This window comes from Lethenteron reissneri, chromosome 32 (assembly GCF_015708825.2).
Source record: "Lethenteron reissneri isolate LAM-NWPU_2019-01 chromosome 32, ASM1570882v1, whole genome shotgun sequence".
NCBI classification, from domain to species: domain Eukaryota; kingdom Metazoa; phylum Chordata; class Hyperoartia; order Petromyzontiformes; family Petromyzontidae; genus Lethenteron; species Lethenteron reissneri.
This window is the reverse complement of record NC_083810.1, coordinates 2095921-2384278: the sequence shown is the minus strand read 5'-3', so window position 1 is coordinate 2384278 and position 288358 is coordinate 2095921. Positions and strand designations below refer to the sequence as shown.

The following is a 288358-nucleotide window of genomic DNA, read 5'->3' as shown; positions in this document are numbered from 1 at the left end:
CTGACTTACAGTACCCTGGTGTTTACAAACTGAGTTGCACCTGTGGTTATTTCGAGTGTGCAAGTTTAGCTTGCGCCTTTCTAATTTTCCAGATATACAAACATAGACATAACTTCAACTGAGAGGATGTATTCAAATTGAGCAATCATTGGAAGGATGTAATTAACCAAGTTAAAACCTTAGCTGCCATGCAGATTACTGCTAGACAGCCAGTTTAGATGTATTTTCATAATCATATCCATATTCCCAGTCTGTTACCCCCAGCTTCACACATTACCATCACCATTACCACACGTTGTTTTTCAGCTTGCGCATTTCTAATTTACCTCCTCCGGCAGCATAACAAAAGGCTGCTTAATCTTAGCTTTCTTATCTACATCCGCACCATGCATCACAAAGCGTCAGTTTGAACTCTGTACGTTGCCTCCAAGCGCCCACCCCTTTCCTCACATCGTTGCCTCCCAGTCCACAGCCCGCCCGCACACTCACCATGGCCCCTCCCCTCTCTCCATCCCCCGCGACTATATAATTCCTCGTCACAGCCATCTCATAGACACACTTAAGCGATTGTGCTTTCGCTACATTGTCCCCACCTGAAGAAGGATGCTTGTGTTGCGCCCGAAACGTCGTGATTTCATGTAGTTGTTTTCATTTATTTACTTAATATTTTTTCCTACGTGACTTTACCGAAAAAACCAAAGAGTACGATCCTTGCAGTCACGAATGCTTCAAATCTAGAATTAAACGAAAAATATTAAAAAATATATTTTACCATGTAAGGCCCACTGAGCTATATAGCTCTTTACGGAAGCGACCTGGCCACAAATGATAGCTCAACTTAGTGGCTTATCATGTGTAAATGTATTGCAGCCAATTACTCTAAACGCATGTTCCTAAATGTGTAGGGAAAACCCGGAGAACCCGTAGAAAATCTACGCAACCACGGGGAGAATCCACGACCTCATGCATAGCAGGAGAGGTAGTTAACATCTCGCCACCGTGGCTCCACGATCACAGTGATTGTGCCCCATCCATGTGCAAGTGTTTGGGTGGTATCAGCGGTGTTAAAATTTGCCTCTATGGACGAGGTTCGTGAAGGATGCTACTGGAGGACAGTCCCCCTCCAACAACAACGCAGGGCAGAGGAGCGACGCTCACAACAACGAGTGGAGCACCGGGTGGAAAAAGTACAGCGAGTTGGCACAGTAGGTGGTATAGCTGGTTCATCTGCAAATCATCTCAGCAAACCTATGCCACCTGGGTCTGTCCCGTGACCTGTCTGCGAGCCTTCGACATTGCACGTGGCCTCAAAGCGCACCTGGCCTGGCACAGGCGCCGCGGTGACGTCACTATCACTTAGTGGCAAATGGCGGGTAATGGCATTGGCTGGAGCCTCTTTCGGCACAAAACCTCACAGCCACCCGGTTGTGAGGGGAGTGCCAAAGAAAATTTGTGTGTGCTGACGTCATGTGTCCCCTCAATTGACCTGAGCCAACCAATGACCTCCATCTGGCTCACACACACACGCACTCACCGTAAATGCCGCTTTAAACATAGTAAAATTATTATTTGTTTTTTTGGTATAGCGCACAATACACTGGGCCCATTCGGAGCGCTTTAAATCGCATCTCAGACATTTTGAAACGGTACTGCCATTGGCAGCTACCCCTACGGGCACAATGTGAAAACATTCCGGCAATACGTGTCCCTCAATCGCAACCGAATTGGCTCCCTTAATAGTGAAATTGGTTAATCAGGGATAAAATAAATAGAAGAATGTCGTAATTTGATTTGCAAAAACGCCCATCGTTCTGCCAGGACATTGATGATTGATAGCCAAAAGCTCTACATGCGTTTGGCCCAGAGATGTTTGATTTAACCTCCCTGCCGACGTATGTGACTTCCGAACTCATTTTCAAAGATTTGGCAGAGGTGATTGCTTACATTCTTAAACGAGTAACTGCTTTGCATGGTGAAGTTTATTACGCTTCAGTGAAGCTTGCAGTTAGCCATAGCTCTTGTATGAAGCCAAATGGGGTGACTGTGTTTTTTACATGACCTTGAAAATTACAAGTGAGTTCACCATCTGCCCGCATAGAAATATGCGGGAATAAATCCTGAGAAGTCAACTCATCTGAACTTTACAGGAGAATTAGAGAATAGATTTCCGATTCTTCCCACTACCCACCTGGTTTGTGATTCTGGGCTGTGGGGAAGCAAGACAGATGGCCATGTCTGTTTCTCGTGACATGGGCATATGCGCGTGTGATGACATCGCAAGGTTGCTCGTGATAACTAATACATTAATTTGTGAAACCAGATGTCAGGGTCAAATAAACCATTAGTCAAGCGCTCTCCTGCCATGCAACTGGTATGTGTGCATATTATATATTTAACTTCAATAATCTCCATTTCATTTTCTTGCTTCCATAACTTCATCCATCACATGAGGTGTGCCAAACACCAACATGCATTTAATTCCGTGAAAGAACCCCCCTGCAACACCCCCCTCCCTTTTTGGACAGTTCATCTTGCCGTAATGTGCACACCCGTCACTGCGGGGCCATAAACAAGCATGCGCATGTTCTCCGCCCACGATGTGCTACATGGCCATCCTGCACGGGGATGCATCTTCCACCGGTAGTTATTTACTCAACTATTACAATTGTTAGCTCTTTTTTTAGAAACGACCTAGCCACAGCCAATAGGTCAACAAAGTGGCTTATCACGTGGAAATGTATAGCAGCCAAATACTCTAAACGCATTTTTCACATATGATGATGGTAGCTTGTATTGCCATCGAAACGTCGTATTTTATTATTATTTTATTTATTTTCTTTCTACGTGACTTTACCGAAAAAACCAAAGAGTAATTCCTGCAGTCACGAAAGCTTCAAATCTAGTTTGAACCACCTCTATGAGGAGGATTTTCCATGTTTGTTTCACTCTTAACTTCTAATTTAGCAATCTTTGGAAGAACGTAATCAACCAAGTTATGCATTAACTGTGTGCTAACCGACTCTCTGTTGTTCCATTGCATTACACTTCCAAATTTTACTAAATTAGCTTTCTCCGTGCTTGTTTGTAAGTCTACTGTCCAGGGTCATCCGCCCACTATGGGCAGGAATTCCATGCAACTCTCCGTGATACTAGATTTGAAGCTTTCGTGACTGCAAGGATTCATATTCTTAGGTTTTTTCGGTAAAGTCACGTAGGTAAAAATAAATAATAAAAGTTTAAATAATATAAATAATAATATAAATAAATTTATAAATCACGACGTTTCGGAGGCAACACAAGTCTCCGTCACCAGGTTGGATCGTCACAGCTAGATTTTCCGTATCAAGTGAGGCAAAATTCCAAGAGACAAGCTCTTAAATACAAGTTAAGGGGGGAGGAGGGGCTTATCTGTATGTGGTAGCCAATGAATGGGACGTGTTGGGGGAGGGGGCTGGGCGGGACTAAAAGAGAACAATAGGCGCAACATGTTTTTTACTCGGTGTTGGTTGACAATCAAAATACAAAAAGGAGAGTACTGTTAAACGCTGGGGATGTCAACACTCGGTAAAGTAGAATAGTACCTGTCAAATAAGATAGTCCAAATATGTTTAGTTAAATATTTTTTACATGATTAATAACATCTTTCCAATGATTACTTAGTTTGTACCCATCATCACGGTTGAAGTTATGTCTGTGTTTGTATATCTGGATGGCTTCGTGTACAAACCTTTGATGGTAGCCAGAAGGTTTGCAGAGCACCTTGGTCTCGGAAAAGACAATATCATGAGAGCCCACAGCGTTGTAGCAATGATCGGCAACGGCGGAAGACTAAATTTTGCCGTGTTTCAGATCTGACTCGTTTCCCCAATGTAACAATCATCACATCTGCAACTCATTTTATAGACTCCAGGGTATTGCAAGTCAGGAATGACATCCTTCACAGATGGAATTAGATCCTCCTCCCCCCTTAACTTGTATTTAAGAGCTTGTCTCTTGGAATTTTGCCTCACTTGCTACGGCAAATCTAGCTGTGGCGATCCCACCTGATGACGGAGACTTGTGTTGCCTCCGAAACGTCGTGATTTATAATTTTATTACTATTATTATTTCTATTATTTTTACTTTCAATATTTATTTTTACCTATGTGATTTTACCGAAAAAACCTAAGAGTATGCAACTCTCCATGTTTGTTTGTAAGTCTATTGTCCAGGGTCTATGTGCTTGTTTGTTTAGAATTCCAGTGTCACTCATCTGCCCGCTATGGGCAGGAATTCCACACAACTCTCAAATTTTTTCTACCCCAAACCCCCCCCCCCCCCCACCTATGCCCCACCCCCCCCTATTTAAGGCCGTGACACAGAGGTATTGTCTTTCTGTGTGTCTATGTGTGTGTCCCTCTCTGTGTCTCTGTGTGTCTGTGTCTCTGTGTCTGTGTTATGTCTCTCTCTCAAATTTAGCATTCTTTGGAAGAACGTCAATCAACCAGACTGTTATGTTAGCCGACTCTCTGGGTTGTATTGCATTATATTTCTAAGTTTGATATATGTTTGTTTTCTCATTCATTTGTACCTGATGATGGTTGCTTGTGTTGCAATCGAAACGTCGTATTATATTATTATTTCTTTTCTTTTCTTTCTATGTGACTTTACCGAAAGAACCAAAGAGCATTTTCGTTCCTTATACGCTGTGAAGTGGGTGTTTAAACTCTGTGAATATATCTTTCATTAGCATAGATCATTTGTTTTTGGATGCAAATTCTAATATTTAAATGACCACCTCATCTGAATATTACAAAATAAGAGATGTGTTATTTTTAAGGGAACAATAATTTTGCTCTGCCCAGAAAATATTACTTATGTTGTATGTACATACGTTGAACTTCGCTTGCACCGTACATAGCCAACCGTGCTTATCAGAGGTGCGGGTTGGTGTGTCCATCCATCTGAGACCATTTCACTTTTTAAACTAATTGCTACGAAATATGCCACACACGATACCAGTACCATAATCTACATTGTTTAGAGGCAACGGGTAGCTAATTGATCACAGCCGTGGCCGTGTGCATGTGTAGTACCGTTGAGGACTCTTGGACACCCGGGGTTGAGGCACACGTATTTATTCCGCAACAGTTGTCACAACCGCGGACATACAATACTGGAGGGGGTATAGGCCCCCTCACCCGGCTAGCTGGGAATACGCTGCTAGCTATCTCTGACCTACCTCCTAGTCCTCCACTAACGGGCTAGGGGAGGCTGACTGGCCCGACACTGGTAAGTCGGGCTACGGTACCCGGAGTCCCAGAGCACTAGCTCTGGTTCTCGGGACCACGCCGCTGGCTCGTTCCTGCGCGGCCCTGACAAGGGCGGCGTCCCAGGGGAGTCCAGGGCTCTAGCTAGACGGTCTTCGGTCTTCACTAGTTTAGCTTAAACATTGTATATCGAGCTCTCCGGCTCATCCCCTTTTATACCACAACCCCCTGCTGAGGGGTGGGGCCCCCTGGGGGATCACAACTCCGGGCCAACCCCCCAGGCTTCCCGGTGCGGACGTCGTTGCGAGCACCTCCCCTGTGCACTCACGGAGCCCCGCCCACTGTGTTTGTTTCCCGTGTGATCCTATGCATACAGCCCCTCCGAAACACCCCTACATCACCCCCCCCCCCTGTACAGCTCGCAGCCGTCCCGGCTGCAACAATGACAATAAAAGTTGATTTAACCCTTGACCCCGCGTGTGCCTCACAATTTTTTTTTCAACCATAACGCGACGAGAACAACAACAAGAACCAGAAAAGCCAGAAGGGAAAATAACCAGACACCCCCCCACCCCCGAATAAATACGAATTCCGTAAAACCAACGTATATACAATTTGCAGGGAACCCCAGCACACACACAACACACCAGGAACACAACATACGTACAATCCAATGTGCCAGGAACACACCGCGACGTAGCACACAGTGAACATAACATGTGAAAAATATTTTTTTTTTCTTTTTGTGCATCACAAGAGTCTGCGCATTCTTGCGCGCGTCCTTGCTGCAGGCCCGTCACACGGGGCAACCCCGGATGGCGGGCCGTCGGGCGGCAGCTGTCCATTTCCGAGTGAGTCTGCTCTTGATGTCGCGAGACCCTCGGCATCCCCCGTAGGGGCTGTTGGGCGTGAGCCCGTCATTCCTGGTGCACCTGGGGGCGGGACAGCCGGCAACACGTCAGGCGAGAGCAGCGGAGACGGACCCTTTGAGTCGGTCGACCCCCCACATGTTTGGCCACGCGTGTGTGGAGTGGGACCTCGCACCGCAACGAAGGGTTTCAGTCTGGAGGGGTGCACAAACCACCGGCGCTTCCCCCATTTGATGCGCACGCACTGAGGCCGCAGAACCTCGACCACCTCGACGGGGCCCCGCCACGGCCGCACCAGTTTTGAGGAGGTCGCGAGTGGTACCTGGGGACAGTGCAGCCATGCCCTGTCTCCCGGCTTCCACTGTAGCACGTGCGCGCGACCCAGTCTGAGCCGCTCATTAGCTTTCTGCCGCATGTCGGAATTTTGCATGGCAGCATCCCGCGCCTCTGTCAATTTCGCAAGGTTAAATTTAACATGGTCGGCCAATTTAGTTTTACCCTGCGGCGCGGGGATCTGCAGCTGGGCCCGAACAGGTGGGTCAGGTTCGCGGCCATACATGAGGAAGAAGGGGGAAAATCCCGTCGCAGCATGGGGGGCCAATCTGTATGCTGCCAGGACCCCTTGAATTTGCAAGTCCCAATCGGTCTGTGAGTCTGAAACCTGCTGTGACAACATAGACGTGATGGTTCGGTGCAGACGCTCGACCATCCCGTCAGTTTGCGGGTGATAGGGAGAGGTACGAATTTTTTTCGTGCCCAGGAGCTCACAGACCTGTTGGAGCAGTTTGCCGGAAAAATTTTTGCCCTGGTCGGTCAGCAGCCGCTCTGGAGCACCTTTGTCCAGGACGTATCCCTGGACAAAGGCCTCCACGATGGCTGCTGCCGACTGGTTGGCCAGGGGCCAGGCCATAGGCCAGCGCGTAAAGTACTCCACCCCAGTCAACAAATATCTATTGTCCCTGGGGGTGGCGGGGAATGGGCCCAGAATATCCAGCGCGACAAGTTCGTTCACTCTGGAGACTCTGATAGACTGCAAAGGCGGGTTTGACTCCCGTGCTGGTGGTTTCCGCTGGGCACACCGAGGGCATGACCCCAACAGATCTGCGACATCCCTCGTCATGCCCGGCCAAAAAAAATCAAGCTGGAGCAAGGCGAGGGTCTTATGGGTCCCCAGGTGGAGGAGGCGCTCATGAGCGGCCCACACCACCTTACCCCGTAACCCAGAAGGGACCACCAGCCGGTGTCGATGGGATTTCCCGTCCCAATGCATCAGCAGACCCGTGATCATTTCCCATGCGTCGGCATCACCCCTCCCCCGCCCAGCATCCCCGACGCGACGACGCAACGCGAGGAGGGAGGTATCCTCCATCTGTAAGCGCCCCCATTCAGTGACAGGCAACCCCAACAGGGAATCTGATCCCTGTTGTGCGATCGAATTCGTCATCGACGCTGCGTCGTCTGCGGCCGCCAAGACCGGAACAGACATTTCACCTGGATGCCTGCAACGACCCGACCCCAGGAGGCATGCGCATTCGGGGGTGGTTGGCATGCGCGACAGAGCGTCCGCATTGGTGTGGCGAACGCCCTTACGATACGTGGTCTCAAAATCAAAGTCCTGGAGAACCTCCAACCAACGAGACAATTGTCCTGATGGTTGTTGAACTCGCAGGGCGTACTGTAGTGCCGCATGATCTGTACGGACGGTGAACCGCTGACCGTACAGATATGGCCGGTACTGTTGAATGAAATAGACAATTGCCAACAGTTCCCGACGGGTGACACAATATCGTTGCTCCGCTGGAGACAACACCCGACTACCATACGCGACTACCCGTTCCACGCCATCAACCACCTGGGAAAGCACGCCCCCAATACCTGTGTTGCTCGCATCGGTGTCGAGCACAAAGGGTTTAGAAAAATCGGGGTAAACCAAGGGAGGGGCTTTAACCAGAGCGTCCCAAAGGGAGCGGAAAGCAGCCTCCTCCTCCTGTCCCCAATGAAAGCGGACCCCCTTTGACGTCAAAGCGTGTAGGGGCTTAGCAATCGTGGCAAAATCTGCGACAAAGCGTCGGTAATATGACGCGAATCCAATTAAACTCCTGACCTCTCCCACAGAGGTGGGAGTCGGCCAGGAGCTGACGCACTGCGTTTTGGCGGGATCGGTAGCAATACCTGAGCGTCCGACGATGTGCCCCAAATAACGCACCGATTCGCGTAACAGATGACATTTTTGGGGTTTAAATTTCAAATTAGCAGCCCGCATTTTGAGGAAAACCGCCCGCAACCTCTGGAGATGCTCGTCAAATGTTCTGCTAAAGACGATAACGTCATCCAAATAAATTAAGCACGAGTCCCATTGCAATCCAGCCAAAACCAATTCCATCAATCGCTGGAAAGTCGCCGGCGCCGAGTAGAGACCCATCGGCAACCGGTTGAATTGGAAGAGACCGTGCGGTGTACGGAATGCAGTTTTAGGCTTAGAATCATCGTCCAGAGGAAGCTGCCAGAATCCCGAAAGCAAATCCAATGTGGAGAAGAATCGCGCTCCCGCCAAGGCGTCCAGCGATTCGTCAATCCGTGGGAGCGGGTACGCATCGGCAACAGAAATTTTGTTTAGGCGGCGAAAATCGACGCAAAACCGCAACGAGCCATCCTGTTTCTTAACCAGGACGATCGGCGCTCCCCACGGGCTGGTAGAGGGAGAAATGATGTCGGCGGCTAACATGTCATCAACAGCCGATTTGACATGGTCCTTTTCGGCGGGACTTAACCGAAAGGGATTTTGGCGTATTGGCGCGCTGTCACCCGTATCAATATGGTGACGCAGCAGATGGGTACAGCCTAAATCGAATTTGTTCTGACTGAAAACGTCGGAAAATTCGCGCAGCAGTGTGCCAGAATATTCACCGAAATGAAGAGAGCATGCAACGGCACATCTCCAACTGTGAGAGTTGACGCTGAAGGGGAAAATGCCATTGATATTGAAGAAAAAAAAATTGGGGGGGGAATGTTCCCCCTCGAGAACAATTTTAAGCGTTAAGGTTTTATCAAAAATGAAAGGGCAATAATGTAATTTTGGGTAACTTCATGAAAAAGCAATCCTTATTTTGCTGCAATCAATAACCAGTTAGCATGTAGCAAGGTTGCCAGTGTGACAGTACACTCGGGGTTATTGATTGAATGTTTGGGGGGTTTTCAGAATGAAATACTGGTACTTAGGTCAAATAAATGATCATTTCGAATGCTGTACAGAATGTGGCTTCAGTAAAATGTATTTTATTTGCAGGATATATGCTTACCTGTAAATAAATAGCGATATATAGTGTAACAAAAAGTATTTCATACACACATGCGTTTACACTTTAAAAACTCGTATGCATTAACTTGCTCGTGACCTCATAATTAATTAATATTCATATTCTTGGGTCTTTCAGTAAAGTCACGTAGATAGATGAAATAATAATAAATGTATATAAATAATACAAATATAATAACAATATTATTATATTTGTATTACTTTTTATTATTTGAAATAACAATAAATAAATATGTAAATAAATAAATATAATGCCAATATTGTTATTATATTTGTATTTTTTATTATTATTATTTGATCTATCTATGTGGCTTTACCGAAAGACCCAAGAATATGAATTCCTGCAGTCACGAAAGCTTTAAGTCAAGATTTAATTTATTTATAATTCTGAAGTCAATTAAAACTATGCCATTTTCCAATGAGCAAAGATTAATCTCAGTTGGTGATTGTAACACTACTGTGGGTAGATTGGTCATGCAGTGGTTAGCATGCTGTGCTTTGAACCCAGCAACGTGTGTTTGTTTGCGGGGCATGGTGGTGAGTGATATTTGGATTGGTTTCTTCCACCTGCCAATTGATCTGCTCTGACCAGCATGCTTAAGGGAGGCCTTTTTTCCAGCAATAGACTGATGAAGACCTCGATTTATCTAGCAGTGGCTGACCTAGGGCAGCATTTTTTTTTCTATTTACATGGCACTTGTTTAAATGCCTGAGCAATTCTAAAACTATTAACTAAAAACTTTTATTTTATTTTACGAAGTAAGGCCCACTGAGCTATATAGCTCTCTTTCAGAAGCGACCTGGCCACAAACGATAGCTCAATGAAGTGGCTTACATTGTGAAAATGTATAACACTCTAAACGCATGTTGATTTTAAATGTGGAGGAAGAAACTGGAGGACCCGAAGAAAAATAAATGCGACGACGCAGAAAACATGCAACTCCAAATATGCAGGCGTCAGGGTCAGGAAAGAAACCAACGACCACCTACATGCCAGATGAGGAAGATAAAATTGCCACCACGGCGCCTCAACTCAAAGAGCCACACGTTAGATTTAATATAATAATAACATTTGAAGGGGAACCTTCGTAGCTGCTGTCCCGGTGCCGACAAAAAGATGACTCAGCATCTGGCCTGCAAGTTGGCATTCGTCTGCCAATATGGGGGCAATGATTGGTCTGTATTAATCCTAATTGAGTAATTTTTTTGTATAACTTTTAGAATGTCAAGCTCAGACCATGACAATGGTACACAGTGGCCTACTCATTTTTATTGCATCATGGGATCTTTAACGTTCACTGTGAAGTAGACGGCGCATACTTGATGTATGTGTAGTGTAATAGCACCGGCTGGTGGACAGCAGCAGCAACTGTGGTGGACAGACAGTACTCACGCCGGTGAGCGTGTGCATGGGTGTGTTGGCAGAGTGGAGGAACTGGGGCAAGGGTCACAGAGGACCCCATCTGGAATCCCCTGGAACCTACTAGTGGGTTCGAAAAGGGAGGCATGGCCAGGGCGGAGCCAGGCCACGCTGGTGGGATAAAAGGAGCAGAGAGCGGGAGCTCGAGGTTGTCGGTTCGGGGATTGGATTTGTTTAGTTGTTGCTGTCGTCTCTTCGCTGTCATCGCTGCCATCTTCTCTCAATATTGCTCTGCCAGATAGTTGTTGGCTGGCTGAGTCAGCTCCGTCGGCCGCCCTTTGGAGTGGGACGCGGGACGACGCTAAAGAGGCCCCATGTGCGGCGGTACTGCAAGGAGTCGCATGCCGACCATGGCGGCTGCCTCCCGTTTGGGAGTTTGTGGCATCAGGAGGCAATTGGAAAGCATTCCATCATCGCTTTGAAGCAGCTTGGTTGTCTGTCGGGTGGACGGAAGAGGAGGCCCTGCGGGCCCTACTGACGGCCCTTGATGACGATGCATTGACGGCGTTTCGGGCCATCCCAGAAAGTGATTGGTCAACCCTTCAGCGGGCATAGGCCCAGATGGCGGCTGTCTTTGACCTGGCGTACAACGCCCGCCAGAGATTTTTGCAGCAGAAGCGAGGGGAGGCCGAGACACCTCTCGCTTTTCATAGCGCACTGCTAGAATTGGGGCAAGAGGCTTATCCTCACATGGCACTTACAGTGGGAAGGCTGCTATTGTTGGGGCAGGACTTTGGGGTCATCCTGACGATCATGGAGGATGATGAGCTGATGTCGTTGAGGGTGGCCCGGTGGATTCAGACCCACGAGAACATGCAGCAATGGCCCAAGGTGGCGGCTTGGACGTGGGATACCGAAGGGGCACAGGGGCCCATGTTGCGGGAGGCAGAGTTGGCAGATGCATTGTACTGCTGAGGGGCGTGCAGGAGAGGCTTCAGGAGATGGCCTGCTAGATTGGATTCAGCGAGAGGGGCCCCCTCCACCCAGGAGACTCACAGCCACCTGCTTCAGGTGTGTTCGGCTGGGCCACGTCACAAGAGAGTGCCGGGGTGCCAGTGGGACTCCGGCAGCACCACCAACGCCCTCCACCCCACCGGCAACTGCTCCCCAAACCCCACAGGATCCGAGCCTCTGATGCCCAGAAAATATTCCGAGGTCGCCTTGTGTGAAGGATCAGAGGCTGGAGCCCGGTCAAGTTCTGCTGGTGAATCCAGGCAGGGCTCACACCCTTTAGGTCGTTTGTATTTTTCTCGGAGCCCAAAAAGTGCAAGATCCTGCCTAAGGTTAGTGACCGGTGTCAAGGACCCGGTTCATCTGAGCTACGTTCCGGTAATGCGGACACTCCTTTGTGCTGGGTTGACAATAACGGCGTATTAAGGGTAATGGGCACTGAGAAGGGGTCGTGTGCTGCCGTCTGTTGTGTGTTGGGTGTTGTTGTCCGACGGTTTTTGCCTGTGCCGTGCACCGAGTTGTGCTCGGGCGTATCGGTTGTTGTGCTTGTTGGTTCACAGGGAGTGTCACGACTATATATTTTTTTATGTTCCTCAGTTATGGGATTGCTCTGCCTGTTGCAATGCTCTATATCAGCCGGGACAGCTGTTTTTTTTAAAGCAAGGGGGGGGGGGGTGATGTAGTGTAATAGCACCGGCTGGTGGACAGCAGCGGCAACTATGGTGGACAGACGGTACATACGCCGGTGAGGGTGTGCACGGGTATGTTGGCAGGGCGGAGGAACTGGTACAAGGGTCACAGAGGACCCCATCTGGAAGCCCCTGTAACCTGTTAGTGGATTCGAGCAAGGAGGCATGGCTTTGACGGAGCCAGTCCGTGCTGGTAGGATTGGATTCGTCTCGTCGTTGCTGTCATCTCGTCGCCGTCGTCGCTGTTGTCTTCACTCGACATTGCGCTGCCAGATAGTTGTTGGCTGTCTCAGTCAGCGTCATCGGTATTAGACGGCTAGTGTTGTGTGTAGGTGAGGATAAGCGACTGTAGAGAGTGTGCAGGCGAGACCATGAATGTTCTGAATAAAAGTTGCCTCCTACAAACCTCCTCTCCAAATCATTGACACTACATATGTATGATGTACGTATGTATGTTGAACTGTTTTCACAATACAAGCAGCCAACCGTGGTAATCCGAGGTGTGACGGTTCATCCACAATAGTAACCATGGTGGCCTGGGACCAATTCCTCTGTTGGGTGATCATGGTGAAGAACCTCAAGCGGTGCTCACCAGGGCACATGATTTGCTGAGAAACGATGACCTGATTTGACTCCTGGAAATAATGTATACTTACAAGATTGAAATGAACTTGTTAATATAAATGAATTGTCTGCTTTAAATCAATATAACTCCATGCAAGGATGCGGCTGTCGTCATCTCCATTGAGCTGTATTGGCTTCCGGTTGCTGAACGATAACATTATGAGGTGCCACTCATTACACACTAAGTGCTTGCCACAAATGAACCGCAATACCTTTCTGATCTCGTCAAGGAACATAAACCATCACGCAAACTCCAGTCATGCTCGCAGTGGCTTTTGGCTAGCCATCGAATCAAGATGGTCACCTCATCGCACGCTTTCTGATGCGCTTATGCGGCCGTCTGGAATGCTCTTCCTTCTGATATTAGGAAGCCAGTGGAGCTATTCACTTTTAAATCTAGATTGAAAACGAATTTCTTTAAAACTGCTTTTTGTTGTTTAGGTTGTTGTGCTTCCCCTGCACATCTGATCAGCATGGTTGGCTATGTACAGTGCAAAAGAAGTTCAGCATGCACACATAGTAGTTCTGGCCCAGTGGTGAAAATTATACACCCCCTTAGCAGGAATCGGTCTCTTCCTCAACATACATCTTTGATTTTCCACGAAGTGGTACTGGATTTACGGATCCTGAAAGGATAATGGGTTGATCCTGCTGCCAACCAGTATTAAAATTCATAGCACTCTGTTTGTGAGATGAGGGCAGTGCCTCCTGTGCCAATCAATGCTACAGAGATTGCCCAAATATTTAATGCACGTCTGAGTCACATGCATACACGCCATTCTTAGTGCATTATGAATCTCATTTAAGATCATTGGGTAAAGATAACTTATATAGGAACACGATCTATATTGAAAATCACTCAAGAATATATTTAATTTGTATTTTTAATGTATACCATCAAAGTATGCTATATTAAACGCACACGAGAAGAGCGAATAAGACACCTGAGCCAATATAATTGTAATCCTTGTCTTCGCACCATATGGCAGAAGAGATAGGCTGCGAGGAGCCATGTGTGTATAATTGAAATGAAAGGCTGTGGGATCAGCATGCACACAGTCACTGAAATGAGACACGTGTCAAGTAAAATTTGAGATCACGTACTTGCAAGAAAAAAAACTAATTAAAATGTCAGATCAAACATTCGTATAGATTAGTGTCACCACAGGTTTCATTATAACTTAAAGGAACACATTGTAGGCTTCTGTAAGGAAGTATGTGTGCACTTATATATTAAATTTTGTACATATACAAGTACATCAAAATTATGAATGAGATTGTCTAATTGGATGTTATTGGCATTTGTTTCATGGCTGCAGATATTATACAATGTAACCATATATATATAAACTACTAGCTGTACTACCCGGCTTCGCCCGGGACTTGTATCTACCACGGCCGGCCGCCTTTGTCTCCCCAGTGGCGATGTTAATACGCTACAGTAGTTAAGTTACTCGTTTGAGGCAGAGTCGACCTAGGGGAGGTTCAAATAATCGTCACCGGTGGTGGCCGTGAGCGGGAATCGAACTGGGTTTGCCGGGTTGGTAGCGCAGCGTAGCGTTAAGCACTACACCCACCGCTCCTCACACACCACACACGCACAGACACACACACAGACACACACACAGACACACGCAGACACACACAGACAGAAACACACACACAGACAGCACGCTAACCACTACACTACCGCTCCCCACACACCACACACGCACACACACAGACACACACACAGACACACACAGACACACACACACAGACACACACACACAGACACAGGCAGCACGCTAAGCACTACACTACCGTTCCCCCTACACAACACACGCGCGCGCGTCCATAGGTATACATACACGCGCTTGCTGCAGACACACACGACTTTCAGGGTGCATACGGCAGTAAACGACTGAAATAATAAAGCGGCAATGCGTTGTAAGGAACGCCTTAGACCCGCATTATACATTTGTGTAATGCGAGCGTAAACACACAAACACACACAAACACATACACAATACACACACACATACATGCAGACACACAGACAGACACATAACACACATACATACACACACATACAAACACAGAAACACATACACACACATACATAGACACACACATACATACACACAAACACATCCACAGACGTACATACACACATACATACAGGCACGCAGACATACACATAAACACATACAAAAAAACCCACATACATACACACACACATACATACACACAAACACATGCACACACATACATACACACATGCATACAGACACACAGACATACACATAAACACATACACACATACACATGACCCGGCTTCGCCCGGGACTTGGATCCACCACGGCGGCAAAACCGACATACATACACACACAGACATACACACAAACACATACACACACATACATACACACATGCATACAGACACACAGACACAACACACACAGACACATGCAGACAGACACAGACAGACACACACACACACAGACACAGACAGCACGCTAAGCACTACACTACCGTTCCCCCTATACAACACACGCGCGCGCGTCCATAGGTACACATACACGCGCATGCTGCAGACACACACGACTTTCAGGGTGCGTAAGGCAGTAAACGACTGAAATAATAAAGCGGCAATGCTGTGCGAGGAACGCCTTAGACCAGCAACACATTTGTGTAATGCGAGCGTAAACACACAAACACATACAAACACATACACACACATACATACACACACATACACACAAACACATACACACAGACATACACATACACACAAACACATACATACACATACATACACACATACATAGAGACACACAGACATACACATAAACACAAACACACATACACATGACCCGGCTTTCGCCCGGGACTTGGATCCACGATGCCCCGCCGCCTTTGTCTCCCCAGTGACGATGTTCACACACGACAGCAGTTACGCTTTTGAGGCTGAGTGGACCTAGGGGAGGGCCAGGTCCGTTTCAAATAATCGTCAGCGGTGGTGGGCGTGAGTTGGAATCGAACTGGGGTCGCTCAAGCAGCTTAATGACTGTTTGTACAAAGAACATATAAAGAATCGATTATAATAACCAGGCAAGAGTCCACATTATAGACTGCCAGTACACGCACTCAGCTTCATAAGCAGGCTAGAGTGTACATGATAGAGTGGCAGTACGCTCACCGAGCTTAATAAGCAGGCTACAGTGTACATGATAGACTGGCAGTACGCTCACCCAGCTTAATGAGTATTTGTACAGTGAACATTAAAGTAATCGATTGTTGGCGCGTTGGGTTTAAAAGTAATATTAATAGCACACATTGTGGTGGGGGTGTAGTGAAGAGTAGGAAAAACTTTGATGAATTTACCTCAGAGTGGCGTGGTGGGTGTCGAGGTCTAGTAGCGTGCAAAGCCTGCGGCCTCGCTAAAATTGTCGGCTTGGAAGAGGCAGGGTACGGGTGGCGTTCCTTCCCCCCCCCTAGCGCTCCAACAATACTGTGTAATGGCTATTATTTAATTAAATACGGAGCTTATGAAAGTGGCGAAGGCGTGGCTAGCCGTTGGCAGGGGCAACCGCCGTCCAATGAAACTGCAGCCCTTGGCGAAGGCGTGGCTAGCCGTTGCCAGGTCCAATGAAAGCGGCGAAGGCGTGGCTAGCCGTTGCCAGGGGCAACCGCCGTCCAATGAAAGTGCGTATGGGCCAAAGTCCACACACACACACACAGACAGACAGACATGAACGATTATATATATATAGATAACCACGTGTTCCTTCTGCACATTGAATGTATTACTGCATGGCACTGCTTCATCTGGAATGTTAATAGTATTAGAATAATGTTAATGGTTTTAAAATACAATACCAATGGATCTAGAATAATGTTAATCATTCCAAAAAAAATTTCAAAGGTGCCCGTTACATTGAGTCTGTCCCAGTGTTTCAATGCATTTTCTAAATCTGGATTTTGTCAATAATAGCCTCTCACTTGAAGTAGTGGCAGAGCCCTCCATATTGCCAGGGACAGCTGCCAATAGGGGGGCTCTGCACTGAGGCATTTCATAAGGAGAGAGCAATTTCATTCATTCATTCGATTGGATGCACACCAACTGCACTTGCCCCTTTGTGAATAATCACTCGTTTTAAAACGTGTGCTTTTGCGACCAATATTATTAACGAAACGTCGTTAACTCAAATTTTAAATGTTGTGGTTTTACTCTCCAACACACCACGGGTGTGCTGAAGTTGTAATTAATTGGCACGTTCCATTCATGTGACAAACGTCATTATGAAACACTACTGTAATTCATGAAATGACACCAAACTCCGGTTACTTAATAGTCCCCACAACAATGGTTATGCAAGTTTCAATGGACTTATATTCTGGTTCAATAAAGGACATTACCTGCATAGCAGACTACATTCGCAGCTTGCAGCTGATTACACCTATTGCAGTTTTTAATGAGTAAAACATTTTCACATTCACTTTCCTGTCCTACACGATACACTTAACGCTCGGAAGCCAAATACCTGTGCGCAATGATATACGTCTCAAAACAGACATGCCCTGTTTTAAAATGTTGCAATGAAGCAATGTTTTGTAAAAGCCATTGTGTACCCTGATTATTGGAATGTATTTAAAATTAGCATTTAGAGTATATCTTTAATTGTATTTCGGTGTCCAATTGCACATTATTGATTTATGCCGTGACAGCTGGATTGCAACAATGTAAAAAAATGAAGCACATCCCACCCTATCTAATGGCTCATTTCATTGTAAACATATGTACCGTATTCACGAGGCTGTTTCAGCTATTGTCGGGAAATCTGGCGAACGGAACTGTGTGTTTTGGGAAATCACGGAGCGTTGAACTCCTCAGCCTCTCTCCGAGTGGAAGATTCCCTCCTGACTCGAGGAGTGTAGGCTTTTAGTGGTGAACAGGCATGGATGCGATTGGTAATGTCAACTCATATACATTCTTTTTAATAACAAGACAATACTTTTCCACCGAGTTACACCAAACATAACGCAAGGATGACGATTTATTTTACAATTACGTCGTCCTTTTACCAATGACTTCAATTATTATATATTATCTGTGGCCCTGTGTCAATTGCCAACAATCCTATGACCCATGTTTCTTTCCCAGATTAGCGGAGTGGCCGTCAAGAGGCGGCAAATATCAACCTCCTAACCAAATGGATGTGTACACAGTCATCACCATGGGACACCCTTGCAAATGAGATGTTCCATCCCCAGGGATTATCCAGGTAAAATATCTTAATGGATGAAATACAAATAAACGTCGGTTGTTTTGTAGGAAAGAGAAGTGACAAGAAAAGTGGCGGCAAATGTATCCCGTCACACACGCAATTATCTGCCTGTAGACACGTAGCTATGAATATTTAGTCTCGGATATGCACGGATAGTAGAATGGAAGGGGATGGTGGTGTCGATGTAACTAAGGTGAGTTTTACAGCATCTCTTAATCTGAAGCAATGCAGTACACCTTTGCTGCATACAGTTCTGTCACATCTAAAAATGTTGAAAAAACTTTGCAAGCACAAAAAGTGCAAATGTTCAATGTTGCTCGGCTGTCGATTCAGCTCTGCCACTATCAGTGTATATTATAAGCTATCCGCATGTACCACCGCACTGAATTATCTCCCTTTTAAAGAATTGCATATGACGCCTTCACCCAGGGCAGAAGACGAACTTGATAATGGATTGCCGTCCGTTCAGAATGTGCAATCATTGCGGATTGGCGTGGGACAATTCATTCTCCCCCTTCCACCGCCCAGGCGATTCCATGACCTGTCGCGGAGTCTTGAGTCACGATTCACTTCGAGGATTATTTTGAAAAAAAATAATATTGTCTTATTATTATTATTGTCTTCCTCGTATGTGTTGTCTGAGCTGTCTCATTTTCCCCATTGACCTCGGGATTCCAGTTGCATATGCAATACGTTTTATCGTGAATAAAATCTATTTTAATTGAGTAACTTATTGTATGTACGTACGTATGTTGACCTTCTTACGTAGCCAACTGCGAATCAGAGGTGTAGCCCGCCCAAACGTCGACTTCCTGTAAAGCACTGAGGTTCGACAAGCTGAAATATTTAAAAACAGGATAAGTCATTCGGATGCAGCGGATAAAGATGATTACATTCAGCTCAGTGTTGGAGCGTCTGCGATGCGTAGCCATCGCGACGTGAGATAAAATCCACCGGGACTGCCTCACCCCCCCCCCCCCCTCAGTCCTCCAGTGGCGCTCCAATGAGTGCCTCGTTTTGTGGCAAGTTAACAGCGAATCTCATCTGGATAGACTTGCCGCTGCCACACGAATGAGGAGTTTCCACCACGAACCCAGAACTGCCAACTGAAGATGAGTGCTACCCTTTGCTAATTATTTGGGTCGATAGGTTTAAAATGAATAAAAATTAAACAAATTTAATTTTGAACCCATCTACGTGACTTTACCGAAATACCCAAAGAATATGAATTCCTGCAGTCACGAAATATTTAAGTCAAGATTTACCCTTTGCTTGTTGGGGCAGCGCACCAGTTTATCTGTGTTATTATTTACAGGAAGCAATCCAAATATCTGTTTTTGTTTATTGAATCTCAGGACACCGTGGTTTACAAAACCTGCTTTAACTATACACTTCATGGACGCTGTCGTTGTGATAACTTCCCACACAACACAGCGACGTTGCACATGGCACACGGAGCAGACTTGTCCGGCAGGGTATTTATATACATTCAGCGCGTGCGCTTTCGCTGAGCCTGCCAGCGGCTTCACCGTTTGCAGAATGCGGGGACGTCCTCGGACCACCGTGAAGCTTGGTGTACGGACGGTCTTCAACAAATGAAGAGTAAAGTGAAGGTCCTTGTATACGCCAACCCTCTTACCCGTGACTAGCAGATCCTCCTGGGTGAGGTCCCTTTGCTTCATTGCCGCTAAGGAAGCGACAACTGTACTGTGTTGTAAACGGTAATTATACTGGTAGCAACCTCCTGGTTATACCAACCCACATGGGATTATTGTGTCCGTCCGTCCGTCGTGCAGGGAGGGGCTGGGTGGGGCTGGATGGGGAGGGTGGGGAGGGGCTGGGTGGGGAGGTTAGGGAGGGTGGGGAAGATGGGGCTGGGTGGGGGGTGGGAGGGGTAGGGCTGGGTGGGAAGGGGCTGGTCACCCCGTGGTGCCCTTATACAACTCAACGTTTAACCTACTCACGCCGGCTTGTGCCCGCCCTCACAGTCGGGCATATTTGCGGAATTCACCACGACGCCGTTGACCATGGCCATTGACCGAGCAACCCAGCGTTGCTACCAGCTCCCTCCGTAGGAATGTGTTTTTTAAATGTCTGCTTGTTTACACTGGAAAGGGTCCGAAGATTATTTTTTCGCACCGAGAGGTGATGTTGCTGCTGTGTGTCATCTCAATTGAGTTATTTCCAAGTACTTTTTTCAGCATTGGGAAGTTTGGCCAACACCAGCTACATTTTAAGGTGTTTAATCGCTCTAGGAGGAAATCGGAGAACCGGGAGGAAACCCATGCAGAACATACACACTTCATATAGAAAGGCGCCTGAGTCAGGAATCAAACCCAGGTTTTTCTTGCTGTCTTCTTCTTTCGTATGGCTGGTGTAGATGCAGAGCAACAACTACAATTTCCCATTAAGGTGGTCAAGCCAAATAACCGCGTCAAGAGCAGCTGAGTGTATCGCTGTGATGTCTCCGTATTTGTGGATCGAGGCATTGCGTCGTTATACGTTGTTACGGTCTGTTCTGGATGACCACAGTCGCACACTGCTGGAGAATGTTCTTGCTATGAGGCACAAGTTTACCACTGCGCCACTCTACCAACATTCAACCTCATGTGTTTTGCATGGGAAGATAATGATTGTTGTGAGCAATATAATGCAGAGAAGTTGAACTCTTTAAGTTCACATCACATCACACAGCATAAAAGTGAAACCTACTTTGTGTTGTTACGTCAACTTTTTTCCCGATGGATTCCCTCTATACTGTACGATGAAAAGCACAGCAACCCATGTAAAGGCATTGCAATGGCCTAGGCTTGGCAATGGGAATATACTTTTTTTAAATGAGGAATGCATTATGTTTAATAGCTTCTGAAATAATTATCATTCAACTAGAAAGACGTCTGCAAGAAACAGAATAAACCTTGTAATGGCACACTGTTGAGAGCTCTATCCGTTACGTGCTGAAAATAGATGTGAGCCACATCTTGGTATGTGGACTGAAGAAAATATCTATAAATATTTTATCTTCGTGCTAACCTAGAACACAACTGTGGGGAATTATAGAGAAGATGAGAAAGGGAAGGCATAAAGGAGTGGCGTAAATATATGTTATATGAACACCGTGCAGAACATGAAAACCGGAATCTGGCCAGAGTAGTTTACCTATAGGAAAAGCCCTAAATATGTATTTATATATTTATTTATTTCCTACAACGTGGTACTCATTTTATCAAGGCTCGAGAGAAGATGAGCAGAGTCTACCCATGACCAGAAGTTAAACTTACACCCACATGGTTGTGGACTGCGCACTCTGCAATGATAGTGCCTGGCTCAATCATGTGCCTAAAACTTCGTTATACAGGTAGTCTTCTACACTATGGGAACCTCATTTGCCAGTAAAAATATGATAATGGGTTTTTTACCCTTCTATCTGGCAACAAAACGAACACCTTTTTACAAGGAGTCATGTTTGCATAGACTGCAATACCTGCAGTCATAATACAAACAAAAGACATAACTCTGATAATGTGCACTGTCCTTGAAGTTGATTGGTCCACACCCGAGAGAGCTTTCCTTAGAGCCTAGTCTCACATGGGTTGGACCAGATGACGCCAAAAGGCGCACAACTCAAAGACAATGCACCATCAAAGTATGAGAGCTGGGGGCAAGCATCTACACTATGGGAACCTCATTTGCCAGTAAAAATATGATAATTGGTTTTTTAACCAATTATCATATTTTTATGATAATTGGTTTTTTAACCAATTAACCAATTATCATATTATCATATCATATTAAAAATCAATTATCATAAAAATATGATAATTGGTTAAAAAACCAATTATCATATTTTTACTGGCAAATGAGGTTCCCATAGTGTAGATGCTTGCCCCGAGCTCTCATACTCTGATTGTGCATTGTCTTTGAGTTGTGCGCCTTTTGGCGTCATCTGGTCCAACCCATGTGAGACTTGGCTCTAAGGAAAGCTGTCTCAGGTGTGGACCAATCAACTTCAAGGACAGTGCACATTATCAGAGTTATGTTTTTTGTTTGTATTATGACTGCAGGTATTGCGGTCTATGCAAACATGACTCCTTGTAAAAAGGTGTCAGTTTTGTTGCCAGATAGAAGGGTAAAAAACCAATTATCAGGTAGTCTTCTACTTACGATGGAGATGCGTTACGACGACCCCATCGTAAGTGAAAGATATTGTAAGTCGAAGATGGCCTAGCCTACCCAGGAGTCTTAAATAATGGTGATAATTTAGCAAAACAGAGCAATTAATTACAATACTGTATTGCACAGTAAAATGAAAAGTAAAAAGAAAAACAAGGTAAAATCTTAGCCTACCAATATGAACTGCAATTTAATAGAACGTTTTTTCAGGAAACAATCCTATCTGCTATCAAAAGTTTAACATGCATTGAACGTATCGTATGGTGGTAATCCTAAAATGAAATCGCTAAAGCTACGTATCATACATGCATTGAACGTATCATAACGTATTATATTGTACTGTACTCAACTGCTGCACGAAATTTAAAATATTAAACAATTTTGTCGTATCGCTATCGCCATCGTAAGATCGAAATATCGTAAGTCGGACCATCGTAACTCGGGGACTATCTGTATATAAATTTACCGTGCATAGACGCAAAAAAGACACTAAATATTCAGTAATATTCCGGTTAACGTCGGGGATGCGTTCCTGAAAAGTGCGACGACGAATATCAAAACGATGTAAATGAAAGCGATTTTTCCAAATCGCCAAAATACTCCACGTGAATAATATATTGGACTCTAAAGTACGGTACATTTATTTACGCGTGAGGAAAAGTAGTTCGCGTACAGGGTAGGTGGAGGCGAAGGCTGAGGCGATGGATACGAGAGAGGACGGTCGATGCTGTCAGCAACGTATGTGCGGGGTCGAGGCAACGCAAATCGGGTCGTGGCATTTATAAAGTGACGACGTACGTGTGAAATGACTTAAAGGGGTGTGAGACGTAATTCTGGGTATTGCTGTACTCATACTATGCACAGTGTAACAGTACATATACAGTGAGGGAAAAAAAGTATTTGATCCCCTGCTGATTTTGTACGTTTGCCCACTGACAAAGAAATGATCAGTCTATAATTTTAATGGTAGGTTTATTTGAACAGTGAGAGACAGAATAACAACAACAAAATCCAGAAAAACGCATGTCAAAAATGTTATAAATTGATTTGCATTTTAATGAGGGAAATAAGTATTTGACGCCTCTGCAAAACAGGACTTAGTACTTGGTGGCAAAACCCTTGTTGGCAATCAAAGAGGTCAGACGTTTCTTGTAGTTGGCCACCAGGTTTGCACACATCTCAGGAGGGATTTTGTCCCACTCCTCTTTGCAGATCTTCTCCAAGTCATTAAGGTTTCGAGGCTGACGTTTGGCAACTCCTATTTTTAAAAGTTACTTTATTTACTGTACCGCAATTACCACTCGAACCTCGAAGACTCTGCATGGGGTGATATATATGTGTTGTGGGTATGAACGTGGAGCGAGACTTCTCTTGGAGGCAATGCGTTTATTACAATAAACGATAACAACGCCAATAGCCGGAACACTTACGGCTATGGCCCCTGTAACACTGCGGGGTACGGCCCCATCACCCGATAACCTAATGGAGATACAGCCTCCCTTCTAGCGTGCCCTACACACTCCGGGCTACGCTCTCACGGGTCCTCTGCTACGGGAGCTAGGGGAGTCCTAGACTGACCCGACCTAGCCAGGGTACGGGTCCCACAACTGGTCTGCCGCAACCCGGCTCTGACAAGAGCCTCGGTTGAGGGTCCCAGGGTGTTGGTCTAGTCTTCAGACGTCTTCGGGTCTTGAGTGAATTAACACTGCCAGTCCCGTTGAGAGGACTGGCTTTTATACACAAGTTGGGGCTTACCCCGCCCCTAGCCACACCTTCCCTCGAACCTTCCAGAAGGGTCTGGAAGGGTCGGGAATGAACCGTTGGCCCCCAGCCCCCAGCCCCTACCCCTTGGGGGTCGGGGGTCTCTACCTACGGTCACAGGGCACCCAGGGGGGGTTTTACCCCAGGTTAATCACTGCACCTCCCGCTCACTCTCCAGCCGCCCCCTATCGGCCTGTGAGCGTGGTGACAGTGATACGACATACAGCGCCTTGGTGTGGCGCAACATATGTAGTGAGTCCAAATGAGTTGCAGACGTTGTCTTGGGATCAACACTATTTATTCGACCAACTCAACATAACATAACACAACCTACACTTGGGTGTTGAATGCCCATCTAGCCACACTACGGCAGAACTAGACACGGTTCGCGATTCCGGCCCAGACCACAAGCTGCGTCCCGGACCGCATGGCTAGAGGCTTCTTTAACCCAACGTGGATCTTCTTCATCAGCAATCCGAAGAACCTCGAGCCCCTCATGGGGCCCCCGTTATATCGGCCTGGGCTGGGGCTGGTTCCGCCTCTCACCCCGCCCACCTTCTAGATCTCTCGAGCTCTTTCCCAAAGGCTCCCGAGAGCTCTTTTATACCACATGACCGCCCAGCGGCCCCCGTCCACCGGTGGCCCCCACCCAATATCATCCAGTCACGTGTTGGCAGGTCAACCAGCGTATCATGCCCTAACGTAACCCTGGCTGGCTGACACTCCCTCTCGCTCCCTCACTGGGAGCCCGCACTGCACATTGTACGTGGTGCCTCCGCACTTACCAGCGCTCACCCAAGCCCCGCTAGGGCTGGTACTACGCCCAGTAAGCGGGCTACACGTAATGCCAACATATCCGCCGTGGCTTCGTAAGCTCGGCACCACACAGTGACATTCACACTCACTACATATTTATATACGTGCAGCATATTAATTATTGAAGTTGTTTTATGTAGTTTAATAATGTATTGCATATAATATTTGACACCGAAATCAAGCATTGCTACTTTTTTGTTTGTCACGCACCTGGTGCCGATCGCCGGACTGGAGGAGTACAGCCTTTGGAGCAGTTTTGCCGGTTTCGTCGGATCGGTTCGGGACCGCCGGATAATGTTGGAAGCAGCCGGAATAATCGATGATCAACTGTGTACGCATTCCAGTGTGGACACGTTCGGCTGTTCGTGATCCGTTCGCACAGAGAGGAGATGTGGCCCAGAGAGGGAGTAGTTTAAACTCGGCTCCACACAACGTGAGCGGATCGTGGTCAAGGAGTGGGAGAGAGATTGCTCCATCACCGCATACGCCTCGACATAAATACAAATGCACACGTGTGTGTATGTATGTATGTACACACCCACATGCACACGTCCTGGGCCTCCCCTAGGTCAACTCAGACTTAAATGAGTACTTGGTGCGGTGTGTAAACATCGCCACTGGGGAGACAAAGGCGGTCGGGAATGGTGTTGGCCACCCACCCCCTCGTGTGCCGTGCCGGGCCTTCACAGGTGCTCGCTAATAGCACGTACCCCAACAGTCTGTTACAGGCTATACGGGGGATCTTTGTCTTTGTGTTCGTGGACTTTGTGAAATTGTGGGAAGTGGTCGTGTAAGTGTGCTGTGTTGTGAACCCAGCGATCTGAGTTAGATTCCTGCAGCATCAATAAGGAATTTATGAACTGATCCTGGGCATCTGCTGGGTCGACTCAGCCTTAACTGAGTACTTGGTGTGGTGTGACATCAACATCAGGACTCGGGAGACAAAGGTGGTCGGGCGTGGACATAGCCACACGACCCCCTCATTTGCCGTGCCGGCCTTCATAGGTGCTCACTATCAGCACTTGCCCCCAACAGCCTGTGCGGGCTACAGGGGAGGGGGATCTTTGTCTTTGCTTTGCAGAATGCGTGAGATGTCGGATTGCCAATTAAATACACAAGAAATTTGAATGTAATGATTCAATGGTCAGGGGTTTCAGTGTCCTCAGTTGATTGCCAGTGATTGAAGTGCACTCGTCGCACCCGCGGATGTTTACCGGAGTTGTTCCAATCCAGCAAATATGCCAAATTGTGACATCAACTCTCCTCACCGCCCTACTTCCATCAGCCGCACTGGGGGCAGGGGGGGGGCTGTGAGTGGCACTGCCGATTGGGCCTCGCGGCTGTGGTCGCTGCAGTTGCACCAACCCTCACCACAGCTTTCAGACATTTAGTTGAAGGCACCTGAGAAATAAATATAAAGCGCTATATATCGGTGATTACTCGCACGCCTTATTTATATGTGCATGTGCTTGAACTACTGTATCCCATCATCTATCGCCTGGGTTCATACGATGAATATCACTGAGGAAAGTGAACAGTGGGTGTTCTGTAAAGAGAAACCGATCCCTTTCAGCAGCATTTACATCACTCTTCTCAGGGCCACGAACAGAGATTATCGTGGCCTGCACTAAGCATAATCAGAAATTATAATCTTTGTTTAGACTGGAGACACTATGTTTGACTCTTTGAGACTATGGTAAGTGACGAGGACTGAAGTTTGATGAAACCTGCTCAACAAATGTACTTCAAACCTAGTTGTGATTACATGGACTTCATGTTTTGCATTGGTATGATATGATGAGCGACTGTTAATCATGTTCAGGTTATGAATCCCGCTGTTAACTGTGCGGCATGGCGAGTGATGTTGACTACCTCGCCTGGTAAACAGGAGGGCGTGGGTTCGATCACGACCCTGACGCCTGTTGGAGTTTGCATGTTCTCTCTCTCCCCGAAACTACCAGACATCTGTGCAACTACTGTGTTCCTGCCAAGGCAACATTGCCACGGACCCCAAGCTGTGTTCCTGCCAAGGCAACATTGCCACGGACCCCAAGCTGTGTTCCTGCCAAGGCAACATTGCCACGGACTCCAAGCTGTGTTCCTGCCAAGGCAACATTGCTGCGGACCCCAAGCTGTGTTCCTGCCAAGGCAAAATTGCCACAGATTCCAAGCTGTGTTCCTGCCAAGGAAACAATGCTGCGGACCCCAAGCTGTGTTCCTGCCAAAGCAACATTGCCATGAACCCCAAGCTGTGTTCCTGCCAAAGCAACATTGCCACGGTCGTACATGTGTAGTGGTTTAACACGCGCCAAAGGAGGAAATTGCACACACGTGTCTGTGGGGTACATTGGGGGCATATCGGGACATGCTGCTATTACCAGGGGCCAATGGGTGAGTCGGAGACGGCCCGTTGACCCGGACAAAACGAGCTGTGTACGCACGTTGCCAGTGCCGAAAACGGTGTCGGAGATGCGTAGCTTCGTGGGATTTGTGTCGTACTACCGCCGATTTGTCAAAAGATTTTGCCACGATTGCGAGGCCGCTGCATACACTAACAGCCAAGGGTAAAAAGTTCCTCTGGGGTAACGAGGAACAGCATTCATTTGAGACGCTTCGGGACGCTTTAGCAGACGCGCCGCCGCTCGGATATCCGGATTTTACAGAGATGTTTATCCTCGACACAGACGCCAGTGATACTGTCACAGAAAATTGACGGGGTTAAAAGGGTTGTTGTGTACGGTAGCTGCGTGCTGTCCCCAGCAGAGCAAAAAGTATTGTGTAACGCGCAGGGAGTTGTTGGCAATTGTATACTTTGTGCAGATGTACTGGCCGTACTTGTATGGCAGGGATTTTTGGTCCGCACTAACGATGCGGCGCTGCATACTCCTTGTGGATTGACCAGCCAGATGGCCCGTTGGCTCGAGGTCTTGCAGGGATACTCCTTTATGGTCCAACACAGAAAAGGGACGCGTCATGTCAACGCTGACGCTTTATCGCGATTGCCTCAGTCGTCAGGCTCGTGCAGATGTACTGAGGGTTGCAATCGATACATATCTCACGCATCAACGAAATTGTCGCCCTGGATATATTGGGCCCATTCCCCGTCACCCCACGGGGTCAGAAATATTTGCTGGTGGGTGTCAAGTACCTTACTCGGTGGCCCATGGCATGGCCATTGGTAGACCAATCTGCAGGGTCGATCGCCGAAGCCTTCCTGCAGGGTTACGTTCTCGATAAATGCGCCCCAGAACACCTGCTCACTGATCAGGGCAAAATGTTTCCTACCGACTACTGAAAGAAGTGTGTGACTCACTAGGTATCGGGCGTCCCCGCACCACCCGCAAACCGACGGGATGGTTGAGCGCCTGCATAGGATGCTGACGTCTATGTTGTGCCAGCAGGTTAATTCAGCACAAACTGATTGGGACCTGTACGTTCCGGCGACCCTGGCCACTTACAAGTTGGCCCCACACGCCTCGATGGGGTATTCGCCATTATACTTAATGTACGGTCGGGAACCGGAGGCCCCAGCTCTGGTCAGGTTTGGCGTCCAAGCAAAGGGGAGGTCATCGGCAGTGCCTGCCCCCATGCAGGTGGCATTGGACCGTGTGAAGGAGGCTAGAGAGGCCTCGCTGGGTAACACAGAGTAGAGGCAGGCTGCCAATGAACGCCTGCATGGCACACAGTCTCCGCGAGAGCCCTGGTGTGTGGGGGATAGGGCTTGGCTGCCCTGCCGTATGGTGCCAGTGGACACATTGCCAAAGTTCCATCGACCCTGGCAGGGTCCCGTTGAAATTGTGGAAACTCGTCGGGACCTGAGTGTCCAAATTCGCTGCGTCTGGCACTTATGGCATGTTTTCCCGTCCCGCCTTAAGAAATGTCTCCATATGATGCGTCATCTCCCATCCCGGAACGGCCTGTATTGAATGTGTCCGACGAACCTGTGGTGCGGCGGCATGTGAACGCACCTCAAGCAGTCTACCCCCCGAGTGCCTGCAGGACCGTCGCTATTGACTCGGGAGAGGCTTTCTGGCAGGCTCTCTGGCCGTGTGGCAGTTGGCCAGCCGCAATCTCGTGAGCCGCCCCGGGAAACATGGTAGTGGGATGCGGTCACGCCAGCTGATGACCGCTGTCACGAGGGCGGGCACGCATCGAGGGCGGAACGCAGCCCCGTGTTAACAAGGAAGCGTTCCTCACCCTTGTCCCCTGTCCATCCATGCAGGGGTGATGGACCGGCTGCTGGAACCCGTTGAATTCGACTGAAGTGCTATTGTACTGAATCCATTGTTGGTGAGACTCTTTTAATTGTGTTGTTGGTTGTTGCAGGTTGTTCACCCGTCCACTGGCCGCGCGTTACGTTGCTTGTGCTTATAGGCCGTAAGGTGAACAAGGAAAAAGTGGCTAGAAAATGATTTTCGTTCCCACACCTGGGAACTACTTTTTAAATGAATTTTTTTCATAGACAAAACCATTTTCGACTTTATGTTAAAAGTTCTCCACAAAATACCCTGCAGTTTTTTTTCAAAACCCATGAATGTATATAATTGTGAATTGGAAAAAACGAAAATCTTATGCTGCTGGTTTTGTTTGTAACTTTATTTATATACATTTTAGCAACACCAAATATCTCTCAAACTGACACTTATACATGTACCTAAACACTTGAGACAGGTTTTGGTGCATTATTTACTCAAGTGTAAATGTAGACCATGAAATATGGCACATTTGTAGAAAATATGCTTCAACTTCACGGATTGGCACTAAGCAAAATTAAACATAAACATTTTAAATTTAGCAAAACTGTGATGTTTTGTACATCAAAATTTTCAGTAGGTACTGTGTAATCACAGAAAGATACAAATATAAGCACACTTTGGCCCAAGTTGGCTGAAATGACTCGAAATGCTACACTGTCCCCTTGTTTTGGAATGCTGCCAAAAAAAATTACAATTCTACCACAGATTCTTTACAGCTCAAAATCACCTTAAATTATAACACAGCGCATATTTACTCATCGGTATCATCCCTATCACTATCAGAGCCATCATCCCATGTAGGTCTTCTGTTTCCTGTGAAACATTTGCACAATTTTGGCACCGACATAAATCAGTACAAGACAGTCTTGCAGACATACAGGAACATCTTCCAGTCTCACATTTGCTATGCTTGCAACTGCAGTGGACTGCCTGCAACACACTTTCAGGGGCAGGATTTCTAGTAATCCAGGTCACTGTTAACTCACCATCCTCGAGGTGCCATCCATTGCCGACGGGTGAAGGGGCACACATTATACCTTTCAGAGAATGTCTCATTATGGCTGCTTGGTAGTTTGCCCTTTTGCAGTGTTGGTACAGGGCGTCACTTGTAAGGGGCATGGATAGTTCTGGAAAAGCTGACGATGCCATACAGAATGGTTTGTATCTTGCATCGTTCACATTTTCGGCAGATGACTGCCCATACAGGTGGCACACATGTGCAAAGTAGCTCAAGGGTAGACTGGTCTAGGTTAAAACTGCTACCCAGATTTGTAAAAGCAGTCAGATATTCCTCTTTCTCACAAGCAACAGAAAATGCCTTTTTTTGCCTTTGCCATAAAAGGCACTTGTAGAGTCACAACCTGAGAAGGTATGGATCCCAATAAGTGCCAAACAGACACTTGTGCCAAGAGCTGACGACACCTTAGCTAAGTCAATGAGCCTTGTTTTGTTGCCAACCCCCGTGAAAAAATACAACCTACATGGTAAATCTGGCTGCAGACTTAAAGCAATCACTGCCACATCAGTATCAGGGCTCTTGATGACTACAGTTTGATGTTCCTGTGCAGCATGTTGTGCATGTAAAAACACCCTGGTGTCACATTCCTCATGGTCACATGTCAGATCTTCAACAGCACTGAGAGTATGTAAATCCTCCATTACAGTCACGCAGTGACACAGGTCTCCATGTGCTATGTACAAGCTTAAGTCCTTTCCCACAGTGGTAAGATCAGCCTCTCGCCACACAACATAGAGGAATTCTGCCAGTGCTTCTTTGTTTGTTCCATCTGATATAAACTTTTTCCATTGTGTTCATGTCTTATGATCCCATCCATAAATTTTCACCAGTTGTGTACCACCACCAGCTCTACGTGACCGTTCTATGTATTTAATACTCATTTTTGGATACTGGTCAATCACAAAGTCTATCCGTGTACAGTTTGTTTCAGAGAAAGTTTGACTATGTACTGCAGTATGGTCTCTGCAAGCTCTCCAAAGGTACTTGGTATTGACCGAATGGCTTGAATGACTGCCATGCCATCAAAGAAAATAGCTCCACTGATCACTCCATTGATGGATCCTGGGGCAACAACTTTGGACTCAATGAGTATGTCTTGCAGTCCTGCATCTCCAAACCTTTTTCCTAGAATGCTCAGGCTAGGACATGCATGTGTGAAATTCACCTAGTCTAATCACTTTACGCTGAGTAAAGTCATCATCTTTCCAGCAGATTTGCTGAGCTTTGGCATATATAGCTTTGTCAAAAACTAACACTATATGGTCCAGTTCTAGCTGATTATGAATTTGGACACTTCGCTTCAGAATTGTGTTTACTGTTGACATCTCTGTCGGTGAAGCCTCAATGACTGGAAGATAATACAGTGCTGACTTTTGCAGAGTGCCATCACCTTGAAGTAATGTATGTAAACCTGTCCAGCTTGGTATTGTGCATCTTTCAGCATCTATGGACTTTACAAAAACATATGCCAGTTCAGTTTGTACAGCAGACACCGTGTTCAATTTGTATGTGTCCGCCTGTAATGGAACACTTTCCTGATGAAACAAGTTATGTGGTCCTTGTCTATTAGACTGATGGTACTGTTCGACAGGGATGCTAGGGGGTACTTTCAATGAGGTTTTTCCCTTCTGTAGTGGTTGTCTGTTTGTTGTTGACACAGGTTCAACTACAGAACTTTGCAGCATAATCCCATTTGTGTGGTGGGTAGTTCTACGACCTGACAGTGTCTCCTCCGCAAAGTCAATATTGTCCCACACAAGTACTGTAGGAACCTTCTTTGAGAATCCCTTTGGTATTTTATCTCTGCCCTCTACTAATTGAAGTTGGGCAAGGCTAGTGTCTAGACTGACAACTGTGTCCCATGCTGCACAATGTCCTAGTCTATTTAGAAGCGACACAAATTGTGATGAACCTGTTAAATGGCGAACCGTTATACCAAGACACAATGATTTAGGGGTCTGCCTCCGACCCTTAGATGCAAGATACACAATGTATTGACAGATACATATCACTTTTAGGTTCAAATCATCTGGAATATAAACATAATGGGCCAGTGTTGGTTCCTCAGTTGCACCAATAATCCAGGAAATCAGATCGTACAGTTCAATTGGAACGACAGATTTTGCCTCGCTCACATTTAGATCATCTGTGGGTGGCCACGGGCATTTCATACCGGGAGAGTCACACAGAAGCATATTTAATATTAATGCCGCACTGTAAAGTGTCCTCGTGTCCTCTGCAGGATTGTTGGAGGCCATTGAACTTGGTCTTTGTGGACCAGCTTTTGCACTAGCCCTGTTTTCACAGTCACTTTCGCTAGTTACCTCAGTTGACTCTGTTGTTTCTGTACCTGATGGATGAGGTAGCCTGTCTATCAGCTTATCTGCAGACAATGTCTCAACGAAAACCATCTCACTTATGTTGCGCTTCTTGGGGTAGTGAAACACCAGCTGGGGGAAATCACGGGCCAACCTCCTACTTTTGAAATGTGAAAATGTGAGGGAATTATTAATTAATATTTATTAATATAAAATATTGCTAACTCACTGTTCTTCTGAGGTCACAGTAACTGATGCACTAGACTTTGTCAAGAACCTGGTGTACTGTCTATAACAGGCCTTGTGGTATCACACCTCCAGAGACACAGTCTTTGTCTCGAATATGCACAAGAATGCTAGTGTCTTCCTTCATCTCAGCAGCTTTCAGCAAATTGCCTGTAAATAAATAAATACTAATTAAACTAATAAAAAACTGTGTTAAGAGTTAAACAATATTGAGTGTTCTGGCTGTAGCTGTATGCAAAACAATGCAAATCTGTCTCTGACTGTAAAATAAACATTACATAAATTATGTAATTGAAAGTTATCCATGGTACCCAGCTTAAGGGAATAAAAGTTCAAACGTGTGTGTTTGTGTGTGTTTTGTTTTTACCTACGTGCTGACGTTTCTGCCTGTGAAAGATGGTCCTTCTGGCGTTTGCCTCCCACAGTAATGTACTTGTCCGTTTTCTTACAAATTATGCACAAGGCAGAAAGCACAGGACCAGCACAAGCTACTGGCAGGCCGGTTCTGGACCTAAGTTTTTTTGCGGGACATTGTCAAACTCGATTTCTAGACAATGTTTGTATGTTTCTGCTATTCTCCGATTCTCACCTTGCAAAAAAAGCCACCGTTTGACGCAGTTTATGAATGTATCCCACCGTGTGCGTGTACAATCCTTTGTTTCTTCTTTCTTTATGGACATGAGATGTATGTAGCATTGTTTAAAATACTTTTTACAGACTTTTGAAGGAGGTCTGGCCGTAATTTTCTCCTCTTCACTACTCGATATTGACAACAAGGGCGCAGACATCTTGGACTAATGTTTACCTCTCGTCCCAAAAAAGCGGCCACATTATTGGTCTAGCGGGAAGCACGTGACGCAAAGCCTAATCACTGACGATTAAAATATGATTACGCGAGGAAAGAAATATTGCCGACTTTAAACAGTAATAAAAAATAAACTGCAGGATTAGACATGGAGAACTTTTATTTTCACGGCCAAAAGCAATAGATATTTTTATTAGAATGAAAAGAATGTAGTGCCCCATATATGGGAACGGGATTAAACGTAAAACGTCTTCACCTTACGGCCTATTAGCCGGGACGGCTAATTCTTTATCACGGGGGTGGGGGGGGTGATGTAGTTGTTTAATGCGCGCCAAGGGAGGAAATTGTAAACATGTGTGGGTTGTGGAAAGTGGGGTCGTATCAGGACAAGCAGGTGTTGCTGGGGGCCAACGGGTGAGTCGGAGACGGCCCGTTGGGCAATTAGGGATGCAGGGCTGTGATTGGCTAGTTGTTGTTGTTGAGTGTGAAGTGGCGCCTCCAAGTCTGGAAATGGAGACAGGTGGCAGCGGGGGCTGGGGGCGAGGGCGTCGGGGGGAAGCCAACGAATTAATTGGGAATTAATAGGGGCGGGGATAAATACAGGGGAGTTTTGGGGGAGTTGGAGTGAAGTCGTGCCTGGGAGTGGATGCAGACGGTCGGAGCTGAAGACAAGTAGTAAAAGAAGTATAGAGTAGCAGTGGAGTAAAGGAAGAAGTATAGTGTAGCAGCGGGAGTGAGACGGAGAAGCCAAGACAGAGTGGCTGGAGTGAGATGGAGAAGCCGCAAGAAAGCGGCTGGAGTGAGACGGAGAAGCCGCGAGAGAGCAGCTGGAGTGAGACGGAGAGCCCGCGAGAGAGCGGCTAGAGTGAGATGGAGAGCCCGCAAGAGAGCGGCTAGAGTGAGATGGAGAGCCCACGAGAGAGCGGCTAGAGTGAGATGGAGAGCCCGCGAGAGAGTGGCTAGAGTGAGACGGAGAGACCGCGAGAGAGCGGCTGGACTAACGGAGGAGCGGAGAGGAGAGACAGCAGAGCCGAGCGAGCGAGGCCGGCGGAGCGCGGCGAGCGAGCGGAGAATGCACTGGAGAATGATGCTGAAATGTGCTGCATTAGTAGAAATAAAGTGACGAGAGAAAAGCAAGAAGTTGTCCGCATAAAGTACAGCACTACACGTGTGATAAGTGCAGCAAGACGTTTTCTCGCACTCGGCCTACAAGTATATATATTTTTTTCTTTCCCCTTGTGTGTTAAACTGTGTGTAACACTGATATTTTAAAGATGGCAATTCTCCTGCTGTGTATCCTACTGCAGTCCCTCCCGGCCATATCTAGTGCCACACTCAACTCTACAAAGGGCTACCCGCGTTACTTTGCGTCCATACTTATTGCTAAATTTGCCACTACACCTGCTAATGAAACAGCTTATAGACACTTCTACACTTCATCATTGTATCCTTTTAAACCCTATCTTTGTCCCATAACTTCACTAGCACTCCTTCCAAACTTCATTCTGCTCTTAAAAATATCACCATCTGCGAGCTGCTGCTATTCATCCAAGGTTCGCCGCTCTTCATCCTTTCATAGAAAATACCTGTGCAAACTATTAATTATTTTATTGTTTTTGGGAGGTATTGGGCTTCATCCTGGTTCAAATGTAAAGAACTCGTATAATTCTTTAGATTTTTCTGGCAGAAAAGGTGTCGGTGTTCTACACGTCAACATCAGAGGGCTTGTGATTAAATTAAGTCAACTAAAACTAGAAATGGAAAATCTGGACCCAGACATTTTTTGCCTAGAAGAAACATTTCTTACTCCGGCCGTCAATGACTTGCAGATTACGATTGACAACGACAACCTTTTTCCGCTTGACCGAGGATCTAAAGGAGGTGGAATTGCCATCTATGTTTGTAAAACTATTGCATGTTCACCAGCTCACTCCTTGTTTTAATAAAAATTGCTTTGAAGGTCTGGCTCTTAGAATAACTCTCCCAAATAATTAACAGATATTGGTAGTGTGCTGCTATAGACCGCCTAGTGGGAAGGATGTTGAAGCTGCATCTGCACTGAGAGAGCTTCTTGGGGGCCTCCCTAAAGATGAAATAGTTATAGTGGTTGATCCAAATTGGAATTAGCTAAACCTGTCAGCCATGGGCATAAATTTTGCAGATGAATTTAACCTATTTCAATTAATAAATGTCCCCACAAAACCCAATCAAAAAAATCCAGAACAGTCATCTTTGCTTGACGTCCTATTGACGAATGCCCCTCACAATTTCGCACTGATTGGTGTTCTGGGTAATAACCTTCGTGTTCACTCCTTCATATTTGGGGTGAGATCATCAGCCAGACCCAAAGCCCCCCTTAAATTGGTTTAGAAGCACTCCATGAGACACTTCAGCTCTCAGGAATTTACTAATGATGTGCTTCACTCGGATATTGACAAGGTCTGTGATATTCCCAACCTGACTATGGCTTAGGAGACCTTCAGGTCCACGTTTCTCCAAATTATTAACAAACATGCTCCGTTGGTTAGATTTAAAACTAAAGGCAACTGCCCATCATGGTTTTATCCTTTGATTTCTAAGCTCATGCAAACTAGGGACAAGGCTTGGGCATGTACTCAGAAAAGTTATTTGGTCAATGACTGGCTAAAATACAGGATTTTTAGGAATAGATGTGTCAAATAAATACGGCATGCAAAAAATGCCTACTTTTCCTCCACTCTCCTGGAATCACATGGAAATGCCAGGATCTTCTGGAAAACAATCAAATGTATCGAAAAGGCATCCACAACAGATAATCTGCCCGTTGAGCTTAACCTAAATGGGGAATATTTTTCAGAGCCCAAAAAAATAGTTGAAAATTTTAACCTTCATTTTTCTGAAGCTGGAAACCTTTTGATTATGTATTGGGAGTCACCCTTGCCCATGCAAATTCCTACACCCCTGTCCAAACATTAAACGAATTTAGTTTCCAGCCAATCCACGAAAGTAATGTTCTGGAAAAAAAATACAGCACCACATCTGCTGCATTAGGCTCTTTGAATCACATTTACAGTAGCCTTGATAATAAGCAGTACTGCGCCAGTCTTTATCTTGACTTGTCCAAAGCCTTTGATACAGTCGACCGCAACACCCTGCTTAGTAAACTAAGTTGCCTCGGTTTCTCCAAACACGCAGTAGAATGGTTAAAAAATTCCCTCTTTTTCCCGCACCCAAACTGTATTCACAGATGGTTGGAGGTGAAACAGTGTTAAGATAACAAAAGGGGTTCCACAGGGTTCAATCCTCGGCCCCCTCTTGTTCTCTCTTTATGTCAATGACTTGGGCACTGACCTGGATCATTCCAAGGTAAATCGTTTTTCAGATGACGCAATACTGATTACTGCTGGCCGCTCTCCGGATGATGTAATTGCTAAGCTCCAGTGTGATTTCAACAAACTACAATATCAGCTATTTGCTCTTAAACTAGTCCTGAATACCTCCAAAACCAAGGTGTTATGCTTCTCACCAGGACTAAAGCAGGAAGTAATTCCCCCCCCCATTACATTCCTTAAATAATGTTCAAATAGAGCAAGTCAAGATCTATAAGGGTTATCCTGGATTCAAAACTGAAATTTGAAGATCACATTGATTATATTTTGTTATAAAGACAAAAATTAAAATTGGTTTTCTGTATCGACACAAGCACTCCTTCCCACCTATGTTCCGTTTGGAATTGATAAAAGCTACCATTCTGCCTGATTAATGTGACTCTTCTTCCTAGCGTTGTTCCCGCTGTGGCACAGGGTCCACTTTTCGGCATTGTCTTCTCCATTTGGCTCGGTCCAGGGCATCTTCGGGGGATGCGTTGACCGTCTTCATGTCTTCCTTTATTCGATCCATCCATCGCTTCTTCGGACGTCCGCGTGGACGGTGGCCCTCTGGCTCAATACGCATGGCAGTCTTGGCCACTGATGACTCTTCACTTCGCACCACCGAAACCTTGCCTCAAGCATCTTGTCCGCAATGGGGGCCACACCAAGTCGCTTCCGAACGTCTTCGTTCATGACACGATCCCATCGAGTCAGTCCAAGGCTCCATATGAGCATCCTCATCTCCATGGTATGGAGGGCTTGTTCGTGTACAGTTGTGGCTGGCCAGCACTCGAATCCATAGAGTGCCACCGGTCGGACGATGGTCTTGTAAATGTTTCCCGTCAGCCTATCCGGCATTTTCCGATCACAGAGGACTCCGGTGACTTTCCTCCACTTCATCCATGCCGCATTGACTCGTGACCTCACATCAGTCGCGATGCTTCCATCTGAGCTGATGGTGGAGCCCAGGTAATTAAAGTCCGTCACTTTCTTCAGATCTTCTCCGTCAATGCTGATGGTGCCGTCGGTTTGGGGGCCACACGCCATATACTCCGTCTTTTTGATGTTGAACCTCATCCCGTTTTCGTCCAAACGTTCCTTCCACAGGCGCGTTTGTCTTTCCACATCTCCTCTCTCTTCATCTGAGAGGAGGACGTCATCCGCATAGAGAATTGACCATGGCAGGGGCGTTTGCAGGTCGGCAGTGATCGTGTCCATGCACAGGATAAACAGGAATGGTGACAGGGCCGATCCTTGGTGCACTCCAACGCTGATGGGAAATGGCGGTGATATGCCCACTGCGCACCTGACTGCACTGGTGACGTTCTTGTATAGGAGTTGCACCCAATGCACGTAGGATTCAGGGACTCCATGGGATCGAAGCGAGTGCCAGATGAGGTCGTGGGGGACCCTGTCAAATGCCTTTTCAAGGTCGAGGAACGACACGTGCACAGCTTTGTTCTTCTCTCTATGCCTCTCCAGCAGGAGCCTTGCCGAGAATATGGCGTCCGTAGTGCCACATCCTTTGACGAAGCCGCATTGGTTGGATGATAGGGTGATGATGTTTCTAATCCTCGTGTCCAAAACTCGCTCAAATATCTTCATCGCATGACACAGGAGCCGGATTGGCCTGTAATTCGAGCATTCTGCCAAGTCCCCTTTACCCTTCCAAATTGGAACCGTCGTGCTGGTCGACCAGGCTTCTGGGACCTCACCGGTGCTCGTGATGGTGCTAAAGAGCTGGATAAGGAGGGCAGCACCCTGCCTGCCAAGGATCTTCCAGGCCTCAGCAGGGATTGATTACTGTGACATCGTATACAAATCAGCCCCAAGCACTGTACTGAAGAAGCTTGACTCAATTTATCACTCGGCCTTAAGGTTTGCATTGAACTGCCCATATAGGACTCACCACTGTGATCTCTACATTGGGTCAAACTTAACATCTCTTAATGTTCGACGGCTTGTGCACCATATCTTATTTATTCACGATGTACTTACAAAATAATCTGCAGACTACTTGCTGGATCTCCTCTCTGTTTCGAAGAACAAATGTGACCTAATTTATCAGCTTCACATTCCTTATTGCCGTACAAATACTGGAGGAAGGGTCTTTGCTATTGAGGCCCCCAGGGTCTGGAATGCAATTGCCAATAAACTGCAACTTGCATCACTACCTATGAGATCTTCACTCAAAACTGCTCTAGACGAGGTATACACCCCTAGCTGTCACTGCTATTCAGTGGCCTAAAATGTTTTCGTTCCGGATGACCGCCTGCACGTATGGTCTGGTGTTTTGATTTAGTGTGCTAATCTTTAAAGGTGCATTTGAAAAATTTTGATACTCCTACTGATGCTCGTGCTGTTGTGGAGTTATTCATGCAGCCAGCTATGGCTACAGGCTTTGGTGGTATATGTTGTTTATGTCGTTTATTGTGAAATTTCGGTCACAGTTCCTAAGATCACTGTTGCATTGCTTATGGCTTTATTTTGGTGATTTCGAAAAGTTTTTTGGTTTGGCCATGTTTGTTTGTTGTCGTACGGAGTTAGAATGATGGCTTTAATCTAAGTTGTCTTGTGGTTGTAGTTGTTGTTTGACTTGCATCCCACTGGGATTTTTGCACAGCGTTGGTGTACGGTGTATTTTTTCTGGAAGACTTTGCAGTTTTTCCCTGGATTTTTCTGTTTGCGCATAGTCACTTTAAGGTGTTTTCTTGTTCATGTTTTTGTTTTTTGTTTGTTGCAGTTGCACGCGATTCAAGAGCCGAATGGCTCACAGGGCTATACCAAATAAATGAAACTAAATCGATGAAAAATAGCTTCATAGCTCATCGGATTCCTTCAGTATAAATTAATATTCCGATTCTTAATCAGGTGATGCCGTGGCTTCCAGTCCCAGTCGAGAACACTCACACCATCACCCCCCTGAGGGGAAGTCAATAGCAGTCATCCTTTGACGATGATATCCTGCCATAGGAACGTGGAATTATCACTGCTATCCCAGGACTGCCAAGAGTCGACTGTTACTCGGGCTGCTTGTTTGAGCAGGGAGACGTGTGGGCTTTGATTCGATTGATTTATCATAAAATCATTGAACAGTTCAATTTGTATAAATATTACAAGCAAAGACTTTGTTCTACCCAGGCTATGTACTGATCACTCATGTATGCACTGGAAATTAATGCCACAACTTTATAAAATATGGACTGCACTTTCTTATGAATCCTCTTTAAAGGAGAAGAGTATCTACTTGCAACTTCTGATGATTTCCAACTTCATGGCAATCGAATTTGCGTGCATTCATGCTTGCGTGTTGTGCGTTGCAAATGATGCCCACAAATGCCTTGGCGTGGGCACCAGCATCACGTCTGACGGAGGCAGATACCCAACGGTGCAAAGCGCCATTCTGACGGCAGCGCCATGTGAGGTGAAGTTCTTGACTGTGGCGATGGCCTCACCAAGGCCAGTAGGGCCCAGGCCTGGCTAATTAACAATGTGGCTGCAGCCCCCTTCAGCCACAATTACCGAATTATATTTACCGTAGCCCAGTCGTGCCAGCTAACCAGAGGCCACCCGCCACTGGCCGTGCTGCTATTGAGGCACAATTAACCGATGCAGCCAGACGGAGGCGAAATCTGTAATGCAGTTTGATTGCAATGCAATGCATGTAGTCTCTCCTAATTAAATCGTTGTGTTTCTTCCATACAGCAGCATCGGAAGGTACCCGTAAACAAGATGGTCCTGGGAGTTAGAAAATCGCAAGCAGTTGTCTAATGTGACTGGTGGAGATGTCATTCAAATGCATGTTACTGGTAGGAACTTCCTGGTTACACCAGCCCACAGTGGATTATTGTGTACGTCGTGCAGGGAGGGGCTGGGTGGGGAGGGAGGGGCTGGTTGGGGAGGGGAGGGTGGAGCTGGGTGGGGAGGAGCTGGGTGGGGAGGAGCTGGGTGGGGAGGGTGGGGCTGGGTGGGGGATGGGAGGGGTGGCGCTGGGTGGGGAGGGGCTGGTCACCCCGTGGTGCCCTTATAAAACTCAACGTTTAACCTACTCACGCCGGCTTGTGCCCGCCCTCACAGTCGGGCATATTTGTGGAATACACCACGCCGCCGTTGACCCTGGCCATTGACCGAGCAACCCAACGTTCCTACCAGCTCCCTCCGCAGGAATGTGTTTTGTACACACACACAAAGTAGAATGTACACTTATCATACACACACACTCTCAAGGCCCCTGTGAGTTTCGTTCCTGATACTAGTTATATATAGGCTATTCAATAGAATCATAATCTTTCGTTCATAATCAGAATCTTTATACTGCAGGAATCCGATTAGCTATAAAGCTATTGTTCACAGATGTTCAGTGGGGGCGAGTCAGAAAGTTAAAACGACAAACAATACAAAAACACGAGTGTCAACGTATAGGAAAGGTAAGAAAATCACGAAAAAAATAACTAAACCTAAACACTTTTATTTTACCAGGTATGTAAGTTGAACTTCTTTTGGACTGTACGTTGCGAGGGGGAACAGACTAAACACAAGATAAGGCCCACTGAGCTATTTAGCTATTTCAGAAGCGACCTGGCCATAAATGATATCTCAACGAAGTGCATTATCATGCGGAAATGTATAGCAGCCAAATAATATAAATAATTTAAACGTATGTTCCTAATTAGTAACGGTGGAGCCCTCTAATTGATGGCTCACGCCACTGCTGGCGCTTCCTCTGGAGGAAGCTCTCATGAGGCCCTCCAGAAGGTTTTTGATAAATGTTTCCACGCTGGCCAGATGTGTCGGAAGAGGGGTGAATATTCACATTTGACCCCTTCACACACGATCTTGTGGTCAACTAACTTGCCGATATTAAGTGTCAGTAAATGTAAAAATGTTGATTTGTATGTATGGTATGTTGAACTTGGTTCACACCGTACACAGCCAGCCGTATTAATCGGAGGTTCGGGGGAAGGACAACAAATGAAACCCAAAAATCAGTTCTAAAGAAATAAACTTTCAATCTAAATTCATAAGTGTACAGTTCCAGTAGCTTCCTAATATCGGAAGGAAGAGCATTCCAGACAGCCATAGAAGCGCATCTGAAAGCACACGATGCGAGGACCTCGTGAAGGCATTTGGCATATTCTTCTACGCCGGCCAGACGTGTTAGAAGAGGTTTGAATACCCACATTTTACCACACCACACGATCTTGTGATCAACTAACTTGCAGCTATTAAGTGCCAGTAAATGTAAAACGTTTATTTCATTTGACATGGACAAATTTCAGCTATTGCCTTGCTCAAGGACCTTCAGTTTGCAGCGCATACCTCTGATAGGAGGTGTCAATATTTAATCTCATTTAACAAATAATAATTTAGTGCTAAATCTGAGATAGGCTTCCATGGGATGGGCTTATTGATTTAAACTTGGCTGTGTGTGCACAATTTTAAAACCATATTTACTCAGGTACTCAGCCAAGGCTTGCAAAGAGCTTAGGCTGAACCCAGGTTAAATTTATCAAGCCCCATGAAACAACTGTATGCACTGTATTCACATTAGCGATGGGCAAAGAGCATCGGTACATTGGTAACATGCTTTGTAATTAGAGTAGTTGTAAATTGCAGTCCTTTGGTGAAAAATAATGACCTTGCTCCAAACGTCGTTGACAAGTTCATGCACTGTAGATAGGTTTAAAGTTAAAATACCGAAAAGCAGATGTAAGTATCTCGGCCTCGCTGTGCGCTGCGTTGCACCGCTAGTCGAGTAGATAACCTTGCGTTCAATAAACCCTCGGAGCCAGGATGAACGTCCAACTCCAATCGTCATTTATTGAATGTAACAAGGTAAAACTGGTGAGAAAACACAGATACAGCATCTGTTATAATCCGGAAACACCAACACAATGAACACCACAGCATCAGAACATTGTCTTAGATAACAATAGATCCTGGACGGACCAGGCCCCTACATTACCACTGAACAACTAGACAAAAGCACAAGCCGGTGCGTTGCATACAGGCACAACGTGTATTCATCCCACTGCACCCCAAAAGTACAGCATTACACATAACACTAAACTGTGGATGAGATACTTCGTCATCTTTACTCTCAGGATCGCAACGTAGGCACAAGTCTGACTCGACCTACTAAATCACAAGTAACATCCACAATAAGGAAAGTCGCAGGCTTCGTTACTAACTAGGCCTCGTATTTACTTCAACAACTTATCGGGACAATAAAGGCATTTACATCACTATAACGGTCATTCCAACATTACAACAGCATTGCCAATATTATAGGAATATAAACAACTCACAGACAATGCTTCTTAAGCTCCCACAATGGACAAGTGCGGCTGTGGTCTCACTGAGATGCGATGCCTGCCGCCATCTTGACTTATCTGTGTAATGGCTGACGCCCGCGTGGTACAGTGGAAATCTAAAATCGTAACTTCCTGGTCACGTGACCAAAATTAGCATAAAAACAGGAACTTCCTGTGAACGTACGCTCCACATCTGCCGTGAGGCAAGACAGTAAGGTTGCTATTGGATATACTCTATAGGTTATAGCACATGCTATTAAGAAGAGTTATTTCCCGAGATGTCACCTATTTATTATATTTGTCTCCTCTTTAAAAGCAGTATTGACGAATTTGTTGAGGTTATTTTTTGTAATGATTATTTAGCACGACTGCCAATTGAGTATCACCGAATAATGTGTTAAATTTTAGGTATATCAATGTGTAATATATTGATGCCTCATCCCACACCACCGGTTAGCACGGTTGGCAAACGTATGGTGCGAAAAAAGTTGAACATAGTCTGTTCTCGTTTTACGCGTGTTTTCATGATGCGAATTAGATACGGAACATTTTTTTTTATATATGAAGTATGGGAATTGACGGCAGGAACTTCTTGACGGGAACACACTTTTTATTAAATCTTTACGTGTCAAAATACAACGTGTAGTCTCCTTTCTTCCGACTTCACACTCCACTACTCTCGTGTAAACTCTAGGCCTCTGGCTACACACGATACCCTTCACTCGTGTAGACCCTACGCCTCTGGCTACACAATACACTCGACTCGTGTAGACCCTATGTCCCTGGCTACACAATACACTCGACTCGTGTAGACCCTATGTCCCTGGCTACACACACTGCATTCGGCTCGTGTAGACCTTACGCCTATGGCTACACACACTACACTCGCCTCTGGGTTACACAGAGTCCCGGTCCCGTTAGGACAGCGGGACTAGGTACCGCAGGGCCCTAGGTCTTCATCCCCGTCTTCATTCTTCGCTGGTTACACACTGCCCTCACGCCTGTGTGCATCCCCTTTTATAGCCCCTGCTCACGAGAGGCGGAGCTGATGCGTACTTCAACGTGAGCATCGCTCCTTAATGAACCAATCACGACGCACTCTCTCTACGATCCGTTTTCCCCAGCGCGTGTTAACACTCCTCCACCAATCACACCGCGCTGCCACCCGATCACTCCCTCTCAGCGCGTCACCGGTCCACAGCCAATCAGTACCCCGTAACCCACGGACCCCGCGCTGACCCCTGATCCTCCACCGTCAGCGCACGTCACCACCTACACAGCCAATCATTACGCGCTGGCATACGATCTCTAATCCCAGCGCGTATCACCTCTACATCACCCCCTCCCACATAGCTTGCAGCCGGCCCGGCTGTTAACCAACAACACAACCTAACGTCAATGCAGTAACAAAGAAACTCCACCTCTCAGTGTGCCCCGTAACGCAACAACAACAACACAACACAACACTTAAATATGAAGCAATATACAGCCCGACGAACAACACAATAAAAGCGAACACCGGAAAACGAACACAATAAAAGCGAACACCGGAAACCGAACGCGCCAAGTGTCTCTGTGACTAAACGCAGTGCCGAGGCGCTCCGGCTGCCTCGACTCCTCACGTGGCAGGTCACACAAAGTAGCGCGACCTAGCGCGAGTCCGTCTGGCCGGTCCGTCGTATGGGACGGGACGTTGGCGACCGTCCGGTGGCTCCGGCCGCTCAAGATCCGGCCGCCGGTGGTCGGCAGCTGTCAGTTCCGAGACACCTGGGAGCGGATCAGGCGGAGACATGTGAGGAGCAGGCAAAGACAATTCCCCCTCAGGGTCGCTGGTCACGTCACATGCTCGGCCCTCATGACACAAGGGGAGGCCATACGGAGGCGAGAACGGTTTCAGTCGGGAGGGGTGGACGTACCAACGGCGTTTTCCCCATTTTATCTGAACGCACTGGGGGCGTGCAACCCGCACGACCTCCACGGGCCCCCGCCACGGCTTCAACAATTTAGGCGACGTAGCCAAAGGTGCCTGCGGGCAATGCAGCCAGGCCCTGTCACCTGGTTCCCAATTGTGCACGGACACCTTCCGTGCCCGCAACCGCTCGTTTGCAATTTGGCGAGCCCGTGAATTAAGCCGTGCGGCCTCCCTTGCCTCTGTCAGCTTATGAATATTAAATTTAATATGCTCTGCCAATTTCGAATTTGCTCGTGGTGCGGACAGACCCAGCTGCGTTTCCATGGGCGGGTCGGCTTCCCGACCGTACATCAGATAAAACGGGGAAAATCCCGTAGCTGCATGGGGGGCCATTCTATACGCGGCGAGGACCCCAGGGACCTGCAGGTCCCAATCAACATGCGCCTCACACACCTGCTGGCACAACATAGAAGTCAATGTCCTGTTAAGCCTCTCCACCATCCCGTCCGTCTGCGGGTGGTATGGGGAGGTACGCACCTTCTTGGTACCCAACAGGTCGCACACCTCTTGCAGTAATTTACTCGAAAAATTCTTCCCTTGGTCAGTCAGCAAGCGTTCGGGAGCCCCCTTGTCCAGGACGTAGCCCTGGACAAAGGCGTCCGTCACAGCCGCCGCCGACTGGTTGGCGAGTGGCCACGCTATAGGCCACCGGGTAAAATATTCGACCCCCACCAACAGGTACTTATTACCCCTAGGCGTGACCGGAAAAGGCCCCAGAATATCGAGTGCAACGAGCTCGTTAGTGCGCGAGACCTGGATGGATTGCAGCGGTGGATTAGCTGGCACAGGCGGTGGTTTCCGTCTGGCGCACTCAACACAACCCTTCAGAATATTCACCACGTCACCCCCCATTCCCGGCCAATAATAGTCACGCTGAAGCAGGGCAAGCGTTTTGTTAACTCCCAAATGCAAGAGGCGTTCGTGTGCGGCCAAGACAACCTTCCCCCTCACAGCAGCAGGCACCACAATCGCATGCCGCCGGGACAAACTGTCCCATCTCATCAATAGGCCTTGCTTAAGCTCGTAGGAGCCAGTTCGGTCGTGGTTACCTTCGGAACCCCCCGTCTTGCGGCGCAATGCCAGCAGGGAGCTGTCCGCCATTTGGAGACGGCCCCACTCAATCAATGACATTGAGAGCAGCGAGTCCTGACCCCCAGGGGTAGCGGGACCATCCCCAATTGGTGTGCTTGCGGCCGCAACCAACGCCTCCCTACCTTCCGTAACCGGCGGTTTACAGCGCGCCGATCCCGATAAGCACGCACATTTGTGACAAGGCAACAACCGCGACAGGGCATCGGCATTTGTGTGTCGCAAGCCTTTACGGTACGTAGTCGTGAACTGATAGTCCTGGAGGACTTCCAACCACCGCGACAATTGGCCCGAGGGCTGGGCGACCCGCAATGAATACTGGAGCGCCGCGTGGTCTGTCCGGACCGTGAAATGACGGCCATAGAGATATGGCCTGAATTGTTGTACAAAAAAAACAATGGCAAGCAGTTCGCGACGGGTGACGCAGTAGCGCTGCTCAGCCGGCGACAACACCCTGCTACCATAGGCGACCACCCGTTCGACCCCTCCAACGACTTGGGACAGCACTCCCCCAATGCCCGTATTGCTAGCGTCCGTGTCTAGCAAGAAGGGACTCGCGAAGTCCGGATAGCGCAAGGGTGGGGCCCTAACCAAGGCGTCCCGGAGGGAGCAGAATGCAGCCTCCTCCTCCGGTCCCCATCGGAACTTCACTCCTTTCGCCGTTAGAGCGTGCAAGGGTTTTGCAATGGTGGCAAAGTGCTCAACGAATCGGCGATAATACGAAGCAAAACCGATGAAACTGCGTACGTCTGACACTGACGTGGGCGTTGGCCACGAACTGACACAGTCCGTCTTCGCAGGATCGGTAGAAATCCCCGAAGAGTCGACAATGTGACCCAAGTACCTCACGGATTTATGAAAAAGGTGGCATTTGGCCGGTTTAAACTTTAATTTAGCCGATCGCATTCGCAAGAACACCCCCCTCAATCGCTGGAGGTGTTCTTCAAACGTTTTACCGAAAACAATGACATCGTCAAGGTAAATGAGGCACGTATCCCACTGCAAGCCCGACAAAACCAATTCCATAAGACGCTGAAACGTCGCCGGAGAGGAGTGAAGTCCCATGGGTAACCGGTTAAACTGAAACAGGCCCCCTGGAGTCCGAAATGCGGTCTTAGGCTTAGACTCTTCGTCGAGTGGCAACTGCCAGAATCCGGATAATAAATCAAGAGTCGAAAAGTATCGCGCACCAGACAATGCGTCGAGAGACTCGTCCATCCTGGGGAGCGGATACGCGTCGGCCACAGAGATCTTATTCAGGCGACGGAAATCGACGCAAAATCGCAGGGACCCGTCCTGCTTTTTAACGAGCACAATAGGCGCTCCCCAAGGACTGGAGGAAGGCGAAATAATGTCGGCTTCTAGCATATCGTTAACTGCCGACTGAACATGTTCCTTCTCAGCAGGACTCAGTCGGAAGGGATTTTGCCTGACCGGTGCCGCATCGCCCATTTCAATGTGGTGGCGTAGCAGGTCCGTGCACCCAATGTCATACTTATGTTTACTGAAGACATCCGAAAATTCAATGAGCAACCCGCGCAGCGCACCCAACTGTACCGCTGATAAATCGTCAGAGTCCGCGCACAGCGAATCAACCCAATCGAGGTCCTCCTTCAATGTAACGTTTTTCGTGGGACTCGGATCCGCCTGCGCAACCAGCCTCTCCTCCGCAGGGACCCGCGCCGCGTGAGCTAGCACGGTGCCCTGCTGAATGACGGCCGGCCGCGCCCCAGCGTTTAAAACCATCACAAACGGATCCCTGTCAGCCCCCACCAAAGTGTGAGCCACCGACAAATCGAGACCTCCAACAGCCCTATTAGAAGGACCCAAAAGCATGCCCTGTTCCGAGGCCTCCTTCACCCATGGCTTCCGCAACCGGAGGGGAATTAACATTTGTGAACCCGGAGGCACGTGCACGGTCTGTGTCGCTAACGCCTGTATGGTAGCGCACGCCGTCCGAATTTCATTAGGGCTCGTCAAAAATGAAATACGGCGACCCGATGGTAGTTCAATGCAACGCTGATCAATGAGAATTTTGATGGGCATTTTTGCCAAAAAATCAGTGCCCAATAGACAAGGGACCGCCAGGGAGGACGAAACAAAAACGGGTCCCGACAATTTGATATCACCAATGCAAATGGATGCCCTAATCTGACCGATAATGCCCAACGATCCCCCGTTAGCGGCGTACAATGGCACATCCACCGGAAGAAGCGGACGACATTGTACAGGGAGAATATTATAAATGAGATCCGATATAATAGTCGCCGATGCCCCCGTGTCCACTAACACCCTGACCTCGACCCCATCAATAGATCCGGTAACTACGGATGAACCCGCTGAGGCAGCCACTATTCTGTGCCCCAACTCCGACCATTTAATGTCTCCCCGGTCCCGGCCGAATCGCCCTCTCTGAACCGAATCCCCGAACTCTACTCGGCTCTCCCCCGCCGCAACGCGACGACCCATATGTGCCGAGTATGCGGGCCGAGCATGTGAGGTGCCGCGACTTGCCGGGGTTTGCAGGGACGACTTGGGGCCTTGGTCGTCGTCCAGCCGAGGTCCCATGGCGCGCTGTCGTGGGGCGCGGCAACCGGAGGCCACGTGGCCCCGGAGGCCGCAGTTATAGCAGGTGATGACAGTCGTCGGAGATCTCGGTTGCTCCAGCTTGCGGGCCGCTCGCAGAGGCGAACGACCCCCCGATCTCCAGTCCCCCGGTCGTCCCGCGATGAACGCCTCCTCTCGTGGGCTGACGACTTGGGGCACGGTGACAACTGGGCCCGGAGTTGAGGCCACGGCAGCGTTGCAGACGACTCCCTGTTTACGTTGAAGGACCTCGTGCGCTTGTATGCTTGTGGCGACCCGTAAGGATGAAATATCGGTCTCATCGGCCGTGTTGATGGGGACCCCCAGGTCCTGCGCCAACTTGAGCAGCTGCTCCAAAACCATGGCATCTTGGCCCTCCTCGTCCATACGAGGGAACGCGGCGTCGGCGAGAGCAAGCAACGCCGTGCGGTAGGCGAGCACGGTCTCCGTGTCCGCCTTCCGTCTTGCATAAAAATGATGGCGGCACGCCGAGGGAGGACCATAGACCTTGGCCATGAGAGCCAGCGCATCCTTGAGCGTGGAGCGGTCCGACCTGCGTGCGGACGTGAAGGCCGCGAGCGCGTTGTCATCCAGCATGGCAGGCAGTGCCCGCAGTGCTGTAGCGTCGGACCAGGCGGACATCTCCTGATGCGCCAAAAATCTGCGCTGAAATTGGCTCCAATCCCCGCCTTCCGCCTTGAAGGCTGACAACGTGGGAAGGCGCTGCTGAAAGATGAAGTCGTCCTCCTCCTCGTGCTTCCTCTCTGCCGCCCCGTCGGTGTGTAAGATGGCGGCCCCCTCGGCGGGTGTGTGATGGCGGTCCGCCGCGCGCGTTGGTGACGTCAGCGGGCGCGCATGGAGAACCGCTGCCACGTGGTGATGGCCGTTCCCGCCAAAAGTCGGTGCAGATGAAATGGCGGCCATCGCCAAATCGTTTTGGCGGGAATCTGCAGGGCGACCCTGCAGAACGTCGGCCGCCGTTCCCGCTCCTCCCGACGAGCTGATCTCCGACAGGATGGATGCGGCGGCGAGCAGCAGCCCCGCCAGACGGGAGTGCGCTTCGCGGAGCACGGCATCAGTCCCCCGTCGCTCGTCCGGCGCCGTCGGCGGATCCTGCCCCGTGGGCAACTCCTCTTCCTCACCCCCCGATGCCAGCTGGCCCGCGTCGTCGAGGTTGTCCCCGTGGTCAATCCCGTGGGTCCGACGGTTCCTCCTTGTATCCATGCTTGGAAGACCGTTTCACTTCTGACGCCAGTTGAAGTATGGGAATTGACGGCAGGAACTTCTTGACGGGAACACACTTTTTATTAAATCTTTACGTGTCAAAATACAACGTGTAGTCTCCTTTCTTCCGACTTCACACTCCACTACTCTCGTGTAAACTCTAGGCCTCTGGCTACACACGATACCCTTCACTCGTGTAGACCCTACGCCTCTGGCTACACAATACACTCGACTCGTGTAGACCCTATGTCCCTGGCTACACAATACACTCGACTCGTGTAGACCCTATGTCCCTGGCTACACACACTGCATTCGGCTCGTGTAGACCTTACGCCTATGGCTACACACACTACACTCGCCGCTGGGTTACACAGAGTCCCGGTCCCGTTAGGACAGCGGGACTAGGTACCGCAGGGCCCTAGGTCTTCATCCCCGTCTTCATTCTTCGCTGGTTACACACTGCCCTCACGCCTGTGTGCATCCCCTTTTATAGCCCCTGCTCACGAGAGGCGGAGCTGATGCGTACTTCAACGTGAGCATCGCTCCTTAATGAACCAATCACGACGCACTCTCTCTACGATCCGTTTTCCCCAGCGCGTGTTAACACTCCTCCACCAATCACACCGCGCTGCCACCCGATCACTCCCTCTCAGCGCATCACCGGTCCACAGCCAATCAGTACCCCGTAACCCACGACCCCGCGCTGACCCTTGATCCTCCACCGTCAGCGCACGTCACCACCTACACAGCCAATCATTACGCGCTGGCATACGATCTCTAATCCCAGCGCGTATCACCTCTACATATATAACACGGATGCGAATTACATGCAACGCGATTGAGTGAACAGAAATACGTTGTGCGAATAGGAATAATCGGTTGTATGGTTGCCTTGACATAACATCACACAAGGTGGGATGCTGCTGGATGCTTCTAGATGTTACCCAAGCGTCCTGGTCTCTGTTCAGCCTGCATACGCATCTCACGTGTTGTCCCGGACTGTGCTTTAACCCATATTATTTATTATCACGCAGTTTTGTCCATAACGCAGCGTTCTTCAGGAACGCAACTACCGCGTCGAAGGAGAACCAACTGCACATACATATACACCCCTTACTCATGTCCTCTTGCCGATGTTAAACTCAGTGGTGCCGAAAAATCAACCGTTCAACGCTGCTGAACGAGCCAAGGTGAACATGCTCACGAGGCTAGGCCCACTCAGCCCCACCACGGAGCGCACGCGTGACATCATGGCTTCACCGGGCTGCGCACAAATCGTGCAAGGCACGCAATGAGCAATAACCTAATTTGTAAAGATTTACTGCTGAGGGTAGGGAGGCAATAGTGTGGGAGAATGGAATTAAAGGGAAGCCCCGTGTAAAACACACTCCCATTTAACGCGACCTGAACTTGCAGTGCCACTCACCGACTTTCGTCCACAAATAGTCCGCAACACGATCCGTGTTCACTCAGGCGGGCCGCAGTCACACGCGTAGATTAATCAGCGTGACAGTTATGTGCGGCACAGGACAGGGCACTTCACACTTGATCAACATAAAACACTTTAACAACTAAGTTTTAATGCGTTTCATGTAGGATGATGTATGTGGTTTATGGTGACGCACACTCCCTTGCGCCACACACAACCTCTGCGCCAACTACAGTAATGCACGTCCTCTGGTTAACTTGTCCACTTGGGAAATGCGTGTTTCAAATGCTATCCGTGGTAAAACTTGTGGCTCACAGCAAGATGCGCCGGGGTTCGATTCCAGAATCAGGCGTCTATCTGTATGGAGTTTGTTGTATGTTCTCCACTTGTTCTCCATTGCTTTCACCCATGATCCCATTGCTATAAAGACGTACAATATAACTGTATAATACTATTACAATAATAATGCAACTGTATAATAATATATACGACGCACTATCTACATTCATACAACATAGATCATTCTATACATTTAGTCAGCCAATGTTGTATCTAGTAGCCAATTGATGCAGCGAAATAATCAAGAGCTGGAATCGTGATCTCAGATAAATTACAGACAGATTGCAACATATTGCAGTTGCACCAAATATTAATCCATTTGACATTCACTACCTCTTGTTCCTGACAGACAATACCCTGCTATAGATTGATTAAAAGTATTCTCTATTTGAAATTGTAGCCAATATCAATGTGCCCCGCATATATATATTCACATTTGACACTCCACACATGCGTGGATGTGCACGCACAAAGACAAACATCCCGTCTAGCCTTAAGAGACAGTTGAGACAAGTGTTGTTCGTGAGCACCTGGCACAGGAAAACGAAGGGAAGGGTGACCAGCTACAAGCCCGGCTGCCTTTGTCTCCCAGGTGGCTATGTTTACAAACTGCACCACAGTACTCATTTGAAGCTGAGTCGACCTAGAGGAGGCTCAGAACCGGTTCAGATAATCGCCAGCGGGTGTGGACCGTGATCGGAAATCAAACCCGGGTCGCCGGGTTCGTAGTGCAGTGCGCTGAACCGCTGTCACCACTCACCACAATGTGCACGCACACACAGCCATGTACCGCCTAATCTTAATAAATCCAAACTACATCAGAGGCTCAATGAAGGATGCAGGTTACAGTCTGGTTAAACAGTTCCAATTCCTAACGCACTTTAGCCTCATACTCCCAGATCCTTCGCTGAGGGTTTGAGTAATGAGCGCCCAAATCAAATCAAATTGGGCCACATTTTCCCACCCTGTGCGACCCAGATGTTTCATTACGGTCCCTGTGATTCACTCAGCCCATCTAGCCTTTCGTTTAGTAGAAATATGGACCTGCCCATGCTCTCAGGGAGATTTACTTAACTTACCGTTTACCATATATATTCCTGGCTAGGAATATTTATGTCCAATTGCACCTTTCGTAACGTTTTCTAATGGGCCTTAAACTACAACAATGAAATTACATTTTTGTATGGGAAATATTTCTAATGGAAATATTTTAAGTGTTAAGTTAAGGGAGATAGGACTGGTTGGTTAATATAAGGAGCATATCACAGCAAAGCATTTTTAGTGTTTCATTGAGGAAACATGGAAAGCCAATGTCACAGAGCACCTTCCTCCAGTCTTATTTGTTGTCATTGTCACTGGATATGGGAAGCATATTGTCATTGGTCTCAAGACTATTTTCCAGGAATCTTCTTCCAAGTTGTCGCAGTTAGGGGCGATGTTGCTGCTGCGTGTTATCTCAATTGAGTAATTTGTGGTGTCATTTGGCACAGTAGCACAGTTATATTGCATGATGCTTTATTAGCGATGGGAGGAAACCGGATAAGCTAGAGGACACCCATGCAGAGCAGAGGGAGAACATACCAACTCCACACAGAGGGGTAACAGAGTCGGAAATCGAACCCAAGAAGCATCTTGCTTTGAGGTACGAGTGTAACCTCTGCACGTACTGTGAGTTTTAAAAAGTCAAATACCGGATGATCTTGCATCACTTACAAAACCTTGAGCAATTAGAAATCATGAACAGAATAAATATTCCTTCAAGCCTTCACGGCACTGTCCAGGGTGGTCCAGATGTATTGTGACCTCCGATTTAATTCTCTAAAACTTGATGTTTTGAGCAAGGGTTCACAAGATATCTGGACTACCCTGTACGTATGTGTACGAGGCAAGGCCATAGCCATAGAGTCAACATTGGGGGGGGGGGGGGGCAAATCTCCATGCCCCCCCCCCCCCCCAGAAAATAAATATCTAAATTTGAAAACGAATTTCCTGCCTAAAATAAAAAAAAAATTCACTTACACATAGGATGGACTTTTTATTTATTTTACAATGTCTAATAATGTATTGTATTACATTGCAGTTTTTTTACCTTTTATTGTTTCATTGTATGTGTAATATTGTAAATTACGGCGGGAGACCACTTGACGGGTAGCACACATTATTAACACTTGTCTTTGCCACAATAACACGTGTGGTCACTACAGCTCACGCTACACGTTCCACCCGGCTACACACACACGGGATCTCCAGCCCCGTAGCTTCCAGGGGAGCCTACAGACCCACCCCAGCTTGGGTATGGGTCACGACCACTGGGTCCCATGGCCCGGCCCTCACACGGACGTCCGGCCCCGGGTCCCATGGTCCCGCCTCTGAGCCACACAGGGTCCCGGCCCTTACAAGGACAGCGGGACTAGGGGTCTCAGGGCCCTATCTCTTCCTCCTCCGTCTTCCGTCTTCACTGGTCACCAACTCCCCGAGCGCCCGCGTGCATCGCCTTTTATAGTCCTCCGCTCCTGGGGAGACGGAGCCTATGCGGACCTCGATGTGAGCACCCACCCTAGTTGACCAATCACCACGCGCTGCCACACGATCCCTTTTCCCAGCTTGTGTCAGCGCACACAACCAATCACCACGCGCTGCCACACGATCCATCACTGTCAGCGCGCGTCACCACTACACAGCCAATCACCACGCGCTGCCCCACGATCCCTACGGCCAGCGCGTATCACCCCTACATATGTAATGGCAGAGATTAGGGATTAATAAAGTACAACCATAACCACAATCATATAAACAGAAATACATTTTATAGCAAAATATATTGGGAGGGGGCATTTTGAGCATATTTGAATGTTTGGGGGGGGTGTGTCCCCCCCCCCCCCAATATATATTATAATTACGGCCTTGGTACGAGGTGTACAACATTATTCTCCACTGCAAAGTGTGCACGGGAGTGGATTCTGGCTGGCCATCGCGCGCTTTTGGATTACGCTTCTGCGGCCATCTGGGACTTCCTCCCGATATTAGTGAAGTGCTGAACTTTACGCGGACAACTTCTTGTTTTTCCGTCGTCACTTTATTCTCCAGCGCATTCTCCACTCGCTCGCCGCGCTAAGCCAGCCTCGCTCGCTCCGTTCCTCCCTCTCTCTCTCTCTCCGTCTCTCTCCCCCGACTCTCCTCTCTGATTCGCCTGTCTCGGCTTCGATCGTCTCGCTCTCCCTCGGCTTCTCCGTCTCACTCTAGCTGTCGCTCTCTCTCGGCTTCTCCGTTTCACTCCGACTGATTCTCTCTTGCCTCCGTCTCACTCCAGCTATCACTCTCTTGGCTTCTCCATCTCACTCCGAATGTCTCTCTCTCACATCCGTCTCACTCCAGCTGTCGCTCTCTCTCGGCTTCTCCGTCTCACTCCGACTGTCTCTCTCGTTCCCGTTCCACTGATACCCTATTCAATCTTCTCATATCTTCTTCTTCTGCTCCGACCGTCTCCGTCCAGCTCCCAGCACAACTTCCCGTCTCACTCTCAAGCTCCCGAATTTATCCCCGTCCCTATTAATTTCTAATTAATTAACCGGTGTCCCCCCAACGCCCCGCGCCCGCGGCCCCCGCCGCCACCTGCTCCCATTCCCAGACTTACTGGTGCCACCTCGTTCCTAACAACAACAACTGGCCAATCACTGCCCTGCATCCCATAATTACCTCACGAGCCGTCTCCATCCGGCCATTGTCCCCCAGCAACACCTGCTTGTCCTGATACGACCCCACTGTTCACAATTTCCCCCCTTGGTGCGCATTAATCCACAACATCACCCCCCCCCCCCCCGTCCCGGCTAAGCACAAGCAACGTGATGCACGGCCAGTGGATGGGTGAACAACCTGCAACAACCAACAACACAATTAAAAGAGTCCCACCAACAACGGATTCAGTACAAAAGAACTTCAGTCGAATTCAACGGGTTCCAGCAGCCGGTCCATCACCCCTGCATAGATGGACAGGGGACAAAGGTGAGGAATGCTCCCTTGTTAACACGGGGCTGCGTTCCGCCCTCGATGCGTGCTCGCCCTCGTGACAGCGGTCATCAGCTGTGTCCCGGGGCGGCTCATGAGATTGCGGTTGGCCAACCGCCACACGGCCAGAGAGCCTGCCAGAAAGCCTCTCCCGAGTCAATAGCGACGATCCTGCAGGCACTCGGGGGGTAGACTGCTGAGGTGCGTTCACATGCCGCCGCACCACAGGTTCGTCAGACACATTCAATACAGGCCGTTCCGGGATGGGAGATGACGTATCATATGGAGACACACATTTCTTAAGGCGCGATGGGAAAACATGCCATAAGCGCCAGCCAGAGCGCATTCGGACACTGGTCCCAACGAGTTTCCACAATTTCAACGGAACCCTGCTAGGGTCGATGGAACTTTGGAAATGTGCCCACTGGCACCATAGGGCAGTGCAGCCAAGCCCTATCCCCCACACACCAGGGCTTTCGCGGATACTGTGTGCCGTGCAGGCATTCATTAGCAGCCTGCCGTCTCTCGGTGTTACCCAACGAGGCCTCTCTAGCCTCCTTCAGACGGTCTAATGCCACCTGCATGGGGGAAGACACCGCCAATGACCTCCCCTTCACTTACACACCCAACTTGACCAGGACTGGGGCCTCTGGTTCTTGACCGTACGTTAAATAGAATGGCGAATACCCCATTGAGGCGTGCGGGGCCAACCTGTAAGCGGCTAGGGCCACCGGAACGTATAGGTCCCAATCAGTCTGCGCTGAATTAATCTGTTGGCACAACATAGACGTCAGCGTCATATGCAGGCGCTCGACCATCCCGTCGGTTTGTGGGTGGTACGGGGATGTCCAAATCTTTTTCGTACCCAGTGAGTCACACACTTCTTTCAGTAGACGGGAGGAAAAATGTTTGCCCTGATCGGTGAGTAGGTGCTCTGGGGCGCCTTTAGCGAGGACGTATCCCTGCAGGAAGGCCTCGGCGATCAACCCCGCCAATTGGTCTGCCAGTGGCCATGCCATAGGCCACCGAGTGAGGTATTCGACACCCACCAGCAAATATTTCTGACCCCACGGAGTGACGGAGAACGGGCCCAAAATATCCAGGGTGACAATTTCGTTTACGCGGAAGACTCGTATCGATGGCAACTGTACCCGATATGGTTGCGCAGGCGCCTTCCGCCGCGCGCACTCATGGCAGGCCTTAACGAAAAGGTGAACGTCGTTTTGCATACCCGGCCAATAAAAATCATTACACAAGGTCAGCGCGGTTTTCTTCTCCCCCAAATGCATCAGCTTCTCGTGCGTGTCACAAGGAGGAATCGTCCACCTGTAGGCTTGACCAATGAGCCAGTAAGCCAGACCCCTTGGTGGGGACCCTATCAGCCGGGCCCGAATCGGCTGCGGCGGCCATAGCCGGAACGCCCTACAGCGGCGGACCACAGCGCAGCGAACCCTCAGTACACCTGCACGAGCCTGACGGCTGAGGCAATCGCGATAAAGCATCTGCGTTGACATGACACGTCCCCTTCCTGTATTGGACCGTAAAGAAAGTATCCCTGCAGGATTTCGAGCCAACGGGCCATCTGGCCCGAGGGCTGGTCAACCTGCAAGGAGTATTGCAGCGCCGCGTGGTCAGTGCGAACCAAGAAATCCCTGCCATACAAGTACGGTCGGTACAGCTGAACGAAGTGTACAATGGCCAACAGCTCCCTGCGCGTTACACAATATTTTTGCTCTGCAGGGGACAGCACGCGGCTGGCGTACGCAACAATCCTTTCAGCCGCAGCAATTTTTTGTCACAAGACGGCACCCATGCCAGTATCACTGGCGTCTGTGTCGAGAATAAACATCTCGGTGAAATCCGGATATCCGAGCGGCGATGCGTCTGCTAAAGCGTCCCGAAGCATCTCAAATGAACGCTGTTCCTCGTCACCCCAGAGGAATTTTTTACCCTGGGCAGTCAATGTATGCAGTGGCCTCGCAATTGTGGCAAAATCTTTGACAAATCGGCGGTAGTACGACGCAAACCCCACGAAGCTACGCACCTCCGACACCATTTTCAGCACTGGCCACGTGCGTACACAGCTAGTTTTGTCCGGATCAGTGGCGAATCCCGATGTGCTAACAACGTGACCCAAATATTTGACAGACGTCCTTAACAAGTGGCACTTTTGGGGCTTAAACTTCAAATTTACATCCCGCACCCGGTCAAACACAGCATGAAATCGCTGCAAATGCCCTTCAAAATCTTTAGTGAACACAATGACGTCGTCAAGGTATATCAAACACGACTGCAATCTTGACAATATGAGTTCCATTAGCCGTTGGAAGGTGGCCAGCGCGGAGTGTAGCCCCATGGGGAGCACGTTAAAATGGAACAATCCCTGCAGTGTTGGGAAGGCCGTTTTCGGCTTAAATTCTTCGTTCAGGGGCAATTGCCAAAAGCCCGACAAGAGGTCGAGGGTCGAGAAAATTTTCGTGCGGACAGGGTGTCCAATGAGTCATCAATGCACGGAAGCGGGTACGCATTTACTACCGAAATCTTATTTAGCTTGCGATAATCGATGCAAAATCGCAGGGACACGTCACGTTTTTTAACCAGTACGATGGGAGCCCCCCACTGGCTGGAGAAAGGAGAAACGATATATTTTTCCAGCATCTCATCCACAGTTTGCCGAATACAATCCTTCTCCAGCAGACTCATACGATGGGAATTTAGGCGAATCGGAGGTGCATCTCTAGTCTCTATGTGATGCCGCAACAAGGACGTACGACCAATATCATATTTCCCCGAACTGAAAAAATCCCTGAATTCCAAAAACAGTTTGCGGAGACGCGACCGCTGCTCGGGTGTTAAATCGTGGTTTTGCTCATACAAATCCCATAACCAGTCCGGTTCTTCGTCACACCATGGCAGTGCATCCCCCTCACTCGCTGTCAAGCACACCTCTACGTCTGAGTTCTGCGCCACCGACGCATGTGCTAACATAGTCCTCTCTTGAATGACAATGGGCTCGTGCCCCGTATTGATAATTTGTATGAACGGGTCGCAATTAGCCAGCACCATCGTAAAAGCCCCGGCTAAGGAGGGCGTCTGTGACACAGCTTTCGAAGGTGTTAGAAATATACCCTCCTGCGGGTTTTCCAAAGGCAAGTCCTTTTTCCAGCGCAGCAGCATGAGCATCTGCATCGCAGGTGGAAGGCGCACCATGCGACTAACCACCGCCTGCACCATGGCGTTTGCAGTTGTGAATTTAGATGGAGTTCCCAAAAATTTAAGATATTTCCCCGATGGCAATTCCAAACATCCCTTCTCTTTAGAGATTTTGAGCGGCATTCTCTGCAAAAAATCCGTGCCTAACAAACACGGTACAGCCAGAGCAGTGAAAACCAAAATGTATCCCATCAAATTCGACTTAAAGCTTTCGTGACTGCAGGGATTCATCTTCTTGGTTCTTTCGGTAAAGTCACGTATAAGGGAAGTAATAAAATAATAAAAATAAAACATAATAAAATAATTCTCACGACGTTTCGGCCACAACGCAAGCAGCCGTCCTCAGATGAAAACCAGGTCTGTCGAGGCGACAGCGTCTGAATGAAACAGCACACGAGCTTGGAGCATATATATAAGCTGGGTTGGAAGGGGGGGAAAGGGCGCCTTGACAAAAGAATTTGCATATCAAGAGGAATTTAGCATATTTATGGGAAATGCAGGAATGTGAATAGTACTAATTATTCCCGTGCATTATGCAGGATTAGCAGCATCAAAGGGAGGGGATATGGGAAATGAAGGTATGTGAATAGTACTAATTATGCCCGTGCATTATGCAGGATTAGCAGCATCAAAGGGAGGGGTAGCATTAATAAAGGGAAGGAGTGTTAATGGTATGTAGCTGCAGTAACTAAAACCAACACGTAAACTTTAGTTGTTTACATGCTAAATTCCTCTTGATATGCAAATTCTTTTGTCAAGGCGCCCTTTCCCCCCCTTCCAACCCAGCTTATATATATGCTCCAAGCTCGTGTGCTGTTTCATTCAGACGCTGTCTCCCCGACAGACCTAGTTTTCACCTGAGGACGGCTGCTTGCGTTGTGGCCGAAACGTCGTGAGAATTATTTTATTATGTTTTATTTTTATCATTTTATTACTTTTCTTCTACGTGACTTTACCGAAAGAACCAAGAAGATATATCCCATCACACACACCTCTCCAATCTGAATTGTTGTGAGCATGCGACCCAAAATTCCCAGGCTACCCCCATTAGCCACTATACATGGGCCATCAACTGGTTCCAAGGCCTGAGGCGAGGTTGGCAATGAGCGAAAAGTTTGCAAAGAGATGAGGGTCGCCGAAGCCCCTGTATCGACAATTACCCTGACCTCCACCCCTTGAACAAGCGCCATCACGTCCGACGAACCCAGCGTGGCACCCAAAATGCAATGTACTAACGCGCTCCATAAAACATTGCCGTGCGACCCGTATGAATGAGTGGTTACAAGGTGAGGTGGCGTGGATGGGTGATGTGGAGGAAACGTCCGTGTATTGAATGTGTCGCGACTTGCCTGTAGACCTCGGAACGGGGGAAATCCGCGGTTGTAGTCGCCTGGTGCCCTTGAAAAAGCGCCCTTGCGTCGCCAGCAGTCCCGGGTGAAATATCCTCGCCGCCCGCACTCGTAGCACGTCCGCTGCACGCCACCTCCGTACATCTCGGGCCGACGGGGCATGCTCGCGAGCGGCAATCCGGCCGCTGCTGCAAGTGACCCCAACTCCTCCAACTCCGCCGGGCACCCAGCCACGCCGGCGCACACCACCAGAGGCTGCGCCCCTACTGCCGTTGGTTCGTCACAGAGATCCAGGTTGGTTTGAATGTTCCTGGCTATCTGCAAAGATGACATGTCGTCGTCGCTGTTGCTGGGAAGAGAAAGGACGAGCCGCAGCTCCTTTGCCATCAGCAGCAGCTTCTCCTGGGCCAGGGAGTCAAGAGCGGCTTGGTCCATTGCCGGGTAAGCCGCCTGGCCGAGGGCCAACAGTGCGCTGCGGTAAGCGAGGGGAGACTCCGTGTCCGCCCGCTTTCTTAACTGAAATTTCCGCTTGGCGACTGACACCGGTTCGTCAATGTCCTGCTTTGCCGCGAATGCCCCCGCCAGCGATGAGCGGTCATTAGTAGGGATGCCGTAGAACGCCGCCCATGCGTCATCATCCAGGGCCGTCGGCAGGGTCCGTAGCGCGTCGCTCTCCGCCCAGTCGAGTGATTGATACGCCGCTCGGAAGCGCCTAGTAAATGCCGTCCAGTCACCGACTTTTGCCTCGAAGCGCTCCGCGTGTAGTCGGCGCCGTGAACCCGGGGGTGGCGACCCAGGCGCCTCAGCGGTGTCCGGCTCCGTCCGCGGCGTGGCGGTAGTCGTGGCCGCGCCGTCGGCCACCAGCGGTAGCGCAGGAGCGGGCGGGGACTGGCCCGACACCGTCGGCGACGCTCGTTCCGTCACTGTGAAGCGGTCGAACGCCTCCGTGAGCATCGCCAACTTGGCCTCCCACTGGACCATGACGGCCCTCCATTCTTGAGCCAGGCTCGGGGTCTCTGCATTGCCTGGTTCGCCCTCCTGCCCCGGAGGCACCCGATCATCCAGGTCCACCGGGGGAGCGGCAACCTCTTGCCCTGACGGGGGCACCACGTCTGCATCGGTACTGTCGTCCGACGAGTCCGCCGGTACGTTTCTCAGTTTAGCTGATGTCGGCGCGGTTCAGCAATCACTTCTGACACCAGATGTAGTGCTGAACTTTACGCGGACTTCTTTTTCTCTCTCTCCATCTCTCTCTCCCCCGACTCTCCTCTCTGCTTCGCCTGTCTTGGCTTCGATCGTCTCGCTCTCCCTTGGCTTCTCTGTCTCACTCAAGCTGTCACTCTCTCTCGGCTTCTCCATCTCACTCCGACTGTCTCTCTCTCACTTCCGTCTCACTCCAGCTCTCGCTCTCTCTCGACTTCTCCATCTCACTCGGACTGTCTCTCTCTCGCCTCCGTCTCACTCCAGCTGTCGCTCTCTCTCGGCTTCTCTGTCTCACTCCGACTTTCTCTCTCGTTCCCGTTCCACTGCTAGCCTATCCTTCCTCTCGTCTCTTCTTCTCCTGCTCCACCGCTACCCTATTCTATCTCTCATCTCTTCTTCATCTCCGTCTCTACTGCTACCCTATACTTCTTCTTCTGCTCCATCGCTACCCTATTCAATCTTCTCATATCTTCTTCTTCTGCTCCGACCGTCTCCGTCCAGCTCCCAGCACAACTCTCCGTCTCACTCTGACGCTCCCGTATTTATCCCCGTCCCTATTAATTTCAATTAATTAACTGGCATCCCCCCGATGCCCCGCGCCGCCCGCCGCCACCTGCTCCCATTCCCAGACTTACTGGCACCACCTCATCCCTGACAACAAAAACCGGCCAATCACTGCCCTGCATCCCATAATTACCTCACGAGCCGTCTCCGTCCGGCCGTTGTCCCCCAGCAACACCTGCTTGTCCTGATACGACCCCACTGTCCACAACCCACACGTGTTTACAATTTCCCCCCTTGGCGCGCGTGAAACCATTACATTAGGAAGCCACTGGAGCTATGCACTTTTAAAATCTAGTTTAAAAACTAATTTCTTTCACACTGCTTTTTGCGTTTAGTGTTGTTTTCCTCCCCCCGCACCTCTAATTCGCATGGGTTGGCTACGTATGGCGCGAAAGAAGTTCAGCATACTACATACCATGGCTGCCTCTCCCGCATTCTCCACCACATGCCGTCATCCCCTCTAGCGACGTGTCCTGACCAAACCCAGCCACTTCCTTTTCTTAACAGGTGGTACGGTTAATTGAAATCAATAATGGGATTTAATCATTGGGAAGTGATAGCAGCGGTTTCATTAAGGATGGCAACACTGGACAGCCTTTCGAGAGCCAGACAGCTGCCCACAAGGATGTCCATTTCAGGCGCCCATCGCGGCTGCGGTATACAGCATCATTACACTACAATTAACCTTCTGTACACGTCGGGCGACACAAACATGGGATAGAGCCATCCCGAGTCTGGCGCTGCTCCTTCACGGTGTCGCTGCGCATGTCCTGCATGAGCAGTCGACGAATGTGGACATCAACACTGGGCAGACAAAGACGGAAGAGTGGTGCTAACATTGATTATAGCCATAACGCTCAGTGAGGAATGTGTGTCTCTTTACCCAAATTGTTACAATAACCCTGCTCACCGCGGTGGCGAAATGTTAACCACCTCGCTTGGTATGCAGGAGGTCGTGGGTTCGATCCTGACCCTGACGCCTGCTATATATTTGGAGTTTGCGTGTCTCTCTCTCATTATCATCATTACGGCGGCTAGGAGATGTTAACTACCTGGCCTGGTATACAGGAGGTCGTGGGTTCGATCCCAACTCTGATGCCTGCTATATATTTGGAGTTTGCGTGTCTCTCTCTCATCATCATCATCATGGTGGCTAGGATATGTTAACCACGTCGCCTAGTATACAGGAGGTCGTAAGTTCAATCCCGACCCTGACGCCTATATATTTTGGACTTGTAGAGTTTGCATGTTTTCCCCGTGGTCAGATGGATTTTCCACTGGATCCTCCGGGTTGTCCCTTCATATTTAGGAGTGTCAATTTCGACTATTTGGCTGCTATAAGTTTCCGCATGATAAGCCAATTCGTTGAGCTTATCATTTGTGGCCAGATCGCTTCTGACATAAAAAAAGCTATAATAGTTTATAGAAATGCGTTTTCATAATGTGGTCACTTAAGGTGTTGTCCTCAGAAGAGACCAATTCCTGCCATCGTAATTTCGAGTATCACCACTGTCTCAGTAGTCTGAGACAGCACTGATGTACTGGGATCATTTCACGGTCAGGGCCTGTACTTGCGGCCAGGCAGCTATTGAGGCAAGCATGGTGGGGGATTCCACACCGTGCATGTCTCTCTGCCTTGCCGGTGCCAGTGTTGACACTGACACACTTCACTTTATGATTCATTAGGATGCGTTGACCTCGGCTGAGGCTCAGATACCAGTTTCCATTAATGTTTTGTATGAGCAGGAATGAATCCTGAGCCAATGCAATCGTAAATTGCACAGTGCGGTAACCACTACTGCTTTCTACATATAACTACGAAGGGACAATTACAATAGTGTGTTCTAGACTGCATTAAGATACACAAATGGACAAATATCTTACGTAGCCATACAGTCTTTTGGACAGAGGGCTGCTAGCAAGTACCTATTAAGGCTGGTACACCATACTAGAGCATCGTCTTTGTAGCCGGGCATGATGCTGGTCCAGAGGTTGCCGAGATTCGCAGTTTGCTTCACACTGAATGTTAGAGAATGGCGTGAATACTGAAGGTGCTCGATGATTCGTATGACTCATTTAATGCTGAGTTGATCTAGGTGACACTCAGAGCAGGATCCGATACCACTTGCGACTGATGTTATCCACAGCTGGGACTTGAACTCAGATCGCCGGTATCGTGCCGTCTGTGCTCCATCCACCGCGCCACCTCTTCGTATAAAGCAGAATCAGCATTTATACTGGAGGATTCTAATTAGCTATGGTGCTCTTTTTCACAGATGTCCAATAGACACGAAGCGATCAAACGTGCGCGCACATGCACGCACTCTCGCTCACACTCCAGGTCGCGCGCACGCCAGACACGAGGGGTCATCCGCTCCGAGGTCGCGTGCCCGAGTCTGCTGTATGCCGTGCACGTTGGCGAGTGCTGCGCGTGGCGACGGATCCATAAACCATCTGGCGTCGATCTGACAGCGTAGCGCAGCCTCGTGATATTAAATGCAGACCTTTTTTACGCGCTTTGAGATGGCATATGAAACATTATTTATTCCTGTCTCTGCATACACGTAATTCCATTATCATAACCACCTACAATGCCGCATATTTCTAACCAGGTAAATGCGAGTTAACATTAGTTATTTGTGTTATACATTCTGTCAGTTGTGTCTTGAATGATTATTTCGCATGCCTTTTTGTCGATACAGCATGACCTACAACAAAAATTATCCACATATATTACTACTCTTGTTTATGCTAGTCTTTATGTCTTGTAATATTAGTCCTGATGAAGGAGACACCAAATACAAATTGTCTCTCTCTTGGATAAATCTAAGGAGATTGCTTAAAATGTAATTGACAGTTAAAAAAAGCGTTGATATTGTGCACCGCATGACTCCTGACACGTAACACTGCCGTATGTTTTCCTTGAATAGTCATCTCCAAAGTTTAAAACTAAGCAACGCACGCCCGCTTCAAAGCACCTTCAAATGCCCTCCTCCTGTACCTGCGAACAATATATTTCGCCTCAAAGGTTACAGTTTCTACGATCGAGTTAATTGTACGCGGCTATTTTAAAAAGTCATATCCGCGATACCGCAATGGACCTTTGCGCCATTGCGATTGGTGGAAGGAGGGGGAAGTTGGAAATTTACGCATAAGTGAGTCGGCTCCATTCGCCACAGAGAAGACTCGGGTGGCATATGCAGAGGGGTTGGGGGAGGTAGCGGCACGGAACACACGGTAAACGGCACCACACGGCGAGGATCCTTCCACCACTAATTGCAAACACGTGTCCAGTCTCATCTGAGCTGCAGGTGTGAGCACTGATTACAGCCTGTGACTCTAATCAGACAGGGACCTCCCCCCCCCCCCCCTCCGAGTTCCACTTAGGATATATGAGCCATTAAGATCTCAGCTGAATGTTAGGATGAATGTGAGCTTTGAAATATAATCGGCCATGATCTATCCACTGCTGCCACCAGAACACGTCCAAGAGACCGGAGCGATTACAATCAATTTTTGGAGGGTCTTTCGGTGCAGTTTTATGTCGCAGGATCGTGAGAGACCGTGACGGCTTCGGTAGGCGTTCATCCAGCAGTGGCTCGAACATGGCTGATGGGACTTGAACAGGGAAAGGGAGTCAACAGTGGGGACAGGCAGGGGAAGGAGGTGTGTAGACAACAGAGAGAAAGGAGCGGCCTTCCATTTGAGGAGAAACAATATTTATTACATTTCCAAAAAAATGTCTAAGTTTGTTTTCTCAAACGGCCTATTTCTCTCTCTAAAAGTTACCAGGCTCTCAAAGGTCCATTCGCTCTTTCTCTCCCCCGGCCGCTTCGGGGTGGATTTCCACACATCTCTCTGTGTGTCTCTGGTTGTCAAATTTCACACTTAACTTCCAATTGTAGCAATCTTTGGAAATCGTAATCAACCAGCCTATGCGTTAACTGTGTTAGCCGACTCTCTGTGTTGCATTACATTACATTTCTAAAAGATTTGCTACATTTTGTTTTCTCAAAAAATTTCTCTCTTTAAAATTTACCAGGCTCTCATAGGGGCATTCGATCTTCTTTCCCTCGGTCGCTTCGGAGTGGATTCATTGACATGATCATTTCACTGCTCCAGCAGCTGCCCCAGCAGACCCACCTCTCTCTCTGCTCCCCCCCTCTCTATTTAAGGCCTCGACACAGAGGCATTGGGTCTCTGTGTCTATGTTGTGTGTCTCTCTGTGTGTCTCTGTGTCTCTCTCTGTGTATCTGTGTTGTCTCTCTCTGCTTGTGTGTCTGTCTGCGTGTCTGTGTTTTGTCTCTCTCTCAAATTTAGTTATACCTGATGACAGTTGCTTGTGTTGCAATCGAAACGTCGTACTCTATTAATTAATTTCTTTTCTTTCTAAGTGACTTTACCGAAAGAACCAAAGAGTAATATTTATATGCCTCTTCCCATATTTGTCTATCAATAGAAAATATACAAAAAAATGACACATCCCATGAGCCACATGGCCTTCTGAGAGTAAATTATTTCAGCAGCACTGGTTCAACGCAAGCAACTCTGGACCGGTTTTGACATTGAATGTCTCGTCAGCAATCAGGCTCGCTTGAACTAATACTGTTGAACTGTTCAGAGGCAAGGACGAAGGACCCTCTCCGTTGGATATGGTTCCTATATTGCACCAAAACACATTATACATAGTACAAAATCATGAGCGTAATTGTTTTACAACAACAAAATATAATGACAAAAAAACAGACAATACACCGCGTCCACAAATCTGTTCATCCACCAATGTGCACCATTTCAGCTGCATTGGTTTTGCCGAATAACTGAAATCTATACAAACGCATGCTTTTACTGCCTACATTACAACGTCCCAATTAGTGGTAACATGTCCGTGGTAGTAAATAAAACCTAATTACACATTCGTATTAATTAGGAATTATAATATGCAAATTCAGTGCAGAAATTGGGTAATCAGCATACTTAGAGCGGTCGTTAAATTGTGAGTCAAAAAATATGGCATCGTTCTTTACATGTGTAGGGGTGTTAGAGAGAGAGCCGTTATGCATGGCAGCTTATGGGAAACAAACACAGTGGGCGGGGCTACGTGAGTGCACGGGGGGGGGGGGGTGCTCTCAACGACGTCCGCACCAGGCAGCCCGGGGCCCCACCCCTCAGCGGGGGTTGGGTATAAAAGGGGATGTGTCAGAGGGCTCGGGGAGAAATGTTAAGCTAACGAGAAGACTGAAGACATCTTAGCTAGAAGCCCTGGACTCCCCTAGTTCGACGTCCTTATCAGGGCCGAACAGGATCGAGCCAGCGGCGTGGTTCCAAGAGCCAGAGCCGGTGCTCTTGTCAGAGCAGGTCTGGGACTCCGGGTACCGGGCCCGACTTACCAGTGTCGGGCCAGATAGCCTCCCCTAGCCCGTTAGAAGGAGGACTAAGAGGCAGGCTAGGGTAGCTAGCGTGTGTATTTCCCAGCTAGCCGGGTGAGGGGGCCGATACCCCCCTCGAGTGTTATATGCCCACTGTTGTGCTGTGAAATAAACCCGTGTGCCTCCAACTCCGGCGTCAAGAGTCGTCAACGGTATTACACATGAATAATCGCTTTGTCTGAATGGTTTGCATGTTTGGGCCTAACTCTCTGCGAGTCCTTGTGTTCGGCAAAAATATATTTGCTAATGCCACGTTATTATCGATGATTCAATGCTGAGAAAAGTAATACACGTGTCAGCCTCTGTAAGTCGGGGAACAACGTATACCAACACCGGGATGAATTCGTGTACTACCAAGTGCGGTCTCATAAATTTCTGACAAGTCAGTGTTTTAAAAGTTATCAGTATTTTATTACTGATTACTTAATTATGGAGGTCGCATTAAGTCGTATTTTCACATGTAATGTAATATGATGACTTGGATATTAACCTCTATTATGGGGAATGTCTGTGAATAACCTGGGTATTATTAGTCTTGTCAGATTTATAGTGATAATATGGTATACAATATAACATGTATGTTGAATTTATTTGGCACAGATGGACCATGGTAATAATTTTGATAATTTTGAAAATATCGTTACATGTATCATGATTATTGGCGCTAATTTCTTTAAATGTCATGGCAATGGTTCTAAAATTGTAAACACAATTACATTCTAAACCGCTATTGTCCCATTGATGAATGCTTTGGAACATATTTTCAGAGTAATTGACAGCACAGTGGTTAAATAATATCGTGCATTTAATTGCAAATCTAATTATTTCATATTTATTGCTTCACTGACAGCATTTGCACAATAAGAGTTATACACTGTAAAATTGCAATAATAATGTAGTGACATCGCGGATGTCACTGTGTAATGCCGGCCCTAGAGAGGCACGGCGTACGATGTATTGACATCGCGGGCACCAGGTAGTAACCCCATTCCCATGGCCGGCACTCTCATACTCTATCCTGGAGGGACTCGGTGAGCGCTGAATGACAGCGCTGGATGGCACCATGCTCTGCATGCAGTGCCGACCCCTACAGGATAGAGTGTGAGCATGCCGACCATGGGAATGGGGTTACAAAGGGCCATGGCACTCTGGTTGACCCCGAAAAACACGTGATCAGAAAAGTCTACACAGGGCCCCCAGGTGGGGGCTAGGGTTGGTCACGTGTCAGGTCCGAGATCCTGCTCGAGGATTCTCAAAGGTGGTCGTGGCCAAGGGCTGAGCCAGCCATGCCAAATATAAGCCAGGTCCCCGAGAGGGACCGGCTGCTGTTCTTCATCCTGAAAAATCTACGTTCTATGTTCTACGTCCTACAGAGTCTCCAACACATGGATCTGGACCCAAGCTGTGGTCCGGTAGCTAGTTACCATGTAATTAGTGCAGTTAGCCTGGTGGTCCACCACCATAGGTTGTTATAAAGGGGTAGTTACCCCTTGTGTTGGTATTAATACATGTGTTGCCTCCGAAGAGTATGTCTGCGACTCAGTTGAATCCACTACAACTGGTGTCGGAAGTCGCCAAACATTCTCTAGTAGAGTTAGACGTCTTAAGTTTTGGCTACGCGACGCAGACTACATACTAGGACCACGGACAATAAAGAAGACCACATCCCTCAAACAGCCCTGGAGATGGCGACCCCGGAGGAGGGAGGCGAGGTGCTGTCCTCGGAGCAGCGCACCGACCCGGCGCGTAACGGCTCAGCGCCATCGGGGATGGAGCGCTGGATGGCACACTCCCACCTTGCAAAGTTGCTCCAAGCCACGGCATCCATCGTCGAGGAGCTCGACCGTGAGGAGCAAGTGGTGGACGGGGGAGCAGCGGAGCCACACGGAAACTAAGTTTCTGCCGCCATTTCCTGCCAAGCGGGAACCTCCGTGACGCAGCCCGGGCTTGCGGCCGCCATCTTGTCAGAAGAGCAGAGCGCGGAGCCCGTCAAATCTGAAGCTGCGTCGAACTCGCCTGTGGACGTCCCATCTCTCCGGCGACGATGCCCCTTCATAACATAATTTACATCCGCCGGAGGCGACTGGGTGGCATCCTTGCGGCAGTTCCTGACAAACACCAACTTGGCGGGATGGATGAAGGCGGGGGCGCTGAGAGCACTGCCCGCCATCCCTTGATGATGACGCCCTGGCGGCGTTTCTCACCATCCCGCCGTCGGAGAGGGCCACGCTGCCTCAGCCTCTGACCAAATGGCGGCAATTTACGAGCCGCTGTCGAATGTGCACCATAAGTTCGCTACGCGGAGGAGAGGGGAAGCTGAGACGCCCATCGCCTTCCATAGGACAATTTTGGCGCTAGTGAAGGCTGCCTTTCCAAGAATGGTCCACGACGGAGTCGACTTGCTGGTCTTCGAGAGATTGCTGGCTTTGGCTAAGGACCTCAACATCGTTCTGCCGGCTGTAGACGACGATCTTTCGTCTGTCAAGGTTGCAAGATGCATCAATGTTCAACAACTCTTGCAATGGCACATGGGGTTGGCGGCATATACCGCGCCCCACTGAGCCACATACCTGAAAATGTGGAGCCTGTCCCAGCCTGCACATTGACCCAGAGTGGTGAGGGGACGGCATGGTGCGACGAGCGGAAGATCAGCGATGGCGGAAAACATATCCTCGTCCTGGGAGCGGGTTCATCGTGTGCTACAGCTGCGGCCTGCTGGGGCATGTCTCGTCGGGCTGCCGCGTGCCGCGACGACACCTCCCCAGACCATTGCCGTCATCCGCCCGACCGTCCTCCACTCCACTGCACCTGAAGGCGAGTCGCAACATATCCCAAACTTGGCCCCTGAATCCACCTCACCCATCTCGTTCGTTCGCTTTCCGTTCCGGTCATGCGTCGGTGCGGGAGAATTCTGACTTTGATCGGACTAGCCGGCCGCTCCGACCGGGTCAGTGGTCAGAGCTGGCCCATCGAGTGGTTGCCGCGACTGCAGATTCGTCCGCTGTAATTGGATTGATAGGTGTTGAAATCTGGATGCTCGTTGACACCGGTGCATCAGTGACCATCATTTCAGAGTTGATTTATAATATCTTGCCCCCTAATTGTCGTACCTTATGCCCTGTCGAAGCTCCATGCTTTGCCGCAAATGGAGGCTCATTGGGCACCATTGGGAGAATAACAGCGGAGGTGTGCATTATGGATGTCAAATTGATGAGACTGGTTCTTGTTTCGACGTCCCTTGCTATTCCTTGCTTGCTCGGGACTGATTTTCTGGGTAGGATGTCCCTGAAAATTTCGATCGACCAGGGGTGCCTTGAATTACCATCTGGCCGTCGAATGGCATTCTTGCCATCTCCCACTCGCTTGTGCACAGCTAACACTAACGTGCAAGCACTTGCATGTAGGACGGTTAAGATTCCCCCCGGCGCGCAAATGTTGGTCCCATTGCGAAGGCTGCTAGACCAGGTGGCGATGGCGGGAGGAATCCTATTGGGACCCTCTAATAAAGCCAGTCGTAGATTGATGTTAGTGTAATGTGAGGATATATCCGGGTTGCTGATGGATCACACTTCGTTACGATGATTGGCTCTGCCGGTCCTGGCCCATAGCCAATGGGGGGAAGTCTAGGGGCGTGGCCCTGACGTAATGGGAAGGTGACATCTGTAAGTAGAGGATTGGTTCTGCTGGCTTTAGCCACAGCCAATGGGGGGACGAGTCAGGGGCGTGGTCCCGGGAGCGTACGATGGAGTCTAGAAGATCCCATAGAGGTTAACCAGGATAGGTGGAAATGTACCACGTGACCCGGGTATTAAAAAGGGGTGGAGACGAACAACACGTGGTCAGATCTGGAACGAACGGAGGGTGAGGCCACGCTGGAGCGGGGTCCAGGCTGCCACGTGGTCGCGCGTGTCTCTCTCTCTCTATCCCTCTCACGCTGTCTGTCAGCAGCGTGAAGGAGTGTTGTAAATGAAAGACAAAGACCGGATTCCAGAAGTCGCTTCCACGACCTTTATTACATTAGTATGGGCCCAGACGTTGGTATCCAACGATCAGGAACTCTTCATTCAGGTTCTTAATGCAGGGCTAGATGCGTCGGTCATCCAAGAAGGTACTGTGCTAGCGCATGCGTCACCAGCGCTTCATGAGGGAAACATCGTTGGTAGTGTGGGTACCATGTCGAACACGCATCCACACCAAAGTCCTGATGAGGGGTGGATGGATAAGCTTTGTTTGGAAAATGCGGAATTGTCCGAGGTCCAGAGGGGGAAATTGAGGGTGCTTTTGCGTGAATTCTCGGATGTTTTTAGCAAAGGCAAATTTGACATTGGCCGCACTTCGCTTTTGAGTCATCACATCGATACGGGTGACGCCACTCTGATCTGGCAGAATCCCTACCGGCTGAGCCCTACGGAAAAATAACACGTTCGGCTTGCGTTTGACGAAATGTTAGCCGCAGATATCATTTCACCATCCACCAGCCCGTGGGAGAGCCCCAATTGTACTTGGTAAAAAGCAGGATGGTAGCTTACGCTTTTGTGTTGACTTCCATCAGCTTAATAAGATCTCTGTTGCTGATATGTACCCTCTTCTTTGAATGGATGACTCACTGGATGCTCTAGCAGGAGCATGACTTTTTTCCATTCTTGATCTCATATCCGGGTTTTGGCAGTTGCCGCTAGACGAAGCCTTTAAGCCAAAAACAGCCTTTTGTACACCACAAGGCTTGTTCAAATTCAATCGGCTTCCAATTGGTCTTCATTCCGCACCGGCTACATTCCAGTGATTGATGGAACTGGTTCTGGCTGGTCTCCAGTGGGACTCATGCCTAATATATCTTGATGATGTTATCGTTTTCAGTCGTACGTTTGATGAACACCTGTAACGGCTACGCGTTGTCTTTCTTAAAGTGCATGCGGTCAACCTGAAATTTAAACCACAGAAGTGTCTGTCACCTTCTCCAAAAATCGGTTCATTATCTTGGCCACATAGTGAGTAAATCGGGTATTGCAACTGACCCGGACAAAACCGCGTGTGTTCGTAATTGGCCAACCCCCACGTCAGTGGGGGAGGTGCGCAGTTTCATAGGATTCGCGTCCTATTACCACTGTTTTGTTGCCAGGTTCGCTACCATCGCTAAACCTTTCCACGCCTTGATGGCAAAGGGTAAGAAGTTCCATTGGGGAGAGGAGGAGGCCGCATTTGTTGCGCTCTGGGATGGCTTGATGAACGCCCCTCCCCTTCGCTACCCTGACTTTTCCTGTTGATTTTGTGCTTTGTTGTACCTCCAATAAAGCTTATTCTAAACATCCTTCAACTATAGTTCACGAAACATAAGCCTGCCTTTAGTCTTATTATTATTGTAGTGGATTCAACTGAGTCGCAGACATACTCTTTGGAGGCAACACATTTATTAATACCGACACATGGAGTAACTACACCTTAACACTATAACAACCTATGGTGGTGGACCACCAGGCTAACTGCACTATTACACGGTAACTAGCTACAACAGATCAGACCACAGCTTGGGTCTAGGTCAATGTGTTGGAGACTCTGTAAGACGGAGAATGTAGAACGTAGATTATTTAGGATGAACAACAGCAGCCGGTCCCCTCTCGGGGACCTGGCTTATATCCCATTTGGCATGGCTGGCTCCGCCCTTGACCACGACCACCTTCGAGAATCGCTGAGCAGGATCTCGGACCTGACAAGTGACCACCCCTAGCCCCCACCTGAGGGCCTTGTGGAGACTTTACCGGTCACGGTCAACCAGAGTGCCATTGCCCTTAGTGATACAGACACTAGTAACACCAGAATTGGAGCTGTTCTGTCTCAAGTTGTCGATGGCGTCGAGAGTGTTGTCGCATACGGAAGCAGAGTGCTGTCTCTGGCCGAACAACGGTACTGTGTCACTCGCCAGGAACTGTTAGGTATTGTGTTTTTCGTGCAACAGTATCGCCCCTATTTATATGGTAGACGCTTTGAGGTGTGCTCTGACCATGCAGCACGTGCTGCGTGTTGAATAGCCATCTGGCCAATTTTCACGTTGGTTGGAGGTCCTCCAGGACTACTCCTTTAATGTTTACTATCGCAAGGGCTCCTGACACACGAACGCTGACGCCCAATGAGCGATGGGTTCACGTGTTTTTCGGGCTCCGGGTGCTGTAAGCCGCTCAACAAGCACTCGCCCCCTCCCTTTGCAGCGTTGGCTAAGGTTGTAACCTCTGAGGTGGCCTAGGGGCCGGTGGCGCGTGACGCCGTCATTAGGTTGGACCACGAAGAATGGGGGCGCCTCCAGGTTGAGGATGCTTCCCTGCTTAAATTGAGACGCCGTGTCAGAGAGGCTGATGGGGACGGGGATTGATGGGGTGTTGCCTCCGTAATTCTTAGAGGTGGATTGCTCATGCATTGGGACAGAAGATTGCACCGTTATAACATTGTTGTGCCCACTGGCCTGCGGGGTAAGGTCATTTGGGCAGTACACGAGCACCTGTTGCACCTGTGTGTGCATAAGAAGTTGGTCAAACTTAAGCTGGACTTCTTCTGGCCTGGCATGGCTGAGGATGTCGCTAATTTGTTCAAAAGGTGTGTGCAGTACACGCGGCAGAAACTGCCGGTGAAACCCTGTTGTCCACTGTTGCAATCGATTCAGGGAGTCGAGTTTTTTTCACGATGGCCGGTGGCCTGGCCGCTCCTCAGCCAGTTGGCAGTGACAATCACTGAGGTATTCCTCAATGGCTATGTAATAGACAAGGGTGCTCCAGAACGTCTTCTGACCGATCAGGGCAAAAAAAAGTCTTCTAAATTATTGCACGAGGTGTGTGATTTGTTGGGAACAAAGAAAGTACGCACGTCACCCATACCACTCGCAGACGGATGGCATGGTTGAGCAGCTGCGCAGGACTCTGACCTCCATGTTGAGCTATCAGGTCAGCGAGTCCCAACTTGACTGGGACTTGCATATTCCCGGAGTCCTGGCTGCATATAGGATGGCTCCTCACGCATCCACCGGCTACTCACGTTTTTTTTACGTACGGGAGAGAACATGACCCCCCGATTGAGGTCCAGTTACGAGCCACGCCCAACAAGCCTAAATAAAAAAAATTCTGACTCCGTGCGCGTTACCCTTCAAAAGCTTTCCGAAGTGCGGGAGGCTTCCAGGGAAAATTCCAATTCGTGCCAATTGGCAAATGAGCGGCTGGGGGTTCCCGAACTTCTGCACATGAGTGGGCACCAGGGGACAGAGCCTAGTTGCAGTGTCCATAGGTACAGGTGGGTACGTCGCCCAAATTGTTTAAACCCTGAAGAGGGCCAGTTGATGTGATTCAGGTCATTCGACCACATTGGGTCCAGATTATCTTGGGGCAACAGGATTGGTCTGTACATCCCTCACATCTCAAGCCTTTCATCGCATGAGTTCGTTCCATCTCCACACTGCAGGGGCTGAGTGCCAGACGTGTCCGGCAAGCTGAGGTGTGTTCCCACTGAGGTTGGTCCTCAGTGGATTCGTGTGATCCCGTCCTCAGGTGCCGCGTGCCAAACGTCCCCCCGAGCCGCCATCTGCGCCGTCGCCTCTGGATTTAGGAGAGGAGAACCTGTCCCACTGCTCTTCGTGAGGAGCCGGGTTCGACGGGACATTTGCATATTCCCCCCAGGACCTCCAGGGAGAGCGAGCCCAAATTCCCTGGAGGCCCGGCCACACGGACTCAATCAAAGACTCTTCGGTTTTCGTAATCCCCATACACACACGCTCCCACACCGTCAGTTGGCCGTATCGGTCAGTGGCTGAACCTGCCATTTACTCTGCTTACGGGTGTTATTACACGGTGAGAGTGGGAGATGTTGGTGATGGAGGGGGTTCCGAGCATTCGCGTTTTACTGCATTTTTTTCTTGTGGTTCTTGTTCTGTACATCCACCCTTTTTCCCTTTCATTACTGTACATTTCTAGATAGTATATGTATTGTATACGTGGGCTTGGGTATTTATTTGTAAATTGTTATTGTTGAGGCACGCATAGGGGTTTTTACTTGCTTTGTTCACTTTATACTGCTAGTCACCTTGTTCGTTTTAAAAGGGGGAGCTGGCAGCCGGGACGGCTGAGTGCTATGAAGGGGTTGGGGGGTGATTGACATCGCGGCACCACGTATATGTGGGTGCAGTACCAGCCCTGGAGGGACTCGGTGAGCACTGACTGACAGTGCTGGATGGCACCACACTCTGCGTGCAGTGCTGAACCCTACAGGATAGAGGGTGTGAGAGTGCCGGCCATGGGAATGGGGTTACCAAGGGCCATGGCACTCTGGTTGACCCCAAAGGACACGTGACCAGTAAAGTTGACACAGGGCCCCCAGGTGGGGGCTAGGGGTGGTCATGTGTCAGGTCTGAGATCTTGCTCGAAGATTCTCAAAGGTGGTTGTGGCCAAGGGCGGAGCCAGCCATGCCACAGAGGATATAAGCCGGATCTCTGAGAGGGACCGGCTGCTGTTGTTCATCCTGAAGAATCTACGTTCTATGTTCTACATCCTACAGAGTCTCCAACACGTGGACCTGGATCCAAGCTGTGGTCCGCTGTAGCTAGTTACCGTGTAATTAGTGCAGTTAGCCTGGTGGTCCACCACCATAGGTTGTTATAGTGTTAAGGGGTAGTTACCCCGTGTGTTGGTATTAATAAATATGTTGCCTCCAAAGAGTACGTCTGCGACTCAGTTGAATCCACTACAATAATAATAATAAGACTAATGGAAGGCTATGTTTCTTGAACTATAGTTGAAAGATGTTCATTGGAGGTACAATGAAGCACAACATCAACAGAATTAGAATGCAAATTACGCATTACAAAAATGTCGAAGAAGCTTGCATCATGATAATTACATCGTGAAAACTAGTTTCGCGACCATGGATTCAAGTCCCGAGAACCTTCTTTGCATTATAAGTAAATCGGAAACAAATATTTGTATTTAAGAGTTATGCTTTAGGGGTAAATGTGCAAAATCTCTTCTATAAATAATGACTCAGGAATTTATGAGCTTCTCGGACTCATGCTAATTCAAGGGTGTACTTGTTTTGGTTTCAAATAAATAGTTTAATCTTTCTTTTTCACACGTTACAATATTTTTATCCTTGCTATTAATGTATACAGTTAATGTTTAACGGGTATATTTGCAGACTGTTATTTGTACAGTCCATTAATGCTACGTTAAACTACCGCCGTTTTCGAAATAAACAATTTCTCAATGCGTGTAGCACTCAACATGTCTTGCCCCATGTGTTCCCCGTCTTCTTACATCTGAATGCTTTACAGATACAGTGACACTCCCCTAATCTCGATTTAAAGCTTTCGTGACTGCAGGGATTCATCTTCTTGGTTGTTTCGGTAAAGTCACGTAGAAGGGAAGTAATAAATTATGTTTTATTTTTAGTATTTTATTACTTCCCTTCTACGTGACTTTACCGAAAGAACCAAGAAGATGACTCCCCTAATCCACATGGATGTGGCGGGAGCGCTGCAGGAAGCAGATCTTATCGCACTCTGTCCACAGTGAATAGTGAATTGGTCCTGGGTCTCTCCTAGGTAGACTCAGCCCTAGATGATGGCCTAGTTGCGGTGTGTAAACATTGGCTACCTCTTGTGCCCGGCCAGCCTTGATAGGCGCGCACTCGCAGAACTTGCCCCAACAGTATGTTCGACTATATGGGGGATATTTGATTGTCTTCATTGTTTAATGAAAGCTGCATGAAAAATGATAGGGGCCTTCTGTGTTGGTATGGGCCTTATAATCCCCCGCCCCAAGCTAAACTCTAATTAATTAGCCTTTTTGCCCGTCCAAGGACAGGTGTATTGTAGTAAATCTGAAACTTGCAACCGAAAAGCACACCGCGACGTGATAATCATTGCATGAATGTGTGTGCAATTTGTAAGGGCGCGGTGACACAGACCTATTTCATTTTAAGGTTATAATCCCTTGGTCATCATGAGGCCCTTTTTACTTTGATGTCTCAAAAGCGTTAGAGAGATCGCACGACGTGAGGGTTCTCGTTTTGTAGTGAGGGTTGTAAGTTGACGCCAAGGAGGGGGGGGGGGCGTCTCGGCCCCCCATGTGGAGTGACGTCAGCCGCGAATTATTATGAATAGGGGGTGTCCATTTGGAGGACGTCACTTTATGATTATTAATGAGGGTGGTTGTGTATGAATGGGGGGGGGGGGGGTGCTCCATGTGGAGTGACGTCACCCGCTCATTACTATTAATGAGGGGGATCCATCTGGAGGACGTAACCTGTCAATGATAATTATTAATGAGGGGGGCTGGTCGACGTGGAGTGACTTCACGAGCGTTGCACACAGACATTCTTGGCTCATTATAGTAGGTAATAATAATGGCAGGGGGGGGGGGTGTCCATTTGGAGGACGTCACTTGCTCATGATTGTTAATGAGGGGGGTTCTCCATGCGGAGTGACGTCACTCACTCATCATTATTAATGAGGGGTGGGGGGTGTCCATTTGAAGGACGTCACCTGGTAATGAAAATGAAAGATGGGGGGCTCGTCTAGGTGGATGACGTCACGAGAGTTAAGGACATTCCTGGGTGATTATAGTAGGCATTAGCTGAATGTAACGGCGGGGAATATTGGCCAATTTTTTTCATAAAACACCTTTTTGCATGTAACTATAGCACTATTAATGCGAGTTAATGTAGCACAAAAGGAAAGCATAAACCACCTCACAGCATTAGACTGCAGCACTGCAGTAATGGCAGTGATTGTTGCACGCAACAGCTGACGCAATGCTGCTGTGCCACTGTATTTAACGGACAAAGACTTTAGGTGCAGTGCTCTGAGGTGTAGTTATCCGCTTAATCTCGCCAGAGTTGCAAACAATTGAAATTGGAGTCAATGGCCGCAAAGCAGCTGAAAAATGTTGATTTTAGCATACATTTTTATTTCAGCATAATTTGAAAGCGTAAAGTTGTTTTACCTTTTGTTAGACGTGGCGAAGAAGGAAACGAAGCCAGGAACTGCAGTGCAATGTGACGTTGCATTAATGTTATGGTTAACTCTGTATAAAGATGGCTGAATTGGCGTTACAAAAGCACCAATAGTCGCTCCAACTTCCTCAGCGTTAGTAATGGAATGCAGCGACACGTGAATATTTATAAGGGGAGGGGCCGCATGTGGAGTGACGCGCGGGAGACACGCAGCCGTTTTTGGAACGTTACATAAGGTGACGCGTAGATTACAAGCAATTGTGCCTAAACAAATGTAAGTTTCCGCTCCACCTTTCTGCTTGTGGAGTGACGTCATTGTTATGACGCGGGGGGCGGTAATCAATATGGAGTGACTCAGCCGTTCATGATTATTGATGAGGGGTGGGTATGACGCGACGGGGGGGGGGGATCGACCCAATATGGAGAGACGTCATCCGCTCATGATTAATAATGAGGAGGGGTGGGGTGGTGTACATTTTCAGGACGGCACCTGCTAATAAATATTAATGAGAGGGTCTGGTCGACGTGGAGTGACGTCACGAGCGTTAAGGACATTCCTGGGTGATTATAGTCGGTATAACAGCGTGTATGCTTAAACGTTGGGACATTATTCGTCCGGCAAAGAACAGGACAACGTTTTGTTGTTGCATATGTTCGTGTTGTTTTAGGTGCCGTCCATAAATGACGTCACGCGATTTTGGACGATTTTTGACCCCCCCACTCGTCACACGGCGTCACAAAATGTCAGACCCCCCCCCTCAAATATTACGTCACAAAGCTCTGCCCCCCCCCCCCCCCAAATAAAATATGCTTCAAATCGCTTTAAACTATTGTCATTGTAGGAGAAAACATTTATTAAAAAGTCTATTTAATTAAGTAGAACGTGTTGTCTATATTTATTTAAAGTTGCGCATTTTGATGTGACGTCACATTTCTCAAACCTCCCTCCCCCGTCACACATCGTCACAAATGTCTGACCCCCCCCCGCCCTAGGTGCGTGACGTCATTTATGGACGGCCCCTTATTGCTCGTTTAATTATTTATTTTGTTGAATCTACAATTTCTTCTACACTGTATAAGTTTGTCATATGCAAAACATAAAACATTCCAATCCATAGTCTTTGGTTCTTTCGGTAAAGTCACGTAGATATAAAAATGAAGCTACATCATGGAACCTCCTTTGCCAGTACCAACATATGAGAAAAGGTTTTCCCCTTTTTTCTGGCAACAAAACAGGTATTAAGATGTTAGAACACCAAACTGAAACCTTTTACAAAGAATTATGTCTGCATTAACCACAATACTTGTGGTCAGAATGCAAACAAAAACATACTCTTAAATTATATGCATTGTCTTTGAAACTGATTGGTCCACACCATAGACAGCTTCCCCATGATGTAGCTGCTCAACCCCGAGCTCTCATTACTCTGATAATGCTCTGATAATGAATTTTGTTATTGTATACGGTTTTTATTCATGATGACCGTGGCATTGCCCTTGTTGGCTGGGAGGATGACGATATCATCCCTCTTTTTCAATTGAGATAACTCAAAATACTCATCCTTACTGATGCTGCTGGCTGGAATCTTAGCGCTTTTGAGGGTTGCAGCGATGTCCGATCTTGTCATGTCTGCAGCGATGTGTCCCAAACCCTTAAGAGCTACATCGACCTGGGCAATAATGTCATCCCATGGTACGTGTTTGGGGGTGAATGCGAAGTTCAACCCTTTAGCCAAAATCGACTTTAGACCATCATTGGAAAGAGGTCATCAACCACTTTGGGTCGTGGCTTGATTTGTGTTTTCTTGTCGGGGGAGCACAGGTCAAATCATGACTTTATTTGTGTCGTTTTCTTGTTGTCTTGCCTCAGGGCACATGTCCCCCACCCACTTCGTTCTGACACCGATACATTTTGTGACACTGCATGTTCTGTTCATCACATTGGTGCTCTCTGACCCCAGGGCACATATGCCCCGCCCACTTCGTTGCACTGCAGGAGCCTTTGCTCTTGTGCCATGCCCATTTTTTAAACCTTTATAAACGGTTGCCTTAGGTGACCATCTCCCTCTTTCCTCCTGAAGACGATCGCTTGTGTTGTGATCGTGGTTTTATGTTTATTTTTTATCTTTAATTTTTTATTATTTTCATTTTAAACTTTTTTTACTGAAAAAAACCCGGAATAATTCTACATTATAGACTGCCACTATACTCACTCAGCTTAATAACCATTACTACAGTCTACACTATAGACTTCCACTACACTCACCAAACTAAATAATCAGGCTACAATCTACATTATAGACTGCCAGTACACTCACTCTGATTAAGAACCAGGCTACCGTCTACATTAATATTTTTTTTGTTTTTTATTCTTTTTATTTTATGTTTTATCTTTTTTTTAATCACTTAAAAAATTATGTCTACGTGTCTTCACCGAAAGAACCAAATAATATGAATTCCTGCAGTCACGAAGGTTTAACGTCAAAATTCCAATCCATGCTTTGAAACTCTGAGTTTAATTTGTTGTTGAAAGTCAAAGTCAGTCAGTTTCTGCTCGAATGAGCATTGAAGCAGTGCTCATCTCCTATTTACAACCCTGGGCCGGTGGTGGAAATTCCACGTTTCAATGGCAGGGCGAGTCTATCTCTAGGACAGCCACTGTGGACTTACGCAGCAAAGCAGTACTTGTTTCACCAAAAATGAGCAACACTTTTGATTGAAAGTCAGAAACAGGTTAATAAAAACAAACATGTGTTTCATGTCTTCCTGAAAAGCAAAGTATGGGGCAAGGCTTGTCTCCTTTGGTGGGCCTGAGTCCTGAAGAGATATTCCACATTCGTATGGTGAACGGTGAGTTTACCTCCCACATGTTGGTGCCATCAATTCCGAGCTGACCCCTTGGCCGAGACCTCCCAGTTGTGCCACAGCACCACTCGGTCAAACATCACGTAAAAAAAGGCCTCAATTGTATCTGATCCGAATGCCACCACATTCTAAAGCTCGGTGTTCCTAGGCGCACGTTTTGACTCTTAAGGTGTTATCATTCCACCAAACAGTTGAAAGTAATGTCAGCAGCAAACTAATGTTAATTTGTTGGACAGTGTGTAAAACCCTAACAGTCCTCTACTCCTGCACTTGCATTCACGTATCTGACAAAATCGGCCTCTAACGCACACTGTACTATACTTTAGATGCAGGCGGCGTTCTAAGCAGTGCCATGCAAAATTTACAGAAGAATTGAAATGCATGTCTGAATTTACGTGGGATGTCGATGTCTCCGAGCCCACGTTGTAAACATGATTTTTTACACATCAACTATGAATCACCGAAACATGTTATATAATAAATATTCCTTCTGCTGTAATATCGTACAAAAAGGGTTGGCCCGTATTTGTTTCAGAATAAGAAAGGGTTTTATTCGCCATGAAAGTTCGCAGAGACAAGGAATTTACTTTGGCCGGAAGGTGCATAAATTCAACATATAGGAATCTTAAATCTTAAATAAGTGGTTTACAAGTCTAACTATACTAAAGGTACAAGTCTAACTAATACTAAAGAGCTAAAGTATATAAAAATTGAATAAAATAAAATCTAAAATATACAATAGCTATAATATACAATATACAATTTCAAAAATGCAAATAGGGTAACATAGTGCAAATATGGCAGGGTGTCATTGTGCAAACATTGTGTTAAAATCAGTTTAAGCGTTAAAGTCAGTTTGAGCCCCTGGCCTTGTTGAAGAGGCCAGCAGCGGATGGGAAGAAACTGTTTTTGTGGCGTGAGGTTTTGGTCCTGATGGACCGCAGCCTTCTGCCGGAGGGGAGTAGCTGGAACAGAGAGTGTTCAGGGTGGGAGGAGTCGGCCACAATCTTCCTCGCTCGCCTCAAGGTCCTCGAGGTGTACAGGTCCTCGAGGGTAGGCAGATTGCAGCCAATCACCTTCTCGGCAGTACGGATGATACGCTACAGTCTGCTCTTGTCCTTTGCAGTGGTAGCAGCGTACCAGATGGTGATGGAGGAGGTGAGGATGGACTTAATGATGGTTGTGTAGAAGTGCACCATCATTGTCTTTGGCAGGTCGAATTTCTTCAGCTGCCGTAGGAAGTACATCCTCTGTTGTGCTCTCTTTATGAGGGAGCTGATGTTCAGATCCCACTTGAGGTCCTGGGAGAGGATAGTGCCCAGGATGCGGAAGGACTCCACAGTGTTGACTGGGGAGTCGTACAGGGTGATGGGGGTGAGTGGGGCTGTATTCTTCCTGAAGTCCACAACCATCTCTATTGTCTTAAGAGCATTAAGCTCTAAGTTGTTCTGGCTACACCAGGTCACCAGGTTGTCAGCTTCCCACCTATAGTCAGACTCATCCCCACCAGAGATGAGCCCAATGATGGTGTTGTCGTCCGCAAACTTCCAGAGTTTGATGGAGGGATGACTGGAGGTGCAGCTGTTGGTGTATAGGGAGAAGAGCAGAGGGGAAAGGACGCAACCCTGAGGAAGTCTGTGATCCACCTGCAGGTGGAGTCGGGCACGTTCAGCTGGGAGAGCTTGTCCTGAAGCAGGGCAGGAATGATGGTGTTGAAAGCAGAACTGAAAGTGCACAAACAGGATTTTGGCGTAGGTTGCTGGAGAGTCCAGGTGCTGTAGGGTGAAGTGGAGGGCCATGTTAACTGCGTCATCCACAGACCTGTTGGCTCTGTAGGCAAACTGCAGGGGGTCCAGGAGAGGGTCTGTGATAGCTTTGAGATGTGCCAGCACCAGGCGCTCAAAAGACTTCATTACCACAGAGGTTAGGGCGACGGGTCTGTAATCATTAAGTCCTGTTGGGACTTAGTTTTTTGGGCACAGGGATGATGGTGGAGGACTTGAGACAGGCTGGTACATGGCATGTCTCCAGTAAGGTGTTGAAGATGTTGGTGAACACCGGAGACAGCTGGTCAGCGCAGTGCTTGAGGGTCGCTGGAGAGACAGTCTGGCACAGCTGCTTTGCGGGGGTTCTGCCTCTTGAAAAGTCTGTTAACCTCTCCCTCCTGAATTGAGAGAATCATCTCTGTAGTGGGGGGAGGGGGGAGGCCTCTTGGGTGGGAAGGGGTAGTTCAGGACAGTCCAATTTTCTTTCAAATCTGCAGTAGAACCCGTTCAGGTCGTTGGCCAGGCGGGAGTCGTTAGTGGGGGGGGGGGGGTGCTCTGGGCTTGCAGTTGGTGATCTGCCTGAGCCCTCTCCGGACAGAAGCGGAGTCGTTAGCAGAGAACTGATGTTTTAGTCTCTCTGAGTACAGTCGTTTTGCCTCTCTCACCACCTTGCTAAACCTGTTCTTCGACTATTTGAATCTGTCTCTATCCCCACTCCTAAACGCTTCCTCCTTCTCCAACCTCAACCTTCTGAGCTTTGCTGAAAACCAGGGCTTGTTGTTGTTGAAGTTCACCTTGGTGCGTGTTGGAATACAGCAGTCCTCACAGAAGCTGATGTACGACATCACAGCCTCTGTGAGTTCATCCAGGCTATTGGTAGCAGTCGTGAACATATCCCAGTCAGTACAGTCCAAGCACGCCCGCAGATTCTCCATAGCCTCACTGGTCCCCTGTTTAGATGTCATCACAGCAGGTTTACAGAGCTTTAGTTTCTGCCTGTATGCAGGAATCAGGTGGACCATGGCATGGTCAAAGTGTCCCAGTGCTGCTCGGGGGACGGCGTGGTAGGCTCTACTGACTGTAGTACAGTATAGCAGTAATCCAGAGTGTTCCCTTCTCTGGTAGGGCATTTAATGAATTGTTTGTATTTGGGGAGTTCGTGGCTGAGATTACCTTTGTTAAAATCGCCGAGTATGATAACCAGGGAATCCGGATTTTCTCACTCCACACTCAGAATCTGGTCGGCGAGCATGCGTTGGGCCTGTTTAACCTGAGGACCCAGCGGCAAATAAACTCCGACCAAAATGAGCGACGCGAACTCGCGAGGCGAGTAAAAAGGTTTACAGTTTATAAAAAAAGATGATTCCAGGTCCGGAGAACAATGTTGCAGAATCACTGTTACATCTACACACCAGCCACTGTTAGTGTAAAAACAAATACCACCGCCCCTCGTCTTGCCGGAGAGTGCTATGTCCCCATCCGATCTTACGAGTTGGAAGCCTGCCAGTTAAAATGCAGTATCTGGGATCAAATCACACAGCCATGTCTCCGTGAAGCACAAGACAGAAGATGAAAAAAGTCTCTGTTTTTCACCATCAGTAGCTGAAGTTCGTCCATTTTATTGCACAGTGAACGTACGTTGGAGAGGAAAAAGCTTGGAAGCACTGTTCGGATCCCGCGTCTGCGTAGCCGTACTAGAGCCCCCGCCCGTTTACCCATTCGGCGGCGTTTCACTGCTTGAGCAAAAAGCCGAGCGCGGCTTTGACTAGAATGCCCACTAATTCTGCCGCTGGAAGCAGAAAAGTGGGAAATAAATCCACAGGGGTTGTTTCCCTAATGTTTAAAAGTTCATCTCTTGTTAGAGAACTCCGAAAAACTTGGCAGAACACTGAATTAACAGACAAAACAAGACAAAACAGGGTGCACCAACCGGCCGAGGCTGCCATAATCGGCCGACTCTTCATGCGTGCGAACACCGCAAGGTCATGTTGGACAAAAGGCAACAAACATTTCTTCCGAGAAAATAATGTAAAAGAAAACTATTGAATGTAACCCAGGTGCCCCTTATTTTTCCATTGTGATATGTCATTGAGGCTTAGTTTATATTTTAGCAAGGGATCTTTAGGCTTCTAATGTGTGTAGAAGTACAAATGTTCGCTAACGTTCACAAACACCTCAAGGTTAACACATTATGCAACAGGCTCTGCATGACATTATTAAATAAACATATTTAAATTCTTCGTGATATAATCTCTCTTGTGGAAGAGTTATTAAATTACTTCAACAGCAGTTTTAATTTTGTCCCTGACTAAATGCCTTATGTAGAAATCTTCTTATCCATTCCCATTACCAACCACTCCTATAATCTCACAATATTTTGCCGATAAAATGAGCCGAGTGGCAAAAAAGTAATGCTATTAACAGTGGTAATATGATGTGATAATAGCATTATTCCTGTGGATAAGTGGAGTATAATTGTGGATAAACCCATGGATAACAGGACCTGCAATATTGGCCTTCCACATGACCACGGAAAAGAGGATTTCCCTTGGAGTTCAGTATTTCTTTATATTGTGTGCAAGTAAGCTACAATACCAGCACTTTCATTTCATATGCAGCTGAGACTACATACACATATCCTGCACAATATTGATCACCGCCCAAAGAAGCAGATAAAACATTAATGCGTAACTGCCTTCCTCTGGAGACAAGAGCAACCGTGCAAAAACAATTGCATTTGACCTCAATGAAAACATAGAAGGCTTGTGTCCACAAACTAGAGGGTAGAATATGTATGCATTTCAGTTTAATTTGATCGTTTTAGGCACGAAGTGGCAGCATTTCTAATCAATAAACTAAACTATGCATTTCTTTTATTTGACCAGATAAGGCTCACTGACCTATATTGCTCCTTTTCAGAGGTTCAACAAAGTGGCTTATCGTGTGGAAATTTATAGCAGCCAAATACTCTAAACGCATGTTTCTAAATGTAGAGGAAAAAACAGAGGACCCGGAGAATATTCCACGAGACCACGGGGAGAGAGTGACATGCAAACGCCAAATATACCGGCGTCAGGGTCAGCATTGACCCCACGAGTTACTGTATACCAGGTGAGTTAGTTAATGTCTCCCCACCATGGCACCCTAGAACTAGCAAGTAGCCAGGACTTCATCAGACAGTACCGTGGAATAATGATATAGTGTAGTGGTGTTTATCATCCCTATCAATCAAAAGGGAAATGATTGCAATTATCGATTGTGGACTTATGTAATGAAGTTAGCTTACATTAGCGGTGTAAATTCAAAATTGTGTTGCATAAACACATACACAAATTTCACGTTATTTGCATCACATTCATTTAGACTCAGCTTTAAACACGTGCATATACTTGGAATGTGGTTGCATTTACATCACCGTATTTGTTTTATTCAAGTTTAGAAGCTATTAAATAGTTTCCGTGCTTCATGCCTCGCATGAGTTGAAAATTATGTTGGAAAAAGCGAAATTTCGGGATTCAAACCAGGGTTTTCATTGCTTCAGAGACAGCCAAAACACCCATGACACCACACGGCCACCAGTGGTTTTTCGTCAAACGGTTTGGCTGCTCCAATGTCACTGGAATTTTTTTTTTAGTAGGGATGGTTTCAGATTTCAAACATTTCAGATTTAGGATTTTTAAGGATAGTTTCATATATATTTTCTGATTAAAAACAAATGCTGAAGAAGCGATGTATAATTCACAATACGTACTCACAAAAGAGATGTCACCCAGTGTCGCATGGTACCGACTTTGGCCGAAAAATCACGGGGAAGTGATGGAACATCATTGATTCCGTTTTATGTTACAGCATAATTTCGGATCAATCTGAAGCAAACATTTTGGATCACTAAAAGTTTCGTATCCGAGGGTCGATTTAGAATTTTCTATTTCGTCCAAAAATCAGCAACACGTAGTTTTTCAACGATTTAATTCTATATATATTTACCAAGTAAAGTGTCAATGAATCATCAAAATGGTTTGTGTTGTAGGATTGCGTCTAACAAGTACATGGTAGAGCATGTCTTAAAAGCCAGCGTTTCCATGGCTGTTTTGACAAGTAATTGAAGGCCTGCACCCAGGGGCGGTTTCTTCATTAGGGCGATTGGGCGACGCACCACCAATCTCAGCCGTTACTGTGCCTCTGGATATAGTCCAATCAGCGTCATGTCACGTTCTGTGGAGTACCGCCTCTTTTTGGGCGATTTCACTCTGGCTGAGAATCGCCCAGAGTGTTCCCATAGACTTACATTTAAAGATGTTTTTTTTCGAACGGCGGGCGCTGCAATGCATTCTCTATGGCTTCCGGGAGGGCTCGCACTAACGTGCTTACGTCATCATACGTAAGCACGTTTCAGTCAACAATATTATTTGTCGCTACCTAGTGGAATCTTTAATAAAAGATACTGAGTGGATTGTAATAATAGTGAGTATAGAAACAAACAAGATGTATTGTATGCAGCTAATCCGGCTGTGACGGTCCCACCTGATGACGGAGACTTGTGTTGCCTCCGAAACGTCGTGATTTTTGTTTTATTTTATTTTTATTAATTTTGTTTTACCTACGTGACTTTACCGAAAAAACCTAAGAATATGTATTGTAAGAGTCACTTTATTTTTCATTAATATTAAAGAAGTGAAGTTGCCTTTACATGCTTAAGCTGTTAATTTATCCATTGCATGGGTGGACCTTATCCTTATCAATCATCCAAACATTTGCCCCCCCTGAGAGATTTTGCAGGAGCCGCCACTGCCTGCACCGTTACCTTACCAGGCCCATTCCCCGTTGTGTGTATGTATGTTTTCCTCAATTCACGCTAAAATAGGTTCCAAAATTCTGAAAAATGCCTTTACATATTGAAGCTGTTATAATTCGTAAATTGTTCAGGTATAAACCCCTATCTGTGCTGTTTCCAGCTTTGCTATTGAAGATAACGTGATATTTGTCACAGTATGTAGTCACTGTCTACGCAAATTCACACATTATTTGCAGTGCACCTGGCCTGCTGGATTTATCAGGTTAAATGACAGGGATATGTATCAAACGATGGGTTCCATTGTAGATCAGAGGAAACACCACCCAGAACAATAATTTACAAGGAATGACGTTCACTCATGTTCCCCAACATTCTACATTGAAGGGTCAAGGTCAGGTTTTTCACTAAACCAGGAATTAAAGGGACATCGGCATGCAACTAGGTAATGATAAAAGATTGAACTGAAACTGCTAGAGTTAACTTACAATGACCTTGAGCAGAAACTTGGCACATTTCATAAAATAATTTGATTAAAGTCATAAACATTCTCATCGGCTACGCTGTCCCCTATATGTTTTTTTTCTCATAAAATGAAAACCGACTGTGATTATAATAATTTATAATTATTATGGCTGCAAGCAAAACATTTAGATCAGATAAAATTAGAATATATAGTAGTCATACAACACGTCGTCTATCCAGATGGCAGTCTTGCTCGAGAAGTTGACTCACAATGAGAAGGGGGTGTGTTGAAGCCCTGGCTTGGAGTTAACACAACTGGTAGTGCCACTTGTGGGAAAGTAAACAGTGGTTGTGCTATAGACAGACTGGCTCTTGCCATAGTACTGTAGAATGTTTACCAGTGACTCAAGGCCATTAATGGAAATGAGCAGCATTTCTGCACGGCCATATGAGCTGAGGCTTTTTGACTTGACCTGGATTAAAAACAGTTTGGTTTTAACACTGCATTATACTTTACTAGCTTTACTACCCGGCTTCGCCCGAAACTTGGATTATTGTCTTGGATTAATACACGGCCTAGGCGGAGGGTGGGGGGTGCGTGACGTGAGCAGGCACACTGCGTAACGCTACCACATGCGGGTGACATCACAGATGTGACGTCACTACTCACTTGCCCCCCCCCCCCCCCCCCCGCAAAAAATATGCAAAAATCTATTTTTATACTTTTTGCATTGTGTACCGTTTGGAAGCTACCCACATGCCAAATTTCAAGTTTGTTGCCTGTTGAGAAGTATGCTAAACATTTCGAACAGACACACATTCACAAATTTCCCTTTTATATATACTTTATACAAAATTTAATTCATTGGCCTTTCCAGATTCTGATGAATGAATGTACATATGTTGAATTTCTTTCGCATCGTACGTAGCCAACCATGCTAATCATAACTGCACTGCAGTGGAAGGAAATCAAACTAAACACAAACTTATAGTATGCATGTGGTCGATGTTAGATTAATCTTTCCTAAACCATACTTGCTCCTGTGATTGGTTGCCCAGTAATTTGTATGTTATTCTGTTCCCACAACTGTTTGTGAACAATTGATACATTTGCGTGAAGAGGCTAATGGGTCTGTAGTTTAAAACATATCAGGGTTATCTCCATTTTAAAATAGAAGTATGGCTATGGCGTAATTCAATTGTAACAGGTTCCGGAGACACTTGTAGATGTAACTTCTTTATTACAATACAACACTCCAACAGTACTCCAAAATACCATCAGTCCTGATACTCTGTTACAGCCTAGGTACACAGCCTAGCTACACAGCCTAGATACTCTACTCTGGCTACGCTCCGGAACTCGCCCTCACAAGGTCGTAGAGTCGGGAGTTCCAGAGTCCCAGTGCTGGCTCTCACAGCATCCCAGGGTCTTCAGATGGCTGGTCGTGGGTCTCGGGTCTTGAGTTACAACTGGGCCCCGATCGTCCAGGGAGCTCTCCTTTTATGCCTGGTCTAACGAGGGGTGGGGCCGTGTGCGCCACCAGACATCCCACAGAGCACACACAGCGCCCCCCCCCCCCCCCCCCCGTTGGCGGCGCCAAAAAGGCTTAAGCGCCTGGGAACCCAACGCCTGGCACCGAGGTTTAAGCGTCTGGACCCACCTGCGAACCCAGAGCCCCCAGCAGCCCCTCCCTTCTTATGTCACTACACAATGATTGAAGTATTTAATTTCTCCGTACACATTCCCTGAACAAGTTCTAGAATTTTATTCCAGCAGTTTATTTAACCACTAGCGGTTAGTACCCGGCGTTGCCCGGGGGAAAAAGGCAGACACACGCAAATCCATTGATACACACACATAGAGTTACACGCACAAATGGACTCACACATAGATACATACATAGACTGAACAACAACAACCGCCATTCGGCACTAAGTGGCGGTGACGTCACAACAACGCTTGTGCCAGGCTATGTGCACCTTGAGGCCACGTGAAGTGTCGAACGCCCGCTGGCAAGAGGTCACGGGGCAAACCCAGATGGCACAGGTCGACTGACTGAGACGACTGGCACCACCTGTGGCCGCTACTGTGGCAACTTTCTGTGCTTTAGCCACCCGGCGCTCCGCTCGTTGTTGTGAGCGTCGCTCCTCCGCCCTCCGTTGTTGTTGGAGGGCGACTGCCTCCAACTGGCCAGTAGCATCCTTCAGGAGCCTCCTCTACAGTGGCCGATCTTGACACGGCTGGTACCAGTCATCCGCAAGTGGACTCAGCTCCAAGTCCTCCTGTAGCACATCACTCCATGTCTTCTCCAGCCCGTGCCGCGCCCGTTTAGCCCCCTCGATCCGGCGGAACAAAAGGTGTTTAGGCATGCGGTGGCTGGCCATGCGGGCTACATGACTCAGGCAACGCAGCCTTGCCTGCCGGAGGTCACCGATGGGACTTTGTCCACATCTTTCAAGGATTTGTGAGCTCCTCACACAATGCAGCCTGGTTAAATCCAGGATGGATCGTAGGTAGGCAAGCCTAAATGTTTCTAACCAGCGAAGATGTTCCATTAGGGGGGTCCAAGTTTCGCAAGCGTAGAGAAGGGAGGGAATGACCGTGGCCGAGAAGACCTGAAGCTTCGTACGAAGTGATAGACCAGGTAGCTTCCATACAGCGTTACGCAGCCAATGAAAAGATACTGCAGCTGTACTGATTCGGAGCGAGACCTCTGCTGTTAAACCGGAGCCGGTCATTAGCACACTGCCCAGGGAAACTCTCCACTGTCTCCACAACTGCCCCATCACCAATTGGGAGTTGTGGGGGTGGAGTGTTCGATGGTACAAAATAGCCAGGCAGGTGCTTAGCTTTGGTTGGGCTGATGGTAAGGCCCCACCTGTTGGTGGCAAGCTCCAGGTTCAGCAGCAACACCTCGAACTCCTCCTCGGAGTGAGCAGCCATCAGCAGATCATCGGCATACATAACGTGGTTGAGCAATAGGGAGCCATCCCTTGACCGCACCCGGGCATCGATCAGCCTCCCATTGTATCTGTAGCAGATGGAAATTCTTCCGGTACAGGCATTGAAGGCTCGACGAACTACGTGGTCCAATGTGGGAGCCAGAGGACATCCCTGTTGCACCCCAAGGTGTAAAGGGAATGGCTCTGACTCATGGCCACGTAGTTAAGACGCGGGGCCGCTCACCATCATGAAGGTCCTTAAGGATGGTGATGAGTGGGTTCGGGACTCGGAAAGCACGAAGAGCAACCCAGAGGCCAGGCCTACTGATGGTAGCATAGGCCTTGAGCAGGTGAATAAAGCACACACATGGACTAAGATGCACACATGGACCTACAGACACGCAAAGAAATGGAGTTACACTGACTAACATGGAGGCATGCACACACAGCGACTAACACACACGCACATGGACTGAGACACACACACACAGACATATGGACTGACACACACAAACACATCGACTTACAGACACACACACATATGGACTGACACACACATAGACATGCACTTGAGATACGCACACATAGAGTTACACACACATATCGACGTACACACATACAGCGACACACACACATACATAGAGTAACACACACATTGCCGTACACACACATACAAATGTGGACTGTCACACAGACATCCACTTGAGATATACACACATGGAGTTGCACACACATATATGGACGTACACACATACAGCGACTCACCCACACACACCGACTCGCACACAGCAATACGTGGACTAAAACACACATTGACGTAAACACACATATGTACTTACACACACACATATGGACTAAGACACACACACATGAACTTACACGTACATAGACTGACACACACATAGCCCTACACACACATACACATATGGACTGTGACACACAGATATCTACTTTAGATACACAGACATGGATTAACACACATATGGACTCACACACAGACGCATTGACTTACACACACACATCGAGTGACACACACATGTATAGACTTACACACACATGTGGACTAACACACACACATATGGACTGACATACACATCGACGTACACGCACACAGATCGACTGACACACCCACATGGACTAACACACACACATAAACACTTTGACGTTGTCCATTACAAAAAGACACCCACATGGAGTTAAAGACACGCATGGCTCTACACGCAGACACATATGGACTCAAAGACATACACATGGATTCACACACACACACATCGACGGGCACAGCAATCCCCGATGATGGCACAGCAATCAGTATCGCAGTACTACGTATGAGCAAATAGCGTGACGTGAGCGATGGAAACAATAGAAATGCATTTAAGAAATAAGCAGAAATCACAGACTGGCAGTAGACCGTGGCAGCGTTATAAAAGCGCAGCAAAAAAAGGGGAAATTGAGCAACCCAAAAATCCAAAGAGTTTTGTGTACACAAACATAATTATTGTAACATGTCAACTTGTTTCATAATGCTAAACAATGAACCTGAGTTATCTTCACAAAAACATAATTATTGTAACATCTGTGAACTTCGATTTAAAGCTTTCGTGACTGCAGGGATTCAACTTATTGGTTATTTCGGTAAAGTCACGTAGAAGGGAAGTAATAAAATAATAAAAATAAAAGATAATAAAATTATTCTCACGACGTTTCGGCCACAACGCAAGTAGCCGTCCTCAGGTGAAAACCAGGTCTGTCGAGGCAACAGCGTCTGAATGAAACAGCACACGCGCTTGGAGCATGTATATAAGCTGGGTTGAAAGGGGGAAAGAAAGGGGGAGCCTTGAAAAAGAATATGCATATCAAGAGGAATTTAGCATATTTATGGGAAATGCAGGTATGTGAATAGTACTGCATATGCTCGTGCATTATGCAGGATTAGCAGCATCAAAGGGAGGGGGATAAGGGAAATGTAGGTATGTGATATGGGAAATGCAGGTATGTGAATAGTACTATTTATGCCCGTGCATTATGCAGGATTAGCAGCATCAAAGGAAGGGGGCAGGGGTAGCATTAATGAGGCGAAGGAGTGTTAATAGTTTGTAGCTGCAGTAACTAAAACCACCACGTAAACAACTAAAGTATAAACTACATATTATCATCAGTATACTAAATATACTCAACAATAAGCTGAGTTACTAACAGTAAGTAATACATTACAATTCTACGTCATAAAAAAATATATAATATGCTTCCATCTAAACTTTATTCTCTTACATCACACGAGTCTACACCGTACTATATACTGCCATAGACAAACCCAACATTAAATTATATACTGTATTGCTATAAACCTTATACATTGTAATATTACACTATGTATTATTCTACCCATCTTAATGTATATCACACTGCTGTATATTCACTATACAAATACGATACTATATATTACTTTGTACATTGTATTAAGCATATAAATGTTATACTATTTGTTATTATACACTGTACCATTGACCGTCGTGTGAAAGATACTAAGAGGAAGAGTAGTGGGAGGAAACTTGCAGCGGAGCAAAGAATCCATTTCCTGCGGAGAATACAATGCCGGTGAGTGGAACGCGGTCTGAAAGTCACCGTAAACGTGAACACAATCAGTTAAGATCCGGAATGGTTTATTACGTCTTTCCAATGATTGCTAAGCCGGAATCCATCTTCTCGGTTGAAATTGTCTCTGTGTTTGTATATGTGGATCGCCTCATGAACGAATCTCTCATGGTAGCCAGATGGCTTGCAGAGAACCTCTGTCTTGGAGAAGTCACTATCATGTGAGCCCACTGAATTGTAACAGTGATCTGCCACGGCTGAGGTGTTTGTCCTTCCGTGTTTCAGGTCTGCTTCATGTTCACGGATGCGGTCCGAGACATGTCGTTTGGTTTCTCCAATGTAACTGCTACCACAGAGGAAACTTAGTTTGTAGACGCCAGGGTACTGTATGTCTGGAACCACATCTTTTACAGACGGGACAAGATCATGGATTTTATGTACTGTGTTGAATCGGACCTGGATCTTGTGTTTAATCAGGATTTTCGAGATCTTTTTTGTGACCCCAGCAATGTAGGGTAAGGCGATGGTCTTGAGAGGCTCCTCAACAGGATCCTTCTTGATGGTTGGAGTGATGGCTTTGCGGATTGTGTAGTCGGAGTAACCATTAGCCTTAAGAGCTTGGCGTACGTGTTTGAGTTCACTGGCAATGTGTTCCTGGTCGGAAATGCATTGGGCTCTATGGTATAGAGTCTTGATGAGGGAATTCTTATGGGATGGATGGTGGCGGGAATCCGGTGTTAGGTAAGCATCCATATGGGTGGCTTTCCTGTAGACAGAGTGGCTCATTGAACCATCAGGTCTCCTTTTAAATAGGACATCCAAAAAGAGTAGCTTGCTTTCTTTTTCGACTTCCATGGTGAATCTGATGGCTGGGTGTATGGAATTGATGTGGTCGAAAAATTGGTCCAGAGCAGGCCGGCCATGTGGCCAGATGACAAAAGTGTCATCTACGTACCTCTTCCATAAGGTCGGGCGTAGAGTGGCAGTCTGGATGGCGTCAGTCTCAAATTTCTCCATGAAGACGTTGGCTACAACTGGAGATAGGGGGGAGCCCATTGGGGTGCCCTCAGTTTGCTTGTAGAAAGTTCCATTCCAGGTGAAGTATGTATTGGTTAAGCAGTGTCTCACCAGGGGGGGTACCGCAGCATTCAGTCCTTGATGAACCAAGTCTTCAATGATTGCGATGGTGTCAGGTACAGGAACTTTGGTGAATAAGGAAACCACATCAAAACTGACAAACAGGTCGTCTGGGGACAGGGAAATCCCCTTGATTGTCGATACCAGGTCAGTAGAGTTTAGTACCGCAGAGGTGATTTTTCCAGTGAAAGGCAGTAGGATTTCAGACAGAAAACGAGCCAGTTTGTATGTGGGGGAGTTGATCGTAGAGACAATGGGACGAAGAGGTGTATCTTCTTTATGTATCTTTGGCAAGCCGTATAATCTTGGTGGCCTGGCTGCAGAAGGTTTCAACGAGAACTGTTTGGTCTGATCAATTAATGCGGTTGAATCAGAAATGTTTTGGTTGGTTTTAGAGACGAGGCTGTTGGTGGGGTCTCTTTTTATTTTTGTATAGCTGCCATCGTTGAGTAGTTCTTGAATTTTGTTGTTGTATTCTATTTTGTCCATGATGCCTTTGTCGGCTGAGAGGATGACAATGTCATCCCTCTTTTTTAATTGAGCTAATTCAAAACGCTCATCTTTGCTGATGTTGCTAGCTGGCATCTTAGCGTTTTTGAGGGTTGCAGAGATTTCAGATCTTGCTACGTCTGCAGAGATGTGACTCGGGCCCTTGAGAGCTACATCTACTCTAGCAATTATATCATTAACTGATATGTGTCTAGGTGTGACTGCAAAGTTTAGTCCTTTAGCTAAAACGGATTTCAGACCTTCAGAAATAGAACTGTTACTGCGATTAATTACGACTTTGTTAACGTCTAGCTATTCAATGTGTGAGTCCGGTCTCTTGTTTGAGAGGCGGTTGAATTTGGAAATCAAGTTGTCCTTACATTTGGTCGACATAGCAGCAGCTGAAGAGGCAGTCATTTTGTCTACATGTTCCCAATCCGATGTGGACATTGTTACACTCAAAGATAAGTGTGATTTGTAGAGTGTCTTGTCTAACTGATCTAGATTGGTGCGCGTAAGTCTGATTTTCTCTGAGATAAGAGCTAAGCTAGTTCTAGACAGAATTCGTTAAGCATTAGAAGTTACACAGCAGATGTTAGTGTAAATGCGTTTGGTATTACCTTAGAGTCGTGACATCTCTTCAGAAAGGTGAGACTCGATTAGCTGAGCCTTCTTATCACGGAGCTTGTTGAAGGATCTCAAAGTTACGTGGAATCGTTTATATGCTTAATACAATGTACAAAGTAATATATAGTATCGTAATTGTATAGTGAATATACAGCAGTGTGATATACATTAAGGTGGGTAGAATAATACATAGTGTAATTTTACAATGTATAAGGTTTATAGCAATACAGTATATAATTTAATGTTGGGTTTGTCTATGGCAGTATATAGTACGGTGTAGACTCGTGTGATGTAAGAGAATAAAGTCTAGATGGAAGCATATTATATTTTTTTTTACGACGTAGAATTGTAATGTATTACTTACTGTTAGTAACTCAGCTTATTGTAGAGTATATTTAGTATACTGATGATAATATGTAGTTTATACTTTAGTTGTTTACGTGGTGGTTTTAGTTACTGCAGCTACATACTATTAACACTCCTTGCCTTCATTAATGTTACCCCTATCCCCTCCCTTTGATGCTGCTAATCCTGCATAATGCACGGGCATATGCAGTACTAATCACATACCTGCATTTCCCATACATATGCTAAATTCCTCTTGATATGCATATTCTTTTTTCAAGGCTCCCCCTTTCTTCCCTCTTTCCAACCCAGCTTATATACATGCTCCAAGCGCGTGTGCTGTTTCATTCAGACGCTGTCGCCTCGACAGACCTGGTTTTCACCTAAGGACGGGTACTTGCGTTGTGGCCGAAACGTCGTGAGAATAATTTTATTATGTTTTATTTTTATTATTTTATTACTTCCCTTCTACGTGACTTTATCGAAAGAACCAAGAAGATCTGTGAACTTGTTTCATAATGTTGAACAATGAAGCTGAGTTTTTATCTGTTTAACAATAGTAAACAATGGACTTGAGTTGTTAGCGTAAGAAGCAAGGAACTTTGTACTTACCATATGCGTGTTGAGGCCTTGTGCCATGTGTATTCCCCATCCTGGCCTACATTGGCGAGGCGGCGGAGTTGGCACGTTGCCAGGCTAGGGGCTGGGCCGCTCTCCACTCCCCAGCATCCCCTCGCCGTGCAAGAATAATGGTATGTAAGCAGTAAAATATGAATATCTACGGAGTCTGTAGTATAATCTGGACGCATCGTGTTGGGGGGGGGGGGGCGAAGAGGACATGACACTGTGAATAAATATCCGCAGCGTGATGTATGTATTGCCTGTAAAACGCGTAAAAGAAAATGTCCTCCTGAGCTCGAGCGAAGGCACATCACTTGATAGGGTCCGCCCCCCCCCCCCACGCAATTGGCATCACTTGGTACGGTCGATGTCGTGCAATAAGTAAATAATGAATAATAGAAACGGCACAAATGTGTTAATTCAACTACTTTAAAGTTTTCGGATGCGAAAACGGAATAGCCTATTCCTACCATGGGGCTTAGGGCGTGCCGCCTGGCAAATTATTTCAGTCTTAAACCCCACCGTCCGAGAGCCAAATCCCCTGCAAGCGCGAGCGCACGGAGACTTTTATATATAAAAGAAAGAAAGAAAAAAAATAAAAGATACTTCACCATCGTGGTCAATACAGGTTGGTGAAGAGGCACGCAGAACCAGTTCAACACGTCACTCAGCACTGACCGTTTCTCATGGCCCGAAATCAAACTTGGCTCACTGATTTCATGGTGCATGAAAACGAAGATTTGATTAATCAACAAATCAAGATATCGTGAACTCGCTCTATCAATATACCGGCCACATTGATTGATGTAAAAGATTATGGGTGCATGCATATATATTTAGCATTTAATAAAATATGACCAGGCCTGAATAAACATGAGTAGTCACTATGGTGTGTGAAAATGTATTAAAATGTCCATCGTATGTGTTATGTTCTGTGCTTAAAAACAAGAAATATTAAAAAAACTTTTATTAAAACACGCTTTTATGAAATGTACTCGTAATGGCAGAACTCCATGACTCCAGGAAGTGGTCCCGAAGCTTTCCACAAAGTAAGGTACCGTGGCCAATTACAGCCAACGTCAGTTGACTGTGGACAATTAGACCCAAGCCGAAACATATAAAAAAGAATGTTTAAATATAAATATTTTTATGATAGAATATAGTATTGTCATCAGTATTAAATAAAGTATACCAAGTTTGCAGTCGATACCACATTGGGAAGTGGGTTAAAATTGAGTTACAAGATTTGAGGATACAACAGCGACAACGGCAACAACGACAACAACAGAGTGAGTTAAATGAAAGCATGTAATAAACTGTGTCAGTAATTAATAATTATTTTCATCCCATTACCAAAAACGTAGGCATCATTGCGCGTCATCATCGCCCCTGGTGGCTGGCCGGCACACTGCCACGACAGGAGAATGCCTACAATCCAATTCGGGTAGCGGCCTAGTGTTCCCGTGTAAACTAGATGGGTACCCGTGGCTATGCCATTCTGCAAACTCGTTTCGTAAACCTTAAACTATTGAACAATTTTTTTTTTACCAGTAAGGCCCACTGAGCTATATAGCTTTTTTACGATGTGACCTGGCCACAAACGATAGCTCAACGAAGTGGCTAATCATGTGTACATTTACAGCAGCCAAATACTCGAAAGGCATCTTTCTAAATGTGGAGGGACCACCGTAGGACACGGAGAAAAATCCACGCAACCATGGGGAGAATGTGCAAACTCCAAATATACAGCGAGCGTCAGGGTCGGGATAGATTCCACGACCTCCTGCATCCCAGGCGAGGTAGTTAACATCTCGCCACTGTGGTGCCCACCTTCGGTATGCTAAATGCGAACTTTGTGCTTTGACATTGGAGTTGTGTGATGTAAGTAGTGAGGCAGGATTACAGCCTAGCTGTGTGTCTGCCTCCAGGTGCTGGGAGTGCGATTGCTGAATGGGCACTGCATCTCAGAGTGTATGTGTGTATGTTGAACTTCTTTCGCACCGTACGTAGCCAACCGTCGTAATCGGAGGTGAGGGGGAAGAACAACAAAATACACACAAAAACGCAGTTCTTTAGAAATTTGTTTGCAGTCTTGATTTAAAAGTGCAGAGCTCCAGTGGCTTCCTAAAAAGTGACCCTGTAATTAATTTGTTTCAGTAAAGCGCCTGTTTATTTTAAACCTTCAATTCCTTGATCATGATCAAGTTTTAGGTCAGATCGCGTAAAGTAAAAATGTGTCGTAAACCCTCCTCCACTCGACACAGCTAATTTATAAAGTTGCCGTATTAATAAACATGCTTAATTAATTACTGCTGCAGCATAACTACTGTGGAGGTGCCTGCTATCACTACCTGCTATCACTGCAGCAGTGCATACTGACTGTAGTGGAACCTGCTATCACTGCAGCAGTGCATATTGACTGTGGTGGTATCCTGATATTGTTACAGCAGTCCATACCGTCTGTGGTGGTACCTGCTTTAACTACAGCAGGGCATACCAAATTTGGTCGGACCTCCTTTTACTCCAGCAGTGCATATCAACTGTGTTGGTACTTGCTATGACGACAGCAGTGCATACCGACTTTGGTGGTCCCTGCTTTAACTACAGCATTGCATACCAACTGTGGTGGATCCTGCTATCACTTCAGCAGTGCATACCGAATGTGGTGGTACTTGCTATGATTACAGCAGTGCATACTGTGGTGGTACCTGCTTTCACTACATCAGTGCATACTGTGGTGGTACTTCGGATTACAGCAATGCATACTGTGGTGGTGCCTATCACTGCAGCAGTGCATACTGTGGTGGTGCCTATCACTGCAGCAGTGCATACTGACTGTGGTGGTACTTGGTGCTAGAGAGAGGCTCCAGACGCACAGTTGCACTACTGTAACAGTAGCGGGCGCGAACACCCTAGTGACACCATTTACGTCACTACATCACCCACCCCCTTTTCTGAAACACAGCCATCCCGGCTGATCACTATACCCTTAATATCAACAACAGCAATAACCAAAAACAAAAAAATAAGCCTCCCAAAATTTTCTGTGTAACAATAACCAAAAGCCCAACAACAACAAAGCAAGCAGCAACCATCGCCCAGACAATATGTACATCAACGGAGGAGCACCCAAACATAGTTTTTTTCCGCGAGCATATGGACAACAAAACCCCCAGACAATGTACACCACCCCACACCCGTAAGCATGTCACAACCCACAAGTACATGAAGGACCAAGTCCAACCAGCAGCACAATCCGGCTCGTGTGTGGGTGATCGTGTGTGTGTGTGATCGTGTGTGCGATCTCCAACGGTGTAGGGATAAATAAGATGGTGGAGCAGGGTCATTTCAACGGGCGGACTTGAAGGTCAAACATGTGCGGCCTCTCCTAGGAAAAAGGACAAATGGGAGAAGCAGGAGTGGGTGACAGCTGCTCCACTCTCCCCAATCCACTTCTGGTTGGCGCAACCGGCGACTCCAAAAGGTACCAGGTGCTGGGATCCTGTGGGTGGAACACCCAAAAACTCATGAGGCACGACCTGCACAGACACACGCCCCAGCTCGTCGAACACATCAGCGACCCGGCCCTTGGGTTGTGGGGTTGAAAGGATCCCGCCTGGCGGGGGAAAAAAAGAAACGGTTTTAAACATGACAGATGCACAATAAACGCGTCAATCAGACTGGGTCTACACACATCCATTGACACAACATGAACTTCAGGTCTCATGCCACCGTGCAACCATTCCGTCAAGCAGGTGGTGATAGGGCAAAATATGAACCTTCAGCTGCCCATGAAATGACACACCTCTCAAGTACTACTTGGACGTCTTCCGACATCCCGGGTCAAGTAAGTCATGCTTCAAGGTCGACCCAAGTACTGGCTCAAGGAAGTCGTGCTTCAAGGTCGAGCCATGTCCTGTCTCAAGGAAGTCGCGCTTCAAGGTCAAGCCACTTTGCAGCACACCAAGGTGCAGCAACAAGTTTGGCGGGAATCCTGGCCTGCTCGTGCACAAAATGGCTGCCCGTGCGAACCACATTTCCAAGGTTTCCTGCGCTTGCAACAAAATGGCAGCCACACGCGCGGATGGCATCTCAGCGAGTTCCCCCAAGAATATCAGCAACCCTCCCTTGGAGGACCATCATGGACATCTCATGTCACCCTTTACCACCCCACCGCCTTTCCGACGTGGCGTCACAATTTAATAGTTGCACGCGTCTGCCGTATCAGGGTAATTATTTTAAACAGTCTCTCTCACCAGGCTCGCATTGCAGCTTGCGGCTGTACACAATCGAGCTGAGAGGATACACCAATCACTCTCTAAGACTCGCATTGCAGCATTCGGCTGTACACAATCGAGCAACTCAGCCCCTGGCTGCACATAATCGAGCGGAGAGAGCAATGCTCTTTGGCGGAAATTAACAGCCCAATGCACCCTCGATCCATTAGGAACATAAGGGGCATTCTCACACAATACAAATATGTAAATCGGTCCACAACAGATGGGATACAGTCCATGACTTAACCAACGGACCTGTCCCGTGGATCTCCCCATTTCTGCTAAACACAGGATTCCGACGGGTCTACGAGTACTCCACTTGATGGCAACATCACACATTCCCCACAACGATCAGTGCACCATACAGACCTCACAAAAATAGATGTTTCTGATCAATGAACATTATACAATAAGCAGAAGAATCGGCGATCCCGAAAATGCGCAAAAAAAAAACTATATTACAAAGCGCACTACTTACATGGACGCCGCGGCCATACTTCACCCAAAGCAACCCGATCCTAATACTCCCAAATTCGACCCGACGCCACACTGAGATCTGACGACGGGGCGCTCCTGGGACGAGTGAAGCTCACCCTCTGCAAGCGTCGATTTTGGTGGGAATCACGTTTTTGACGGGAAGCACAATTTTGGCGGGAACCACGCCCCACCCGGCCGCAAATGGTGTCCGCTCGCGCCACATTTCTTGGATTTCCTGCGCGCACGGGAACAGCGGCCCCGGCACACCGACGTGTTCGACCGGCTCCTCCAGCTCAGAGCTCGGTGAGCAGTGTAGCTGCCGCGAACAAAATAATAAAATAAAAAAAACAACGGGGCAGTGCTGTGCTGGGCTCTCACCCTGGTGGCAGCGGCGTGGAGATGCAGCTTCCCACCCACTGTAAGCAACCATGCAGTGAGTAACCGGGCTTGCAAACCCCCGGGGCCGTCTGGAGAATCTCCCCTCGCCGTCCTCCATCAAAAACGTCTTGGTGAGTTGCTGTCTTGTTAGCATGTTGTTTTACTTCTGACACCAAATGTAATCTTCTTGGTTCTTTCGGTAAAGTCACGTAGAAGGTAAATAATAAAATAATAATAAAAAAACATAATAAAATAATTCTCACGACGTTTCGACCACAACGCAAGCAGCCGTCTTTAGGTGAAGAACAGGTCTGTCGGAAAGACAGCGTCTGAATGGGCACCACCAGGCTTGGCAGCGTATATTTAAGCTGGGTTGGAGGGGGAGGGGGCGCCTTGACAAAGGAATTTGCATATCAAGAGGAATTTAGCATATTTATGAGAAATGCAGATATGGGATTAGTCACTACTTGTGGAATGCATAGGAGGTGGTGGGGGGGGGGGGTCAAAGTCATATATGCCCGTGCATTATGCAGTATGCAGGATTAGCAGCATCAAAGGGAGGGAGTAGGGTTAGCAGTAATATAGGGAAGGAATTTTAAAAGTAAGGAGCTTCAGCAGCTAAACCGTCACATAAAAAACTAAAATATTAACTACATCAGTATCATCAATATACTAAATATACTCTCCAATAAGCTGAGCTACTAACAGTAAGTCATACATTACACTCTGGACTTGAAGGCAACACTTTTATTTAAAAACTTCCCTAGTGGGTAACACTGAACGGGTTCTATAGTAGGTGATATCACTAACTATGTGAGTAGCGAGTTAACTCTAGATCAGTGGTTCTTAACCTGGGTTCGATCGAACCCCAGGGGTTCGGTGAGTCAGTCTCAGGGGTTCGGCGGAGGTTAAGACACACACCCGACTCATATGATTCGTGATGACATGTCCGGCTTGGCCATCATTGGTTGCAAGTGATCACGCTACATCGCTTGACTTATCTGTGCTGCAGGGAATTTGGTGCGCTCGGTAGTCGACTTGTGACTGTCGTGATGGTACATCGTGTGATTTCTTTCTTAATATTTTAATCCCTTCATACTAACTATGTCGAGCAAAAAAATAAAGTGGTCGGACGAATATGTACAATATCGATTCACATGTATAACGGAACGTGATGGGAGTCAACGTCCTAACTGCATGATTTGCAATGCCAAGTTGAGCAATTCTAGTCTAGCACCGGCAAATCTAAGGGAACACTTCCTTAAGCTGCATGGAGATGGGGAATACAAGAACACAACACTCGCTGAATTCAAGGTGAAGAGAGCCAGATTCGATGAAAAGGCTACTCTGCCTGTTCTCGGCTTTGTACCCATCAACAAACCGATCCTCACAGCATCGTACGAAGTTGCTTACCTGATCGCAAAGCAGGTCAAACCACACACCATTGGTGAAACACTCATAAAACCAGCTGTGTTGAAGATGGCGAATATCATGCTGGGAAAAGCGGCTGAAGTTAAGTTATCCCAAATTCCTCTTTCAAATGACACCATCAGCGACAGAATAGAGGACATGAGCAAAGACATCTTGGCTCAAGTAGTTGCAGATCTGATATCAAGCCCGGCAAAATTCAGCCTGCAACTCGACGAGATCACAGACGTTTCCAATCTAAGCCAGCTTGCTGTATTCGTTCGCTATGTGAAAGACGACGTGATAAAGGAAGATGTTTTATTTTGTCAGCCTCTTACAACAACAACTAAGGCAGCTGATGTGAAGAAATTTGTGGATGACTTCTTCAAAGACAACAATCTTTCGTGGGATATGGTTTCTGCAGTTTGTTCGGACGGAACTCCAGTCATGCTGGGAAGAAAGTCTGATTTTGGTGTGCTAGTGAAAGCCGATGCACCGCACATCATTGTTACGCATTGTATTCTGCACATGCATGCGTTGGCAACAAAAACCTTGCCTCCAAAACTGACAGAAGTATTAAAAATTGTAGTGGAATGCGTGAACTATGTGCGAAATAGTGCTCTGAGGCACCGCATCTTCAGTGAGCTGTGTAAAGAAATGGGCTCTGAATTCGAGGTACTTCTGTACCATTCAAACGTTCGGTGGTTATCCCGGGGACAGGTGCTGAATCGTGTTTTGCCATGCGTGTGGAATTAGCCCTGTTTTTGCAAGAGCACCAGCATTGTCATGCAGATTGCTTCAAAAATTCTGAGTTCATTCTCATTTTAGCGTACATGACTGATATCTTCGCAGCTCTCAATCATCTCAATCAGCAGATGCAGGGCGGTGGAGTCAACATCATTGAAGCGGAAGAAAACCTGAAGGCTTTTCAAAAAAAGCTACCGTTATGGAAACGACGAACAGAGAACGATAACTTTGCAAACGTTCCCCTGCTGGACGACTATGTAAGTAAGATCGAAGATGTATCTGGAATCGGAGACATTTCTGTACCCGCGGAACTGAAGCAAGCAATTGCCACGCACTTAGATGAGCTTGCAAAGTCTCTCGACGGATACTTCCCTACAAGAGAGTCATATCCAGCATGGGTGAGACAGCCGTTCACGTTTAGTGTTGAGACAGCAGATGTCAATGATGAATACCTCGACAAAATCATTGAAATTAAGCAGAGCCAGGTTCAACAGCAACTCTTCAGAACAACAACGCTCTCAACGTTTTGGTGTCAACAAATGGTAGCGTACCCTGTTATTGCTAAGAAAGCCCTGGAGATTGTCATACCGTTTGTTACAACATATCTTTGCAAGCAATCCTTTTCGAGGATGCTGGACATAAAAACGAAGAAAAGGAACAGAATTTTTTGCGAAAATGACATGAGAGTGGCACTTGCCAAGGTGAAGCCGCGCATTTCTGAACTGGTCTTTGAAAGGCAACAGCAGAAGTCACACTGATTTGCAGTAAGTATTCATTATTATGTTTTTGTTTTTTGTGAAAATCATGTTTTGCTGGTTTTGTTCTTTGAACACAGTGATGTTGATGCACGGTTCATTTTGTGCAGCAGTAAAACATATACCTATGTTTTGAATTTGAAAAAATCATATTTTATTTTTACAATTAAGAAGGGTTCGGTGAATGCGCATATGAAACTGGTGGGATTCAGTACCTCCAACAAAGGTTAAGAACCACTGCTCTAGATAAAGATACAGAAACTACGAGATGCAGGACCCAGGCTTGATTCCACAGACACGCCCATAACACACTGCCTCTTTATGCTCCTGAGCGTAGCCTCGCTCCGCCTTTGGCCACGCCCCCTACAAGACCTTTCCCGAAGGATCTCGACCGAGCAGTGGCGGCTCGTCAATAGAGGGCGCAGGGGCGCCGCCCCCATCAATATTCAAGAAATAAACATATACAAAATTTATATAAAAATACATAAATAAAATATTTTTTTCATACGATGTGCCGGCTGGTAGTAAGAAAAGCATCAGCATTTAATAAAAACTGGCTTTAATCGGTCAACTATTTTCTATGTTTTTCAATGTGTTTCATGCGGGGCGCCGGACAAATGGATGTCTATGTGAGACGTTACATTTTCGGACAGCATGTGACCTGAAGCTGGTCTCTAATTGGTTTCTTAAAGATTCTCCTCGGGGCGCAAGTCGTTGCGTCCCTGGCCAATCAGAATTGGATACATGTTATTTTATCCAATCTGATTGGTTCTCGTCACCTGTCATTCAAATTTACGCTGTAGGCCACTACTGCGAGTGCGAAGGCGACACCACTTTGACACTTGCTAGGCTGATCAAATTTTTTGTGTAAACAATGGCAGCAGTTCATCCAAATTCTGTAATTTATTTACAAAAAAACCCTTTCACAAGGCTTTCGCTGGAAGAAATAAAAAAGATAAAGGATCTCGGACCGGACCAACCCGATTTACAAATCCAGCAGCAGGCCAGTGACAGAGGACGAAGCTACACATGAAGCTTCACCCGCGCTTGTTATGAGAAACGGAGGTGGCTGGCTGGATGTGATGTTAGCAATTCTCTTTTTTGTTTTCCCTGTCTTTTATTTCAAAGTGTCGGCACTGAAGTTTTGTGGACAACGACGGGGGTAAGAGACCTCAAACATCTCTCTGACAAATGCAAACGTCATGAAAGTAGCCGCAGCCATATTGATAATAGCATGAAACTAACGTTTTTGGGCAGAGTTAGCATTGCTGAACAACTAGATGAAGGCTACAGGATTGGCATTAGAAGGCACAACGAAGAGGTGACAAAAAATCGACACATACTGTCCAGGATAATAGACTGTGTGAAATTTTGTGGAGCATTTGAGTTGGCGTTACGTGGCCATGATGAGAGTGAGAGCTCAGATAACCCCGGTATATTTCGCGGGTTGGTGGATTTTGTTGCCTCTCTTGATGGAGCATTGAAAGAGCACCTTGACAGTGCTACTGTATTTAAGGGAACGTCGAAAACTATACAGAACGAGCTACTGGACTGTATGTTGTCTGTTACAAGAGAAGAAATAATCAAATAAGTCCAGACAAGTAGTTTTTTATCAATCCAGGCAGATGAAACAACAGATATTGCCACACAGTCCCAACTTGTGCTTGTGCTGCGCTACATCGACGACAAAAATAACGTGCAGGAAAGATTTTTTGAGTTCATCCCTCTGCAGTCAGCTACAGCTGAGTCCATTGCTACTGCACTAAAAGAGCGTCTTGCTTCTATCCTTCCTAAGGATCAGAAAAGTAAGCTCATCTGCCAGGCATATGATGGGACCAGCGTGATGAGGGGTGCCACTGCAGGTGTTCAGAGAAAAATACAAGATGTGTACCCAAATGCCCACTACATCCACTGCTACGCACATCAGCTCAACCTGATAATGCAACAGGCCACGTCTCACATATCCAAGACGAGAATATTTTTTTCTAACATTGGTGGATTTGCCAGCTTTTTTTCTAAGTCACCCAAGCGGACATGTTTTCTGGATAAAGTGGTTGCCCATAGACTGCCAAGATCCAGCAACATCAGATGGAACTTTCATAGCCGTGCCATTAATACTGTTTTTGAGCACAGAGAGGATCTCATTCACTGTTTTGAGAGCATACAAGACTCAGATGACTTCGACCCCAATACTGTCAGAGAAGCAGGAGCCCTGGCCATGCTACTGGAGGATGAGGATTTTAAGTTCTTTCTGGAACTTTATCACCACATCATGCCACATGTAGACTTCCTCTATGCCAAGCTCCAGAAAAAGAACATTGATTCAGTCCATATCAAAGTGAGCATCCAACAGTTTCAACAAGAAATACAAAAGATCAGGTAACTTTATTCCTGTAATATGATCATTATTTGCTTTCTCTTTCATTTTTAACTCTCTTTATCCTTTGCCAAAATTATAATAAATTATCTTTGTCCTTTGCAGAAACTCTCTCCACTCCATTGGTGAGCAAAGCAGTGGTTCTCGTCCAACAAAGAGGCGCCGGGCGCTCAGTTCGGAAGACAGTGAAAGGATTGCAGCAGAGGTGAGTTTGTTATAGAAATCAGTCAAAATACCATTTTACATTATTGTTGTGCTGCAGAGATGTCCTGCCTACATATCATATTCTACAGACTCAAGAAAACATTTTTAGTTTGGTATAAATCCTAACAAAAATCTTAATTTTAATATACAATAGCATCCCAAAAATAATAAATTGGCAACATAAAAATAAATGATCAAATGAAATTTGAAGCCACCAAAAACTACAGTCTTGTATGGGACAAAAACTCAAATGGCTCTATTTTTCTTTTGAAAGTAATTGCAACTGTGACAATTAGTGGTCTACTCCAGGCTACTACCTTACATTTATATATCTATTTGTTTAATTATCTCTATAGGTCTGTGACACAATCCTGGGACACACTAGGGAGCGTTTCTCCTTCACAGACCACCTTGTCTGTGCCACCTTGTTGCAGGGGGACAGGTTTGATGAGTACAAGGATACCTTTCCTGAAGATGCATTGAGCAGCACCATGAAAGCGTACCCGATGCTCAGTGGAAGCAAGCTGAAGACGGAGCTCAGTCTCATCTACAGCAAGGAAGAGTTCAGAGCCTGCCGTGGTGCTGTGGACCTATTCCAGCTGTTTATGGAGAATAATCTCGAAGAAGTCTTTTCCGAAACTGTGACTCTCCTAAAAGTTATCATTACCACACCCATGACCACGGCTGAAGCTGAGAGGTGCTTCTCAACCTTGAAACGAATAAAAACTTTTCTCAGAAACACCATGACCCAGGAGAGGCTGAATGCACTGGCATTGCTGTCCATGGAAAAGAGACTTGTTACGGAGATGACTGACTTTAATCAGAGAGTAGTTGAGAAATTTGCTGGCCAGAAAGAAAGAAGAGCAAAATTTATGTTCAAGTAGGAAACATGCTTTTTGGTACTTTGGTCTGAAATGTATATAAAAGAGAAACATTTATGTTCAAGTAGGAAACATGCTTTTTGGTACTTTGGTCTGAAATGTAAATAAAGATCATCAAAATTTATATTCAAGTAGTCAAAATGGTTTTTGGTACTGCTTTATATTTATTTGCCCCCCTCAATAAAATAAAAAAAATGCGCCCCCCCAAAAATAAATATCACCAGCCGCCACTGCGACCGAGTATCACGTGCCCCACTCAGGCAATCACGTTGTCACTTGCTCTCTATCAGGCCATCACCAGGACTATGCCCCCTAGGGCTGGTTGACGTGCCGTACACCCTAGTGACACAATTTATGTCACTACAGTAGTAACTGCACGCATTAGGGTGGGGGGGGGAGAAGAGGAGATAACACTGTGAAGAATTTACCTCAGCATTTTGTGTATTTTCATTTCATTTTTCTGCAAATTAGAATCCTCCCTCCTCCGCCGATGACATGTGTGCGTTGCCAGGGGCAACCCCCTGTCAGCGTTTCGCGCATGCGCAATGCGTGCTGTGTCGCTCGCGGAGCTGTGCAAGGAAATAATGAAATAATACAAATAAATAGCACTAAATTGTTTATTTAACTACTTTAAAGTTGACGGATGGGAAAACGGAATAGCGCTGGCTCACCACGGAGCTTATGGCGGTTTGGAAGCCAAATCATTTGCAAGTGTGCATCCACAGACAGACGGACAGACAGATGGACAGACAGAGGGACAGACAGACAAAGAATGTCGTTTATAGATAAGATTATGCAGATGCTTACACAAGCGAGCTTCGGGTCACAGCAGAAGGAGCCACGCGTGCCGTCAATCGCAAAAGCACAGGAGCCATGTGCGGCACCTCGTGCTATTTGCGTATCAAGTGATGTGCGCTAATCGCGTGCATGTGAACAACAGTTACTACCAAAGCACTGGTTCGCGTTGATGAGCACCGTTTGGAAGAATTAACTGATTTAAGAACCGCACGGAAAGCCGGGCACCATTTAAAGCTTGCTACAAGGGACAAACGAAGAAAAAAACCAGCAGCTGATATGTATGCACGATGAACTTCTTTCACACCACACGTAGCCAGCCATGACGGGGCCCAGTCTTTCCATGTGACAGCCACTATCGACTTTCCAAAAAGCAGTCCTTTTGTCTCATTAGCAGGATGATGCCATGTTTTTTTTTTATAAAGATGCTTGTCAGTTCCTGCAGGCTTATACTTCAGTGTCTGCCATGAAAGAGTTTTAAAAGTGTGTCTTTCTCAAAGAAAGAAAGAAATTGTTACTTTACAAATTATCTCTTGGGGAGAGAAAGTACAAAATTGCTTTGTTGGCAAACGGGAAGGCTTCAGTATGCCAATATGTAACCACAAAAGACCCATTGCTGCATGCTATTCAATGACCTTTCCTATAACCATTTTGGAGTGACATACTATAAACACCATTGGAACCTCATTTGCCAGTAAAAATATGATAATTTTTTTTTACCCTTCTATCTGGCAACAAAACTGACACCTTTTTACAAGGAGTCATGTTTACATGCAGTCATAATGCAGGTATTTGGCGTCATCTGGTCCAACCAATGTGAGACTAGGCTCTAAGGAAAGCTGTCTCGGGTGTGGACCAATCAACTTCAAGGACAGTGCACATTATCAGAGTTATGTTTTTTGTTTGCATTATGACTGCAGGTATTGTGGTCTATGTAAACATGACTCCTTGTAAAAAAAGGTGTCAGTTTTGTTGCCAGATAGAAGGGTAAAAAACCAATTATCATACTATAAACACTTAAAAAAAAGACTGGCATGGAGAATTCTGGAAAGTCACTTAAAATGGCTTAGCAATCAGTGGTTCATGAACCACAGGAAGTTGTTTGTCTTTGAATGTGTGTCACAAATAAATCAGACAGCATGGACGGTTGGAATTGGTGTGTACATGTGGGGTTGTGCGGTTATGGGGAGCGGCAGTGTAGTGATTAGCCTGCTGCGCTACGAACCCGGAGGCCCGAGTTCGAACAGGTTCTGGGCCTCCCCTAGGTCGACTCAGCCTCAAATGAGTACCTGGTGCGGTGTGTAAACATCGCCGCTGGGGAGACAAAAGCGGTCGCCTATGGTGCTGGCCACCTACTCCCTCGTGTGCCATGCCGGCCTTCACAGGTGCTCGCAAACAGCACTTGCCCTAACAGTCTGTTACAGGCTATGCGGGCGATCTTTGTCTTTGGGATTGTGCAGTGAACAGGATGGATGTAGATGAAAGATGTGCAGCCAGGCACAGCTTAATTATTTTAGCCTTCATTGAACTATTTGGCTTAATGAAAATACGAGCGTTGGGATGTGAAAACACACACGCACGAGCGTACAGCACACGCACTCGTGTATATGCAACAGTAGCTAAAGTTTCCAGGGGTTAGATTCAATAACTTTTTTGTTTACTCAAGAAACCTGGATAGTCTCATTTGCACGAGTGACCTGGGTCACCAATATGACTAAATAAAAATAATTGCAAGGCTGCACTCCAACATATATATAAAGATCAGCATCATTATCAGAAACACCATCAGCAGCAACATAATTTCATCTTTTGTCAGTGTTCTGTATGACAAAATAAATTGGCTTGTGAGTCATGGACCGGATCCGTAGACTTTGGAGACACCACTTGCGTAATATTTTAAGTTTACCGTTTATTGCTCATGTTAAATTGCTGTTTACTTAGGTCAATTAGTTTTGCTACATTTTCAATTCACTGCTCAATTTTAGGTGACCCTGGTGTCTTGCCCAAACCACTACTCCCAAAACACCCTACTGACCACTACAGAGAAGACAGAGGGATGACGTGGCTCTGGCTAGCGGGAATAACAACGGGTTGGGATGACATTCTACTCCTCAAACTCGGTTGAGTGGCATCATGGTCCGGGGCATTAGTCGGACACTAAGTGGTCAGTGGCCAGAATATTAGAGGTTTGCATACTCTTTGGTTCTTTCGGTAAAGTCACGTAGTTAGAAAGAACATAAAATAAAACGAATCACGACCTTTCGATCGCAACACAAGCAATCGTCATCAGGTGGGACAACTACAGTAAGAAACAACTGCTGAAGAAGGCGAGAGAGCTGCCGTGGCACGAGGTTATATAGACTATAGAGGTAGGGTACATGAGCTGTTCCATCATATTTGCCGGGTGCTGGCCTGTTTTTTCCGAGTTAATTCCCCCCCCCCCGCATCCCCAGCGTTTGGCATTGCTGCTGCATTGACATTTTTGCTGTATTGGCAACCCCCCACCTCTCTCTCCCCCCGCCACCGCAGATCTTGCTCTGCCCCACCCCCCAACTAGAGGCTGACCGAAACTGAATTTCTGGTTTCGGCCGAAACCAAAACCAGACAGAAAGTTACAAATTTACTTTTAACTTTCGGCCGAAACCTTAACTACACTTTCGGCCGAAACCGAAGCCGAAACCGAAAGTTTAACTGCACTTTCGACCAAGACCGAAACAGAAAGGTATATAACAGAAGTTACCGAAGACAAGATTTATGAAAAACTAGCTTTACTAGTAATAGCAAATGAGGTCCCCATAGTGTAGATGCTTGCCCCGAGCTCTCATACTCTGATGGTGCATTGTCCTTGAGTTGTGCGCCTTTTGGCGTCATCTGGTCCAACCCATATGAGACTAGGCTCGAAGGAAAGCTGTCTCGGGTGTGGACCAATCAACTTCAAGGACAGTGCACATTATCAGAGTTATGTCTTTTGTTTGTATTTATGACTGCAGGTATTGCGGTCTATGCAAACATGACTCCTTGCAAAAAGGTGTCAGTTTTGTTGCCAGATAGAAGGGTAAAGAACCAATTATCATATTTTTACTGGCAAATGAGGTCCCCATAGTGTAGATGCTTGCCCCGAGCTCTCATACTCTGATGGTGCATTGTCCTTGAGTTGTGCGCCTTTTGGCGTCATCTGGTCCAACCCATATGAGACTAGGCTCGAAGGAAAGCTGTCTCGGGTGTGGACCAATCAACTTCAAGGACAGTGCACATTATCAGAGTTATGTCTTTTGTTTGTATTTATGACTGCAGGTATTGCGGTCTATGCAAACATGACTCCTTGCAAAAAGGTGTCAGTTTTGTTGCCAGATAGAAGGGTAAAGAACCAATTATCATATTTTTACTGGCAAATGAGGTCCCCATAGTGTAGATGCTTGCCCCGAGCTCTCATACTCTGATGGTGCATTGTCCTTGAGTTGTGCGCCTTTTGGCGTCATCTGGTCCAACCCATATGAGACTAGGCTCGAAGGAAAGCTGTCTCGGGTGTGGACCAATCAACTTCAAGGACAGTGCACATTATCAGAGTTATGTCTTTTGTTTGTATTTATGACTGCAGGTATTGCGGTCTATGCAAACATGACTCCTTGCAAAAAGGTGTCAGTTTTGTTGCCAGATAGAAGGGTAAAGAACCAATTATAGTAATAGGTTTTTACCCTTTTAACTGGTACAAAATCTGACACCTTTATACAAGGCATCATGTTTGCAATAACCTCAACACAAGAAGTCAAAATGCAAACAAAAAGAAACAACTCTGATGATGATAATGATATGCACTGTCCTTGAAGTTGATTGGTCCACACCCGAGACAGCTTTCTTCAGAGCCTAGTCTCCATTGGTGTTGGACCAGATGACGCCAAAAGGCGTACAACTCAAAGACAGTGCACTATCAGAGTATTGAGAGCTCGGGGTAAGCATTTACACTATGAGATCTCCTTTACCAGTGGCAAAATATAGTACTAGGTTTTTACCCTTTTAACTGGTACAAAATCTGACACCTTTATACAAGGCATCATGTTTGCAATAACCTCAACACAAGAAGTCAAAATGCAAACAAAAAGAAACAACTCTGATGATGATAATGATATGCACTGTCCTTGAAGTTGATTGGTCCACACCCGAGACAACTTTCTTTAGAGCCTAGTCTCCATTGGTGTTGGACCAGATGACGCCAAAAGGCGTACAACTCAAAGATAGTGCACTATCAGAGTATTGAGAGCTCGGGGTAAGCATTTACACTATGAGATCTCCTTTACCAGTAGCAAAATATAGTAATAGGTTTTTACCCTTTTAACTGGTACAAAATCTGACACCTTTATACAAGGCATCATGTTTGCAATAACCTCAACACAAGAAGTCAAAATGCAAACAAAAAGAAACAACTCTGATGATGATAATGATATGCACTGTCCTTGAAGTTGATTGGTCCACACCCGAGACAGCTTTCTTCAGAGCCTAGTCTCCATTGGTGTTGGACCAGATGACGCCAAAAGGCGTACAACTCAAAGACAGTGCACTATCAGAGTATTGAGAGCTCGGGGTAAGCATTTACACTATGAGATCTCCTTTACCAGTGGCAAAATATAGTAATAGGTTTTTACCCTTTTAACTGGTACAAAATCTGACACCTTTATACAAGGCATCATGTTTGCAATAACCTCAACACAAGAAGTCAAAATGCAAACAAAAAGAAACAACTCTGATGATGATAATGATATCCACTGTCCTTGAAGTTGATTGGTCCACACCCGAGACAGCTTTCTTCAGAGCCTAGTCTCCATTGGTGTTGGACCAGATGACGCCAAAAGGCGTACAACTCAAAGACAGTGCACTATCAGAGTATTGAGAGCTCGGGGTAAGCATTTACACTATGAGATCTCCTTTACCAGTGGCAAAATATAGTAATAGGTTTTTACCCTTTTAACTGGTACAAAATCTGACACCTTTATACAAGGCATCATGTTTGCAATAACCTCAACACAAGAAGTCAAAATGCAAACAAAAAGAAACAACTCTGATGATGATAATGATATGCACTGTCCTTGAAGTTGATTGGTCCACACCCGAGACAGCTTTCTTTAGAGCCTAGTCTCCATTGGTGTTGGACCAGATGACGCCAAAAGGCGTACAACTCAAAGACAGTGCACTATCAGAGTATTGAGAGCTCGGGGTAAGCATTTACACTATGAGATCTCCTTTACCAGTGGCAAAATATAGTAATAGGTTTTTACCCTTTTAACTGGTACAAAATCTGACACCTTTATACAAGGCATCATGTTTGCATTAACATCAACACAAGAAGTCAAAATGCAAACAAAAAGAAACAACTCTGATGATGATAATGATATGCACTGTCCTTGAAGTTGATTAGCTTTAGATTTGAAGCTTTACTACCCGGCTTCGCCCGGGACTTGGATTCACCACGGCCGGCCGCCTTTGTCTCCCCAATGGCGATGTTGACACACCACACCACTTACTCGTTTGAGGCTGAGTCGACCTAGGGGAGGCCCAGGACCGGTTCAAATAATCGTCACCGGCCGTGAGCGGGAATCGAACTCGGGCCGCTGAGTTCGTAGCGCAGCACGCGAATCGCTACGCAGTCGCTGCCCCCCCCCCCCCCCCCCCGAGGTGCGTGACGTCATTTATTGACGGCCCCAGACCATGGTTGCGGCTGTAACCTCGCTCGCAAGCTGCTGCTGCTGACGTGTGTGTTTGCAGCCTATCGCATAGGATTGCCTAGCGCCGACTGATCGGTTTATAGACTTAGCACTAGCGTTATATTCTAAAAATAGATATTCGGTTGACGACCGAAAATCAATATCAGTTTCGGCCAAGACCGAAACCAGACCGAAAGTAAAAAAAATACTTTAGGCCGAAACCAAAAGTAAACCGAAAGTTAAAAATTTACTTTCAGCCAAAACCGAAAGCATGCCGAAAGTGGCCATTTACCAACTTTCGGCGCCGAAACAGAAATTCGGTTGGCCTCTACCCCCAACCCCCCCCCCCACGTCTCTCTCCCCCTAGCTCCATCATATCTGCCGGGTGCTAGTCTGTTTTTTGTCCGAGGTAATTTCCCCCCGCATCCCTAGCGTTTGGCATTGCTACTGCATTGGCATTGTTGCTTCATTGGCATTGTTTCTGCATTGGCAACCCCCCACCTCTCTCTCCCCCTAGCTCTCCTGTCGCCTCCGCAGATCTTACCCCCCCCCCCCATCTCTAGCCCCGCCCATGTACCCTTTCTATATTTTTATTATTTTTCTTTCTTCTTCTAACCTATGAAAGGCATTATTTGTCTGTCCCACTGTCTGTTCCTCTGTGTTCGCTCGCTTGCGAGGGATTTGGCGCTCGGACTGTGGGGTTCACGTAGAAAATAATTTGCCGAGCAGCACGCCCAGAAACCCGCAGTGGGAATAGGCTATTCCGTTTTCTCATCCGTCATCCTTCAAAGTGGTTAAAATCGCGATTTAGTGCGATTTCTCTTTATTTACTTACTTTTGCTGCCCAAGCTGCAGGGGGTTGCCCCTGGCAACGCACACGCGTCATCGGTGCAAAATGCACACAAGTTTACACGCAAATCTGAGGTAAGTTCATCACAGTGTCACGTCTTCTTCTCTCCCCCCCACCCCATGTGTGCACTTACCATTATAGGGTCGGTAGATACTAAAATTATAGTGCCTAGACAGGATTATTGTAACGCGGGGGGGGTTGTTGGGGGGGGGTAGCGGCCCAGCCCCCAGCCTCGCCCGGCTGGGCAATCTAGGCGAGGCCGGGGGCTCTGCATGGGACGAGGCCTTTCTGTCAGGTGAGTACTTTGTGCTATAGAGTCGATATATACTGCTGCTAGCGGGAAATACCCAGCGTTCAGTATGCACTGCTGTAGTGAAAGCACGTACCACCACAGTCAGTATGCACTTCTCTGGTGATACCAGGTATCACCACTGTCAGTATGCACTGCCTTTTTGATAGCAGGTTACACCACAGTCCGTGTGCACTGCTGTAGTGAAAGCAGGTACCACCACAGTCGGTATGCACTGCTGTAATGATAGTAGATACTGCTATCCAGTTCGTAGATACTGCTATATAGAGTTAGTAGATACTAAAACAGTCACTATATACCACTACTATCAGTAAATACTGCTACAGTCAGTAGATACTACACTGCTGTAGTGATAGTGCATACCGTCGATGTGTGTGTGCGGAAGTCAATGTGTGTGCGTGATGTGCGTGTGTAGACAACTAGTAATTTTAACCTTCTTGGTTCTTTCGGTAAAGTCACGTAGAAGGGAAGTAATAAAGTAATAAAAATAAAACATAACAAAATAATTCTCACGACGTTTTGGCCACAACGCAAGCAGCCGTCTTCAGGTGGAGAACAGGTCTGTCGAGAAGGCAGAGTCTCGACAGACCTGTTCTCCACCTGAAGACGGCTGCTTGCGTTGTGGCCGAAACGTCGTGAGAATTATTTTATGTTTTATTTTTATTACTTTATTACTTCCCTTCTACGTGACTTTACCGAAAGAACCAAGAAGATGAATCCCTGCAGTCACGAAAGCTTTAAATCGAAATTTAGTAATTTTAAACTAAGTTACTTCTTTTCGAAATAATAATGCCTGCGTTTAAGTCCATGTGTCTGTGTGTGTCAATGTGTGTGTGTGTCAGTCCATCTGTCTGTGTGTCAGAGTCGATGTGTTTGTGTGTGTGAATCGATATGTCTGTGTGTTTGTGTCAGTCGGTGTGCGTGTGTGTTGGTCACTGTGTGTGCGTCGCTCCATGTGAGTCAGTGTAAGTCCATTTCTTTCTGTGTGTGTGTTTTGGTCCATTTGTGCGTGTGAGTCCGAATGGCGGTTGTTGTTGTTGAGTCTCTGTATGTACAGTGAGAGAAAATTATTTGATCCCCTACTGATTTTGTACGTTTGCCCACTGACAAAGTAATGATCAGTCTATAATTTTAATGGTAGGTTTATTTGAACAGTGAGAGACAGAATAACAACAACAAAATCCAGAAAAACGCATGTCAAAAATGTTATACATTGATTGGCATTTTAATGAGGGAAATAAGTATTTGACCCCTCTGCAAAACATGACTTACTACTTGGTGGCAAAACCCTTGTTGGCAATCACAAAGATCAGACGTTTTTTGTAGTTGGCCACCAGGTTTGCACACATCTCAGGAGGGATTTTGTCCCACTCCTCTTTGCAGATCTTCTCCAAGTCATTAATGTTTCGAGGCTGACGTTTGGCAACTCGAACCTTCACCTCCCTCCACAGATTTTCTATGGGATTAAGGTCTGGAGACTGGCTAGGCCACGCCAGGACCTTAATGTGCTTCTTCTTGAGCCACTCTTTTGTTGCCTTGGTCGTGTGTTTTGGGTCATTGTCATGCTGGAATACCCATCCACGACCCATTTTCAATGCCCTGGCTGAGGGAAGGAGTTTCTCACCCAAGATTTGACGGTACATGGCCCCGCCCATCATCACTTTGATGCGGTGGAAGTTGTCCTGTCCCCTTAGCAGAAAACACCCCAAAACATAATGTTTCTACCTCCATGTTTGACGGTGGGCATAGTGTTCTTGGGGTCATTGGCAGCATTCCTCCTCTAAACACGGCGAGGTGAGTTGATGCCAAAGAGCTCCATTTTGGTCTCATCTGACCACAACACTTTCACCCTGTTGTCCTCTGAATCATTCAGATGTTCATTGTGCTAAGATTGCAATTTTACTGGCCGGGCATGCGCACATTGGGCTGCACCCAATGTGCGCAACGAAAGCCACCAGCGAAGCCGGCATGCCCACCACTGCAGCCCGTCTCGGTATCCCGTGTGAACGAGCTGGTTGCTCTTGACAATTTGGGGCCTTTCCCTACAACACCTCGTGGTAATAAGTACCTTCTGGTTGGAGTTGAGTATTTTACACAGCGGCCTATGGCCTGGGCTCTCCCCAACCAGTCGGCAGCAGCCGTCGTGGACGCCTTTTTTCAAGGCTATGTGTTGGACAAGGGCGCTCCAGAACGGCTGCTGACGGATCAGGGAAGAAATTTTTCAAGTACCCTGTTGAGCAAGGTATGCCGCCTGTTGGGCACTAAGAAGGTGCGCACTTCGCCCTATCACCCCCAAACAGATGGCATGGTGGAGCTGCTGCATAGAACCCTCACCTCTATGCTGTGCCATCAGGTTGATGAATCCCACGTAGACTGGGACTTGCAGATCCCAGGGGTCCTCGCTGCTTACCGCATGGCGCCACATGCAGCGACGGGGTTCTCCCCGTTTTTCCTAATGTATGGCAGGGAGGTCATTCCCCCCGCTGACGTTCGGCTTGGGATAGAGCAGCTTCCACGGTCATCGAAGCTCGCTGATCATTTACGCTTCAATCTCCGGAAGCTGTCTGAGGCACGTGATGCGGTGATTGAAAATTCCGCCTCCCGCCAGCGGACCAATTCGAGGTTGCAAGCCCCTCGCACGTCCATGCATCGGTGGGCACGAGGTGATAGGGCATGGCTTCATTGTCCCCAGGTGCCGGTGTCCACATCGGCAAAGCTCCTTAAACCATGGCGGGGTCCGGTTGAAGTCGTCGAGATTGTACGACCACAATGTATTAAAATCCGTTGGGGACGGCGTCGCTGGTTTGTGCACCCTTCTCGCCTGAAGCCATTTGTTGCTCTGCGCGGCTCTGCGTCAAATTCACAACACGAGGGCCGAGCGTATGATGTGTCCGACGAGCCGGATGTTGCCCCGTTGGTACCTAATCCACGGCACAGACGTGTCATTCCTCCCGCAGATGATGCGGGACTGATGGAGTCGTGCGAGCCGCATTCTGCCGCTGGGAACCGGGGGGTGCCACGAGTCTCTGCAGAGAGGCCTCAGGACCCACCCAACATTTTTGTCAGGCTGCCTGACCCGCCCGACATTTTTGCCAGGCTGCCTTACCCGCCTGCGCCTAGAGTCTCCGCAGAGAGACCTCCTGACACACCCAACATGTTTGCCAGGCTGCCTGACCCGTCTGCACCAAGAGGCTCCGCAGAGAGGCCTCCTGACCCACCCAACATGTTTGCCAGGCTGCCTGACCCGTCTGCACCAAGAGTCTCCGCAGAGAGGCCCCTTGTCCCTACCGACATTTTTGCCAGGCTGCCTGACCAGCCTGCAACCCGGATGAGGACACCCATCCCCTACGATGGGCCTGCAAAATATACGCGGGCTAAATCGCGTCGGTTTTCATGATTGACCATCGTTTTTTTCTGCAGCGGAACGCTGCATGGGTTGTTGCGTCGCGAATGTCGTTATTGGTGATTGTCTCTCACCGTGTACATATGTTGTATTATTGGGGGGGGGGGGGGTATTTATATTGGGCGTTCTTGTTGTTCTTGTTGTTATTGTTGTTCTAGTGGTTCTTGTTGTTTTTTTGGCATACACATTGGTTCATTGATGGGGGGGGGGGGGGGGGGGTTTCTTTGTAACAGCCGGGACGGCTGAGGCTTCCGAAGGGGGCGGGGGGGTGATGTAGTGGTGATACCTACTCGCTGTTCGCAAGCTGTGAGAGAGCAGATCGTAAACAAGGTTTTCCCGCTCAATCAAATGGTCAGGGTCAAATGGGGTGAGGTCGGATCCAAACGCCAGATTGGGAATGACCAATCGGAGGGTTCCACAAGGTGGCCATGGGTTGGACAACCCGGCCACGAACAGGTATAAAAGCCAGAGCGCTGAGAGCTCTTGGCCAGTTCTGCTACACGAAGACCCAAGTCGGCCGAAGACATCTAGGACCCTGGACCAAGCCTTCCAGCCCTTGTCAGAGCTGGGGCTCAGTGTAACCAGTGGTCGGGGAGAGATCCCCTAGGTTCAGCCAGAGGACACTGGGATAGCAGGGAGATTAGATAGCCTGCAAGGTCCGGAGGCTGTACCTCATTAGAATAGGAGCTAAGCGTGAGTGTGGAGCTGCACAAGGTCCGGAGGCTGTACCTCCTCAGGGTAACGGGTGAGGGGACCATATACCCCTTTGTGTGATAGGGACTGTGTATTAAGACAATTAACAGTGTGTGCCATAAAGAAGTTTAGAAGTCCGTCCTTTACAACACTACATATATATGGATGGCTTCATGAACGAATCTTTGCTGGTAGACAGTGGGTTTCCAGAGTACCTTCGTCTTGGAAAAATCAATTTCGTGTGTGCCCACAGCATTTAAACAATTATCAACCACGGCTGAGGTATTGGTCCTATCGTGTTTCAGATCTGTCCTTATGTTCACGAACACGGTCCGAGACATGTTGCTTAGTTTCCACAATGTAACTACTGCCGCAGACACAGCTTAGTTTGTAGACGCCGGGGTATTGCATGTCAGGGATCACATCCTTCACAGATGGGATCAGATCACGAATTGTATGTACTGTGTTGAATCGAACATGGATCTTGTGTTTGCTCATATTTTTTTCTATCTACGTGGCTTTACCGAAAGACCCAAAGAATATTAATTTCTGCAGTCACGAAAGCTTTAAGTCAAGGTGTTAATATGTTCAAACACCAAATAGATACCGTTTGCAAGGAACCAAATCTGCAATAACCACACGTACATTGTGGGGAATATGCAGACACACACGGTCTGATAATATATTAATTGTCTTTGCAACGTTGGTGCATTCTTCTTCCATGTGTTTTGTAAGTGGCTTGAAAACTAACATGACCTGTATAGCACTACAGCGTTTTAATTCATTACATAACGCAAGCAGCTTTTCCCTCCTGGGTGTGTCTGGTCACTACGTTTTTGAACAAAGCAAAATGTATCGCTATTGATTATGACATTGATTATAGCACAGAAGCATTGTTTGTCTTTGCACCCTATTGATGCACCTCATCCAAATATCACTGCAATGTCAGCACATTTTAATAAAGCAACAATAACATAAGTGCAATGTATTTTTGTCATTAGAGTCAATTTTAATTGTATCGACCACAATGCTTGGCGTATTAATGTATAGCACGCGGCCAATTGGAGAGAAGATGCGACATGATCGTGATATTGCAGCCGTGGCAGCAGTCAGAGATGAGATGTAAATCAAACCCACAGTAGCGGGAGGGTGGTGCAGTGGTAGTGCACAAGCCTGCGTGTTCCTCCTGTTCACCGATTTTTTTTATTTTACCAGGTAAGGTCAACTGAGCTATATAGCTCTTTTGCAGAAGCGACCTGGCCACTAGTGATAGCTCAGCGATGTATGCACGTATGTATGTATGTATGTACGTAGCCAACCGTGTTAATCGAAGATGCGGGGGGAGGGAAACAAACTAAACGTAAAAATCAGTTCTGAAGAAATTTGTTTTCAATCTAGATGATTTAAAAGTGCATAGCTCCAGTGGCTTGCTAATATCGGAATGAAGAGTGTTCCAGACGGCCGCAGAAGTGTGTATTAACGCACGCAATGCAGAGACCGTCTTTGTTCGATGGCCAGCCAAAAGCCTATGTGAGGATGACCGGAATTCGCATGATGATTTATCTTAACTTATCTTAACTAGATTTATTTATCGCCTTTATCAAGGTGCTTTACAGCAATTATACAATTGTACATAGCCTGATAATAATTTAAAATAAAGAATTGGGCTATTGTAAGTAGTGGTGTAGTTTTGATGCAGTAAAACAAGAGGGATTGATAGGGAGTTTGGGATAGGACTGGTCGTAGTTAGGGGGCGACAGAAAGCTCATTGACGAGACCAGCAAGGTATTGTGGTTTATTGTGGCAAGCACTTTGTGTGTCATGAGTGTGAAGTGGCTATTCATGTGGACATTTATATCAGCCAAATATTAATCGACTCGATTGGGATAACAACGGGCAATATCGCCCCATATTATGGCCTCCGTAAAAAGAGAGTGGTTTGAGATTCAGTGAAACTTTCTTGGGTAAACAAAAAATGAAAAGATTAAAACTAAAAAAAATGTTAATTGAATGTTCTCTCCAGTGGCACAAAGTAGAGGCTGCCACATCTGATTTATAAACTCTAACAACCATTCCAGTGACAATTTCCAAGATAAGGTGTAGTATACATTACAGTTTCCAATGAATTGAAACCCATCTCAAGCAAATTTTGAATCAAATAAAAAAAAACTAATGCAGACAAGCAAGGGTGGGAGTGCACCATCAGAGAGGGCAGTCAATCAAAGAAATATTCCTCATAATAATACTTTATTTTATATATCGTAATTCATGCTCCTAGGATGAATGCACAAGTTCACTACACATTGTCTGCGATGAGAGGCGGCCAGCAGCCCGGCGAGGCTTCAACACTTAAAGGTTGCAACTCACGAGGGAATTTTGTTGATTTCGGCCTCGCAATGATCTGACCAAATTTGTCTGGTTAAGACCCTCTTGCCATGGCGACAGAGCCAAACAAATTACATTGTCACGCGGTGTACAAAGCATTTAATGCATCAATTATTATTACTGTAGCAGCTCATTGGTAAGTTGAAGAGAAAAGTCTCACGACCAAATTCAGCATGGTGGCCTAACCCACAAATCAATTATCAATCATATTTGCTGTGAAATCCTGCGTGTTAAACGAACGGTGTCGATCGTTCGGCGCGTATGTTGCACTGATTTTTTAGACGCCGTGACAGATTCTCAGGGTTGTTTATGAGGATTTGCAGCCTTCGTTGTACTTGTGATGTCCATGAGGTTGCATGGGGGGTGGGGTGTGAATTGTAGACCGTCTCCAGAGGGCTCAGCACACTGCAGGCTATTGAGAGGCGTTGTGTGAGAAGGGTGCTGAAGGAAATGGCCACGTGGCTCGGGGAGGCGAATCCTCAAGTCTTAGCACGGAGCCAACGCCACTTAGATCCTAGGTTAACATCAGCACAACCACCAATTATTAAACCAAAATTCTCTCCTCATGAGACTCTCAATGTCAAAACTGATCCAGAGTTTTTTACGTGTGTTGACCCAACATTTGCTGATAATACTCTCCCAGAAGGCCATGTGGCTGATGGGATATGTAAACCATATATATTTTGTCTAGTATAAGGCTTTACTACCAAGGTCACGTTTTTCCCTGAAAACATATACGTATGCCGTACTTGGCATACGTATAAGGATTAAATTGGATTAAAAAAAACAAAGCTCACCATAAAACCACTACTCGATGAATGCCTTCCTCCACCATGTCGACCATTTCAGTTAGTTGAGAACTCGCTGAGACTGCGGTCATTTTTTTAATATCACCTGCATCAACATAAATGCAGCATCAGGAGAGTATAGCAAATATTAAACGTATAAAACAATGCACTAAACAAATGAGATTACATTTAGAAAACATAAAAAACGGTCATGTTTTACAAAAAAAACATACAAAAATAACCTAGAAAGTTTAAAATAAGAAACTTGCAGGATTTCTGAAGGCCACACATGGCATGGAAAATATAATGTGGAAAGGTTTGCTGGATTTCCTGGATGAAAGCCACACATACAGGACAATACTATGTTTGTTTACAGGCATCTAGGGGATTGATCTTTTTTTGTCGAGCTGAAACAGATGCTTACTTTTTTGTCATCAACATTATCAGCCACGATCTCTCCACTGCTGAACACTGACACAATCCTTCACTGACCCGTGATGCCATGATGCAGCTTGTTCTCACACGTGGTCAACCCTTTTGGGCACGTTCTCTCCTTTTAATCTATGTTTGTCTATCAGTGTAATGTCCAACATGTCTTTCATGATTCTTTGGGACCTTTCAGCCTTTTCTCCATTTCCTTATATTGTAATAAACAAAGCAGTACGTGGAGCTCTACCATTCATGTAGTTGGATTCTGTACTGGTTGGAGTTGCAATTTTACTGTAATTTTATGTGACTCACACTCATGAAGCTCACTAAACGCATTTTATTGTTTTGATATTTGAGGATGAGAAGAATACTGATCTCGATCGATGTAAATTTGGCGCCAGCGTGCATTCGCTTATTATGCGCATTAAGCTAGATTTATATTTATGCATGTATCGATCGAAGCCGTTTCTATGGAACGGAGTTCCACCCTGGTATCGGTGTGGCAGTTCGGGCAAGGGACGACCGATCCACCCATGGTTGCTGGGCAAGTCAGGAGTCAAGCTACGAGCCTCTGAAACAAGCAGAAAACCGTGCGCATCCTGGGCAGTGCGTTCGTTCAGCGAGTGCTTCATCACCGAGCCATGTGGTAGCCATCCTCGGTGGCCACGCATGTTCATTTCTTGTAGACCTCTGCTGAAGTTAGTCTGTGGAAAGTCATCAACAATGTGAGGTTTTATATCGCGCCACAGCTGAAGTTTTTGGGGTTGTGAATCTATAAATAATAAACACTCTTTGGGTCTTTCGTTAAAGTTACCGAAATACCTAAAGAGTATGAATTACTGCAGACACGAAAGCTTTAAGTCAAAGTTTTATAAATAATACATACAAAAACTTTTTTTACGAGGTACGGACCACTGAGCTATATAGCTCTTTTTCAAAAGTGACTTGGCCACAAATGATAGCCCAAATTAAAGTGGCTTATCACGTGGAAATATATCGTATCAGCCACATACTCTAAACGCATGTTTCTATGTGGAGGGAAAAACTGGAGGACCCGGAGAAAATCCACATGACCATGGAGGAACACGCAAACTCCAAACATATAGGCGACAGGGTCAGAATCGAACCCACGACCTCCTGTATACCAGGCGAGTTAGTTAACATCTCGCAATGCATTGCCCACATCCCAGACAGCCAACGCAGTTTGATCGACTCCCCCACACCTCCAAGCGTTTACAAAGCTCCCGACCCGTAACAGCACCCACACACGAAATGCAAATAAATACACGCGTACGCTAATTTTTTTCAGAAATAAAAGTTTATTATATTTGTGAACATTCAATGTACAAGAATGGTAACATATGCTATATAAGTATTAAGAAAGGTCATTAACATCCTGTAAAAAGGCAATATACATTTATCACTAATCTATGTAATCTAATATGGTTTAACAGAGAGATGACGATAATGGTGATTACCCAAATTTTGTTGCAATTAAAATAAATTGGTTTGGTCTTAATAGCAAACTATAGTAAGTTAACTTTCATTTGACTGGCACTGGTTTCTTGTTTTATAAAATTCTACCTACTGGCTGTAATAATGCAGCTGTTTTTTTTTTACAAAAGCGCTATGCACACAAAACCTTCCCGGAAAAACGTGATTTTTTTTAGTTTTCATATAAAAACTTGGTTTTTGCACATTTTTAATTCAAGGCCTTAATATTTTTGCCAAAGCGGTGCGTGATGTTTTGTTATATGTATTATTGCAACACATGGTTACAAGATGACTGATACATCATGAGGCCAATTGCAATAAAATAGCGAAAACCTTTTTCTGTCAATAGAGGGGGTTGTGGGGGGGAGCAACATAAATTTTTTTTTTATCATTCAACAGAACATCCCTGCGTTATTGTTTGCCGACGTTTGCACTCGAGGTTGTTTCCTCAAACACAAATGTCACGTCTAAACTATAACTTGCTAAGCTCTTGAGGATCCAGATTCTGGGAATATAATATATACATCGTACGTAATTCAAAGCGAACAACTTAAACGCTTGCTTTTATGATATGAAAGACATACGGGTGCTACTTAGATGTGGTAGATTTCATAAGCCAGCGGGTGGGTTCATAACATGAGCATATCGCACTAAGAACAGCAACGCATACGTACTGTCATCACAGCTATGAAACAAGTTCAACAAAAATCATAAATAATGTTGCTATACATCGTTATGTTAATGTTTTAAGGTTTAAAATCGAATTACTGTAATTATACAATATTGTAATTTGAGAATCAACAATGTTTCGTGCACATTTTTTTTTCATTTTGCGCATTTCTTCATTAGGTGTTTTGTCAAATGTGATATGCAGTGGAAAGGAATGGCCTTGGAGACATTCACGTACACTTCCAATGTCATAGAGGCATCCCATAGTCGTGAGACACACACAGAATTTCAAACGGTAGAGCCATGTTATGTTTTCTTTTTGACCTACTGGTTTTATTTTTGTTATCCTTATTTTACTATAAGGATGCAAGCCCAATTATTCGTCGGATGTTAACTCATGCAGCTGCCTGTTTTTCCCAGCGTAAGTGCCCATGTTATGAAACATGCAGTAGAACGTACGTAACCGTGTGTTGTTAGAATGCCAAAAAGAACGAGACTTTTAGATGACAAATTCTTTCAGGGCAGAAACCTAGCAGGAATGAAGATCGGCGTTACTTAAACAGGATTCGAATTTCATTTTTGCAACAATTATGCATACGTACAAATAACTTAAGAGACATGCAACATTATCACAACCCAATAGAGCACATTCAACTTTGTACCAAACACAAATGTATCTGCCAAGCTGTGGTTACGCATTAAACAGATGTAGTATTCAGTACACAACGAATACACAATGTTATCATAGTAAAAATGACAAAAATACGCAGTGACCTATAGCCAGATAAAAGTAATTAAGATGAAATGTAAATTGCCAGTGTCATTTTAATTTTCATATATGACAATGACTACATATTTCAATGGAATAACTATCAATACATTTACATTTTATATGAGTAATCTGTTGATATCACATGCACATACAACTTTGCTTTATGTAAGTTTAACAAATCTGTAAATAACGTTTCAAAAACAAGAAGTAAAAATAAAAAAGACGTGTTGTATATAGGTGAACAAAAATTATTGTTGGTGATCAAAAGCTCTGATACCTGACATATTGGACACATGGTAAATGTAGAATGTATTTAAAGTTATATAATGATGATATTTTTTGTATTTTGTTACAACATTTTAAGTGTGTATAAGATATTGACAAAAGCTAAAATAACAATCAATTACTGTACTCGAAACTTAAGAGCTTTGGCAATTAGCACGAATTGAGAAATAGAATCAACTGGCATTAAATGCAAATAACAGTTTAGTGGTATTTATTTGTAATAATTGGTCAATATCAGATGTTATCACATTTAGGGAATGTATTTTAAGCAAATATATATTAGATGTGACATGCTGGTGGTGTATCAATGATAATGTCATTTTTTTTTATCACATACAGGTTAGAAAGAAATGCATTAATGTATGATTGAGCTAATTTTAATGGGAAAACTTGTAAAAAATATCAGTGTTTAAAGCAATGTTTTCAAATGTATTCAAGATAAATTTCTGCTATATTATTATCCGAGTGGCACTGTGCCGAGAGCATTTGGATGCATGGTCAATGCTTGTCAGGGGCAGATGCAGCTCATAGCTCTTCTGAGATTACTGAAATGAGTATCCATTTGTGAGAAGTCAACAATGGTTGTGCTATGGCAAGATCGGTATCTACTATAGGAATGTGGAATTTTAACAGCGAACTCAAGCAGACACTGAATTTGAATTGCTGATATGTCCAAAGAGCTTCCACTGATTGGCCTATAGCCCTAGACTATAACTTATTAGATGATGTACCCATTGTACCTGCTCAATATAAAGCCCAAAAGCTACCGATCAACGTACACCAGCAGGCTCGTGATCAGCATCACATAACATAACTGTTGATATAATATGTATTTAAAGCTAAATGCAGCTAAATAATTGATATTTATTCCCAGTTCCCTTCAGCTATGGTGAAGTAAAGATGGCAATACTGGTCACCTTGAATCATTGTAATGCACATACATGATATCGTGTCATACAACAAACCGATTATAATTAAAAATAAAATATCACCATGTAAACAAAATAAATTTAACATCCGTTCTGATTTTTTTTTAACAATGACATTAATAATGTAGGTGGAGATGCAAAATAAAAGGTAAACGGACTTTTTACCTTGAGTTAAAACTACGTAAAGATCCACACATTTACAGAGTGCTAAACAAGAATTAAACATTACTGCACATTTATATGCATCTTAAAATTTGGCAGAACTGCGGTGCAATGGTTAACACAATGCATTTCGAACCCAGTGACCTGAGTTTGAGTCCCGGCCACAGCTAGTGGCTAATGAGCGATATTTGAAACCAGTCCTGGTGCCCAATTCACAAATCTGCACTGACCAGAGCGGTGAAGTATGATCAAGTATTTATCCAGCCAAGAATTGACAAAGGGCTGCAAATGACTCTTACTGTATTCAACACAAATGCTATGCTTGGTTCTATTCAGAGTGACAGTGTCTGTATATTCAATGCAATGGCTGTATATTTATGAATGAGAAATGAAAAACACTACAGCACTTGAACATGTGAGTACCCTGATCCATATTTGTTTTTGGGTTAAGCCACTTGGTGTTAGTTTAACACCAACATTATTTTCATCAACCCTCCACCAACTGTCACGATTTTCACGTTCACAAAGATATTATTTAGATGTGGCCAATGTGTCGATCAAATCCTGACCAATAAAGCTCCTCACTGGTGGCTGAAGATTTATCATGACATATATTGGACGTAATTTGATTGATACATCGGCACCTACGAATAATATATTTCTAAACGTGACAATCGTGGTGGGTGGTGGAGGGTTCATGACATGACATTTGGCACGAAACTACCACGTAACTGAGCCCAACAACACACGTGGATCTTTGCAGAGCTATGAAAACTCACGTTTCATGTATGCTCGTGGCTGCATGCTTGATTATTTGACATCATCTTCCACGAGCAGTCTCACTGTCATAACGAGCACTGCCTGCGCATTTGCGAGGGATAATAACCCCGCGTCGCGATTGCGTACGGTGTCGGCGTCAAGTGCCATCGCTACGTCGGCACCCATCGCCTGTCAGCCCTATAGGGTGACGTCACCGCGGTGAAGCTATTCTCGTGGATTAAGGAACGATGACGTCGTGCGTAAACATCGTGTTTCAACGTAAATCAATGGGGAAGCCATCAGAAATTGGCCGCCATTGGTTTGATTCAGACGTACAGTTTTGGAAATAACGGGGGCAAAATGTTGTTCATTGGGCACATGTCCTCGTCAAGAGAAACATTTGTTTTGTGTTCCTGTTTCATTTTCGTGCTCTGAACTGTGTGCGAGATACAGAGTGTGATGGACGGACACTCGTGAATTATTTATACACTGTATATATAATGGCAGTGTAGGCAAAGTCAGATGATGCGGACTTACTACAGACTTTCAAAGTCAGATGATGCCAACTTACAACGGACTTTTAACGAAACATTCTGCGAGCTCTAACCGTCGCTTTGGTAAGCAACTGTGGGGAATCACTTTGACTATTATTCGTACGAAACATCTGTGCGTGCACTCTGACCTTGACCCAATAGCCCTGAGACTGGCCCTTGACCTCATTCTCACGTGGCACTGTTGAGATTCACAGCTTGTTTGAGAGAAAAAAGGACAAATCAATCGACTCCTTTATTTTAACTAGATGAAAGTGCATCAATACTCAGCAGGTCATTTGTGAAGAAATATGAATAAATGAAATCTATCAACTATTTATTTCATCGTTAGTTATGGGTAATTATGTTTTACTGCAGCACAAAATGTAACAGGATTTTAATGTTAATGTCGCATGTCTAATGTGTGCTAACATTAGTCATTTCGGTATGGTAATTCCCCAAACATTACATTACCGGGCAACTGCAGGAGTAGTTGAGTGCACCGACCACAAGTCTTATGCAGTGATCATATATTATAGAATATGGTATAATATGTGGTTCTCCTCTCCGCTATGTTTTCGGGCTGTGCCGCATGTTCGCCATTATAGGTCTCATGTTTCGCTCGACGTTCCACTCAACGTACTAGAAGCTTTTTTTCTGTTCTTGTTCTTCGTAGAGTTGGCAACTCAGACTGAAACTATTATGGGATTTTTTTTGGCTTTAATTTATTCTCTGCGCCATGGTGAAAAAATGTTAACTACGTCGCCTGGTATGCTGGAGGTGGTGCATTCAACCTTGACCCTAACGCATGCTATATATTTGGAGTTTGCATGTCTCTCTTTTTCCGCGGTCGTGGGGATTTTTCTCTGGGTCCTCTAGTTTTTCCCTCCACATTTAGAAACATGCGTTTAGAGTATTTGGCTGCGATATATTTCCACATAAGTCACTTTGTTGAGCAATTATTTGTGGCCAGGTCTCTTGTGAAAAAGAGCTACATAAATTAGTGGGCCTTACCTGGTTAAATAAAACAAATTTTTTGTTGGTTTTATTATCATTCCCCGGATTTCTTTTAATCATCACTGGGATACCGATGCCAATTTCGGTTGAGACTCCTGGCCAATCCAGGAGTAGAGTTGGCAACCTTACTTCTTGAGTTTAGTTGTTGAAGAAGCTTCTGGCATGTGGAGAGAAACGTCGGACATTGTAGAGCGATGCAGCACAACCGCGAAACCCTATCCAGTCCCCAGTAGCATGGGTTGTCCCATGCAAGGTAATGAACCCCACCAGAAGAATGTGGAACTTCCACCACTGGCTCAGGGCTGCCAAAGGAGAAGAACCCCACCCACCGCTCATCTTAGCATAGACACCATTTCAATTTGGTCTGTATATCGTGCAGTATATGACATAAAGGGAACGGACTTTAATACTGCACTCTATTTAGATTTAAAATGTGACAATCATTTTTTACAGTAACAATACTATATTTAGCATTTTATAGCATTCTAGAACAGGTAATCAAAAGTACAGACAAATGTCAAAATTGGCAATTAGATTGCATTGTGCCTTGATTGTGCCTTCATTTGTGATGCTAAATGGATGTTGTTTAAAACACGGTGCAGCTACACTCAATTAGCGAGAGATCCAAAGTAAGTGTGTGCATCTCCGCATACACGCTGTGTATATTTGAGGTTCGCGACTGTTTTGGTTCCACCTCAGTGTGCGTGCCCCAGATAATTAAGGAGTCATTGCTCACTAACAAGGTTGATCTTTATTACATGGCCCACTTGATTCCTCTGTATGTGGTTTTCTGTCAACTCATGCTTCTATTAGTCTTTACGGATCACGGTTCAGTTCAGACACTGTGAGCCATGGGCTCATCGTGGCAAGGTCGTGCGTTCAAAGCCTGGTCAAAGCCAATTCAGGCAATCGTCCCTGCAGCGCCGGTATAACGAGCACCGCCTGCTGAGCTGTGGGACGTCACCAGTGGCTGTCACAAACAGAGGCTGGTACCCACCCCATAGCAATACGTCCCATTCACTGTGGGCTAAGAACAGAGGCGTGCCCAAGGCACCTGGCAAAAAAGGGCACTTGCACCACCTCCCCAATAATGTTTAGGGCCGCTGTCATCTTGTGTGTCAACTTTTGGGCGGCAGGATGGGATGGTCGTAACGCTTGTGGCCTCACAGGAAGAAGTACCTGGGCTTGTTTCTTTCCTTGGGTGCCTGTCTGAGCGGAGTTTGTATGTTCTCTGGGTCCTCTGGTTTTTCCCTCCATATATAGAAACATGCGTTTCAAGTATTAGGCTCCTATCAATTTACACGTGATAAGCCACTTCGTTGAGCTATCGTTTATGACCAGGTCGCTTCTGAAAACGAGCAATATAGCTCAGTGGGCCTTACCTGGTAAAATAAAATATTTATTTTATTGTTTTAAATTGGGATTACACATAGCAGCAACGTCACCTCATACTTCGAATACTTAGCAGGACCCTCTTGAGACTCAGTGAAAAAAAGTAATACTGTGCAGCAGCTGCAGGATCTGGTGGAATGAAGAAAGCACTGGCGAGGTGGGGTGGCACCAACGGCTTCGGTCAAGGTGACAGGTTGATCTTCTTAAAAGTCCGAGACCATTTTTGTGTTCCATCATCCCTGCCCCCTTTGGGAAGTTTGTAGGCCCCGTCTTTACACCTCTGATCCCGCAATGTTGCTGCAGGCACCCGAACCACAGTGCCAACGACCATAAGGGAATGCCAACCACGGTTACAACGTCTCTATTAGATTTCAAATAATACTGATTCCCAGTGCAATTACAATTTAAATGTACCATGCAGTACGGATGTAATCTAAGATGCTCTCTACAGGACAATTTGAAAGTACCACAGATCAGGGAATGCAAAGTACAGCACTGCTCTTTAGTCCCTTTATATGCTGCACATGTTCTCTCATGCTCTTCATATTAATGTGTGCTGAGGAATTAGAGTTGATTGCCTCATGAGTAACTGTGAAACAATTCATTTAGCACATGCACAGCAGACATGTGAGTGTGGCATGGCAATAATGTCATTAGCCCTGTAACTGTAACAAATCAATGTTTGCCTCCGCAGCTATAACCCTGTATATGCTGTCAGTAATTAAATCAACCATTTATAAAAATGCCAGATTTTGGTGTTTTCCGTGGCTTCCTCGACAAAATCACACAGAATGTGCCCGATCTCATCAGATCTCGGAAGCTCATCAGCTTGAGCCTGGATCGCGTAACAAGCGATGTGGGCAGTAGAGGACAGCGTTGAAAAATGCATTTTTGTTTTGTACTCCCCCCCCAACTTCACTCACTTTCACTGACCACCACGGTAAATATAATCAACTATCCCTCACGACCCGCAGGGCATGGGGGAGGCCCTCATTCATCAGGGGATTGGCAACATAGGCTGTGCATGTACTTGTAATGAGGATGGAGTGGTGGCACAGTGCCAACGGACCTGAATTAGATTCTTGGCCAGGGCCAAGAACCGAGTGATATCCGAACCGGTCTTTGGGCCTCCTCCCTTCACAACCCACACAGCGTGGTGCAGTATGGTCAAGCAGTCTCTGTACCATGTCGGTCCTCATCCAGCATTGGATTAACTAATGGCTGCACATTACATGTGATGTATACGAAGAATTTGTCATTTAATCTCAATGTCATTCAATGCACAGGGCATATAAATAATAAAAGCTTACAATAAATGGAAAAAAAATCAACATTTATCATGGCCAAATGCATACAATAGTATGGCTCTCATTTCATTTGTGCATAAACCTCTATGTTTCCCCTCTATGACCGTTCCATTTCAGGCGCGTGTTTTGTGTAACTGCAAACAAAGCGCGATACACTCAGAGGCAGCACGTTTGTTGCTCTGCAGGGCTGCGGCTGTTTGCGAAGCTGCAAGCAACTGGCCTCCATTTTACAATAAAGAACTCAACGCAAGCAAATCAAGAGATGACATCTTGGCACTATCGCAAATACATTGTGCCGTATCCCACCTGAAACTGAAGGTGGTCGGTTTTGTATAAAATACGCATCACTGAAAAAAGACTTGCATATGAAAACTGTGGATGAAAACAAAATGTGTACCATGCACAATCTTGCCATTAACTCTGCTATGAGGAGTCCAGGGAAATTCAAGTGTTGATAATCTAGAAAAAAAAACAACGGTTCTGTGGAGAGACTGGCTTCTGCCATAGGAATGTGGAAATTCCTTCACTTGTTCAGGACTGCCAACGAAAATAAGCAGTGTCCACGGTTCGTATTTGCACGATGCACTCAATAACTTGAAAAATAAAACGTGGAGCTAAGCATAACCCACAGAGCGTATGTTCACAGAATAATAAAAACTGAGGATTCTTGTTCAATTTGTACTACACTCGCTTATTCAATGTTGTTCTTCATTAACTTGTGTTGATTTTGTACAAGAGGTGTGGACGCAAATGTTGCCTCCCTGGCACCTTTTTAATATCAGTGCAGCCAAGCCCCTCAACAGATCAATATACAAGTGAGATTACTCTCGCTTGAGGGAGCTTTGCACATTTACAAACAAGGTGTAGATTAGGAAGTATTGATAGCTTTCGCAGCATATGTGCCTGCATGCTCACGTGTATTAGAGTTTGAAAGCAACACATTGGCTCGGATAGGCTTTAAATAACACACTGCACTGCAATGCATACAAAGGTGTGGCTAGAATTCTGAAATTTAAAATGACTGAAAAATATTATTTGTGCGTTTATGAAATATTTTGTCACATACAGATATAATAAGGACTGTATAATAAATATGTCATCTTAGGGATGAAGCAATATAGTGGTAGCATGTATATAGTGATTTGCTATTTTACTGGATGTGTTAAATTCAGCTTGCAGACGTGAGCATGCAAATAGTTCGGCATTCCCAGTTTTCTAAAAAAAAACACACTATTAAATTGGGGTGGCGATAAACGAAGGCATTAACATTTCTGGTATGACCATTAATATAAATTTATTCCTTTTACATCAAGCTTTTTTTACATTTATGCAACAAAAAACACCTAAATACGTTTGTATTCTAATATTTGTGATAAATGTTTTACTTGAAATTGTGTAAAAAACACACAAATACACTCCGAGATCATAGTCAACAGGAGTAGGAGTGCTAATGGGTAACCGGCCCATGCCAAGATAATGAATAATTCTCTCAACCAGCCTGGCTACCTGCACAGTGAGTGCATTCATCTCAAACGATGAGGTCATGAGCTCAATTCCCAGTTGGGAGTCAACCCAGCCCACCATGTTTCCTCAAGTCTACAAAGCGAGCAACGCCTTATGGGAAATTACCAGCGGGAATCCTACGTGGACTCTGGCCCCTGCCTTTGAGAAGAACGGGACCACCAATGCATATGAGCACTGACACATTGGCCTGGTCTGAGGACCAATCGTGGATAAAAGTGCCACCCAACAGTTGTTTGAATCCTACTCTTAAATTGCATTGTTGGACTGATTTAAAAATAAAAAAAGAACGAGCTAAGTTGGTTTCTGGCCAAATAAGCAAGTGGACAATTTTACAGATACTTGATCTTAAAACATCATTTTAAAAGTGTCCATAATTAAAAGGTGCATTACACATACACTGCATAATTGAGTCGAATAATGCTGACGTAGAAGGTAAAGTTTATAGAACATGTTTTGTCTGTATTTTTGTAAAATATTAAAGTTGTTATCTAAATAACCCCAGTGCTGTAATCATTTGTTGCCAGCAATCCAAGAGAAATAGTCCATCTGTATACATTACCGTAGACAATAAAATCGGTCAAAGCCAAAATTAATTTAAATAAGGAATCCTATCAAGCCATATATCTATATCTGGCAGAGTTAAACACATAGACAAGGTGGCACAGCTTATGTTTTGGTAAAATGTTAAGAGCCAATAAACGATGGGGCACTTCCTTCTCTCCGTGCTGCTTTATCACAACACAAACAGCAAATGTGTAAGTATGATATCCACACTGAACGGCATTGCCCTGTATATTGTCCGCTTCAGATTGTATTGTTAGCCCTTATGCTTAGAAAAATGTACTGTCTGCATCTCAAGTGATGCAAACTTTATTCAATGGTATCACTTTATCCCTCAGTTGGAAATGTGTATGGCAGTTCACAGAAAAGTATCAGTTTTAGTAGAGGGGGTTACACTCAGTTAAGCGGTCTCAATAGACTGTGATGATATTTGAATCGATGATATCCTACGCGTGGCCAGTGGTAGAAATTATCTTGATATGGCAGGGGTCAGTCATGCCATATCACAGCCACGGTCAATCTCCCACGATGTTGTACTCATTTTATCACCTCTAGAGGATGATTTGGGCATAAATTCCTGACCAGGAATCAACTCAGCCCAATATACATTTTTGGGTCGATAAATTGGCTTTAGGCTTAAGCCCTCAAAGGATATGAACACTGTCCACAGCTCGATTGGTCACAATAACACTTTTACATTACCCTGGATAACACTCTCAGCCTAAATGTAAAAATGTTTCCTGGCATATTCCAGTAACCATTGCCTATTGTTGGTAAAATAAAATGCCGTGACTATGTGAACAGATGGTAAAATAATTCCAAAATCTTATGAAATATTGTGATGTCATAATATCCCACTTTGTGGTCTAATACTTGATAGAGACAGTAGTTTAGCACTGTTGGCCCCAAAAAAAAATCCTTACTAAGATACGCATTACCTTGACCTTGGGGGAAAACTATAGTGTGAATTTAAATTTCAAATAAGTAATTAGCATATAAGTGTGAGCTACATTTTCAAACAATGACTATTATTAGGTAATTTGTAATAATTGATGTCTTCATGGTTTAAAGTCAATTGACATAATGGGCCAAAGTCAATGAAGAGATGCATGAGACTGGTCATGATAAAATCTGCTCTTGTCCCTTTGTAAAACTGACATGTATATCACCGCTTACATTGTTTCAATTTCAGGCATGGTAGAGTATGTTAGTGTACCACACTCGGAGATCATGTTAATTCATTTAGTCTCTATGTTCCGCTAAAACCGCAAAAAAAAAGAAGGCTTGACCTTGTAATATACTGCAGAATTCACATTTAGAATTTCACAATGTGTATGGATATTAAGTAAGGCATGCAAGGCATAACAATGACTCTTCTGCATAACCTCATTACCTGGATCAGTATAAATGTGTTTAGATAACTATGTATACTGTTTTATTGCAAATGCATCTGTCCTAGTTTCCGTGTAATTCAGGTTGTAAACGTTTGCTTACCCTTCTTAGATTGGATTGAATCACAAAAGCTTCAAAGTAGTGGTGTTTATATGCTCTAGTAAACATACATGCATTCCAGTTTAAGGTTCAGTATTTGTTATATAAAATGCTTTGAGTAACTACCATAGACAACGGACCAATCATGACACATACGGTTGTATTTCCTGCCTGGAAACAGTTTTCTGCTAAGAAGCTTATTCGAACGTACAGTGGACAAAATCTCCAGGTTTTTGCAATGTACAGTGTTCAGAGTATAAGTGTAAAATACTGTAAAAAGCCCTAGCCCTTCCCCCTCGGTACGCTAGCCTGAGCCAGATCGGTCCAGCCACCTTGTTCGTAAGCATTCAAACGTTTCACAAGATGCCCTCGAAGAATACCCACTTCTGTTTCAGGCCTTTCACCCGTGTTGTCAGCGTCATGGATTTTGGCTGATCAAGTGTTTTGACAGGATGCATATGAGGCGTGGATTAAGGTCACCCTGCGCCATAAATTAAATCACACGTTGGGCCCTTTTCCCCCAATGCCATGTAAGATATCACTCGTCGTGTTTCTAAACCCACGGGGCAATCGGGGGCCTGGTGATCCTGTGTCCATCGCTATCACAGGTCGGGGAACCGTGCAGTTTTACCGCTCTGAACCCTGGATGACTGAGATATTCCATAGTGGGCCTGGCATATTGAATAATCCAAACACAATCAATTTGAAATGAAAGAAGGCTTGCATGGATTCAGAATAAGTGCATGTCATATACCCCCATATTTGGAAAGGTGGTAAAGCTGGCAGAGATTTTTTCCCCTACATTGTACTTGTGTATTGGTCAGAACTGTTGATCAGACTCACAAAGAGTGGACAAGTCATACTTATTGACGCCGCATTCGTACACAGCTCTGATATTATCACTTGCCGAATTAACACGTGTCACACCATGTTGACGAGTCCCTCATGTGGAAATATTCAGGCTGTATAAGCATAAATCATTGATATCCCTACAAATTGAAACTAGTTTAGGAGTGTACTTCACTGATTAACCTGCAAATGTGGAAAAATATATCATTGCAAGCACCAGGAAGTGTCTACAAAAAAATGATTCATAATCTTCATATTTCGGTTAAGGTTAACGACTCGTTAACCTTGAGCTGTACGCCTTTTGGCGTCCTCTGGTCGAGCACCAATTGGGTCGAGGCTCAAAAGAAAGCATCCCTTGATGTGGACCAATCAGTTTCAAGGACAATGCATATATTATCATAGTATGTTTTTTGTTTGCATTTTGACTGCAAGTATTGTGGTTAATGCAGACATGAATCCTTGTAAAAAGGTTTCAGTTTTGTTGCCAGAAAAAAAAGGGGAAAAACCCTATTAATATATTTTGGTACTAGCAAAGGAGGTCTAATGATGTTAACGACTCATTGAGGGGGAGAGCTACATATGGCTGACATTTACCAAAGTTTGTGAAACCCTTGTCATGTTTTTTGCGTGTGTATAGTTTGTTGTCCTTCCCCCGGACCTTCAATTTGCGCTGTTGGCTGCATACAATGCGAAATAATTTCAACATACATAAATTGTGAGAATTTAGCATTGATCTTGGTAATAACCATTACAGCTGACAAGCATCTCTGTGACGTGTAGCCTGTCATGAAAACTCATCCGTAATAATCATTATAATAATGCAACACTGACAACAGTTTAAGAAATCAATTTCAGGTGAAAGCATTAAACAAGAAATGGGTACCTCATGCCTGCATACCCAGACTCTTTGCAGTGTGCTTTGAAAGCAGCACCGATTGTAACCATGACACAACAATGTCAGCAGCTTCACACGTGGAGTCTTCTCATAATCTTCCCTCCGAAGTGCCTCACACTTCAAGAAAATATGGTATTTACAGTGCTCTCACATCATGTTTCAAACGGTATTATTCAGTGCCTGTAAGTTATGTAAAATGTAAACACACAAACGCGCGTATATATTTTTCCCTCACTTTAGTTTTTGTACCAATTTATGAATTTTGGCGTTGACTGCCATACATTTTTAACGTAAATGTAACTCTAGACAATATCATAATTGGATGTGTGTTTACTTAATTTTAACAAGGAACAATTAAGAATTGACCTAAGTCAAGCAGAAACCCCAAATTCCGTCACATTGTCCGTAATTAACGCTTTTCAGAATTTTAACAGCAGTAGTCGGTTTGTTTTAGAATCGCCAATATGAAGAAAATTAACATATTTAGTAAATATAATTTCTCCTCCTCACACATTATTTATGCAATTGCTATACACGATATTTTACATCAGCCACTCAGACATACACTTGCTGCTGTTCAGTGTGGAGTAGTTCCGCCTCCGAGGGAGGCGTGATCAGATGCAAGCGCTATCTTTAGGTAACCCAGCTGAGGTCACGCTTTTCCTGTCGCACGGCAACAGGAATTCAAAAAAAGTTTTGCGACCATGGGTGGATGGGCGGTGGCGCTTGTTCTTTTTGAGTTTCCTTAATTGCCATTTCGGTTTATTTTTTTCCTTTCCTGTTTCTCATTTCTGCACGTCTTTGTTTCTCCAACAAACCCATTTTTTACAGGTAAAGGTACGCGATCCAATACACGAGATTGAAGAGCGTGAAGGAGATGGGAAAGAAGACGCGCGAGTACGAGTCGAGCTTGAGGACCTGAATGTGGATCCGGCCCTCTTTCCACGACCGCCGCTCGCAGTCCTCGAAGCAGCAGAAGAAGCTGGAGCAGTCTTTGCCGTCCAGACATTCGTAGCCGCCCTCCTCCTCCGCCTCGGCCGAGAGGTGCTGCATGGCGTTATTCATGGGCACCGTCGCCGAACCGGGTCTCACGTCCAGCACAACGGGGTTCTGCTTCAGCGGGGGCGGGGGGGACGATAGGGTGGGTAGGAGTGTCACGACAATGGCTTGAGCAACGATACGAGAAGATTCGAGGTCACAAAATGTGTGTTCGCTTAACCACTTTTTCTCGTTCCGAGACGCCTGCAAGTTGCAGGGTGGGGTCCTGTTCGCCGCTGAATCTTGGAAAGCTCAAGCAGTTCAGCGTTAGTTTCATTTAGAGAGGCTAAGCACCGTTGTTTTCAATGACATTGTACTCACTGTAGAGAACTGTAGCAACACGACCGCCAATCTATGACAGCTGGCGCCAAACTGTCAACACACCCTCCTGCATGGCCTTGTGACAAAAGTTATTTTATTAATTGTTTTCCTTTCCGATTCCATTCCGAAAACATACACGTGCGTACACGTACGTCACCGGAATGAGAAAGGGTTCAAAAAGGCCATCGAAACACCAGTGCAGCGTTTGGATTGGACAGGGGTGGGGAATTAGAACAGAATTGATGTTTTACTGCAGCAGCAGCTGCAAGAGAAGTGGTTGTTTTAGGGCAAACAGCTTGAGATGAGCAAGCTTGCCCCCCTGAGGTGAGGGAAAAAATTAGCAATGACAGTGACGAGAAGGTGGCCAGATGACTCAGAGAGGTGGTGCTTGTGAACGCCAGAATAGTGAGTGAGCGCCGCTGAGATCTTGAGCTCGAAAAGCTGAGCTTCCACCCGAGATGAAAGCTAGCTATGAAGTAGAATTATATCTTATCCCAGTAAAAATTACTGCATACAATCGTGTATGGTGTATGAACAAAAATCTGCTTACTTCAGCCAAGCTCAGGTATATGAAAAAAAAAGTATTCAATGAGTATGAGCGCATCTCCACAGGCAGACCTGATATATTGTTTGAAATTCACATTCCTATGGCAAGGAACAGTCTGTCCACAGGACAACCACTATTGAAGTTTCTTTACTCTTTAGTAAAAAAAAAATTTGACCATTTTAAAAGGGCTCACAAACTCAAAAACCGCCATTATAAAATTCCGTATCCTTTATCAAGCATGTCACTGAACAGTTTGACTCTTACACCGTATGTATTTATTTAGATGTGTTTTTAGAACTACGTTTAGCACGGTTGGCTATGTACGGTGCGAAAGAGATTCAACATACATACATCGACAGCTTCCTACCTTAACAGGTGGGATGCCATCCTTCAACTCGACACATGCAAATGATGATGATAAGGCAGGCTTATAATTATTTCAGCAACACTGTCAAATGGTCTAGCGGGAGTGTGTTCGCTGCTTATCGTAGGATGTTCACAGTTCAAATACAGTGGCAAAGCTCAGCTATAAAAATGCACAATGCAGGCGCATTGATTTAAAAAATGCACAATGTTGTCAAAGATCCAGTGCCGTAATTCGCACGTGTAAGCAATTGTGTATCGACGTCACGGTTCACGCTTGGGCAAAATTTCCCACACATTACCATACCTGTCAACCCATTATATCAGTGCCTACTTTGTTACAGACCAATTCAGACCTTATTGGTCACCCCGTGCCCTTATAAATCTCAACGTTCATCCTACAAAGTCCCATCACAAGGGAGAAACACAAACAAATAGATTTAAAAATGTTTGCCCGTATTTAAACGATTGTACGCCATATGGACCATCAAACTCAATTTCCTTGTACAAGAATACGGGTAAACCGCATGGGTTGACAAGTATGCCCATTTGGGATTATGCATACCAATCATCGCCCCTCCCGTACTGTGAAAAACTTGGCAAGACCCTCCTAAAAAGAGTAATGAGACTCTGTGAAGCTTTCCTACATATACAAGCATAATGAGAAATAATAACCATGAGCTGAATCCACACTTGACAAGCTCTGCACCCTGTGCCGTTAATAACAAAGAGACATCAAACAGTAGCTCTCAATTGGTGACACTGATTCTGTTAACATTTTTCTTTATCACAGGTGGTGGCATAGATCCAGATAATCAATGCCGATGGCAAATTTATCTTGAACAAATTATTTCTTATTATAAGAAACTAAACTTTGATCGATACGTATGTGCATTACAAAATGAGAATATTTTTTAATCTTCATATGTTATGTGTTTAAAAAAAAATATGCTTTTCCTTTCACTTATATGACAAAAAAAGCTTAAACAGATGAAGTATACATATGACTGTGAATGATTTTAACTATTACACTGTGTAACAATTTATTTTGTACCTGGGTAGTAAGTGTTATTTCCGAATTACAGAACATTTATATTCTTCCCCAGAAACTTTGCTTTTGTAACCAGGACATTGATATTTCGAAATTTACCTTTTATTTACGAAACATTCCAGATAGATTCGGTGCTTAGTACACTTGGAGTAACTTCTATAACATTCCAGAACTTTCCAGTAGTATAATTTATCAAGACAAGAGCGAAAAAGTACTCTGTGGAAGCATCTGCTAAGATGTGTGAGGCCTACAAGGCATATTTCCGCATGCCTATTAGGGATCAAGACAAACCTTGGGCACCTCATTTCACCTGCGAGCAATGCAAAAAAACTCTGTAAGGTAAGATGGACAATTGTTGCTCGGAAATTTATTTTATAAAATTTGTTAAAATTTGTAAAATTGTAAGTTTTTTGTTGAATTTTTTACGTTATTAAAAAAATATATAATATATCAAAAATGTTGCGAGAATCTCTTACACATTAGTCATGGGTGAAGTAAAATTATTTTTGTAGGATGGTACAGAGGGGAAAAGAGAGGCATGAAGTTCGCAATCCCAAGAATTTGGCGGGAACCCACTGATCACTCAAGCAACTGTTACTTCTGCATGGTGTACCCTTCCAAACATCGGACTGGCAAGAATGCACCTGCTATCACGTATCTGGACCTTCCTTTATCCATCGCCCCAGAGCCATACTGCCATGAGCTCCCCGTACCAAACTCCTCCAGAGAGAGCAGCCATCTTCAGAAGAGAACAGCAAGTCAGAGAGCGAGGAAGACGTTGCAAATCCAGATGACAATTTCAGAGGTGGAGCTGAGGAGAGAAACCTATACTACCCCAACCAAAAATACCTCAACGACTTGATCAGAGATCTTCGTCTCACCAAGACCAATGCCGAGCTTTTGACATCTAGGCTCAAGCAGTGGAACTTGTTGGATAACCTCTTGCCACGGCAGCTCTCTCGCCTACTTCAGCATTTTCTTGCAGTGGTTGAACCTGATGAAGATTGCTTGTGTTGCGATCGAAACGTCGTGATTTGTTTTATTTTTTTATTTCTACCTACGTGACTTTACCGAAAGAACCAAAGAGTATGGATTCCTGCAGTCACGAAAGCTTCAAATCAAGATTGAAAGTGTGCAAGTCGCAGATTAGAGGAAGCGTCACCAACCTTTTTGGACAGCAAGGACACCAAGGTGCACTACCACAGGCGGGACTGGCCACAGTGGACCGTGTTCTCTGGGGAGGAACAACGTCAAGTGGGAGCCACTGGTGGACCCCCGGACAGTGCTAATGCTACCACTGCACATCAAATTGGGCCTTATGAAACAATTTGTCAGAGCTGTAGATAAGGAGTCGGCAGCCTTCAAGTACCTTCAATACTTCTTCCCTAAGTTGTCTGAGGCAAAGGTCAAAGCAGGAGTCTTTGTCGTACCACAGATAAAGAAGATCCTGGAGTGCAATGAATTCCCCAAGAAGCTCACTAGTAAGGAGAAAGAGGCTTGGAACAGCTTTGTCGCAGTGGTTTGTGGCTTCCTGGGCAATCACAAGGTCGAAAACTATGTGGAGCTGGTTGAGAATCTGGTGAAGTACTACGGCACAATGGGCTGGAGGATGCCCCTCAAAGTCCATATCCTTGATGCTCATCTTGATAAATTCAAGGAGAACATGGGGGCGTACTCGGAGGAGCAAGGTGAGCGTTTTCACCAGGATATACTGGACTTTTGAACGCCGCTACCAAGGACAGTATAACGAGAACATGATGGGAGATTACATTTGGGGGCTGATTCGTGAAAGTGATTTACAGTATAATCGTAAATCTCGAAAAATTACTCACTTCTAAATCTTTAGTAGTTATTTTTGTATGATTTTAGTATAAATACATGCAAATTTTTATTCATATGTTTTTTTTTCTGACTTTATGTGAACGAAAATACACAAATTCGCCCGTTTTATCATTGAAAATAGGTAAATTTCAAAATATTACTGTCCTGGTCACAAAAACAACGTTTGTGGGGAATAGCCATTTTCTATACTTTTTATGCATAAGCAATTACGAAATGATACTTACTACCCAGGAACAAAAATTGTGTTCCATAGTGTTATAATTGTTTTCCAGCATTGTATTTGGATGCTATCCTCAATTCTGCTTGATCCAGAATGAGTTAAACTGCAATTGATTTATTTCATGGACACATTAATTACACGCATAATATAGCATTTTATAAGTAGATTTCACAATGTTTGTGTAGTTCAAAGTCTTTTGTATTAATTGCCAAGGTTTCCCCATGAGTGCTATGAACTTGAATAGAGCCCAAATGTATCGTTGTGTCTGTGTGGCTGATTATTATTTCCTTTTGGTGATTACTTTTTTTTGCAATGGTATTTTTTTAAATTGGCCTTTTCTCTTTGTCCAAATACTTTCACATCCATGGACTTTCATCTCCAGTTGCACAACGGCACCCACACTTAATAATTATTTATCTTTACAATTCGTCCTGGGTTCTTCACCACAATGATCGTGCTCCCTGATCGCCTAGGCCCTGCCTGGGCTTGCCAGCATCATCTGTTTGAGAGTCTGACAGTAAGACCTAGCATAGGCGGGGAAAGCTCTGCATCGGGATGCTACGGGCGTGTGATATGCGGCCAGCAGCGGCGGGAGCAGCAACATCATCAGCAGAATCAAGAACAGCAGCAGAGGTGGAGACGTGTGGTCGGTGTCCCGCCGTCCACACTCGTGCCCCGCAGCCCCCAACCTCGCCCTGCTTGTGTACTTGCTCTCCTGCCTCCCACTGCACTGGCCGCTGTCACGCTAGAGAGGCTTCAAGGTGAGTTGGCTTCAAAAGCCTCATTGTAGTGGAGTGCGTGAGGCGAGTGTAATGGTGTGTGGTGAGTATGTATGTTGAACTGCTTTCGCGTCATACGTAGACAACCACGCTAATCGGAGGTGTGCGGGGGGGGGGGGTACAACATTCTGATTACAAAAAGGAAAACACAAAAAACAGTTGAGTGTAAGAGGCAGTCCCTCCAGAAAAACGCGAAGTTTTTTGGTGATTGTTGCGGGCAAAAATCGTTGATTATGCGGCCACGTTTTCTTAAAAAATGCGATGGAATATGCGGGATATTTATGCAATTTTACTGCGATTAAATTGCGGGAACTTGCAAAAATTGCGGGAACTTGCAAAAACTGCGGTTTGATGAAAAATAGAAAAAAAGTGATTCCCCCAACACCCTATTCACTCGGCTACTACTTTAATGTAAAGAGTAATTTCTTATTACTTCCTATGATAAGCAAGCATACTACATCACAGAAAGTGCTGGGAATATTTAAGTTCTCATCTTGTTTTATTTCAGACCTTAACAAACAGATGGCTCAACCTTACAAAACATTGAGTCGAACAAGTTCTGTAGCTTTACAAAATGAATATGCTACAACTTCTGTAAAAATGAATAAATAAAATATTAAAAAATAAAATGTGTGCTTCCTGTTTTACAGAGGTAGCTATACAAAACAGACATCTTCTGTTAAAATAAGTGTTTTCAGTGCACAGTAACGTAAGCAATACAGTAACAGTACAGTCTTACAGTAATGTAAATGTACATACTACTAACAAAAAAGTGCAATCTTACAACTGTAAAATTGCATAAACTCCTGAATAAAACTAACTACGTAGCCTCTAACACTTCATAACGTTCCCATGGCAACAGGGGAAATGGCTGCGCTTGTGTGAAGTAAACGCAACATTTTTGAACTTTCTGCTAAGATATATCTGACTTTTTGCAACGAAAACGCGGGGATTATGAAATCATGCAAGCCCGCATATTTTGCGCGCGGAAATCTGCAATTTATGCGGCGAAAGTGCGGCGTATTTGAAAAAACGTGCCCCCCGCATAAATATGCGGACTTTGGCTGATTTTGCGTGGAATCTTGCGATCGCATAATCGCGTTTTTCTGGAGGGACTGAAGAGGTGTGTGTATGTAGATGTTCGGTGATTGTGAGCAGTGTCTGTGGTGAGTGTTGTGATTCACATGGAGACCCATGGACTCTCACAGAAAATCAGTCTGAGCAGGAATTTGCTTTATACAGCAATTCCTCACCAACCACGGGGGGTTAGGTTCCTGGGAAAATGCCGAGGTAGGCAAATCCGCGGTTGGTAAGTGCATCATCATCTTCTTGGTTCTTTCGGTAAAGTCACGTAGAAGGGAAATAAAAAAATAAAACAAAATAATTCTCACGATGTTTCGGCCACAACGCAAACAGCCGTCCCTCAGGTGAAGAACAGGTCTGTCGGAAAGACGGCGTCTGATTAAACACAAGATCCAGGTCCGATTCAACACAGTACATATAATCCGTGATCTGGTCCCGTCTGTAAAAGATGTGGTTCCAGACATACAGTACCCTGGCGTCTACAAACTAGGTTTCCTCTGTGGTAGCAGTTACATTGGAGAAACCAAACGACATGTCTCGGACCGCATCCGTGAACATAAAGTAGACCTGAAACACGGTAGGACAAACACCTCAGCCGTGGCAGATCACTGTTACAATTCAGTGGGCTCACATGACTTCTCCAAGACAGAGGTTCTCTGCAAGCCATCTGGCTACCATGAGAGATTCGTTCATGAGGCGATCCACATATACAAACACAGAGACAATTTCAACCGAGAAAATGGATTCTGGCTCAGCAATCATTGGAAGGACGTAATAAACCATTTCGGATCTTAACTGATTGTGTTCACATTTACGGTGACTTTCAGACCGCAGTCCACTCACTGGCATTGACTATATATCTTTTATTCTCCGCAGGGAATGGATTCTTTGCTCCACTGCAAGTCTCCTATCACCACTCTCCCATTGACATATTTCGTTACTTTCTCTTAGTACCTTTCACGTGACGGTCAATGGTATAGTGTATAGCAGATTGTATAATAATAAATAGTATAAAAGTGTAATGTTTAATACAATGTATAAGGTTATATATAGTATCATAATTGTATAGTGAATATACAGCAGTGTGGTATACAGTTGGGTGGGTAGAATAATACATAGTGTAATATTACAATGTACAGTCTAAGGTATAGGATGGTGTATAGTAATACAGTATATAATTTAATGTTGGGTTTGTCTATGGCAGTATATAGTACGGGGTAGACCCGTGTGATGTAAGAGAAAAAAGTTTAGCTGGAAGCATATTATAATTTTTGCGACATAGAATTGTAATATATTACTTACTGTTAGTAGCTTAGCTTATTGGAGAGTATATTTAGTATACTGATGATACTGATGTAGTTTATACTTTAGTTTTTTACGTGGTGGTTTAGTTTCTGCAGTTCCATACTATTAACATTCCTTCCCTTTATTAATGCTAACCCTACTCCCTCCCTTTGATGCTGCTAATCCTGAATAATGCACGGGCATATGATGACTTTGAAACCCCCCGCCCACCTCCTACGCATACCACAAGTAATGACTAATCCCATATCTGCATTTCCCATAAATATGCTAAATTCCTCTTCCCCCTCCAACCCAGCTTAAATATACGCTCCAAGCCTGGTGGTGTTTCATTCAGATGCTGTCTTTCCAACAGACCTGTTCTTCACCTGAGGATGGCTGCTTGCGTTGTGGCCGAAACGTCGTGAGAATTATTTTATTATGTTTTATTTTTTATTATTTCCCTTCTACGTGACTTTACTGAAAGAACCAAGAAGATGAATCCCTGCAGTCACGAAAGCTTTAAATCGAAATTTGCATCATCATCATCATTGCTGTGGGAAACAGGGGGTTAGGGGAACCACAACAATGATGATGATAACAATGAGATGATGGTGGAAGGGATGGTTTTAAAGATGGGGCTCAACCCACTCTCTCCCGCTTGTAACGCGGTTTATGCGCTGCGAGAATGACAACAAGAGAGACGGACAGCTGATAAGCGACGACGCAGTGCCATGGGCGGCAATGGGTTGTGCCGTGGCGCCGAGGAGTCCCGTGGCCCCACGAAATTTGTAAAATGTGCGCGTTGGGGACCCATGATGACCCATAGATATTTAAAATATCAAGTCCGCATTTGGTAAATTATCCACATAATAAACCATGTATACATTAATTCTGCATTTGGCAAGTCCACGGTTTGCGACGCATTGCTGTACAGTAATACCCCGATTTACGTCTCCCTCTTTTACGTTGTTTCGCAAACATTTCATTAATACCACTATCTGATTTACGTGTTATCTGATTTATTCCTATGTCCACTGATTTGTTTTTTCAATTTCACGGGAAATTTAATTCAACGACTACATATCTCTATCATACACTCAGGAGCTGTCCTTGTATATTTAGTTGAGTAGATAACATGTGTGTTAAGCCACCTTGCTTATTTTGTTTGTCTGCTTTTAGCTGGGGACCACTGCTCACCAACATGAAAATGAAGCTCTTTGTGCTAATCAGCCGAGATGCAACTAGATCCATTCTACAAAACCTCTACGTCAACCCCTGGGTCCTTCAGGGAGGATCCATTTGAAAAGCTAAATGGGGGTTTCTGATGGTTTTTTATATATATGTTTGGCTTAAAATGGAGCTGGAAACGGACGTGGCTCTTTTTTCATACCCCCCTGAGCTGACTAAAAGGTTTATGGTGTTGCAACCAATATTCAGTGCCCTCATGTTCAAAATCCAAACCAAAATGATCACCATTTTACATCTCAGGCCGAATTCCTGCCATTAATGCCAAATTGCAATTGCACATGCGTTTAATGCGTTTCAGGTTGGTTGCACTGGTGTTTGGAATTCCCCTGTGTAATAGTGGAGCTTGATAAATTAAAGTTAAATGTCTATATATCGTAAATGTGGACTTGAAACAGTTATTTATTTGGTGAACAATCATTTGGGCTATTTTTGTCTATATATTAAACATAGCTTCACAAGCGGTGATGCTTTGATGATGACTGATGCGTTCAAATTTAGATCCACACACGTTAGCATTTGCCACTGCTTCTTCTTAATTGACCACTTGTGGTCAAATAATTGAGCTTAGGGGGCACATGGTTTTGAGGTTATTATGAGCAATGTTACTGATGCAACCACACCTTTCCATTACTCACTTGTGATGAATCCCACAACAAATCGTACAGTCAAAAGCTCAACCTCCAAGGTCTGCTGTCACAATATCCATTATCTGAGTCTTCCACGAGATCACCAATATCTGTGTGTCAACTCCGATGCCTGTCTCGGTAACCTGCCCTCCTTCATCCTGCACTCGTGTCCTATCCATATCAATATTCCCATCCTGATTTCATTTACAAGATGTTGACCTATAATTTCCCATTAGCATCTTACACGTTGCTTACCCTATCACACAATGTCCTGGTATCTTCAGCATGCACGCATATTCAAAACCCAGCGGGTTTTTTCCCAGTTATTTTTTAAAACTCCGGAGAACGTGTAGAGTGGCATAGAAAACACCTTCATCTCGACTCCCACCTCTTAACATTTAAGTTATCCTCTCTCCTGTTCCAAAGTGGTTTATTTAGTCCCAAGTAGTTTCAGCCTCCTGACATTTTCACAACGTTTGTTAAACACAGCATTCTCAAACATGCTCAGACTCCCACTTCCTCTCGATATCTGCAATTTAGGTTTAATAGTCTCATCCATCACCATTGCAATCAAATCGCATTTTCTAGAAAGCTTCCGTGTCCTGCCCCGGTACCGAAAAACTGTTAAATGCAGAGACAGGCAGATCTGCTTCTAACAGACCTTGCCAGAAATATGTTCGAGTTTGTTATTCCCATTAACATCACCTCTCCTGACTTATAGTTGAATGTTGGGTTTTGCCACATGATAATCCGGAAAAAATTGCGATGTTCGTTAGGACCCCCCACAACCCGACAAAGCCAGAAACGTTAAACGGGCATGTGTATAAACATATAACGCACCATGTACTTTTGTTTAAGTGTAATTTGAAGAATGAATCTAAATTTTTTTTTGCAATTACATATGATGTTTCGCTTGAGATTTGATCAAGCATCATCTGGGCTACATCCAGAAAATCAGAATTAAAATCCATATCCAGGAATTAGCAAATTTTGCTAGATCATAGTGTGGCCTAACCCACAATATAACTACGACTCATAATATTGGCTGCAAAAAACATACGTGTTAAATCACCTGTCCTTAAAATCCGTCAGACCCTGAAACACCAATGCATCATTATTATATACATGAGTCTGCCAGATTATTTAGAAAAATACATTTGCTTACCAACAATAAGCATTCACATTTTATCTGGCAGGATTTTCTAAAAAAAATGTAGGCATTCGTCTTTTCCTCAGGACTCAACTTTATAAAAGGTCCTAAGGTGTCCTGTTATGGATGAGACATTAAACCAAGGTCACTTTCTATTCTCTGGACATTAAAAATCCTGTCTCACTCTTCAATAAAGAGCAAGGGTGTTAACCTTGGGTTTCTGGCTAAAATCCCACATCCTATCAATAATATATCTGTCGTGGTCAAATTCACTTTTATGGAGGCCAGGAGAGTCACATAAATAAGATATGTGCACCTCAGTGGGACTCCGTTTACATCACGAAGTTCACACCTGCTGATTTAAGAGGAACATTAAATTAGAATATTTAAAAAGAAATAGCCTGAATGTGTTACCTATTTTGAATATTCTTCCCAAACGATTTTTTTTACACAGTAAGAGAGCACAGGGTCCATAAGCACGAAACGTTAAGAGGCCAGCAACTAACAGCACAATCAAAATCGTAAGAGATAAGGGTGTCAATATTCCTTGAATTAAATGAAAAAAAAAGTTTTAAAAGTTTTAGCAGGTAAGACCCACTGAGCTAGTAGCTATTTTCCAGAAGCGACATGGCCACACATGATAGCTCAATGAAGTGGCTTTTATGTGGAAATGTATAGCAGCCAAATTCTCTAAAAGCACGTTGATTCTAAATGTGGAAGGACAAATCGGAGGATCCGGAGAAAAATCCACTCAACCACGTAGAGACCATGCAAACTCCAAATATACAGGCGTCAGGATAGGGATTGAACCCATGACCTCCAGTATACCAGGCGAGGTGGTTAACATCTCGCCACCGTGGTGCCCCAATTGAGCAGGGTTATTGTAACAGTTTGGGAAAAGAGATGACGGGAGGGAATTCTAAAGTTGATCTGTGTGAGAGAAGAAGCAGAAAGCAGCGATGTGACCTGGTTATACAGTAGTTGACCGCCTTCAGTCTTCATTAGATTTATCATGTAATTATAATATATTACAATAATTAAATTGTGTGAATGTTTTTTTACATCTTGTGCATATTTTACATCTTACTATAATTGGTATAGTGAATCGTGTAATATTTATGTATTGTTTTAATATACTGCAAAGCCTATTCTCAATGTCTCCGCTTATGATGTATAAGTACTGTCCAATTAACACATGCTATTTTCATGTTCCCCAGAGTAAGCAGCCTCTAATAAAAATGTAAAACAGGGATGTAAGTATTCCCATGAAGCAGAATTAATGTTGTATGAAATGCATCAACGCAAATGGATTACGGTATTCAGTTTTTCAGAGAACATGTCGATTCGCCGAGCTCTTTCCTCAACTCATGACATAAAGTCTAGGATTACCAAAACATTTACATGGGACGAAAAAAATAACAGGAGTGGCACGGTAGCACAGTGGCAACACTTGTGCCTCACAGAAGAAGAACCTGGGTTTGATTTCCGACTTTGGTGCCTTTCTTCATGGAGTTTTTACCGTTTCCTATTTCAATGACTTACACGTACGTCATCGGAAGGGAATTGAAAGTAAAAGGGAGGGCGTGTGGCACAGTTTTACGCCAGCTGTCATAGACTGTGGTCGTGTCGCTACAGTTCTCTGTGGTGAGTACGTCTTTGAAAACAATGGCGCTACGCCTCTCTAAATAAATTAACGCTAACTGCTTGCAAGTTCCGAGATTCAGTGGTGAATGGGACACCTACCCTGCAACTTTCAGACGTCTCTGAATGGGAAAACGGGTTAATCTTCTCCCTCTGTTCCACTTGGGTTTCCTTTGGGTTTCCTAGATTTACAGTGTAAACCGGTGTTGCCCAAACATCTCAATGCTGCAGAACTCACCTGAAAAAAAAAGTATTTGGACTCAGTGTGACTTTCCCAGGTAAATAATAAATTATTGTTGTTATATTTTACAAGTTGGACTTAGCATATAAATCCATCTGTTTCTCAAGACCCTGTCCAAAGAGAAAGGGCAACTGCATAATGGGGAAACCGGTGACACAAGAGTGATACGTATTCTGATGTTTGAGCCACTTCACACGGTGGTCACACTGAGCAGGGGACCCAGGGACGCACACGTGTGGAATCTCTCATTTCAAATGGCTCAGGGATTGGAAGCTGTTTTTCAGTGCAATTCTCATGCAGTAATGTTATCATAAACCTCTTCTTGGTTCTTTCGGTAAAGTCACGTAGAAGAAAAGTAATAAAATAATAAAAATAAAACATAGTAAAATAATTCTCACGACGTTTCGGCCACAACGCAAGCAGCCGTCCTCAGGTGAAGCAGCCGTCCTTAGGTAAAGACCTGGTCTTCACCTGAGGATGGCTGCTTGCGTTGTGGCCGAAACGGGAGACAGCGTCGAAACGGGAGACAGCGTCTGTCTCAACGACAGACCTGGTCTTCACCTGAGGACGGCTGCTTGCATTGTGGCCGAAACGTCGTGAGAATTATTTTATGTTTTATTTTTATTATTTTATTACTTTCCTTCTACGTGACTTTACCGAAAGAACCAAGAAGATGAATCCCTGCAGTCACGAAAGCTTTAAATCGAAATATCATAAACCTGTTAATTTCTAAATACACTATACATAATATTACTCAAATGCATTTAAAATCGATCAACCTTTTCCTATAAATCCTTGGATTGCATACATATGCAGAGAGAGCGCAATCCCTTTTTTATTTGAAGTCTTATACATATGAGCAAAACAAAACTTATTTGACAACATTTCTGTCGCACAGTTAGAGATAGATGGAGAAGGGACACAACTAGGACACCACACGACCATCCACACTCTTTGAGCAGTTATTGAATGCACACCAGGAACAAATGATAAAATAAAGAGGTGGACAAGACCAGGTTACAGTGCTTTTGAAAAACTGAAGTTAACGACAAGACACCCTTTTGCCTATATTAATTGCTCAGACATATGGATCAGAAACGTGGACAATGACAAAGAGAACAAAAGCTGATAAGTGTGAAAATAAGCATGGAGATGTACATGCTTGGAAGTACAAAGAGGAACACATAGATTAGAGAGCACACTGAATGTAGACATCACATTACCTGCAAGAAAAGCAAATGGACTTGCACAGTATGAATGTATGTTGAACTTCTTTCGCACCATACATAGCCAAGCATGATAATAGGAAGTGCGGGGGAATGACAACAAACTAAATACAAAAGCAGTTCTCAAGAAATGAAATCAATCTAGATTAAAAAGTGCATATATCCAGTAACTTCCTAATATCGGAAGAAAGAGCATTCCAGATGGTCGCAGAAGCACATCTGAAAGCACGCGATGCAGTGACCCGTCTTTGTTCAATGGCTAGCCAAAATCCACTGCCAGGATGACTGGAGTTTGCGTGATGGTTTATGCTCCTGTACGAGATCAGTAAGGTTTTCTGGTTCATTTGTGGCAAGAACTTTGCATATATATGTTAAACTTATTTCGCAGTGCAGCATACGTAGCCAACCGTGCTAATCGTAGGTGTGGGGGAAGGACAACAAACTAAACACAAAAATGTGTTCACGGCAGCAGAAGAGATAATGGCCGGTGGTCAAGACTGATGAAGGAATGGCAGGCAAAGAAGGGAATAAGACCCAAATTACATCCACTGCGGAGATGGAATGATGATATCAGCTAGTGTACAGAAGCTAGATGGATTGCTGCATCGAAAGACCATGGTTGGTTGCAGCAGCTTGGGGAGGCCTTCATCCAGCAGTGGACAAATTGCTGCCTATGAGTATGGAACATCCAATTCATGTATATTTGTTTGAGCTTTTTCACTGTAATTAAATACAGGAAAACTCTGAATTCAGCCTCTATGCAGTTGAATTGAGCGCTTCTGTAACATTAAGTCCGCCCGAAAATTTCAAGGACCCGATTTCAATGCACTCTGGGTAACTCTTGTGATATACACATGAGCCATGAATGCATTGAAGGTGATTAATTGCCCACTGAGGCAATGTGTAATGCGGGCGTAAATGGGCGGGGCGGATATGACGATCCGAGAGGGAGGAGTCAGGGTGACGTGGGGGAGAAGTTATAGCGGGGAGACAGGAAGCTATCTGGGGCAGTCGGGGGAGTGAAGGGTGGTGAACACGTTGGGTGGTCGCCGTGCCTCAGCCTGGTGGCTGAGGGGCTCATGACGGCGCCAGCCAGCGGGGTGGAAGAGAGAGTGGAGGATTGAGGTAGGAAGTGGCGAGATAGCCACAGAGGCCACGAAGGGCTGAGGTAGGAAATGGCGAGATAGCCACAGAGGCCACGGAGGGCTGAGGTAGGAAATGGCGAGATAGCCATAGAGGCCACGAAGGGCTGACATTGGGAAGTGGCGAGATCGCCACGCACGGAGGAACAGGGAGCAGAGATGGAGCTGCTGGGGGAGCAGCCAGAGGGCTGTACCAAGAGCCTGCAGCGGAGCTGCAGGAGCGTGGAAGGCTACGGGAGCGAAGGCAGATGTGGGGCTGCCAGGGAGAGAGTCTCAGGAGGAGTGCCGTGTGGGAAGGAGAACGCGAACCCCAAATAAAGGACACGGAGTCAGCAAGAAGTGTCTGAGTCCTTTTATTACACTGGAGTCAGAAGTGAAACGGCATCTCAAAACAACTGAGAGAAAGAAAAAAAAAAGAATATGCCTGCTACATCATCCGACGACGACGACCTTCCTCAGACGGTGGACCTGCCTGCGATGGAAGAGGAGATCCGTTCTGGAACGAGTACGGGTCCGGGTGAGCAAGGTGTCGCCGCGTCGGTGGACCTGTCTGTGCCGGAGGACGCCAACTTACGATGGAGATAGATGGCGGCGCAGATGGGGACCTTGAAAATCGTGCTGGCGCAACTGTGTGAGTTCACCACGCCGAGGACGACGTCGGGGAGGCCCGGTGGTGATCCGCAGGCCTCTGCCTTTCCTGCGCTGCCAGCGCCATTGCCACGTGGCACGAAGACGCCATCTTGGGCGTGGCAGGGGAGAAACGGCGGGAAGCCGCCATCTTGTCTTCACCGCGGCGGGAGGACGCCGCCATCTTCAACATCGCGGCGGAGAGGCAGCCTTGCGCTGCCATCTGGAGGTGCCGCGGGGTGAGCAGCCTGCTGTGAGCTGCTGGTTTTCGAGGGGGTGCTGCGAGGAGAAGACGCCGATGCTGCAGCTGCTGGGGCGGGAGCTTCCCGTCCTGGCTCGGGTGCGTGACAACGGAGCCGTCAAGTCGCCGAACGAGTTCTGCGAGGCGTCTCAAATTGCCACCCTGCCGTCCTCTTCTTGCTGCAGCCCCGGGCGAGTCATAACGATACGCACCCGGCCTTAACACACACCTCACTCATCTTTCGAGGGCCGGGGGGCTATTTTGGTTTTCTCTTATGACTCGATTGTGCGGAGCGCGGTTCGGACTGTGTGTATGTGTGTGTAATAACGATGAACGCGCTATCTGCTTGTTAATGGTGTCAATGTAAGTGTGTGCGTGTGTTGAGAATGGACGGAGAGTCTGCTGTATTTGCTGAGTGTCAAATTGTGTGTGTGCGCTGCTGCGTGGAGTTGTTATCTTAATGGTGAAGTTAATTATTAACTTGGGAGCGTCGGGTATCTTGCGCTGTATTATTTGTGGGTTACCTTGTGCGATGGGCTTAATTGGAAAAAAATAATATATATTTTTTTGGTGTATTGTGCTGCGAGGTGCTGTGTGCGATGCGATTGTTGCAAGAGAGAGAATAATTGTGTTGTTGCTGCAAAGTTACGACAGGATTAATGGTGTGTTGGTTGCCTGCAGATCTGCTTGCTATTGTGCTTAAATGTACGCGTGTGATCGCGATATGCTGATTGCATGTGCTGTTATACCGTTCTGTATGGTTATGGGGTGCGATGCAGTGGTTGACTATTGGAATTGAGATTGTTATTATATTGTGCGTACCTGTTGGAAATTGCTAACAAATTCGAGGGGGACCCAAATATTTGGTTGTATGGTTGTTGTGCACACGAGATTGCGTGTATATTATAGAGGGGGACCCAAAAATTTGGTTGTATGGGTGTTGTGCACACGAGATTGCGTGTATATTATAGGGGTAATTGAGCTTTTTGAAAATGAGGGTGCGCGATGACGCCGTTGTGGGTGTCTCAAAGGTTAATGCTAATGGGACCGTAAATTGGCGCCAAGTGGCGTCGCGTATTCGGTTGATCGCATGCAGCCACGAGTTGCTTGGCGAGTTGGGTTGTGTAACCAATGTGGTTGGTAAAATATTGGTTAAAAATTCCACGATATGACAGCTGTGCGCAGCAAGCTGGGGCTGTGCGTCTATCGTTGGTGGGGTTGTTATAACGTGACGGGGGATGCGTCTTGTGACCCCCAGTTAAGGGAAGCTGGGGTGCACGAATGGAGAAAACTGGCCACGTGTTCGCACGTTGGGCCGCCATTTTGCGCGCACGCGGGGTATGGTGACGATGCGCTTTGCGGAAAGGGCCGCCATTTTGAGTGCGCGCGAGAGATTGCGCGAACGCGCTGGGCGAAGGGGGACGCCATTTTGAGCGCGCGGGAAAAACCGCGGTGGGGCAAATATTCCATCTGTTATGCCTGCCATTGTTGAGTGGGTGATGCACGAGTTGTGGTCACTTCGGCCTATGGCTGATGGCTGACCTGACAGCCCGGAGGCGAAACCTCCGTGGTATGTCTTAAACTAATGGGCCATGTGCTCATATGGCTCGGGGAGTCATGGTTCAGTTGTGCGGTGGCAGACTGAACCTGGTGTGCCGGGGGCTCACGGGATCTGGGTTAGGGTGTTATTGTCTCTATAAGAGAACATTGCCCCGTGGGGGGAGTACAGGGGGTCTGGCATTGCTGGGGGATGAACCTTCCCTGGGCTATAAAGCATCGGACTATACGAGGCTGGTGTGTGTCCATCTCTGATGGGATAGTAAGGGAGGAGCATGGCCGAGTTGCTGCTCATCCCCGAAATTGCACTAGCTGAGAGTATGGTCAGTGGATGTTGCTGTGGGTTGACGACCACGGTGGGGGTTAGGGCGAGTTAAACGTTACCGCTGGGGAGCGTGGCTCTCTCCACGCGAGGGTGTGTGATTAGGTGTTTTGTTGGGTTGCTGAGAGTGACCGTAGGTACATGCTGTGTACGTGCGATGTCTGTGCTGGTCCTCAAGGGAGGACTGCTGGTGGGTAAGAGCAGGAAATTTTGTTGTTGTTGTTGTCACGTGTAAATAATATTGTTGTTAAAATGTAAATACTGGGGCATCCATTGCGTTATTTTGGGTATTTATGGGGAGTTTTTTTTAAGCGGGCTGGATTTACATCATCTCCACTACCCTGAGGCCGGGTGGCTGTCGTGTACGACATGCGGATGTGCGTTGTTGTGCTGTGCCTCAGGGGATTGGATTCTCCTTCTCGTCACAGATTCTTCAGCTCCCGTCGCACTGGGTGTTACCTGGTGTGCTAGCTGGATGAGGACTTGAAGGAGCAATTGAGCGCCGTTCGTCATTCTGCTCTACCACTTGCTCTTTGACGTTGGACTTGAGCCGAGCGGATGGAACTGCAACATGGACACGCACTAAAACATCACATTTCTGGGTTGTGCGCGTTGGCCGTTCTTGCGTGTCAGTTGCCGTTTTGTTCATTGTGCCATTCTTATTCTTGTTGATGTTGCGCGGAGGACAGGCCGGTGTTCTGTTCCAGTTCCTGATACCTCCCCTTTCGTTGCTTGTGTTGTTGTTGTTATAATCTCCGTTGTGTCTGGGGGACTCCTGATTGTGATGCCTTCGCCCGCATTATTTTGTTCTGTTTCAGCCAAGGACGGCTGGGATTTTCTCTACGGGGGAGGGTAGTGTAATGCGGGCGTAAATGGGCGGGGCGGATATGACGATCCGAGAGGGAGGAGTCAGGGTGACGTGGGGGAGAAGTTATAGCGGGGAGACAGGAAGCTATCTGGGGCAGTCGGGGGAGTGAAGGGTGGTGAACACGTTGGGTGGTCGCCGTGCCTCAGCCTGGTGGCTGAGGGGCTCATGACGGCGCCAGCCAGCGGGGTGGAAGAGAGAGTGGAGGATTGAGGTAGGAAGTGGCGAGATAGCCACAGAGGCCACGAAGGGCTGAGGTAGGAAATGGCGAGATAGCCACAGAGGCCACGGAGGGCTGAGGTAGGAAATGGCGAGATAGCCATAGAGGCCACGAAGGGCTGACATTGGGAGGTGGCGAGATCGCCACACACGGAGGAACAGGGAGCAGAGATGGAGCTGCTGGGGGAGCAGCCAGAGGGCTGTACCAAGAGCCTGCAGCGGAGCTGCAGGAGCGTGGAAGGCTACGGGAGCGAAGGCAGATGTGGGGCTGCCAGGGAGAGAGTCTCAGGAGGAGTGCCGTGTGGGAAGGAGAACGCGAACCCCAAATAAAGGACACGGAGTCAGCAAGAAGTGTCTGAGTCCTTTTATTACAAATGTATGATGTGTACGATTATACACACATACACAATAGTCAAAACACAATGTGTATACAGGATGACCAGGATGTACATGGAATTGCGGAGAGAGGGATATTTGAATCATATGCTTGACCAAGTGAGACGAAACAAGCCGGTGAATCGTTTGCGTAAAGGACTAAACCCTTTCACAGAGCTGAAGAGTCCCTGAGCTACGCGCTTGAATTCATCCAAGGCAATTTGTGCAATGCTTTAATTAAAGTAGAATATGTGGCAAAGAGGTAATACTAGTTTCTCACGGAAAGAAGTCCTGGGTTTGATTCCCTACTATTTTGCCTTTCTCTGTGGAGTTTGTAATTTCTCCCCCTGTTCGGTATTGATTTGCTCCAGGTCCTCGAGTTAACCAAAGCTTTAAAAAATACCGTGTAACTAGTTTTGGCCAAAAACATCCCAATGTTGAACATTTTTACCTGCAAATTATTCAAATGGGATTACATCAAGCAACATTGCCCCGTACTGTGAAACTTGGTGAGGCTTTTCTACGTAAAACACGTGTAAATAAATACATAGTTACATCCTATGTACACCAAACAAGATAGCGATTCATAATAGAAATTCCTAACAGGTTAGGACCTCAAAAGTAGACACTAAAATACTGGTTCTCTCAACAGACTCTCGAACCACAACCAGCTAAGTACACGACTAGTTTGTTCTGCACGTTTACAGATATTAACAACCTGAAAACTTACGTGATACAATTCATGTAAGCATATCCATATGTATGCGTAGTTACTGGTGGCCAGGCTGAGACTATCAAAGTATCAAACTGGCTCTATGTGAAAACATTTTCCCTTTGATGGTCACCAAGGATATAGGCACTGAGCTCCTGAGCGACCCACCGATTGCTGTGTTTCCTTAAACTCCACTGCTTGACTAATTAAGGAGGAGGTTAATATTTAATGCTCAATATTCATGGTAGATGCCCACTGGGCACAGCCAGAGACTATGGGGGTTCTTCTTCTTGGTTCTTTCGGTAAAGTCACGTAGAAGGGAAATAATAAAATAATAAAAATAAAACATTATAAAATACATGTTTTATTTTTATTATGTAATTATTTCCCTACGTGATGTTACCTAACTTGACACTTGTTTCACCATAAGACATCTCGAAGAATATTTTATTCATATCATGGCATGATGCTGCTGATAGCATAATTGAAGTGAATTTCTGAATACATTACCATCCAAAGAACCCTCATATTTCCATTTAAAGCTTTCGTGACTGCAGGGATTCATCTTCTTGGTTCTTTCGGTAAAGTCACGTAGAAGGGAAATAATAAAATAATAAAAATAAAACATAAAATACATGTTTTATTTTTATTATGTAATTATTTCCCTACTACGTGACTTTACCGAAAGAACCAAGAAGATGAATCCCTGCAGTCACGAAAGCTTTAAATGGAAATATGAGGGTTCTTTGGATGGTAATGTATTCAGAAATTCACTTCAATTATGCTATCAGCAGCATCATGCCATGATATGAATAAAATATTCTTCGAGATGTCTTATGGTGAAACAAGTCTCAAGTTAGGTAACATGACCTGGAAGATGTCATGTAACTCCCACATCCAGCTTTATAAATCACACCTGAAGGTATATTAAATCTAAACTTTTATTGCTCACAGTTAGGATATGCAGATATATATATATTTTATACACGTTATTTTACCAGGCAAGAATCCATTGAGACTTCAAGTCTTTTTTTCGTTGGTGACCTGAATTAAAAGTCAAAGCCATAACCTTGCAATGCAAGTCTCATGTACAGAGCTGACCTCCAGATGCCATTCTGGTGCCAGTCAACACGCATTCCACCCATCACAAACCTCCTCATTTTGCCCACGGTGCTTTCCTGCCATGTGCCATGTGATACTTTTATTTATCAAATTACCTACACCGATTGTCATACTTTGTGGTTAATATTTGATTCCCGTAACGATTCTTGGTTTGTCGTTTGTCCCATCCTGATTGCATCGTCCGTGACGCATAATCTGCCACTCTTGTTTTGTTGTGTTCCGTCCGTCAGGCTGCAGGCAACCTTTTCACGTCCGTCCATTTGCATTAATAAATCAGTATTATACACTTCCTGTGATGTTTTATTTGTAAATGTGTTACATGCTTACTACCAACACTATAGTTGACCCTTCAACTCCGTCGATTAAAAAGCTAAAATGTTGACACCACGCCTCCTGCCCTTCTCGTCACCCATGCTTTATTGCATTACTATTTGTTCCGTTGTTACCTCCATATTCTCATTTCCTACTGACACTTGTGATACATGTGATACATGTGCAGAAGCTACATCCCTAATTGCAAAAATCAACATCGTTTTTGAAAACTTGAATTGGTGATAATAAAAGTGAAAACTTCTATAGTGAACTAACATGGCAAGCCATTACAACAGCACTGGTCCTCAGTATCTCAACTTCCAACGGCTGCACGATAACTCCAGCCAAAGCCTTAAAAAAACTTGCATCATAGATAGACTCCCAAGTGTCTCGAGTACAAATCACCTTTCATGATGACACAAATTAATTATTATCCTAAACGTGGATATGCCTCCTTCACATATTTTGTCCCTCCACAAAAAATATTGAAGTACTGTCTACTCTGCCAATGAGACACTGAATCTTGAAATTGGTCCAGAGGTTGCTTGTATTAAACTGATGCTGCCTGAATTATGCACTCCCTGCAGGCCGTGGGTGATGGAATGTGTAAACAAATATACCTTTATTGTCTACATGACAGGCGAGATGTATGAAGGGGGTGTATGACCTGCTTATTTATTTTGGCTGGCTTTCCTATTTGTCTCTACCGTATACAATCAATTGCTTGAGTGAACAGAGTTGAACTCAAATGGGTGACAGCATGAACCTCTGCCAAAAACACCTGCACTTACCTCAGCCTACTCTGCCATCTCTCTGCATTTCTTCAGGAGTTGGCCTATTTTACCTGTAATGCAATAACTTGGAGTTGCAACACAGCTCTTCTCTCCAAATAAAACCAATTGCTTTGGGGATGTTGTTTTCTCTCCACGAGAATCCTTTGTTATTCCTTGACTACAGCCATTCAGAGATACTACAGGAATAACTTGTCAAGATTATTGTGGACAAACACTCACGATCCCTAGCCTAATTTCGTGATTATATTATTATCGAATATGATTCCTCGTCATTATCATCACCATCATCACAATCCATGGGCAGTTAAGCCCGTAGGTGTTCACTGCCCATTTCGTCATTTGTTTCCACTTTCCTCTCTCTTGTGCCAATCTGCTCAAGTAGTGCCACAAATTATTCCTCGTGGGATTTGAATCGTGGGATTTTTGGGGGTTGGGGCTGGGCTGTGGCAGAGAGCAAGGCGTAGCACTCGGGCAAGAAAACAGGGCCCATGGGCCCTGGCCAGCTGAGTTGAATCACCGTTAAAATGGATCACGATGTCTACGTAATACATTTCAATGGCAATTTTGGTCAATTCTGGCCGACTGGTATTGATCCCAATGCCAGCTGACTGGAATCGTACTGCAGCATATGCATGGAGCTGCTATGTGCATAGCCTTAGCCATACATGTTCAGTCTCAATTGAGTAAAAACTTACAATAATTGGGAGAAAACCAGATAATCCGGAGGAAACCCATGTGGCACAGGGGGAGAGAAAACATACAAACTCCACTAATAAGAAATCTGTCCGAGTCGAGAATTCAACCCAGCCATTGTTGCTGTGAGGCACACGTGTTTGCACCGCGCCAACCTGGCCGATGTTGGTGTTTTATATTTAAATAAGCAATGCTCACTGTTTCCACTCTGGTACTTCACCACTGCACTCTTCACCGTCGTCGTCGTCATTGTCAGAAGGATTACGTATTGGGACAACGCCTCAGCACCAATACTCCATGCGAGTTTAAGTTAATCTGTGACTAAACCTGCATCTCTGCAAGGTCATCTCCAGGTTTGGTCCCAGAGGCAGCTCCTTCTAGATCAGTGGTTCTTAACCTGGGTTCGATCGAACCCCAGGGGTTCGGTGAGTCAGTCTCAGGGGTTCGGCGGAGGTTAAGACACACACCCGACTCATATGATTCGTGATGACACGTCCAGCTTGGCCATCATTGGCTGCAAGTGATCACGCTACATTGCTTGGCCTATCTGTACTGCAGGGAATTTGGTGCGCTCGGTAGTCGACTTGTGACTGTCGTGATGGTACATCGTGTGATTTCTTTCTTAATATTTTAATCCATTCATACTATGTCGAGCAAAAAAAAAGTGGTTGGACGAATATGTACAATATGGATTCGCATGTATAACGGAACGTGATGGGAGTCAGCGTCCTAACTGCATGATTTGCAATGCCAAGTTGAGCAATTCAAGTCTAGCACCGGCAAAACTAAGGGAACACTTCCTTAAGCTGCATGGAGATGGGGAATACAAGAACACAACGCTCACTGAATTCAAGGTGAAGAGAGGCAGATTCGATGAAAAGGCTACTCTGCCTGTTCTCGGCTTTGTACCCATCAACAAACCGATCCTCACAGCATCGTACGAAGTTGCTTACCTGATCGCAAAGCAGGGCAAACCACACACCATTGGTGAAACACTCATAAAACCAGCTGTGTTGAAGATGGCGAATATCATGCTGGGAAAAGCGGCTGAAGTTAAGTTATCCCAAATTCCTATTTCAAATGACACTATCAGCGACAGAATAGAGGACATGAGCAAAGACATCTTGGCTCAAGTAGTTGCAGATCCGATTTCAAGCCTGGGAAAATTCAGCCTGCAACTCGACGAGACCACAGACGTTTCCAATCTAAGCCAGCTTGCTGTATTCGTGCACTATGTGAAAGACGTGATAAATGAAGATTTTTTATTTTGTAAGCCTCTTACAACAACAACTAAGGCAGCCGATGTGAAGAAACTTGTGGATGACTTCTTCAAAGACAACAATCTTTCATGGGATATGGTTTCTGCAGTTTGTTCGGATGGAGCTCCAGTCATGCTGGGAAGAAAGTCTGGTTTTGGTGCGCTAGTGAAAGCCGATGCACCACATATCATTGTTACACATTGTATTCTGCACAGGCATGCGTTGGCAACAAAAACCTTGCCTCCAAAACTGACAGAAGTATTAAAAATTGTAGTGGAATGCGTGAACTATGTGTGAAAGAATGCTCTGAGGCACCGCATCTTCAGTGAGCTGTGTAAAGAAATGGGCTCTGAATTCGAGGTACTTCTGTACCATTCTAACGTTCGGTGGTTATCCCGGGGACAGGTGCTGAATCGTGTTTTTGCCATGCGTTTGGAATTAGCCCTGTTTTTGCAAGAGCACCAACATTGTCATGCAGATTGCTTCAAAAATTCTGAGTTCATTCTCATTTTAGCGTACATGGCTGATATCTTCGCAGCTCTCAATCATCTCAATCAGCAGATGCAGGGCGGTGGAGTCAACATCATTGAAGCGGAAGAAAACCTGAAGGCTTTAAAAAAAAAGCTACCGTTATGGAAACGACGAACAGAGAACGATAACTACGCAAACTTTCCCCTGCTGGACGACTATGTAAGTAAGATCGAAAATGTATCTGGAATTGGAAACATTTCTGTACCCGCGGAACTGAAGCAAGCAATTGCCACGCACTTAGATGAGCTTGCAAAGTCTCTCGACGGATACTTCCCTACAAGAGAGTCATATCCAGCATGAGTGAGACAGCCGTTCACGTTTAGTGTTGAGACAGCAGATGTCAATGATGAATACCTCGACGAAATCATTGAAATTCAGCAGAGCCAGGTTCAACAGCAACTCTTCAGAACAACAACGCTCTCAACGTTTTGGTGTCAACAAATGGTAACGTACCCTGTTATTGCTAAGAAAGCCCTGGAGATTTTCATACCGTTTGTTACAACATATCTTTGCAAGCAATCCTTTTCGAGGATGCTGAACATAAAAACGAAGAAAAGGAACAGACTTTGTTGCGAAAATGACATGAGAGTGGCACTTGCCAAGGTGAAGCCGCGCATTTCTGAACCGGTCTCTGAAAGGCAACAGCAGAAGTCACACTGATTTGCAGTAAGTATTCATTATTATGTTTTTGTTTTTGTGTGAAAATCATGTTTTGCTGGTTTTGTTCTTTGAACACAGTGATGTTGATGCACGGTTCATTTTGTGCACCAGTAAAACATATACCTATGTTTTGAATTTGAAAAAATCATATTTTATTTTTCCAATTAAGAAGGGTTCGGTGAATGCGCATATGAAACTGGTGGGGTTCAGTACCTCCAACACGGTTAAGAACCACTGTTCTAGATCAAAGGCAAAAGAGAGGCATGCACCCCTGTCATCTGCTGCCATTCAGCTTCACTACTGGGAGTCGCCGATTTCAATCATTTATCCACGAGTACGAAAAATAATAATTTGTTTTACCCTTTCTGGCAAGGAATGAAGTCTACATTAACCACACGTACTCATGGTGAACATACACACAAACATCTGATAATATATGCATTGTCTTTGAAACTGATTGGCCTATACCAGAGATAGACTTATTTATGGCCTAGTCTCACCAGTGTCAGACCAGAGAATGCCAAAAGGCGCACAGTACAAAGGCAATGTACGTATCAGAATATTTATAGCTCGGGGTGAGAGCATTATATAGGTGCAGAGGTTTATTTTCTGGCGTGGTGACTAGGTATGGCTTAGTGTTCCACAACCCACCACACGACCTTGGAGCTATGCGCGCATAGCGGCAATGCTACGCCACTCTCTATCTCTCTCTCGCTTTCTCCGAGTGGAGAGCCTCCACGGGCATCATTCGGGGTGTGAATACGACCTTTGAATGTGTTTCAATAATGAATCCTGCTTGTGAAAAAATGAATAATTTTAATTAAAAAAGAAAATATTGATGCATTCACTGATTGGGACGAGTGCATTACAAATGAGTGTATTATGATGTGGGGAAATAGCAAAGCATTTGCCACCCCAGGGACATGTTTATGTGCACTGTCTGATGGGTGCACAAGACCCAGAAGGAAATAAAGCAGCCTTGTAATGAACGTCTGATCTTTGAATACATTTTGATATGCAGAAAATATAACAGTGAATGCAAACAGGAATGGCAAATAGCACCACTTAATGTGCAATGTTTACCTTAAATAAGATGCTGTGTTATATGACTATGTTAATCACAACATGTTACAATGTTGTGTATGTAAACTTAATCTTGTTAATATTGTGAACAATGTATATGCATATATTGAGCAACAAACTTGATTATGACATTTGCTTTTTACATGATAATAAGGTTTCACTCAACCAGTCATGAAATGAGCAGACATCAAGGGCCTGATGTGCATCTTTGTAAAGCAGTTTTCACAAATTTTGCTGGAAAAAAAATCTATATTCGCAAGTGACATTTTTTTTGCCAATAATTAATAAGAATCTGTCCAGTTTATGTATGTATGTTGAATTATATGTATGTGGAACGTCTTTCGCACCGTAGGTAGCCAACTGTATGAATGTCTGTTGAATAAATGTCTCAACTATGTTGAGCCCGTATGTTGAACTTCCTTCGCAGCATACGTAGCCAACCTTGCTAATCGGAGGTGAGGGGGAAGGACAACAAACTACACACAAAAAGCAGTTCTAAAGAAATGAGTTTTCAATTTATATTTTAAAGTGCATTGCTCTAGTGACTTCCTAATATCGGAAGGAAGAGCGTTCCAGATGGTCGCTGAAGCTCATCTGAAATCGCACGATGCAGTGACCTTCTTTGTTCGATGGTTAGCCAAAAGCTCTTGCGAGGATGACCGAAGTTTGCTTAATGGATCAATAAGGTATTATGGTTCCTTTGAGGCAAGCATTTTGTGTGTAATGAGTGTGACCTTATAATGTATTCGTTCAGCAACTGGGAGCCAAAGCAGATCAGTGAGCACCGGATAGGCACGATTGGATCTTCCAGTACATGTCACAACATGTGCCAAAGAAAGAAGTGTATCTTCAATTCACCTATTGACTCAAAAAGTAATGGTTTTCTATTTAAATTTTCACAAAAAAGAATGTCCTTCAAGGTTAGCACATAGGTTTTCGCAGCAAGTACTTACAATGATTCATAAATTATTTTTGAGTGTGGGCCATGTAATTGTCTAGCCTGGAGGTAGGAGTTCGTATGTTTGGCCATATATAAATTCCCTTAGGATGGTAGCTGGTTATTGGGCAGGTTGTCACCGATGCCCCCGGCCAGGCCTATCTTCCCCGTGGGCAGGTTTGGATGGGCCAATGTGAGATGCTGCCCAAAACTTCTCCTTGGTGAAAGCAACATAACTTAAATCGTGTTACAACAGGACTACGAAAATCCGCACTCCAATCCACAAATTCCTCCATTTAATGGATTACCCGCAGCTCTACGGCTCCTCCCAATGTCCGTGGATTATCATAATAATTATAGTGCGTATTATAATTGCATTATTTTATGACAAACGTATAATGATTTTAATAGCCGTGCATTCTTTTGTGAAGTGTTTGAATTGCGGAGCCGCAGGGAATTTGTTTTATATTATTGACTGGCTGTGCTTATATGCTGAGTAGAGAAGATTTTTGCATTTCTTTGACTTGGATATCTAGTCTAACCAGTCTGTTAAACTACTTCCACATTGGCAGATTTGCACCATTTGCGGTGCACTCAGCCTCAAAAGCGTAACTGCTGTCGTGTGTGAACATCGTCACTGGGGAGACAAAGGCGGCGGGGCATCGTGGATCCAAGTCCCGGGCGAAGCCGGGTCATGTGTATGTGTGTTTGTGTTTATGTGTATGTCTGTGTGTCTCTATGTATGTGTGTATGTATGTGTATGTATGTGTTTGTGTGTATGTGTGTGTGTATGTATGTGGGTTTTTTTTATGTCTTTATGTGTATGTCTGCGTGTCTCTATGTATGTGTGCATGTGTTTGTGTGTATGTATGTGTGTGTCTATGTATGTGTGTGTCTATGTATGTGTGTGTATGTGTGTGTATGTATGTGTGTTATGTGTCTGTCTGTGTCTGCATGTATGTGTGTGTATTGTGTATGTGTTTGTGTGCATGTATGTGTGTGTTTGTGTGTATGTGTATGTCTGTGTGTATGTGTTTGTGTGTATGTGTGTGTATGTATGTGTGTGTATGTGTTTGTATGTGTTTGTGTGTTTACGCTCGCATTACACAAATGTGTTGCTGGTCTAAGGCGTTCCTCGCACAGCATTGCCGCTTTATTATTTCAGTCGTTTACTGCCTTACGCACCCTGAAAGTCGTGTGTGTCTGCAGCAAGCGCGTGTATGTGTACCTATGGACGCGCGCGCGTGTGTTGTGTAGGGGGAACGGTAGTGTAGTGCTTAGCGTGCTGTCTGTGTCTGTGTGTGTGTGTCTGTCTGTGTGTGTCTGCGTGTGTCTGTGTGTGTGTCTGTGTGTGTGCGTGTGTGGTGTGTGGGGAGCGGTAGTGTAGTGCTTAGCGTGCTGTCTGTGTGTCTGTGTGTGTGTGTCTGTCTGTGTCTGTCTGTGTGTGTCTGCGTGTGTCTGTGTGTGTGTCTGTGCGTGTGTGGTGTGTGAGGAGCGGTGGGTGTAGTGCTTAACGCTACGCTGCGCTACCAACCCGGCGAACCCAGTTCCATTCCCGCTCACGGCCACCACCGGTGACGATTATTTGAACCTCCCCTAGGTCCACTCAGCCTCAAACGAGTAACTGGTGTGGCGTATTAACATCGGCACTTGGGAGACAAAGGCGGCTGGGCGTGGTAGATCCAAGTCCCGGGCGAAGCCGGGTCATGTGTATGTGTTTATGTGTATGTCTGTGTGTCTGTATGCATGTGTGTATGTATGTGTGTGTATGTGTTTGTGTGTATGTCTGTGTGTGTATGTATGTCGGTTTTGCCGCCGTGGTGAATCCAAGTCCCGGGCGAAGCCGGGTCATGTGTATGTGTTTATGTGTATGTCTGTGTGTCTGTATGCATGTGTGTATGTATGTGTGTGTATGTGTTTGTGTGTATGTCTGTGTGTGTATGTATGTCGGTTTTGCCGCCGTGGTGGATCCAAGTCCCGGGCGAAGCCGGGTCATGTGTATGTGTGTATGTGTTTATGTGTATGTCTGTGTGTCTGTATGCATGTGTGTATGTATGTGTGTGCATGTGTTTGTGTGTATGTATGTGTGTGTGTATGTATGTGGGTTTTTTTGTATGTGTTTATGTGTATGTCTGCGTGCCTGTATGTATGTGTGTATGTACGTCTGTGGATGTGTTTGTGTGTATGTATGTGTGTGTCTATGTATGTGTGTGTATGTGTTTCTGTGTTTGTATGTGTGTGTATGTATGTGTGTTATGTGTCTGTCTGTGTGTCTGCATGTATGTGTGTGTGTATTGTGTATGTGTTTGTGTGTGTTTGTGTGTTTACGCTCGCATTACACAAATGTATAATGCGGGTCTAAGGCGTTCCTTACACAGCATTGCCGCTTTATTATTTCAGTCGTTTACTGCCGTATGCACCCTGAAAGTCGTGTGTGTCTGCAGCAAGCGCGTGTATGTGTACCTATGGACGCGCGCGCGTGTGTTGTGTAGGGGGAACGGTAGTGTAGTGCTTAGCGTGCTGTCTGTGTCTGTGTGTGTGTGTCTGTCTGTGTGTGTCTGCGTGTGTCTGTGTGTGTGTCTGTGTGTGTGTCTGTGCGTGTGTGGTGTGTGAGGAGCGGTGGGTGTAGTGCTTAACGCTACGCTGCGCTACCAACCCGGCAAACCCAGTTCGATTCCCGCTCACGGCCACCACCGGTGACGATTATTTGAACCTCCCCTAGGTCGACTCTGCCTCAAACGAGTAACTTAACTACTGTAGCGTATTAACATCGCCACTGGGGAGACAAAGGCGGCCGGCCGTGGTAGATACAAGTCCCGGGCGAAGCCGGGTAGTACAGCTAGTCCCATAGAAAATCTGTAGAGGGAGCTGAAGGTTCGAGTTGCCAAACGTCAGCCTCGAAACCTTAATGACTTGGAGAAGATCTGCAAAGAGGAGTGGGACAAAATCCCTCCTGAGATGTGTGCAAACCTGGTGGCCAACTACAAGAAACGTCTGACCTCTGTGATTGCCAACAAGGGTTTTGCCACCAAGTACTAAGTAATGTTTTGCAGAGGGGTCAAATACTTATTTCCCTCGTTCAAATGCAAATCAATTTATAACATTTTTTACATGCGTTTTTCTGGATTGTGTTGTTGTTATTCTGTCTCTCACTGTTCAAATAAACCTACCATTAAAATTATAGACTGATCATTTCTTTGTCAGTGGGCAAACGTACAAAATCAGCAGGGGATCAAATACTTTTTTCCCTCACTGTATAGGTCCAGGGTTGAGCCGTTCAAGTGCTACGCGCGATCCAACGTATATGTGAGAGGCGAGAACTGAGCGAGCAGTATACCGGAGGATAAAGTGAGCAGAGAGCACGCACGGATGACAGCGATGGCAGGGAAGGGCATTCGAACCAAAGAGAGAAGACGGGAAGATAAATACAGACGCTGAGTTAGGGCAACGCAGAGGTGATCACAATAATGCGTGCCCTTAATGTTGGCGATGATGTGTGCTCATAACGTGAGTACACGCAACACTCAAAGAGTATTGAAGTTCTGCATGATGTTCTATGACTGTGGTTCAGTGCCGGGATAAGCTAGTTCTCAAATAAAAATTTGGAGGTAGAAATAATGTAAGAGGCACTGTATTGATTTATTTAAACCATCTGTTTTATACTACTGAGGTGGCTGCAATGACGAACCAGTTGGCAAACTCAATCCCAAAACCTAATAAAGTTCTGGCAGAAACGACGGTTGTATTTTCTGACATTTAAAGTGTTGCACAAATTCACTCTTCCTGGATATTTACACGCAAGCACAAATATCAACAAAAGCAACGTTGGCTTCGACTAGTGGACAATTCTTTGAGCATATAATAGCAGCAAATGACATGTGCCGTAGGCCTATGCAAATACTAAGGGGGAGGGCTTTCCTGAACGTATTGCAACTGTCTCCCAAAGGGCAAACCAAGCATCTGTCACAGTTGCTAGCCTACAGTTGCCATACAATAGTGAATAGTAGTTTTTCCAAAATCACACAAACCGACTCCCGCTCACCTCTATTTCATTGGTTTGATGTCGGTTATGGAGTTGGAGTTTCACACCATCATCAGACGCAGATGTGCCTAATTAAGAATATCAGCTAGTACCACAACGATGCAGATAAATACAAGGTTTAATTGAAGCTTAATCTAATTTAATCAGGAATATATTTCTAATCAGACTATTGTAGCTATTTTCAGTGGAGGGATCCTCAACAGGAAACCGTAAGTCGAGAATGTCAACTTGATATCATCATTCGTGATGACAGCAGGGTAGGGCAAGGTGTATTGATGTTAGGTTGGTGATTGGCAACTCACAAAGAGTCGGCCTTAAGGAGAATGATGGAACCATTCACGAAAGAGAGATATATAACCTTAATAACAAGTGAAGGGAATTTTATGCAGATCTCAATGACATAAAACAATCTTATAGCCCAGTAATCGGACCATCTCCCAGATGAAGAGGAGGAAGTTCTTGATGTCACACTTGAAGACGTCAACGGTGCCCTTCGCAGTATGACTAACGGATAAACTTCTGGACCAGATGTATAAATGTGGAGATGATCAACGTAGCGGTGTCAGGAGTTGGAACCAAACTAGAGCATGTGTTTGGCTGCTATAGATGTCCACGTGATGAGTTACTTAGTTGAGCTATCATCTGTGGCCAGGTCGCTTCTGAAAAAGAGCTACATAACCTAGTGGGTCCTTACCTGGTGAAATAAAAAATAGTTTAGTTTATTTAAAAAAAAATGTTTAAACTCATTGGCCACTAAACCAAACATTTAATGACCATGAAGTGATTAACAATGCCAGCGATGCCTCAATCCCGAAAGTGTTGCAAATATTCCATACTGTCTTTTCACAGTCTGCACCATCTACCGTGAGGTCTCCTCCGTGGGTGCTGACCTCTGGGTGCCACGTCTAAGCCTATCTTACTTACCTACCCTCCTCCCTTCCACAATTGCTCCACCTATCCACAGCCTCCCTCATAGGATGATGACATCAATAATGCCTATAGATATTCAAAAGGCAGAACTATCCTTGGCCATGACAACACGATTGTTGAATTATCACAGATATCATTAACTGACTGGGACCTGACTTGCAAGTTATCTGCAGATGAATGATCAAAGCTAATCCCTTCTGCATCTCAAATATCCATGTTGTTGTGGCGCATAATGTTTAATATGATGCGTGCTGTATCTCACGGGTCTGTATTCGTTCTTTCACCTCTGTGCACTTGCATGTGTAGAGGTGTAATTGCGCATGGCTACGAATGTTGAGGTGTGATTATGCATGGCCACGGATGGCCAACAAACACAATGGGCGGGGTTACGGCCGTACACAAGGGTGGCGCTAGCACCGACGTCCGCATGTGTATCCCCCACGGGCCCCCCCTCGGGGGCGAGTCCTATAAAAGGTGATGAGCTCGAGGGCTCGGGGTCGGGACTCAGCTATAACCAGAGAAGACGGAAGACCAGCTAGTGTAGGCCCCAGAGCTCCCCTGGCTCGCTGTCCTTATAAGGGCCGACCAGGGCAAGCCGGTGGCGTGGCCCCGAGAGCCCAGACGAAGCTGGTCTGGTGACTCAGGGAGCCGGGATCCCAGCTTAACCAAGCTGGGACAGATAGCCTCCCCTAGTCCCGTAGTGGAGGAATTGGTATAGGTTAGAGGGGTTAGCTGTCGAGAAATCCCTGTAGCCCAGTGACCTGTAAATAACTGTGTTGGTGTAATAAATAAGTGTGCCTCCGATCCTGTCGTCAAGCCTCCATATACTTACTACATCTGGTGTCAGAAGTAAAACGTCCAAACGATGGACACACGAGGGACGACACGTACCAAGGAGTCGGAGATGGAAGACGCCGCGGCCGATTCAACACCAGAGATGGCCGGGGTCGGATCGGAGCAGCCGGGGCCAAGTACGCCCGTGCCGCTACGACAAGAGGGGGGGGATGCGTCGGCTGAAGGACTCCGGCTGGCCCACTCCCGCCTGGCGGAACTGCTCTACGCCGCCGCCGCTGCGTTGGAGGAGATCACGCGGCTGGGGGCTGGAGGGGCAGCGCGGGTCGACGACAGCAGCCGGCGCGCGGCAACGTTTCCCGCCACCCCGACGCGGCTGGCGGTTAAATTTCCCGCCATCTCTACAGTGCGAGCGGACGGCGGGGCCGGCCCGCGTCACGTGACTGCTGAGCGCCAAGCACAAGCCGTGACATCATCAACACCGGCCGGCGCGTCAACATCGGAGCGACCGGCGATGCCATGTGCACAGCCCGCCCACACTGTATCATCGGCGGGGAGCGACGGAGAGCGATCTACAGCCACGGACGTCGCCTTGCAGCAGCGTCTGCCACCTCTGAAAGAATTCGTAGGCGCAGACGGAGACTGGGGCGGCTTCAAGAGACGGTTCATCGCTCATCAGGAGATGGCGAACTGGACGGACGCCGAGGCTCTACGCGCGCTGCCAGCGATGCTGGACAACGACGCCCTGGCTACCCTCACCTCGGCGCCGAGGGAAAAGCGCGCCACCCTACACCTGGCGTTGCAGCTGCTGTCAGCCGTCTATGGGCCGCCTTCGGACTGCAGGCAGCTTTTCCACGATCGGCGTCGGGGCACCAACGAATCACCTCTGGCCTTCCGGACTGCTCTCCTGGCTCTAGCGAAGGCTGCTTTCCCAAGGATGGACGAGGAAGGAGTGGATGCCATGGTGGCTGAGAAGCTGCTGCTACTCGCTGATGAGCTGGACGTCAACGTCCTGGCTCAAGACGACTCAGAGATGTCGTCCCTGCTGGTCGCGCGCCACATCCACGGGGGCTTGCGGTCCCTTCGTCGAAAGGCGGCAAAGGGGGCGGCCAGCCATGCCATGGCGGCTACCGCCCTCCCATCGGAGGAGGTCTGCGGGGTGGAGCGGCGAGGGGAATGGAGAGCGGCAGTACCACAGGCTCGGAATGGACCGAGCCGCCAGGAGCAGCCCAGGACATCGGGGGCGCTCACACGCTGCTACAACTGTGGCCTGCAAGGCCACGTTGCGTCAGGATGCCGGGCTCCCCGTCAGCGCGGGGCGACACCTCGTCAGGACGCCACGCCGTCTCCTCCCAAGCTCCAGCAGAGAAATACGGCGAGTCGCGGCACCTCACACGTTTGGCCCACGCACACATCCGACACACACTCACGCGCCCAACTAAACAGGGCTCCAAATTCCCCATCCGTCGCGCGCGATCGTTCGGTAATGCGGCGGGCGCTCCAACCGGGTCAGTGGTCGGAGCTCGCCCATCGTGTCGTTGCTGCGTCGGCGGGATCTTCGGTCGTGGTCGGTCACATTGATGGGGTAGAGGTGCGGATTTTAATTGACACAGGGGCATCGGCGACCATTATATCTGATTTAATTTATAACATCCTTCCCGTTCAAAGTCGTCCCTTGCTCCCTGTTGACGTGCCGTGCTATGCCGCTAACGGGGGCTCTCTGGGCATTATTGGCCAAATCCGCGCCACTATCTGCATTGGGGACATTAAATTATCCGGGCCTGTTTTGGTTTCCTCCTCACTCGCGGTTCCGTGCCTGTTGGGGACGGATTTTCTGGCCAAAATGCCCATCCGCATCCTTATTGACCAAGGGTGCATTGAGCTCCCATCGGGCCGACGCGTTACATTTCTGTCTTCCCCCACCACGGAGCGTCGGGCGTTTGCCACCGTGCAGGCGCTCGTCACAAAAACTGTGCGCGTGCCTCCGGGGGCTCAGATGCTCGTCCCTCTTAGATTGCGTCGGCCGTTTAATGAAGGGGTTGCGGATCGGGGGGTCTTGTTGGGACCATCTCGGGCCGGGGTAAATGGACCAGATTTGCTCGCGGCTCAGACCATGGTGAGGGGGGATGGGGACCCCTTCATTGCAGTCCTTAATGTGGGATCGCGAACGGCCGTGGTTCCTCAAGGGACCGTGCTTGCACACGCAACGCCGGTACCCTATGAGGAACCACTCGTGGGTCAGGTATCCACCGATCCTCCGTCGCGACCGCATTCGGACTGTGATGACGGTTGGCTGGATGCGCTTTGCGCGGGTTCAGTGGACCTGTCCGACTCGCAGCGCGCGCAGCTGCGAGTTCTTCTGAGCGAATTTGCTGACGTTTTTAGTCAACACAAATTTGATATTGGTTGTACTAAATTGCTGCGACACCATATTGACACGGGTGACAGCGCGCCAATCCGCCAAAATCCCTTTCGGTTGAGTCCCGCCGAAAAGGATCATGTCAAATCGGCTGTTGATGACATGCTAGCCGCCGATATCATTTCCCCTTCCAATAGCCCGTGGGGCGCGCCGATCGTTTTGGTGAAAAAACACGACGGATCACTGCGGTTTTGTGTCGACTTTCGGCGTCTGAACAAAATCTCTGTGGCAGATGCGTACCCGCTTCCTCGAATGGATGAGTCGCTCGATGCCTTGGCGGGGGCGCGATTCTTTTCCACCCTCGATTTGCTATCTGGATTCTGGCAGCTTCCTCTGGATGACGAATCAAAACCTAAGACTGCTTTTCGGACACCGCAGGGTCTCTTCCAATTTAACCGCTTGCCGATGGGTTTACATTCTGCGCCGGCAACTTTTCAGCGGTTAATGGAATTGGTCTTGGCAGGGTTGCAATGGGATTCGTGTTTGATTTACTTAGACGATGTCATCGTCTTTAGCAAATCCTTCGAGGAACACCTCCAGAGGTTGCGTGCTGTTTTTCTCAAAATGCGGGCTGCCAATTTGAAATTTAAACCACAGAAGTGCCATTTACTCCGCGAATCGGTGCGATATTTGGGTCACATTTTTGGGCGCTCGGGGATATCCACTGATCCCGCCAAAACGGAATGCGTCAGCTCCTGGCCGACTCCCACCTCTGTGGGAGAGGTCAGGAGTTTCATTGGGTTCGCGTCGTATTATCGGCGATTTGTGGCTGACTTCGCTACGATTGCGAAACCTTTGCATGCCTTGACGTCCAAGGGAGTCAGGTTTCATTGGGGGCCGGAGGAGGAGGCTTCTTTTCGCGCCCTCCGGAATGCTTTGGTGGGGGCGCCGCCGTTGAATTACCCGGATTTTTCACAACCCTTCTTGCTCGATACAGATGCAAGTAACACGGGCATCGGGGGCGTGCTGTCCCAGCTCATTGGGGGCGTAGAGCATGTGGTGGCTTACGGTAGTCGGGTACTGTCTCCAGCCGAACAGCGGTACTGCGTTACCCGTCGGGAATTATTGGCGATTGTTTATTTCATTCAGCAGTACCGCCCGTATCTGTACGGTCGGCGGTTCACCGTCCGTACAGATCATGCGGCCCTACAATACGCCCTGCGGGTTCAACAACCATCGGGCCAGTTGTCTCGATGGTTGGAGATTCTCCAAGACTATGACTTTGTCACCACATATCGTAAGGGTCTCCGCCACACGAACGCTGACGCCCTGTCGCGATTGCCACCCACTTCGGAGTGCGCGTGCCTCTTGGGTTCGGGGCGTTGTAGGTCTCCGAACGTCACCACCGATTCGGTCCTCGTGGCCGCTGCCGATGCACCTTCGGTTTCGGGTCCTATCGAGCAAGAAGGGAGGGATTCGTTGCTGGGGTTGTCAGTCGCGGAATGGGGTCGCCTCCAAATGGAGGACACCTCCCTCCTCGCTCTGCGCCGTCGCGCCGGGGGGATTGGCCAGGGGGTGGAAAACGTTGACTCGTGGGGGTTGTTCCAGGGACTTTTGATGCACTGGAATGGTAAAACCCGGCGCCAGCGGCTCGTGGTGCCTGCTGCTTTAAGGGGTAAGGTGGTATGGGCTGTTCATGAGCGGCTTCTGCACTTGGGGGTTCATAAGACCTTTGCCACGCTCCAGCTAGATTTCTTCTGGCCGGGCATGGAAAAGGACGTGGGGGACCTCTTGGGGTCGTGCACGCAATGCGCGCAGAGGAAGCCACCTGCTAGGGGATCCAACCCTCCGCTGCAGTCCATAAAAGTTTCCAGGGTTAACGAGCTCGTCGCTCTGGACATACTTGGCCCATTTCCCGCTACACCCAGGGGCAATAGGTATTTACTAACGGGGGTTGAATACTTCACGAGATGGCCTATGGCCTGGCCCCTGGCGAACCAATCGGCAGCAGCCATCGCGGAGGCCTTTGTCCAGGGCTATGTCCTCGACAAGGGTGCTCCGGAACGGCTGCTTACTGACCAGGGTAGGAATTTTTCTGGTAAACTCCTACGTGAGGTGTGCGACCTCTTGGGTACGGAGAAGGTTCGGACCTCTCCGTATCACCCACAAACTGACGGGATGGTGGAACGGCTGCATCGGACCATCACGTCCATGCTGTCCCAGCAGGTGTCGGTATCCCAGACGGATTGGGACCTCCGCATAGCCGGTGTGTTGCAGGCCTACAGAATGGCTCCCCATGCGGCCACCGGATTTTCCCCTTTCTTTTTAATGTATGGGCGCGAAGTTAACCCTCCTGTGGCGACCCAGCTGAAGCTCTCGGCGCTCCAGGCGAAGTCTAAGTTGTCCGAACACGTTAAATTTAACATCGCTCAATTGTCTGAGGCGCGGGAAGCGGCCGTGCAAAATTCTGAACTCCGCCAGAAGGCGAACGAGAGGCTTCGGTTGGGGCGGGTGCAGGTGGTCAAATGGGTACCAGGGGACAGGGCGTGGTTGCACTGTCCTCAGGTGCCGCTGGCAACCTCGTCGAAATTGGTACGGCCGTGGCGGGGGCCAGTGGAGGTCGTGCAGGTTTTGCGGCCGCAATGTGTTCGCGTCAAATGGGGGAGGCGCCGGTGGTATGTGCACCCCTCAAGGTTAAAACCATTCGTCACGCCGCCCCGGGGTTCACACACACACACGCATGGCCAAACGTGTGAGGGTGTCGCCGACTCCCCGTCGTCGCTGCACTCGCCTAACCTGACGCCAACTGTTCCGCCCCCAGGTGAAACAGGAGTGACGGGCCCACGCCCACCAACCCCTCCCGGAGGGGTCGGGGGTCACTCGGCAGCGGAGCCTGACCCTCTTGCACCCGGACCGTCAACAACCGTCACTGAGCGTGCCGGGACGGACCCTTGTGACGGACCCGCCGCGAGAACGCGCGCCAAAACGCGCAGACTTTTGTGAGGTCGGCCGTTGGGGGGCCTTGCGGACAAAAGGGGAGGGGTGTTGTGAGGTCGGCCGTTGGGGGGCCTTGCGGACGATGGGAAAGGTGACGTCCGGAGTGTATATATATGTTGGTTTTGGGGTGTTATCCGGGGGGGGTGCGTCGGGTTATTTTTTTTCTCTCTCTCTCTCTCTTCCTCTCGTTGTTCTTGTTCTTGTTAAAAATTACGCGAGGCACACACACGGGGTTTTTGTGAGGGATGCACCTTTATTCTGATTTTTTTTTTGCAGCCAGGGACGGCTGCGAGCTGTACAGGGGGGGGTGATGTAGAGGTGTAATTGCGCATGGCTACGAATGTTGAGGTGTGATTATGCATGGCCACGGATGGCCAACAAACACAATGGGCGGGGTTACGGCCGTACACAAGGGTGGCGCTAGCACCGACGTCCGCATGTGTATCCCCCACGGGCCCCCCCTCGGGGGCGAGTCCTATAAAAGGTGATGAGCTCGAGGGCTCGGGGTCGGGACTCAGCTATAACCAGAGAAGACGGAAGACCAGCTAGTGTAGGCCCCAGAGCTCCCCTGGCTCGCTGTCCTTATAAGGGCCGACCAGGGCAAGCCGGTGGCGTGGCCCCGAGAGCCCAGACGAAGCTGGTCTGGTGACTCAGGGAGCCGGGATCCCAGCTTAACCAAGCTGGGACAGATAGCCTCCCCTAGTCCCGTAGTGGAGGAATTGGTATAGGTTAGAGGGGTTAGCTGTCGAGAAATCCCTGTAGCCCAGTGACCTGTAAATAACTGTGTTGGTGTAATAAATAAGTGTGCCTCCGATCCTGTCGTCAAGCCTCCATATACTTACTACACATGCGCCTCTGACTCATGATATTGCAGTGCAAGTGACGTAAATGTGCACATGACCTGTGACCACATAGCTGTGCTCTCTACCCCTTGGGGTTTAAGTCAATTGATCAAGCCTCTCATAAATTAGTCAATTAGTTTAATTTTATCTTTCAAAATAAACTATCTTACAACGTTCCGAACGTTGCCTGTACGTGAGTAATAGGGGAGCGAGCCCAACCACCTTGGCTTTCCCCTGACCGAGCGCACCTGGCCTCGGGGCTTGTCGCCCGCGGGAATATCTGTACCCTCTCCCAGTCGCTCGTGTTTTGTTACCGGGCTTTTTTGTTAAATAAAAAACGAAGATCTCTTCATGATTTTTTTCTGAGTATTATTAATTTGAACTATGCCCAATATATTGTGCTTGGGCATGGTAAAATCGAATTATTGTACATCATTATATTGCTAGCCATGACCATAAAACCCACGTCTTTATACAGAATCACAATGGGCTGTTTTAATTTCCTGATAGTATTTTGTAAAAAAAAATAACATGCAGCGGACACAATATTAATTCGGTCCAAACAATCATGCGTTAAATTATAATGTGACGAATGGAAAACGCCATTGTGTTTGACACTAGCCACGTACTGTATTTTTTTCCCACCAGTATGAACATAACATATGGACAAGTACCACTGGTACGACACGACATTCCTGTTTGGAATAGCGATCTTAAAATGGTGGACTTCTTGAAGTTGCCAAAGGCATCATTCCGCGCTGCTCTTTGGTGTTCTCGCCAACGTATTCTACTTTCTGTCCAAGACAGTTGATTGATTTCTGTACTCGGCAGGTCAAGGCTGTCATAATATAATCCATAATACTTTCATTATAGATTTACAAAAAGGGGGGACATGAAGGTGATTGCCCCCCTTGCCTAGTTGTAAACAAAGCGTGATGTGTGTCAAAATAGGAGCTTCTACAAAGGACGGCTGTTCAGGGTTCGTATTCACTCTGGTCTGTAGAGGCGTGAGGGCCGGCAGCGTAATAGAAGTAGACTCTGCTATTGAGACATTGCCAAACTCAAGCAGCGCCCAGCATCCCGTCTTTCGCCACATTGCTCTCACGTTAGTGTCTATGGACATCTTTAGGACGAGCTCCGTTGCCATTTCAAATCTGATCCCGGGCATCATTGCCGTGGAATGCAGTGCCACCAAGATGGTCCAGGGAGAATCACAACTTTTCGAACAAAGATTGGCCACTGCATTACGTGCTTTCAGATGTGCGTCTGCAGCCGTCTGGGACGTTCTTCCTTCGATAGTAGGAAGCCACTGGAGCTGTGCACTTTTAAATCTAAAAGTCATTTCCTTTTAACTTCTTTTTGTGTTAAGTTTGTTGTCCTTCCCCCGCACCTCCGATAAGCATGGTTGGCTACGTACGGTGTGGAAGAAGATCAACATACATATGTACAGCCATATATAAATCATAGGGTGACAATTGTGGCTGCACACCGCAAGATCGTCTCAGAGTGATGGAACTTGGTCTCGCCTCGTTACACTTGCCAGGGCCTTCTTGGAGCCCTCGGCTCTCACGCTGCACAATTATATCAGAAGGGACATGTCATCTCTGAAACACTGCGAGTTTACATTTATCTTCGTGATAGATAGGTGTCAGAAAGTAAATTTGTACGAATTATTGTATCAATGTTGTGGCAGTGATATTGCCCAGCAGATAGCCTTCAGTGCTTGTTGCAGAGGTTTGTGGTTTGTCAGCCTGGTTATTACTGCAGGTGTATTAACTATAAAGTACGTCGTGGTATTTTGTAAAGAGTAGGCCTTGTGCGCAGGCATCACGATCCTTTGTCAAATTTTAAATTACCTGCAAAATACCTCACTGGTTAAAACTACATTGCAACATCGCTTGCTACTGGCAGATAGCTAGTCTGTGAAACATAATGCCTTGCACATTATAATGGCATAAATACCAATTGTAGGAATTACTATTATTATTTTATGATGAAGGGAAAACATTGCAGCATTGCAGTTAGTACTAAGGAACTAAGGTACTCGCAGAAATAATGGCGTGCCCTATCATGTGTTAGCCACAACATTGGCCAAGAACCATCGCATGCAAATTCTGTATATTTACATGTATCTATAAAAAACACCTATCGCATATCTCAATCAATGGATCATTCAACTATCACCCGAACACACGAAAGTAACATTCACCATTTAGTGGTAAAGGAGGCCTCAGGTTATGCTTCCCATGTTGCTTTCATATTTTTACTGCAGCGATTGCTGCTACTGAATATGTTGCAGCAGAGGTAGTGTTCCTGGGAAGGGGACACTGAGTCCTCGTAATCGTTTAAGATTGTTTGGCATCATGAGAAAACCCATGCTTAGAGTTACAAAAATAAGCATTTCTTGCTGATCGAACCATGAATGAGCAAAGCACACCGCCGATTTTTCTGACCGACTTAAAATAATAATCAGATTGAGGATATTAGCTATCCCAGTATTATATGGCTAGTTTAGAGGATTGTCGGAATAATAAGTTTGTATTTCACACCATCTATGGTGGGAGATCAGAAAATGTATGTATGTGTAGTGACATAAAAGGCGTCACTACAGGTCAACGACAGTGCCAAGTGAAGAGTGGTACTGTAGGGGCTGGGCCTTTCGCTAGCACCAGAGTGTGGAAGGGCTCTCTAGGGAGCATAGTGCTGGCAATGGTGAGAAAAGTGGTAAACCTTACTAAGTGATAGTCCTAGACTAGGCAAGATGTTTACTCGAAGATGACAACTGACAAAGACGTCGTCGGATGAAGAGGGGATCATCCCCCAGACAGCCCACGCAGTCGCAGCCGCAGAGAGAGGGAGCGAGGCGGCGCTGCCGGCAGAGCAGTGGGATGAACATCACACCGCCGATTCGCCGCCGTCGGGGAGAGACCGCCGGGCGCACCACGCTTGCCTCGCTGCTGGCTGCCGCGGCAGTGCTGGTCTCCGAGCTGGACCGCGAGGAGCCACCGACAGAGATCGGAGAGCCAGAGCTGCGGGGAATCTCCGGGCGTGCAACCCACGCGCGCCACCGCCATTTTGGTGGACGGGTGGGAAAATCTTCCCGCTAAATCCGAGTTCCCGCCAACAACGTCGATGGCAGTTCTACCTCTATGGCGACGGCTTCCATTCGTTAAAGAGTTCACGTCATCGGGTGGCATCTGGGAAGCCTTCAGGAGGCGCTTCACGACAAACTGTGAGCTTTAGATGACGATGCCTTGGCTACGTTCTATGCCATCCCAGCTGCCGAAAGGGACACGCTGCCGCGGGCTTTTACACAGATGGCAGCGATTTTCTATCCGCCGTCCAACGTTTGTCACAAGTTTGCCGCGCGGACCCCAGGGGAATCCGAGATATCTTTCACCTTCCGCAGCGTCTTGTTATTGTTGGCGCAGGCGGCGTTTCCCAAAATGGAGTGGAAAGGGTTGGACTCGCTGGTGCTTGAGCATTTGCTGGCACTGGCTAATGAGTTTCACGTTGAACTGCCTGCCACAGAAGACAGTGACTTGTCTTCTCTTCAAATCGCGAAATGCCTCCAAGCATGTGTACTGGTCCTTCCAAGGCACCTGGTGCACCCGAAGACGCTGAAGATCCCCAAGTATGCACTTCGGTCAACGACGGACATTGGAAGAAGGGCGACGCAGGGCAACGAGGAGAGCGAGACCAGCGGAGAGGGACCTCTCACCCTAGGAGCGACACTGTTGTTTGCGAAGAGATGCCGCGCTGCACGAGGGGAACTCTCCAGACCGCCGTCATCCTCCACCTGGCCATCCTTTACTCTACTGGGTCCCCAGGCAAGTTGCGGCACACCACACACTCGACCCTTGCTGCCACCTCATTCATTGGTTTCGAGCGTCGGTGCGCGTTCGTGCGGTGCATGTCCGGGTCGGGAATGCATGGGAGTCCAGGTTTTACCGAGAAATAGCTGGCCGCACCGGCCTTGTCAGAGGTCGGATTTCACCCATCAGGTTGTCGCCGAAATGCCACCTGCTTCAAAGGTTGGTGCAGTACCTGGGACACATCGTCAGTGCGTCGGGAATAGCAATGGACCCAGTAAAGACTGCGTGCGTGTGCACATGGCCTACACCCAAGTCGGTGGGGGACGTGCGTAGTTTTGTTGGGTTCACCTCTTACTATTGCCGTTTCATGCCCGGGTTCGCCACTATCGCAAAACCTCTCCACGATCTTACGGCCAAGGGACAAAAAATTTGATGGGGGGAGGAGGCTGCTTTTGTCGCGCTCCGGGACGGTCTTGTCAACGCACCTCCCCTTAGATATCCTGATTTGTCCTTACCTTTCGTCCTGGACACGAATGCCAGTAACACTGGCATTGGCGCCGTGTTATCTCAGGTCGTAGACGGTGAGGAGAGCATGGTGGCATACAGGAGTAGAGTGTCACCAGCCGAGCAGCATTACTGCGTGACGCACCGAGAATAGCTGGCTATAGTGGTGGTTCGTTCAACAGTACTGTCGTTACCTGTATGGTCGGAGCTTTGAGGTACGCAGAGACCATGTGGCTCTCCAGTACACGCTGTGCATTGAAAAGCCGTCCGGCCAGCTCTCTCGATGGCTGGAGGTCCTTCAGGACTATTCGTTCAAAGTTTCATTCATATCAAAAGGTCTTCGTCACGTAAATGTCGATGCTCTGTCGTGCCTGCCGCTGAGTGATGGGTGTGCATGTCTCACGGGTGTGGGGTGCTGCAAGCCAGTTAATGCGGGATTACCACCCTCTTTCGTGGTGTCGGTGGACGCTCCACCCCCCGATGGTTCCGACGTTTCAGATGCGGGTGATGCCACCATTGGCCTGACCCATGCTGAATGGGGACGCCTCCAGGCAGAGGATGCCTCCTTGTTGAAAATAAGGTGTCAGGTCGCAAACGCCAAGGAGGGGGTGAACCGACGCGGGGTGGCCCATGTGATCCTAGGGTCTTTTAAAGCATTGGGATGGCGGGTTGTGCTGCTATGGCATCGTGGTACCCACTGTCCTGAGGGGCAGGGTCATTTGGGCGTTACACGAATGGCTGATGTACCATGGTGTGCAGAAAACACTCGCAACCCTCAGAATTGACTTCTTCTGGCCCGGAATGTCGGGGGATGTATACAACGTGCTGAAGGAGGTGTGTGCAATGCGCGTGCCGGAAACCCCTGCCGAAAATGTGCTGTCCGCCATGGCAATCGATTTTTGTGTCCCGCATAAATGAACTCGTCGCGCTTCATTTCCAAGGGCCCTTCCTGACCACACCACGAGGAAATACATTTATTGGTGGGAGTTAAAAAAAATTCCCGCTGGAAAATGGCCTAGCCACTTCCAAACCAGTCAGCTGCGGCTATAGTGAATATACAGCAGTGTGAAATACAGTAGGGTGTGTAGAATAATACATAGTGTAATATTACAATGTATAGTTTAAGGTATAGGGTGGTGTATAGTAATGCAGTATATAATTTTATGTTGGGTTTGTCTATGGCGGTGTATAGTACGGGGTATATCCATGTGATGTAAGAAAAAAGTTTAGCTGGAGGCATATTATATTTTTTGCGACATAGAAGTGTAATGTATGACTTCCTGTTAGTAGCTCAGCTTATTGTAGAGTATATTGATGATATTGATGCAGTTTATATTTTAGTTTTTTACATGGTGGTTTGGCTGCTGCAGCTCCTTACTATTAAAATTTCTCTCCCTTTATTACTGCTAATCCTACTTCCTCCCTTTATTACTGCGAATTCTACATAATACACGAGCATAATATGACTTTGAGACCCCCCCACCACCTACACATTCCAGTGACTAATCCCATATCTGCATTTTACATAAATATGCTAAATTCCTCTGTTTATATGAAAATTCCTTTGTCAAGGTGCTCTCCTCCTCTAACCCCTGCTTAAATATACGCTGCGAAGCTTGGTGGTGTTCAGTCGGACGCTGTCTTTCCGACAGCCCTGTTCTTCACCTGACGACGGCTGCTTGCGTTGTGGCCGAAACGTCGTGAGAATTGTATTTTATTATGTTTAATTAATATTATTTTATTATTTCCCTTCTATGTGACTTTACCGAAAGAACCAAGAAGATCTTCTTGGTTCTTAAAGCAGATTTGAAACACGGTAGGACAAACACCTCAGCCGTGGCAGATCACTGTTACAATTCAGTGGGCTCCCATGATATTGACTTCTCCAAGACAGAGGTTCTCTGCAAGCCATCTGGCTACCATGAGAGATTCGTTCATGAGGCGATCCACATATACAAACACAGAGACAATTTCAACCGAGAAGATGGATTCTGGCTTAGCAATCATTGGAAGGACGTAATAAACCATTTAGGATCTTAACTGATTGTGTTCACGTTTACGGTGACTTTCAGACCGCGTTCCACTCACTGGCATTGTATTCTCCGCAGGGAATGGATTCTTTGCTCCGCTGCATTGACATATTTTGTTTCTTCCTCTTAGTATCTTTCACACGACGGTCAACGGTACAATGTATAATAACAAATAGTATAAAAATGTATATGCTTAATACAATGTACAAAGTAATATATAGTATCGTAATTGTATAGTGAATATACAGCAGTGTGATATACATTAGGGTGGGTAGAATAATACTGGTAGGAACGAAGTGGACCAGACCACCAATAGATTAATGTGTCTGTCCGTCCGTCCGTCCGTCCGTCCGACTGTCCGTCCGTCCGTCCGTGCATCAACATCGCCCCCTACTGCAAACACTTGGCATGACCCTACAAAAACCTTTAGACTCAGTGACGCTATCCTGGTAGCAACATCGCCCCCTACTGCAAACACTTGGCATGACATGTGTAACATTCCCTTATTCCCTGAGATAGCTTTTAATTAAAACTTTGAAATTAAATAAAAAAACTCACAGCGCCCTAAAGCCTACAGCTAGGCCTAAAGCCTAGAACTAGGCCTGAAACTCTCCCTTCGTATCGTACCCCCGTGTGTGTGAAAGGGAGTTATGTTTAACAATGTTACATCCCCTCATGTTTTTAAATAGAAACAATTAAATTTAAAGCTTTTATATAAATCATTAAAACATTTAAATTAAAAATTAACTCACAGCGCCCTAAAGCCTACAGCTAGGCCTAAAGCCTAGAACTAGGCCTCAATCTCTCCCTTCGTATCGTCCGATTTGGTGTAGCAACATCGCCCCCTACTGCAAACACTTGGCAGGACCCTACAAAAACCTTTTGACTCAGTGGGGCTTTCCTGGCTTAACAAGTGTAATAATAAACTTCGCTTCAAATTTACTTTACTGAAACGCAGCACGTTTTTTTAACACAGAGACAAGATACATTTATTAACACAGAGACAAGATACATTTAATCGCCTTATTTGTGCACGAAAAGCACGGCGCGAGGCCTAGTGCGGCAGGCTTCGCGAGGCCTAGTGCGGCAGGCTTCGCGAGGCCTACTGCGGAAAAGGCTTCGCGAGGCCTACTGCAGAGAAGGCATCGCGAGGCCTACTGCAGAGAAGGCATCGCGAGGCCTACTGCAGAGAAGGCTTCGCGAGGCCTACTGCAGGGAAGGCTTCGCGAGGCCTAGTGCAGAAGGCATCGCGAGGCCTACTGCAGAGAAGGCTTCGCGAGGCCTACTGCAGAGAAGGCTTCGCGAGGCCTACTGCAGAGAAGGCTTCGCGAGGCCTACTGCAGGGAAGGCTTCGCGAAGCCTATTGCAGAGAAGGCTTCGCGAGGCCTAGTGCAGAAGGCTTCGCGAGGCCTACTGCAGGAGGCTTCGCGAGGCCTAGTGCAGGAGGCTTCGCGAGGCCTACTGCGACAGGCTTCGCGAGGCCGTCCCTCTGTCTGACAAGATGGCCGCCCGCTCCCCCTGCGATCCATGAACTAAATGAACTAAACAAGATGGCCGTCGCATCCGGCGCAGCCAATGACATCGCCTGTTGCAATCCTTGCTCTGTGGGCGCGCGAGTCAGTGGGGAGGGGGGTGTGGATGTCATCGCTCACCCCCCATGCACAAATCATTTTCTTTTTAACTCCTCTATACCCGGTCGATATCCCTGTACCGGCATTAGTATTATTCCTACCAGCCCACCCCGCAGGGTCCTGTTACATAGTGTAATATTACAATGGATAAGATGGTTTATAGCCATACAGTATATAATTTCACGTTGGGCTTGTCTATGGCAGTATATAGTACGGTGTAGACTCGTGTGATGTAAGAGAATAAAGTTTAGATGGAAGCATATTATATTTTTTACGACGTAGAATTGTAATGTATTACTTACTGTTAGTAACTCAGCTTATTGTAGAGTATATTTAGTATAATGATGATACTATGTAGTTTATACTTTAGTTGTTTACATGGTGGTTTTAGTTACTGCAGCTGCATACTATTAACACTTCTTCCCTTTATTAATGCTACCCCTATCCCCTCCCTGTGATGCTGCTAATCCTGCATAATGCACGGGCAAAGTAGCACTAATCACATACCTGCATTTCCCATATCCCCTCCCTTGGATGCTGCTAATCCTGCATAATGCACGGACATAAGTAGTACTAATCAACATACCTGCATTTCCCATATCCCCTCCCTTGGATGCTGCTAATCCTGCATAATGCACGGGCATAAGTAGTACTAATCACATACTTGCATTTCCCATATCCCCTCCCTTGGATGCTTCTAATCCTGCATAATGCACGGACATAAGTAGTACTAATCAGACACCTGCATTTCCCATAAATATGCTAAATTCCTCTTGATATGCAAATTCTTTTGTCAAGGCGCCCTTCCCCCCCCTTCCAACCCAGCTTATATATATGCTCCAAGCACGTGTGCTGTTTCATTCAGACGCTGTCGCCTCGACAGACCTGGTTTCACCTGAGGATGGCTGCTTGCGTTGTGGCCGAAACGTCGTGAGAATTATTTTATTATGTTTTATTTTTATTATTTTATTACTTCCCTTCTACGTGACTTTACCGAAAGAACCAAGAAGATGAATCCCTGCAGTCACGAAAGCTTTAAATCGAAACCAAGAAGATATTACCAAGGCATTGCATAATGGCTATGTGCTAGATAAGGGGGCCCCGGAGCGCCGCTTTACTGATAAGGGTAAACATTTTTCGTCCAAATTGTTGCAGGAGATGTGTGATCTTTTGGGCACCAAAAAGGTTCGAACGTTCCCCTATCACCCCCAAACTGATGGGATGGTGGGATGGTGGAACGGCTGCACAGGACCCTGATGTCTACGTTGAGTCAGCAGGTCAGCGAGTCACCAGTGCGACTAAGACTTGCATGTCCCCGGGGTTCTTGCAGCCTACTGAATGGCCCCTCACACTTCCACCAGGTTCTCACCATTTTTTTTTTTATGTATGGAAGAGAACAGGATCCCCCGATTGATGTCCAACTAAACACAGAGCTGATGAAGTCTAAAGTTAACATGCCTGGCCCCATGCACCTTAACTTTCAATGAGTGTCGGAGGCACGGGAGGCTTCCAGGGAGAACTTGGCCCTGCGGCAGTCGGCCAATGAGAGGCAAAGGGGGCTATGCATGTCGGAGAAGAAATGGACTCCGAGTAACAGGGCTTGGCTGCACTGTCCTCAGGTGCCGGTGGGTATGTCCCCCAAATTATACAAACCACTGCAAGGTCCGGTCAACGTGATACAGGCTAACAGACCACAATGTGTGCAGATCCAGTTCGGTCGCCGGCATTGGTTTGTACACCCGTCGTGACTCAAACCATTTGTTTCGCCTTGCGCGGTCTCCTCATCTCCACTTTCCAAGGGTCGGGTGTTTGGTGTGTCCAATGAGCTGGGGTGGGCGTCCGTGGAGGTTGTGCCTCAGGGGAGTTCTAGGATTCCACCCACAGGATCGAAGCACCTGATGCCCTCGACGTCGCCGGTTACACCGGCCAAAGACGGACTACCAAATGCGGAGCGACCATTGCTCACCCACTCTCCGCCCGTCGTCATTGATTCTCGGGAGGGGCCGTGCCCATTAGACCATTCAAGTGCCCCCCGGGACCTCCAGGGACCTCATGCCCACCTCACCTGGGGGCCCAGTGACGAGGACTCGTTCAAAAACTGCCCGGTTCAAATGACTCTCCTCCACCGTGCTGTGTTCCCCTACGCCGTCTGTTGCTCGCCACACTCGCAAGTCAGAGGAATCATTGGCTGAACCTGGCTGTTCTTGTGCTCGTGGGCGTTGACACACATACGGGGGTAGGGTCGTGCTGGAGGTGGGAGGGGGGGGACCGGTCCTTGTACATTGCTCACATTTTTGTTGTCTCTTCCTTCCCTCCTTTCTCTCTTCCCCCTTTCTCGGGAATTGTATAATTGTTGTACATACTGTATTTATTGCGCGGTCGTCGTTGTTCATTGTTGTATTTCACAAAGGGGTGTTGATGTAGTGACATAAAAGGCATCGCTATAGGGCAGCGACAGTACCATTTGAGGAGTGGTACTATAGGAGTGGAGCCTCTCTCTAGCATCAGAGAGTGAATGCCATGGAAGGGCTCTCTAGGGGGCATAGCCCTGGCAACAGTGAGAGAAAGGGCGGGCGAGGACATAGCACTCTGGGTGAACCCGAGAGGGCACGTGACCGGACGAGGTGGAAAAGTGCCCCCCAAAAGGGGGTGAGAGGGACATATGATGCGGAACCAGAGCCCTGGAGAATAATCTGGAATGGGGCGTGACCAAGGGCGGAGCCCGGCCATGCCGGGGCGGATAAAAGCCCGATGCAGGGAAGCAGGAGGGGCTGTCCCTGGGAACGGAATCCACAAGCCAAGTCTTCGGTCTTTCGGACAAGACATCGGGAGCCAGGCAGTGTGTTAGCTGACTCGGCCGATTATATAGTATTCCCGTGAGTGGTTATGTAGTTAACCGTGGTGGCCACCACCCTTATCAGAATCTTGTGTGTGGTTATGTAATTACCCCGTTGAGTCCGGAATAAACGTGTTGCCTCCAGGTTCAAACATGCGCCTCAGTTGAACCCACTACATATGTACGGATGTATGTTGAACGTCTTTCACACCATACGTAGCCAACCATGCTCGTCGGAGGTGCGGGGGGGGGGGGGGGCATTGTCCTGCTCCTGCATGGCCAGAGCTGATTTTGCCTCCTGCTGAACCTGAGTTCCTCTTTTGTGGTTGAGTTCTTTTGTGGGCGCATGTGCGAGTAGACGTGATGAGCAACAAGGTCAGCCACCTATCCTACCCTGACACATTCACAGTGATAATTATCACTGTGAATGTCATAATTATCACTGTGAATGTCATAATTATCACTGTGAATGTGTCCGCAGTGGGCACAAAGAACAATCGAAATTGGTTGGGGTTTGTGAGCTATAAAAATAGGCCTGAATAGAAGGTAACCAACAAACACAATGCTGTTGTACAACTACGCGACGATTGCATTTGTTTAATTATTTTCTGTATTTGTTACACGAGATAACGAGTGTATCTTCGCGCACGTGACCCGTTGTCAGTAGGTAAACAGGACCGCCAGTATTAATGCAGTAAATTTGACAAGATGGTGGTGGGCGATGCTGGATCTTAACTATGCTTATGCCAAGAAGTGTTTCACGTAATGGATGTGCATTAATGAGAGTGGAGCACACTGCTGCTTCTCCATATCTCCCGTGAGTCTATAAACAATAAGCACACTTTGCACAACTGGCTCAAAGCTGTTCTCAAATCTACTGCCATGGCTACATTGTACAATGATAGATGTGATAAGAAATATATATTTTAATGGACTTTCACTGAACGCAACATCCAACCTAAGTGTAGATTACGCACGGGTCTGTGTACAAGATGTGTGATTTATTTTACTGGGAAAATGCCACCGAGTGCCAATATGAAAGCCATTGTGTATATACAATGGCTGCCATCATAGAATGCGGTTGTTGAAAAAGACTGGATATGCAATGCATCATTTTGCTGTAGCTGTTATTATTTGCGGGCTCGACACCCTGCTCATGAAGGCGAAGCAATTTTATATGTTTTTGCAAAAGTCCATGCAAAATCATTTTCAAAGCAATTGATACATAGCTAATTAGAAAAATGGTCTTAAGTGGAATATGTTTTTTCATACATCAAACTGCCTTAAGTCCAGCCAGTTGCAATATAAATTAAAACCCAACTGGTGTTCCTACTTTTCAAAATATATTTCACTCCAGAAGATCATAGTATTTCCGTTATTGAAACTCAAAATCACACTTCCTTTTCGATATCAATTGGGTGCAAACATATGTCACAGCATTTGTTGAAAATTGTCTGCCGAAGACAGTCAACATATTAAAAGTTTTCAAAATAAAGTTGACATTTTAATCCAATGCCACAAACGTAACATTGTACCATGTTCGTGGCTGAGGTTGAAGGAATTTGAAGGTCCACTCTTTCCACTGTTGCTGGAACAAGTACGCACTTAGAGAAAGTGGCATAGAATCCCAAAACTGTTTAAGAAGAAAAAAATTCTAGCTCAAAAGTGCCAACGCACAATATATTTTATAAATATATTCACAGTGCCACCTTTATTTTACATGTGTCCAAGTTGCAACACTAATATTCATAAAAATAGTTTAACCCTAAAACCCATTTTCCATGCCCACATTCATTATAGAAGAACGGTGAGCCATGCGACTTACTCTTTCATCTTAAAGGGTAAATCTGGAACATTGTAAGGGATAAATGTGCAAATCTGTAACATATATTGTGTTAACTAATCTCTATTAATGTTCTTATAACTAGAATTAATGAACTGACATTTCATTTAGGTTTTTGAAAGGAACATTCACAAAAAAAATTCATGAAAAAAACCTTCATTATAATCTATTGTATTTCTTATTCTGTTACATTAACCCTGCCCTCTAAGATAAAATGAATTAATGTTACAGTGGTCGCAATAATTTAGCTCTATTAAATATATCAGTAAGTCACGTAGAATATAGCAGTGCAGTGCTACACGTTGCTATGCCAGGATTTTATATGACAGAGTTTGTACTCTCAGGCTGCTAGGATTTGGGACACATATATACCAGTCTTATACATGTGTGTGTGCAAATGGAAATAATTATTAAGTTCACTGAGCCATAGCAAAGCTATGATGAGCTGTGCAACCTTATACTAGTGTCGAGGAGTATTGTGAGTAACCATGAGGGGGCGAACAAAACGAGGTGCGAGCGGATTGACAGTCAAGGATGACGTCATGTCACGGGTGGTGTAAGAGGTACCTTCGGGAACAAAGGTGGGTTCGAGCTAGGGGGAGGAGCCGCCAAAGGGGTACTTAAGGGGGACCCCGTGACAAAGGAGTGGTCGTTGTGTGGAGCCAGGGCAAGGATCTGCTGCAAGGTGTCTCTCCCTCCTCGTCGCGGGGTGATGTTGGTTGAACCCCTACTCCGGGCAGACGAGTGGGAGAGCCAAGGGGATAGCCGAGGGTAGGGACCTGAGTATTCAGTAAGGGTCGGCTGGGAGAGGGTTCCTCTCTCCTCATCACGGAAGCAGTGTTGGCTGAACCCCCGCTCTGGGAATATGAGGGAGAGAGCCCCAAAGGATAGCCGAGGGCAGGACCCGGATAGCATTCAGTGTCTGGGGTAAAGGACCGAGATAGAGAGCACCTACACCCCCCCCCCCCCCTGGTGTGAGCATAGTGTTGAGCGTAACAGTTTTAATAAACGGCAATAGCCCTTATAGTATTCCTCATCTCCGCGTGGTTCTACTGCACAACAACTGGTGTCAGAGTGGCCGGAAAACTTCGCCACCATGTCCAAGTCGGCTGCAAAGCAAGAGAACCCACCCGTTGTGCGGTCGGAGGATGAAGACAGCACAGAGGAGGTCCTCACAACGTCCCCGGAGTCCGGGGCCCTGGAGATGCGCCCCGCCGAACTTCGGCAGCCGTTTCAAGAGGAGGAGGCTGATCTTGTTGCTCATCACGTCTACTCACACATGCGCCCAGAATGGACTCACCAAAAAAGAAGAACTCAACCACAAAAGGTTCAGCAGGAGGCGCCCGCACCAGACTTCAAATCCGGTCCTTTCATGCTTCGGCGTCTGCCCCCCATTCGCCCATTTATAAACGCCGGTTTGAAGTGGCTTACACCTTGGTGGGATGGCCTATGGACGAAGCACTCAAGGCACTTGGACGATGATTCCTTGGCCGCCTTCATTTACATTCCGGCTGCGGATTGGGCTACGCTCCCCCTGGTGTGCATTTGCATGGCCACGATTTTCGAGCTGCCCTCGAGTGCTCGCCAGAAGTTCTTGCTGTGGAGGCGAGGGGAGGCTGAGATGACTCTCGCCATCCACAGCGCCTTCTTAGTGCTTGGACGGGCGGCCTACCCCAACATGGACGAGGTGACGCTCGACTTCCTGGCATTGGAGCGGCTGCTCTTGCTGGTGTAGGAGCTCGGCGTCATCTTAGCCATTGCGGAGGAAGCAGACATATCTACTCTGAAGGTGGCTCAAGGGATCCAGGCCCACCTCGGGCTGCGCCAGTGGCCTAGTGTGGCGGCGTGTGCTGGGGTCCTGGGTCCAGCGGAGGTCGTCACGCCACATGACGGTGAACGTCTCGCCGCTTTCAGTGCACGCGACTAGCGCGGGAGGGGTGCTGGTGGACGTCGGCCAGAGCAGCGGTGGTGAGCGAGGGCTCCTCTCTCGCATGGGCCGGCACCCACTGCGTGACCATCCCGGCCACATCGCCAGGGGCTGCTGCAATGCCCCTGGAGCCTTCGGCAAGACCCCATCAACCTCCGCCTCCACATCGGCGTCGTCAGCAAGGCCACAGGCAAGTCGCGACACATCAGCCACTCGGCCGCTTCCCTCACCTTACACATCTAGCGGGGATTGGGTTCACGATCACAGGGGCACTGCTAACGTTCTTCAACCTCACAATGTGAGTTTGCGGTCGGTCGCCGGGTGGCCAAAGCCAGTACACCAATGGGATGCGCTCGCACATCGGGTTGTGGCGGTTGTGGCAGCTGCGGCAGGTTCCTCCACGGTCGTTGGTTCTATTCAAGTGGTAGAAGTATGTATTTTGGTGGATTCGGGTGCGTCAGCCACCCTTATATCTGAAATGATCTTCGGAATTTTACCACACAGCGTTGGTCAGTTGAGCCCTATAAAGGGGGCCTGCATTGCCGCAAACGGAGATAGTTTTGGTATTTTTTGGACACATCGTTGCCTCCATTAGAATTGGTGACATTGAATTGGAGGGCCCTGTCTTGGTCTCAAAGACATTGGCCGTGCCATGCCTCTTGGGCACAGCTTTTTTTGCCAAAATTCCCCTTAAAATCATGATCGACCAAGGTTGTATGGAGATGCCGTCAGGCTGTCGATTAAGCTTTTTAAACTCTCTTACTTTGCTGACTCCTGTTGCCGCCAGTGTACAGGCTTTAGTTAGAGAGTCGGTGAAGGTTCCACCGGGTTCCCAAATGCTGGTACCCCTGAGGTTGTATATGTAGTGACATAAGAAGGGAGGGGCTGCTGGGGGCTCTGGGATCCCAGGCGAGTCCAGACGCTTAAGCCTCTGGGCGCCAGGCGCTGGGTTCCCAGGGGGTCCAGACGCTTAAGCCTCTGGGCGCCAGGCGTTGACTTCCCAGGCGCTTAATCCCCTGGGCGCCGCCAACGGGGGGGAGGGGGGGGGCTGTGTGTGCTCTGTGGGATGTCTGGTGGCGCACACGGCCCCACCCCTCGTTGGACCAGGCATAAAAGGAGAGCTCCCTGGACGATTGGGGCCCAGTTGTAACTGAAGACCCAAGACCCACGACCAGCCATCTGAAGACCCTGGGATGCTGTGAGAGCCAGTGGTGGGACTCTGGAACTCCCGACGCTACGACCTTGTGAGGGCGAGTCCAGAGCGTAGCCAGAGTAGAGTATCTAGGCTGTGTACCTAGGCTGTAACAGAGTATCAGGACTGTTGGAGTGTTGTATTGTAATAAAGAAGTTACATCTACAAGTGTCTCCGGAACCCGTTACATATAAACCCCTGCAATTGCAAATGCCTGAGGCAGGAGTCCTCTTAACTCCCTCTCACTTCTTCTCATGGACCTCCTGCTTGGTGGGTGCCCTGATAGTCGTGTCGAAGGACCAGGAACCCTTTTTGCACATTTTTAACGCGGGTCCTTTGCACGTAGTTATCCACGCTGCTACTGTTTTAGCGCACACGACGCCTGCTCATTCAGCAGAAGATGCCATGAAGACGCCACTGCATTTCAGTTTTGTGACTGGCGTAGTAAAGGATGACAAATCTGACTATTCATGGATCGACAGACTTTGCCAGGAGAATTCGCTCTTATCCCTCGAAGAGCGACAGCGACTTTGAGCGCTTATTAAATGATTTGGTGACGTTTTTAGCCAAAGTAAATTTGATATCAGACACACATCCCTGCTATCTGATCACATAGACATGGGGAATTTGCCCTCCATTCTATTGAACTCTCATCATCTTAGCCCTAGAGAGAAGGATCATGTCCGCTTGGCTGTCGATGAATGTTGGCGGCGGACATCATCTCTCCCTCTAATAGCCCTTGGGGGGCCCCCGTAGTATTGGTTAAGAAACGGGATGGAGGTCTCCGATTTTGCGTTGATTTTCATAAATGTAACAAAATTCCGGTGGCAGATGCCTAGCCGCTTCCCTGCATGGACGATTCACTTGACGCCCTCTCGGGTGCACGGTTCTTTTCGACGCTAGATTTGCTATCAGGCTTCTGGCAGTTGCCATTGGATGAGGACTCCAAACCAAAAACTGCGTTCCGCACACCCCAGACGCTGTTTCAATTAAATCGGCTTCCTATGGGCCTCCACTCGGCCGCGGCCACTCTTTAAATGCCTCATGGAGAGGGTCTTGGCGGGACTACAGTGGGACTCCTGTCTAATATATTTGGACGCTATTGTTTTCAGCCGCACATTTGACGAGCATTTGCAGCGTCTGGAATCGGTCTTCGTCAAAGTGTGTGCTGCTAACCTCAAATTCAAACCACAAAAGTGCCATTTGCTGCAGTCTTCTGTAAAGTATTTGGGCCATATGGTCAGTGCGTCAGGAGTCGCTACAGACCTGGATAAAACTGCTTGTGGCCGTGCGTGGCCGACCCCCACATCTGTCGCAGAGGTTCGCAGTTTTGTAGGCTTTGCCTCATATTACCGTTGCTTTGTGTGGGATTTTGCGACTCTCACAAACAGCCTTTTTAGTATTCCTCGTCTCCGCGTGGTTCTACTGCACAACACTTGAAGGACTGGAGGTTCATAACAGTATTCTTAGGTTTTTTCGGTTAAGTCACGTAAGTAAAACATCAAAATAAAAATAAAATAAAAATCACGACGTTTCGGAGGCAACACAAGTCTCCGTCATCAGGTGGGACCGTCACAGCCGAATTAGCTGCATCAAGTGAAGCAATGATTCAAGATGTAATCCCTTATAAGCAAGTTGAAGGGAGGTGGAGAGGGGGGGGGGTTGGAGAGCTTATCAGACTGTGGTAGCCAATGAATGGAAACGTATCGGGGGGGAGGAGGAGCGGTGATCAAAGACTGCACGCAGTGCTCAACACAATGAATGGAAACGTATCGGGAGGGAGGAGGAGCGGCGATCAAAGACTGCACGCAGTGCTCAACACAATGAGTGGAAACGTGTCGGGACGGAGGGTGAGCGGCGATCAAAGACTGCACGCAGCGCTCAACACAATGAATGGAGACGTGTCGGGACGGAGGGTGAGCGGTGATCAAAGACAACACGCAGTGCTCAACACAATGAATGGAAACGTGTCATTGTGTTGAGCACTGCGTGTTGTCTTTGATCACCGCTCACCCTCCGTCCCGACACGTCTCCATTCATTGTGTTGAGCGCTGCGTGCAGTCTTTGATCGCCGCTCACCCTCCGTCCCGACACGTTTCCACTCATTGTGTTGAGCACTGCGTGCAGTCTTTGATCGCCGCTCCTCCTCCCTCCCGATACGTTTCCATTCATTGTGTTGAGCACTGCGTACAGTCTTTGATCACCGCTCCTCCTCCCCCCCGATACGTTTCCATTCATTGGCTACCACAGTCTGATAAGCTCTCCAACCCCCCCCCTCTCCACCTCCCTTCAACTTGCTTATAAGGGATTACATCTTGAATCATTGCTTCACTTGATGCAGCTAATTCGGCTGTGACGGTCCCACCTGATGACGGAGACTTGTGTTGCCTCCGAAACGTCGTGATTTTTATTTTTATTTTATTTTTATTTTGATGTTTTACTTACGTGACTTAACCGAAAAAACCTAAGAATATGAATCTTTGCAGTCACGAAAGCTTCAAATCTAGAATTAAGTTCATAACAGTATTTACGGGTATGCAAATTTGAAATCCTCATCTTAATCCCACTAACAAATCCTCCCGTGCACTGTCATATTTCATTGCATTTCAACTCCATGTCTAACATTTGTTTAGTTTGTTGCTGCATGAGAAATGTTAACGATTTTATGTTTGCAACATTCACATACATACAATTATTTTCTTGCAATACGTGAAGTTGTATTTTTAACCATTATCTATTGCTCCCTTTGCAATAATACAATGCCCCATTCTGATCCGACGAACCTCATCACATGTTTTTACTGAAAGGACTTTTTCACCGGTGTCCCATCGTCCAGTTCCCCAGCTGACACTGCAGTGAAGTTGCTAAATAGCATACACACTCATCGAAAGCAACACACCAAAACGTGCCAAAATAAGAACGTTTCTAATCAGTGCATACTGCCTAATTTTACATATGGATCAGCAACATTGACAATATATAAATACAATGGGGGGGGGGGGGGGGGGAATGAAAAGTGTGGAAGTTTCACAGACAATCGGAGTTAAAACTAAAATAAAATAATACCGAGGCTCCCACAAGACAATGTGGGAGGGGGCATGTGACACAGTTTGGCGCCAGCTATCATAGAGGGAGTATAGTCGTGTTGCTACAGTTATCTGCAGTGAGCACAACGTGTTTAAAAACAATGGCGCTACACATCTCTAAATAAAAATAACACTAACCGCTTACGTGTTCCGAATTTCAGTGGTGAACGGGACACCCCACCCTGTAACTTGCAGACATCTCGGAACGGAATAAATGTTAGGAAGATAAAAGTGAGCTTAAGTAGGGCGCCTTGCAATAATGGAAGATAGCGGGTGGGCGAGACAAAAGATGGAGGTGGCAGAAAACAGGGTAGAGGCCGCACCCAAGAGCATGAACACCGTGGCTGTGGAGTCATGAGATCGGCTCGTGCGCAGAAGTTGGGTGGATTGTTGCAATGCAAAATCAGGAGGGAAGGCAACGGCTTAGCGAGGCCTTCATTCTGCAGTGGATAAATCATGACTGATGAGCTGCGTGACTTTGCATCCAAGTTATTGCTGCTTTAACACGTGGCTTTTCCTCCGTCACTTATTTTCTTAACTGCCCATTTGGAATTCATGATATCCATATAAATTTAAATGAACAGAGGTCTCACAGACAAATGCATATTAATGATACAAAGTCAAAAGATGGTGTTAAACAACAATATTTTGCACAAAAGCAAAACCAGTCATACAATAAAAATACCAATGTACACTTATAATAACTCCCCAAACCATTTGGTTCTTACCCGATTCACCCTATCTCACTTCGAACACCGTATCAAGTGTTAACAGATTCAGTCCTGCACTCCAACCATAATTGGTGTCAACGGAGGCAGCCTATTTAGAACAGCACATTCAACTTATCTGGAATCAACAAATTCACAGCAGGCGCATTTATCCTGCCAAACATCGGGCAAGTTAAACCAAAACACTCGTCAGCATTTTCATGCTATCTACCATCTTCCATTTCACTGTGCTTCCCATAAACAAATTCAGCATATCTATCATCGACATCCGCCAGAGTGCTGGATCAAGACACACTCCCCCTGCCCTCCATCTGCAATCAGCACATTTCTTGCATTACCACGTTGACCTACACCATAAACCACTCGCCCGACCCACCCTACATCTTGCTAGAATAAATAAGCACACAGATAGGATAGCCACGCATGTTGATAAACAGATGTATGTCAGACAAATGCTCATCAGTGTCCTGCATGGTACCATTACAACTCACGCACAAGTCTCAACTGGAGAGATGTTTCAATGTGACTTTCACCCGGCTCTAATGCCCAATTAATCACGAAGTCTATATCCACTTTTAGGTAAAATGATAGTCGTAGTTAATGCTTTATGTTGACAACTTATATATAATAATATGGATAGGTGACACTGGGATAGGCGTACTGGAGGTCAACTCAACCCAACATCCCCCTGTGGTCAATATAATGCCCACCGCTCTTTGGGAAATTAACAGTGGGGAAAATTTGGACGATGCCATAGGATTGTGGAATTCCCACTGCTGAATAGGGCCACCAATGTAGACAGGTACTCCTCATGCATACTGCAGCATGGGTGCACTTAGACCTTTGTCTTGATTATAAACGAAGCACAGAGCTAAAGTATAATGCAGTGAGACATCTGAAATGATAATTATTGACATTTTAATTCTGTATATGCACCGTTGTAATGCTGCACGTGTAGCGATCTATGGATCATGGCTGTGCAGGACCATGAGGAGTGGCAATGGTGTGGAGATATATTGATCCAGCAGTGGAAAGAAAATGACAGGTTATCATTAGACAGGTCAATTTTCCCTGTTCCTTCGGTGATGGTAGGGTGCCTGAGAAAAGACTTATCCTAGCCAGTTCAAAGTGCCAGTTGATCTCACAGTACTCAAAATAAACTAACTGCCTGTTAGTAACTCTCACCAACAAATCCATATCGTTAAACTAACTCACCCTGATTGCATTCAATTGCACTCAGCTTCTGTTGTTAAACAAGCAGTTGCAGATCAAGCAATGGAGGTGATAATTATATTTTCTAAGCTAATTGTTAAATTAACTTTCACAATTATCGCTAAAGACCATCAGAGTTGACAGAGGTGGTAAAGTGAAAAAGAGAACATGGCAAACATTGGATGTTGGGTGTCAACGGTGCAACAATTTTAAATCTCGTGAAAGGAAGTTGTAACCTGTAATGGCTTATTGACCTCAGCGATCTCTTGGACATGAATATACTTCAGTGAACTTAAGTGAAACGAAATAAAAAACTGTTTTGTCTGTTACCGAATGGTAAGGAAGATTTTAGATCATTTAGATTATTTGGCTGATATACATTTTCACGTGATAAGCCACTTCGTCGCTTCTGAAAAAAAAACTCATAGGTCAGTAGGCTTTACCTGGTAAAATGCTCTCCGATTTACCCGATCTTACATTTACATGCAAATTTAATCACGAGCCCCGCCCACGTCGCTTATGACCCTTGGGCTACACCCATCTCAAACCTCTATAACATACTGCCTCAGCAGCTCTCCCGCTATTTTTTTCACCTGATGACGATTGCTTGTGTTGCGATCTAAACGTCGTGATATATATTTTTTTTCTATCTACGTGGCTTTACCGAAAGACACAAAGAATATGAATTCCTGCAGTCATGAAAGCTTTAAGTCAAGATTTAACCGCCTCTACGGAGAGGGTTTCCACACAACTATTAGATCTTTTAACAAACTTCGAGACAAGAAGGCTCATCTGATCGAGTCGCTCACTTTTCTGAAGAGATGCCGCGACACTAAGGTAATACCGATCGCCTTTACACTGACATCTGCTGCTGTCTCCTAATGCTAAACAGATCTTGTGCAGGGCCAGCCTAGCCCTGATCGCAGGGAGAATAATATAATACTCTCTTGCAATCATGCTTACCATTGACGGAAAAAATGTCTACATCTGATTGGGAACATGTAGAAAACATGACAGCCTCTTCAGCTGCCTCAATGTCAGCTAAATGCAAAGATAACCTGATTTCCAAGTTCAACCTCCTGTCGAAGAAGCCAGATCCACACATTAAAAAGTTAGACGGTGACAAGATTGTTATCAATCAGAGTAACAGCCCAATTTCCGACAGCCTAAAATCGGTTCTAGCTAAAGGGTTGGATTTCGCAGTCACCCCTAAACACATCCCAGTTGATGATATCATTGCCCAGGTCAACATAGCCCTTAAGGGTTTGGGACACATCCCTGCAGACGTGGCAAGATCGTAAATCGCTGTAATCCTCAAAAATGACACCTAATAGCAACATCAGTAAGGATGAGCGCTTTGAGCTTTCTCAACTAAAAAATAGAGATGACATAGTCATCCTCTCAGCTGACAAGGGCTGCTAGACTACCCAGATTTTATGGCTTACCAAAAATCCATAAAGAAGGTACACCACTCCGTCCTATTGTCTCCACCATTGACTCACCCACCTACAAACTTGCTCAATTTCTGTCTGAGACCTTACAACCATTCACTGGCAAGACCACCTCAGTTGTACTTAACTCAGCTCACTTGGTATCGTTAATTAAGGGCATTACACTATCTCCAGGTGATTTGCTTGTCAGTTTCGATGTAGTATCTTTGTTTACCAAAGTTCCTGTGCCTGACACCATTGCAATCATTGAAGTTTTGGTCCAACAAGGACTGAATGATGATGTACCGGCCCTGGTAAGACACTGCCTCACCAACTATTACTTCACCTGGAATGGAACATTCTACAAGCAAGTTTAAGGAAACCCAATGGGTTCTCCCTTATCTCCAGTTAAGGCCAATGTTTCATGGGAAATTTTGAGACAGATGACATCCAGGCATCCACCCTATGTCCTTACATGTGGAAGAGGTACATAGATGACACGTTCGTCATCTGGCCATATGGTCTGGCCAGCTCTGGGCCAATTATTCAACCACATCAATTCCATACACCCAGCCATCAAATTCACCATGGAGGTGGAAAAGGATGACAAGTTACCATTATTGGATGTTTTAATCGAAAATAGACCATATGGCTCAATGGGACACTGTCTACAGGAAAGCCACCCATACGGATGCCTACCTAAAACCTGACTCTCACCACCATCCATCCCAGAAGAATTCCCTCATCAAAACTCTACACCATAGAGCTCGATGTATTTCCGACCATCACCACCTAGCCAGTGAACTGGAACATGTACACCAAGCCCTCAAGATGAATGGATATTCAGACTACACAACCCGTAAAGCTATCACCCCAACCGTTGGGAAAGAACCATCTGAGGGACCCAATCAAAACCATAACCTTGGCAAACATAGCAGGGGTCACGAAAAAGATTTCCAAAATCATGAGCAAACACAAGATCCAGGTTCGATTCAACACAGTACATACCATTTTTAAATCCTTTATATTAAGTTCGCATGCTTGCTTGCTTGCTTGCGTGCTTGCTTGCTTGCGTGCTTGCTTGCGTGCTTGCTTACGACCGTGCAAATCTTTCGGTGGTTTTTTAACCCACTTCCCGTGATCCAATCGAGCTGACATTTTCAACACAGACTCGTTGTGCCAGACAATTAATGTTCGTGAAAAAAAATTCCCAAAATTTTACACTTTTTAGGCAAAAAATTTTTATTTTACATATATTCAAATAGAACTCATTCATCGCTTTGGCTGAACGTCACAGTATAAGAGCCCAGAGCGTAACCCCTCCACAGGCCGTGGCGGAGTAGCGCAGTTGGTAGCGCCCTTGCTTCCCATGCCAAAGGTCGCGGGATCGATCCCCGCGTCCTCCACAGGCGAATATATTTTTAAATCCTTTATATTAAGTTCGCTGCCATGCATATAAAGGATTTATAGTGAAAAACTTTGTTTTTACGGGTTATACTTATTTTATCCCATCTGTGAAGGATGTGAGCCCTGACATGCAATACCCCGGCGTCTATAAATTAAGCTGTGTCTGCGGCAGTAGTTACATTGGGGAAACTAAGATACATGTCTTGGACCATGTTCGTGAACATGAGGCAGATCTGAAACATGGTAGGACCAATACCTCAGCCGTGGCTGATTATTGTTGTAATGCTGGGGGCAAACATGAAACAAAAAAATCCCAAGACGAAGGTACTCTGCAAATCCACTGGCTATCAGCAAAGATTCGTTCATGAAGCCATCCAGATATATAAACACAGACACAATTTCAACCGAGAAGATGGGTACAAACTGATCAATCATTGGAAGGACGTTATTAACCAGTTTAAGTAATAACCGGCTGTGATGTTTCCATCTACCTACCGATGTTAGTAGTTATTTTCGACTCTCTGGTGTTACATTAACAGGTTAAATGTCTTAACATTAACAGGTTAAATGTCTAACTAACACAGCCACCATTGCTCGTTTTCCTCGATGTGGCAGTGGCTCTACGATCTTACATTGACATGCAAATCTCTCACAATAAAATGGCCACCTCTGCAGCTTCGTCGTCGTGGAGGTGGCTCTCCGATTTACCCGATCTTACATTTACATGCAAATTTAATCGCGAGCCCCGTCCTATTCGCTTATGACCCTTGGGCTACACCCATCTCAAACCTTAAAACATCCTGCCTCAGCAGCTCTCCCGATATTTTTTCACCTGATGACGATTTCTTGTGTTGCGATTAAAATGTCGCGATATTTTTTATTATTTTTCTATCTACGTGGCTTTACTGAAAGACCCAAAGAATATGAATTTCTGCAGTCACGAAAGCTTTAAGTCAAGATTAAAATAAATATAGTTTAGTCTCATTTGTATGTTTTTTGTGACTTGTTTACCTTTCCAATTGTTTTCACTCCTATCGTATTTTTGTATTGCTTGTTATTGTAACATTCTGACCCATCCCTACTGAACGTTTGTGAAAAAAAGCTTTAAAGCTCATCAGATTCCTCCAAGATAAATAAATATTTTGATTCTGAAATGAACTATTTCCAAGTGATAAAAAGGTTTGGAAATGTGATTCTTCAATGCACAATGAATGTATCAGCAATCAATGACAATATGGGAGGATCACAACTGTAGTGTTGGGGACACAGCCTGAGGACAGATCCCAAGGCGTGGAATGGCAACGGAGAGTTCTTCAGACAGACGTCCAACGCAAGAAACCAAGAGGCGGAACGAAGATGAGGTGGACAGGGAATGGCGAGAGTTGATCTAGGGCAGGAGGATGCCGAAAATAGTGCAACGCGAAAAATTAGAGGGACTGACCCCGTTTAAACAACAACAAGAAGACTGGATAAGACAGGCGCTGTCTTCTATTGCAAAAACAAGAACGATAATTTCAGTGTCCAGATCAACTTTCAGTGTCCAGGTCAAAAGAAATAGTGCCAGATATATGTTTTTTCCCCACACATTTAGCTTTGTTTTTCCTCCCTCCTTCAAAATATCAGCACAAAAGCCATTTACGGCGGCGTTGAGGTAGGTTCAACGTCTCTGCGATGATTGACCGGCTCTCTGACACTGCTCACAGCAGCACTGTCACGGCCCCGAGCCACCCAGCCGCCTGTCTGCCCATGGTGTAACAAAGCATCATGGCGTTCCGCGTCTCACCGGCGCGTGCCTTTTCTTCTTTTTCTTGCCACCACTGAGCTTCTTCTTGCTGACGAAGAACGTGAGCATGGCGAACTCGATCATGGCGGCAAAGACGAAGAAGAAGCAGACGGTGACGAAGAGGTCCATGGCTGTTGCATAGGAAACCTTGGGCAGCGACTTGCGGGAGATGGTGCTCAGAGTGGTCATGGTCAGCACCGTCGTGATCCCTGCGATGGGAGAAGCAAAGCATGGCAAGGCAGGGCAGGCGACGCTTCACTCAGTGGAAATCAAACCGTCGCCTTAAAAGCCCAACGAGCGATGGGGTCGTGGCCCATCGCTTAAGGTGTACTGAGCGAAAACGAAACCATTTTATTTTTATTTTACGAGGTAAGGCCCATTGAGCTATATAGCTCTTTTTCAGAAATGACCTGGCCACAAATGATCGCTCAATGCAGTGGGCTTATCGCGTGGAAATGCATAGCAGCCCAATACTCTGAAAGCAGGTATCTAAATGTGCAGGGGAAAACTGGAGGACCCGGAGAAAAATCCAAGCGACAATGGGAAGAAGATGAAAAGCCAAAATATACAGGGATCAGGGTCGGGATCGAACCCACGACCTCCTTTATACCTCGCGAGGTAGTTAACATCTCGCCACCGCGGCGTCCCTGACTGAGCCAGTGTTACACATTCCACAGTCCAATATTTAAGATCAGTGTTTTCACTGCTTTATGGCTGTAGCTGACTTCACACACTGTGGTAATTATTTAACCATCTCTGGGGAGATGATGGCCCGATTTAAACTCGTGGTATTCTGATGGCTATGACCAAGGCAGGATGCGTGGTTCACATTGGTTGTTCGATTAAACCAGCTGAGTACAGCTCCAGTACCAAAATATAAACATGCAGTGCACTCATATAGTTTACATTCTGTAGGCACAAAGCCCATTATTTGTAAAAAAAGAACAAAACCAAATTGTGAATTTCACATCAAAGTTGAGTGTTTTTTGTTTGATCTACAGTATCAGATTACTCTTGCAGGGCAGAAACAAATATTAGAACTGAACATTAGGAAAAGGCTTCTGATGTATTGCAATCAGCTTGGCCAAATTGTCAATTATTTGTTTGCAGTCATTGTTGAGCAATATTAAGAACATCAAACGAAGCTGTGCATGGGAATATCTGGTCTTCTTCGTATGGCTGATATTTGATGCACAGCAACAACGATAATTTTAGACTGAGGTGGTTGAGCCAGATGCTTGTATCAGGAGTAGTTGGAGTGTATCGCCGCTGTGACAATGCCCCCTTGGTATTTGCGAATTGGGCATTGAATCATTACACGTTCCAGGGTCTGTTCTGGGTGACCAGTCACACACCGGAGAGTGCATCAAGCATCCAGATCTGCCTTGGTTCATACGGTTTAGGATTGTGGCCCATGAGCATTGTGGAAGATCAAAGCTAGGGACCTCAATATCTGGTGGGAACCTGGGAGTTGAACTGGGATGAACGCAGTGTTGGGAGCTTCAGGACTTGTGACAATGTCACAGCATTATCCCAATAAGCCAGAGTAATTTAACAAAAAAAATAATCTTCATGATGAAGAAAATACGTTACACTGAAGCAGACCAGCAGCAACGAAATAAATGTTGAATAAATGTTCCTGAACATGGCCTCGACGCACTGTCATACACAGTTTGCATGACAATTACATGTGTTGCAATCGCTCCCACTCAGAGTTGGACGAAGCCAGGCATTGCAAGCGTCTGGAGCACACGCCAAATTGATGTAAAACTGTTAAAAAAATATGTAACAGGGCAGTGTCTTAGACAGTGCGATTGAAGCATGTGCATCGGTTGCCTGCACCAACAACTTACTGAGATCGCTTACAACATTCAGGTAACACGTTGTGATATTCATGAACCGCCTACAACATCATTCTGAAAGATATATGTGTTTTTAATGTGTCTAAATCGCACAAATTTCCACCAGTATTTCAGCAAAAAGCCATTTTCTGGCAATAGGTAACACTGAGAGGCACCAAGGCACATATTATTTTTAAATTAAACACAACGTGGATTGCTTCACCTTTAACCTAAGCAGCATTCTCACACAGAGCCTATATTAGAGTTACCATGAGGAACAGTAATATAACAGGGAATTTGATTTAACACGTGTTATTTTTTAGTATTCAATCATCTTTAACATTTGATGTCTGACATCACTTTTTTTTCTTAAAACGAATATTAATACGGAAAAATATCAATACGTGACGTAAATCATTATAACGTGCCAATTGTAATGTTTCAGATTCGGCATCAAATTCGTATTGCGTTGCCTGAAAAAATAAGGCATTTAAAATAAATGCCATTCTCAGAATCATGCAATGTGTTTCTTGATGTAATTTTGAGAGATACAACATCTGCTTTGGAAAATATATATATGTATGCACTATATGTATAGTATATTTTGTGAGACACTTGGAAAGAGACAAATAGTACAAAAAAACTCAAAATTATATAGAACAGTTGTTATTAAGGCACGAGAAGACTGATCATTGGTTGAATATATGTCAATGCGCAATTATTGTTAAGTTGCAATCATTTCACGACTCATCACTTGCTCAGCTTACTTGCAGTGTATTTTGTGAGACACATGGACAGGGACCAATAAAAAGAACAAAAGCTGAAAATTACACAAATAAGCATGAAGAAATGTGTTCTCAGATTTGACACTGAGACACAATGAGAGGAGTTCATGCATTAGAGAACAGATCCAAACCAGCGACATCGTATGAACTGTTTTAACATTGTGGTTAGGCAGGATACATTCCCAGAAGAGAGATGGCCATTCTTAAACTATTAAACTGAAGTTTTTTGTTTTATTTTACCAGGTAAGGCCCACTGAGCTATATTGCTCGTTTTCAGAAGTGACCTGGCCACAAATTATAGCCGGCTAATCATGTAGATATCTGTAGAAGCCAAATACTTTAAACGCATGTTTTTAAATGTGAAGGAAAAAATCCACGTGACCATGGGGTGAAAATGCTAATTCCAAATATACAGACATCAAGGTTGGGATCGAACCCATACCCTCCTCTATTCCAGGCGAGGTAGTAAACATCTCGCCACCGCAGCAGGAAGCTTTCATACAGAAGTGGATAAGGCATGGCTGATTATGTTGAAAACATATCAACCAGTTTCCACGATAAAGCACTAATATCCCCAGCAGGGTTGCTCCTCACGGGAACCATATATAATCTATTATACGCATTTCACTGTGGGCATAGTGACATTAAACTTTGGCTTGGCTCAAATACATGAATTAGTTATGCTGGCCTTTATGGTCCTGACATGCATAGCAAATAGTATCACATTCTGCTTTAAGGAGGGAAAGTTACATGCAGGTTGGACACGTGGACAGCCACAGCTCATTACGGAATAGTTTTTCGAGAAGGCAACTGGGTTCACAAAGGCTTAAGGTCCGTTCTCATGAACGTTAACCAGTTATTCAATTTATATTTACATGTCATTCGTTGCATTAGTTAAGAGAGGGGAAAAAATACTGCTGGTGATTTGCCATCCGTAAAGTTTGCTCAACAGGTCGACATCAATTCTTGGCTGCATACACAAACACATACATATATGCATTCATCAAGAGAACAGATTTTTTTATTACACGAGTCTGAAATAATGCATCAGGGGTTTGTTATGCGATGGAGGTAGAGTGCGGTGAATTTTGCATGCAGCGTCTGCATTGTGAATTCAGCACCCGGGCTTTTTTTCCCTTCCTCCCTCTCCTCAGCCCTTTGGCTGAACGAGCTCCACATGAGTCACGCTCATCCAGAATGGAATTCAAAACCTTTCAATCATAAGGTACAGTACGTGCCCTGCCACCGACCCCCTCACTGGGTGCCTGTTGCAATGTTAATCACGGCAATATTGAAAGTTGCTTTAAGCAACGTTTACGTAGTTGTCGTGCTTTAATGTTGTTCAACAGCATTAGCCTGTTTTGAGTTCATTTGAAATCATAATCTTTTTTTCATTAAATCCAATATAAAAAACTAAAGACAATGAAATCATACATCAGCTGCAAAAAGCGTATTTCACAAACGTGGGTCCCAAGTAAGTATGCAATTGTACTGTGTACACTTTACTATATCCTATGCATATGAGAAATAAACTTGGATTGATTGACTCTCATTACCCGACGTCATCTCGTCTGGTTAGGCACCTTGGAATCGGGAGGATGTATCGTCGCCTTTGCATTCTACACGCAGGCAACTCACTCTAAGAACCCTAAAAAATATCTCCACTTAATGCATTTATGTAACGTACTTTATATATCGAGCTATCGATCTGGGAGCCTTTGTCGGTAAAGCGAGCGCCTTGCGATCGCGAGGGTTGCGAGTCGAAATTGTCTTTGGGTTCTTGTGTCCACCCATTGGTTGACTAAACGAGTACTCTTCTGTAGGGAAGCCATCAGTGGCTGTCTTATAGAGAGAGGTTCTCATCCCTGGCTCAGGCTATAAACAGGAGATGAGCAATGTCTTGCTTCTCGTTTGAAATCACTTTGACTATCTAATTTGTTAAAGAAAATTGTTCAAGCCATTACTATGGAGTACTTATTTTTACTTTCTTTTAATCATTCTATTTAAACCTACTTCCTAATCTGCCAATGTTTTAACGTAATACCTCAAATATTAAACCAAAACAGCTGCGGTTATAATTGACAAATAATTTCGAGTGATGCTATATTTGGTGAGAACAAGGCCAAAAGTAATAGGGTCTCTCCATGCTCATACAGAAGCCGTGGATTCTCGTTCGTCTCTGTTGGTAACCAATAAATAAATCCCACATTTATATGGTCGAGGCCAAGCCTAGCTCCGGGAACAACTAATGTTGATTCGGCACAGAGAAAAACATTTATTGAGCTATAAAGCATGATAGCCTGAGCCAACTGAAACATTAATTTGCAATTTCCAAAAGTGGATTGAATACATGCTTTGTTCACATTGTTGCCTGGCAAGAAAATAACAGGCGGTTGTGAAAGGAATGAAGGTCATCAATACAAGTATCGCTATGAGTGGGGGAAGGATGGGCGTGTTTGGAGAATAATGCTCGTGCTGTTGAGGACCAAGGTTAAAATGCGAGGAACTAAATGAGAGAGAAAATCGTATTGTGATGAGTTAGTGCTTAATTGTCACTAATGAATGGCAAAACACAATTACTCAATTGGGATTACATGTAGCAGCCATCACTTCCGACTGAGAGACCGATGCCCACTCACAGGCCGGGAACTGAGCCACCTTGTGCCCACAGGGACAGCTGCCACTGGGTGTACCCCTTTTCAAATGTGCTCTTATCAGATGTGATGTAAATTGCTTATCGCGTACAAAGCTCTCAAATATATGCCCCGCTGTAATAGGCACTCGATAAAAAAACGAATCGTTATTATATTGGCATTGATAAGACCATGATAAAGAAATATTCTGCATTTAATTTAGTCTAATTCAGATGTGATGACTTATTTATCAGACAGAGAGATCATAGAGATTGTGCTGAGATTGATCAAGCAAGGATGCTGCTTGGTATCAAAATCTGTGACATCACGGCTGAGTTATTGTGCTTCTGATATCATACACTTTCCAAATATCATTGAATGTAGTTACTTTAGCTATCTTGATATTAAAGTGATATATATATACAGTGAGGGAAACAAGTATTTGATCCCCTGCTGATTTTGTACGTTTTCCCACTGACAAAGAAATGATCAGTCTATAATTTTAATGGTAGGCTTATTTGAACAGTGAGAGACAGAATAACAACAAAATCCAGAAAAACGCATGTCAAAAATGTTATAAATTGATTTGCATTTTAATGAGGGAAATAAGTATTTTACCCCCTCTCAATCAGAACGTTTTCTGGCTCCCAGGTGTCTTTTATACAGGTACAGATTAGGAGCACACTCTTAAAGGCAGTGCTCCTAATCTCAGCTTGTTACCTGTATAAAAGACACCTGTTCACAGAAACAATCAATCAACCAGATTCCAAACTCTCCACCATGGCCAAGACCAAAGAGCTCTCCAAGGATGTCAGGGACAAGATTGTAGACCTCTACAAGGCTGGAATGGGCTATGAGACCATCGCCAAGCAGCTTGGTGAGAAGGTGACAACAGTTGGTGCGATTATTCGCAAATGTCAGAAACAATCTCCCTCGGTCTGGGGCTCCATGCAAGATCTCACCTCGTGGAGTTGCAATGATCATGAGAACGGTGAGGAATCAGCCCAGAACTACACGGGAGGATCTTGTCAATGATCTCAAGGCAGCTGGGACCATAGTCACCAAGAAAACAGTTGGTAACACACTACGCCGTGAAGGACTGAAATCCTGCAGCGCCCGCAAGGTCCCCCTGCTCAAGAAAGCACATATATACATGCCTGTCTGAAGTTTGCCAATGAACATCTGAATGATTCAGAGGACAGCTGGGTGAAAGTGTTTCTGGTCAGATGAGACCAAAATGGAGCTCTTTGGCATCAACTCAACTCGCCGTGTTTGGAGGAGGAGGAATGCTGCCTATGACCCCAAGAACACCATCCCCACCGTCAAACATAGAGGTGGAAACATTATGCTTTGGGGGTGTTTTTCTGCTAAGGAGACAGGACAACTTCACCGCATCAAAGGGACGATGGACAGGGCCATGTACCGTCAAATCTTGGGTGAGAACCTCCTTCCCTCAGCCAGGGCATTGAAAATGGATCGTGGATGGGTATTCCAGCATGACAATGACACAAAACACACGGCCAAGCCAACAAAGGAGTGGCTCAAGAAGAAGCACATTAAGGTCCTGGAGTGGCCTAGCCAGTCTCTAGACCTTAATCCCATAGAAAATCTGTGGAGTGAGCTGAAGGTTCGAGTTGCCAAACGTCAGCCTCGAAACGTAAATGACTTGGAGAAGATCTGCAAAGAAGAGTGGGACAAAATCCCTCCTGAGATGTGTGCAAACCTAGTGGCCAACTACAAAAAACGTCTGACCTCTGTGATTGCCAACAAGGGTTTTGCCACCAAGTACTAGGTCATGTTTTGCAGAGGGGTCAAATACTTACTTTCCTAATTAAAATGCGAATCAATTTATAACATTTTTGACATGTTTGACATGTTGTTATTCTGTCTCTCAATCTTAATTAATTGTGTGTTGACCGACTCTCTGTGTTGTATTACATCACATTTCGATATTTTGCGAGGTTATTTAATTTTAGTGTGCCTTTCTCCTAATTTTCAAGCTTGCGTGCCGTGCCACGTCATCATCTTACTTGCGCAGCAGCAGCACTTTGCCGTCCACTCATTGATATGCTAATTTTCTCTGCCCCCTCCCTCTCTCCGTCCCCGCCCCCCCTCTCTATATTTAAGGGACCGTCACAGAAACGACCCCTCTCTTTGTGCCGATATGTGTCCTCTCTCTGTGTGTCCTTGCGATGTCTGTCTGCTTGTATGTCTGTCTATAGTTTTCTAGTTAGATTTTTGTTGCTATTTCTTTTATGCCTGATGATGATTGCTTGTGTTGCAATCGAAACGTCGTAATATGCTTTTATTTTAATTTATTAATTTATCTTTAGACGTGACTTAACCGAAAGAACCAAAGAATAATTCTGTCTCTCACTGTTCAAATACACCTACCATTAAAATTATAGACTGATCATTTCTTCATCAGTGGGAAAACGTACAAAATCAGCAGGGGATCAAATACTTTTTTCCCTCACTGTATGTGTGAGATGCCGAAATAGAAAAAGGGAGCAGTGCATGCGGGACTAAAATGTCTATTAAACCATATTTTTATAATTATCAATGCATCGGTGATTCCTGATTCAGATCGCATGGGTCTAATTACAGTGTGTGTCGTACACCCTCCTCCACCCGACACGTCACGCATGTCCATTGTATACCACACGTGGCGATTTGATCCAAAAATTAATTATGAATCTTACACTGGTGGTAATAGAGCATGCGTTTTAAACGTACAATACCCGTTAGACTATATGACTTTAAAAAGTAGCCTCGGGTACAGTGACGGACTGGGACTAAACATCGGCCCAGGCATTTGTAAACATAGCAGGCCCAAATTTATTCACGATCTCATTGGCACATTTGGAGCTGGGTCCAAAAAAAATGGGGTACCGGTGAGGAAGAATCTTTGAAGCAGCCAAATATATAGAACTGAATGCCCAACTGAGAGCGTAAATAAGCAATGAAGCCTACACATTTGAGGTAAAAAAAAAATCACATTTTGACTTAAAACTTTCGTGACTGCAGACATTTATATTCGTTGGTTCTTTCGGTAAAGTCACGTAGATAGAAAAAATTATAATTAAAATAAAAAAGTTAGCATAATTGGAGTCTATAATGTAGACTGTAGCCCGATAGACTGTAGCCTGGTTTTTAAGCTGGTGAGCGTATTGACAGCCTATAATCTAGACACGTTTCGATCGCAACACAAGTGGTCGTCATGATGACGACCGCTTGTGTTGCGATCGAAACGTCGTGGTTTTTTGTGTTTATTTTTATTTTATTTTTATTACTTAAAGAACCAGAATAAGTCTACATTGTAGACTGCCAGTACGTTCACCGGCTTAAAACCCAGGCTACAGTCTACCAGGCTACAGTCTACATTATAGACTGCCAGTACGCTCACTTTTTTTTCATTATAATCATTTTTTCTATCTACGTGACTTTACCACAAGAACCAAAGATTACAAAAAATGTTATATATTTTTTACTCTGATCACATTTGCAATTTCCCCGCACAGAATGGCCCATCGGCCCTCAGAATGGACCGGCCCACCTGGAATTTGCCCTACTGACTACTGCCCTAAGGCTAGTCTGGGCCTGCTCAGGAATTTGCAATGAATCTGAAGGTAATTCTAAATTTGTCGCAAATTATATAGTGCGTTGGCAGTGGTGCACAAGCAAAATCAACAACAAAAACACTTAACACAGTCGTCAATAACACCACGGCCTTAAAAGAAACACGGAGCAGCAAGGGGGCTGCAGAGTGTGGAGCACATGAGCAGCGGGGTGGCTGCAGAGAGAGAGTGAGCGGGAGCGGAGGACTCAGACGACGTGCGGAGGCACGAGGCGGAGAAGGTGCGGGTCGGAGCGGAGACATCGCGGGGTGCGAGCAGACGGTGCGGGTCGGAGCGGAGACATCGTGGGGTGCGAGCAAGAACCCAATAAAGGACACGGAGAACAACAAGAGGCTGAGAGTCCTTTATTACACTGGGGTCAGTAGTGAGACATGTCGAAACAGCTCAGAAGAAAGGCTATACCTGCACCATCTTCTGCGCCAGCTTCTGAAGAAGACGACGACCTTTCTCTGGCGGTGGCGCTACCAACAATGGAAGGCGGAGGATAGACAGGGATGGGCGACGCGCCGAGAGTGCAGGATGTCGCCGGCGCAGCGGGACCGTCTCCGGGGGTGGGCGCCGAGGAAGGGTGGCGACACGTGGCGGCTCAACTTGAGTCGCTGAAGGCTGTTTTAACTCAGCTTTGCACCCTGGTGGCGCGCACGACGAGACCGGGGAGCCCGAGCAGAGAGCAGCCGAGTGGGGCCTTGTCGTCGCTTCCAGCCCTCTCCACCACGCGGCACGGGGCCGCCATCTTGGGCGTGGTCGGGGAAGAACGGCGGGAAGACGCCATCTTGCCGCCTCCGATGCGGGAGGACGCCATCTTGGGAGTGGTCGGAGACGAACGACGGGGAGCCGCCATTTTGAACACGTTGCAACGTGACGCCATCTTGTCGCTACCGCATGGGACATCTTCGGCGAATGAAGGCAGCGTGGGGACCCGCAGCCAGCGTCTGACGACGGTGAAAGAGTTCTCCATTGGTGGAGATTAGAGCGCATTCGCCTGCGGTTTTCAAGCGGCGGTACGATCCGCTAAATGGACTGATGCTGAGGCTTTGGAGGTCTTGCCAACGGTTTTTGACGACGAGTCTGTCCGGTTCTTTCGCTCCATCAAAGCCGCTAAGAAGACGACGCTACAGGGGGTTATTGAAGAAATGGCGGAGGCATACGAGCCCCCGTACGATGCACACCGCAGGTTCGTGCAGCGGCAACGGGCACCTGAAGAATCGCCCGAGCATTCCGGGGTGCGGTGATCGAGTTAGCAATGGCCGCATATCCAGAGACTGAGCCCGATTTGTTGGAACCCCTGATACTGGGCAAAATGTTGGAGTTATCCCAAGATTTGGGCATCCCCATGCCCGTGTGCGGCCACGATAAGTTGACGTCTCGGACGGCGGCCAAGTGCCTGGATGCGCAATTCAATCTTCGCCGATAGAAGCAGGTGACGGCGTGGACAAGGAGCCCTACAGTCAACGGTGGTGCAACAGGAGGGGTCCCGAAGGAGGCCGTCCATGTTCGCGACTAGAGGGGTCCTGACGGGCTGACGGCGGCATCGACCCAGTGGCCGACTCGGGAGAGAGCGGGGTTGCGACCTGGGCTGCCGGCGCGGGAGCGACAAGACAGAGGGGGTGCTGCACGGCGAGCCGATCTGGCATGTTTCCGCTGCGGCCGTAAAGGCCACTTCGCCAGGCAATGCTGGGCTCGCGTTCGACCGCCGCCCCAGCAGGAGGCCTCGGTTACGGATGCAACGGGGAAGGACCACCCACGACAGGCAAGTCGGTATGCATCAGACACCCGGCAAGGCCTGTCACCTCATGTATCACCATCGATACGCGGGCCGGGTGCCATTACTGACGGGGGGCCTTCGGTGGTCAGCGTCGCTTGCTGACGCAGTGGCGCAAATTGGCACGGAGAGTAGATGCGGCCGCTACGGGCGCGTCGACCGTGCCGGGGTCGATCCAAGGGATCGACGTGCGCATTTTGGTTGACTCGGGAGCGTCAGCGACCATTATCTCTGACGTGATATTTCACCTCTTGTCCATTCCGCCGGGGCGCGTGAGACCGGTTTACGACTCGTGCATAGCGGCGAACGGTGGTAGTATGGGCATTGTGGGTCAGGTGGACGCCAATATATCGGTTGGGGGTGTTTCGGCTACTGGGACAGTGTTGATTTCCAGATCCCTCGCGGTGCCCTGTTTGTTGGGAACCGATTTCCTAGCCAAGATGCCAATTCAAATAAGGGTGGATCATAATTGTATTGAACTGCCGGGGGGTCGGCGTGTTTCATTCTTGCCTCACCCTGGGGCTGGACAGCTCCTGACCGTCAGGTGCAGGCGCTGTCTGAGGTATCGGTCGATATTCTGCCTGGCTCGCAGATGCTTATTCCGCTGCGGTATCGGAAACCTGTGCCTGGAATCGAAGGGGCGGTGGGTGTTTTGTTATCACCGTCCGCTGCTGTAACGGGTGGCTTGACGCTGGTGGGGGCACAGATGATTGTCCGGCCGGGTCAACCTCCGTTTTTACAGGTATTGAATGGGAGCGCGGAAAATGTTTTTGTACCGGCCGGAACGGTTTTGGCTCACGCTACAACTGCTTTCACGAGCAATGGCGATCGTGACCGTCGAGGCCTCGTAGGGGGGGTATCGGTCTCGACGTCACAGGATGATCGATGGATTGCCGAATTGTGCCGTGAGAATACGTCTTTGACTGCGGACCAGCAGTCCGCGCTCCGCGCGCTGTTGGGAAGGTATTCCGACGTCTTTAGTGCGGACGATTTCGATTTGGGTCGCACCTCCTTGCTTTCCCACCACATTGATATAGGGGATGCAGCTCCGAATCGGATGAACCCGCATCGGTTGAGTCCGCCGGAGCGGGATCACATTCGCGGTGCAATGGAGGAGATGCTGGCCGCCGACATTATTTCCCTGTCAAATAGCCCGTGGGGAGCGCCGGTGGTCCTTGTGAAAAAAAAGGATGGGAAGCTGCGGTTTTGTGTGGATTTTCGCAAATTAAATAAGTTGTCGGTTGCGGATGCGTACCCCCTGCCGCGTATGGACGATTCCCTCGATGCCTTGTCTGGGGCGAATTTTTTTTCTACTCTTGATCTATCATCGGGATTCTGGCAACTTCCCCTAGACAAGTCCTCGAGGGAAAAGACGGCCTTCCGGACGCCGCAGGGATTATTTCAATTTAATAGTCTTCCCATGGGCCTAAACGCCGCCCCCGCAACATTTCAGCGGCTGATGGAGCTCGTGTTGACGGGTCTGCAATGGGAGACGTGCCTGATATATTTGGACGATGTTATCGTTTTCAGCCGCACGTTTGAGGAACATTTGCGGAGGTTGGACACGGTGTTTGCCAGAATGCGTTCGGCCAATTTGAAATTTAAGCCCAAAAAGTGTCACCTCTTACAACGATCCGTGCGCTATTTGGGCCACATTGTTAGTTCCGACGGGGTCGCCACGGACCCGGAGAAGACGGCGTGCATCTGTAATTGGCCGACTCCGGCCTCAGTGGGCGACGTGCGTCGGTTCGTTGGGTTCGCCTCATACTACCGCCGGTTCGTTCCTAACTTTGCCACGATCGCGAGGCCGTTGCACCTCCTTACGGCTAAAGGCCAGAGATTCAGCTGGGGACCAATGGAAGAGGCGGCGTTTCAGGGCCTGCGCGATCGTTTGGCTTCGGCACCGACGTTGGACTATCCAGATTTCACTCGACCTTTTATTCTGGATACTGACGCTAGTGACACCGGGATTGGGGCTGTTCTCTCCCAGTCTAAGAACGGCGTTGAACGCGTGGTTGCGTACGGTAGTCGCGTGTTGTCTCCTGCGGAGACCCGTTACTGCGTTACTCGCCGTGAACTTTTGGCCGTTGTACATTTTCTTCGCCAATATCGGCCGTATTTGTATGGCCGTACGTTTATTGTGTGCACGGACCATGCGGCTTTGCAATATGCCCTGCGAGTCGACCAACCGTCTGGCCAATTGGCACGATGGTTGGAGACTCTGCAGGAATTTTTGTTCGATATTCAATATCGGAAGGGCACTCGTCACGCGAACGCGGACGCACTCTCCAGATTGCCGCAGGGGTCCCCTTGCGCTTGCGCTTCGGGCACGAACAGGTGTACGCGGGTTCAGCAACCCCCTCGGCCTGTTGTGTCCGCTGTAGAAGTGCCCGAGACTCCCGTTTGCCCGGGACCGGTTGAGGTGCCCGAGGTTCCCGTATGCCCAGTACCAGCTGAGGTGGCCGAGGATCCCGTGTGTCCGGGACCGGCTGATGACGTTTTGAACCTGCCACGTTCGGTATGGCTTCGCGAGCAATTGCTTGATAAGTCGCTGGGAGCCATGCGGAGTCGGGCTGCAAAGGGGACGGGGGGCCCGCTGTCCGGTGGGACGCCAGGAGCCGCTCTCGGGGATGGGTTGCTAATGTGGAGAGAAGGGTTGCACGATTGCTGGTGCCTGGTGGTGCCGTCGTCGTTACGGTACGAGTTGGTTCGGACTCTGCACTCCGAGACGTTGTTACATCTCGGGGTGCAGAAAACCTTGTTAACATTGCAGCGGGACTACTTCTGGCACGGCATGACGACCGATGTCGTCGGGCACATTCGGGCATGTCCCGACTGTGCCCGGCGGAAGCTGCCTAAACACCCATATGTTCCACCAGTGCAGTCCATACAGGTGTCCCGGATTAACGAGTTGGTGGCGTTGGATATTTTGGGGCCTTTCCCGCCGTCCGCTCGGGGGAATACATTTTTGCTGGTCGGGGTGGAATATCTTTCCCGCTGGGCTATGGCTTGGCCCTTGCCCGACCAGTCGGCGGCATCTATCATGGACGCGTTCCTGTTCGGATACGTAATGGACAAAGGGGCGCCGGAAAGGTTGCTCACAGACCAAGGGCGAAATTTTTCTTCTAAATTATTGGCTGAGGTGTGTGCTGCACTGGGGACCAAGAAAGTTCGAACGTCTCCCTACCACCCTCAAACGGATGGCATGGTGGAACGGCTTAATCGGACCCTGTCGGCTATGCTCTGTCACACGGTTAGCGAAAAACAGGCTGATTGGGATTTGCACATCCCTGGGGTGCTCTCTGCATACAGTATGACACCTCATGCGTCGACGGGGTACTCACCTTTTTTTTAATGTACGGCCGTGAGAATGTGCCGCCGATGGACGTGCAGCTGGGTACGGGGGCGAAGGGTCCTGTTAAGCCTCTTCCTGAGTACATTCGGGACGCCGTTCGTCGCGTGGCGGAGGCGCGGGAGGGGGCTAGATTGGCTACGGCTAAGACCCAGGCCCGGAACGAACGTTGTGCTCGGCGCTCGGATGGGGAATCCCCCTGGCGAGTGGGGGACATGGCCTGGCTGCACTGCCCGCAGGTGCGGGTGGGGACCTCCCCTAAGTTGCACAAACCGTGGCAGGGGCCGGTTGTGCTTATCGAGGTGCCTAGTCTGCAGTCCGCGCGTGTTCGTTTCGGATCGCGGCGCTGGTACGTACACACATCTCTATTGAAATCCTATGTGGCCCCACGGCCGGATGCGTCATCTCCTAAAGTTGCATTGCCGGTGTCTGTTGCGTCCGACGCGCCACTGACTTTGCCTGTTCAACCTGCAAGCGCGCCTGTCGTGCCTTCTACAGACGGACCAGCCGTGACACGGACGGAGACAGTGAGTTCTGCTCCGGGTGGGCCTACCACGGCGACGGGGACACTTGGCCCCGCCGCCCCTCCAACCCCGCCGCGGACGCATTTTCTGAGGACCCCGGCGCCAGGTCTCCCGGGGGTACGGGACTCTGACATTGGCGGGACTCCAACAGCGGCGGGCGGTTCTGATCCCGCCGCTCCTGAAATCCTGTCGCGGTCTATGCGGGGGTCGCCACCCGTTCAGGACGGGCCGGCGACCCGCACGCGTTCCAAGTTAATTGTGCTATTTATTGTGGTTGTTGTTATAATCTCCGTTGTCTTGTTAGGCCTGTTGCTGGACTTTTGCTCGCATTATTTTGCTCTGTTGCAGCCGGGGACGGCTGGGTTTTTCTACACGGGGGGGGGGGGGGGTCATGTAATGCGAGCAAGGACAGGGTCACGTGAGTGTGGGCGGAGTCAGGGTCACGTGCGGAGGAGGAGGAGTCAGGGTCACGTGAGGGGGAGGATATAAGGGGAGAACCGGAAGGAGATCGAGAGTGGAGACAGAATAGAGAAGGGAGAGGCCACGCGGGGAGCTGGCAAGGAGTGGCGCGATTGCCACGAGGCAGGAGTCACGGCACCGTCGGCCAGCGGTGTTCGGGGAGCAGCGGGGGTGTCTGCAGAGTGTGCGGGAGCACACGGAGCAGCAAGGGGGCTGCAGAGTGTGTGGAGCACACGAGTAGCGAGGTGGCTGCAGAGAGAGAGAGAGTGAGCGGGAGCGGAGGACTCAGACGACGTGCGGAGGCACGAGGCGGAGAAGGTGCGGGTCGGAGCGGAGACATCGCGGGGTGCGAGCAGACGGTGCGGGTCGGAGCGGAGACATCGCGGGGTGCAAGCAAGAACCCAATAAAGGACATGGAGAACAACACGAGGCTGAGAGTCCTTTATTACACTATTATGAACAAATAGTCCTTGGGCCAGACCAGATATTGGTACCACCCAAGGTGGCAAAACTTTAATGGTGCCATTTTATTTGTTACACCAACAGAAGTGTAGTGAGTTCAACCGAGTCGCAGACGCACTTCTTTGACGCAATTCATTATTAAAACCAACACATGGAGTACTACCCCTTAACACATTGACAACCTATGGTGGTGGACCACCAGGCCAACTACACTAATTACACTTAAATAAGCTACAATGGACCGGACCCTGGTGCAGAACCAGGTCCACGTGTTGGTGACTCTTGTAGGACGTAGAACGTAGAACGTAGATTCTTCAGGATGAACAACAGGAGCCAGTCACGCTCGGGGACCCGGCTTATATCCTCTGTTATATAAGTCGGGTCCTCTAGCAGGTTCTTGACCCTGACACGTAACCACCCCTAGCCCCCACCTGCGGCCCCTGTGTAGACTTTACCGGTCACATGTCCTTTAGGGTCAACCAGAGTCACATGGCCCTTGGTAACCCCGTTCCCATGGCCGGGACTCTCACGGCCTATCCTGTAGGAGTCGGCACTGCACGCAGAGCATGGTGCCACTCAGCACTGTCAGACAGCGCTCACTGAGCCCCTCTAGGGCCGGTACTGCACCCACATATACATGGTGCCCGCAATGGCAATACATCACACACCGTGCCTCTCTAGAGCCAGCATTACACATGTCACTACAGAAGTAAAATAATATATGATAACCTTTCCAAATGAGCAGCTGTTTAATTTTTCTAGCGGAAAACCTGTTTTTGCACCTATCGCAATCACGCCTATTTGCCCGGATGTTACAAATGAAAGATTACAACACCTCTGCTGTTTATTAAGACGATAAATAATTTATAAAATAGATGTATGACCCCAAGGTATGTATTTCATACATATCCTTGCATTTAGGCACGCTTTTTCTTCAATTTCAGTGGCTTAGTTAAGTCAGGAATAGATTAGTGATATCTATTTTCCTTCTGTTCCTAGCAGCTTGTTAGCTCATGATCACGTACTGGCAGGTGAGGCAAGTACTGGTGGTTCTGTATTATTTATGTTTAGTAAAGATATATTAAGTGCTAACTTTACCCCCAATGTATTGGTAACGTACCTGTTAAGATTATTAGTTAAGGCCAGATACTACAGGCAAAAATAAAGATTGTTGCTCAGTTTCTCAATTTTGATATTTTGCTTCTATAAATTGTAAACTTTCATAACATGCACACAATTATTACCATTAACTTTGTTATTGGTAATAATTGATGATTAAAATCATAAAAACTAACCATTTATATTTTATAAATGGTTAGTTTTTACGATTTTATATGAACTTTGGCAAGTAAACAAAGCCTGAAATTAGCGTTTTTTAGCATCTTTCATCGCAATTTGACTTCACATTTTAAGAAATAACCTAGTTAAATTGCATATCATTGTATATTTTTTGTTTGCATTCTGACCACAAGCACGGCGGTTAATTCAGACATAATTCCTTGTTAAAGGTTTCAGTTTGGTGTTTTAACATCTTAACAACTGTTTTGTTGCCAGAAAAAAGGGGAAAAACTATTATCATATTTTGGTACTGGCAAAGGAGGTCCCATGATGTAGATACTCGCCCCGAGCTCTCATTACTCTTGATAGTGCATTGTCATTGTGCTGTAGGTCTTTTGGCATCCTCTGGTCTGACACCATTTGAGACGAGGCTCAAAAGAAAGCTGTCTCTGGTGTGGACCAATCAGTTGCAAGGACAATGCATATATTATCACAGTATATATTTTTTTGCATTATGACCACAAGCATTGTGGTTAATGCAGACATGATTCCTTGTAAAAGGTTTCAGTTTGGTGATTTAACATCTTAACACCTGTTTTGTTGCCAGAAAAAAGGGTAAAAACCTATTTTCATATTTTGGTAATGGTAAAGGAGGTCCCATGATGTAGATACTCACCCCGAGCTCTCATTACTCTGACAGTGCATTGTTTTTGGGCTGTACGCCTTTTGGCGTCCTCTGGTCTAGCACCGTTTGAGACGAGGCTCGAAAGAAAGCTGTCTCTGGTGTGGACCAATCAGTTTCAAGGACAATGCATATATTATCAGAGTATGTTTTTTGTTTGCATTCTGACCACAAGCATTGTGGTTAATGCAGACATGATTCCTTGTAAAAAGTTTCAGTTTGGTATTTTAACATTTTAACACCTTCCATGATAACATCATCAGGCTTGGGGTATTCCGCACCATCTGCACACTGCTGGCAATAATAGGAAAGCGTTTCCAAGATGCTGGACTCCGAGATCTCTGCATTCAGTCTGGAATGATTCTGATGTTATGGATGGCCGCAAGTACAACAGGGCAGTGCGACTCCACAAACACCTGTATGAGGCTGTCATGCGACTGACATGGAATGATTTCCTATCCTGGTTGGAAACAACTCACATGAACGATATGGTTCATTTGGATGAGACACTGAGGACCATTGACAACCTTGGGAAAGAAGTCTCACAAGCCGCTTTGAAGGAGGTCCTCGAGAACAGCTCATGTACACACATCATGGAACTGTTTGAAGTCTACCGCGAGTTCCTCAGTGGTGAAAATGGCAGCCTCTCGACCTTCTGGATGTCCTATTTGGAAATGGTTGAAATCTTGTTGAGGCTCATCCGAGCATCCAGAGAGGGAGACTGGATGCTACACTTGGCAAGCAATGTAACAATGATCCCATGGCGCTTCGCTTATGATAGGATTAATTATGCATGCTACCTCCCCTACTACTACGCCCAGATGTCTCAGCTGCCCATGACACACCCAGATGTGTACACGGAATTCATGGAAGGAGGCTTCTCAGTTCAACTGGGCTCCACCAATCCCTTTGGTCGAATCCCTGTTGTCCAAGCTTTTGAAGAAACGATAAACAAAGACACCCAGACAGCTGGAGGGACAAAGGGATTCAGCTTGAAGCCAGGAGCCGTGACCAAACAGTTGAGTACAGACACATGTACCTCAGACAGCTGAGATACCTGATAGGTCAAGGCAGGTCCAAACTGTCCCATCCAGATCTACAGGGTCCAAGGATCAAGAGAGATTAAGCAATGTCCAGTCTCTCATTGACCTCATGGAGAATAACTGGATCAATCCTATGTCCCCTGATGAGACAGATCTGGAGAGCCTCTCCACTCGCACCATGGCTCCACCTAATCAGGAATCTCTTGAGAGCTCTTGAGATAGGAGAAGAGGCCTACCAGGTATTGAAGCAAACAATGTTAGCTGAGGACCCACCATATGTGAAATTCCACGACAAGATGACCAAGCAAAGTCTAAAGACATTCTCCAATATCAGCACAAAAACAGCACATGGAAAGAAGGTACATGATGTGGTTCTGAAGGCAGATAGAAACCTGTTCAGCCAAATAATCCTGGTGGCTGAAAGCAGGAAGGTGAATATGAAGGATGTTACACTATGGGGACCTCATTTGCCAGTAAAAATATGATAATTGGTTCTTTACCCTTCTATCTGGCAACAATTATCATATTTTTACTGGCAAATGAGGTCCCCATAGTGTAGATGCTTGCCCCGAGCTCTCATACTCTGATGGTGCATTGTCCTTGAGTTGTGCGCCTTTTGGCGTCATCTGGTCCAACCCATATGAGACTAGGCTCGAAGGAAAGCTGTCTTGGGTGTGGACCAATCAACTTCAAGGACAGTGCACATTATCAGAGTTATGTTCTTTTGTTTGTATTATGACTGCAGGTATTGCGGTCTATGCAAACATGACTCCTTGCAAAAAGGTGTCAGTTTTGTTGCCAGATAGAAGGGTAAAGAACCAATTATCATGAAGGATGTTCTTGCCCACCCACTGGGCACACTGCCATGGGCACTGGCAAAAGCTGATGGGTCCCTACGAAAAACAAACAAGGCTGCACTTGCCAGAGAGCTTGAAAAAAATGTGTCTCCTGCAGAAGACATCTCAACCCCATCTACTTCCATCATTGATGGAAGTAGATGGGGTTATATCGACAGACTTCGATCAAAGATGCTGAACGACTTAACCGGGGTGCAGACACCACTCTCCAGTACAAGAACCTTGCAGGGGGACACGACGTCCAGCAGTGGAGAAAATTCCCGTGCAGTCCCTCCAACAAAACCAGTCTCATCAAGTGTCTGGTGGAAGAGTGGAAACTCCCACGATACAGAGATATGCTGCATGGCAAGGTGTTGCACATGACCTGTGAGGAAACCTGCTACAAGTTGACAGAAGATGAGTGTGAGGAAGTAGCAGAGATGCACTCCATGCATGACAAAGCTGACACCCGTCTGCTTCCGCATGCATTGCATGCAGCAAATGTGGGCTAAAAGGCAGTTATCATCACAGCGGAGGACACTGATGTCATGGTGCTTTGTCTTGGCTTCCAGAAGGACATCACCTGTCCCATCTACCAGAAGTGTGGGACAGAGAACCGCACACGGTTTGTCGATATCAGCAAACTGGCAAGGTCACTTGAAGACAGCATCTGTGACAGCCTAATTGGCTTACAGGCCTTCACAGGCTGCAACACTGTCAGTGCATTCGCTGGTCGAGGGAAGCTGAATGCCCTGAAGATGGTGAGAAAGGACACTTCCTGCCAAGAGACTTTTAGTCGACTGGGGCAGTTATGGAATGTGAGTGATGAGCTGTTACAGAAAATTGAGCAGTTCACCTGTCGCATGTATGTTGCTAATAGCAGCACTGGTGAACGAACTGCACTACCATCTCTTCTGCACCAAAAGGGGAGAAGTCGAGTCCAGCTAGCTGCCACCATGTAGAGACTGTCTCTTCATACATCTTCAACGAGCCAACTATCAGGCAGCAGTCTGGAAGTGCCGTCTGCAGGCTAACCCTGTGGTGAGCATGGATAGACAGACGATGATGGCAAGTTGGCCATTTACTGGATGCGCTCCCCACCCACACCAGATATGGTCTTGGAACTGCTAGCATGCAAGTGTGTGCGTTTATGCAAAATGACAAATTGCACGTGCCTGTCAAATTGACTGACATGCACAGACATGTGCAGGTTACAGACCTGCAGTAACCAAAAACTGCAAGATGATCCAGAACCTGACTTTGACTTCTGGGAGTCAGATGACGAGAAAGACGAGCAGTTTGATGAGTGACACAGGGTGGCGATTCTGAGAGTATTACTGTGGTAGTAGTATACATTTATGCACAGTGTGGTGATTCTGGACATGGTTACCCTTGTTAACACCATCTAAGTACGCACAGAGCTTGATAAAAATTATGTAACCTTCTTCACATATACCCATCACTAACTATATATATATGGGATGACATGTATCATTGACTAAGTATATGCGAATGTTAATGTTTATAATATTCAAGTAGTTCCTTACCTCACTATGGTATTCCTTATTATCCTGTGTTTTCATTGTGTACTTAAACCAATAAAGACCAGTTTGTGACCTAACTGGCTTTGGTCTAGGTAGTTTTTCAGTAATAATGCCCATTTTATTGTTCCAGACGCCTGTCATAGGGTATGGGTATAAAAGTCATGGTAACTACAACTAAGCTGCCACTCCGCAAACGTTATCATATCAGAATATGTCCCACACACATGGATGATTTAAAAAATAATTACGAGACTTTGCCACCTCAGGTGGAACCAATAAGTCATTTTTTTGGTCCAGGCCCATTGACTAAAAACTGGGAAAAGATTTTCTACATGCTCTTGTGAATATTTTCCATTCCTTACACCCTTTCCATTGTATTTGTTGATATCCATTTTTCTGATCCATATTTCAAAGTAGGCAATATGCATTCAAATACTTCCAAGCATAACGGATAATTGGAAAGCATTGCAGAATGCGGCATGTACACGATTATCCTCATGTAAATAAAAACATTACAATTAATGACAATGGTTGTTCAGTAACATACTGCAAAAACACGCGATCTAAACTGCCCACGGTTTCTCCCCTTTGTAATGTTTCAATGACAATAAGAATATACTAGCGTGAATTAGATTTTCAGCAGGGACAACACCTAATCTTTTTCTTTGTTTTCTATATACAACACATAGTTTCGATGTAATTTTAAATACAGATGTATGCATCTCCCTTCCTGCATGGGAACTCAATAAGTGCATTGTGCCTGCACAACAACTGGGAATGGTTATATATACAAAGACAAAGATCCCTCGTATAACCAATGACAGACTGTTGAGATAAGTACTGTTCGCGAGCAGCTATGAAGCCCGGCACGGCACACGAGAGAGTGGGTGGCCAGTACCACGCCCGGCCGCCTTCGTCTCCCCAGTGACGATGTTTACACATTGCGCCAGGTACTCATTTGAGGCCGAGCCATCCTAGGAGAGGCCCAGGACTGGTTTAGATAATCATCACTGGTTTTGGTGGCCGTGATCAGGAATCGAACTCGGGTCGCTGAGTTAGTAGCGCAGAGCGCTGCACAACTGCTCCTCCTATATATATACACACACATATATAACAATCAACAAGAGTCTAGTTAAAAAATACATCCATATATAACAAAATCATGCAGAAACATTAACACTGACCAAAGTCATCAATTATGGGACTCACCGAGGGATGTTCTGGCGGGAGTGGCATCTTTGTTGATCCAAAAGGACACCCATGACAGCACAACGATCAGTATGCAGGGGATGTACGTCTGAATGGTGAAATATCCCATTCTTCTCACCAAATCAAAATAAACCGTCATGACGATGTAATCACCTGGAAAGAAAGGAAGTGACAAAATGACAGAACACCATAGGCTTACTTGTTCAATAATTCAAGTGCATCCACCACCAATATATAACAACCAACAAGAGGTCCAGCTTAAATAATTCACAAGAGTTAAATACAAGGGCAGTGCTGAGGTTGATAGGTCAGACTGAAGACCTATATGCAATATTGGTGAACTGGCTATAATGCCAGATTTTAATTCGTAATTGTCGGTGTTCACAGTTGACATGAGACATGCAATATTTCAATACACTTAAGTCACAAATTTAGCAAGAAGCTGCAGGTGTAATCTTTGAAAGTCTTTGCATTTTTTATGTGCATAAGCAGCCAAAAACCTTTAAAAAACTAAAGATGGTGCACCAACTTAATATAAGGATGATCTAAAAACCCACAGTAGGTGCACTAATACAATACTGGTAAGAGATACATTTGGACAGATGAAGTAAAATGAAAGTATACATTGTGTTTTACCATATCGTTCACAAAACATTGACTTATTGCACAATAGAAAGGTATCCTGTTTAGTATACAGACCAAAGGGGTAAGCGATGTCAGTAACTACCTATTATGGTTGTATTTACACAGCCCATAAAATATTCATTTTAAACCCAAGTTAACCGAGGGAAAACCCATTACCACATTCAGATATAACGTGGCAGGAATGTGTGGGGTTAGGAAGCAATCCAATGCCGCTGGGATCATAAGGTGGTGCTTGGTCCACTGCATCACTGCTCTTGCACACGCACACAACTCCCACATCCTCTCCCACATCCTCACACACACAACTCCCAAATGCTCACTCACACACAACTCCCAAAAGTGGCCTTGCACACTGGTGGGGCCAGCACAGCCAATGCCGGGTCAGTACAAGTATGTGGTGGTGTGGTAATCTCTATGCACAACAACTTTTGTCTCCCCAATGCTGATGGAACCAAATCATGGCCATTTTAGAGGCCAAACAATCAAGTTAGGAAAAAAAATTACATTAATCATATACACATTGTTTATCATATCCAATACCATCATGCGTGGCTCTGATTGGTTGTCAAACGACGTTTTAATTCAATGGAGGCCGAAGCAGTCATCCAATTTATCGAAACCACTTTTTAAAAAAAACACAACACTAAAGAGATGTGCAAAGTTTTGAACATCAGAAAATATTTTAAGAAAACGTAAGTTGAGGAAGTGAAGATTTTTTTTAGTATTAGCCATTCAAGATGTGCTGACCATCATAATTGTAGAATGGCATAAAGAAGCCTACATAACAAAATTATGGACAACAATTAAATAAGATTTGAAGGGATATTACCAGAAAACACAGCGGGATGTTTTAACAAGTAAAAAATGTTAAAGGCAGATCTGGATAACGATTATGAAACCGATGTGAATGAGAGCAGATGATTTGGCACTGTTGGAAAAGCTCAAATTGACAACAGAAAGCTGCAAACCAACTGTGCCCAATCAAGAAGGCTTTCTAATAAAGCATATAACCTACATTGACACGAGATCAGCAACAGAAACACATGGATCAGAAATCAGGTGCAAATAGCAACCTGGCCACAAATGATAGGTCAATAAAGTGCCAAATACTATAAATGAACGTTTATAAATGTGGAACGAAAAACCGGAGGACCCAGAGAAAAATTTCCGCGACCACGGGGAGAACATGTAAACTCCAAATATACAGGTGTCAGGTCGGGATTGAACCCACGATCTCCTGTGGACTAGGTGAGGTAGTTAACATCTCGCCACCGCGACGCCATTGTGGGCTTGAGCAGGAGACACCACTAGAATAGCCGATGGCCATTGGACAAGACGAGCAATGGAATGGTCGCCAAAGGAGAGGGCGCTGTGGAGAAGCACAGTGGGAATGAGGCAATGCAATGGGTTTCAGGTGCAGAAATGAGATGGATCATGGCATTGTAAGACAGTGTGGAGAGGCCTTCATCCTGGGCAACATCTTTATGTATACTGGAGGAATCCGATGAGCCATAAAGCTCCTTTTTTGCACAGACATCCAGTGCAGATTGGTGATGGTGGGCCCCAGGACCAGTTCGAATATCGCTCGCCACCAATGTTGGCCGCGGCTACAAATAAAACGCAAGTGGTCGAGGTTTCAAACACAGTGGGCTAACCATTGCATCACCACTTCATCCCTGCATATAATTATAATCATATAAAAGTAACTGCATGACTAAAAATCCACCCCCTCATCCCAATACCCCCAGGTGTCAAGTGCTCATCACATTAAATAATAAAGGTCATCCTAATACAGTCACATGATTCTTATTAAAAAAAGAGTGATGTTGTAGTTATTGTATAATTTATAGGAAATTAGTTGTCACAGCCAGAAGAGCACTCACAATGATATGCAAACCACGAGCAACTTGAGCACCAATTTGCATGCATGTTTAAGGTACTTTGGAAGGATTATTTTGAATGGATAAATGTAAGGTTAGACGACAGTAAAGAATAATGTGCACCATGTTTAAACATCGGTTAACCATTATATTGCTGGACAATGGTGCAGCACAAGTTCAATAATGTACAGCGCGATCTGGCGTTAAGTCTGCTTTTAAAATGCGTTTTAATGTTAAATCTGATCGCTGTATTAGAGTAGTGCATTGTCATTGCTTTGAATACATTGCCCGGAGGAATGTGCATGATTAGCAGTTAACCACAGGGTAGATTGTGTTGAAAAATCTGGAACGGTCCCATGATGAACGGTCTTGTTATTAACGTGACTATTTCTGGTATCTATAAACGTATTGCTGAATTTAATATTGCGATTGTGCAAACATTTTAAATCTATATTAATTAGAGCAAAGTCGCAAGTCCAAATGCCCTTTCATATAGAATCATGTATTTGTAATCTCCTTCGGAAGCCCTTAGTCAGAGGTAAAAAATGCGATATTTCTATGGCAGTGCCAAGAATAATTTCAATATGCATTTAGTGCACATGAACGGTTATATTTTAAACACGTGCAATATAATAACTATTAACTTAGTGTGACCTAGATGCTGTCGGAAATTTAATTCCTGCACCCATCTGATTATATTTGTAGTTTATTGTACGCTGCTACATCATGATTGACAGGAGTTGGCCAATCCATTGCCAATGTCAAAGAGAAAATTTGAAAAATATTTGTAAAAATAAACTGCCATAAGGCAGCCTCAGCAACAGCATATCAGGCCAGGATGACATTTCCCTCGCTAACTGTACCCATTACTTCGGCCCCTCAAGTTTAGGATGCTGTTAATTAATAACACCGAAGAGTTCTAAATAAGTGCATAGAATATTCCGTATATGGCATGCACGAACACCTAGTTCGAGACCCAAAACCTCTAGGCTTTGACATTCCATCGAAGACACCGGTGGAACCATGAACCACCGCAAATAAACATGTCGCTGTTACGCATCTCCTCCATTGATGGGATATTAAAGACACAAGTCACGAGCAGTGCGATTATGGCCACCGCAGCCTCTTTAACTACGGGTCCCGCAAAGTAAACAACCCGTCGCCTGCCCTCCGTTTCATTGCGTTTGAAGCGGAGCTCGACGTGAGCACGCGTTCGCTCTGGAACCGTTGTCGCTGCTGCCCATCACGGCGCAAGAATGGACGCGACATCATTGCGCCCTTGCACAACATTGCACGGAGGCACTAAAAATCACGGTCGTGACAATTACCGTGCGTGCGACTCGGCCCCGCCCCCGCCGCCTTGACGTCACCGCGACATGATGTCACCGTCTCAGAGCCCCCCCCCCCCCCCGCAGAGCACGAGCGGGGCGCATTGTCCCCCGTGAATGTAAATGAGCTCGTGTGCGGATGATGGCGAAGCGGGGGGTGTTGACGGTGAACGTTTGCCACTGCCCCCGCGCTCTTTCTCTCCTGCGCTGCTGTTACATCCATCCCCTCTGCTCCAACCCACTCCAAGCGCGAGCTCATTTCATTAGTCGCGTCCCACACCTGAACGTTTCATCGCCTCGGGTTATATGCATTAGGCACGTTTAAATTAACTTTTAAAAAACGACAAATATTAATACCTTTGTAATGTACGCCTGTTCTAGAAATAAGCAATCACTACTTTTGCTTGAGCTCAAAGTTGCTGAATTAAGGTCTTACGATTGCGGAGCCTACTGAGATACGGGAAACAAAACCTAGAGCATATCGTATACATATGGCGCCTCAAATGAAACGAATAGAGCTGCATCCTCCTGCGGGTGAACTAAAAATAACTCTCCCCCTGTGATGAGTCACAGAGAATTAATGTAGATGGACAGTGGCTTGGCTGATTAAAGTACAACCAGGCATCAATCATAAAGAGCAGGTAACATGTATAGATTAGCTGCTGCGTAAACATAGAGCAATATTCCTATTTTTGTAATGTTTAATAACCGACAAACAATCCTTATTTAACCATTAGACAGCACATTTAAATGCCATATTCCTTTTTCATGGAACAGCCGAAACAAAAACTCTTTGAGGAATGGATACTTTATTCGCAGACAAGAGAGTTGAAGTTTGTTTGGTTGGATGACCACGTTTGTTGAATGGGCAGTGACTTCCTTATGCATTCACGTTTGAACGTTATAATTTCACGGGGTGTGTCCACTTTACAGATCATGCTTCAGAGTTGTTTAGGCGAAACTAAGAGAGATTCATCTTAATAGTTTATTACATGAGTGCAATTAAATTGTTTGAATGTTTAACGTACGTTGTATCGCAACTCTTCTCGTTGAAGTTGTGTCATGAAGTGAAAAAGGCCTTCCGGGGAAAAACAACAACTTCAGGCAGCACGGCGTTACATGTCAAGGGAATGGCTTTTGAAGCCACCGCCAAAGAACTTCAATTGGCCTCTCTCAGGCAACGCTACTACGCGGTGCCCTTTCTAGTGCTTTAGAGGATGGTTTGGCACTTATCAGTCACAGGGTGCACGCAGTTGGTCCACCCCGACACCGGGCGAGGCTGAGTCGAGAAAGAGGTACGCATCGCGGTTTTATCGTGCCATCTCCGGCTATATCGGGCCCGCGAGACACAGTGCACTGGTTTAAAATCTCCGATTTTGCTGCCAGGATTACAACTGACAATCTCGACAGTGCTGGCTCAGTCCTCCAACAAAAGCGTTAGCCTCCTCATTGAACCCAGACACTGATGTTTAATTTCATTTCGTGATACCAGGTGCATTTTCTCAACATATGTATTGCCCCATATGTATTTAATTTTGGGGATAAACAAATGCCCTCCAGAATGAACAGAAACGGCAAACAATTAATTAGCAAGAATGTAATCATTTTCGCAAAAGTAATGTACACCCAAATGAGATGGACTAATTAATATGATACTCTGGTGGCTCGTAAATTTACTTATCAAATTGTGCTCAAATAACACCATGAAATATGTATTCTCATAGGCGATGACAGTGTACCCATCCGTCAGCATGCATGAACATCTCAAGTTGGATTATTTCCCATCTCGTTATAAGAAGCTGCTCGTAGTTCTATATTTATCGTGCTGAAAAAAACTGACAAAATTATAGCAAGGAACATTTTGATATTACAAACTACAATCAAACACAATCATCCCCGTGAAGCAAGGAAAAATAGGGCCTTCTATACGTAGGCTTTCACAGCCAATATGATTCATAACACTATGTAACACATTTTTTTTCATGGGTAGTAAGTGTTATTTTCGGTTTTCTTACACCTCAAAAGTACAGAAAATGACTATTATTCCCCGCAAACTTTGCTTTTGTGACCAGGACAGTGATATTTTGAAATGTACCTATTTTCAATGAGAAAACGTGTGCATTTGTGTCATTCCTTCAAGTAAAGTCCTGGTCACAAAAGCAAAGTTTGTGGTGAATAATAGCCATTTATTTTCTATACGTTTGAGGCATAAGCAATTAGAAAATAACACTTACTATCCAGGAACAAAAAACGTTACACAGTGTAATTGGTTTCCTTTGGGTTCAGTCGTCATGTAGGTACAATGCCAACTTTTAACCATAACCCTCCACCACCCGACATAGCCAATCAAATACATGTCACGTCATGGGCAAAATGCGCACAATTTTTTGGTTTATTATCAAAATCAGAATGTTAAAGGACTGTTATGTACAACGTGTACAGGACTGGTATATACAAGGTGTACAGGACAAGTCTATACAATGTGTACAGGACTGGTATATACAACGTGTACATGACTGGTATATACAACGTGTACAGGACTGGTATATACAACGTGTACAGGACTGGTATATACGTGTACAGGACTGGTATATACAACGTGTACAGGACTGGTATATACAACGTGTACAGGACTGGTATATACAACGTGTACAGGACTGTTATATACGTGTACAGGACTGGTATATACGTGTACAGGACTGGTATATACAACGTGTACAGGACTGGTATATACAACGTGTACAGGACTGGTATATACAACGTGTACAGGACTGGTATATACAACGTGTACAGGACTGGTATATACGTGTACAGGACTGGTATATACAACGTGTACAGGACTGGTATATACAACGTGTACAGGACTGGTATATACAACATGTACAGGACTGGTATATACGTGTACACGACTGGTATATACGTGTACAGGACTGGTATATACAACGTGTACAGGACTGGTATATACAACGTGTACAGGACTGGTACAGTGAGGGAAAAAAGTATTTGATCCCCTGCTGATTTTGTACGTTTGCCCACTGACAAAGAAATGATCAGTCTATAATTTTAATGGTAAGTTTATTTGAACAGTGAGAGACAGAATAACAACAACAAAATCCAGAAAAACGCATGTCAAAAATGTTATAAATTGATTGGCATTTTAATGAGGGAAATACGTTTTTGACCCCCTCTCAATCAGAAAGATTTCTGGCTCCCAGGTGTCTTTTATACAGGTAACGAGCTGAGATTAGGAGCACACTCTTAAAAGGAGTGCTCCTAATCGCAGCTTGTTATCTGTATAAAAGACACCTGTTCACAGAAGCAATCAATCAATCAGATTCCAAACTCTTCACCATGGCCAAGACCAAAGAGCTCTCCAGGGATGTCAGGGACAAGACCATCGCCAAGCAGCTTGGTGAGAAGGTGACAACAGTTGGTGCGATTATTCGCAAATGGAAGAAACACAAAAGAACTGTCAATCTCCCTCAGCCTGGGGCTCCATGCAATATCTCACCTCGTGGAGTTGCAATGATCATGAGAACGGTGAGGAATCAGCCCAGAACTACACGGGAGGATCTTGTCAATGATCTCAAGGCAGCTGGGACCATAGTCACAAGAAAACAGTTGGTAACACACTACGCCGTGAAGGACTGAAATCCTGCAGCGCCCGCAAGGTCCCCCTGCTCAAGAAAGCACATATACATGCCCATCTGAAGTTTGCCAAAGAACATCTGAATGATTCAGAGGACAACTGGGTGAAAGTGTTGTGGTCAGATGAGACCAAAATTGAGCTATTTGGCATCAACTCAACTCGCCTGGTTTGGAGGAGGAGGAATGCTGCCTATGACCCCAAGAACACCATCCCCACCGTCAAAACATAGAGGTGGAAACATTATGCTTTGGGGGTGTTTTTCTGCTAAGGGGACAGGACAACTTCACTGCATCAAATGGACGATGGACGGGGCCATGTACCGTCAAATCTTGGGTGAGAACCTCCTTCCCTCAGCCAGGGCATTGAAAATGGGTCGTGAATGGGTATTCCAGCATGACAATGACCCAAAACACACGGCCAAAGCAACAAAGGAGTGGCTCAAGAAGAAGCACATTAAGGTCCTGGAGTGGCCTAGCCAGTCTCCAGGCCTTAATTCCATAGAAAATCTGTGGAGGGAGCTGAAGGTTCGAGTTGCCAAACGTCAGCCTCGAAGCCTTAATGACTTGGAGAAGATCTACAAAGAGGAGTGGGACAAAATCCCTCCTGAGATGTGTGCAAACCTGGTGGCCAACTACAAGAAACATCTGACCTCTGTGATTGCCAACAAGGGTTTTGCCACCAAGTACTAAGTCATGTTTTACAGAGGAGTCATACTTATTTCCCTCATTAAAAGCAAATCAATTTATAACATTTTTGACATGCGTTTTTCTGGATTTTGTTGTTGTTATTCTGTCTCTCACTGATCAAATAAACCTACCATTAAAATTATAGACTGATCATTTCTTTGTCAGTGGGCAAACTTACAAAATCAGCAGGGGATCAAATACTTTTTTCCCTCACTATGTGTGTGTCTCTCTCTCTCTCTGTGTCTCTGTAGAATCTCTCTCTGCTTATGTGTCTGTCTATGTGTCTCCGTGTCTATGTTTTGTCTCTCAAATTTAGCAATCTTTGGAAGAACCTAATCAACCAGGTCGAGTGTTGACTGTTATGTTAGCCGTCTCACTGTGTTGTATTGCATTATATTTCTAAGTTTACTAGGTTTGTTTTCTCTTTCATTTGCACCTGATGATGATTTTTTGTGTTACAATCGAAACGTCGTCTGCTATTATTTAATTATTATTTTCTTTCTACGTGACTTTACCGACAGAACCAAAGAGTTACGTGCAGCATTCACGGCATTTTGGGAAAGGATCAAATGCACGTGTTTTTTCTTTCCAGTGTGGTGCACGTCATTGAAACTGTACCAATACCCAAGGGTCAGATTGATATTTGCCATAGCACTGTGGAATTTCCATTCCAATTTGGCTTTCGCGCATGGAGAGGAATACTTCTGAATGTTTGTCTGAACCAAGAGACACTGTGACCCTGACATTGTATTTTTAAACATCGCTTATGAATTACTGCAGAACATCGTACAGTTTGTGTTTGTGTTAGTAACACAAGTATGCAAAGACTACGCCCGCTTAAAAGATTACCAGTTGTTTTCGTATACATTGACTGTAAGTATGCAGACACGATTGGTCTAATTTATTTTCGATAAAAGGCAATTGCTGCCAATATTTGTGGAATTTTTTAAACGAATTCGAGATTCAAAAGGGTATAAGGAAATGGATATGCGATAACTTAATTTAGAACTTCTGAAATTAATAGTCTTAATCGCAAAAAGTATCATACATGCAATTCAGAGCAGAGCGTCTCCTTTTTAAAACGAAGGCAGGGCGGTGCTCAGCTCAGTTGGTAGCCTTCAGGTAGTGGTATAAATATGCCTATGGTGTAATAGAAGTTCAACATACAATACATACAAAGTGACCTTTTGCTTGGTTTCATTATTGGCCTAACGGTAGGTCCTAAATTTCGATTTAAAGCTTTCGTGACTGCAGGGATTCATCTTCTTGGTTTTTTCGGTAAAGTCACGTAGAAGGGAAGTAATAAAATAATACAAATAAAACATAATAAAATAATTCTCACGACGTTTCGGCCACAATGCAAGCAGCCGTCTTCAGGTGAAGAATGAAACACTGCCAAGCTTGGAGCGTATATATAAGCTGGGTTGGAGGTGGAAGAAGAGCGCCTTGACAAAATAATTTGCATATCAATAGGAATTTAGCATATTTATTGGAAATGCGTAGGAGGTGGGCGGGGGGGGGGTTCAAAGTCATATTATGCCCATGAATTATGCAGGATTAGCAGCATCAAAAAGGGAGGGGTAGGGGGTAGCATTAACAAAGGGAGAGAATGTTAATAGTATGTAGAAGCCACGAAACATGTCAATGGGAGAGCAGTGACAGGAGACCCGCAGCGGAGCAAATAATGCATTCCCTGTGGAGAACACAAGATACACAGTCAATGCCAGCGAGTGGACTGCGGTCTGAAAGTCACCGTAAACGTGAACAACAATCAGTTAAGATCCGAAATGGTTTATTACGTCCTTCCAATGATTGCTGAGCCAGAATCCATCTTCGGATCTTAACTGATTGTTGTTCACGTTTACGGTGACTTTCAGACCGCAGTCCACTCACTGGCATTGACTGTGTATCTTGTGTTCTCCACAGGGAATGCATTATTTGCTCCATTGCGGGTCTCCTACTATCCGCTCTCCCATTGACATGTTTCGTGGCTTCTACATACTATTAACATTCTCTCCCTTTGTTAATGCTACCCCCTACCCCCTCCCTTTGATGCTGCTAATCCTGCATAATGCATGGGCATAATATGACTTTGAAACCCCCACGCCCACCTCCTATGCATTTGCCATAAATATGCTAAATTCCTCTTGATATGCAAATTATTTTGTCAAGGCGCTCTTCTTCCACCTCCAACCCAACTTATATATATGCTCCAAGCTTGGCAGTGTTTCATTCTTCACCTGAAGACGGCTGCTTGCATTGTGGCCGAAACGTCGTGAGAATTATTTTATTATGTTTTATTTTTATCATTTTATTACTTCCCTTCTACGTGACTTTACCGAAAGAACCAAGAAGGTAGGTCCTAAGATGGGATATCAGCCATCGAACAAAGACGGTTACCGCATCGTACGCTTTCAGATCCGCTTCTGCGGCCGTCTGGAATGCTCTTTCTTCCGATATTAGGAAGCCACTGGAGCTATGCACTTTTAAATAATCTAGATTGAATACTAATTTATTTAGAACTGCTTTTGTGTTTCGTTTGTTGTCCTTCCCCTGCACCTCTGATTAGCACGGTTGACAACACATGGTGCAAAAGAAGTTCAACACTTACATGAATTCCACATTACCCTGCCTTTGGTCAGTCTTCCCACGAAGACTCTCCACAGGGTGGTGCTCATTTTATATCAACCCCAGAGGGATGATGGGCTGCGTTGATCCCAAATCTACGGGTGAACTCACTCACGACCTTCTAAATCGCGAGTTGTGCGCTACCCCATCGCCGCACGGACGGATAGCGCACATGAATGATACAGTACAAGCCACGGGCTTTCACGTGAAGGTGTGATGAGCAAGGGTCTCACCGGAATCAGTCGACAGGATATTGGTGGTGTTCCTGAGGCCCAGGAAGGAGAACTGGTAGAGCTTCCAAGAGCGTTGGTTGGCAACTTCCACAGAACTCTTGCTCCATTTGTAAAGGATCTCATCCTTGGGATAACCGTCTGCAAAAGCAATGGTTGGGTGCCATTGCACTGATCACCTACTCGCTAATATCATGAGTAAACGTTATAATATACACATGTATCTCTTAGATCATAAATAATAGACCACTATAAAACACGTGAATATACTGTACTGTCCATCATAGATGATACTCTACTGTGTATATACTGCATATATAGGACACAACTGTTTGTACAATCATTTCACGTTTGCTGTGTGTGTGTCAATCGACACCCTTGCAAACGAGATGTTCCATCTCAAGAGACTTCCGAGTTAAAATATATTCACAAATTTTATTTAAGTATTTAACTCTTTGGAGAATGTTCCCCTTTTGTTCGGCACTGTTTGGCAACGGCCTACGCAGCGCCTTAAGGGTGTGGGTACGGCCATTGGCTGTACCCACACCCTATTGGCGTAGGCGCACCGCACCTCGTACTCATTTCAGGTCGAGTGAATGGGACGAATGCTACAGCAGGGCCCAGTAACCACTGTGACATTGCCTCTTGCACAGTTTAAATACCCGAACAAAGACAAAGACCCCGTGTATAGCCTTAACAGATTGTTAGGCAAGTGCTGTTAGCTAGCACTTATAAAGCCTGGCACGGCACGAGGGGGTGGGTGGCCAACAACAACGCCCGACCGCCTTTGTCTCCCCAGTGGCGATGTTTACACAACGCAGCAAGTACTAATTTAAGGCTGAGTGTCCCTAGGGGAGGCGTAAGACCGGATCAGATAATCGTCACTGGTGTTGGTGGCCATCACTAGGAATTGAACTCGGGTAGCCAAGTTCATAGCGCAGTGCGCTAACGGCTACACTACCGCTCCCCACATGCACGCACGCACCGTGCCCATTACACTACACCGCATAAATAACGATAGCGCATGGTGCTTCAACTTGATAGACAAAGGAGGCATTGATGCAAAATCATTACCTCTAAGAAGTTACCGAATTATAATGAGTATACACATATACCGTGCAGACAATGCATTTTAAACAAGTTTTATTCATGAAAAACATGACCACATTTTAAAACATGTGCAAATAATTGACATTGCACGTTCACATGAACTACGCACGCGTCATGTGTTTAATGGATTTTATTGTGGTTGGGTGACTCTACAGGAATGAATGTATTTCACCCACGTATGGTAGACAAAGCTCACATATATTCACAAACTCACGCATACTTACATACAAACATACTCCATGCACACACACACTGTGGAGAGAATGATTTGTTATCACATGCGATGTTCTGGTTCATATCAAGACAGGTAGTAAATGAGTTTTATGAGTCTGAATGAATCGCAATGATTTTCAGAATCATCTATTAACACGTTTTAATACTTACAACTGGAAAATTCCAGGGGACAGGAATGCTCATCCATAGGAAAGTTATGGAGCTGAAGCTGACATTCTGCATTTATAGTCAATCTAATAATAGAAAGAGGCATAAGAGAAGCATAACCCTGCATAGGTTAGCAGCACAAAACATAGCATGCAGCAAAGTGAAAAATTTGTGCACAAAATAACGGATAAACAGTTGCTCTTCGAAAGAAAAATACAGCACGGTGTATATACAACGCAACTGTCATGATAGTGAAAAAGCAGTTTCTGTCAATATTCATGACAACAATTAGCACATCACATGTATCTAGACCTGGGTGTTGTGCTTCTCGTCAGTGAAAAGTAAATTCCAGAGTGTTTATCAAATGAATAATCTACAACCATGCCTTTTAGAAAATGAAGCTTCGATAGCTGGCTTAACAGGAGCCTGTTTTTACAATTGCCTTGTGGTTCATTTTTTAATGCTAAATATGATCACGTCACGGGCACACTGACCTACGCCTGCAAACGCATGCCTTCTGCTGTGTCCCCCTTAACAGCAGATGCCACCCTCGAGGAGCTCCCTGTGTGCAATGCAGCCGGCCAGTGACGAGTCACTCCAGTTTGGACTCACTCCAGTTTGGACTCACTCATTGCAAGTGCACCCAACTACCAGGAAATACAGTTACCTGGATGTAAAATATCAATAGCAATAGCTGCCGGTGATACCACCAGACAATATGGTCTGAGACCTTCCGCTTGGTAACTTAACCTCAGAGTATCCTCTCCAATACTAAACTATCACTATTTTATTTATTTTATTTATTTTAACAGGGAACGCCCACTGAGCTATATGCTCATTTTCATAAGCGATGTGGCCACAAATGCATGTATGTTGAACTTCTTTCACACCTTACAGTGAGGGAAAAAAAGTATTTGATCCCCTGCTGATTTTGTACGTTTGCCTACTGACAAATAAAATCAGTCTATAATTTTAATGGTAGGTTTATTTGAACAGTGATAGATAGAATAACAACAAAAATCCAGAAAAACGCATGTCAAAAATGTTATAAATTGATTTGCATTTTAATGAGGGAAATAAGTATTTTACCCCTCTGCAAAACATGACTTAGTACTTGGTGGAAAAATCCTTGTTGGCAAACACAGAGGTCAGACGTTTCTTGTAGTTGGCCACCAGGTTTGCACACATCTCAGGAGGGATTTTGTCCCACTCCTCTTTGTAGATCTTCTCCAAGTCATTAAGGTTTCGAGGCTGACGTTTGGCAACTCGAATCTTCAGCTCCCTCCACATATTTTCTATGGGATTAAGATCTGGAGACTGGCTAGGCCACTCCAGGACCTGAATGTGCTTCTTCTTGAGCCACTCCTTTGTTGCTTTGGCCGTGTGTTTTGGGTCATTGTCATGCTGGAATACCCATCCACGACCCATTTTCAATGCCCTGGCTGAGGGAAGGAGGTTCTCACCCAAAATTTGACGGTACATGGCCCTGTCCATCGCCCCTTTTGATGCGGTGAAGTTGTCCTGTCCCCTTAGCAGAAAAACACCCCCAAAGCATAATGTTTCCACCTCCATGTTTGACGGTGGGGATGGTGTTCTTGGGGTCATAGGCAGCATTCCTCCTCCTCCAAACACGGCGAGTTGAGTTGATTCCAAAGAGCTCCATTTTGGTCTCATCTGACCACAACACTTTCACCCAATTATCCTCTGAATCATTCAGATGTTCATTGGCAAACTTCAGACGGGCATGTATATGTGCTTTCTTGAGCAGGGGGACCTTGCGGGTGCTGCAGGATTTCAGTCCTTCACGGCGTAGTGTGTTACCAACTGTTTTCTTGGTGACTATGGTCCCAGCTGCCTTGAGATCATTGACAATATCCTCCCGTGTAGTGCTGGGCTGATTCCTCAACGTTCTCATTATCATTACAACTCCACGAGGTGAGATCTTGCATGGAGCCCCAGACCAAGGGAGATTGACAGTTCTTTCGTGTTTATTCCATTTGCGAATAATCGCACCAACTGTTGTCACCTTCTCACCAAGCTGCTTGGCGATGGTCTTGTAGCCCATTCCAGCCTTGTGTATGTCTACAATTTTGTCCCTGACATCCTTGGAGAGCTCTTTGGTCTTGGCCATGGTGGAGAGTTTGTAATCTGATTGATTGATTGCTTCTGTGAACAGGTGTCTTTTATACAGTTAAAAAGCTGAGATTAGGAGCACTCCCTATAAGAGTGTGCTCCTAATCTCAGCTCGTTACCTGTATAAAAGACACCTGGGAGCCAGAAATCGTTCTGATTGAGAGGGGGTCAAATACTCATTTCCCTCATTAAAATGCAAATCAATTTATAACATTTTTGACATGCGTTTTTCTGGATTTGTTTGTTGTTATTCTGTCTTTCACTGTTCAAATAAACCTACCATTAAAATTATAGACTGATCATTTCTTTGTCAGTGAGCAAACGTACAAAATCAGCAGGGGATCAAATACTTTTTTCCCTCACTGTAAGGATGAACTCTCTAAATGTACACAGTATATGCAAACATTTCTTTCATTCAAGGCATATATTGAGTAAACCATTAAGGGTATAATAATCTTATGTTCATCATTAAGCTCAACCAGCCAGTTGTTTGTGCTGAGAATGGTAGAGGAATGCTTCAGGAGGTAATCTTACCTCAGTGTGTAGAGCACCTTTCCGTTGTTTGATATGCGCAGCAATTGGTTTGGGGTCGTAATCCAATGGGCGTCAGCCTGCTTTGAGTTCCGGAAGAAGGTATCTGGGATCCAGATCTTCCCCACCATGTTGCTGTTCAATCTCAACACTTTCATGGAGCTGTTGAACCGAAGTCTGCTGTCAAACCACGTCTGGGCGAAGAATATGTCGATGGTGTACTCCTGCAAAGAAGACAATGACGAACCATAATTATTAAACGCAAGATGGCAAAAAGAGGAGAAAAGCAAACGGTGAAAATACGAGAACACGTGAATAAAGTTGATGATGGTAGACGAAAGAGATGATGAAAACTAAATACATTGAAAGATATATATAGCAAAATGAAGAATGATCAGACGAAGGAATTGACAAGAGATGATGCAGATACATATGACGACACGAGTAAAGAACGACAATGACAAAAGGAGAAATGGAATGACCCCCCTACACCCCCCCCCCCAAAAAAAACCAAGGGAGAATTATAAGGGAAATAACGAAGAAGGCAGAGAAGAAGAAATAGTGAGAGTATTAAAACCAATAATGGTCAGCGTAATTTAACACGAGCTGAGGAGCGAAGTGTCAATTTCTATAGGCGTGAATGATCACACCGGGGCGAGCAATCAATAAGCTAAATCTGTAGCCAGCACCGATTCCCTGCAAGCAAGATGAATGCTAATGTATACACGGCGGCTGCTGCTGCTGTTTGCTGCTGCTGCAGCCTTTGCTCAGCAAACACGCTGGCTCCAGGCAAAATATTGAAAAAAACGTCGCTCCGTTATTTCAGCGGCAAAGGTGGTGATGCTGGCGGTGCCGTACACCATGAACGCCAATGGGGCCGTTTATTGTGAATCGAGTTTTGGTATTCACCGGTAGTGTGCATCCACACTGACCAATGAGACCTCTACACTCGAATCACTAATTACGGATGAATGACAGGTTGAAGAGAAGACTGCCGTGTTTGTGCCGAACACGTTTGGAGAGAGATTGTGTGTACCCTCTGTCTTTGTTTACGAACCTCGTCAATATTTGAGGATGGGTAATTTTTTTATCATCCACATTATTAATTGCAATTTAAAATGACAAAAAATGTTCACCATCTATTAAAAAAAATAATGAACGGAGATGGCCAAATATCACAATACAGGGCCACAGAGTTTGGGCAATTGCTATCAAAACCCACTTCACACGTGCCACATTGGTCTATCGTGACGGTGGCATCCTCTCTCTTTTGCCAAATATGACATCTCTGATGAACACATAGTCCGTTTTCGCGATGAATATTATCCATAAGAGTTTTTTTTGGGGTAGATCGCGAAAATATGAATGTGTTGTTAACCCCTCCTAACCCTTATCTGGCCTTGGCTCACAAGTGACGACATCACATTTACCTCCTCTATTTAAGACCGAAACAGTAGGATTTCTATACAACTCTTGCTGTCGCCTGATGATGCTGGTTGCAATTACTGGTGAAACGTCGTACTGGAATTGTAAATGTGGGTTTACTCTCCAACACACCGGTGTGCTGTACAAGTAACGGATTGGCATGTTTTGTATATCTGACAAACCTTATTATTTGGCTGTGTCGGGTGGTGGCAGGTTTAACGACACATTTATATTTATTCAATGTAAACCAACAACCTCTATTATGTATGGTATTTCTGATTTTTGCTCTGTTCCACAATGCGTGTTCCTAATTCTCCCTCAGTGCAATTCTTAGCACGTGTGTCTCCATGCTTTCCTGCGCACTTTTTCAGTTTTTGATCCATTTTCTTTTCCAGTGTTCCTATTTCAGATCTGCATACCCGAGCGAGCAATAGGCTCCGATTTAAAACATTCTTCTTCCGGCGCATCATTATATTGCTTATCCCCAGCATGACGCCGATGATGGCAGCCTCGGCCGGTTGGTGCACCCTGTTTTGTCTTGTTATGTCTGATAATTCAGTGTTCTGCCAAGTTTTTCGGAGTTCTCTAACAAGAGACGAAAACATTAGGGAAACAACCCCTGTGGATTTATTTCCCACTTTTCTGCTTCCAGGCAGAATTAGTGGGCATTCTAGTCAAAGCCGCGCTCGACTTTGCTCAAGCAGCGAAACGCCGCCAAAGGGGTAAACGGTCGGGGGGCTCTAGTTCGGCTACGCAGACGCGGGATCCGAACAGTGCTTCCAAGCTTTTCCCTCTCCAACGTACGTTCACTGTGCAACAAAATGGACGAACTTCAGCTACTGATGGTGAAAAACAGAGACTTTTTTTCATCTTCTGTCTTGTGCTTCACGGAGACATGGCTGTGTGATTTGATCCCGGATACTGCATTACAACTGGCAGGCTTCCAACTCGTAAGATCGGATCGGGACATAGCACTCTCCGGCAAGACGAGGGGCGGTGGTATTTGTTTTTACACTAACAGTGGCTGGTGTGTAGATGTAACAGTGATTTTGCAACATTGTTGTCCGGACCTGGGATCATTTTTATAAACTGTAAACCTTTTTACTCGCCTCGCGAGTTCGCGTCGCTCATATTGGTCGGAGGTTATTTGCCGCCGGGTCCTCAGGTTAAAGAGGCCCAACGCATGCTCGCCGACCAGATTCTGAGTGTGGAGCGAGAAAATCCGGATTCCCTGGTTATCGTACTCGGCGATTTTAACAAAGGTAATCTCCTCAAATACAAACAATACATTAAATGCCCTACCAGAGAAGGGAACACTCTGGAACACTGCTACACTACAGTCAGTAGATCCTACCACGCTGTCCCCCGAGCAGCACTGGGACACTCTGACCCTGCCATGGTCCACCTGATTCCTGCATACAGGCAGAAACTAAAGCTCTGTAAACCTGCTGTGAGGACATCTAAACAGTGGACCAGTGAGGCTATGGAGAATCTGCGGGCGTGCTTGGACTGTACTGACTGGGATATGTTCACGACTGCTACCAATAGCTTGGATGAACTCACAGAGGCTGTGATGTCGTACATCAGCTTCTGTGAGGACTGCTGTATTCCAACACGCACCAGGGTGAACTTCAACAACAAGCCCTGGTTTTCAGCAAAGCTCAGAAGGTTGAGGTTGGAGAAGGAGGAAGCGTTTAGGAGTGGGGATAGAGACAGATTCAAAGAGTCGAAGAACAGGTTTAGCAAGGCGGTGAGAGAGGCTAAACGACTGTACTCAGAGAGACTAAAACATCAGTTCTCTGCTAACGGCTCTGCTTCTGTCTGGAGAGGGCTCAGGCAGATCACCAACAGAGCCCCCCACACCACTAATGACTCCCACCTGGCCAACGACCTGAACGAGTTCTACTGCAGATTTGAAAGACAATTGGACTCTCCTGAACTACCCCTTCCCACCCAAGAGGCCTCCCCCCCCCCCCCCCCACTACAGAGATGACTCTCTCAATTTAGGAGGGAGAGGTTAACAGACCTTTCAAGAGGCAGAACCCCCGCAAAGCACCTGGGCCAGACTCTGTCTCTCCAGCGACCCTCAAGCACTGCGCTGACCAGCTGTCTCCGGTGTTCACCAACATCTTCAACACCTCACTGGAGACATGCCATGTACCAGCCTATCTCAAGTTCTCCACCATCATCCCTGTGCCCAAAAAGCCAAGGCCAACAGGACTTAATGATTACAGACCCGTCACCCTAACCTCTGTGGTAATAAAGTTTTTTGAGCGCCTGGTGTTGGCACATCTCAAAGCTATCACAGACCCTCTCCTGGACCCCCTGCAGTTTGCCTACAGAGCCAACAGGTCTGTGGACGACGCAGTTAACATGGCCCTCCACTTCACCCTACAGCACCTGGACTCCCCAGTAAACTACGCCAGGATCCTGTTTGTGGACTTCAGCTCTGCTTTCAACACCATCATCCCTGCCCTGCTTCAGGACAAGCTTTCCCAGCTGAACGTGCCCGACTCCACCTGCAGGTGGATCACAAACTTCCTGTCTGACAGGAAGCAGTGCGTTAGGCTGGGAACACAAGTCTCTGACTCCCAGTCCATCAGCACCCGATCTCCTCAGGGCTGCGTCCTTTCCCCTCTGCTCTTCCCCCTGTACACCAACAGCTGCACCTCCAGTCATCCGTCCGTCAAACTCTTGAAGTTTGCGGACGACACCACCCTCATTGGGCTCATCTGTGGTGGGGATGAGTTTGACTATAGGTGGGAAGCTGACAACCTGGTGACCTGGTGTAGCCAGAACAACTTAGAGCTCAATGCTCTTAAGACAGTGGAGATGGTTGTGGACTTCAGGAAGAATACAGCCCCACTCACCCCCATCACCCTGTACGACTCTCCAGTCAACACTGTGGTGTCCTTCCGCTTCCTGGGCACTATCCTCTCCCAGGACCTTAAATGGGAACTGAACATCAGCTCCCTCATAAAGAGAGCACAATAAAGGATGTACTTCCTACAGCAGCTGAAGAATTTCGACCTGCCAAAGACAATGATGGTGCACTTCTACACAGCCATCATTGAGTCCATCCTCACCTCCTCCATCACCATCTGGTATGCTGCTACCACTGCCAAGGACAAGAGCAGACTGCAGCGTATCATCCGCACTGCTGAGAAGGTAATTGGCTGCAATCTGCCTACCCTCGAGGACCTGTACACCTCGAGGACCCTGAGGCGAGCGAGGAAGATTGTGGCCTACTCCTCCCACCCTGGACACTCTGTTCCAGCTACTCCCCTCCGGCAGAAGGCTGCGGTTCATCAAGACCAAAACCTCACGCCACAAAAACAGTTTCTTCCCATCCGCTGTTGGCCTCTTCAACAAGGCCAGGGGCTCAAACTGACTTTAACGCTCAAACTGACTTTAACACAATATCTGCACAATGACACCCTTCCATATTTGCACTATGTTACCCTATTTGCATTTTAGTAATTTTATATTGTATATTGTAGCTATTGTATATTTTAGATTTTATTTTATTCAATTTTTACATACTTCAGCTCCTTAGTATTATTTAGACTTGTACCTTTAGTATAGTTAGATTTGTAAACCACTTATTTAAGATTTAAGATTCCTATATGTTTAATGTATGCACCTTCCTGCCAAAGTAAATTCCTTGTCTGTGCGAACTTTCATGGCGAATAAAACCCTTTCTGATTCTGATTCTGCTTTTCACTATCAAGTTTCATTTACAAAAAATAAATATTATTCACAGCAACATTAGGAAATTGGTTCTGAATATTGGATTGGAGAAATGTTTTGCTTATTGAGTTTGTTCAGCCAGCTGGCCAGGATTGGCCAAGGACATTAGCCCACTTTACACTCGACGACTGGAGAGCACAGACGATACAGTACGTGAATGGAAAAAGGATATGGCGATCTCGGAAACTGATTGAAGAATCCATAGAGGGAGGACAGATCTCGGGGTTGGAGTTGACTTGCCCTCTTCAAACAAGGTAAAAATTGAGCGAAAGCCTGTTTTCACATTTATTTGAACAGGTAACATTAATATTGTGCTAGTTTGAAAAAGGAGTAGATTTTAATAACAGTATGCCAACTACGTATTTTGAATTTCGGATTTACAATTGTGCAACAACAAAACAACGTATGTATATCGTTTGTGCCAAATAATGTTTAGTGGCAATTCGTTACAGTAGTTAAGATACGTTACTGTAACCAAAAACAATTTATACAAAAAATGACCTGTGACCTTCGGCCTCTCGTTATGGTCATTGGGGAATGGCCACCACAATGCGGGGTCATGGGAGGTCAACCGGGACGACACGAACATTCACAACTACTGGGGCCTGCGATCGATGATGATCATTTCTGGTGATTTGAATATTGTTAAACACAGGCTATGATAATAGAATCGTTTATGGTAAGATTAACATCATTGTTTAGGCATTGCACTCATATGTACACACCTTTATCAACATCATCATCTTCAACCATGGTCTATCCAGTGCTGAGTGAAGGCTTCCCCAAGCTGTCGCCATCCCTCATGGTTCTTTAAAGGTGCATTTGAAAAAATTTGATACTCCTACTGATGCTCGTGCTGTTGTGGAGTGACTCATGCAGCCAGCTATGGCTACAGGGTTTGGTGATACATGTTGTTTATGTCGTTTATTGTGAAATTTCGGTCACAGTTCCTATGATCACTGTTACATTGCTTATGGCTTTATTTTGGTGATTTCGAAAAGTGTTTTGGTTTGGCCATGTTTGTTTGTTGTAGTACGGAGTTAGAATGATGGCTTTAATCTAAGTTGTCTTGTGGTTGTTGTTTACTTGCATCCCACTGGGATTTTTGCATAGCGTTGGTGTACGATGCTTTTTTTCTGGAAGACTCTGCAGTTTTTTCCCCTGGATTTTTCTGTTTGCGCATAGTCACTTTAATACGTTTTATTGTTCATGTTTTTGTTTTTTGTTTGTTGCGGTTGCACCCGATTCAAGAGCCGAATGGCTCACCGGGCTATACCAAATAAATGAAACTGAACTGAACTGAAACTGGTTTCACTCCTGCACGTCAGCTGATCTCATAGCTTCCTCTCCATAATGGTTGTCTTTTCCTTTGACTGTAAAAACTAAACTGAAACTAAACTTTTTGTAATTTACCAGTTCAGGCCCATTGAGCTATATAGCTATTTTTTAGAAGCGACCAGGCTACAAATGATAGCCAAATTAATTGTGTTATCATGTGGAAACGTATGTTGATTCCGAATGTGGAGGGAAAACCCCAAGGACCCGGAGAAAAATCCTCGTGACCACGGGGAGTACATGCAAACCACAAATATACAAGTGTCAGGGTTGGGATCAAACCCACAACCTCCTGTATACCAGGCGAGGTAGTTAATTTTTCGCCACCTTGGCGCCTGTCATTCTGCCACTAGTCTCTTCCATCCGCCATCATCCCTTCTCAGAATGTGTAATGCCCAAGCTCACTTATTTGTCATAACAATCTATTTCTGTGTCTGAGTTTGATTCCCAGAATGCATCTCTCCTAGCTTCTTTGTTTACTTTCACTTTAAAAAGCAGTTAGGACTAAAGATAAACACAGTATGATTGTGGCCATGCAACACAAAACTATGGACCTGATAGTATTCTAGTGGTTTGCACCCCTTCAACGGAGGAGTGAAACTACACAAACTCTCTCCTGAAGCCCTGTCGTGGCTAGCAGACCACGACATTGGCATTGAGCTCCCGAACATATAGTCATACGCAAGAATAGAATGAACAACACATGTGAAGGAAAAGGAGAACATTGTTTGAGGGACACAAGTGGGGAACGTGCACACTTACAGAAACCATCGATGGCAAAAAAAACCAGGATCAAAATCATGAAAAACATGAGCAAGGGAAAGTTGAGTAGCTTTTGAAACATTGAAAATCATCATAAAGAGTGATAATAACGTGACTCAAGAGCAGCGTGTCCAGCAAGTTTATATTTGTCCACGGTGCCATGAATCCGAATCGTGCGCACTGACTCAGAACACAGCGCAGCTAAATGAATTACATTTACGGAAAAAATATCCTTAACACATTAAACTTTGCCTCATGGTAACATTTTGAAATGTAATGAATATCATTAATATGGACAATAATTAAGGCAGACATTAAGATGGACAATCATTTCTCGGTAAAGTAATAACTAGTGGTCTCAGTGGTTAGTTCTTAAAGCCTCTGTCTTACGCAAAAAAGACGTGGGAAAACATAATTGAGCTGGCAAGCTTTTTCTTTTACAACATAGCGGCCTACGACTGAAAATTATCCTGCATGATCTTTAATGCCGATGTGGTGCCACGACCGTGAAACAACTCCGCAAGCGCCGCGAATCCCCCACTACCACTGCTCTGAACGCACACATGCCGCGCACACACACACGTAGCTTCCCGGCGGGGGATCGCCTGGCACCACGGGTTTTCATCCGAAGGGCCCCTATGTGGGAAGTCCCGTGGTTTCCCAGTGCCAGGAGATTGGCCACCCCCCCAGGACAAATTACATTGCAGCCCCACTAAATTAGCTTAAAACTGTATGGGCACACAGAAGCTCACCGGGCCAGCTGCAATGAGCCACTCACAGCACCAGGGAGGGACCAGGGTGAAATATTAAGCGAGCAGCGCAGACGATGAGGTCAGGGGCAAATCCTAGTGCACACCCGCGGGTGTGTATTCACCAGCCGGGCGGCCTCCAAGATTAAACCGATTGAGTCAGGGGTAAGGAATGTGGGCACAGAGACAATGGGCTGGAAAATAGCGTAACATAATGCTCTAGGTAATGGCAGAGAAACGTTTGAAAATCAAAAGGTAGGTGCACGATTGGCTGCACACGATGACGTAACTTAACCCTGGATTTTCGAAATGATAGGGTATAAAAAGGGGAGCTGAAAACGGTTAAGGAACTTCTGATCTCCAGCCGCTTGGTGATCCAGACCGACTTCCTACCAGCCTGCCTCTTCGAGCCGCTCGCAGCTTCCGTGAGACGCCAGCAAGTGCCGCCACGAGACTGCGATGGGCAAGGTTCTCTCCCATTTCCATCCCTCCGCCTCTCTCCGCGTCCGTGCGACGCCGTAAAAACGGCTGTGACGTATGTAACAGGGTGCGTAAGTATTTAGGGAATTAGGATAGGCTCTGCTCGCAGAATATTTCCTCTCGGCAGTGCAGGGTTTTGCGCCATGAATAAAAGTTAGCACAGTGTGATTTGTGTGTGTGGAGCGGCTGGGAGGGCAGAAGAGCGGCGAGAGCAAGGGCAGTGCCGCACCGCGAGCGCTCGTTAAAATAATCACCTGCAGGTGCGCGCGTGTTTGCGCCGCTGCTGTTGTGTTAACTGTGGGGCGTGCGCGTGTTAGAATACAAATGTCAGCAAGGGCACGCGTGTTCGCACCGCCGCTATAGCATTAGTCGCAATGCGTGGACGGGTTAGAACATAAACCGCCCGCAGGAGCACGTGCGTTCATGCTGCCGCTATAGCATTAGTCATAGTGCGAGCGCGGTTTGGGAAACCACCGCCCGCCGATGCGCGCGTGTTCGCGTGGCTGCTTCAGAGTGAGTCTTAGTGCGGGCGCATATTAGAGTCTTATCACCGGCAGGAGCGCGAGCGTGCTCGCCGCGGTGTGAGTATTAGGGGGTGGTGTACGTGGGCGTATGCGGAATAACTCCGTGCAGCAGTGAGCCAGCCATTCAGCTATGTCCCTCAGAAGGGGCGCTAACTGCAGGAGAGCTGAACACCCGGTCGGCGGGGGCCTGGCGGTGGCCAATCGATGCGGTGGAGGAGGGAGTGGAGGAGGGAGTGGAAGGGGCCGACGTCGCACCCCACCTGCATGGCGAGGGCAGTGGAGTGGACATCGGCTCCCACATAATGGTGTCAGAGGTGGTACGACTCCCCACACCTCCAAGGGAGAGAGGCGCCCTACCCCAAGCGAAGGTAAGGTACATGTTTACCGGGCAGAAAATACCGTTATGGAAATCGTTTGCCTGGAACCTCACGTAGGCTAAGGATATTAATGGCTGGACGGACGCGCAAGCATGGCAGCAGTTAAATATGCATTTGGATGGGCGGGCAGCCGACTTGGTGGAAGCGTTACCCACAAACACGCAAGCGCATTGGGGAAAGCTAATACGCCGACTGCAAAGGCAGCATTAAACGAGCACCGCCGCCAGTCCGGCAAGGATGTGCACTCTAACGCAGAGCGCACACCTGGGGTACGCTGCCTAGACCATTGATGACCTCGCCACCGAGAAGGTCCAGCAGTATCTCACTAGCACCTCATGGTGGCAGCCAGATGCGGGCTGCCCACACCTCCCATTTAGCACCCTTGTTGAACGTGTGCGTGTATGTGAGAGATTTGCTCATGAGCTTGCGCAGTTCCAAGGGCCGGGATGGGAGCGCACCATCGCAAGCCTTTTTCCAGGGGAAGAGGAGGAGCTCGCCAGGACGGTGAGGGGGAGGGGGACGAGGGAGCCTCCGGGACCCAAGGAGGCAGCCCCAGGATGGGTGGCAGGGCTACATACCGGCATAAGGGATATAGCCGGCCATGTAACCCATTTACGCGGGGAGGTGACGCGAGTACATGGGGAGGTGACCCGAGCACACGGAAATATAAACAAGCTGCAGTCCACAGTGGAGGTGGTCCAGGTTGAGGTGGGAGGACTACGCTTCACGGTAGGGAGACTAATTGGGCGGGTGTCTTAATTAGAGGCCGAGTTCAGACAAATGTGAATCGAGAGGGGAGGGGGGAGTGGCCAAGGGGCCTCCTATGGAGCCACCACCCTTCCCCGGGCGTGCGACCGACGGGGACATCTCATGAGGGATTGTCCCCAGATCTCCCACGCTAGACACGTGCCAGGGTTAACCGCCAACGCCCCCTAGAGTAGACCAACTAGGGGTGCAATCAATGCGGTCCCAACACAAATAGACAATAATAATGTTGAGCGAGTGATCCCCACGCAGATGCTGACCACAACACCAAATAACGCGGCAACTGCGGGCGGCGAGCTGCAGCAGCGAGTGGCAGGAATCACGGGGGCCATGTTGCTGGTGGAAGGGCAGGTGAATGGGCAGGTGAATGGGCGAATTCTGTTAGACACGAGGGTGGTAGCCTCACTCGTGAGCGCAGCACACTGCAACGTGGTCGGTGTTGACGTGGGCCGCCTACAGGCCCCGGATTTCGTGCTGCGCACTGCAAGTGAAGCTGGGATGGGACTGCTGTGGAGGGTCACCCTGGAGGTCCGCCTCAGGCACCAGGTGTGTGACCAAGAATTATATGTCGAGCGTGTTGTGCCACGAGTGTATTGCAGGTACCAATCTCCTGGAAAAGTTGGGGCTTAATGTGCAGCCCTGCCAGCGATGCGCCACCATGGAGAGCAGTGGGGAGCGGATTCTGTTCCTGGGACGGGAGCCGGATCAGGGTTACTGTGGGAGTACGCCGACGTGTTTAGTGAGCATGATTCGGATGTGGGCCGGACAGACCTCGTTAAGCACCAAAGTGACAAAGGTGCAGCCCGACCCATTAAACTCCCCACATACCAAGTGGGCGCACCCGAACGGGCCCAGATTAAAGAGGCCGTCGCGGATATGCTCCGCGATAACATAATCTAGCCCTCAGCGAGCCCCTGGTTTTCTCCGGTTGTGCTGGTGCCTGATTTACCTGGGTGACATGATAGTGTTCAGTAGGTCCCTGTCTTAGCACTGGTACAGGTTACGGGAGCTGTTCCAACGACTGCGAATGGCCCATCTCAAACCCAAACGCGTAAGTGTTATATTGCCCAGCGCGAGGTTGGGTACCTCGGACACCGCGTCAGCGAGGCAGGGGTCTGCACCGACCCGGAAAAGATACGCGCCGTAGTGGAGTAGCCACAGCCGTGGAACCTGATGGAGATCAGGTAATTTTTGGGGCTAGCCACTTATGATCGATTTGTGAAGGGATTCAGCGAGATTGCATGCCCCCTCACCCAACTAACTTCCCCTAAGAACCCCTACCATTGAACGGAGGCCTGCCAGATGGCCTTCATCACCCTCAAGGACCACCTCAACCATACCCCCACCCTGGCCTTCCCTGACTTTTCCACAGATTTTATCCTGGACACTGACGCCTGCAGCAGTGGTCTGGGTGCTGTGTTGTCACAGGTGCAGGATGGGATGGAGCGGGTCATCACATACGCCAGCCGGACCCTGAGCGGGGCTGAACTGTATGCCATGATTTTTGCATGTAAGCAGTTCCGGCCTCATCTGTATGGCAGGAAATGTCCCGTGTGCACTGACCATTATGCTCTGCAGTTCCTCCTTACATTCAAGGAACTGCGGGGGCAGATGGCCCGGTGGCTGACGTGCTGACGCAGCTGCAGGAATATAAACTGCAGATCGAGTACAGGGCCGGACGGACGCCCGCAAACGTGGACACATTGTCGAGGCGACCTGCGGTGTGCTCCGAGTCACGGGCTGAGGAGGCCTGCCCTTGCTTCATGGGGGAACACTGCCGACAGGTAACGGCCCCCCTGGAATGCCCTGAGACTAACCCCCCTCCATTGAGAGAGTGCCGTGTGTGCCACAAAGGTCTCTGCGGAAGGAGCCGGGGGCCCGGGAGGCCACCTGGCAGGCATGGACCCTGCAGCCAGGGGCCCGACGGGACGCTCTGCCCCGCCCAATCAGATCCAAGAGGACGTCGGCTGTGCATTCTCTGGCCTGGACAATGAACAACTGCGACAGGCCCAGCAGCGGGACCTGGAGCTGGCAGCGGTGGAGGCAGCCCTGTGGGAGAAGGTAGCCGTAAAGGGACCATGGAGTGGTTTGTACCCCCGGTGTGTGTGAAAGATGGGGTGGTGTGGGAACTAGCCGAAGCCGGGCAGCCGGGGTGCATCTGTGTTCCCGCCCAGGTGCGACCCCAGCTGCTACGGTTGATGCATGACCACCCACTCGGGGGCCATGATGGGGAATGGCATCGCCAGTATCTTTGGCCCAAACTGATGCAAGACGTGGCAGCCTGGGTACAGGGCTGCCGCACTTGTCAACAGTGTGGGCAGAAACCGGCACGGTATCAGGTGCCCCTGAGGCTGTTCCACGTCAGCCAGGTGAACCAGTTGGTTGGGGTGGACCTACAAGGGCCATTCCCGCGGTCCCACCGAGGCAACCGGTACATGCTCATAGAGGTAGAGTCCTTTATGCGCTACCCAATGGCGGTGGCCATCCCTGATAAGACGGCCCTTGTGGTCGCTTGGGCATTTATTGAACTCTATGTGCTCAAACACGGGATCCCCGAGTGAGTCTTTACCCACAAAGGTAGTAAGTTCAAGGCAGAGATATTTGAGGCGCTATGCCGGAAGTTTGGGGTCTAGAAGGACCGAACCACCATATACCACCCCCAGGAAAATGGTATCGTGGAACACATGAACCAGACCCTGGCCGGAAAGCTCAAACATATGGCGGCCACCAATTAACAGGATTGTAACGAACACCTCCCCAACACTCTGTTCACCTACACCACCACGGTACACACATCCACTGGACAGACCCCCTTTATAACGATGTTTGGTCGTGAGTCTCGCCTACCGGCAGATATGTTGTTCGGCGTTGCCCCGCCACAACCGGAGGAAAGCAGCCAACCCATGGAGCACCTAATGGGGACCCTGCGAGTGACCCATGGCTAGGCCTACCAACAGGGGGAGGCCGCCTATCAGTAGCAAGAGCAGGGCGCACGCCCCCATGCGGAGCCCCCCTTCTACTCGGCGGGCTCTAAGGTATGGCTGCATACCCTATGTGTAGGGGCCGGCCAGGTGGGGAAGCTGACCACCTACTGGCATGGACCCTGGACCGTGGTGTGGCAGATCTCCCCCTGGACAGTGCTGATCCAGGGCGGGGAGAGGGGCCGAGAGACGGTGGTGAATATCCGCTGATTAAAACCCTGGAGGGCGACCCCGGCGGCAGAGGCGCCTGCGTTTCGAGTACCCCAAAACCCCGGAATCCCCGCACCCCCCATGCCTCCCATACCCAATGGCTTCACGCCGTACATGAGCCCTGCTGGGCCCAAGTTACCAATGGACCCCGGCCCAGCAAGGATGCGACGGACGCGGCGGCACCTAAACCCCTCTGCCCCTGAGTTTGTTCCCTAGCCAGCGAATGCCGGAGAGCAAGAGGAGCCTCTGGAATGGAGACTGAGATCGCTGCAGGAGCTTCGGAAAACGGAGCCACCACCCACAAAACCGGCAACAAGGGCCAGGCGAGTTCCATGGACTCCGCGGCGCTACCTGGTTAGAGCAGCCCAGGCAAGGTGCTCCAGTCAGCCCGGGACGGGGACGGGCACCTCAGGGGGCTACGTGGTGCCACGACCGCAGAGCCACTCTGCAAGCACCGCGACTCCCCCCCTACCCCTGCCCTGAACGCACACACGCCACGCATGGCACCATGGGTTTTCATCCGAAGGGCCCTTAGGTGGGAAGTCCCGTAGTTTCCCGGTGCCAGGAGATTGGTCGACCCCCCCCAGGACAAATCACATTGCGGCCCCCCTAAATTGGCTTAAAAATTGTATGGGCACATAGAAGCTCACCCAGGGCCAACCTGCAATGAGTCACTCACAGCACAGGGGAGGGGCCAGGGTGAAATATGAAGTCAGCAGCGCAGACGATGAGGTCAGGGGGAAATTCTAGTGCACACTCGCAGGTGTGTATTCGCCAGCTGAGCGGCCTCCCAGATTAAACTGGCTGAGTCAGGGGTAAGGAATGCGGGTGCAAAGACAATGGGCCTGGAAAATAGCGTAATGTAATGCTCTAGGTAACGGCATAGAAACGTTTGAAAATCAAAAGGTAGGCGAACGATTGGCTGTGCAGGATAACATAACGTAACTCTGGATTTTCGAAATCACAGGGTATAAAAAGGGTAGCCGAAAATGGTTAAGAGACTTCTGATCTCCAGCCGCTTGGTGACCCAGAACGACTCCCTGCCAGCCTGTCTCTTGGAGCCGCTCGCAGCGTCCGTGAGATTCCAGCGAGAGCCGCCACGTGACCACGATAGACAAGGATCTCTCCCATCCCTCCGCCTCTCTCCGTGTCTGTGTGACGCCGTGAGAACGGCTGCGAGGTACGTAACAGGGCATGTAAGTACTTGGGGAATTGGGTAGTGATAAGATAGGCTCTACTCACAGAATATTTCCTTCAGACAGTGCAAGGTTTTTGCGCCATGAATAAACGTTCGTACAGAGCATCGATGCAGTGTGATTTGTGTGTGTTTGTGGAGCGGCTGCGTGAGCGGACGAGCGGCGAGAGTGAGGGTAGAACCCCAGCACGAGTGCTCGTTAAAATAATCGCCTGCAGGAGCGCCCATGTTTGCGCCACCGGTGTAGCACTAGTTGTGGTACGTGCGCGTATTAGAGTATAATCGTCAACAGGGACGCGTGTGTTCGCATTGCCACCATAGCGTTAGTCATAGTGCGTGCGTGGTTTTGGATACCACTGCCCACTGACGTGCGCATGTTCACACGGCCGCTTTAGAGAGAGTCTTAGCGCGGGTGCGGGGCAGCGAATAACCACCCGCTGGCACACGTATTCACGCAGCCGTTTAATGCGAGTCTTAGTGCGGGCGCATATTAGAATCTGATCATTGGCAGAAGCGCGCGCATGCTCGCCGCCGAGTGAGCAATGGGGGTGGTGTACGTGGGCGTGTGTGGAATAACCCCGTGCGGCAGTGAGCTAGCTATTGAGCTATGTCCCTCAGAGGGGGCACTAACGCAGGGGGGCCGATCACCCGGTCGGGGGCCTGGCGGTGGCCGATCGGTACGGTGGAGGAAGGAGTGGAGGAGGGAGTGGAAGGGGCGGACGTCGCGCCCCACCTGCCCGCCGAGGGCAGTCGGGTGGACATCGGCCCCTACACCTATCCTGAGACAGAGGGCATACCTTGTTAATTCCCAGTCTAAATTATTATGCAGCTGAAATAACTGAACCTACAAATTCTGGTGAAATGGGCAAAACCGATTGTAGCGAGCTTAATAAGTTAAGGGCTAGCCTGGCTATGAAGCATCTAGTAAAAACGAACGAGTCGCAGGTTAAATTCTCCACTGAAAACTGCACCATAAACATAGAAGCAGGGCTCTAGGATCATAATCGGGAGATAGACGACCAACTGTCCTTTGCTTGAAATTGGTTCACATATTCAAGATCTGCTTAGGGGCCATCCATTTAGTACGTACGCAAAAATCTGTCAACTTGACCCCTCCCCCCCTCCCTGTACGCACGCTTACTTTTTACACCCCCCCCCAACCTGCATACGTATGCTTGATGCCCCCCCCCCCCGCCCCGAATCCTATAGAACGGCCGATATTTAATACACGCAGAAATGATCAAGGATGAATAATATTAATGTGTTTAAGCAAACAGATAGTTCACCGCCGGCTGCATTAAATAATTAAGTTGCGTACCTTGGCCACTCATTTTGCTGAGCTGCGTGATAGCGAGCAGTCAGGGGTACGGTGGCATACAAGTGACACCTCTGCCACAGTTCTACCTTTCCTGGTAGAACTTGTCTGACAGCCGAAGAAATTGAACTGTGGCTCATTTGAAGGCCAATGTAGACAAATTATGATCGAGGCTTCACCTCCCCCCCGCCCGTTTGCTATGCTACGTACATTGTCAGTAGACCCCCCATACGCAAGCGTACGCATTTGGGTTAAACCCCCTCCATGCATACGTACTAAATGGATGGCCCCTTATGTTCGGAGATTCACAATGGTTTGTTGCCACAACTTTTTATACGACAGCGACATCGTTGCAAGAGAAATCTATGACTCATAACGGAGAGCATTATGTCCTACCATGACCACGAGTCAAAGGAGCTGCTATTGCCAGAGCAAGGCATGTCCGTGGTTATCACAATTAACTGCTGCATCATCACAGTTTAATTTATCAAGCACTGCACTTAATAAGTGGTGTGTTTCCATGGACAAATAATAATCTGAAGCTCTCCGCCATTGTCAAAGCGTGTCGATGTGAATGTGAGGGCTGCATAGTAACAGTGTGATGTCAGGGATAATAATTGTCATAACTGGGGTGGCGCACCAAGTTCCTACCCCACTGTATCAGATAGAGTTCATACTGAAACAGTCAGGGTGATTGATGATCCAGCACTCACTGAGTCACTCGCTCACTGGCAGTCTGTCACCTCCGTATCACTCTTTCACTGCTACTATAATGTTTACCGTTCCCATGAACTTCATTCCTCGATTCCCCCATTCCATATTGAGTACTCAAGTCACCCAAGCTGCGAGACTGAGTCGACTGAGTCTACCAGACTGAGTCGTCTCATCCATACGGTGCTGAACCACCGCACTTCAGGACGCGGCACTTCACACAGCTCGACTTTGGAAATCCGTCCCTATTGTCTCATTTCCACATCCTTGCTCAATCCAAGCAATGCGTGAACGCTCATCTATGCCAACTTTGATAGTGCTCTTTGTTGCTGGCCACTTTGACGTTGTGGGCCTTCAGGTCTATGCTTCTGGCGATCGACGGTTCGCGAACACATAAAGTGCTCTACCACCGTGGAATGTTAGCGCGGAAGATCCATTCGAAGTTCCTGTGCAGTGAAGATCTCCAACCTGCCTTAGCCATTAGTGGTCCTCGTGCCTTGTTGCCTCTGCGAAATTAACCTTGGGGCTATACACTCATTATGACCCCTACAATGCCACAGCGGTAATATGCTTTATTTTTATTATTAAATTAGGTGCAATTCCATTATTACTCGATGTATCTTTTACAAGGCAGACCTTGTTTACCCAAGCAACGTGACACATGCTGTACATATATGTATATAATTTGGTTGAGGGTAATTTTCTTATTTGGGATTTCTTGGGTTCAGACTATAAGATCCGCAGCCAAATTTGTACATGTGTCGATAATACAGCACGGTGGTTATACTTATTTTTGCAGTGTACTTGGTATTTTATGAATACTACTATTTACTATGATATTTATTTTATCAGGTAAGGCCCACTAAGCGATACAGCTCTTTTTCAGAAGCAACCTGGCCACAAATGATAGCTCAACGAAGTGGCTTATCGCAAGGAATTTTATAGCAGCCAAATGCTCTAAACACATGTTTCTAAATATGGAGGGAAAACCCAGAGGATCCGGCTTACTGGGCTCCTGGAGGAATATCCACGCAATGCAAACTCGTTCAATCTGAAAACTTGCTCCATTGGATATAAATAGTAACACAAGGTGTGACCTAAAGTTGTTGATGATGATCTGACCAACGTTTGAAATTATTCTTGTAACGTATGGCAAGAAAGCAAGTTTGTTTAGATGTTATAGTTGAATATTAAGGTCCTTCAACCATTTCAAGGCAGCAGTAGACGCTGTGTGGATTTCAGCGATACTGCCAAGGTATGTGCGTGGATGGCGCACTCGTCAGTGATGCGTATGATTGTTTGGGCTTCACCACAGTCATACATTGGTGAATCTGAGATTTTTCATTCATGGAACACAGTGTACGCACATCTCCCATTCTGCATTCGAGCATGGTTCAGTGTGGTCGACAGCCATCGTGAGAGAATCCCGGCACTTCCACGGTGAGGTCGTCAATGATATATACAATGCACAATGCCAAGTACACTTGCCGAAATGTCACCCGTGTTCTTTCTTTCTGTTCTAAATAATGAGGGCCATTTCCCAATTTGTTCACTCATCTGTTATATGGCAGCATTAATGAAGACAGTTGCAAGAAATCTTAAATCTGGTCACAACACAGACATAACTTCAACCGTGATGATGGGTACAAACTGAGTAATCATTGGAAAGATGTTATTAACCATGTAAAAAACATTTAACTACACATATTTGGACCATCTTATTTGACAGGTACTTTTCTACTTTACCGATTGATGACATCCCCAGCGTTTAACAGTACTCTCCTTTTTGCAGTTGGATTGTCAACCAACACCGGGTAATACAACATGTGCACCTGTTGTTCTCTTTTAGCCACCCCCCCAACACGTTCTATTCATTGGCTACCACATTCAGATAAGCCCCTCCCCTCTCCCCCCCTCAACTTGTATTTAAGAGCTTGTCTCTTGGAATTTTGCCTCACTTGATACAGTAAATCTAGCCGTGACGGTCCCACCTGATGATGGAGACTTGTGTTGCCTCCGAAACGTCGTGATTTATAATTTTATTTCTATTATTTCTATTATTTTTATTATTTATTCTTACCTACGTGACTTTACCGAAAGAAAAAAAACCTAAGAGTATGGTCACAAGAATAACAACTCAAACTTTGCCGTTCAAGGAGTTCTGTCTCAGTGCAAAACTCACTAAATATCCATGACACTCCATTGCGAGCCAAGAATGGCAATGGTCAGAGGTAATAAGGTAATACCAAACGCATTTACACTAACATCTGCTGCTGTAACTTATTGATATGCACATTCTTTTGTTAAGGCTCTCTTCTTCTTCCACCTCCAACTCAGCTTATATATAAGCTCCTAGCTTGGCAGTGTTTCATTCTTCACCTGAAGACGGCTGCTTGCGTTGTAGCCGAAACGTCGTAAGAATTATTTGATTTTATTATGTTTTATTTTTATTATTTTATTACTTCCCTTCTACGTGACTTTACCGAAAGAACCAAGAAGATTTACCGAAATACCCAAAGAATATGAAAAACAGTAAACAAATAACTGTGGGCCGAACGGGCTTACTCACCATGTTAATAGCTGACACTGGGCCGATGCTGTTGACGTAGATGTCCGTTTCCACGGTAATCGGCTGGACTGTCACAGACGCACATAGGGAGATATGGTCAGTACTCGAGAAACAGGATTCAAGTGACAGTTGAATGTATTTGCAGTACACCGGTAGTGGTGCATGGTATAACAAAAAGTAAAAAAATAGCAATAATTATTTAATTTCCTGCGATTCGCAACTCCGGTCAGAAATTCTTGTGGGGTGGTGTGTCCAAATCAGTTCTCGTGATGTGGAAGCAGTTGGAAGACGAACATTATGAGCTGCTGAACACGAAGCTTCAGTCTGTTGCCGTATAGCAGTACCCAGCCTGATGATGATTGGCTCCCTGTTCCAAAGGCAGATTTGACTCCTCGTGCCCTAGACTTGGTTGGGCGGTCCCTCGATTCAGATGTATTTCGTCTTAATAAGACTGAATAAACCTTGGCGACTGGATCAATTAAATATCGATAAACAGATAAATTTAGTCATTTCAAATTTAGATTTTGGACAGTTTTATGAGGACCAGTGTGTTATGCTGCACCGGTGTACCGCCAATAGTCCATTTAGGAACGCAGGCACTGGTGAACACCACGATGTACACGGAGTAAGAGACGGCGCGTGTTTATATTGCATGCCCCATGAATACATGTTGTACAGTACAACGGGAAAGTAAAACGTAAAAAAGAAAAAAGTGGTATGCATGATAATCCTTTGGCATTTTGGCAATCTCTGCTCTAGAGAAGGGCCAATACTTAATGCGTTAGCCTCTTTCAGTATATATTTTCACATTTCATAGTCATTGTTTATAAATTGAGATATTAACGATTTATTTCAGCTTGTTTGAGGATATGCGTTTCTTGAAATATATGTAAGTGCATATACGTACACTGAATGTATTTAAAGGGTGCCTCAATACATCTGAACGTGCATTAATGTACTTACAAAGAAATAATATGTGACCAATACTCCAAGAGCTTCCATATCTGCGTGAAATTTGACTATTATTCCCTTAATGCTTAAAGTAGAAATACCAAACATTTACCAAACATCTCAATCAGGATCGCCAAGGAAAACATGTTGAGACCTGCTGATGCTTCACATTGACACTCACATACATGTAGTGTTCGACACTGCAACGCACCGACATTCCTTTCGCAGCTTCATACAGCTCTTACTGACATGATTGCTATGGGTGTCAACACCAGTCCTGTCTTGTCACAATTTCCCAGTGAAAGCAAAGGACTCTGGCATGCGTTGTCCGTGGAAGCGTCTACTCCTGATTGAGCCATCAAGCGTGGTTTGTTCACTCGACACTTGTGGCGGCTTTGCCATGCGCGGATCATCGACCCTATACAATTGGAATCTTCCCAGTGGGTGTCACCGAGGAGGATGCTCTTCGCTGTTTTCCTCGGGAGTTAGGAAAGTGTCAGGAATAAGAAAAAATAGTGAGGCGATATTCACATGGCGGTTTATCGCTTAACACTTTTCCAGCGTGAAATTCACGTCTCAATTTTCGGCGTATGCAATGGACGGACGAAGTGCCATTCCGCAACAAGTCACCGCAGCCAATCGGCATCGGAGAAAACGGGGACCTCACGCTGTGACGTCGGTCACATGCACGCATGACACACCAAGCCGACCAATCGGGTGCCACCGCTTCACCTCACGCAATGAACTCACTCGCAATGAATTCACTGGCAATCAACTCAATCACTCACAATGAACTCACTCACTCGCAATGAACTCAATCACTCGCAATGAACTCACTCACTCGCAATGAACTCACTCACTCGCAATGAACTCACTCACAATAAACTCTCAAGGGTGCGAGTTAGTGCTGCATGAAGGCAAAGGCAACGTTAATTAAATACAATGACTATGCTATTTAGAAAAAAAAACATGATTGTGGTTTTGTAATGACGGTGGCGATTAGTTAATTTAAGATAATTGATGATGCTGTTGCAGCTGATTAATGGATTGCCAACACTCAATCCAACGAACCACGCCAGGGAAACACCCGCAACCAACCCTTTACCCACGGTGGTCCACCAACTCTTGCCTCTGAATTCCATGCAATAAACTACCAACGATGTGTAACGCGCCGCGCGACGTACCTGGGGCACCCATTTGAAATGCAGAGACGTCTGCGGAATCGTTGTTGTCATCCTTACTTAAGCGGGAGATGAAATAAACCCACTGAGACGCATGAAACAATGCATCTTGCAAGAGCGACCTGGGTGGCATTCACAATTGAGGCGATACGCTCACACAGACACGGGCCAGCGTGCCCTCTCAGCACTTCCCGCACAAAGCCATGCCACACCGTGTGATTGATGCATTTCTGCACGATCATAATTTAGTTACGAGGATTTGTTTTTTGATAGAGGCTGCCCCCCTTCTCGTCGAGGCATCTCACATCGCTTCTACACCGCATCTCATCTCACACACTGGAAGAGGATCCCCCCAACCCAGTGGCAGCTGTCCCTGTGCGGCACAAGGTGACTCAGAACCTGGCCTGCGAGCTAAGCATTTGTCTGTCGGTAGGGGGCGGTGATTGCTGCTACTAAGTGTAATCACAATTGATTCCTTTGAAGGTGATTTTTTTTACGTGGAATTTTTTTAGCACGAGATGCAAAATTGTCTACTGAAATCAAATAACATTACAATTTATTATTTTATTTATGGGATTCTTTAAAATCCACGTGAAGCAGATGGAGCATTTATTTATGGTTAATACAACCGCAGTAATAACCTGGGCGCCATGATAGCGAGATGATAATTACCTCACCTGGTATGCAAGACGTCCGTGGGTTCGATTCCAACCCTGACACCTGCTGTATATTTGGAGTTTGCTTGTCTCTCTCCCCGTAGTTGCGAGGATTTTTCTCCGAACCAACATGCGTTTAGAGTAATTGGCTGAGAGAAATTCCCATGCGATAAGCCACTTCGTTGAGCTATCATTTGTTGCCAGGTTACTTGTGAAAATTAGCTATATAGCTCAGTGTGGACCTTACATGGTAAAAAAAATAATAGTTGAATCGCAAACCTCTAAAACAAGCGTTGATGTCACCGCCCCTACTGGAACAAACTTCTCCACATTAAACAGCCATCTTCGCTCACTAGTTTACGCTCCGCACTCAAAACTCACTTATTTTCCCTAGCATTAATCTCCACCTCATATCCGCCACCATTACTTTTCCATCTTCACATTCTCGTATGGCTCCCACTCATCCCCCATTCATTCAATCCATTCATCATCACCGACTGTCATCAATTTAGCTTTCACCGATTTAACGCATCATCATAAATTTGCCTATTGCTTCCTTCCATCTATTTCATTCACCTTGTCTCCACCACTACTAATTATGCACCTTGAATAAGGCGCTATATAAATTCGTTAAAGATAAGATAGTATCCACCAAAAATTTTCGCTACCGTTTCGCTAGGCCGGATTCCCCACATTACTCAATGGCGGCACGGAGCAGCGGGATGGACCTGGGGGCGTCTCGGCTCAGAAACAGGAGGCACGTGAATTGCAAAATGCCAAATGGATCCAATTTTCTACAAAGCGGCCCTCGCGTCGATGGGTAGAGACAGAACGACGGACACAAAATAGCCGCACGAATCAAGCGCAGAGCGGGAAGCAAGCCTGCAGGCCCTTGTCACGGAGGGGATATCCACGTTGTGTGAATATCCATACACTGTTATTTTAGTTTTTCTAGATGAGAAATCCGGCATTCTCACATCGATACCAAGCACTGGCATGCAAATGTGTGAATGTCAAGTGTGCAAATATACTATCAGTTAACTTCTCCCACACACACACGCACTCACACCTGCATCATCATCATTCTCAGCGGGAACAATGGAGTTGGAAAATCGAGCAAATGGGTTGCAAATGGTTTCACATTATTGAATGCGATTTGGCATATACTGCATACAACTGCAATATATGAACACAAAACACTGCATATTTTGAAATATATAGCATTGTTGTAACTCGGTATGTAATTATATATTTAAAAAGTTTTGGATTCCAATATATTGCACATGTACAGCTCTCTGTGTATCCACTGCTGAATCAGGGCCTCCCCATGCCACTGCAGTTAATGTGGGTTATTTGACCAATACTTTACCACTCTGGTCAGTGTGGGTTGGTCAAGGTGAGGGACACAGATGTAGGAGCATACAAGTACAGTGCAACAATGGATTTTACTGCACTGCCCTCTGCTGTCCACCACAGCACTGGAGGTTATAGCCTATAGCACCTGTCATGCATGGTGGTCGCCTATCCTAGCATGATCCAGACTTAACTCTGCTTCTGAAATCGGACAAGTTTAGACACGATAATTGGGTTTTTACCCTTCCATCTGGCAACAAAACTGACACCATTTTTACAAGGAGTCATGTTTGCATAGACCACAATACCTGCAGTCATAATGCAAAAAAAAACATAACTCTGATAATGTGCACTGTCCTTGAAGTTGATTAGTCCACACCCGAGACAGCTTTCCTTAGAGTCTAATCTCACATGGGTTGGACCAGATGACGCCAAAAGGCATAATATTGGAACAATCCGCAAAGCCATCACCCCAACCGTGAGGAAAGAGTCATCTGAAGATCAAACCAAAACTATCACCTTACCTTACATAGCAGGGATAACCAAAAATAATTCCAAAATCTTGAACAAACACAAGATTCAGGTCCGATTTAAACCAGTGCATAAAATTCGTGACCTCATCCCATCTGTGAAGGACAAGATTCCTGACATGCAATATCCCGGCGTCTACAAACTAAGCTGTATCTGCAGCAGCAGTTACATTGGGGAAACCAAACGACATGTCTCGGACCATGTTCGTGAACATAAGGCAGATCTGAAACACGGCAGGACCAATACTTCTGCTGTGGCTGATCATTATTTTAAGTGGCTGGCTCACGTGAAATTGATTTCTCTAAGACGATGGTACTTTGCAAGCTGACTGGCTATCAACAAAGATTCGTTCATGAAGCAAACCATACATACACAGATACAGACACAATTTAAAACCGAGACAACGGTTTTAACCAAGCAATCATTTGAAAGATGTCATCAACCACTTTGGGTCATGACTTGATTTGTGTTTTCTTGTCCACCTCCACCGTCAGCAGTGAGGGTGTATGGAGCGAGGTGCAATGCTTTGATTGGTGTAGACCTACTGCTGGTGTCGGAGCCTTCTCCAACATTAACATCAGCTACCCCGCCCATCTCTAAACCTTTATAAACAGCTCTTTGATTGATGTAGACCTACTGGCGGTGTCGGAGACATCTCTGACATTAACATTAGATGCCCCACCCATCTCTAAACCTTTATAAACAGCTTGCCCTCAGACGCTAACCTTCCTGTTCCTGATGACGACCGCTTGTGTTGCAACCGAAACGTCGGGATATTTCTATTATGTTTTATTCACTTTATTTTCATTTTTATTTTTATCATTTCATTGTTATTATTTTTTCTATCTACATGACTTTACCGAAAGAACCATATAATATAAACTAAAGTGGTTTATTTTACTTGGAAAAGCCAACTGAGCTATATAGCATTTTTTTCAGACACGACCTGGCCACAAATAATAGCTCAAAGAAGTGGCTTGTCATTATCAATAGACTAGAGTGAAGTACCCAGTGTCCCCCGGGCGTAAAAGATACACACATCGACTTGCAAACACACATACATCGACCCACACACACAAATACATCGACTTACACACACACATCGACTTAAACACTCACATCGACTTACACACACACATATCGACTTACACAACAACAACCGCCATTCGCCACTAAGTGGCGGTGACGTCACCACGACGCTTGTGCCAGGCCATGTGCACCTTGAGGCCACGTGAAGTGTCGAACGCCCGCTGGCAGGAGGTCATAGGGCAGACCCAGGTGCCACGGGTCGACTGACTGAGATGACCGAGACGACTGACTGATGCACCACCTGTGCGCGCTACTGTGCCAACTTGCTGTGCTTTAGACACCCGGCGCTTCGCTCATTGTTGTGAGCGTCGCTCCTCCGCCTCCTGTTGTTGTTGGAGGGTGACTGCCTCCAACTGCTCACTAGCGTCCTTTACGAGCCTCCTCCACAGAAGCCGATCTTGACACCGCTGGTACCAGTCATCGGCAAGTCCACTCAGCTCCACGTCCTCCTGTACCACATCACTCCATCTCTTCTCTAGCCTGTGCCACGCCCGTTTAGCCCTCTCGATCCGGCCGAACAAAAGCTGTTTAGGCATGCGGTGGCTGGGCATGCGGGCTACATGACCCAGCCAACGCAGCCTTGCCTGCCGGAGGAGCTCACCGATGGGACCTTGCCCAGATCTTTCAAGGATTTGTGAGCTCCTCATACAATCCAGCATGGTAAAACCCAGGATGGATCGAAAGGCAGGCCAGCCTAAATGTTCCATTAGGGGGTCCACGTTTCGCAAGCGTATAGAAGGGAGGGAATGACTGTGGCCCAGAAGACCTGAAGCTTCGTGCGGAGCGACAGACCAGGTAGCTTCCACACAGCGTTACGCAACCGATGAAAAGATAATGCCGCTCAACTGATACGGAGTGAGACCTCTGCTGTTAAACCGGAGCCAGTCATGAGAACACTGCCCAGGTATGGGAAACTCTCCACTCTCTCCACAACTGCCCTATCACCAATTGGGAGTTGTGGGGATGGAGTGTCCGATGGTACAAAATACCCAGGCAGGTGCTTAGTTTTGGTGGGGCTGATGGTAAGGCCCCACCTCTTTGTGACAAGCTCCCGGTTCAGCAGCAGCGCCTCCAACTCCTCCTCTGAGTGAGCAGCAATTACCAGATCATCGGCATACATAATGTGGTTGAGCAATAAGGACCCATCCCTTGACCGCACCCGGGCGCCGATTAGCCTCCCATTGTATCTGTACCGGATGGAAATTCCTCCGGTACAGCTATTGAAGGCTTAACGAACTACATGGTCGAAATAGATGTTAAATAATGTGGGAGCCAGAGGACATCCCTGTCTCACCCCAAGGTGTACAGGGAATGGCTCCGACTCTCGGCCACGTAGTTTTACCCAGGCCCGCTCACTATCATGAAGGAGTGAGATGCTTCTGTAGTTGTTACAGTCTGTGCAGTCCCCCTTCTTAAAGAGGGGGTCCACCAGGGCATACTTCGAATCCTGCGGAACCCGTCCAGTGGTCCAGACTGTTGTTATGATGTCATGTATGGCAGTCTGTGCACAAACGCCACCCGCCCTCAGCATTTCGCTTGGGAGATCATCTCTTCCCGGTGCACACAGCGACTCAAACACACACATCGACCTACACACACATCGACTCACACACACATACACACATCGACTTACACACACATACATATATCGACTCACACACACACGACTCACACACACAAACCTCGACTTAAACGCACACACATGGGCTTACACACATAGACTCACACACACATGGACTTACACACACACAGACTCACACACACATACATCAAATCACACACACAAGGACTCACACACACACATACATCGATCTACACACACACACACATCGACTCACACCCATCGATTCAGAGACATACATTGACTTACATACACACACACATCGTCTTACACACACACAAATGGACTCACACACACACATCGACTCAAACGCATACACATTGACTTACACACACAAACAAATTGACTCACACACACACATTGACACACACAAACAAATTTACTCTCACACACACACATTGACTCACACAAGCACACATTGACTCACACACACACATCGACTCACACAAATACGTTGACACACACACATCGACTCACACACATACATACATGGCCTCACACAAACATCTACTTACACACACACATGAACGTAGACACACACATGGACTTACACACACACATAGACTTACATACACACATCGACTCGCACACACACATCGACTTACACGGACACATCGACTTACACAGACAAACATTGACTTACGCACACACATCGACTTACACACACACATAGACTTACAAACACACATAGACTTATCGACTCACACACACACCGACTTACACACACACATGGACTTACACACACACACAAACAAATGGACGTATACACTAAAATGGACCCACGCACACATATCGACTAACACACACACATCAACTCACACACATATCGACTTACAAACACACATGGACTCACAAAGACACATCAACGCACACATGCATATCGACTCACACACACACATGGACTTAGACACACATTATTAGTTTAATATTCACTAACTTAATTTTTCTATATTTGTTGTCTACACACACACATTATTATTTTGATATTTACTAACTTAATTTCTAAATGAGTTTTTTTTATCCACGTGAGTTTAGCGAAAGAAGCAAGAATATAGTACTTACAGTAAGTGCCGTGGTGAGGAATAGACCCATACAGAACCCCAGGCCTCAACTAGATTGCCCCGCAGGCTGAGGTGGCACCTTGGCAGGCTGGGGCTGGGCTGCCATACCCCCCCCCCCCCCCGCTCTACAGTATCAGTACCTACAAAGTGTACAGTAGTATCTACCTAGTCTACATTGGTATCTACCCACTCTATAGTCGTATATACCGACTCTATAATAGTATATATCTACTCTACAATACAGTGAGGGAAAAAAGTATTTGATCCCCTGCTGATTTTGTATGTTTGCCCACTGACAAAGAAATGATCAGTCTATAATTTTAATGGTAGGTTTATTTGAACAGTGAGAGACAGAATAACAACAACAAAATCCAGAAAAACGCATGTCAAAAATGTTATAAATTGATTTGCATTTTAATGTGGGAAATAAGCATTTGACACCCTCTCAATCAGAAAGATTTCTGGCTCCCAGGTGTCTTTTATACATGTAACGAGCTGAGATTAGGAGCACACTCTTAAAGGGAGTGCTCCTAATCTCAACTTGTTACCTGTATAAAAGACACCTGCTCACAAAAGCAATCGATCAATCAAATTTCAAACTCTCCACCATGGCCAAGACCAAAGAGCTCTCCAAGGATGTCAGGAACAAGATTGTAGACCTACACAAGGCTGGAATGGGCTACAAGACCATCGCCAAGCAGCTTGGTGAGAAGGTGACATGAGTTGGTGCGATTATTCGCAAATGGAAGAAACACAAAAGAACTGTCAATCTCCCTCAGCCTGGGGCTCCATGCAAGATCTCACCTCATGGAGTTGCAATGATCATGAGAACGGTGAGGAATCAGCCTAGAACTACACAGGAGGATCTTGTCAATGATCTCAAGGCAGCTGGGACCATAGTCACCAAGAAAACAGTTGGTAACACACTACGCCGTGAAGGACTGAAATCCTGCAGCGCCCACAAGGTCCCCGTGCTCAAGAAAGCACATACACATGCCCGTCTGAAGTTTGCCAATGAATATCTGAATGATTCAGAGGACAACTGGGTGAAAGTGTTGTGGTCAGATGAGACCAAAATGGAGCTCTTTGGCATGAACTCAACTCGCCGTGTTTGGAGGAGGAGGAGGAATGCTGCCTATGACCCCAAGAACACCATCCCCACCGTCATACATGGAGGTGGAAACATTATGCTTTGGGGTGTTTTTCTGCTAAGGGGACAGGACAACTTCACCACATCAAATGGACGATGGACGGGGCCATGTACCATCAAATCTTGGGTGAGAACCTCCTTCCCTCAGCCAGGGCATTGAAAATGGGTCGTGGATGGGTATTCCAGCATGACAATGACCCAAAACACATGGCCAAGGCAACAAAGGAGTGGCTCAAGAAGAAGCACATTAATGCTGTTTCTTCCTGACCTGCTTTTTTTGCTTTAACCATCTACATGGCAGGGGCTCGGTCCCATTAGCTGCAGCCGCACTTTAACAACTCTGGCACCCCCCCCCCCCCCCTCTCAGCCAGTCTACATAACAAAGGCTCAGTCCTTTGTTATGTAAACTAGCCGTAGCTTCAGCCGCACCAACTTTACCATAATAATAAAAAACTCATATCCAAGGGCCTGCCCTGGCTCCTCCCCCACTCAACTGGTATATATACGGGGTCGGATCTCTTGGAATTTATCATTTACTTGATACAGCGAGCGTGCTGTGACGGTTCCACCTGAAGACGGAGGCTTGTTATGCCTCTGAAACGTCGTGATTTTTTTTATTTTATTCTAATTTTTTACCTACGTGACTTTACCGAAAAAAACCCAAGAATACGAATCCTTGCAGTCATGAAAGCTTCAAATCTAGAAGCACATTAAGGTCCTGGAGTGGCCTAGCCAGTCTCCAGACCTTAATCCCATAGAAAATCTGTGGAGGGAGCTGAAGATTCGAGTTGCCAAACGTCAGCCTCGAAACCTTAATGACTTGGAGAAGATCTGCAAAAAGGAGTGGGACAAAATCCCTCCTAAGATGTGTGCAAACCTGGTGGCCAACTACAAGAAACGTCTGACCTCTGTGATTGCCAGCAAGGTTTTTGCCACCAAGTACTAAGTCATGTTTTGCAGAGGGGTCAAATACTTATTTCCCTCATTAAAATGCAAATCAATTTATACAATTTTTGACATGCGTTTTTCTGGATTTTGTTGTTATTCTGTCTCTCACTGTTCAAATAAACCTACTATTAAAATTATAGACTGATCATTTCTTTGTCATTGGGCAAACGTACAAAATCAGCAGGGGATCAAATACTTTTTTCCCTCACTGTAGTACTCACTTCACAGAGTGTAGTGGTGAGGCCTAGTCCCGTGCAAAGCCCTGGCCTCGCCTAGATTTTCCAGCCGGCTGGGTTGGCACCTTGGCAGGCTGGGGCTGGGCTGCTATACCCCCCCCCCACCATCCTGCTGCCCGCTCTACAGTAATAGTACGTAAGCTTTATAGTAGTAATTGCACACATTGGGGTGGGGTGGGGGACACACAAAGAATGTACCTCAGGTCTTGTGTTTTTTTGTTGCATTTTTAACGCGAATAAGAATCCCCTCTATCGAATGTGTGTGCGTCGCTCGGGGCACACATGCACAGATGCGTGCTTTGGTGTGCGCTCGGAGGCGCAACGTAATAAATAAACAACAAAAAACAGCACTAGATCGCTAATTCAAGGACTTTAAAGGTGATGGACGCGAAATCGGAATAGCGCTGGCTCACCACGGGGCTTATGCCGTTCTACCTGGGTACTTTTTTTTAAACGTTAACCCACGGTTCGCGAGCCCAATCCCTCGCAAGTGTCAGCCACACGCAGACAGACGGAGAGACATATAGGCAAAAATGCCTTTTATACTCAAATGCATGTTGATTCTAAATGTGTAGGGGAAAATCGGAGGACCTGCAGTTACTCCTGAGATAAAAAAAATACCATTTATCTCAGGAGTAACTGACAAACTCGCCCGTGTTTTGCAAAAGCAAAACATTACAGTAAGATTTGGTACAGTACACAAAACTCAACAACTAGTAACGTGCACTAAAGACGAATTACCTAAATTATCAACAAAAGGTGTATATCGGATTAATTGTGTATGTGGCAGATGCTATATTGGACAGACAGGGCGTAACGTTAGTGTAAGACTAAAAGAACACCAGAGAAATATTAAACTATCGCAAACACAACTGTCGGCAGTGGCAGAACATGCATGCCAACAGGGACACTCAATTGATTTTGACAACGTTGAAGTGTTGTGTAAAACTAGTTACTACTGGCAAAGACTAATTAGAGAATCGATTGAAATTGAGAGAAACAGAAATAACTTTAATCGCTCAGACAGCTACAGGCTTAGTGCGGCCTGGAAGCATATTATTAAATAAGATACATTACAATTCCTTATAAGGGAAACAAACACTAACCGATTACTAATGTAGCATAATCACAATAAAACACATAACAAATGATTACTAATCTACAACTTGCATCGTAACAATAGCCTGATTACTAATCTAGTATATAATTACATTCACTCCCCCCTTGAATCTTTGCACCTGATGAGTTAATGATGACGTCACCCTGCTGCTGCTCTATATAAGAACGGGAAACACAGCAGAGCCTCACCATTCTGGCGAATTGCCCGATGATGCTGGATGCAATTACCAGCGAAACGTCGTACTCAAATTGTAAATTGTTGTGGTTTCACGCTTCAACACACCGGTGGGCTAAAGCAGTGAACCAATTGTCTTTTGTCAACGTGACACTTTTTTACTGATTGGCCGTGTCGGGTGGTGGAGGGTTACGGCACATTTATAAATAACGCGATCTAAACCCAAAAACGTTGATTATGAATAATATTGGTCGCGAAAGCCTACGTGTTAAACTAAGAATCAGCCAACCATTCTTTGCTACTTCGACCATGACTGATCTCTCACCAGTGACAGTCCCTCCACGAATATATGAAGTAACTTCAACCAACACCCTGAAAGTTACATAAAATATATACCCGTTAAAGATACATATTACATATACAGTTTAGTAACACATGACATATGAAACACAGGTGGTGGAGGTTTGAGTTCGCTGGATGTGGAAGCTGAAACGTTTATTTGTTAAATAAATGTTAAATAAAAACAAGCCAGCACTATCAGCATTAAATCGAGACCACGTGGGGCAGGTTCAAGGAGACGTCCATATATGACGTCACGCGATTTTGGACGATTTTTAACCCCCCCCCCCTTCATCACACGGCGTCATAAAAAGTCAGACCCCCCCCCCCTCAAATATTACGTCACAAAGCTCTGCCCCCCCCCCAAATAAAACATGCTTCAAATCACTTTAAACTATTGTCATTGTAGTTAATGTACCGCTGCACTCTGATGTTGTAGGAGAAAACATTATTATGAAGTCTATTTAATTAAGTAGAACGTGTTGTCTATATTTATTTAAAGTTGCGCATTTTGATGACGTCACACATCGTCGCAAATGTCTGTTCCCCCCCCTAGGTGCGTGACGTCATTTATGGACGGCCCCCAAGTGCACGGTTTACCAAATTCAATACAACAGATACATAAGTAAGTTTAGAATTGCGAGTGCACAAACGCATGGCAATTGTAATTATTGCAATGGTCGGCGATATAATATTTTAGTTTTTTTTTACTCAAGAACCCAGAACACGGACATCACAGAGCGAGATACTGTAAAGGGTGCTATATAAATCCTAAATAGAGTAGAATAGAATGTCATCGAACCCGTAACAAACACATTCCTGCAGAGGGAGCTGGTAGGAACGTTGAGTTGCTCGGTCAATGGGCAGGGTCAACGGCGGCGTGGTGTATTCCGCAAATATGGCCGACTGTGAGGGCGGGCACAAGCCGGCGTGAGTAGGTTAAACGTTGAGTTTTATAAGGGCACCACGGGGTGACCAACCCCTCCCCACCCAGCCCCATCCCTCCCACCCAGCCCCACCCTCCCCTCCCCACCCAGCCCCTCCCCACCCTCCCCCAGTGCAAATTCCGCCTCTGTGACTGTCCCCACTCAAAATAAAAATATATATTTATCCCACACAACCACAGCCTGCAGCGTCCCCAAAGAACCACAGCGTGCGGCGGCCCCAAACAACCACAGCGTGCGGCGGCCCCAAACAACCACAGCCTGCGGTGGCCCCCAACAGACTGGTCAAGTAAATCATTACGATCCACTAGCACAGCGTGCGGTGGGCCTTCATCCAGCAGTGGATTTAAGCACCAAAAAAACTCGAGTACTAATGTAATGGACAGAGCACGGCTCTCCCTCAGGGCCCCCGAATTGTGGCCGTGATCTTACTGCTTCTCGGGCCTCCGAGGTGCGGGGTGCACCACAACACGAAGTGGGCAGCTCGCGGTCACGTAACACACTTCAACCAATCCGGGGGCGTTAATCACAGTCCCCTCTCCACCCAGCCCCACCCCTCCCATTTTTGGATGCACGACGGACTGACAGACACAATAATCCCCTGTGGGCTTGTGTAACCAGGAGGTTCCTACCAGTATAACACCCTGGAATAGGTGGCCGTCTGGAGGCACTTGGGCTCACTGCCCTAACAGAGTAGGCGGCAACGATTGGGAGCAGCAGATTAATGGGGGTGGGGGGTCAGCGATAGCAACTTACACTTCCTAGTCATCATTATATAAAGTATTTCAAATTTGCCACGCAATTTCAGCGTGCATGTTTTCGCCGTGTTGTACCGCATGCAGCTTCATTTTGTGAGCGAACCGCGTTCCGGTCGAGATTTTGGGTATATTTTTACGTGATTTGTTGTTGTACGGTAGCCCTCTTTGCCTTACCCCAAAATCCGGTATACTTGAGTCGTACGGTATTAAACCATGTTGTAAATCCATATACAATCTTGAGTTATGTAAACAATGAAAACAATCTTCTGCACTAGCCGCAATGCACTGTGGATGCATGTTTTCACATTGCCTGCTATAACCAAGCCGATTAGTACTTGAACCAATCAAGTCGTGAATCCAGTTTCCTTGATTTAAAGGTTCATGTTTCTGATCGTGAGATAAGTTGCCTTGCGGATTTAAGGTTTAAGTCTATTTTGCTTGAGAAGTTCGTTCATCTTTTAAATGTTTTTTTTATTATAAACTAAACTATATATTTTTTTTCATTTTACCAGGTAAAGCTATATAGCTCTTTTTTAGAAGTCACCTAGCTTAAACGCATGTTTGCAAACGTGGAGGGAAAAACCAGGGGACCCGGAGGAAAATCCATGCAACCACGGGGAGAGTGACATGTAAATTCAAAATTTACAGCAGGCGTCAGGGGTCGGGATCGAACCCACAACCTCCTGCATACCAGGCGAGGGATTTAACATCTCGCCACCGCGGTGGGAGAAGCCCGATACTGAGCATGAACCGCGACGTGGGATGAGGTTGGGGGGGATTACAGAAATGCCATGGGCATAGGTCCTAACGTGAATTCAGAGGAAGGAATAAAGTTGGGCTCGATGCCCCACCGAGTGGGGACCAAGTGTGGGAGTAGACGGAGTGGGTTGGAGAGAAGAGGGGGGGGGGGATAAATTATTGTTGACTTCAGAACATCCCTTTTTGTCACTGGGAGTCATATAATGCACTGCCATTCATTCCAGCAGCTGTGACCACTTGAAATCCTTCAGGGATTATCTTTACATAATTTCTCGTCTGTCCAGCTGTAACAGGCATACACTATTCTAACTATGAGAAAGTAAATCCTTCTGTCATATCTCTGCTGTGAAGAAAAGCCATTGCCTGAGGCGTATTTTTTTCTATTATAGGCAGGGAAAGGTGAATGAGGTGATCTTTTTAGTAGTACAGTAATCCCTCGCCACTTCGCGGTTCAAGTTTCGCGGCCTCAGTGCATCGCGGATTTTTCAAAAATATTCATCGAAAAATAAAAATTCAAAAATACCGCCATATCGGCAGCCGTATTGCGGAAATCAGCGTTGTTTCATCGTGATGCGTGAGAGAAACGGTTTCCCAGGATGCCAGACAAAGAGAGAAACTCTCTCAGAGGCTTTGTACATACTGTACCCACGGGCACTCAGACAAGGCACGTGATTGGTTCCCGGCGCGAGATCGACGAATGAGAGCACGAGTGGATGTACAGTATCCCGTGAGCTGATTGGCTGCGCGAGAGAGAGTGAATGTATAATATTAAGGTTTTATAATTAAATAGATTTAAGTAAAATATATGTGAGTGAGTGAATGTATAATATGAAGGTTTTATAATTAAATAGATTTAAGTAAAATATATATCTTCTTGGTTCTTTCAGTAAAGTCACGTAGAAGGGAAGTAATAAAATAATAAAAATAAAACATAATAAAATAATTCTCACGACGTTTCGGCCACAACGCAAGCAGCCGTCCTCAGGTGAAGAATGAAACACCACCAAGCTTGGAGCGTATATTTAAGCTGGGTTGGAGGGGGGGGAAGAAGAGCGCCTTGACAAAATAATTTGCATATCAAGAGGAATTTAGCATATGGAAAATGCGTAGGAGGTGGGCGGGGGGTTTCAAATTAATATTATGCCCGTGCATTATGCAGGATTAGCAGCATCAAAGGGAGGGGGAAGGGGGGTAGCATTAACAAAGGAAAGGAATGTTAATAGTATGTAGCTGCAGTTACTAAACAACCGCGTAAAAAACTAAAGTATAAACTACATAAACAACTAAAGTATGAACTACATAGCATCATCAGTATACTTACTATACTCTACAATAAGCTGAGTTACTAACAGTAAGTAATACATTACAATTCTACGTCGTAAAAATTATATAATATGCTTCCATCTAAACTTTATTCTCTTACATCACACGAGTCTACACCGTACTATATACTGCCATAGACAAACCCAACATTAAATTATATACTGTATTCATTCTTCACCTGAGGACAGCTGCTTGTGTTGTGGCCGAAACGTCGTGAGAATAATTTTATTATGTTTTATTTTTATTATTTTATTACTTCCCTTCTACGTGACTTTACCGAAAGAACCAAGAAGATGAATCCCTGCAGTCACAAAAGCTTTAAATCGAAATAAAATATATATATAAAGTATAAATATACATTTCGATTTAAAGCTTTCGTGACTGCAGGGATTAATCTTCTTGGTTCTTTCGGTAAAGTCACGTACATATTTTAAACATTCTGGTACCCACACACACATATACGGAAATTCCTAGGGGGCCAATCCTACTTCGCGGATTTTCACCTATCGCGAGGGGTTCCAGTCCCCATTAACCGCGATAAACGAGGGATCACTGTATACATATATAGTGACACTATTATTGCTCTTTGAACGTGCAAAAAATCCAGAAAAGCATATTATATATTTATCCATATATCTCTCCACATTCAGAAATCATAGTACTCTTTATGTTACCAATCATGTGGAGAGACAGATATAGGAAGGAGACTGCTAGTTTGTTATTTATATTCTCTGCAACAATGCAAACCATTATTTTGTGCTATGTGCAATATAATTTTGCGTTGAAGTAAGATACGTGTCTTAAAGTTAGGATCTTTGCCTTAAATACCTGCTGATGAGACACTGTTAGATCAGAACTCTGTGTGTATGTTGAACTTCGTTTGCACCATACATAGCCAACCGTGTTAATCGGAGGTGTGGGCGAAAGACAACAAACTAAACACAAAAGCAGTTCTAGATAAATAAATATAAATGCATTGTTAAACCAGCGACCACCCGAGAATGGCCAATTAGTAAAGTTTGTCACGTAAACAAAACATGCTAATTAGTTACTAGTTCAGCACACCAGTGAGTTAGAGAGTGAAGAAAGACCCAAATAATATGTACAATTCGAGTATGACGTTTCACCGGGAATTCGTTTTCAAATCTCAATTGAATAGTACATAACTCTAGTAGATTCCTAATAAAATAAACTTTACATTCATCTCCCAGTTTTCTATAAACCTCAAATCTAAAACCAAGAATAGTTGTGAATAAAACTGCGAAAATAAAACAATAATGGGATACACAGCATTGCCCAACCTCAAGATTTACTGAAACTCTCATGGCCTGTGTCGCAGTCATGGAAATGAAACCAATTGCTATGGTTCATTAAAGCAACGCGAACGACATGGAAAGCCATTTCAAATGCTCCGTTTAAACACACACAACCTCAAATATTTTACAATGGTTGAATGCCAGTTCAGTGTTCTGACTGATCATGTGTTAAAAATCAGCAGACAGCAACCCCAAAATTACACCTGATCCTCAATTTTAGCGAGTTTGTCGTCTCAGCTTGGTAACAAATGACTGCACAAAAACAACATTACATTTGCACTTTTTCATACCCAATTTGGCCTTTCTCAGGTTTAAGAATGAATGTTTCCAATAGATAATGATCACTTACTCAACTGCAGAGTGAAACGTCATATTCCTGAGTCTGCAATACATTAGATGCTTGGTGAATGTGTGGTGACGGGTCGTTTTCAGCAGTGGAGTTTCAAACAGGAGATTGCCTTTGTCCTGTGCTTGCCGATAGTATAATTGGGATATACCGGAATTGGTGAAAACTTCGATTTAAAGCTTTCGTGACTGCAGGGATTCATCTTCTTGGTTCTTTCGGTAAAGTCACGTAGAATTGAAATATTTTTTTATTTCAATTCTACGTGACTTTACCGAAAGAACCAAGAAGATGGTGAAAACTTAATGAAATCACAAACATATGACTCGCCAACTACAGCGCTTTCCTACTCGAGATGTTAACTGCCTCGACTGGTATGTAGGAGGTCGTGGGTTCAATTACAATCCTGACGCATGTATATTTAGAATTTGCATGTTCTCCCCGTGTTCGCGTGGATTTTTTTCGGGTCCTCCAATTTTCCACTCCACATTTAGAAACATGTATTTAGAGTATTTAGCTGCTATAAATTTCCACATGATAAGCCATCTTCGCTGAGCTCTCTTTTGTGACCAGGTTGCTTCCAAAATAGAGCTATATAGCTCAGTGGCCCTTATCTTGTAACAAAACAATTGTTGATAGTTTTATAGTTTACTCTGCAAAGATCTACCCAATGGAAAACTTTACCAGAGTATGTAGCCCACCACAACAGGGGCACTTTAAAACTCCGTGCAGTATTTAAAAGTTGGACATGTTATTAGCATATAAGGCATATGATGGCACCAGCTGAGTGCTGAATTCCCGATCGGGTGATTGCCAACCTACAGCACTCAAAGCACAAACGGATGACGGCCCCCACTTCCTCCACGTCGTTCATGGCATCTTTTTCACCATACTTCACCAGGCTGGTCACTTTGGGTTTACTTTTTTTTTAACCAGGTAAGGCCCCACTGAGTTATATAGCTCTTTTTCATAACCTGGCCAAAAATGATAGCTCAACGAAGTAGCTTATCACGTTGTAAGTAATAACAGCAGCCAAATTCTCTGATGAAGGGGAGTGGGGAGGGCATGACTGCTTCCAATATCACTTGCCACTGATGTTAGCCGTGGCCAGGAATCGAACTAGAGTCACCGCGATCATCTACAGCGTGTTTATCCAATGAATAGTCTTAGAGTTCAAACATTTAGCTTAACTTTGTTAGGCTACAACAGTGGTTGTCTTATGATGGACTGGCTCACTAAAGCAAGGTGGAATTTCCGTGAATGGACAAGCCCAATGGCAGGGAACCTCACTGTCAATATATTGATCTTTGACTTTTGCACAATTTCCAATGTCATTTTTTTTTAAGAATAATTTTCTGTCATACCACACACAGGAACATTGTTCCAATTGCTTTCACACTTATTGTGCTCACTTCATTAAACAATAATTATATATAGATGAATATCTTTTCTTAACCTACATAAAATTAGCAGATGTGTGTAATATATAGATTTGCTAAACGGCATATACGGCATGTATTTTGACACACACTTATAATTTAAACTACTTAACAACAGGACATATACACTTTGCTAAAAAGTGCTGTATGTTTGTGGTCACAAGGAAATTGCATTTACAATAAAAAAGATCATCAGCCAATTTCTATTCACTGCTGGATAAAGCCCCTAACCCAAAGCTGTTGATATCTCTCACAGCGCCCTGATGCAACAATCAATGTAGCTGCCGCACAAGAGCTGAGTCCTCATGGTGCAACGAGCTGAGTCTTAAAGGTTTTTGGCGAGCCATCGAACACAAACACGGTCACTGCATCGCGCCTTTTTTCAGATGTGCTTCTGCAGCAGTCTGGAACGCTCTTGCTTCCGATATTAGGAAGAGACTGCAGCTATGCACTGTCAAATCTATATTGAAAACTCATTTGTTTAGAACTGCTTTTCTCGTGTTTAGTATATTGTCCTTCCCCCCGGACCTCTCAGCACGGTTGGCTACGTACGGTGTGAAAAAAGATCAACATACATACATACATACGAATACAGTTCCTGGCGGAGAGATCAGAATGAGGCATTTCGTCATCTTCAATCGGCGGCGCGCATGCAGGAGCGAGACCGATTGTTGTAATGCAGGATCATGGGAAATGGCGAAGGCTAGGGGGGGGCCTTCATCCGGCAGCAGATAGATAATGGCTGGTGATGATTTCCTGTTACTTGGTTTAGCAGGACGGAATTGATTTTTTTATCAATATTTTCACGTCTGGCACTAAAGAGGGAGGCAATGCTTTGAAAACCTGATTTTGTCTTCCCATAATTATCAATACCTAGAATGTCTCATAAAAGCAACAATCTAAAAAGATGTCAAATAAGGGACTGTGGGAGCATGGGAATATGTAGCATACCGTTTTATTGAATACCATGAATATACAAACAAATTTGCTTTCTCGTCAAGGTTGTTCATAAATAAGTCTCCATGCGGTGGCTTGAGAAAGGACACCAAATGATGTGACTAAGCTAATGTATTCCTAAGCTTTACATCGTTGGTCATCCACAAGAATTGAGCAGCATTTAGTTGCATTTCAATAGAGCTCCTTCCAACATTGTTCAAAAACAGGGAACTACTAAAAAATACTGTAAAATGCTGTGTTTCATTCAGACGCTGTCTCTCCGACAGACCTGGTCTTCACCTGAGGACGGCTGCTTGCGTTGTGGCCGAAACGTCGTGAGAATTATTTTATTGTGTTTTATTTTTATTATTTTATTATTTCCCTTCTACGTGACTTTACCGAAAGAACCAATAAGATGAATCCCTGCATTCACGAAAGCTTTAAACCGAAATATAAAATGCTGCTCAAATTTTATGTATATATTTTGCGGTTGGTTGCTGACATGGCAGACTATTCTGAGACTGGGACAATGTCTCAATCTAAATAAAAACCTTACTGAAAGAAATCGGATTGAAATAATCGAATATTTATTTTGAGAAAAATATATCTATTTTCCATGGAGAGGCCTTCACCAACACAAATAATTAGAATCAATATCACTTACAAAGGATATGACACAAATACGTGAAAATTACACGTAAATAATTAAAGGAAGTCTATGATTAATAAAAATCTATTCTCCAGTGGCATGCAGGTGGAGAGGATGAAATCACACTAGGATGGAGACAGGCTTTCCACCTTTTACACTACAGGCAAAAGTCCAGAAATGTTTTTCAGTCAGCCCAGGTCTAATATCAAAATTGTGCAGTACATTGCAATAAAGTTCAACACAGTAAGAGAGACCATATCCCATTACAAATCAATACCTGCCACCCAAACACAGATGCCAAATCCCAGACTGCCCAGGTCAAATTTGGGTTAAACCTGAGCAGGTGGCAAACCGAGATAGAACCTTTGTAGGGCCTCTATCTGCAGGTAAGCAGGTGCCTGTAAGAGACACTACGACAGCCAGGTCGCTGTCCTGTTTGTACAAAGTTGCGAGTGTTAGCCTCGCATCTGCATCACTGCTTTTCTCCAAGTGCTCTGATATCCTCCAATATTACAACAAAATATTCAAGTAAAGAAGCAATTGACTAAAAGTCACAAGCAGAACCCCATTGAGAAAGGGCATTGCAACTCTGGTTTTCCTTGGTAAAAAAATATGTTTGCTATGACTCAAAAAGCAACAGAGAACAAATAAATCGCACTGAAGAATAATACATATTTATACCATACTCACTTTAATAACAAGGGGAAAAAATCAACTGCATTTCAGCAAAATGTCACAAAAGGAGTGATGAATAAATTTCAAACCTGATTATAAAATGACAACCAAGCAAACAATACAGGGGACAACCAAAGTGGAAATGGATTGGTCAAATCGACTCATTTGTAAAGAAGATGGACTTAAACTACAAAAGACTGGCATCGACATAAATGAGCATTCGAATATTTTGGATAGATATCGTACAATGACAATGCTGATATTTGTGGATATAAACCCGGGGTGTGTAGACGCTTGTGGATGACACTTGAGAAACATGGCGCATTACCCTCTGCTCATCCATAATACAACGTGAGCTTTATTACATCATGGTGCTATTCAATTATGTTTATTTAAAATTGGTAATTACCATCACTTTAATAAAACATATAATTAACTTAAGTACGCAATAAAGTACAAAGATAACTTAAAATATTTGTTTCATAAGCATATGTAATATTCCCTCTTGAAATTCCCAGGTGGCAAGTATATTTTGCCACAAGGGCAAGTAATTACGTAAATAAACTATCTCTCCAAATAACAGATTTTCATATTGCCATGAATTTTTGGCCAATATTGCCAACAAAGTACATTTGAATGTCCCACACTGCACATGTTACCCGAGTCACAGCAAATTTTCAGTGGGTGGGCGAGTGCAGATGGTGAAAATGTATCTGTAAAAGCGAGAACTTACTGCCGATGTCCGGTCTCAGATTGTTATCGTAGCCTTCCAGAAGCGTGTTGAGAATTTGGGTGACGTCGCTTTCGTAGACTTTGGGGGCCAGGACCCATGTCTTGTTAGCGTTCATATCCTGGAAATCATCCTCTTCAATCTTGCCAGCGCTACAACCAATTACACAAAAGGCATAATATAGCAAACTGGGTGATGCAAGCTTTTAATATCACTAAAATCACTCCACACCATTAGAATGCCCTCCCCACACAAACCAACACAAAATCAAACCATATCCCACTTCCACATGTCATGATCTACACACGACATCCGCTATGCATCCGCTGTACTTTTAAAGATGTTCTGCTTAATGTTGCCTATTCACCAGAGCCAATGCATTATTAAATGACTCAAAGGATGCATGGTGCCGCCCATGTGAAAATGGTTCATGATTTGTTTCGTACTTCCGCACCCCATCCACATGCTCAATATCTGTCTCCCGCAATATTTTACACATGGCTTGCGGGGGACGTGTAATCAAACAACACACCGTTTATATATACACATATCGAGTGATAATTGACGTGATGTAAAACACGTAAAACAAAATGACACGGGACAATAAACAGCCACATTTGACCTAATGTTAGATGTAAAGTATCACGCAAAGGAAATTAAGTGATTAGGAGAGTCAATGACCCTGACTAAGACACCTACAGAGTGTCCAATAAAAGTAATCAAATCGTTTCTTTTTCGATATTTCAATTCCCTTTTATGGATGAACAGTGGTACTCTTGCCACCGGGTGCCAGCAGTGGTTGCCCTTAGCAAAGACTTGTCCCTGCCAGAGGAATGAGGAATTACCACCACTGGCTCGGGTTTGCCATTTGAGATTTGTGGTGTCCAATGTTTGAGAATGGGCAGAAGTTTACCGAGTTATATATATTTTTGCCACTTTGTAGCTGAAATGAATTCCAAGTGAAGGACGACATGAGACAGAATGGCAAGCTAAAGATGGGAGGGACCAAAGATGGATGACATGATGGCATCTCCAAAGAGCAGACAGGGCGACAAAATCAAAATGAGTAACCGGAGTTTACAGAATTATCGGCATTATTCAGAAAGAAAAAAACCGTAATGATATGCAGTATTCAGGTTCAAGTCTCCATATATATACTTGGAATTCTGGGAATTATGAGCTTTGAATTAGAAACAAGGCGAAACTGTGTTCCTATTAATTTCACGAAAAACAAAAACAATGAACCATACTTGCGTGGAAAACATTGCATTTTAATGCGAAATCCCATGTTCACGGTGGCACATGGAATCTCCAGAAAAATGAAATTAATCATACGCTGCCCAGACGTTCACCATCGTTGGTTCAAGTAATCCTGACTGCTGGTGAGACGCTCAATTTTGAAACCGGTCCACAGTTTTGCACGTGTTGAACCAAGGCTGCTGAAATTACGCACTCCCAAAAGACAGTGCAGCTGATGGGATGTGCAAAAATATTTACGGCTACTTTTTTTTACGCGGTAGGTCAGATACGAGGAGGAGAATTGTTTGCTTGTTCGCACTACAACACTGGGACTGTGCCACGAGCACGTCACTCTGCGCTGTAGTAGAATTGCCAGAGAATACCATGAGCTCTTCTGTACATTATACTTCAATGGTTATTGGAATATTGGCGACATCTTGGCGAGGACTTGGTCTGAAATGCCTTGTGATCACTCCCTTTTTTCATCATTATATATTTATTTTTTATCATTGCATGCCTAATCCCCCAAAAATGCTTTTCTCTTCCAGCCAATTACTGTGCCTCAATTTGGTGGGTTTTTTCTCTCCAATTTCTACCGTTAATATGGGTAGATTAAATTCCACCGAAATAAGACTTTCATTTATAAACGGACGTGCACAATGTACTGCTAGCCTGGCCCTTTTCTCATAATATGGCAGGCACCACATAATACATACCAGGAATCCCAAAGAATGTATGCGGCCATCACATACAGTGTTATGTAAAGGCTTAAAGCACATCTGTACCACAGCAAAACTGTTGATGAACAATTTTTCTCCCCCATTAAATAAATAGGCACACCAATGAAAGCCCTGTTTTTTTTTCATTCAAATCTCACAATGGAATGTCCACTTGAGTGATCCAATTCAAATCTAATCACGGTCATCGCAGCACAATAATGCACGATTCCTTACGAGCGCCAGGCTACATGTGAAGCTCTTCTCTATAAATTGTTTATAAAATACAATACCGAGTCACATCTACGAAAGACAATGCACATATGCCAAAAAACATATACACTTTTGTTTCTTTCAACGTTTTTTTTTTACATAGAATTATATTCACAGTCCTTCGTTAATCAACTGCAGGATGAAAGCCTCGCAGCATCGCGTGCCAGTTGCCCATACTTCACAGCACGCTGTCCAGTGCGGGGTTGTTGGGCACCACCAGTTCTGATATTGCTCACCACTGATATTAGCCACGGCCCAAAATCGAGCTAAGGCCACCGAGTTCAAATCGCAGTGTGATAACCACCGCAACCCCCCCTACAACCCGTTAGATTACACGACGCTGAAATTCCCAGATTGTTCCTGCAGAGTTGGTGACAATGATAACGCCGTTGAATGTCAATTCATGTCAATGTGGTAAAACAATGATCAGATTTCCCTCCATACACGCGTCCTGTGAGCAGTGCCCCAGCGTGCACACACACAACATGACCACTGCAAACGCTGCCATTCATGTGTACCATGTGTACCGTATATCACACACACGCGCACACACACACACTCATGCATGCACCACGGATACGACTGCCGCCATTCCCACGCAGTGTATTACAGCATCTCCCGATTTCAATTCAGAATAATGACGATGAGCCATCGTGATGGCAGCACTAATGATGAGCGTCAGGGTTATGGATGTAGACTGGCGATGGATGACTCGCTCCTGTGAGAGAAAGAGGAAAGAGGGGGGGGGGGGGGATCGTGAATGTGAATGGAATACGGCGGCATGGCATCCTCACCAGGCGTGCAGAGACAGCAGCATGAGAGCCAAGAGAAGAACGCGCCTCGACAGCCGGGGAGGAACCGCAGCCATTCGCGACGCCACGGTGGGGGAAACCCCGGCGACATCCACCACCTCCTCCCTCTTCTCCTCCTCCTGTAGCATCGTCGTCGTCTTCTCCCTCTCCTTTATTATTCTCTTCCCCTCCTCTTTGTCCTGCCGGGCTGGCGGGGCCGGGAGAATGGGCTGCCACTCCGTGTAGTCGGTGCGGCCCCAGAATATAAATGCAGGACACTGCTGCTGTTGAGGAGGATGATGATGTTGTTGAAGAAGCTGCTGCTGCTGATGATGATGATGATTCTGCTGCTCCTCTCGAACAGGTCTCCGTCGATCCTGCTTCCAAATCTGCTGCAAGTCTTGGCGATTGTATTGATGGTATTTTTCATGATGGTGATATTGGTGGTGATGGTGGTGGTCGTGATTGTGGTGGTGGTGGCCGTGATGGTCGTGAAGCTGCTGCTGGTGCTGCTGCTGTTGCTGATTGTGACGACGGCGGCGCTGGATCTTGGTCCATCCCGGAGGCTCCCGCATGCCGACAGACCCGGGCCGCCACCCCGACACCAGCCGAAGCGCCATCATCACTGTCATCACAGCCCGGCCATCACAGGCAGAGACAGCCGGCTCCAAGCCACATGCACACCCAGCAGCAGCAACAACAGCTACCAATTGTACCCAGAGATTATTTAATTATTACTCCTACTATGATTCTAGAGCCCTGCTATATATTTAATGATTGCTGACGTTTAATATAACGATACACCCTGTATCGCTCTATTCATGCAATGTTGTTACATGCGTACAATTTGGTGATTATTCTTATTTGTTTAAATGTTTTACGATTGCCACTCCTTTTGCGAAATTATTTAATGTTCAATTATTAATCACGGGTTTTCATCTACGCCACCGGGAGTAGGCTTTATTCATATTTGAGATATATATTATTATTTAACACATACCATTAAAGCCTGTAGCCTCCTCCATCAATTCGACCGAATTGTGCATTCTAAGACAACCTAAACTGTTGTTGTGTCATTTAATTACAATTGCATTATTCCAACCATTGCCCCCCCCCCCTTTTTTTGCCTATCTTCTGAACAAACTACCTTCTATTGTTGTATCCTGTGGACTGACGGTTTTATCTGCGCCGCCGATACCCGGTGGGAATGGGGGGGTAGGGGTGGGGTGCTGAGAGGATGGAGCGGGGTGACAGGGCTTGCGATGAGGAGGAGGGAGGGGTTGATGGGCTGATTTTTAGGATAAAAAGAAAGGAAAATAACACCGATAATAACGAATAGAAATACAGCAAGCGCAGGGAAAGGAGAGAGATGGAGCGAGAGCAAGCGCGGCTAACCTAAAAATTCTGCAATAAGTGCTGGCGCGCCTACCGGCATACAAATTATCCACGCGAACCCTTTATTTGTTTAATTCCTCGCCAAAATCGCAACTCGCATTGACGCGACGATCGAATGGTATATATAACCAAACGGAACAAAATTGTCAAGGCGCGTTCCCTGAAGGAAGAAAAACTAAAATGGAGAAAGAATAAAAAAAATTGGCGTAATTGGAAAAACAATTTGAGAAAAAAAAATAAACGGTTAAAAAGAGGGGAGAGGTAAAGAGCGATAAGAAGAGACGACGACGACTCCCGCTGCTTGGTGTTTTTTGGCTCGCGTCGCGCGGTGGACGGAGACGGCGGCCGCATCGGCTCTCTGTGCGCTCCGGGAGGAGGAGGAGCGGGAGGAGGAGGAGAGGTGGTGGTGGAGGAGGAGGAGCGGGAACGTGGAGGAGGAGACCCCACGCGGCGCGGCCGGCATCTGCTCGTGACATCACGCGTGCTGACGTCACGTCGGTCACCATCAGCACCATCAGCACCATCACCACTACCACCACTAAAACCAGTAGCATCAGCACCATCACCACTACCACCACACTACCATCACTCAAACCAGTATCATCAGCACCATCACCACTACCACCACACTCCCACCACTCAAACCAGTATCAGCACCATCACCACTACCACCACAGTACCACCATTCAAACCAGTATCATCAGCATCATAACCATGACCACCACAGCACAACTAAAAACCAGTATCAGCACTATCACCACTACCACCACACTACCACCTCAAATCAAACCAGTATCATGAGCA

The 288358-nt window shown here is 46.1% G+C and overlaps 1 protein-coding gene across 3 annotated transcripts; it reads right to left on the bottom strand.

The window, feature by feature from the left end:
- Positions 1 to 125640: 125640 nt before the first annotated feature.
- On the bottom strand, positions 125641 to 287970 carry LOC133349879 (gamma-aminobutyric acid receptor subunit gamma-2-like). 3 transcript variants are annotated; one of them, XM_061563703.1, is made up of 10 exons: positions 287589 to 287970; positions 286163 to 286784; positions 283144 to 283292; positions 260859 to 260926; positions 241714 to 241934; positions 239050 to 239132; positions 237559 to 237696; positions 226510 to 226662; positions 204462 to 204670; positions 125641 to 140074 (listed from the first exon to the last, which is right to left on the bottom strand). In XM_061563703.1, the coding sequence occupies exons 2-10, from the start codon at positions 286780 to 286782 to the stop codon at positions 139790 to 139792; spliced, it is 1926 nt and encodes a 641-aa protein (XP_061419687.1). In that variant the 5' UTR covers positions 286783 to 286784; positions 287589 to 287970; the 3' UTR covers positions 125641 to 139789. The 3 variants fall into 3 exon arrangements, with proteins under 3 accessions (XP_061419687.1, XP_061419686.1, XP_061419685.1); XM_061563702.1 differs by lacking the exon at positions 287589 to 287970 and adding an exon at positions 287307 to 287318 and having other exon boundaries at positions 286163 to 286824; XM_061563701.1 differs by having other exon boundaries at positions 286163 to 287970.
- Between the last annotated feature and the right edge of the window lie 388 nt (positions 287971 to 288358).

Excerpts from the sequence above, each read along its gene's own strand:
- LOC133349879 (XM_061563701.1), bottom strand. The coding sequence starts at position 286,791 with ATGACAGTGATGATGGCGCTTCGGCTGGTGTCGGGGTGGCGGCCCGGG. Across the intron at positions 241,935-260,858 it reads CAGTGTCAGCTATTAACATG|GAGTACACCATCGACATATT; the intron begins GTGAGTAAGCCC and ends TCTTCTTTGCAG. Across the intron at positions 204,671-226,509 it reads TCCCGCCAGAACATCCCTCG|GGATCACGACGGTGCTGACC; the intron begins GTGAGTCCCATA and ends CTCCCATCGCAG.